Source organism: Brassica rapa, chromosome A05 (assembly GCF_000309985.2).
Source record: "Brassica rapa cultivar Chiifu-401-42 chromosome A05, CAAS_Brap_v3.01, whole genome shotgun sequence".
Lineage (NCBI taxonomy): Eukaryota > Viridiplantae > Streptophyta > Magnoliopsida > Brassicales > Brassicaceae > Brassica > Brassica rapa.
Window position 1 is genome coordinate 3,204,952 of NC_024799.2, and position 220,376 is coordinate 3,425,327.

At 33.9% G+C, this 220,376-nt stretch overlaps 34 protein-coding genes, 4 long non-coding RNA genes, 3 other non-coding genes and 2 pseudogenes across 51 annotated transcripts; 28 read left to right on the forward strand and 15 right to left on the reverse strand.

Moving 5' to 3' along the window:
• Nucleotides 1-830: 830 nt before the first annotated feature.
• Nucleotides 831-2,384, forward strand: LOC103867018 (aspartic proteinase PCS1). Its single transcript, XM_009145045.3, has one exon. The coding sequence runs from the start codon at nucleotides 886-888 to the stop codon at nucleotides 2,212-2,214; it is 1,329 nt and encodes a 442-aa protein (XP_009143293.1). The 5' UTR covers nucleotides 831-885; the 3' UTR covers nucleotides 2,215-2,384.
• An 8,319-nt stretch (nucleotides 2,385-10,703) lies between these two features.
• On the reverse strand, nucleotides 10,704-11,841 carry LOC103867019. The gene has a single exon (XM_009145046.3). The coding sequence runs from the start codon at nucleotides 11,433-11,435 to the stop codon at nucleotides 11,145-11,147; it is 291 nt and encodes a 96-aa protein (XP_009143294.1). The 5' UTR covers nucleotides 11,436-11,841; the 3' UTR covers nucleotides 10,704-11,144.
• A 7,128-nt stretch (nucleotides 11,842-18,969) lies between these two features.
• LOC103867020 (26S proteasome regulatory subunit 7-like) lies at nucleotides 18,970-20,222 on the reverse strand. Its single transcript, XM_009145047.2, has 4 exons — nucleotides 19,929-20,222; nucleotides 19,653-19,834; nucleotides 19,376-19,551; nucleotides 18,970-19,276 (listed from the first exon to the last, which is right to left on the reverse strand). The coding sequence occupies exons 1-4, from the start codon at nucleotides 20,130-20,132 to the stop codon at nucleotides 19,119-19,121; spliced, it is 720 nt and encodes a 239-aa protein (XP_009143295.2). The 5' UTR covers nucleotides 20,133-20,222; the 3' UTR covers nucleotides 18,970-19,118.
• A 244-nt stretch (nucleotides 20,223-20,466) lies between these two features.
• On the forward strand, nucleotides 20,467-21,635 carry LOC117133966. Its single transcript, XR_004458044.1, has 2 exons — nucleotides 20,467-21,011; nucleotides 21,252-21,635. It is a non-coding gene; the product is annotated as an uncharacterized LOC117133966 (long non-coding RNA).
• Nucleotides 21,636-21,645: 10 nt separating this feature from the next.
• Nucleotides 21,646-22,226, forward strand: LOC103867021. The gene is made up of 2 exons (XR_001958711.2): nucleotides 21,646-21,870; nucleotides 21,952-22,226. It is a non-coding gene; the product is annotated as an uncharacterized LOC103867021 (long non-coding RNA).
• An 11,462-nt stretch (nucleotides 22,227-33,688) lies between these two features.
• Nucleotides 33,689-35,501, forward strand: LOC103867023 (expansin-A4). The gene is made up of 3 exons (XM_009145048.3): nucleotides 33,689-33,998; nucleotides 34,082-34,400; nucleotides 34,865-35,501. Exons 1-3 carry the CDS (start codon nucleotides 33,857-33,859, stop codon nucleotides 35,172-35,174), a joined length of 771 nt encoding a protein of 256 aa, XP_009143296.1. The 5' UTR covers nucleotides 33,689-33,856; the 3' UTR covers nucleotides 35,175-35,501.
• Nucleotides 35,502-36,475: 974 nt separating this feature from the next.
• LOC103867024 (probable dual-specificity RNA methyltransferase RlmN) lies at nucleotides 36,476-39,049 on the reverse strand. The gene is made up of 10 exons (XM_009145049.3): nucleotides 38,729-39,049; nucleotides 38,577-38,652; nucleotides 38,413-38,510; nucleotides 38,227-38,328; nucleotides 38,058-38,144; nucleotides 37,655-37,771; nucleotides 37,461-37,564; nucleotides 37,254-37,393; nucleotides 37,019-37,155; nucleotides 36,476-36,927 (listed from the first exon to the last, which is right to left on the reverse strand). The coding sequence occupies exons 1-10, from the start codon at nucleotides 38,975-38,977 to the stop codon at nucleotides 36,745-36,747; spliced, it is 1,293 nt and encodes a 430-aa protein (XP_009143297.1). The 5' UTR covers nucleotides 38,978-39,049; the 3' UTR covers nucleotides 36,476-36,744.
• Nucleotides 39,050-39,698: 649 nt separating this feature from the next.
• On the reverse strand, nucleotides 39,699-43,071 carry LOC103867025 (serine/threonine-protein kinase BIK1). Its single transcript, XM_009145050.3, has 6 exons — nucleotides 41,598-43,071; nucleotides 41,220-41,521; nucleotides 41,004-41,139; nucleotides 40,751-40,893; nucleotides 40,551-40,674; nucleotides 39,699-40,474 (listed from the first exon to the last, which is right to left on the reverse strand). The coding sequence occupies exons 1-6, from the start codon at nucleotides 41,647-41,649 to the stop codon at nucleotides 40,083-40,085; spliced, it is 1,149 nt and encodes a 382-aa protein (XP_009143298.1). The 5' UTR covers nucleotides 41,650-43,071; the 3' UTR covers nucleotides 39,699-40,082.
• Nucleotides 43,072-53,294: 10,223 nt separating this feature from the next.
• On the forward strand, nucleotides 53,295-58,778 carry LOC103867026 (glucan endo-1,3-beta-glucosidase). The gene is made up of 2 exons (XM_009145052.3): nucleotides 53,295-57,135; nucleotides 57,762-58,778. The coding sequence occupies exons 1-2, from the start codon at nucleotides 56,671-56,673 to the stop codon at nucleotides 58,641-58,643; spliced, it is 1,347 nt and encodes a 448-aa protein (XP_009143300.1). The 5' UTR covers nucleotides 53,295-56,670; the 3' UTR covers nucleotides 58,644-58,778.
• Nucleotides 58,779-60,333: 1,555 nt separating this feature from the next.
• On the forward strand, nucleotides 60,334-62,943 carry LOC103867029 (dolichyl-phosphate beta-glucosyltransferase). The gene is made up of 10 exons (XM_009145054.3): nucleotides 60,334-60,653; nucleotides 60,733-60,784; nucleotides 61,185-61,291; nucleotides 61,375-61,420; nucleotides 61,599-61,733; nucleotides 61,845-61,934; nucleotides 62,015-62,146; nucleotides 62,232-62,315; nucleotides 62,394-62,458; nucleotides 62,526-62,943. The coding sequence occupies exons 1-10, from the start codon at nucleotides 60,553-60,555 to the stop codon at nucleotides 62,713-62,715; spliced, it is 1,002 nt and encodes a 333-aa protein (XP_009143302.1). The 5' UTR covers nucleotides 60,334-60,552; the 3' UTR covers nucleotides 62,716-62,943.
• A 236-nt stretch (nucleotides 62,944-63,179) lies between these two features.
• LOC103867027 lies at nucleotides 63,180-66,424 on the forward strand. Its single transcript, XM_009145053.3, has one exon. The coding sequence runs from the start codon at nucleotides 65,418-65,420 to the stop codon at nucleotides 66,126-66,128; it is 711 nt and encodes a 236-aa protein (XP_009143301.1). The 5' UTR covers nucleotides 63,180-65,417; the 3' UTR covers nucleotides 66,129-66,424.
• Nucleotides 63,204-63,275, forward strand: TRNAC-GCA. The gene has a single exon. It is a non-coding gene; the product is annotated as a tRNA-Cys (tRNA).
• Nucleotides 66,425-67,278: 854 nt separating the features above from the next.
• On the reverse strand, nucleotides 67,279-69,800 carry LOC103867030 (geranylgeranyl transferase type-1 subunit beta). The gene is made up of 11 exons (XM_009145056.3): nucleotides 69,380-69,800; nucleotides 69,189-69,264; nucleotides 69,057-69,115; nucleotides 68,820-68,959; nucleotides 68,676-68,731; nucleotides 68,494-68,570; nucleotides 68,369-68,414; nucleotides 68,049-68,173; nucleotides 67,881-67,948; nucleotides 67,709-67,796; nucleotides 67,279-67,622 (listed from the first exon to the last, which is right to left on the reverse strand). The coding sequence occupies exons 1-11, from the start codon at nucleotides 69,644-69,646 to the stop codon at nucleotides 67,479-67,481; spliced, it is 1,146 nt and encodes a 381-aa protein (XP_009143304.1). The 5' UTR covers nucleotides 69,647-69,800; the 3' UTR covers nucleotides 67,279-67,478.
• Nucleotides 69,801-70,035: 235 nt separating this feature from the next.
• Nucleotides 70,036-73,001, forward strand: LOC103867031 (CASP-like protein 4D2). Its single transcript, XM_009145057.3, has 3 exons — nucleotides 70,036-71,884; nucleotides 72,314-72,440; nucleotides 72,559-73,001. The coding sequence occupies exons 1-3, from the start codon at nucleotides 71,700-71,702 to the stop codon at nucleotides 72,772-72,774; spliced, it is 528 nt and encodes a 175-aa protein (XP_009143305.1). The 5' UTR covers nucleotides 70,036-71,699; the 3' UTR covers nucleotides 72,775-73,001.
• LOC117133989 lies at nucleotides 72,859-77,042 on the reverse strand. The gene is made up of 2 exons (XR_004458073.1): nucleotides 74,577-77,042; nucleotides 72,859-74,067 (listed from the first exon to the last, which is right to left on the reverse strand). It is a non-coding gene; the product is annotated as an uncharacterized LOC117133989 (long non-coding RNA).
• Nucleotides 77,043-77,295: 253 nt separating this feature from the next.
• On the forward strand, nucleotides 77,296-79,348 carry LOC103867032 (WAT1-related protein At2g39510). Its single transcript, XM_009145058.3, has 7 exons — nucleotides 77,296-77,555; nucleotides 77,742-77,804; nucleotides 77,914-78,030; nucleotides 78,127-78,367; nucleotides 78,447-78,608; nucleotides 78,698-78,849; nucleotides 78,937-79,348. The coding sequence occupies exons 1-7, from the start codon at nucleotides 77,377-77,379 to the stop codon at nucleotides 79,148-79,150; spliced, it is 1,128 nt and encodes a 375-aa protein (XP_009143306.1). The 5' UTR covers nucleotides 77,296-77,376; the 3' UTR covers nucleotides 79,151-79,348.
• A 1,187-nt stretch (nucleotides 79,349-80,535) lies between these two features.
• Nucleotides 80,536-81,047, reverse strand: LOC103867034. Its single transcript, XM_009145059.2, has 2 exons — nucleotides 80,942-81,047; nucleotides 80,536-80,828 (listed from the first exon to the last, which is right to left on the reverse strand). The coding sequence occupies exons 1-2, from the start codon at nucleotides 81,026-81,028 to the stop codon at nucleotides 80,751-80,753; spliced, it is 165 nt and encodes a 54-aa protein (XP_009143307.1). The 5' UTR covers nucleotides 81,029-81,047; the 3' UTR covers nucleotides 80,536-80,750.
• Nucleotides 81,048-82,340: 1,293 nt separating this feature from the next.
• LOC103867035 (F-box protein At2g39490) lies at nucleotides 82,341-84,183 on the forward strand. The gene is made up of 3 exons (XM_009145060.2): nucleotides 82,341-83,190; nucleotides 83,338-83,496; nucleotides 83,576-84,183. The coding sequence occupies exons 1-3, from the start codon at nucleotides 82,393-82,395 to the stop codon at nucleotides 83,777-83,779; spliced, it is 1,161 nt and encodes a 386-aa protein (XP_009143308.1). The 5' UTR covers nucleotides 82,341-82,392; the 3' UTR covers nucleotides 83,780-84,183.
• Nucleotides 84,184-92,535: 8,352 nt separating this feature from the next.
• On the forward strand, nucleotides 92,536-99,301 carry LOC103867037 (ABC transporter B family member 6). Its single transcript, XM_009145063.3, has 11 exons — nucleotides 92,536-92,940; nucleotides 93,802-93,856; nucleotides 93,975-94,150; nucleotides 94,266-94,466; nucleotides 94,842-95,101; nucleotides 95,199-95,509; nucleotides 95,614-95,834; nucleotides 95,932-96,272; nucleotides 96,353-97,137; nucleotides 97,233-97,474; nucleotides 97,646-99,301. The coding sequence occupies exons 1-11, from the start codon at nucleotides 92,536-92,538 to the stop codon at nucleotides 98,873-98,875; spliced, it is 4,227 nt and encodes a 1,408-aa protein (XP_009143311.2). The 3' UTR covers nucleotides 98,876-99,301.
• Nucleotides 99,295-100,875, reverse strand: LOC103867036 (photosynthetic NDH subunit of lumenal location 1, chloroplastic). The gene is made up of 8 exons (XM_009145061.3): nucleotides 100,642-100,875; nucleotides 100,494-100,575; nucleotides 100,313-100,417; nucleotides 100,156-100,229; nucleotides 99,963-100,085; nucleotides 99,804-99,875; nucleotides 99,624-99,720; nucleotides 99,295-99,525 (listed from the first exon to the last, which is right to left on the reverse strand). The coding sequence occupies exons 1-8, from the start codon at nucleotides 100,696-100,698 to the stop codon at nucleotides 99,422-99,424; spliced, it is 714 nt and encodes a 237-aa protein (XP_009143309.1). The 5' UTR covers nucleotides 100,699-100,875; the 3' UTR covers nucleotides 99,295-99,421.
• A 29-nt stretch (nucleotides 100,876-100,904) lies between these two features.
• Nucleotides 100,905-102,152, reverse strand: LOC103867038 (60S ribosomal protein L23a-1). Its single transcript, XM_009145064.3, has 4 exons — nucleotides 102,023-102,152; nucleotides 101,882-101,929; nucleotides 101,299-101,662; nucleotides 100,905-101,163 (listed from the first exon to the last, which is right to left on the reverse strand). The coding sequence occupies exons 2-4, from the start codon at nucleotides 101,895-101,897 to the stop codon at nucleotides 101,079-101,081; spliced, it is 465 nt and encodes a 154-aa protein (XP_009143312.1). The 5' UTR covers nucleotides 101,898-101,929; nucleotides 102,023-102,152; the 3' UTR covers nucleotides 100,905-101,078.
• A 270-nt stretch (nucleotides 102,153-102,422) lies between these two features.
• LOC103867039 (metal tolerance protein 11) lies at nucleotides 102,423-104,860 on the forward strand. Of its 2 annotated transcripts, XM_033290930.1 has the most exons (7): nucleotides 102,423-102,441; nucleotides 102,518-102,745; nucleotides 103,331-103,440; nucleotides 103,550-103,795; nucleotides 103,872-103,952; nucleotides 104,025-104,258; nucleotides 104,360-104,707. In XM_033290930.1, exons 2-7 carry the CDS (start codon nucleotides 102,589-102,591, stop codon nucleotides 104,705-104,707), a joined length of 1,176 nt encoding a protein of 391 aa, XP_033146821.1. In that variant the 5' UTR covers nucleotides 102,423-102,441; nucleotides 102,518-102,588. The 2 variants fall into 2 exon arrangements, with proteins under 2 accessions (XP_033146821.1, XP_009143313.1); XM_009145065.3 differs by lacking the exon at nucleotides 102,423-102,441 and having other exon boundaries at nucleotides 102,465-102,745; nucleotides 104,360-104,860.
• Nucleotides 104,861-105,050: 190 nt separating this feature from the next.
• Nucleotides 105,051-107,047, forward strand: LOC103867040 (phosphatidylinositol N-acetylglucosaminyltransferase subunit P). Of its 3 annotated transcripts, XM_033290931.1 has the most exons (4): nucleotides 105,051-105,171; nucleotides 105,428-105,522; nucleotides 106,257-106,662; nucleotides 106,775-107,044. In XM_033290931.1, exons 3-4 carry the CDS (start codon nucleotides 106,278-106,280, stop codon nucleotides 106,906-106,908), a joined length of 519 nt encoding a protein of 172 aa, XP_033146822.1. In that variant the 5' UTR covers nucleotides 105,051-105,171; nucleotides 105,428-105,522; nucleotides 106,257-106,277; the 3' UTR covers nucleotides 106,909-107,044. The 3 variants fall into 3 exon arrangements, with proteins under 3 accessions (XP_033146822.1, XP_009143315.1, XP_009143316.1); XM_009145067.3 differs by having other exon boundaries at nucleotides 105,107-105,508; XM_009145068.3 differs by lacking the exons at nucleotides 105,051-105,171; nucleotides 105,428-105,522 and adding an exon at nucleotides 105,550-105,874 and having other exon boundaries at nucleotides 106,775-107,047.
• On the forward strand, nucleotides 105,155-105,320 carry LOC117134469. Its single transcript, XR_004458654.1, has one exon. It is a non-coding gene; the product is annotated as a U12 minor spliceosomal RNA (small nuclear RNA).
• A 231-nt stretch (nucleotides 107,048-107,278) lies between the features above and the next one.
• On the forward strand, nucleotides 107,279-112,598 carry LOC103867041. Its single transcript, XM_009145069.3, has 3 exons — nucleotides 107,279-110,956; nucleotides 111,111-111,216; nucleotides 111,875-112,598. Exons 1-3 carry the CDS (start codon nucleotides 110,921-110,923, stop codon nucleotides 112,009-112,011), a joined length of 279 nt encoding a protein of 92 aa, XP_009143317.1. The 5' UTR covers nucleotides 107,279-110,920; the 3' UTR covers nucleotides 112,012-112,598.
• Nucleotides 112,599-112,824: 226 nt separating this feature from the next.
• LOC103867044 (ribonuclease H2 subunit C) lies at nucleotides 112,825-114,138 on the forward strand. The gene is made up of 5 exons (XM_009145071.3): nucleotides 112,825-112,970; nucleotides 113,197-113,343; nucleotides 113,428-113,520; nucleotides 113,648-113,838; nucleotides 113,944-114,138. The coding sequence occupies exons 2-5, from the start codon at nucleotides 113,199-113,201 to the stop codon at nucleotides 114,001-114,003; spliced, it is 489 nt and encodes a 162-aa protein (XP_009143319.1). The 5' UTR covers nucleotides 112,825-112,970; nucleotides 113,197-113,198; the 3' UTR covers nucleotides 114,004-114,138.
• LOC103867042 (dirigent protein 9) lies at nucleotides 114,090-117,199 on the reverse strand. Its single transcript, XM_009145070.3, has 2 exons — nucleotides 116,551-117,199; nucleotides 114,090-116,515 (listed from the first exon to the last, which is right to left on the reverse strand). The coding sequence occupies exon 2, from the start codon at nucleotides 115,148-115,150 to the stop codon at nucleotides 114,218-114,220; it is 933 nt and encodes a 310-aa protein (XP_009143318.1). The 5' UTR covers nucleotides 115,151-116,515; nucleotides 116,551-117,199; the 3' UTR covers nucleotides 114,090-114,217.
• Nucleotides 117,200-121,566: 4,367 nt separating this feature from the next.
• On the reverse strand, nucleotides 121,567-123,426 carry LOC103867045. Its single transcript, XR_632601.3, has 2 exons — nucleotides 122,211-123,426; nucleotides 121,567-122,116 (listed from the first exon to the last, which is right to left on the reverse strand). It is a non-coding gene; the product is annotated as an uncharacterized LOC103867045 (long non-coding RNA).
• A 4,219-nt stretch (nucleotides 123,427-127,645) lies between these two features.
• LOC103867046 lies at nucleotides 127,646-131,393 on the forward strand (annotated as a pseudogene).
• LOC103867047 (exocyst complex component EXO70H1-like) lies at nucleotides 127,695-139,029 on the forward strand. Its single transcript, XM_033292293.1, has one exon. It carries the CDS (start codon nucleotides 134,814-134,816, stop codon nucleotides 136,758-136,760), a length of 1,947 nt encoding a protein of 648 aa, XP_033148184.1. The 5' UTR covers nucleotides 127,695-134,813; the 3' UTR covers nucleotides 136,761-139,029.
• A 1,153-nt stretch (nucleotides 139,030-140,182) lies between these two features.
• Nucleotides 140,183-148,367, forward strand: LOC103867048 (exocyst complex component EXO70H1-like). The gene has a single exon (XM_033292118.1). The coding sequence runs from the start codon at nucleotides 146,303-146,305 to the stop codon at nucleotides 148,319-148,321; it is 2,019 nt and encodes a 672-aa protein (XP_033148009.1). The 5' UTR covers nucleotides 140,183-146,302; the 3' UTR covers nucleotides 148,322-148,367.
• A 1,731-nt stretch (nucleotides 148,368-150,098) lies between these two features.
• Nucleotides 150,099-154,299, forward strand: LOC103867049 (probable membrane-associated kinase regulator 4). Its single transcript, XM_033292119.1, has one exon. The coding sequence runs from the start codon at nucleotides 150,153-150,155 to the stop codon at nucleotides 151,086-151,088; it is 936 nt and encodes a 311-aa protein (XP_033148010.1). The 5' UTR covers nucleotides 150,099-150,152; the 3' UTR covers nucleotides 151,089-154,299.
• A 1,753-nt stretch (nucleotides 154,300-156,052) lies between these two features.
• LOC103867761 (ABC transporter G family member 1) lies at nucleotides 156,053-164,781 on the forward strand. Its single transcript, XM_033292869.1, has one exon. It carries the CDS (start codon nucleotides 162,439-162,441, stop codon nucleotides 164,671-164,673), a length of 2,235 nt encoding a protein of 744 aa, XP_033148760.1. The 5' UTR covers nucleotides 156,053-162,438; the 3' UTR covers nucleotides 164,674-164,781.
• Nucleotides 164,757-170,415, reverse strand: LOC103867052 (SAC3 family protein A). Of its 2 annotated transcripts, XM_009145078.3 has the most exons (14): nucleotides 170,173-170,415; nucleotides 169,998-170,079; nucleotides 168,847-169,698; nucleotides 168,225-168,644; nucleotides 168,022-168,123; nucleotides 167,679-167,776; nucleotides 167,387-167,552; nucleotides 166,752-167,240; nucleotides 166,525-166,665; nucleotides 166,371-166,430; nucleotides 165,999-166,129; nucleotides 165,588-165,721; nucleotides 165,245-165,474; nucleotides 164,757-165,129 (listed from the first exon to the last, which is right to left on the reverse strand). In XM_009145078.3, the coding sequence occupies exons 2-14, from the start codon at nucleotides 170,055-170,057 to the stop codon at nucleotides 165,031-165,033; spliced, it is 2,982 nt and encodes a 993-aa protein (XP_009143326.1). In that variant the 5' UTR covers nucleotides 170,058-170,079; nucleotides 170,173-170,415; the 3' UTR covers nucleotides 164,757-165,030. The 2 variants fall into 2 exon arrangements, with proteins under 2 accessions (XP_009143326.1, XP_033148754.1); XM_033292863.1 differs by lacking the exons at nucleotides 169,998-170,079; nucleotides 170,173-170,415 and having other exon boundaries at nucleotides 168,847-169,260; nucleotides 169,362-169,692.
• Nucleotides 170,416-170,659: 244 nt separating this feature from the next.
• LOC117134105 lies at nucleotides 170,660-174,346 on the forward strand (annotated as a pseudogene).
• Nucleotides 174,347-175,362: 1,016 nt separating this feature from the next.
• LOC103867053 (jacalin-related lectin 22) lies at nucleotides 175,363-178,472 on the forward strand. Of its 2 annotated transcripts, XM_009145079.3 has the most exons (5): nucleotides 175,363-175,447; nucleotides 176,241-176,446; nucleotides 176,628-177,098; nucleotides 177,520-177,978; nucleotides 178,072-178,472. In XM_009145079.3, exons 2-5 carry the CDS (start codon nucleotides 176,246-176,248, stop codon nucleotides 178,321-178,323), a joined length of 1,383 nt encoding a protein of 460 aa, XP_009143327.1. In that variant the 5' UTR covers nucleotides 175,363-175,447; nucleotides 176,241-176,245; the 3' UTR covers nucleotides 178,324-178,472. The 2 variants fall into 2 exon arrangements, with proteins under 2 accessions (XP_009143327.1, XP_033148761.1); XM_033292870.1 differs by lacking the exon at nucleotides 175,363-175,447 and having other exon boundaries at nucleotides 175,819-176,446.
• A 1,735-nt stretch (nucleotides 178,473-180,207) lies between these two features.
• On the forward strand, nucleotides 180,208-185,938 carry LOC103867055 (interaptin). 6 transcript variants are annotated; one of them, XM_033292865.1, is made up of 5 exons: nucleotides 180,208-182,129; nucleotides 182,592-182,838; nucleotides 183,077-184,736; nucleotides 185,132-185,338; nucleotides 185,413-185,938. In XM_033292865.1, the coding sequence occupies exons 2-5, from the start codon at nucleotides 182,615-182,617 to the stop codon at nucleotides 185,737-185,739; spliced, it is 2,418 nt and encodes an 805-aa protein (XP_033148756.1). In that variant the 5' UTR covers nucleotides 180,208-182,129; nucleotides 182,592-182,614; the 3' UTR covers nucleotides 185,740-185,938. The 6 variants fall into 6 exon arrangements, with proteins under 6 accessions (XP_033148756.1, XP_033148755.1, XP_033148759.1 ...); XM_033292864.1 differs by having other exon boundaries at nucleotides 180,209-181,987; XM_033292868.1 differs by having other exon boundaries at nucleotides 180,215-182,129; nucleotides 183,083-184,736.
• Nucleotides 185,939-187,574: 1,636 nt separating this feature from the next.
• Nucleotides 187,575-190,600, forward strand: LOC103867056 (myosin-13). The gene is made up of 3 exons (XM_009145085.3): nucleotides 187,575-188,522; nucleotides 188,996-189,682; nucleotides 189,768-190,600. Exons 1-3 carry the CDS (start codon nucleotides 187,626-187,628, stop codon nucleotides 190,344-190,346), a joined length of 2,163 nt encoding a protein of 720 aa, XP_009143333.1. The 5' UTR covers nucleotides 187,575-187,625; the 3' UTR covers nucleotides 190,347-190,600.
• Nucleotides 190,601-190,628: 28 nt separating this feature from the next.
• On the reverse strand, nucleotides 190,629-192,061 carry LOC103867057 (probable adenylate kinase 6, chloroplastic). The gene is made up of 4 exons (XM_009145086.3): nucleotides 191,646-192,061; nucleotides 191,398-191,538; nucleotides 191,054-191,326; nucleotides 190,629-190,978 (listed from the first exon to the last, which is right to left on the reverse strand). The coding sequence occupies exons 1-4, from the start codon at nucleotides 191,994-191,996 to the stop codon at nucleotides 190,841-190,843; spliced, it is 903 nt and encodes a 300-aa protein (XP_009143334.1). The 5' UTR covers nucleotides 191,997-192,061; the 3' UTR covers nucleotides 190,629-190,840.
• Nucleotides 192,062-193,272: 1,211 nt separating this feature from the next.
• LOC103867058 (patatin-like protein 6) lies at nucleotides 193,273-198,414 on the forward strand. The gene is made up of 2 exons (XM_009145087.3): nucleotides 193,273-197,663; nucleotides 197,877-198,414. Exons 1-2 carry the CDS (start codon nucleotides 196,509-196,511, stop codon nucleotides 198,183-198,185), a joined length of 1,464 nt encoding a protein of 487 aa, XP_009143335.2. The 5' UTR covers nucleotides 193,273-196,508; the 3' UTR covers nucleotides 198,186-198,414.
• A 293-nt stretch (nucleotides 198,415-198,707) lies between these two features.
• LOC103867059 (protein NUCLEAR FUSION DEFECTIVE 4) lies at nucleotides 198,708-203,095 on the forward strand. The gene is made up of 2 exons (XM_009145088.3): nucleotides 198,708-200,188; nucleotides 200,528-203,095. The coding sequence occupies exons 1-2, from the start codon at nucleotides 199,657-199,659 to the stop codon at nucleotides 201,760-201,762; spliced, it is 1,767 nt and encodes a 588-aa protein (XP_009143336.1). The 5' UTR covers nucleotides 198,708-199,656; the 3' UTR covers nucleotides 201,763-203,095.
• A 4,690-nt stretch (nucleotides 203,096-207,785) lies between these two features.
• Nucleotides 207,786-207,912, reverse strand: MIR160A (microRNA MIR160a). Its single transcript, NR_120803.1, has one exon. It is a non-coding gene; the product is annotated as a microRNA MIR160a (primary transcript).
• A 6,966-nt stretch (nucleotides 207,913-214,878) lies between these two features.
• Nucleotides 214,879-218,033, reverse strand: LOC103867060 (putative ribosomal large subunit pseudouridine synthase SVR1, chloroplastic). Its single transcript, XM_009145089.3, has 10 exons — nucleotides 217,491-218,033; nucleotides 216,906-216,985; nucleotides 216,724-216,824; nucleotides 216,567-216,639; nucleotides 216,399-216,492; nucleotides 216,231-216,279; nucleotides 215,722-215,872; nucleotides 215,507-215,563; nucleotides 215,335-215,390; nucleotides 214,879-215,161 (listed from the first exon to the last, which is right to left on the reverse strand). Exons 1-10 carry the CDS (start codon nucleotides 217,963-217,965, stop codon nucleotides 215,101-215,103), a joined length of 1,197 nt encoding a protein of 398 aa, XP_009143337.1. The 5' UTR covers nucleotides 217,966-218,033; the 3' UTR covers nucleotides 214,879-215,100.
• Nucleotides 218,034-220,376: the final 2,343 nt, after the last annotated feature.

The following is a 220,376-nucleotide window of genomic DNA, read 5'->3' on the forward strand; positions in this document are numbered from 1 at the left end:
AAATTCATGTGATGGGAACAGACCAAATCAAACACACAATTACACAGTTCTTGTGTCATCCTATCTTTTTAACGTCAATCTTTCTGAGGTCGAATTGAATGGTAGCACTTTAGACGCGGCATCTTTTCACGTATGGTAACAAAATACTACTAATCAAAAAGTCATAATATAAGGCAGGAGACATTTGCTTTTTGTCATTAACACCTTTGCTAGACTATAGTGGTCTTAAAAGATGAACAAAAGGAACAATCCGACCATTTTTTAGTTTTTGATATGTTTGTTTTCCGTGAAGTCGGTTATTGAATTTAAAAATAGAACTTTACACGATATCTCCTTTTTTATTTAATTATAGTAAAAATGATACAAGAAAATAATAAAATTCAGCCAAAAACAGAAAGAAAAAATTAAATAAAAACAAAGGTCCCGTAGAAAGTGGGAACACGAAGAAAGCAGGAACAAAGTTGATGTGAGCTACAGAGACTAAACAGAAACCAAAAGACACAGCCAAAAAGAACTACTCGTCCACTAACTTGTCTTTTGTGTTTGAGACTTGGCTCTCTCCAATAAACCCTAATAACATTCAACTGAAATGGACAACACAACCCTAATGATCTTTGTGGAAGGATTTTTGTTAGGACGAGACAAGATTATGTTTTCTGAAAAGTATTTTTGTAGTTATCCAAGTAGTCTGGTTTTGATTTGACTAGCTACTAAAACTATTGTTTAGACGTTAAAGTTTTTCACCTAAAATTCAAAGTTTTTTTCTTTTTGGCTCGGAATGATTAGACTAAACCGAAACGAACCGGGAAAGCGTAGTCAAGAGAGAATAAAACACACAATATTGTATTTAAAGATGGCAAAGCACGTAACAAACTTAGTAAAGACATGATGGCTTCATCATCATCATCATCATCTCTTTCAAATTTATCGCTTCAAATTTCAATTTTGCTTCTTATTTTTCCTCTCACGTTCTGCAAGATATCTTCTCCAAATCAAGAACCACTAGTCTTCTCTCTCAAAACCAAGAATGTTCCACAGTCTTCTTCAGACAAGCTTTCTTTCAGACATAACGTCACTCTCACCGTTTCTCTCTCCGTGGGCTCTCCACCGCAAAACATCTCGATGGTTCTTGACACAGGAAGCGAGCTTTCATGGCTTCACTGCAAGAAAGCTCCCAACTTAGGATCCGTGTTTAACCCGGTTTCGTCCTCTTCTTACTCGCCTATACCTTGCTCCTCGCCTATTTGCAGGACCCGGACCCGGGACTTGCCCATACCCGCTTCATGTGACTCGAAGACCCATCTTTGCCACGTGGCAGTCTCCTACGCCGACGCTACCTCACTAGAAGGCAGCTTAGCTCACGAGATATTCGTAATCGGATCCTCAGCCCGACCCGGAACTATATTCGGGTGCATGGACTCTGGTTTAAGCTCTGATTCGGAGGAGGACGCTAAAACAACCGGTTTAATGGGAATGAACCGGGGCTCTTTATCGTTTGTTAACCAGCTGGGTTTCTCTAAATTCTCTTATTGCATATCCGGTTCAGACTCCTCCGGTATTCTGCTTCTTGGTGACGCGAGTTCCTCGTGGCCCGGTCCTATCCAGTACACGCCTTTGGTTAGTGAAACGACGCCGTTACCGTATTTCGACCGGGTCGCTTACACGGTCCAGTTAGAAGGAATCCGGGTCGGGTCAAAGTTGCTGTCTCTACCTAAATCTATGTTCGTACCGGACCATACCGGGGCAGGTCAGACGATGGTGGATTCCGGTACACAATTCACGTTCCTGATGGGTCCGGTTTACTCCGCCTTGAAAACCGAGTTTATGGCGCAAACCAAGGCGGTTCTCAAAGTTGTAGAAGATCCAAATTTTGTGTTCCAAGGGACAATGGACCTCTGTTACCGGGTTGGGCCGTTGACCCGGCCCAATTTCTCGAGGTTGCCCGTTGTTAGTTTAATGTTTCGTGGGGCGGAGATGAGCGTGTCGGGTCAGAAGCTGTTGTACCGAGTAAACGGAGCTGGGTTGAGAGGAAAAGATCAGGTGTATTGCTTCACATTTGGGAACTCCGATCTTTTGGGAGTAGAAGCGTTTGTGATTGGTCATCATCATCAACAGAACGTGTGGATGGAGTTTGATCTTGCTAAATCAAGGGTTGGATTTGGTGCTGACGTTAGATGTGATCAAGCTAGTCAACGGCTCAGATCGCGAAATTGATAACCTGTGTGATATAGGATTCCACTAGACCATATACATCTATTTATAGTATAGTATACATATTCTTTTTGCTGTGCTTTATATATGAATTGTTTCGTAGAGCTTTTTGTGGGGATAGTTGGATACTAGTTAAAATACATTTTATATCGAAATTATAATTTATTTAAATACTTTTGGCGCGTGATAGAACCCATGCTCAGGGCCCTCTTCGGCCCAAATCGTTTTTGTTTTAGTAGGCCTTGTGACCCAATAATCGTTGGGGCTATACAAGATGGATCAAGCAATGTATTAGTTCCCCAATTTCATCATATTATATTCTCTCAATCCAATATAACACTACTTCCTAACGAATGAAATGTAGTAGTGTACCTATAATTTACATGCACATGAATTTAACTGGAAATAACTTTAAATATTTGTAGCTTTTATTAATCTCGGTGATGTTAAGTTGTTGACAATAAAAAGTGTAACTACTTAAAATAAGATTGAGTTAATATCAGCCAACAAATGTTGTTATGGACTGTTCAAATGGTAACACTGTCTTATATTAGAGAAATAAAAAGTGAAACATTTATATTCAAAAAAAAAAGGAAAATGAAACATGGTCTTTTCGCTGGTTGATGTCTAGAGATGTTACAGTCTTAGGTACTTTTTCTGGAAAGCCAATAAATTTTGGGCCTGAAGCTAGCCTATAATAGGGGCAGAGCAGTTCATGTGCAGCTTGATGCATGCAACGGATGTCTGAACATTGAACAATGTAAAAGATGATCTCCAATCTATTCTCCAATCACTGATGAGACTATCAAGTGCCACATGGTGAAGAGTGGTGCGTTACCCATTAGAGCAATTCATTTTTAAAAGAGTTTGTTACTGTTTTTCAATACGCCACCACCCTAGAATGGTACTAATGTTTTAAATTTTGATTTTTAATATTGGTGAACATTGTATTTATATATCTACAATCACAATTTGCTCCATAATTTCGGTTTTATTTAGAATTTGCAAGGAACAAGAAGGTGGTTTTTCTTGGGAAAAAATCAATATTCCAAAATTCAATTTATATTTTGTATCAGTTTATCGTAATCTTATCCTTCCATAAAATGAAACGAAGAGAAATTCCATTGGTATTCTGAATATTGATGTGTAGGCATACCCATCATGATGTTGTGATTGAAAACGATTGATCCAATTAATAGGAATATGAAATAAGTTAGGATTATGTCGAATATTATAGGATTGGTCTTTGCCTATGTCGTTGAAGACTCTACTTGGAGGTCCCCCCAATCCTTTCAATAATTGTCTTTTCCAAATAAATAAAACTTAAAACATATTTAGTATTATCTTCGAATTTCAGTTTATTTGAAGTCTTAATTTCAGTTTATAATTGTTGAGAGGTCTCCTTTATTTTATCTTTGTTTTTGAACTTTATACTATTATAATTGTGTAGACATGCTACAAGGGGTACATCAAAAGACAAAGCATATCAAAGGAGACGTAAGTCATGCCATATGCTGGTGGGTTTCCATATTTGTTCATGTGATGCTACCAAAGACCCATAAAATCCCTCCCCCCTCCCAAAAGCTATCCATTATTTTGTTTTATAAACTTTTTTTTTTGATAAAATTGTTTTATAAACTTGTTTAGATTCTTTGAAGCTTGGAGTTTCTTCGATCATATCGGTACCTACTTTTATTTTTTTGTCTCACATTAAAAGAGATAAAAAAATATGTGGACTCATATATGTCCATGCATACACATGTCACATCTATTTGCATGTTTGCCATTAGACCTGTTTTGTCGATGATCTTAGCAATAATGATTTCATTGTTCGGAAAATTAGCAATAACAAATCGCAACAGAATTGATGATGATAACATACTATACTACTAGAAAAGAACCTATAGCAATCAATAATAGAAGTCTATGTCTCTTCTTGTACCCGTCTAACTTATCAGTGATCACATTCTTTTTAGTAATATGTCTCTTCTTGAACTAGTTTCTGGCGATGTGTCTCTTTCTTGAACTCGATTATTTTATAAAGACTCAAAAACTGTGTGGTATACTTCTGCTTTTGTCTAAATACTCGTGACTTTGGCAATACGTACCGCTCTTTAGTATAGTTAGATAATGTATTCATTGTGGTCATACATAAGTATGTATTCTCATCATTTGGATCATTTGTCTCTACTATTATTGTTCACGTTTGCGTGTCACGGATGTGATTGTTGACCAAACATGGACCCTAATGCCTATTTTCGTTACGTTTTTGTATTTGTTTCAAATAGTTATTTTGGATAGAGGTTACCCTCCTTCTAGAGCTTCATATTGGCCTTCGGCCTTCTTTTATGTATAAGATAACGAAAAAAAACTCATATAACCAATTTAGACCCCGTCAACTCGGTTAAAATAGTTTGTATTTATTAATATGGTTAATTACACATAAGTGACCAAATACTACATTTACTGGTAGCTTTATTACTACGATCGAATAGATAGAATAAAATATGCTGAATCCGATGGTCAATATATGGTAGTTATTTTTGGAGGCAACACGTGACATTTATCATAATTTCTTCTCATGTAACTATGTAAATGGGTTATATTCTTGATAATTATATAAAAGACTTTGCAGAATTTATATATAAAGCCTACCTCACAAAGTCGCAATTGTTCGTCTCTTCACGTGACTGCTGCATGGGGAAAAATGGCTAGCTAATGGCTCTAAAGAAGTTAGTCACAACTTATGGATGATTATACACAAAAAAAAAGAAGAAACAATTATAACCAGGGAAAAATAACTACAGTTTGTGTCCTATATTCCATATCATGTAAGTTAATTATAATACCATTTGATATAACTCGAGTTTATATGGCATGGAGTAACATACTAACATTTCCTACTTCGTAGTCGGTACAAAGAAAACAACATATACAATTGTTGTCGTTCGAAGAAAACCGCGCACTAGTGACACTTTTCATTAGTTTTGGATATGAGAAGAGATAATAGAATAGTAAATTAACAATCCTCAATAATTGTTGATTAAATAAAACTATACAGAACGGCCACGAAAGAATAAAGTAAAGGTAAGTCAATGAAATTGTCCGGAACTCCGGATATGTCTATAATAATAATCCAAATTAAGCATGCTAATGAACAATCAAACATTTTACAATCATTAAACAAAGATCCTTTGGATTTGTGGGGATGACTACTAATATATGCTTTTATTTGCCAATTTTATATTTTTTATATTTCCTCTTGATCTCCACCTAATGGAATTTCTTTTGAAAAAACAGTTGTTTACATGTATATGTGATATATCTAGCAAAATATTGCATAGAACAACACTTGAGATATGTTTGCAAGTTGATCCAAAAACAATATGTTTGCATAGAATAACACTTGAAAACTGTTAAAAGAGAAATTGACCACTTTGTAAAATAGCCTCCCAAAAAAAAACCCAAAATCCCGTTAAATCAACCATCACTAGCCCGCCTTTTCTCTAAGTTAATTCTCTTCCCAGTTCTCGTTGGATAATGTTCTCAGAACATCAATGTTATAGGAAAACAAACAACATACACACTGCCCCCATAGATGGAGAGTGTGATAATGCAATGATATATGAAATTTTTAGACTTTTATTCAGGAGGTCTCCAGAAATGGTAGTAGTGGCGACGACATGGTGAAAAGTGTTGACATGCTATAAATTTGATCTACATAATCATTGCCAAATAAACCGAAGAAGTAGATCTAAATAAAAACAATCATGGTCACTGATGATGAGATCCAATTTTCAAAATAAACTTAAAAACAATAACTATGTTTTACTGTTCAAAGTACAGTTGGTATGAAAAGAGATCAATAATTAAGACAATGTGTAATTTGTATTTTTAATCTTATGTTTTTATATTTGAGTGAGTGGGGTGATTAATACACAGAATTTCAGGAGATTTACAAGATGTTGAGATTGTGTTCTAGTATTCTTGCCTTCTTGGCCAATTCAGCAGCTTTGAGAATATTCCTTCGATTGATATCTTGTTTTTCTACTAGTTTCATGAGTAAATCTTGAATGTATATCTAAAAGTTGCTATACTGTATTTGTTTGGGTATATTTTCTGTATTAAACTCATCAAATATCTACTATGAATCTATCACGAACATAAAATCATTGTAGTTTTTTGTTTTGATCAAAAAAAAATCATTGTAGTTTAATTCCAAGAGATAGATGCTTAGCACCAAATAAGAGCTTCAGTTGCGCTGTGGCTGGCAATTGCTAATAAAATACAATTTCGATTCCATACTATAATTATATTTTGACTTTACATAAAGGATCCATGATGTTTATTTCTATATGTTGGTCTTTGGCGTTCAACCAAGAAGCATCAAGAATTTTTTTTGTTATATATATAATCAAATAAAAACAAAAGGTTATTAACTTTATTCTCGGTTAAAACTTTTTTTTGTTTGGATTTGCAACAGATATGATATATAATATAATCACTCTAGTGTTTAGTTTTAACTTCTGAACTAGATTCTGATCCGCCCTTCAAAGGGCGGAAATACCTTTTTTTTTAATTTTTCTTTAAAAACTTTAATTTTCATATTTGTGTGTTTTTGTAACTATATTTGTGTTTTTTATGTAATCAATAAAAATATATGTTATGAAATAATAGTAATTTAAAGGTTGATCCACCGGCATACATTCGTTTCTTTGTAATTATATACACATATATCCGTTTTTTTGTAATTGTATTTGTCTATTTTAGATCTTAATCCGTGCTTCAAGTGTGGGTATAATGTTGGTTTCTATTTTTTTGTTTTTTATGAAAATATGTTACATTTTCTGCATTTTTTCTTATATGTTATAAAATTTTAATTTATATTTTTGTGTATAATATTTTTTAAAAAAAGTATTAGTAAAAGATTTTGAGGTATTGAATTTTTGATGTTGCATAACTATACAATTATGTCATAGTCATTTCATTCATTAATTTTGAACTTTATTCCTAAATAGTGGTTAATTATTATTTAAAAAAAAAAAAAAGTATAGTTACAATTTTGTTTAGCAATTAAATAGATAAAATTATATATTTTCATCAAATTTTCATGATTTGATTTCATATATAATGTTATTATTAGATGTCCATTTAAAATTATTCAATACTCAAAATTTATTCCACTTAAATTCATGGAGTGATGATTAAAAAAAGCTTAGGATCAAACCACGTTTGATATAAACCCAAAAAGAAGAATGTTTGTTGATATATATATATATATATATATATAACACTGTAGGTAATATATTTTTTTCGAAAACAAAAACTGTCCGTAATATATGTGTTTGTACCGAGAATTTAGGATGGAAGTTACAAAATAAAAAAACTGACGTTACTATAGATTAGATTTTATATGGTCCATATTATTAGGTAACAAATCAAAAAACTGACGTTATATATTATTACCTATTCGTATTTTTATTTAAAAAAGTGGTGGTTACATTTTGTGGTGGTGGCCGCCAATTATTTAGCAAATAAAGTGGTAGTTACATTTTATTTTCTTTGTAGTTATATTAAAAAGGAATGTATTATTTAAATTATAAATTGGACTCAACTATTATTAATTGGGCATGTTCCTAATTTAATAGTATTGATTTCGTCATTAAATAATTTTTTTTAAAAAATTGTATTTCTGGAGTAGCTCGTGTATTCGTAAGACTAACAGTTATAGTTTTGACTTTTGAGCAAATAATTGCCGAAATAATCTGTAGTACTACGTTTCTATAGATACCTTAACAGTCATATCAATATTGTTCAATCGATATTTTACCATGAATCTTTTGATAAATTCCAATAGCCTAAAGTGGCAAGTTCCGTTGTAAATGGACAGACTTACATCGACTACTGATTTGGTCATATGTAGTTAGAGACTTACAGTCTCAAACAATTACCAGTAAATTTAGTAATTTACTAATGAAATAAACAGGTCCGAGACTCCCGAGTAAAAAAAAATTCTACAAATTGAGTAACTGGTTCAGGTTGGAATATAAAACTAGTATGGCGACACAAATTATATATACACTATTTTATCACCATATAGCCATATAGGTTAAAGCATGCATACAAAAATAGTATAAAGTAGTATTAAAGGAGTCAGATGCATATGAAATCTCTGGCAATTCAGAGATGCCCATGGTAAGAAACTACGAGAAAACCCCAGCTGTTAGTTTTGCATGTGAAGTATTAATTATTTAGTTAATTCAGATTTTTTTTCTCTGATTACTAAATCACGTTTCACGAGAAAACTAACTACCCAAAATAAATGAAATTAACATCTTTTTTAAATGCCGTTATTTATTTGAACTAGTTTTTTTTTTTTTTTGTGCGCACAAAGTTTTCATTGATAAATTTTAACGGTTACAAGAGCAAAAGCAACATCGTACAAACCACGACACGCAAATTCAAAAGCTAAATCCCAGACATATAGTTCAATAGGATACAAGGATAGAGACACAAACTTATACAAGTTTGATAAAATGTTATATAAGAAATCGAAGCTGCCACAAACGATCCAATCTATAAAAGACTCAAACCGCACTTCAAAATCCACAAATAACACATGATTAGTCACAATAGCATGTGACGTCGCAACACTTGCCAAGACCTCGACTCTCATCAGGATGAGCATTGTTGCATCTACCGGCCCCAAACGAGCCTTCACACAAGATAGCAAACGGTTTGGAAATTCATAAATTTTCCCGGTTTTGAATATCGGGAGAGTGTCACCTCTTACAAAGAGGGATTTTGGTGAAATAAATCTCTCCTTTGAAAAGGAGGAAATGGAAAACGATCTCTCTCGGCCCTGACAAGAGGAGGTTTGTGTAAACTTAACCATAGAGATTAAGGTTACTGGGCTGGTTAAAACAAGCTTGTTTCTTTCTTGACTAGGATCCATTGGAGAGTTGAAGCTTGTGATTGAAATAGCAATCGATGTTTGATTACTAAGATATTTGACCTTCTGGCTGTAAGTTGATTTCAAAACGAAACACATAGATATTTGAACTAGTTTTTTTTTTTTTTTTCCGTCAAAGTTTTTTGATATTATATAACTGGGCCAAGCCCAGACAAGAGCCGAAGCCCGAATACATAAAGACTGACTAGAAGCCCAAAAAAACAACAACGGGCTCGAAAAAATCTAAACGGGCCTTCAGCCCAATCTCAACATCACTCGCCCCACATGGAAAGCGCGTCAAGGAGGCTGGCTCGACACGTGGGGAGATCTGCTCCCTTAGCGCTTAACGCGTCGTCACCGTCTCGACTTAACCGCCTCCATCTTGACGCCACCGGAACAAACACCGACAAAGAACCTCGTTCGTCGGAGCTCAAGACCCGACAAGCCTCCAACGAACGCAAACCATTCTTTTCCGCACTGTCATCACACCGGAGAGATCCATCGAAACTCGAGATCTCCTCCAACTTTAGAGCGCTTCAAACCCTAAACACGCGGATCATGACCCATCTCTTTTCTTTTCTTGACCACCGTCACCTCGCCGGAGGGCATCATCTTCCACAGAGATCTCATCCGCCGTGACCCAAACCCACCATGACGACAACCACACCAACCATGAACCAAAACTAACCTCGTAAACCTTTTTCCCAAAGAACATCGGGATCCCAAATGGAAGCGCGGATCTTTGGTAGCCTCCGCTCTCCATAGCTGAAAGCCGGCGAAGACGAATCTGAAGAAGACTCTCTTCCCGGAAGCTCGAACCGGCGGCGGTGGATCTGCAGAAGCCTCCACCTCCCGGAAAATACCACCACTGTACATGCGGCCACTTTCTCCACCGTGGACCTCCCGACGAGCGCGTCGTAACTCCATAACCAAACCACCGTAAGGGATGAGGGCAGTGACAGAGGTCGGACAAGGCGCTTGTTGACAGGACGGCGAAGAAAAAACGGAGGGGAACCACTACGACGAACAAGAAAAGACTCCGGCGCCGGCACGGACGCTCACGCGCCGGCCGAGCACCGGACTCCAAAGTAGATCTCGCTTCTCTCTCTTCACTTAGATATTTGAACTAGTTTATTCAATCAAAAATAAATCTACAAACTAAATTTTGTGAAAATGTGAAACTAAAGATAGAATAAATGTAGTTTTTTTGAGAAATGAATAAATGTAGTTTTTACATAAAAATAAATAATACTATCATCATTCTGTTAAATTAGATATATCACCAACTTTATTAAAATATTTTGAAAAGGAAGTCGTAATCATATTTAACACATTCGAATTTCTTGAACAAGTCTAATTTGGGCTTCGTCTCACTAGAATATGAACATGGTTAACAAAACAATTCAACAGAAGATTATATCATTAGGCAAAAACAAGAGAGGTTGTCTGCAACTTTAACTATTTCAATTTACTAGTTATGATCATAACTGACAAAAAATATTATAAACTGATTAATAATTACATTAATAAAAGGAAAAAAGAGAAAAAACTAATCACTTTGTCAGACTAAGTACACAAGATCCACACATAGCTTAATTGTAACAGTTCCAATGGAATCTTTTTTTCTCTCTCTGTTTACCACTAGACTCTAGAGAGAGAGAGATAAACGCCACATTCATCGTCAACATCATCACAGTACACATCATTAATGAACATGAAGAAGATTCAAAGAAAGACCAAACTAATCGTCACAAGAAGAATCTAATTCAATAATTTATATTGAAAACTTATTCACACTGATTAAAACTGATCTTGAGCGCACACTCCTCTTTCAAGAACTCGCATAAAAGTTACAAATCTAGATTTGATCTAAAGAAGCAGAAACCAAAATAGCATATGTACACCTGCGTATATGATCTATCTACTTCTGTTTCACAACAGAGAGATGAAGAAACACAGAGAGAGATTGGTGTTTGGTTTTTCAAGAATCTGAGTAATTATCTCTCCAGCAGACAAGCATGATCACGCATCGACGCATGATGTAGAAACGAGCTCTCTGTTCTTTGACCAAACTCGCGCACTTCCTTGTAAAAGCGCATCTCCCCTGTTTGTGTGTCTTCTTGCCGCCGTTCATGGGGATAGAAGACGTGGAGGAGGAGCGTGTGATCCTCGCCGCGCCGCCGCTTAAACTGTCTTTCTTGGCAAGCTTCCACTTCTCGTCTAGATGGAACTGCGGCGCACTTCCCGATCGAGTCAGGCCTGTTGATGCCATTGATGATGCAAAGATTGATTTGCTTTGTGTGATCTCACACCAAGCAAAGTGATGCTGATATTATTTTTCTTGTTTGTTTCTTGGAAATTGAAGAACTGTGAGGAATTTGAACGATTAAGAAAAACTAACTTGGAAATTTGGAGATTTTCTAGGAGTTCGGAGATTTGAGTCAGCAAGGGAAAAAGAAGTGTTGGGATTCCGTATTTATAATGGATATTTAGAAGCATATGTCCATCTACAAAAATAAAAATAAAGAAATGATAATTATTTGTTTGTTTTTGTCTTCTTTTCTGATATAAAAATATAAAATTAGAAGAAGATGCAGAGAGTTGTGGCAGTCGGGGTATTGCCCGGGGCCTTGTGGTGCCTCGATCGACCAACCGCTACCGTTTTTGTTTAATCGCTAGGGAAATTGTCTGTCTAAAAATAAACGCATCTATCTATTAATCATACACTATAAAGTAAACAAAATTCATACAGGTTATGAAATTTTAAAGGAATGCCTTGTTAGTTTAAGTCGAGCAAGGAGAGGGCAAGATTATTTCGCTATTTGCCACGATTGTTAAAGTCACAGAAAATCTAAGTGATTTTGAATAAGTTAGGTTGGTATTATTTGCTATTGTGGTTATGATATACTATTAACATAAATTATAATATTTTCATATAGCATGAAACCATATAACTTAAAACTACTAGTATTCAGATGAAAAAAAAAACTGATCATATTAGAGATAATTACTATTAAATTTACGATAGGTTATAGTTTTAGATAAGTGTTATCGTTAGGTTTTCCTATTTTCCTTTGGCTTTGGGTTTTACAATTCTATTCATCGTTTTATCAATAAAACATAAGAACTTTTGATCACAAACTATAATTTGTCATTGTATCAGAGTCATGTTAAAACAAAAAAGCAAAATCGATTTCTTTTTCATCTTTCAAAGGCCATGTCGTTGATCTTCTACAACCGAAGACAAATTTCTCTCAGCTCTCTGTTTTTCAAATCAATAGCAGAGGCTATTCATAAAAATCTTCATCAGATAAAACAAGTAGTATTCAAATAAAACAATAATTCTTGATAATTATCAGTTTTGAGTGTAAATCATCTTTCTCGAGTAGTACGAACTAGAACTTCAAAGTTTAACCTCATGGACCCTTAACACCTTTACAACATCGGCGTTAGCAAGGCAACTGAAGTTTTCATAGATGGAAAGTGGGGTTATTAACAAAACAAAACTGAATCTTTCAAAACATATCGCATAAGTATTTGGCGTTATTACCATTTGATATAAAAACACAAAATCAAAATAATAGAGGTTTTAAAAAGGAAGGAAAGTCGGAACGTAAAAGAGTAGAGAAAGATGGATTTAAATGTTTAGTCAAAAAAGATGGATTTAAATGCATCAAAGCAAATCTCAGTCGCTGACCTTTCTTTCCCTCTGCACCTATAACTGTAAATAACTTGCTTGGATCAATAAATAACTGCACCAATAATAATGAAACCCTATTAAATCAATTATAGTAATGTGTTGATACGTACTTAACGTATTAGTTTACCTCTGCATTGGCCTAAGGAGATTCTTAATTACTACTTCAAAACTTATATACATATTTCGATGGCCATCTTTATAGCTTCATGATTCTTTATCTGTTTTTTACTGCGGTGAATCTTTATTTCGGAAAGCATCATTAGAGAATAGGAAAGGATAACAGGGATTGGTAAAAGATTTTTTTTTAAAATGTTAATCACATGGAGACGTTTAATAATACATGCCAGAAGTAGACATATACATATGTATTGGACAAACTCAGTACATCCAAAGTTTGTGATCCATCAATCAAAAGGATGCGACGTATGCTCATTTTTACTGTTATAACTTGTTTCTTGTTGTTTGTCACTTTATTTGCACGGGTGAATTTCATGGATATTAATCATGAAAAATTGTTGATAGTTTTCAAAACTACTATATACTTTTAAAACTTTTGTAATCTACTCACTCTGTCAGAATAACTTTGTTTGTATAGCTGTTGAATAATTGTATTTCGCTGATAATATATGGCAATGCGAAGAATGTGCGCTGGGGATGAAACTCAACTGATAATTTGGCATTTTGGAGTATTTGTTAACAAATTTAGTTTCACTTTCGATGTGGTAAAAGCGCACACCAACCTTCCAAATAAGATGGTCAAATACTAGTGCGGTTCACATTGTAAACTTTTGAATCCGTTAAAACTCAAAAATAATAATTAGATTAGGTAAAATAGAAAAGTTAACATCAACCAATAACAATGCTAAAAAAATAAAAATAATTCATTATATTAGTTATATAGTCACGATTCATTTACCTAGACCTTGTTTGTTATATTTTGCTTGTAACACTTACCTTGCTTGTGTCGCACTAACCATATTTTATCACGCATAGTCCGGTCCATGCCACTATACGTTGATAGAACGTAAGTGTGTAGGAAACAAAAGTGATTTTAGTTATAACAGCCAAAAATTTATAATAAGACAAAATAATTGTAATAGTGGAAGAGTGACAACTCTATTTCTTTATCACTTTCTCTCAAAGAGTACCGCCAAAGCGTTAGAAAAGCAAAAGTTACGATACTGAAACTAGATTATCGTGACCTGCAACTGAAATTAGATGGTTTTATAAAAAGTTCTAAAATACGGTCTAAGCACTTTCTAGACGGCGTTTAGGCGCTATACGGTAGCCAATCGTACTGTTTTTATGTTATACAACGTTTTACACAGATTTATATAATTCGGACAAATAATAGCATTTAGACGGATATTATGCGATCTATACGGATGCCTATGCAGATTTTAAGCATTAATATTCAGAAAAATAAACTATTAATATTATTATTTTATTTTATTAATGTTATTATTTATATTACTTTTACTTAGATTGTAGATATTAGTATAATTGTTGTAAAATCATTTTAAATTTTTCATCTTTATATATTTAAAATGACTTTAATTTTTATAATTTAAAACAATTTTATATGTTAAACTATATATGTAACATTCCGAGTTGTGATATATAAAAAAGATTTAAGAAAATTGATTTGGTTATCTATGCCACCAAAGTTAACTTACCTTTTCCGTTATACATCTGTTCAGAACTCTAGAATTAAACGTATTTGAACTGATATAATGAAAGGATAGGTGACATATCGGGAAGTGATTTGCGATACCGTGTAAGTGAGACCAAAGCACGAAAAAATGTCAGGTGGTGATTATAGGGCCAGTAAACAAAACTTTCAGATCTTGGAAAATTAATGCACCGTCCGTCAAACGGATGAGACCCATGGACCGAGAGAACAGGTGTGGATGGCTCATTAACCGTAGACGTTCGAGACGTTACAATATATTTATACATAAAAATGGATTTAAAATATATTTATAATTATGTTCAGTTTTTTCAAAAATAATGTATATATATTAATCTTATACTTAAGCGTCCGTCTAAGTGCTATACAGTCATCTAAAGCATAACGAACGTCTAGCGCGTTTTAGAACACTCCTTTTGTTCTCCTGCTGATTTTTTTTTGTACATGCTCAAATATACTTAAGAAGATGCATGAGTTTATAGATGTTTAGGAAAACTATAATCGCTGACAAAAAAAAAACTACAATCTGTAATATTGTGCGAGGTTAGAACCTGGTAGCTATTTCTAAACAACTTTTTGAGTCTCTAGACCTAAACTTAGACTATCACCAACCCGAAAGTGAATTCTTTTCCTACAGAGGGTTTTCACATTTTAACCCGAACTTCCATGCATCCATCCATCCTAGCACTAAACTGATCATATGGAGTAAACATGTGTCTAATTCTCCGTAAATACTTTCCAAATTTATCTTCGAATAAACTAAATTATACCGTAGCATATGGCGGACAGCCCATAAATAAAATATTGTTTGCAAATAATGTAATCAAACTCAAATACTCAAAAATTCAATAAGATCAAGAAAAAAATTTGCATGGTGATCTCTGACTATGGTTTCCCATCAACTTCACTGGCGTTTGTTCGAGTCCATAACATTTTTGGTTAAGAATTTTCCTTCTCTGAGTCCATATCCACTCGAGTTTATAACTGTGGGAGCGTCGTATTTACGTGAAAGGAAACAAAGCAAAGGTCAAAGTGAATGAATGTTTACCAGAAATTGTGTGGCTCTTCTCGTGTCGACGTTGAGGCACGTGCGGCTAACAGGTCGGCCTCACCGCTGACACGTGTTTGTAGAGATGTGTGAAAGCGATGTCTCGAGTATCGCAGGGTACTGACTTAGCCCTCTTTCTTTGTCAACGGTCAAAGTTCTCACTTCTCTTTTAAACTTTGCACGAAGAGAATCTGCAAACTCAAAGCACGTGTTAACTGTATCTTCTTCAATAACATATCTATCTACCTTTGGTCGGGTTCACTCTCGTTTCATTTTTTTAACGCTCTCTCCCCCTCCCTATGCATAACTACGGCTGATTTTACTCTGATGCATGTAGTGGTAACAAATATAATCGGTCGTGGAGTTTTTTTTTTTGGTTTAACAGTCGTGGAGTTATTGCACTATTTTATGTTCTATATTTTATTATTTATCTGAGTTTAAGATCTAGTGTATTAGTACGGTCGTATATATATGCTGGTGGGTGGGGTGAGGGGGCGGGGGAGTAAAACGGGTAGAATTTTATATTGTAATCTTACGAGAGACTATATAATTGTTTAAATCTGAGATAATTAACTATGTGAAACATGTATGTGAATATTATTGATTCGCGTAAGAAAAAAATCATGTATTCATATGGGAACGAGTGGGAAAATTGCTACTCGTCACATGCGACTTCTGACACGATGCTACGTATGGATAAAAAAGTGCCACGAGAAATTCGATTTTCTTTCTTAAGTTTTGTATGTATTTTTAATAATAGCTATTCAGTTTTTTCATCGTTGATATATATAAACCCACGTAATACAATCAAAAGTTTTGTATGTATTTTTAATAATAGCTATTCAGTTTTTTCATCGTTGATATATAAACCTACGTAATACAATTAAAATGCCACAGACGCTAGATCTATATAAACAAACTTTCATCGTTATTTAACGATTCGTTAAATACCCTTGAATCGCATTTAGATCTCACTATGCGTAGAAAAGTGTTCTGATTCTTTATATCCTTGAATATTTCAACAATTTATTTCGCTTCTACTTCCTCATTGTCGCCATTGATAATACAATATATTAAACTAGTAGTGTACTAGAAACTGTTTCTCTTTTGAATCCAGTTGGCTTGTGTGTTCATGCATGTGGATTGTGATGGGAAATAACTATGTAATATGGAAGATTAACCTCGATGCACGAGCTCTAATTTGACCGTTACGAGGTTAGTATACTAAATCCAAGGACATTAACATTATATTTGGTTAACTAAAGACATCGCTTCCATATTTAGAAACGAGAGCCTCTCAGTAATCGTTTATTGTCTCCGACATTAATTATCCTCATGTCAAGCTCTCTTGAGTTTGTCTTTTTTAGATTCTGCAATCGCAATGTTTTAGCTTTCGAAGACGGTTTAGCCAAGACCATACTTGGTTCCTTTGTACCAGACTAATTTATTTTGGTTTATGAATCAATTGCTTGACAAAAAAAAAAGAAGAAGATGAACGGTTACATTGGCTTACGTTTCAACACGTAAATGGCCTGAGTGACTTCAATGTTTTTTCTAAGATCTCATCTCAATTATAGCATCTTCTTTGAATTCATAATTAGATGCGTAACAGCGATGAATTCAACTTTAATCCTACTAAAATTTTATAGAGAAAATAGTTTACTCGAGTTATCACTTTGATTTCTCTTTAATAAAACTTGTTTAGGTATTTTTCTTTCTTTCTTAAATGCTGTTTTTGTGAAAATAAATTAAAAAGGATATCAGAGCCCTAGCACCACCGTAAAAGAAAAAAAAGAACGATTCTTGATCTTACCTTTTTTCCGGTGCCGGCGGTGCCGTGAGAAGGTCCTTAGCTTTCGAGAGCCATAGAAGTTTTGGATATGGAAATCGATTTCGATTTCATCATGTAGTTTGCTCGGGTTCCTTCAATAGATCCGTAGCTTTTTTTAGTGTGCGGTGCATGTTATACCGGCTCTGATGTGCGGTGGTACTTATTCCATCGGATCGGGTAAAGTAGAATTCACGTATTTCAATGGTGGTCTCTCATACTTCCCTTGTCCTTTTGACTTCATTTTGCTGCTTCGAATGTTCTCAGTCTCGGTTAATTGTTAGTTGTATTTGTCTTAGCCTGGTTCTGGGTCCAAAGCCTTTCGATATAAGTTCAGCTCTGCATGAAGGTCATCGTTTAAGGGCGTTCTTATGGATTTTCTTAATGAAGTTTCTTCGTGGAACCAACTTGAGAGAGTGTAGCAGATTCAGAGTCAGGAGTTCGGCTTTTGTATTTCTTGGAAAAAGATTCAGTTGTTGATGGACTTGTGGAATTTGTTTGGCTTTGGTGGGAGATATCATTTTCTATGTTTTCAGTTAGAGGTTCTCTGCATTGGAAGTTGGTCGTGCTCTTTCTTCGACAAGGCGTCTGGTTCTTGATTGTTGTCATCTTTGGTAAGGCCTCACTGTTAGTCCTCTGATCGTTGTATTGTTCTCTTATGCTGGTGAAGTTTCAGGACAGATAAGTTGTGCAGGTCCTTGGTTTGAAACCAATGGGTTTTTTCGAACCAACGGCTTTTTTTCCGGATTACTTGGTAAGGGGCTGTGGAGTCTTAACTCAATTGTATGCAGCTTTTGAGTAGTTAATTGCTAACCGTCGTCTTCTTTGGCTGTTCGGGTTGAAGATTGTTTCTCTTGTGGCTTCTTTTGCTGAAGCAGTTTTATGTATGGTTAACGTGTTTTTCTGGTGGAACAGTTTTAGGAGGTCCTCTTCAACTCAAATAATTAGGCTTGCATCGTTTTCTTACTCATCTCTGCTTCCGGCTCCGTTCAGCTTCTCCATTCTTGAAGTGCATCATGTATCTCCCTATGGTCCTAATCAACTTTGTCTTCTTCTTTTTGTCTAGTTTATGGTTCAGTGTATGTTCTAATCTTAGTCTCCAAATGGTGCATATCACCTTGCCGGTGGCTTTAGAAATGTTGTAAATTTTTGCTGACTTTGTATGATACTTTTTTCGAAGTTAATATTAATCTACTAGATGACTAAAATAAATTAATAAGGATATCTTAGCGAATTTTTCTTTAATTAATCTAGATCTAATTTTTTTTTCTTTAAAAATAATTTATAAATAAACCTAAACGGATATGCCTATTAACAAAACGGGCCTAAAGGTAATAAGCCCGTTTATTTTCGTAATAGTAAACCGGTCATGGGTCAACAATTTTACACTAGACCCGTTTAAGCCCGTAGGCTTCAGGCCCACATGCCCATTTTAACATCTCCAGTTGTAGACCAATGGTTACATGTAAACAAACTTACGTAAGAATACTTTGCTCTAAGTGTCATGTCCACAACTTGTTATAAAGTTCAAGATCACACAGACTAGAAGTGTCAGAAATTGAAAAGGAAAACATTAGTCACGGGAATAAACAAAAACAAGTGCTCCAGAGGAATAGAAACAACGGCTAGAGCTTTTCAGGGTCTACGGAGACTTGTAGAAAAAGTGAAACGACCTTTATGTCTCTAGTACTAGTTGTAGACCATGTATTTGGGGGTTGCACTGAACTTCTGATAACCTTTGATGACTTTGTTCACTGCATCCAGAAAGTCTTTCTCAGTCACAGTCTTTCTCCTAGCTCTGATTGCATACATTCCAGCTTCAGTGCACACACTTCTGATATCAGCTCCTGCAAGAAGAAAATTTAACAGAACAAGTCAGGTTACAAATCTCAAGAGACAAAAGAAAGAAGAGTATGTGAGAGTTGTTTACTGGTTGGGATCATTACCGGTTGAGTTTGGGCAGAGGCGAGCAAGGAGTTCAAAACGGATGTCTCTCTCGCAGTTCATGGTTCTTGTGTGAATCTTGAAGATCTGTGTTCTGCTCTCCAGATCAGGCAAGCCAAACTCAACCTTACGGTCAAGACGTCCAGGACGTAAAAGAGCAGGGTCCAGCGTGTCAGGCCTGGAATAATAGAGTACATACAGAAATAGCCAATGAGTCAAACGGTATAATTGTTTTCTGTTGTGTAGTTTACTTAGATGGTAATGAGATTGTGGACCGACCTGTTCGTTGCCATAAGAACCTTGATATTACCACGTGCATCAAACCCATCAAGCTGATTCACAATCTCAAGCATAGTACGCTGGACTTCGTTATCACCTCCTACACCGTCATCAAATCTTGCACCACCAATGGCATCAACTTCATCAAAGAACACAATGCAAGCTTTTTTGGACCGTGCCATCTGCAAAGCGAGTATTGTAAACAACATGTCAGAGTATAGCAGTCTTGGCTAGACAACACACAGATAGCAAGAAGGAGTGTTGACAATTGCTTACCTGAAACAGTTCACGAACCATCCTAGCTCCTTCACCGACATACTTCTGAACAAGCTCACTGCCAATAACCCTGATAAAGCAAGCATCGGTTCTGTTGGCAACAGCTCTAGCCAAAAGGGTTTTACCGGTACCAGGAGGACCATAGCAGAGAACTCCCTTTGGAGGATCTATTCCAAGCTTCACAAACTTCTCTGGATGAAGCATTGGCAGTTCAACGACCTACAATCAACAAAGAGAATAACAACACGCTTAACAATTCACTTCCTTGAAATCCTTTTTTTTTTGTAACAAACATATTTCATTCATAATTCAGCCAGCTACAAAGATAAAAGCAACATCAAAGACTCGATGTGCGATCCTAATGAAAATGTTCAATACAAGGCAGTAAAGAGATAGAGACACAAGCTTAGATAAACTTGCAACTAAAATAGAAATAGAAGAAGTACAAGTATCTTATGAAAAATTCTATAGGCATTTTGATCGATTCTACAATATTTGAAATCCTGTATCACATCAATAAGCTTATAATTATTATTGTCTATAAAATATTTTATTTATAAAACTATTGTATTATACAATATCTAAAATCTACTCTATTAAAATAGAGTCCTAAATTTATCTACTATTGAAGTTGTCATTTAAGTTTTGGACTGTTTCAAGTTTGTTAGTGTGTTACATAATTTATGGACCATATCCTATTAGTTACAATTAATTATACAATAAAATTAAAACTAGATAACTTAAATTAAACCAACAATCTATATATATAAAAAATTGTTTGGTTCACTCCTGCAGTGTCCACGTGGAAACTCAATTGATATAGGGTCGACACGTGTCCCTACCTCTGCCCAAACCGTGCGTGTTTTATATTTTCTCTATATTGTTTTGGGCTTCGTTTAACAGGCCCGTAAATGCGGTGAAAAGAAATCTAGGTTGCGTTCTCATCGTCGCCTCCGTCATGTCTTTACGTTTCTGGTAACGGTTCAGCAGAGACTTTACTCCCGTTGATTGTTACCTCCACGACGTCTCTTCAATGCGGTCCTTGCGTCACAGAGGCGATGAGTTTTTTGTGTATAAATAGATGTCAGATCTCTCATCCTCAACTCATCAAATCTTTGTTGCTTATTACTTATATAGATTCTGCTTTAGTTTTGTCATGTCTACTTATATAGAGTTTTCTTTTCACGATCTCTCTCTCTCTCTTGCCTCTGACTATAAGAAAGTGTTATTCTTTATCGATTCATGAACCGTATGTATAACAGTATGAGCTATAGTTTAGTGCAAGATATTCTCTTGAGATCTTGATTTGGTGTTTGTGACCAGGTTTCAGGAGAGACTGTTGGATCCAAGAGAAGCAAGCAAGATTAAGCTGAACTTAATATAGAAGTGTAAGTGGGATATTACATTGTTGAAGATGATTCTTAAATGTATCAGTGTGGTTGTCTCAACCGATCTTAAGCCAGTTGATTGGTAGCCTTGAGGTGTCAATCGATACAAAGCTTCAAACATCCGCTATGAATATCGACAATATTTATTTTAGCCACTATGTCTCTCTTACAATCATGGTTAAGTTGTTTGTCAATAATATTTGTTTATGCTGTGTTGGTTGTTGTAAAAGATCTGTTTCTCTAAACCTATCATTAATATTGCTGATTTTGGACTGGCAGGTGTGGTTAATCATGGTTCACATTTATAGAGTATGTTGTTGTTGTTTTTTTTTTTTATAGAGTATGTTGTTATACACCGGTAAAGATTTGATTCCCTTTTTGTGTTGCAATGTCTCTTTTAGAATATCAATACATGTGTATATATGTACTTAAGTTACCCATATGTCGATTAGTTGACACACCATTGCTGCCTTACTGACTCTAAAAGCTTTGTTATGAAGGTAATCGGTACCTGAAGGTACTTCTGCAGTCCTATGTATACACATTAAAAGTTGGTTAGTATCAGTTTATGTGGTACTCCATCAGGTTCATTTATTCTCGGACACTAATCTTTTGCCTTTTACATGATCTTTCAGTGGCTCTGCTCTGGGATCCATGCAACAGACCGACTGCTGCAGAGGCTTGGTACGTTCCGTCCTTTCAGAGTTTCAGGTACACCAGATAGTATGTGCTTCAGACGCTATGGCTGTTACCGTTCCTGTCTTCATCAGTTGATTTAACTTTTGTACATGATGTTAAGTGTTTGCTGTGCAATCTTTGTAGCTGCAGAGGCTCTGTACGTTCCGTCCATTTTTTTGTACTGGAAAGATTTTCTTTTTTTGAAGATAATATTAACAGTTTATATTGCCAAGCAGAAACTATTTAAATTTTAGTCAACATTTAGAAATGTATATTTTGCCCTCAATTGAATACAGCACTAATTTCCACTATTTTTATTTTATTATTTTTAATAGATTATATGGTTAATTATATTTTTATATATATATATATTTTTTACTTTTGAAAATTTTAATTTTCATTCTAATTTAGTTATAATAAAAAGAGCCAGCTAGAAACTTATATACACATAGTCTAAACCAATACAAAGAGGAAGATAGAATGTGATAGGTACCATGCATTTTGAAAAAAAAACATACAATAGCCTTACACTAATCACTATTTTTTTTTGATCAAATCACTAATCGCTATGTTATTTCTATAGAAAAAAAGAGAAATTGTTTAAAATACCGCAAGTTGAGTACTAATTTTGAAAAACACTATCAATCAAAAATATACTAACATTTGGGTTTAGTATTTGGTGATTATTGTTTAGAGTTTAATATTTAAGGGTTTGGTTTTATAAATGTTTAATAACTATTTAGAAAAATTAACTTACAAATTTAGGTTATTTATGAAAATTGTAATTCATTAGTGGTAAATTTGAAAATTGATATCAAACTTGTGGTAGAATTAAAATTTCTCCATAGAAAAAGGTCTAACTAATTAACTATGTTTTTGACCAAAAGATAAATAATTAGATATGTAGGTACACATATATACACACAGTTAAAAACCAGAGAAATGCTTTGGTTTAAATGTTAACTAATTTATTAAATAAACCAATTGGTTAAGCAAACCAGCTCATTACAGTTTCATAAAAAACAGAGAATGCTTCTGTTCAAAATTTAACTAATACATTAACTAAATCAATTAGTTAAGCAAATCGGATTAAGTAAATTTTGTTGGTATTATATAAACATAATTTTTTTGAAAAATTTAAACATTTTTTAAAACATATTATATTATTATTTTATTGATCCGTCCGCCCGTAGGGCGGGTTTGCCCTAGTCTATTATATTATAACAACCAAACGAATTATGTTCTATCTACTCTATTAAACTATACCGATTGTATATTTACAATTATATTAGCAATTCAATAACTCTCCTATAGATTAAACTTTGCTCTAAGTTGATTTATAATTTTCTCTTATCAACATCATATAATTTTCTCTATACCGAACATGTATATGTTTGGTTCCTCTTTAACTTACATGCCATTATGAACACATGACTTAGAGATACATGTCATTATATAAAAGTCAATAATATAATTTCAAAAGTGCCAAAATATGATATCTATTTATAAAAATCTATTTTTAAAAAAAATAGAGTATAAGTTAGGAATTACATGTATTATTTATTTAAAAAATATTTGTAACTACTAATTTCGAAAATATAATCCTTATCTACAAGAAAATTACAAAGATATTATTCAGCAAATATTTCAAAAATATAATCCTTATCTACAAGATTCTTAACAAGATATTATTCATACTAACTTGACTTGCACACCAAATAATCGATAACAACATAATACAATTTATTTATCACGAGATTTTCTCATATTTGAAAGTTTATATTTTTTTAAATAAACTAAACAATCACATTAACCATATAATAAAAAAATTAGATTTTTTTCTTATATGTTATATTTTAATTTTTTTAAACGTCTATAAATTAGAATGAAAAATGGAATGTTTCGAAGAGAGGGAAACAGTGGGTTAGTGTAGAGAAACAAAACTAGAATGAAAAATCTAATTTTTCGAAGAGAGGGAAACAGTTGAAAACAGAATTTTGGTTTACAGAATCAAAACTAGAATGAAAAATGGATTAGTGGGTTAGTGTAGAGAAACAAAACTAGAATGAAAAATGGAATGTTTCGAAGAGAGGGAAACAGTTGAAAACAGAATTTTGGATTCAATCCATTGTGGACTCATTCTGAAACGGAGTAATGCAAGTCAACATCTTTGATTTACAGAATCCGAGTGGAAATGAAGAAAGCTGTTAAAGAAAAAACGTTCTAAATTGAGCTAAGATACATTACACAGAGCTTGTTTTGTCCTTGAATCTTCTCCATTACAAAGGCTAAGCAACCTCTCTCTCTCCCCACGACTGGAGGGAGGCTTTGATTTGATTTGTCTAGCAACTGCTCTGTAGCATCCCCATGAGAGCGTGATGGTGGTTTTGAAGAGTCCACCGTGGTTGTGATGGTCATGACCATGACCATGCCCTAGCAGAACAGCCGTTATGATATTCACCAATAGCCCAAAGTCAAACCATTAACCTCACTGGTCTCGGTAAGAAGTCTGATAATAACTTAATACACAAGAATACCAGTGAGCAACCAAGTGAGCTGGATAGAGAGACAAGAGGAGCTCCAAGAATCTCAATCCTCAAAAACCCATAAGTCTGCCTGGGAGTGGCCTCCTAACCAACGCAGCAACATCATCGGTTAGTATAGCTTTAGTTCCACCCAAACACTTCAGCGGTCATGAACAAAGAAAGGACACAACACCACAGCGATACAGAACTTTCGCACCAGAAGCATTGTTAAGATCACACGGTGAACTTTAACTGCCCCCAGTGTTTTTCTTTCTTCATCCGATTCTACATTAACTTAGAGAACGTTCCAAATTTTGTTAGCCTGGCTAATAAACATGCCATATATATATATATATAGTAGCATTTATGACTAGGGATGTTACACAATCATGCATCGAATTCATTCTAAAGAACGACCACATCGTTATTGCGGCACCGACAACATACCATTCTCTTAGATTCATCAAGTTTGTCTTTGTTCCGACAGAAAATGTTCATAGTTGATTCTCTTGCTAAAATGTCTCTCAAACTTTTTGATTCGGCCAAGGCCCAAAGTGATACATTAACAGAAATATTCAGTTGATTGACAAGAAAAAAAAAATTCCAAAATGTAGTTTTTAGAATCTTAATTTAAAGAAAATCATATATGGAGACATGAACCTAACTAAATGTACTTTATCAAGATAAAGCCAGTGAATATATGTACTCTATAACTTGGCTTTCTTCGTAAGCAACACCCTCGTACGTGCTCATAATTTGTAGTAAAAGTAACAAGATTATACTTAAATATATGTGCTTTTAAGGGTCAATCATTCCTAGAATATACAAATGGTCAAATCTTGAATGAAACAAATGTATTTAGTACAAATAGATATTTTGATTGAAATAAATGTATTTAGTACAAATAGAAATCCTATGTAGGAATCCAATGAAATAAAGAAGAAAAAGGTGCAGCATAATAAATATAGGATTCTGAATGATGCTTTGCGTGACAAAACTTGGGATCTAAATCTAATCTTTGGCAAAAAGAGGGTGTTGCGTAAAGCCTAATAACTATGAGTGCGAGACATCGATGCATGCAAAGGGAAGACATAAACTTAGCAATGGTCCTTTATGGTCCAATCCCTTGAGCTTAAATTAAGGGTTTTCATTTAAAATGAGTGATTGCCTTGTTGAACGTTTTCTCGTTATTTTCTTGTTAGACCATCTCCAATGGCTTACTCTATTTTTTACTTTAAAATAGATTAACTCTATAATAGAGTTTGAATTTGCTCCAATGGTACTCTAATTTAGAGTAGAAAATAGAGTGATAAACAAAAAAAAAAACAAATTACTCTATATTTGGAGTAAACCTATTTTTCACTCTATTATAGAGTGAGAAATAGAGTACCATTAGAGCATTTTTTACTCTAAACTCTATTTTAGAATGAAAAATAGAGTGTGGTTAGAGATGCTCTTAGAACATCAAAATAGATAGCTTGCGCGAAGGACTAACAAGAGTTATTATAATATGGCATAGTTAAAGAACTAGTGAAGACCATGAAATTCTAAAACTTTTAACTCTAAATAAATTGAAAAACTTAAATTATACTAATGATTAATAAAACATGAAAATTAAATTAACGTAACATATATATGGATATATGATGCAAGTACTTGACGTAAAAGGTTCCATTTGAGTATTTGGACTAATATAAGCATAAGGTTCCATTTGAGTAAAAGGTTCCATTTGAGTATGTACACTTGGAAAAATCCAGGTTATTTAATTGTATAATTTTTTTTAAATAAATCTAAAATATAGTTTTAAGTAAATTTGTATTTCATTTTGTGATTTGAAAAAGTAAATCACTTATTTTTCATATTTAAATACATTAGTAAATCTCTGATTATTTTTCTCCTGTTAGGCAAAGAGTGTCATTTTAGAATTCAGTTCAATTTATTATTATTTTCAGTTTAATATTAGTTACAAAGTACATTGATTTTATAAATAAAATTATTTATCTCAAATACTATCAGTTAAATAGATGCAATGAAAAAACATAAATGTATTTTATTCATTTTTAATATGTGAAAGTGCCTAAATGACTTTTTTTTATGAAATAGAAGGAGTATAATACAAACCGACAACATAATGACTTGATATTTGTTTGTGAGTTCATAACAACTGCTTTAGAAAAGTTAGACTAGTGATGATTTATTTACTAAATATTTTACGAACTCCATTATGTCGTTGTATATTTTTTTAATAATATTAATTTTGAAAATAGTAAAAAATATAAAAAATATAATTAAATTTTAATTATTTAGTTAAATTATAATCAATTTTAAAATTAATATATAGGAATTAATTTAAAGAAATAATAATATAAATTAAAGTCTTAAATTTTATTAAACAAAATCATTGTAGAAATAAAATTTGTATATGTATTAAATTAATCGATTGAAGAAAAAAAAGATGATGTTTACAAAAAAAAAAATGATGATAGTGATTGTGAAAAAGTATAAATTAGGATGTTGAATTCATACAACCATAGTAACAAAGAAAAGAAAAGAAAAACTCATACGACCATTATATGCGGTCTTAGAACGTAGGATACCTTCTTACATTTAGATCTTAACTCACTTTACAAGTGGTAGAAGCGCATATATATGTGTATATATATAAAATTCTGCAACAAAATAAATGTAAAGACGTGAATTCGTTGGGAGACGAGTGGTAGCTACATAATTCACATGCAAGTGCATTTGTATTCTCATGATGCGAAAGGGAAGGCCTCTTAAGCAGTTAAGCTTCTATGTGACTATGTGTGCATGTGCATACTTTGGTTAATTTGACAACTACCAAGTATGCAATTGCAAGTTCATGTATGTTTGGACACGGAGTACAAACGTAAATTTACTTGAAAAAATATTGCATTTGTGATCAATTTGGAGCAACTACTATATTTTCACCAATTCAATAGAAAATACATTTTCGTATCTCTAGTTGAATCACCATCCAAAATCTATCCTCGTAAACAATTTTGTTAATATGAAAATTTTGCAATAAATTGAGCTTATAAAACACAAGTTTTATGCATCTCCCATTTGTTTTATTCTATGTTTAGATTGAAACTCTAGATGGATTTACTAGGGCAACATTATCGCAACGTCCCAGCTAGTCTTTAAGAGCAGGGGACCCACAAAAACACCAAGACCGAGGGAGAAAGTCGTTATATAAGCAACGTTCCAGCTCGTCCTTCGTCCTTTGATATCTCTTGCGTCCTTTGCTTTTTTTATTTTAAGGACTTAAAATTGTCCTAGCGATAATGATGACCTTAAGGCTTTCAATGAAATATAGTACAAATGCAGATTAAATGCAGTATATTTATGATGCAGATTGTTCTGCATTTTATTTCTCATTCAATGTTTTCAGTGCAGAACAAAATTAAATTATAAAATATTTAATGATCTGGATGCAGATTAATGTTAGTATTAATTTTTTTGATCTGCAGAGAAAAAATATAGAGAAACCATGCTGAGGACCAATCACATGCATGCAGATTTTTTTCTCTCTCTATTAATGTTTTATATTACTTTATTGTTAACTTATTTAAAAATACAATAACTTACTAATGTGTAGGTAAATTACTTTATAATAATCACATATTCTCTTTAAATATATTTTAATATTTTATTATAGTTTTCTGTTTTACAATAATTTACCTACTATTACTAATAAAAATAATATATAAATATTTGTGTTTTACATATATATTATTTTTGTATCATCTAAAATATATAATTGTAGTTATTTTATTTATATTATTGATGACAATTAACATAAATGAAATAACTAATATTGTTTACAAAAAGGTAGCTGTTATATTATGATATGTTATATATATAGTTTAATGAATTCATGCAAGCTATTTAACAATTTATATTTTAATTTAATATATTTATAAATCAAAAGGTTATTTTAAAATCGCTTTATATTTTTATAGAATAAAATATATTGTATTATGTATATATATATATATATATATATTGTTCTTTAATATAGATTATAACTCTTTTTGTTAACATATAACACATTAACGGATTTTATATTTTTTTGAATAATGTTTTTATAAATGTTTATTTTTAATTAAAATAATAATAATAATTGTTTATATAATAATTTGTATAATAATTTGGACATTCGGTTCGTTTTTTCAGATATTTTCTATATTTTTGATCCGTTTGGGTTCAGTTATTAACACTTTTCGTTCAGATATGTTTTATAATTCGTTACAAAACCCATTCAGGTATATTTTTACATTTTGGACTTGGTACAAGTCAGTTTTTCGTTTCAGATTCGGTTCGAAATTCAGATTAAAATTTTTATGTCCAGTTCTAATTAACGTATTTGGATCTTAATTAGATTTTAATTTGGACTATAAAAATAATTAAAGGAAAATGGAATACTCTTTGTCATTTTAATGAATTTATTATATTTATTAGAATGATAGTTTTTTTTGTTTTACGGTTTTTTTGTTTTGCTGTTTTTTTGTTGTGATTGTGTTTACCTTTTATATAATGTTTAAACTTTTTATATTTATTAAATTAATAAAAAAATAATTGATAAGAATTTGTATATTTGTTTTGAATATTTAATTTAGATACCGACGATTTAATTCTTCTCTGATACGTGGCCAAATGGCTACAAGTGCAGAACAAAAAGGTGAGAGCTGGCACAGATTGGGCCGACGTGGTAAAAATAAGATTTGGAGTGACGTGGTTGATATAAGAAGATCTGGTTGGTGCATAGATATGCCTTGTCATCGCCATATATTACAATCCTCAATGCTCCTCGACAACCTGTCACCGCCCCTAAGTATTTTCCTGTTTCCCAATTATCACTTAGAAAAAAACCCTCTGATGATTATTGATATTAATTGCTGTTTAGTATGGCAATTAACCATACTACCTTGAAATGTTGAAACTGATACATAGTATATATTATAATTTTATACTACTGTTAGGTTGCTGTTTTTGATGATGGTGGCGCGCCGATGCCTAAAGGTTAAAGACTTAAAGTGCGTTAGTGTGCATGTTTTTTAATTCAACAAGAAAAAGTGAAAGTTTGTGTAGCAAAATTACGGAAGCTAATTTAAAATTCACTGAAATGCAGTATCGAAATTTAAAACTAAAACTAAAGAAGTATATGTATAATTTAACAAATGACCGTTAGCTCTAAGAGAATATTTATATATACTACAAGCAAACATAACCATAATTAAATTGTACGTGTTTCTGCATAAAATATTTTTAAAAGGCATAGTCAGATAAACGTAGCTACTACATAAACATAAGCTATACATTAATCATACTAATATGAACTTACATCCTTGATTCTCTACTCACTCGATATGAAGCTTTGACTTTTCTCACGTGAGGAACTAAGAAATGGAAAGCCTTCCTCTTTAATGTATTTTTTGACAATTTTCATGACACAAAACATTGACTGACCAAATAGGACTGTATCACTTTACGTACCGCTAATGCACGGCGCAATAGGTGGGCCGATGAATGCGGGCGATGTGGGTCCTCCATTTATTTATTTGTTTTAACTTTTTTTTCTCTGTTTGAAACTCGATTTGATAAAAAGAAAAAAGCACCTTCTTCTATGTAAAGTGGGAGTTTGCGTCTCTGTCTATACTGCGAAGTGAAATATCTTGAATGTGGGTGTAAATAATTGGCGGCAATCGGTAGAAAGCTACTGAGAGATAGATATTCAAATGGAAAGACAATTGGAATGACTCAACTGGCGGCAACTGCTTATCATGTATAAATTCAAACTTGTTGCAGTGGCTTAGCATGAAAATAGAAAAGAGGTTTATGACCAAAAGAGGTTAAGAAACAATGATGGTGTTTACTGTTAAGCTTAGCAAAATATGCTCGTGATTGATGCTGCAGCTTGTTTTTTAAGCATACCAAATCCTTTTTTTTTTCTTGTCCCAATTCGTAATGAAAACCTCGCTTTTTGTATAACCAATAAATGAATAAAACTAACATTCACTGTGTGATGTTTTTATAACCATGGATAAATGAATAAAACTAACATCCATCGACCAAGGGAAGACTAAAAGAATTAACTCGATGGTTTAAGCATAACAAAATATTTCTATCGAGTTAATTCTTTTAGTCTTTGCATTATTCTTTTTTGTCAACTATAGTCTTGCATTTAGATTGATAAAAATGATAAACAGCCAAAGACTAACGTCAGTTTCTTTGAACTAGATTTATCCATGCAGGTAAAATAAAGGGCTTATTTGTGTAATAGCCATATTAAAAAAATAAATTAGGTGTATGGCAATGATTTTGACATATTTTAGTGTCAGACATTTATACCTCAAATCATCTGGTTATGTCCTTTTGTTTAACAGGTACCCAGTTGCAAGTGAAAAAATAGGCGACGTCGCTTTTCCTGTGGCGTATTTACAATCACATTCACGTAACACATTTATTAACCACATACATATACACCAAATATTCTATTCCATATCGCCAAAATAGTATAGGATAATAATTCCACTCACAGACCTAAATTCTAAACATTATCATAACCTCTATAGTAAAACCCTAAATCTCAATCACTATACAACTCCTAAATACTAAAGATTATCCCAACACCTAAATACTAAACTTTAAATCCCAATCATTAAACCTAAATCCAAATATAAATTATAACTACATTCACAACCTCTGAATACTAAACATTACCCCAATCCTAAAATACTAAACCCCTAAACCTTAATCACTAAACCCTAAACTCAAATATAAACTATAAACCCAAAATCTAAATAGAATGGAACAAAATAAATAACATAGTACATATTGATGAAATTATGAAATATCTATGATTGCATTGAAGAAGTTAATGATGACCCCAACCAAACCTCTCACCTTCTAAATACTAAACCCTAACCTCTAATCACTAAACTCTTAATCAAATATAAACCCTAAACCAAAATATATACTCTAAACCCAAATATAATGAAACAAAATAAATAACATAGTGCAGATTGTTTAAATTATTAAATGTATATGATTGCATGGAAGAATCTAATGTTAACCCCAACCATATCCTCTCCCCTTCTAAATACTAAACCCTAAACTCTAATCACTAAACCCTAACCCAAATATAAACCCTAAACCCAAATATCAAAATCTAAAAAGTACATAATACTATGTAATATTAAATTATATTATTTAATATTGAACTATACAATATAGATCATAGTATGATTTTTACATGTTAATAAACATGTACCGATAGTGTGAACTTAATAAAATTACAAACAATATTTATAAACAAAGTAGAGCACTTTTTATTAACCGTCAAGTGAAATAGAACATGATAAGATAATATAGTAACAGAATACATCGCATAACAAATTATGAAAAATATATATTGTTTTACATTTCTATTATATATGCATAGATGACATTGGTTTCAATTGTGTAGATGGAAATGATCACCACTACACAAGTCTTATCGCTCACCACATGAATCTTTGAAACTCTATTATACCACAATCCTTCACCATCAATAGAGACAATTTTATCAACAATCCCACAAATTTGAGAAGAAACAGATTCATCGGCCTACTGTAGTTACTCCTCATCATCAGAGCTACAAAACAACATATATTATATTATGATTATCAGTTATCTGGCAATCATAACTCACATTAGCTTTAAAGTGGAAATCATTTCAAACTTGAACAACGTCTACCGACTTCACATGAAAGGTCTAAATCTTCCATGCCAAACCTGAACAATGAAGATAAGAAAGTAACAATGAGTTATATATTCTACAAATTAAAATGGATGATAATGAATGGTATGGCATACGTTGCAAGCATTCAAACACATCTAAATAGAATAGTCTGTCGCAAGTAAAATAGTTTAAACTAACAATTTATTATATTCCACTGTAAATAAAATAGAGATAGAAGATATCATGCTCCGTTCATACGGAAACAAATTGTAATACAAATGATATTCCATACATCAAACTATTCCATATATAGTATCTCCGCTAAAAATCACAATTCAATTTTAACAAAGCCGAAGAACAACCAGATAAACCCCAACTCTAAATCAATTGCCTAGCTGTCGGCTAAAAACAGATCCGACATGCACCTGGAACGATGTTATAGAGTTATCAATTATATAACCCTAATTCCGAGAAGAGACCAAATGGAAAAGAAAATAACAAAAAACGACGAGAAGATGAAGAGATTCGAAGGCAAACCCCAAGAACTTACCGTAGTTCCAGATATTTGACAAGAATAGAGGAGGTGAATTGGAATAGAAACGGTTTGTTACTATCTGCTGCTGCAACTTTAACGCCGGCCGGTGGCGGATGATTTCACAAGAGGAAAAGAGAACGCGATTGTAAAGAGTGAAGAAGACGTCAACGAAGCTTTGGAAATCCGGTAGAGGCGACGATATGGAGCAAATCAGCACTGGAGACCATTAGAATGCGAGGAAGCTAGCAAGTGAAGTAAAAAGAAAAAATGTGAAGTAGGATAAGCCACGATTTACTTTTTGAAATTAATAATTAAAAAAATTAATTATTTGTTTTCATCAGGTTGCACCGGTTGAAGGGAGGGCTAATACAGTATTATTATATAAATGTAACGGTGTGTATATGAATGTTAGGTAAATTGGTTACCCATTGAATTAGGCTTTTTTTCTATGTCATACACCCCAATTACCCTAAAATAAACAAGTGAAAAACGATAAGAGTCAAAAGACAAAAAAGGCTTTATGTCTTTTGTATTTGGTCAGAGAAACAAACACTAAAATACATTTGTATAAATACAAAGACTCTCATCATAAGTATGAAACGCCTCGCACAAGTAAACTCGATATTTTAAAGCTGTGGAACTCTTTTTAGATCCAAGGAAAACAATCAGATAAAATATTTTGAGTATCAATGTTATCGTAAGTGAAAAAAATAGATTTTAATATATTTAAAACATGACAAAACCGTTACAAACCTACCTCCATCTTACGTAGAAATAGCAATAAATTTTTTTTTTTCAAACTCAATTTTGACAAAAGAAATCAAAATAAAGAAAACAATATTTCTCAATGTCTCTAACTCTTAACTTTAGAGTTTCCTTCCCTCCATAAATACCGAACCTCACTCCTTCTTCCTCACCATCATCTCTCCAACTAACACAACCTAACTCTTCTTCTTTAGCAAGAGCGCAAGCTCAAAAGCGCTATTGTTACTTTCTTCATCTTCTTCTTTACCTTCGTAGTAATTTAGAGCACTTCTTCTAACAACTTACACAAAATGGCTAACCTAGCAATTCTCTTTACAACATTTCTCCTTTTAAGCCTCGCCGACGCCAAGATCCCCGGCGTCTACTCTGGAGGCGCGTGGGAAACTGCACACGCCACTTTCTACGGTGGCAGCGACGCCTCCGGCACTATGGGTCAGTCCACATAATAAACAGAACATAAAAACAGAGTAAATGCACCATTTTATGTTTTTTAACAAAATAGTTTTTGTTTACAGGAGGAGCTTGTGGTTACGGGAACCTATACAGCCAGGGCTATGGAACTAACACGGCTGCTTTGAGCACGGCGCTGTTTAACAACGGTATGAGCTGTGGAGCCTGCTTTGAGCTAAAATGCGCCAACGACCCGCAATGGTGCCACTCAGGTAGCCCGTCGATTCTCATTACCGCAACCAACTTCTGTCCACCAAACTTTGCTCAGGCAAGCGATAACGGAGGATGGTGCAATCCTCCACGTGCCCACTTCGATCTTGCCATGCCTGTCTTCCTCAAGATTGCTCAATATCGCGCCGGCATTGTCCCCGTCTCATACCGCAGGTACAAAATCTTTCATTACATGTTTGTGACCTTTGAAATATTAACAAGAACATAAAATGTTCAAAGAGAATTAGTTAGTAAGATGGTGGCGTAGTAGTAGTGCAAAGGATTGGTTCCATTGTGCCTCGGACAAACCACACTTAAAATGGATTTATTTTTAAATCAGAATATATAAAAACTGATTATTTAAAGGAACTGCGATTACCAAAAAAAAAACTAGAAACTAATTTTTGTGTTATTTTATTACTAGTATGATATTTTTTTTTTGAGAAAGACTACTAGTATGATATTTACAACAAAATAGTATGTTTATCTATGATAAAAAAATGCAACTATGGATTTAAATTATTAGGTGTTCTCTAATGCACTAATCCATAAATTAAATTCTCTTAAATTTTGCTTGTCTTGTAAAATATGAGTGATTAGACGAGTGTTAAACAAATGTTGGTCCTTGGATTTTGTAGGGTGCCTTGTAGAAAGAGAGGAGGGATAAGGTTCACAATAAACGGTCATCGTTACTTCAACTTGGTTCTGATCACTAACGTGGCGGGAGCAGGAGACATAGTGAGGACGAGCGTGAAAGGTACACGGACTGGTTGGATGAGTTTGAGCAGAAACTGGGGTCAGAACTGGCAATCTAACGCTGTTTTGGTTGGTCAGTCACTTTCTTTCCGTGTCACAGGCAGTGACCGTAGAACCTCTACTTCATGGAACATTGTTCCTTCTAACTGGCAGTTTGGTCAAACATTTGTCGGGAAGAATTTCAGGGTCTAAAAGCGAGTTTCGAGACAAAACTCTCCGCCAATTTCGCTTTTTTTTTGGGTTCAAATATATGGAAAGGAGAGAAAGGTATGGGGAAGAACAGTATCTTTGACTTTTGTGTGTGTTTGTTTCCTTTTTAGTTTTTATTTTATTTTGGGGTTTGGTGTTTTAGTTGTGAAGGGGGAGAGAGAGTGAGAAAGAGGAGTTGAAGTGGCTGTGAGAAAATTTTGTAACAGCCCGCAACTACTTTAAGTATTTTACAATGGTTGGGTTTTTGTAAGCTACAACTTGTAACGTTTAATTTCATGTAATCTAAATCATGGTTGTGTTAGACTGTTAGTACTAATCCTCTGGTTTGTTTTTAACTAGCCAATTACAAAAGAGTTACTCTAGGAGTAAGTGTGAAGTTAATGCACGTTAGTAATAGATCCACGGGGATCCCACTTAGGATTTGGTAAAGAGAAACAAGAATAATTCAATGGCTATAGGTGTAAATGCCTTTAATGAGTGGGAACTGTTTTTTGACCGATGAATTAAAAAAGTAAATAATAAAAGTAGTTCCCGACAGCATTTGATGCAAACGTAACATAAGTCTACACTTGCTATTCATTTTTCGGGACTTTTTCTTTTGGTGATATGAACGGAGCATGTCTTCTCCACTTACAAATTTAGATAAAGTTAATTATTCACTTTTTTTATACATATTTTAATTGTTTTGTACTATTACTCAATTTACCATGAAAGTATTTGTGTAAACACTATTCTATTCTACATTACAATGGCAATAGATGACGAAAATCGTGGCCATATGTTTAACTCTCTACCATTTTTGCTATATACACTTTTGATATTTCTCTTGAAACGTCCCATAACCATGGTCCCTGACCGTGATAACTTGCTGTAGATCCATTCCTTCAGAGATTCATTGTCATCTGTGACATCTTTCATGTGCCATTGCAGAAGCTGTAGAACCACAATCTTTTTCTTGCTCAAAACACCACGTAAGCTTCTAATTACACTACTACTACTACTACTACAAATAAGAACCTCCGTCACAGTAGAGACTACTTTCAGGTGTTTATTTGATTTTCAGTTAGATTCTTACTGACATAATAGTGAATAATCACAATAGCCATTACTGAACAATACAACTGCCTCATAATGCTCTCTCTATAGTCTATACAGAGAAAAGAACTTGATGGAAAATAACCAAAGCTGCTTTGTATAGTTTACAACTCTATATCGACCATTGAGTATATTCAAATAAAAATGCATCCTAAGGAAGATGTATGATAAGTCAGGTAAGCCTTTTGAAGTGCATTTTCAAATTTTATGGATTTAAATCTTTTAATATCATTCACTGAATAACAATTCTTTAAATTTGCTCACTCGTCGCTGGAGTATACACATCATAGACATAAGCCTAATCTATAAAGCCAAGTCCTCACTTCTCTAACGTACTTTTTCAGTCCCTTCATCCTCAGAGCACTGACCAACCCAAAAGGCAAAGTTTCACTTGAACCAAGTCTCCTCTTCAAAGCCATTCAATTGGCAAAACAGGAGATGTGTCCAATCCAGGACATCAACAAGAAACAGCTTCTTCTGCCTCTGGCTTAGACTCTTGACCATCCGTCTCAGCTAGTAAAGGGCTTTTCTGGAACTTATTCCTCAGCTGACCACAAGCAGCATTCGCTTCAAGCCCTCTTGTTTGCCTCACGCTTGCTGTTATCTTACGCGACTCCAATGCAGCCGCAAAGGCCAACACCTGCATGATCCATTAACTTAGAGACTTACTGCAGCCAAAGTACAGACCAAACCAAAGACATAAGGCTCAGGCCTACTTGTTATCAACATACCGCTTTCTTGTAAGGTCGCTTGTACTCTGATCCTTCAATAGGGTTGTAAGGTATCAAGTTTACGTGATACGTTTTGCCCCATTCACGTAGTAGCTCTGCGAGTTCTAAAGCGTTCTCAACTGAATCATTGACTCCAGCTGCATCATCATTTACCAGCTTGTGTTAAAGTTAAAATGATATAAACGAAGGAGAAAAAAACATTAAAGTTAGCTTATCTCAAGTCTCAGTCACACACCTAGAAGAGCATATTCGAAGGAGACTCGTCTATTTGTTTCTTGAAAGTAATCACGACAATCACTCATAATTGCTTCCAGGGGATAAGCCTTGGCACTTGGTACAATCTTCTCCCGGAGACTCTGGTTTGGAGCATGTAAGCTGATTGGACAGAAGAAAAGTGAGTGAACAATATAAAAGATCTGGCAGTTAAAGAAAGAAGAAACACCTGACAGCTAAGGTAGACTGAAGCTTATGAGCGGCAAGCTTCTTGATTGTGTTCGGTACACCAACTGTTGATATTGTAATCATTCGTTGCCCGATTTCAATGTCCTGAGTAAAGGAAAAGCATACCAAGAGACAAGAGTGACACTTCATATCATTAGCAAGAAACATGTAGAAAGGGAAGATGGCAAATGCTACCTTGTTTAAACAACGATGAGCATCTAGCACTGACTTTAGGTTCAACATGGGCTCACCCATTCCCATGAAAACCACATTTGTCACTCTGTGCTTGAACACATCCTCGATAGCCAACACCTAGAACATTTTTAAATCACACTTGAAAACTCAAAGCCACGTTTACAAAATTACACGGGATCAAATCATCAAACAACTAATCTTCTTCCAAGTATTGCATAGAGTATTCTACCTAAGATCTTATGTAAAAGTATTTTATCTTGGAACCACACTCCAATTCATAACTCTGTACCAAGCTCTCTTTTACATTATTACTCCAAAAGAATCTTGCTTTCAATATATTTTATCTCACCTTAATCCATATAAGCTGCAAAAAACAAGAGATGCTAATAGAAAAAGAAAAAACCTGCTCAATGATCTCATGTCTCTGAAGGTTTCTGGAAAACCCTCCTTTCCCCGTAGCACAAAACGAGCAGCGCAGTGGACATCCAACCTAAAGCAGAGAGCTTCAAAACATCAATTATGCAAAAAAAAAAAAAACTAAAATTTCTAACAACAACAAAAGTCAAGTTCACCTGGGAAGAGACACAAGCAGTGAGGCGCGTTATGCCCTTCTCTTCCTGGACCGGTATACCAACTGTTTCAATCAACAGGTTATCTTCAAGCTTCAACAGCAGCTGTAAAGACAAAGCAATGAAAACCATAAACACCAATCAAACAAGAACATTGTAAAGTTTAACTTAGTTATATGTTGAAAGTACCTTAATGGTACCATCAGTGGCAGTAACAGTTTGGTAAATGGGTGATCTTCCCACCTTGTACCCACTTTCCACAAGCTCTTTTCTAAACGTTTGCGGCACTATCAAAATTCAAAGATTGGTTAAAATCATCTGCTTACACAAGAAACCCAAAATCATTTGCTTACAGTTGCTAAAGTCTTCAACTTGTTTAGCCTTCCTCTTGTAGATAAGATGATGAAGCTGCTTCCCTCTGTATCCTTCCTGCAACATTACACCGTAAAGTCAGATACTTTTCTCAAACTTTCTTGTTTCTAAATCATAAAGTTGGACGCTTTACTTGACCGAGTTTGATAGCGAGCTGTTGAAGCTCCGGCTCCGACATCCCGAGGAGGACCTGAGAGTCCACGTGCGGAGCACGCGCCGGTTTGGAAGAGGCCGGTTTCAGAGATGGTACGGCGGTCGTGGCGGTGGAGATTGCGGCGGCGGTTGTGGTGATGGAGTAGCGGCGCACGACCATGCGGGAGATGGGAACGGTGAAGACGAGGTTGTGAAGCATAGCAATGGTATTGGTTGTTGTCGTCATCATAGCTTTGAGGATCAGACAGAACACGGAGTAAACCCTTTCTTCTGCGGCTAAAACCTCTCTGCGACAAGAAGTGAAGCTTGTTTTGTTCACTAAGCGGATAAGCCGAAAAGACGGCACGCGGTTCGGATGCAGAAGCAATAACCGACACGCGTTGTAGGATATGTTGACTTCTCCGAACTAAACAGTGTAATCAACCAATCCAAAACCGATTAAATTAAAATTGATTCAAACACCAAACCGAGAAATTGGTAAAAATCAAATTTTAAATTTTGTTTATTAGAAAATATTGTATGATTTTTCCGTATATATAGCATAATAGATTTTTATAGATTTAATTTTATGGTTAATGGACGTATATAAACAAGACCATTATGCAGCAAGATTAATATGAATAAGCTCTCTCTCTCTTTGTTTCGATTTAATTGTCACCGCAAGAAAAAAAATTGTTTCAAAATAAATGTTGTTTTAAAGTTTTAATGCAAAATTTATTAATAAGATTTTTTCACTTTATTTTTTTATTGGTTAAAATATGGTTATATATATATGTAATTGTGTTTATTTTGGAAATATATAAAATTATATGTTTTCTTATTCCGTGTGAATAAACATAGAAAGACAATTCGAAAGGAATACTTATGCTTGCGTCTTTGATTTCTCAGTGTTGCATCACTGATTAACTTCTTGTCTCACTGATTAACTTCTAGTATTCTCACTTGTATCATTTGAAAACAATCGATTCCAAAACTGGAGAGAAAGGAAAATCTCTACACCAAATGTATTGAGGAACCAAAAAAATAATACAAAGAGTGGTTTCAACACATGAAGAAGAAAATAACTTCGTTCATATATACTTTCACTAGATACCACAACACACGAGGAAAGCCTAAAGGCTAAACACATGTTCTCTAAGTTTGTGTATGGTGGTACTTCTCCATTATTAGTATAGTCTCCGACCTGCATGGTTTGTCCATAACCATACTCTATCTGCTTATAAACGGATTTTCGCAGTACTAATCATTCATTAGAAAAAGGGATGTCCATTACCATTGACCAGCTCCAAGTCTCAAAAGGCATGTCAAATAAAGCTTAGGCGCCCAAAAGGTTTTTATTTGGACCGTTTCTCTGGTAACTTAGCTCCGGTTTTAAAACGTTGTGTCTTGTTAACCGGATCGGTCTGAGTTAGTTTTCCCAAGTTATCCTGAAGTTGCTGCAACGCACGGACCACTTGGTCCATGGTCGGACGCGCCTTGGGTTCCAACGAGAGACACTGAACCGCAATGCTAGCCAATCTCACCGCCTCTTCGGGTAGGTACTGTGTCTCTAGCCGAGCGTCCACGATTTGGAGAACCTTGCGTTTGCTTGCGAAGTGCGGTCGAGCCCATTCCACAAGGCTTTCTTCGTTAGCCGGCCTGTTATCGTCCAACGCTTGTTTACCCGTCAAAATCTCTAAAAGCACAACTCCAAAACTGTACACATCGCTTCTTGCATTTAAATGACCTGAAAACAAGAATTCAAACTCTTATAAAACTTAAATCATATGTAATTAATCAGGAGGACTGGTAGATGTTTTTACCTGATGACATATACTCAGGAGCAGCGTACCCATATGTACCCATAATCCTTGTACTAACATAGCTTAGATCACCCGTTGGACCGTCCCTAGCTAGCCCAAAGTCAGAGAGTTTCCCATTATAGTCCTGTTATTGGATACAAAAGTTATTAGTGAAAAAGTGTTACCATCTAATTCAATGAACGTGTGTTTATCTGCGTTACCGCGTCAAGCAAAATGTTGGAGGCTTTAATGTCGCGGTATATGACTTTGACAGGGTCACTGTGTAGAAAAGCAATCCCTTTTGCTGCATCAAGCGCAACCTTGATCCTTAGGAACCATGGGAGGGGTTTAAAATATGTACTTCCTGCTTCAAAAACCACTTCCATCAGACACAAAAACATAACAAGAAAACTATCTCTGTAACGTTTCATCGATCAAGAAACAAAGATTTGAAATATCAAGAATGGGACTCACTTCTGAATAAATGATTCTCAAGGCTTCCTTTTGGCATAAACTCGTATACCAAAAGATGGTGTTCATCCTCCAAGCAGTAACCAATAAGTTTGACTAGATTCGGGTGACTCAACTGTCCCAAATAATTAATCTCTGTCTGCATCAGGACAGAACACAACAACATCAGACACAATCACACACAACATAACTCAAGTTTTGAGGAAATGAATACAGTACCAGCCATTCACGGTGACCTTGAAGACCTTCTCGGTTAAGCTTTTTAACCGCGATGACTAAACCGGTTCCTGGTTTAGTCGGAGTGAGACTGGTTTCATCCAACCACCCTTTAAAGACACAACCGAACCCACCTTCGCCGATCACACTGTCCGGTCTGAAATTTCTAGTTGCAAGTTTGAGCTCGTTGAAGGTGAAGTTCTTGACCGGCGTTGACTCAAGTATCTCCCCTTCCGTCTTCTGAGCCGCAGCCACCGTCGACTTCCGGCTCGACATGCTTAGACCGTAAAGAACGCTGCTCTTACCTGCACGGAAACAAACACACGTGTTAACCAATCTTAGCAACCCTATAGAAACAAAGATGTAAAGAAGAGATGGTACCATCGTTGAAAGGGTTTTCAGCCTTGACTCGAGAACTGAAGCAAGAACCCATCAGACTCCAGAACAGATCAGGGTCTCGTTCTTCTCCCAGTTTTGATTCTTGATCGTTCTTCTTTAGCTTTCTTGAACAGGTTTTTGTAGGCTAGAAGATAAAGAGGAATTATAGAAACTTTTCGATCCACGAGGAAGAGAGAAAGAGATGTGAACAGAGATCGGAGAAGGTGAAGAATTGAGGAGAAAAGGTTGGTGTTAATGAGAAGCACGAGGGATGAATCGAAGAGAAGAAGAATAGTCGCGTTTTGTCTTTGTTCTACGTGTGTGTGAAAGAAAGTCAAACAAGTGGACACAATAAAGTCTAGTTTGGCCAAAAGGTTTTTAAAAAGTCGTTGGATTCTATTTTGACTAAACTGATATTTATTTTAGAAAGTACCATCTCCAATGTAAAAAATTTAACTTTTTACTCAAAATAAAATAATTATATATTGGATTTGGGTTTATTTTCAACCATACTCCATTTTTGAGTAAAAATAGAGTAATAAATAAAAAAATAAAAAAGTTATTTTATTTATGGAATAAATTTATGTTTACTATATTATGAAATAAAGTAAAAATATTTCTTATTTCAAATTCAATTTTAAAGTAAATCATGGAGTGGAATTAGAAATGTTGATATGAAATTTGATTTCTTAGGCCATGATTATCGCGGTATGCAACGAAAGTTTTTAAGAGAAAATGTAGTGTGGGGTCCAGCAAAAAGGGAGAGACGGTTGTCTCCTGTCGCGAAATAAGGGACGTATATTGCACTGTTTCGCGGGCCCTATTAATATGTGGCAGTCCGCAATTAGTTCCTTTTTAATTTTTTTTAAAAAAAAAAAAATCAGCCAAAAAAAAAAAAAAACAAAATAAGAAACCCAAGTTGGGTATTTGCGTTGAGGGTGCTCTTAGTTTTGTTTCTAGGAAATTGCGAAGGGAAATTATCAGTCATATTACTGGGTATGGGTGATGTTTTGTTTTGGTTTTGTTTACCGTCACTGTCTAAAAGATTACCATTAATTAATGTGAAGACAAACAAACAGAGAAACAGGAAGACTTTTTATTTGCTGTCGTAATGAAAATTTCATCTGGTATCATGGTGTGTCATCAGACTCATCACTGTCATGCCTGACGTAAACATTTGTTTTTGATAATTAACGTAAACATATTATACGTAAAACTCTACTGAATAACAGCTAAAACTATTTGCTTTTTTTTTTACAATGATTTTTTAAAATCTCATATGCTTACATCATTTTGCAATTACTGATAGAGCCTTAAATTTAGGACAATTGTCAATAATAACACATTTTCAGTTTTTATCTCAAAAATAACACTAGAAAGAGAAAATCACAAAAATGACATTCATTAAAGAGTAAAATATCCATAATACCCTTGGCTTAAAATTAAATAAACAAACAAAAATAAATAAAAACAAATAAAACAAAAATAAAAAAATGAATTTTTTTTTATAGTTTCAGATTATATGTTTTCAGATTCGAAATTTTTTATAATTTTTTTTTATTTTTTTCTCAAATTTTCTTTTTATAATTCAAAAATACTTTTTGAAACTTTTTTTTTAATTTCTATTTTTAAAATTTTAGTATTTATTTTTTATTTTATAAAATTTTAAACCCTAATTCCAAAACTCCACCCATTAACTCTAAATCCTAAGATTTGAATTAATTAACTCAAGGGGTATAAGTATTTACCTCTTTAATGAAACATATTTTTGTAACTTTGAGTCTTGAATGCTAGTTTAAAAACAAAAACTTGGTTTGATGTTATCTTAGACATTTTTTTAAAATTTATTCGACAAATTATCGTTTCGTTGAAACTTGTAATTGATCTCAAGAGTTTTGGTAAGATTCCACTATTTGGAATCTAGTTAAACAATCATTGTTTATGATGTAGTTTGTGTCGTAGGGTCAGATGCTTCACAAATTTAAATTTTGTCATCTCCCACCTTAAATATCCAATTTCTAATTTGCAAGCCAAACCATTATTTTTGTAATGATTTAATTATTTTTCACCATTTGATTATCTCCTAATGATGTTTTGAGAACAATGTTAGTAACTTTGTTTTCATATTTTGTAAGTATGTAACATGAATTTTCACATTAGCTAGAATAGATTTGCTTTCTCAAAAAAAAAATACTAAAATAGATTTGTATTGAGTGTTAAAAAATCGAGATGTCATGTACGGGAAACATTTTTTTTATTATCGATCGTACGAAAGTAATGAAAAGTCGTTGTTCTAGATGCAAGAAGTTTTACATACTACAAATTTCTTACTACAAAGTAATCGACCCAAGCTTTCAAACTTCTTCCTTCTCTCTCTCTCTATATACATAAATGATACTCCTATTAAAAAGTCATAATCACGCATCCATTAAAATGAATATAAGGTTTGACTTTGGAGGTAGGTTGGTGATTATGAGTCGCGTATTTTTTGGACGTCGTTGTCTGTTTGGTTGTTACTTAAAGACTTTTTTAAGTAAGACTATTTCCTCTAAATATTTCTCGATACGGGTTGGACACTCTTTTACGTACGGACGTACTCTTTTGACTTGCCGTGTCTTGTCTTCCTCCACTCAATAATAGCTCACGAGAACTTATTTTTCCCTAAAAGTTACCATCTGCTCCGAATATATAATATTTGAGAAATTATTCGTTTTTTGTTTGTTTTCTCTTACATTATAAATATATTACTCTCTCCTTTTTAAAAAGATTCATATTTAGAAAAAAAATTTGTTTCAAAAAGATAAATATTTTATACTTCCAATGTAATTTTTGTCAACTATTAATGAAAAAATATGAAGTTTAAGAACATTAATTGTATTTTTAAATTCTTATTGGTTTTAAAATATAGAAAATATAAATTACAAAAACTATGCATTTATAACTAAGTTTAAATATCCCCTATATATTAATTGAGGAACATTTGAAAAGATGTAACCTCAATTTTGTATTAATTAAAAGAGGCCCCAATGCATAGGTGGCACTCAATTAGGTAGTCAATTACATTCAATTGAAAAATAAGTAGGTCCACATTCGATTTTTATATGTTGTTAGATACATAAGTTGGTCAAACTATATGATATAATGATATGATATTTTCTTTCCTTAAATAAAACCTACGGAATTACCATAAATGACTAATATATATATCACAATTAATAATTTTAATAATAAAGATTTGATAACAATTTATATCCCCTCCATCATTTTTTGTTTAATTTTATATTATTAAAATAAATTAAACAATCAAATTAGCTATAAAAATAAAATTTAGATTTTTTCCTATATGTTATATTTTGAATTTTTAAAAACGACAATAAATGACTAAAACTATTAAAATTATTATGTTAAAGATTAATGATCAATGGTTTAACATTTTTATTATAAGAAGATACATATGATTTTAAAACCATATGAGTAAAAAATATCATTTAATAATAAAATAAATATATATATATAGATTTTTTTTTGTCAACTATATATATAGATTAAACACTATATACCATAAGATTACATAAATATTTTAATATCAAAACTTTCAATGAATTTTCAAGAACATTTATAAATTATAAACTTATTAAAGATTTCAGATTGAAAATTTTGTAGTCGATGATTTAAATATTTTGTTATAAAAAGATATGAATGATCATAGAACCGTATGATTATAAATTCTTATTTAATAAATAAATATACAAAATATACTATTCTTAAAAAAAATAGGTTGCTCCATCTTAACTTATATTACACTTTTTATTAAACTAACTATCGAATTGATAAATAATGTACCAAAAAATGTTTTGCACTTTCCTTAAATAAAAGCTACGAAATTACCTAATATGATTAACGTATATGTGAAAATTAATTATTATGAATAATAAATATTTGATAACAATTTTTGTATCTTAGTTTTTTTTTTTTAATTTTATATTATTAAAATATATTTAAAAATCACATTAAATATATAATAAAAACATTTATATTTTTTTCTTATATATTATATTTTGAATTTTTCAAAACGTCTATAAATTATTAGAAATTTGAAGATTCTCACTCTGAAAATTTTGTGATCAATAGATTATTTTTTTGTCATAATAAGTTACAAATGATCATAAAATTGTGTTAATATGAACTTTTATTTAATATTATAATAAGATACACATGATTTTAAAACCATATGAGTAAAAAATATAATTTAATAATAAAACATATATATATATATATATTATACTATATACCATAAGATTGCATAAATATTTTAATATTAAAACTTTCAATAAATTTTCAAAAACATTTATAAATTATAAACTTATTAAAGATTTCACATTGAAAATTTTGTTATCGATGATTTAAATATTCAGTTATAAAATGATATGAATGATCATAGAACTGTATAATTATAAATTCTCATTTAATAAATGACTATATAAAATATACTATTCTTAGAAAAATAGGTTGGTCCATCTTAACTTACATTATATTTTTTATTAAACTAACTATCGAATTGATAAATAATCTACCAAATATTTTTTTGCACTTTCCTTAATTAGGAGCTACGAAATTACCTAATATGATTAACGTATATATGAAAATTAATTATTATGAATAATAAATATTTGATAACAATTTTTGTATCTTAGTTGTTTTTTTAATTTTATATTATTGAAAGATATTAAAAAATCACATTAAATATATAATAAAAACATTTATATTTTTTCTTATATGTTATATTTTGAATTTTTCAAAACGTCTATATATTATTAGAAATTTGAATATTTCCACTCTGAAAATTTTGTGATCAATAGATTATTTTTTTTGTTATAATAAGTTACAAATGATCATAAAATATAACGCATATGAATTTTTATTTAATAAATATTCAAACTAAATAATATATATATATATATATATATATATATATATATATATATAAATACTAATGATTTAAAGCAACAAGATTGGCTGATCAATTTAGTCGTCCAGTTGAAATCTTTCAAAAGTATGTGAAAGAGTAAAGTCAAAGTAAATATGGATTTAGAATAGTAGTTATATTTTACTAACCGAAATACCGAAAAAAACCGAACCGAACCGAAACCAACCCGATATCCGGATTGAACACCCCTAATCCAAATGAAGCCAAACTATTGTTTCATTCTCCAAAATATAATACAAATGATAACTTAATTCCGCGCAAGGCGCGGGTCTTATCCTAGTGTTTTATTAAAAGTGTGAAAATTCTAAAACATGAATCTTTTAGAAACGGAGGGAGTATTTATATATTTGAGCTGTCGTGTGAATTAATTGAGCTGTCGTGTGAATTAATTGAGCTGTCGTATTTATGGACTGTGTATGATCTAATATATACTCCCTCTGTTTTTTAAAGATGGATGTTCTAGGAAAATATTTTGTTTCCAAAAGATATATTTTTCATGTTTTCAAAGCATATTTTGTCAACTAATAATGAAAAATTGTGTTTCAAAAATATTAATTACATTTCTTTTAATCCTATTGGTTTAAAAATATAAGAAATATAAAGTTACAAAAAACTATGCATTAATAACTAAGATTTAATATGGTTTCTTAATAAGTGTGAAAATCCTAGAACATTCATCTTTAAAAAACAGAGGGAGCATGATCTGTCGTATTTATAGAAAATTATATGTGTATTATTTTGTTTGTTAAATTTTACATTTCCATTGTTGTGGCAATTGATTTAAAACTAATTTTTGATATCCATGCATGACTCTCGAATTCTTGTGTATGTATTTGTATTCAGTGCCGGTCCGGATATCCGTAGTGCCTAAACACACTCCCAATATGTTGCCTTTAACTATTTTTTCATAATATGAATAGATAATCAGGTTATGTAAAATATTATTAAGTTTAGTTTGTTCTCATAGAATTAAAAAAAAAAGTAATACGAAACATAACTTTTTGGGTTTTTTTCCTGCAAAATTATTCATCAGCTTTGAATAATCAAGTTTTTCTGCTAGTTCTTAAACATACTTAAGCATATCATTAGCTTGAAATTTCATCACTTCATCTTGTCTGGCATTTTTCTTCCTATTTTTATCTCCACTTGATTGATTTTTTATTCTATTTCCTGGAAGCATTCTCTATGTACTACAATTCAAAAACAATAATATGAAAAACATGATTTAGATAACAGACACCAATAGATTATATATGTTAGAACATAAAACAAGTAAATCACAATCAAAAGTTAACGAAAACAAAAGAGGAGGAAAAAACTTACATAGATTTAGAGAAAGCTGAGTATGATTAATAGGCAGAGAAAAATAAATAAGAGGGTTGAGAAAAAGAGATGATAGAACGTCAACGGTTAAGGTAAACAAAATAGGTAATTATTGTAATTTTTGTATTTTATCATTTAATATATTATATATATAAGGAAATAATTTTTTTTAGAAAAGGTAAATGGCCGGAGACGAATTTGAACCTTTACCTAGAGGAAAAATAAGATGTACATAGCCACTACACCAAAGAAACTTCACTAACAACATCCCCTAAAATATTTATAAATAACGACGCTCCAAACCTTTGCTTTATAGGCTTTGCCGAGGGCCGCCATGTCTGTATCCATATATGATCTTCAATTATCCAAACATTCAAAACATAGTAAAGCTTGAATGCAGTTTAAGACGATATTAGCGATAACTTTTCCATCCTTTAGATTATCAAGAGTGGAAAAGGTGAAGGTATTTACGAACATAGGTCAAATATGTTGGTCGTGTGGCCCACTGTTGGGTTTGTGTAGTGTGACTGTGTGAGATGGGGAGGGATTTGCTTTGATGGTGGCAAGGAATATAGCTAAGGGCCCACAAGGGGCATAAGTAATGAAAGTAAAGCCCATTGATTTGTTAAAGATTTTTGTATTAGCTATAAAACATCCGTCCGTAACAGCTTCACATTCCAATGAAGAGCACTTACATTTGTGGGGTGTATGTTGTGCTTTCATACTACGTCTTCTGCTGCTTATTATCTATAAAGTATTTCAGAGACTCATGGATTTGTTAGAATGATAGCTTTTCTGTATAGAGTTGCTATGTTCCGTTATATCACATTTTGAGACCAAGTATTTTCAGCTTCTATGGAAGGTTGTGACCATTTCGTTGAATTAGATAAATATGTTTGTGCATGCAGTTTTTCAACTACTCTATGCCTCAGCACGAAAGGGATGTTCTCTTGCCGGTTCGTACCCTAATGCTTACTATTAAGGAACAAGATCTTCACTCTGTGAGATCCGATACATGCAATGCAAGCTGCATCAGGTTTTATCTCGCAAAGCTCTTAAGACTCTCGGTTTATAATGCTAATCACAAGTACTAATACTTTTAAAAATGGATATCCAATCCGATCTATTATATACATATTTATACATGTATATAAAATTATATAATTTTTATATCTCCATATAATTTTTATAATATTTTTATATCTCTTAAGAATTACGTAGTTTTTTGTTAAACTCCTTCTCTTCTCCTAGCCTCGATCTTTCCACTCTCATCAATGACAGCTGCCATAGGCAGGGCCAGGCCTGACTTTTTTAAAGTTATAAGCAATGAAAAAAATGTGGTCCCGAAAATGGTTAAAAGGTGATTCAAACTCACAACCTTGACCAATGAAACAAACTACTAAACCACTGAACCATTAAGGATTCTTGCGAAGTTGGCCCCAAATTTATTCATAAACATATTTCCCCCAGGCCTATACTTGAACAGCTTGTGGTGAAGCCCGACCCTGGCCATAGGTGTCAACTATGGAACATTAGGGACCCTTCTACCCGCCGCAGCAAGTGGTGGACTTCATCAAAACAAAAATCATCATCAACAATGTCAAGTTCTATGATGTGATCCTGACATCTTCCGATCCCTAGCAACGACTGGAATAGACAGCCACCATTATGGTCCCTAAGGTAACATTCCAGAGATGGCCAACATTAAAAATGCTCATCAGTGGGTCACTGCCAATGCCTGCCATTTCACCAACATACTAAGATTAAATGCATCTGTGTGGGGACGAGATTCTTCTTACTAAAGACAATAGCTTGATCTCAAATCTTATTCCGGTGACGCAAAGTTTTCACGAAGCTTTGAAAGTTTCCTGACTACCAAATATCAACGTTAGTTTGAAATTTTTGGGAGATTGAGAGAATCAATCATATCAAGAATTCATGGGCGGATGTACGTTGTACAAGGAGGGGCAGTTGCCACCCGTAAAATATGACAAATAGTTATTAGTGTTACCAAATTTCAGAAGAAACGCTTGTCACAATGGATTTTCCCCCCATCCCATCTAAGCCTTTGTCTCCGGTTCGAAACTTTTGTTTCTTCATAGGCATATTCTTTAAATTTATTGAGTACTAGTGGTTTGTCCGCGCTTCGCGGAGATTGTTCGGTTTAAAATTTATGATTTTGTTGGATAATTTTCATTGTCAATAGATACAGAGGTTTTAATACGGTTGTATTTTATGTGTTTGGCATGCTAGTGTAAAGTTTTATGTAATGTGTGTATCGTAAATATAATGGGTGTAACATAGTAAATGTTTTGGCTTAGGGTTGTCTTTAAGGTCATAAAGAGGGGATTGATGAAAGAAAGGGGAATGTTACTATGAAATTGTGGAAAATACTAAGCAAAAACTCTGATATTTTCCAATAGTGAAACACTATTTGGCTATGATATTTCCCAATAGTGAAACTCCACTTTAGATGCTTTCTGATAATTGGTTTCCATGCTTCCCTTTCTACTGGTTGAGGAATGTTTTAAGTGAGCTTCTTCTGGGAGATTTGAATGTTGTTATGTTATTGTTTTGGAATTATATATTCGTTTGAGGAAAATTTGGTGGGGCATTCAGGATTTTGTTTTGTTATATGAGGTGATCTAACCGCGATGATGATGTTGTAGGTTAGATTTCAAGTGGATTTGTGGATTTGTTGAAGTTTTTGTTGACTTTGTAATAATTTACAGGCTGATGTGGGGAAACTTTGGTTGGTTTCAGCAAAAAAAAACTTTGGTTGGTTCTGTTCATGTTCGGCCTCTTTATTAAAAATTTGTTAACATATCAATTTATGAATATACGGCGACGGTGGGGTGTGTCTGATTTTCCCAGTGGTTGTGTCATCGGTTTTTATTAGATCATTGTCAGTGAATGTGAAGTTGTCGAGCTATGTGTAAACCGTAACACCGTATGGCCAAACGCAAAAGTTTAAATTTAATTTGCTATGAGGACAATGTCTTTATTTATGATAACGTAACTAATTGTTTGTTTATTTTTGTAGTCAAAGATTCGTAAAAACATTTGAAAAATGTTAAGAAATTTGTAAGTTCTTTTGTAGTTACAGGTTAGCATTTATATGAAATTTCTATATATCTCTCCATTCAAATAGTAACATTTTTTTTTTTTTCATCATAGGTAAAGCTTTGTAAACAATAAATATACTTCTTGTATTTAATAAAAGTATCACTGGAAATTTTTTTACATATCACTTAAAACTCTATTTTATTCTTTGTTCACACTCTAAAATTTTTGCTTTTTAATTAATTCACTAACAAAATGAAGTTTAAAATGAAAATTTATTTAAAATTCCGCATTGAAAATACTAAACGGCACGGAAATAAAATTCTAAATGACATTTTTTAAGAAACAAAGGAAATATGTTTTCTAAGTGAAGATTATAAACAAAATTAATTAGTTTTCTATCGGACTGGTATACATTTAACTAAACAAAAAAACTATTCAATTTACATTATTAAATACATAATTTATTAACATTAATGGTTTTAAAAATAGTATTAACGTTAAAGTGACAAAAATTATCAGTTACGTGTTCTCTAAGGCACATCTTCAATATCCACCAACATACCCATCTACACTATTTTATAAATTACTAGGATCGGTCCACCCTACGGGCGGGATATGATGTCTTGGTTTTTATCGATGATATAATTTTTCTTTAATGTTCACTTGGTTGTGAGTGTGATTATGTTAAGCAATCAGTGTTATTTACATCAAATTCCAATTATATGACTAAAAATGACGTATGAGCATACTTAGTATTGTCGTTGATTCAGTTACAAAATTTTATAGTGTTATAATACTCATAACATTTTTCTAAATTTAAACTTCGAGCATTATAAGTTAAATCAAACAAAATCGATCAAAAGAGAGCACAATAGAGAAACATTGTTAAACCACAAATAGTAAGGATATCTTTAGATCTTATGGAGTGAAAAGTTGAGATTTAGTTTCTTATTTTTCCTATGTAGCCAAAGAAGGAGCATAGGCCTTTTATATTCTGTTTTTGATCAAATGAGAGTTTCAACAATTAGAGTATGAGAAATCAAATACAATTATAATTGGGTTAGATTTTAATAGATATATATTACATTAGAATTGACTACTAAAATATAATTAATATGCCAATTCAGAATTATTTATTTATTTATTCAATGTGTTGCTCAACAAATTTGAAATGATTAAAACTCACTATTTGTTATATTTTCAGTATTGGAATTAACAGAAGGTAAATTTAATTTAATTAGACTTTGTTTCTGCTTTACATACTTTTATCTTATTATTAGTTTTTCATATAAACAATTGTTTAAATTTTATTAACTTCTTCGCTTTCTTTTTGACTCCTGCTATTTTTTTTTTCAATTTTTTCAGAACTTTTCTTAACTTCTTTAGATCCTTCTTTTTTAAAAAAAAATCAGATTTTTCTTTATGATTTGACGTTTTTAATTTCTTTTAATATATTGTTTCTTTTCTTTCATTGATCATACATCCTTTGCTTTTAAATCTAACTAGATTTTGACCCGCACGCCCGTGCGGATATATTTTTTTTAAAAAAAATATGATGCTATTTCATTTTTATGTCACTATTTAGGGTTGGGCAAAAAACTCGAATTCGAAGAATTGAACCGATTCCAATCCGAATAAGTAGTACTAAATCCGAATCGAAATTGATTAAATATACGAACTATTCAAAATTTTGGTATCTGAAAAACTCAAATCTAATCCGATCCGAACCGAAGTATTTTGGGTATCCAAAATAGATTTATATACTTATATATATTAATTTATTTTAGATTTAATATATATAAAAACATCCAGAATACATATGATACTTTTAAGTTCGCTTAAATGCTTGAAAATATATACAAATAATCAATCGTAAATATCTTAAATAGTTAAAATATACTCAAAACTCAAAAAATACTTAAATAATTATTAATTCTCTATCCAAATATTTAAACTAAACCTATTTAAATTGGTTATCCAAATCTGAACCAAATCCTCAAAGATCTGAACTGAACACAAAATCCCAAAAAGACCCGAAAACGAACCCGAACGCCCACCTCTAATCACTATTATATATATATATATCCTATATGTGTCAACATAGGTTACAAAATAAGTGTTATCATATAATTGATTGTATTTTATATGTACCATCAAATAAGTTTTCTTATAATTAATAATATTTTATATGTACAATCATATAAAGAATCATATATATTATATTTTAAATTTAATGTGAAATATAAAAACCATAATTTAAGTTGGTGTTTGAAATTGGGCATTGTATTGTATTTTTCTTATATATATTGAAAACATTTGTATAATAGTTATTAGAAAATATGTTAGTAAAAATCAAATTTTGAATATATATATTTATATATATTATTTTTTTTGAATGAATTTTTGATATAAATCAATTTTAAATTATTATTTTAATTTGAATATATATATCAAGTAACATAGACTCATTACTTTTTAATATAATGTAATGGACTTCTAATTTCTTTAGTAGCATAAGATCATTATTTTTTTTCCTAACTTACTACTATCCATGTTTCCAAACAGTACTATTTTTTTAACTACTATTCATATTGCCAAACAATCTCAATGTGTACTTCAACTTTAATAATATAGATAGATAGTTGCATTAACTTCTGGGATCTTTGACTTCTTTTCTTCCCAACACTCATTTTCTTGGCTTCGCCTTTTTTCTATCCTTGACTTATTTTTTCCTTTTTATTTGCATGTTTCAGATCTGACTTCTTGGAGAAGAACGTGGAGAACCATTTACACATCACCACCGACGCTGTTTACATTTACCATATTTGCAACTGAGCACTGTCATTTGTTTCGGCCATCACCGTTGTCATTTCTTCCACCATCGCCATTGTTGTCATATCTTCTTCTACCGACATAAGTATTTTATATTTAGATTTATTATAATTTCTGTTTATTTTCGTCTGTAATATTTTAATGATTTAAAATCGTTTTCTATTTTCTAATTTATTATTTTGTTAAGATTAGAATTTGGCTCAATTTAACAAAGTAGCCCAAAATGTGTAAGTTTGAAATATATACATTTGGAGTTAATTCTTAGTGGACTGGACTTTATAAACTAAAATAATGACAACAGAAGAAACGAAAACCCAGACGGAACACAAACAAAAATAAATGAAACGCATCGTTTTTGGAAATGGGACAGATGTCGCTTCTGGGATACACGACTTAGTGACGTGGAGGCACAGGAGAGAGACAAACAATATTTTATATATATAGATACTTTAAGACGTTGGATTTCTTCAGCCAAAGCCAAATGGATTGTATCATGACAATAATAAGCAACCTGCAAGAATCCTATTTCCACCAAATTAATTAATAAAAAAAAAATAACAATTCTCATATACCATGAAAGAGAGTTTAAAATACATTAATACGAATTTAGAATATGGTTAGAAATTTTAAAACAACACTAAAAAGTTTAGGCTTCAGTATATAGAGCGTTTAACGTAAAATTCAATATTTTATGTTAACACATAGATTTTGAGAAAAATTCAAAAAATATAGCAATATTGCTTTAATGCATAGTTGCCTGATGTACTAATATATGATGATGGTCAAAGAGGTTTGGAAATTATGTTGTCTCCATTTCTCTAGAGAATAGCGATTTTATGTTACATAACCTTCGATTAGAAAGAATTTCAGTATTTCAATTTGTAACAAACAGGTGGAACTGGATTTAATGTAGCGTAGAAGCTCGTTAAGAAGGGAATAAGCGGGTAAGGCAATGATGACGACTTGACTGCCTTTGTTATACTTGGCTTCTTTGATGTTGTTTGAGTATATAATACCTTTCATTACCATAATCTATGTGCTGCCTACATTCCACAAAATGGGCATCCCGCTGCAAAAACCATTAAAAGATTTCAGACAATAGTAACAAATAAACAGTCAAGATAAACAGTATTAAAGAGACTCTCGAGAACATCAAGTGGTTTCAGGTCAATCATTGGGCCCTTGTTTGATCCTTTGCTTGATGGACTTGTCTTGAAAGACCACCAGAAAACGCCGAAGTACCTCCTTCCGCTTTGTTCCAAAAATTTGGCCTTTAAACTCCCTATTGCTCATATCAATTAAACGATTTATAAACTGCAGCATACATGAACGCCTTTTTGACCATCATATATCTAATATACCGGCGAAGTGACCAAACTTTGAGGGAAGAGACTTTGGAGTCCACTGGCGAGGAAGATAGAATATGTATATAATGGCGGATGATGCGGCTATTTGGCAGAGCACTAGAGCTGCAAATCCTTTTTTTTATCCAAGGAACCGGTGTTGGACTTAACTGGAACTTTGGTGGTGGACTTGCTGGGACTTTTCTGGTCGAGTTTTCGGGAATAGTATCCATGGAAGCGGTTTTGAATTTCGCCGAGGTTGTGGAGATTGAGTTCGCCGGAGCGGTAAAGCTTGGAAGCTATATTTTGTACCATGTAAACAATGTATGTAGTGGGTTATTAGTGAGATGATTGGGATTCAGGAAATAGAGGAGGCTTATGATTATGAGAGTATATATGCTGAGCTTGGTTGGAGGTGAAGCGTTTAGGTGTCACATGGGAGATGAAGTTATAAGTAGCTTTGATTGGTGAAAAAGTTACACAGACAATTGAATTCGACATTAAATTATATACCTTACACATTCACGGTTTAGGTGGTTGTTTTTATTTCTCAGGTTCGTAATTAAAAAGGGACGAAGAAGGAACACGAAGAGGCAGTATCTTATTGGGCTGAAAATTATGTCACACATTCAATTAAAAGAAACATGCCTCCATAAGAAGCCATGATCGAACGTAATTTGTCAAACTTCAATGGACGGTAGAATAGAGAATAGAAGACACGTGTCTAAAGTAGGAACCATCTTCGCTAAGGTGGCTTCATGAAAAGTGAAACTTGTCAACTTTATTGTAATATAGATTCTTTAAGATGAAAAATCACATCTTCTATTTCAGTATAATCCAAATCTGTGTGATTTAATTACCTTTTATTCCCAACAGAGATGTTCTTTTTTTTTTGCTTAATTATTTTTACTTTTACTTTTATTTATTTTCAGCATGGAAACACCAGTTCCTTTCTCTAAAATAATTACATGGTCTACAGATTCGCCATTTATGTATTGCTTTAAGCATATTTGTGGTCTTTTGTTACCATATTTTTAATTTTCACAATTTTATTTACTAGCTTTAGCTTTGCATTGAGTTTTTGTTTTTTAAATGCAATATTTTTTAATTTTTATGACTTAATAAGTTTTAAAATAATATATTAGTATTAAATTAATTCTAAATATATATTTATATGTATTTTAAATAAATAAATATATATATATATATATATATAATAGTTTTCCCCCAGTAAAAAAATTCTTAGATCCGCCACTAATCAAAATTATGAAAAACATGAAGTTAAGGAAAGATTTAAGAGATAGAGATGAATCTAGTGAAATCTAGAAAAAGGTATAAAGTCAATATTCATCTAATATATGATATATTATTCCATATTAGTTTAGAAAATTAAATTGATTTAGTATCTGTATAAACTGTTCAAAAATACAAAAACTGTCCATAAAATGGAGATTGAACATTAATATAAATACCTACATATCCTTAGCCTATTGTTATCATCCAAGTTCATCCCTCTGAACAAGCTATGGCCACAACACCACATTTTTTAACTCTCCCTTCCCTCCTCCTAGCCTCGGTCGTGATCTTCCTACTCTCATCAAAGACATCTGCCATAGGTATTAACTATGGTACACAGGGGAACCTTCCACCACCGCAGCAAGTGGTGGAATTCATCAAAACAAAAACCATTATCGACAGTGTCAAGATCTATGATGCAAATCCTGACATCCTCCGAGCCCTATCAGGAACTGGAATAGATGTCACCATTATGGTCCCTAATGGTAACATCCCAGCGTTGGCCAATGTTGAAAATGCTCGTCAATGGGTCGGTGCCAATGTCTTGCCATTTCACCAACAAACTAAGATCAAATACATCTGTGTTGGGAATGAGATTCTTCTTACAAAAGACAATAACTTGATCTCAAATCTTATTCCGGCGATGCAAAGTCTTCTTGAAGCTTTGAAAGTTTCCGGTCTACCAGATATGAAGGTTAGTTTGAAATTATTGGGAGATCGATAATATTGATCATATAAAAATTATGTAAAACACGAAAATAAGGTAAAATCTAAAAGGCCGAAACAAAATATATATAAATTTGGAAAGATCAAGAAGAAGATTTTTTTTTATATATCTAATTTCGTAAACTAATATGGAATAATATATTTGAAAATCTATGTTCTTGTAAATTATTTTTAAAATTTAGGGTCATAGATAAATACTTACTTGTCTATCCAGAATATAGGTTTTGTCGAGGACGGATCCTCCTCCTATTACCATTTTAATTATGTAGACCGCCCTAAATGATTTAAACGTTCCATAATCTACGAGTGTTGGTATGGATTTTTGTTCGGAAAACCGGTTATATATTAGAAAACATGATTTTTTTAACTCAAAAAGTTTTGGACCGAACCCCATAATTGTTTTGGGATATGGACAAGAGCATGTTGTTAAATCCCTTTTCCGCAGCTGCTTCTACTTGAGCATGGTACCTCAACCCTTAGGGCAAAAAGTTTTACCTGTTGAGAGATAAGAGCTCCGAGTAAAATATGAATACTTTGAATTTGGAGACATACACTGTTAATGTGCTAAATTCATCGTTGTATAACTTGTTTTAGGTGACCACTCCACATGCGTTTACGGTAGTCTATAACCAAGATGCACCAAGCGAGAGCAGATTTAATGACGAGCAAAAATACATTTTTGCTAAGATCTTGGAGTTCAATCGTCAGGCCAAGTCCCCATTCATGATCAGCGCCTACCCTTATTTTATGGTGGACCCGAACAATGTCAATTACGCTATATTTGGTCCGTCAAATGCTATAACGGATACTAAAACGGGAAAAACCTATAACAACATGTTCGATGCAGTCATGGATGCAACTTATTCAGCTATGAATGCTCTCGGCTATGGCGATGTAGATATTGCAGTAGGAGAAACCGGTTGGCCTAGCGCTTGCGACGCTGCATGGTGCACGCCTCAAAACGCAGCAAACTACAACATTAACATCATCAAGCGTTCACAAAATATAGGGACACCTCTTATGCCTAATCGCCACATCGATATCTACTTATTCGCATTGTTCAATGAGGATGGTAAACCCGGTCCAACCTATGAGAAAAATTGGGGGCTATTCAAACCAGATTTTTCTCCGGTGTATGATGTTGGGGTCCTACGAGGTAGTGATACAGGTCCACCGCCAAGTAGTAGTGAAAAATGGTGCGTGGTGAAACAAGAAGCGACAAACGAACAACTACAAGCGAATATAGACTGGGTGTGTAGCCAAGGTATTGATTGTAAGAACATCTCACCTGGTGGCATATGTTTTGACAACATGAAGGCACGATCGTCATTCGTCATGAACGTTTATTACCAAAGCAAAGGTGGCTCGGAAGAGGCTTGTAATTTCAGCGGTAGTGGTGTCGTCACTACTACCAATCCAAGCACTAGCTCATGCGTCATGAAAAACGTGGAAGGCGGATCCGTACATGGAACTTAATCAGTACCGTGATTAGAACCTTTGCAGCTGTACTCAATAAAAAAAATGTAATGAATTGTATTGTATCACAAACTAAATGATATTGTTTTGAATCATTTACTTATAAATGAATGAAAAATAAATAACTTAGCATTACTTATAATAACTGATGTTAATATCAACTAATTTTTTGTTACAAAAAAATATGAACTAATTTAGAATCAGTTCAATTTATTCTAATTTGTATCACTTTAACACAATTGACTACTATATAAAGTTATATCAATTAAAAAATGATGTAATTATTGTTTGATTAAAATCATTTTAAAATGATACAAAATTTACATTAATGAAAAATGATGCTAATAAAAAATGTTAATATAACAAAAAATAATTAGGTGAATCAACCTCAGTTATAAAAACGAAGGTAACTGTTTTTTATCTCTACAACTTTTACTGATTTTCCTTACTATTAGAAATGTTGTTTTTTTAAAAAAAATGTCATTAACGTTAACGTTAGAACATCTCCTGGGAGGTTCTACCTATTAGAGTTCTAAACATTTATATGTGTATATATATGTATATATTATATAAGTGTATTTAAGTGTGGGAACCTTTTTTTTTGGGAAGAGCTTCATCCAAAGATTCTAAAAAATTCAATATTTCTGCATAATTTATTAATAAAGTGATATTAATTATTTGCATCACAATTAATTTTTAGAGTCACTTATTTAAGTGATACAAAAACCTATTACATCATTTATAAATTATAACTAAAATATATAACAAATGATGTAATATAACTTGTTTTTTGCAGTGAGGCCAAATTAAACCACATATATAGTCGACAAAAAACCCACATATCTTTTACAAAAAAACCACCACATATATACACTTTTTTAGTTATATATCATATGATCATGTATACAAATTAAGTAATCGAAAAGTTTATAATATAATACAAAAATAAGTTTCAGGATCATTTTAGTACATTTTATTTTTGACGTACGAATATAAAATTGTAGAGACTGAAAAATATACTAACATTTGTATTAATCAAATATAAAATCCTCTTTCGTATAATTTGTTTGTTGACCTAATCTGCTTCTGCTTTGCACATTTAACATGATTAAGGGAATACACTTACAGATTTTTTTGCATACTACTATTAAATAGACCACAAAACGCTTTTAGCTGGTAGCAAAATCAAAACTTTTTAAAGATTTTGATCTTGATTTCCATCTAAGAGCACCCGCAATGGTGTTATCCATAAAGGAGTACTTAAAAAAAGTGTATTTTGATTTTTTAGTTATTCTTTTTTTTTTTCAAAAAAAAATATATATTTATATATCAACCAATCGCGGGTCACCCTATGTCGTGGGGATCCGAAATAGTGTAAGGATTCACTAAGAAAGAGTCTTTATTTAAAGATTGAATCCTTAAGTTTTGGTGAAGTCTACTAATTATTTAATTATTATTTTTAAGGACTTCTCCTTAAGGACTCTCATTGAGGATGCTCTAATGACGATCCCAAACCGTTCTAGTTCAATATCGGTTTAGTATCCGGTTTGTGAAAAATCAATGCGTGAAGAAGAACCGAGCGAAACCGGACCTAAACGGTTCAATCACAAAAGTCAAACCGAAATGGCTTTTGACCTCAATGGAAGAGGAAGCTCTGCAATCAATCAAATTAAAAAACAAACCGTTCTAGTTCAATATCGGTTTAGTATCCGGTTTGTGAAAAATCAATGCTTGAAGAAGAACCGAGCAAAACCGGACATAAATGGTTCAATCACAAAAGTCAAACCGGGAATGGCTTGACCTCAGTGGAAGAAGCTCTGCAATCAAATCAAATCAAATCAAATCCTTTACCCTTGGATTAAAGCACTAAACTTTAGCAAAGGAGATCTAGAATCTGGGGAGCAAGCAAATGGAACTTCTGTTAACAGTTGCAAAACTCGGCCTCACGCTGGTGCTGATCGTCTTCTCCGTCGTCGTTTTAGAAGCTTGGAGAAGGAGACACAGTAACGTGTACGTACGTTCTTACTCGACTTTTCAGATTTGCTTCTATCCCTGTGTCTTGATCTTTCTTACATTGGATTTTCCCCAGTTCTGTCGAGACCGTGACAACTACACTCGAGGATCCGACATCCTTAAAACAGGTACTGTCTTAATTCAATATATTTTTTTTCTGGGATTTTGCTGTTAGTGTGTTTACAGTTAATGGAACTGAGAAAAGGTCTTGCCTTTGAATCCTATTAGCCTATAGAACGCTTAAAGACGAGAGCTTTGACATTGTTGTTATTATTATTATGTAGGAGAGTCTGTCTAACGATGTGTGTTGAAACGTTCAATGTTATAATGCTGGTTTGGTTGTGCGAACATTGATAAGTAGTTGATGAATTGTCTCGTCAAGACATTTGACACTCTTTAGGTTAGTGGGCAGTGAGGAAGATTAGAGTTTCACTTATGCTTTGTCTTTGTCAATAATAATTAGTTTGACACGCTCTATATCATCTGAGGAGGAATCCGTTTTAACTCTTTTTCTGACATTATCATCAGGTTCCATGCCCTCACATCTCAGACCCTGCGGAGAAGTATTTGTCTTTAATTGTCCCGGCGTTTAATGAAGAGCACAGACTTCCTGAAGCTCTACAGGAAACTATGGAGTAAGCTTTCACTTCTTTAGAAACTCCCTTTTTTTCAGAATTGTCTATTTGCTTCCATTCCTGAGAAGTTTGCTTTTTGCTAGTTACCTTCAAGGTCGTGCATCACGGGATAAGAGTTTTTCTTATGAGGTAAATGGTTCTCTATTCTTCTATTTTTCTATTTTTCTCTTTTAAAATTGATTAAGGTTGATGCATAACCTCTTTGATATATAGCCTTTGATATGGTGAATATGATCACAGCTTGCTAGTCTATTAATATCATAGTGAGTCACTCTATTAATCTGCATCATTTATCTATTTCTTCTAGGTGGTGATTGTTGACGATGGAAGTGTGGATGGAACAAAAAGAGTAGCTTTTGATTTCGTTAGAAAGTACACACTTGACAACATAAGGCTCATACCACTCGGGAAGAACCAAGGAAAAGGAGAAGCTATTAGAAAAGTGAGTCCAAACTCTTAGTACCGTGCATCTCTGTTTATTTATTCATTCTCTGTGACTAAATAAGAGTATGCTAATTGAAGCTTTCTACTTTTTCTTGAAAGCATTGAATAGGGAATGATGCATTCTCGTGGCGAGTTACTTCTCATGTTGGATGCTGATGGAGCAACTCAAGTAACTGACCTCGAAAAACTCGAAAACCAGGTTTTTTGCCTATAGAAAAATTTCAGACAGTCTAGAAAACTTTGTTTGCAGTTCTCCTCATCTCATGTGAACCTCCTCAGATCCTTGCAGTAGCTAGAGAAGAAAACTCAATCAGAGATCCAACATCAAAGCATGTGGATTTTAGGATAGGTGATGTGCAAGTTTCTGCATTTGGTTCTCGTGCTCATCTCGAGGAGAAAGCTATTGCTACAGTTAAGATTTTGCAAAGATACACATGTTTTTACTTGTACATATGTAGTAAGTGTCTTGAATTGGATGTATCTGCTCAATTTTCAGAGGAAATGGTATCGCAACTTCTTGATGAAAGGTTTCCATCTTGTGGTTCTGTTGGCTGCTGGTTCTGGAATAAGGGATACACAGGTAACGTTTTGTCTAAATCTTTTATTTGTGTATGTAATTGCTTTTGTTTCACTGAGACGTGTGTTTTTTTTTTTGCAGTGTGGTTTCAAGATGTTTACTAGAGCTGCTGCTAGAAGACTTTTCACAAACATCCATCTGAAAAGGTATTGTATAATGTTAAGATGATGATAGAAGCAAGTGTGCCATTTTGAAAACTGACTCTGTGTGCAGGTGGTGCTTTGATGTGGAGTTGGTGTTCCTGTGCAAGCGTTTTAATATTCCAATGCTGGAGATCTCAGTGAAGTGGTCTGAGATTCCAGGGTCTAAAGTGAGTATGTTGAGCATTCCCAACATGCTTTGGGAGCTTGCTTTGATGTCTGTGGGATACAGAACTGGCATGTGGAAGATCCATCAAGCATGAGACGGACATATACATTTAAAAAAAATCACTGTCCATTTGGGTTTACTGCAGAGAGGATAGAGTTTTGATGTCTCAAGGTAAGAGGCTATAGAAAGTTTGTTGGGTCTTTACTTTTAATAGATGTAATAATAAGCTGGTTAAAGAGATTATATAGAAACAATGTAATGAAAACTACTAACAGTTGTAGTTGATTTTTAGAAATAACTTTCAAACATCCCCTTCATGCCATGCATCAAATCTTCTCTAGAAATGTAAGAACATCCGATGTCTTCATCAAGTTGACGGCAACTTTGATCGTCTAAGGCATGATTAAACGCCATTTCCAGCTCGTAAAACGCTTACTCTTTCTTCCAATGACCAAACTTTTCCTCGCATCATCTTTGATACAAAGCAGAAACATATGATTACACAATTGGCAAAACGAAAATCGCTACGTATGATATTACTGAAGCAGATAACATAATTTAATACACAGTATAAGGCATCAAGGGTCCATAGCTCAGTGGTAGAGCAATTGACTGCAGATCAATAGGTCACCGGTTCGAACCCGGTTGGGCCCTTCTTTTTTAATTTAATTAGTATTTTGTTTATAAAAAAGATTTTAAAATCCCTAACGCTATTTATCTAGTTCAACTTATATTCATCGGTCCATATTGATTACGAAGCCCATTAGTAAACAAAATCTTTATAACGCGATTCAGCTAAGTTCCAATTCTCCAAACAAAGCAATCAAACTACCTTTTGTCCCAAAAAAAAAAAAAAGCAATCAAACTACCTTTGAAAACTCCAAATCACAACTTCTTACTTGACCCTTCACTGACGTCAAAACCGCAAGCAAAGACTCACAGTTGAGATAACGTTGAAGTCTCGTACACTTTAACCAACCCATAAGTGTCCTCGTGACTCTATCCACTAGGCACTAGCCAACGGAAACTCACGACTCTCATCCAAAAGAAACCTATAAACTTCCCAATGTCGATCTAAAGTTGAATGTCTCCCAATCTCATCAGCCTACAAGAAAACACCATTCTAATCTTTAACAACCACAAAATATAAACCTTAGAAATAATAACATAGTATATATACTTACGGATAAAGTGCAGATTCCTAGTGACTTCAACGTGAGTGTGACATCATAGAAAACTCGGAGACTATTATCGGAGTTTAAAGTTTAACAAGCTGTACTTGTGTAGCTTGTAAGACGGTCCGCAGATCTTAAGGTAGATAGATGATTTAGATATTTCTTTCTTTGTGTCGGCTCGCTAATACAATAACAAACACATATTGTGTGATTCATAATATTAAATACCCATGCTGATACGTTTTGTTTTTTTATTTTATTAATAAAGCTTGTGGTGGTGGGAACTAACTTGTTGTATTTTTAATTCATTCACTTGTGTTTTAAACCTTTCCCAGTTCAGTCTATTGTTTGTCACCTTAGCATGCAAGACAACATGGAAACAAAAAATTATCCCCAAAACAGATGAAGTTCTCCTTGTGAGAGGAGATTGAAGATATAACTGCTATATATGAGCTTAAGTGTAGAAACAAGTGGTTAAAAGAATATGAGCGAATGTTTTTTGGAAACAGGTGAAAGGATATGAGTTTACCCGGAGTTGATAATTGACCCCAAATTTGTTTAGACATCTCATATCATCCAAATACCTACTCAAATGCACTGAAAATCATACTTGCACTTATGAGACTAGCCGACAAGGCTTGCAAAATGTTGGATGGTCTGTTCTGACATGGGAGGAAGCAAATCAAAGTATATAATACAACGCTTTTCCATGCATTATAGAATGGAAATAAGAAATTTTCCAAAGTTCAAGAACTCAAGAGAATAAAGAGATTCAAAGAAACCAAGTGGTAAATGACAAAAAGAATCAAACTAAAAATGGGACATCAATATCAATGCTACGTAAAATGTGTGATTGGTCGATGAAATAGGCTGCATAACTGTTGATGCACATCATGAAAATAATTGAAGTGGAATCACTGACACTCAGATTTGGTGAGTCTCTGACTTTAGCCAATCTAGTATCAATCAGCGAATGAAGAAGCGCAAAACAAGCAAATCTCACTCTCTACTTCCACATCTTTGATTTTTGTACATCCCCTTATTGCTCACATATCATAGCTAAACTGCATATCAGCATGTGCGCCACATGGGCTAAGGGCCTTTATGTGCTATCCATATTTGATGTTTTCGCAAGGGGAAACTATGTGAAGGTAAATACAAACTTTCTTTTTATAAACAAATAATTAAACTGTATATTATTTTATTTTTTGAAACACAATTAAACTATATATTATAAATCCGAAAATTTCTATAGAAAAGGAATGGTCAGCCGTGGCTTTCGTAAAAGGGTAAAATTTCGTAATCATTTTAGGTTTTTTATTGCTTGTAAAAAGATGTTATATATAGCGAAGTTTCCTTTAACCAATAAAAAGCTATATAGAGAAGTTTCACTTTCACACTTCACTATGTAACACTCATTTTTGGAATTTCTTTATTTTTAACTTAAATCTGGTTTTTCTCTACAAAAACCTTTATTTCTCAGAATCATAAACAACCTTCATAGATTCCTTCTGCATTTCACATTTATTTTCTTTTTTAAGGATTTGATTTATCATAAAGTCAATTTTCATTGTGATTAAACGATGAACAAGAGATGTGAATCTTATCTGGAGCAAGAAACATGAGATCTTTGAGCAGTGTGGGACTTGCTCTAAGCATAGTCTTTGGTTGTTTGCTACTAGCTCTTCTCGCTGAGCTCTACTACTTGCTCTGGTGCAAGAAGAGGAGGTCGACAACGACTAGACCTGATCTCCAAAATGACTATTCTACCCCTGCAACAAGAGAGCTTCTCTTCATCCTCTGTTGCAGCACCAACCCTTCTTCTTCGTCGTCTCCTCCTTCGTTCTCTAGCCCTAAACCCATTGGAACTCAACAGCAATGCCTTCTTCCTCCCGAAGGTGATGAAGGTGGGTTTGGGAACGTGGTGGGTCCAGGGCTAGTGCCGAGGTTCCTGTTCACTATCATGGAAGAAACAGTGGAGGAAATGGAATCCGAAGATGGTGGGGTTTCCACAAAAGGAAAGAGTTTGAATGATTTGTTTCTAAATATGGAAAGTGGTTCCACTCCTCCGTTTCTCACTCCTCGTGCTTCTCCTTCTTTGTTCACGCCTCCTTTCACCCCGTTAACGGAGTCTTGTAACGGCAGAAGAGAAGAGGTCTTCTTCGAGTCGTCGACTGATGCTGAGTTTAACAGGCTAGTGAGGTCATCACCACATTCACCAGCATCATCTTCATCGCCATTGCCGAGATTCAAGTTCTTGAGAGACGCAGAGGAGAAGCTTTACAAGAGGAAAGTGACCGAGATTTCAGAAGAAGCTGAGGAAGTCAGCTAGGGTTAAATTGGTAATAACAGAGTTTTTAAGAGTCGGATTGTTGAAGATGAGGTTTTTCATCAAGAACATGACAAAAGGTGGTCCAAGAACTTAAAAGAGTTTCAAATCTTTATACAATTGAAATAATTGGAATTTTTGCTATTTTTTTTTCTTTGGATTTTAATTGTCTTGGTAAATTTTTTATTTTAGCGTTTTGGCTGCTATGCTTACCTTGTCATCAGCATTTTTTGGTCTGGATTATTTTGAATTAAGCCAGTTTTGTAAATTTTCAGTGGATTAATAATTTGTTTAGCCAATAGTTTGTGTGATGGTTTAATCATGATTTTAGATAAAAAGTATAAATAACAGGCCTTGGATTCGTTTTTGTTACTTTTCTTTTCCTGCTTCAACACTGTTGTGGTTGACATTTAAAGATGCACGTACTCAGCAGTTTAACTTAAACTTAACTTTTTAAAAGGCATTAGCTCATTATTCAGGCTCGGATTAAGCCGGTTTTGTAAATTTTCAGTGGATAAATAATTTGTTTAGCCAATAGTTTGTGGGATTATTCAATGGTTTTAGATAAAGAATAAAAAACAGGCTTTGGATTCGTTTTTTACTTTTTTATTTTCTTCAAGACTGTTGTGGTTGACATTTAAAGATGCACGTACTCAGCAGTTTAACTTTAACTTAACTTTTTAAAAGGCATTAGCTCTGAACGAATGTTAATATATTATGCGGATATTGAGTTAGAGAACACGTGAACGTGAAAGAGAAGAAAGACAAGAATTGTTCTAATTGATTATCATTCGCTTAGAAACGCTACATTGATAATATATTGTTTTTTACGGTCTTGAAACTTTGAACATGGACCGATAAATTGGAATAATACGATAAATGAATAAAGACAAGACTCATTAGAGGCCAAGTGGGGAATCTCTTTCCCCTTTTGTCTCAATCTCTTCAGTTTATGTCTGATACTTCCAAGTGGCCTCAACAACACTTGAATTGTCAAATTACCTCTTCTAATGATTCTGCATTCCAGATTATGAAAACATAAAACATTTCATATACAACAATTTCCTTTTTGTTGTCTTTTGGCAATGTTAACATATTAATCCTCTTAGCAAACAATCAACTGCTTGAAAAGAGTGATTAGGCGCTTACGAAATTTTAAACAATGATTTATAAATTTCATAGAATGATAAAACACGATTTTAACATGAATAAAATCATAAAATACATGACACTGGAATTTTTAGATTTCGTTTCGATTTCTAAATTCATTAAAATACACAAACCAATAATTCTTACTAAATAAAAGTCACAGTTGGTTGATAAAAGAATGTAAACTCTGAGGGGGAATCAGATTCACAAGGATGTAAGAAGTGGTAACCCTAGCTCAGGGCATAGAGGACTCAATCCCGGTTCCTCCAAGAAGCTAAAAGCAGTGTAACCATAGTATGAATGATAAAGATCCGGTAAAGCTCCAGGAAATTTACTGAACCCACCATACTGTCACACATTATCTCAACGGGTCATACACTCTATTTGTTGGTAGCAACTAGTACTATAAGATAAGATATTAAAGGGAGAGGTACCTTGGACTGGCAGCTCAGTAAAAATTGGCGGAGAGCAACTTTGTCGATGAACGCATCGCCTCCTATAAGTTTAAGGACAGCTCCAATCCTACACACATGTGAAAAAGACACCGTATCAGCGTATGTGAACAAACAGAGCCTAGTGAGACCGCGAAAAGATGAGGGGAGTTACCAAAATGCGTAGCATGTGTCGCTCCTTTTGTTAGTCCTTCCTTGAAACCCACCATCACTGGCTTGTCTCTATAAGCAAGGAAAGCAAAAAAACATAAGATCACTCAGGCGCATTACTAAACAACAAGGGTAACATAAACCTCTGAACAATATCAATGAAGCTATATACCTGAAGGCTCCAGTTGAGAAGCAATGAAGGGTCTAGTATTGAACTGGATGTATCATTTGACAGCAGATCAGCTCCAATAAACCCCATCAATCTAAGGGATGCTATAGCACAGTAGGTACCACCACCTGAATAGCTAAGTTGCAGCAACGTAGGTAAGCCAGTGACTATTTAAATGAAAATAGCTTTATTATCTATAGTGTCCTTAGTGACCAATTCAGTAACAATTTTATCATCCAGTCAACATAGTATACGTGTACTTATTTTAGTGCACATGTATAAAAACCAAGTTAAAGATTAAGGAAGAATTGTTTTCAACTGACCATGAGATTCAGAACCAGGGATCAACCCAAAGCCACCATCATATGACTGCACAGAGAATGTTGCACAATAAAGTTTTTTTTTAAACAAGTAAAAGAAACTTAAAAGGAAGAAAAATGAGACAAACCTGACAGTTTAATATGTAATTCTTAGCCTTCTCCTTGTCCATTCCACTCCAATCACCCAACATGTCAGAGATTGCAGCTGATCAAACAAACAAACAAACAAACAAACAAAAAACTAGAATAAGACTCTACTAAAACCATAAAGACATGGTCTGTAACTCCCATTAGGCAGTCTATTCCTTACCAGCACAATATAAAAACCGAAGATCCGTCTCGCCACCAGTATGGATAGGCATGAAGCTGCATCCAAACAAACAAAAGTAATCAGACACCGATTACATATTAATTTATAAAACTTACGGCATACAAAATGCATTCAAACTAATACCTTCCATCATCTTGTTGAAGGTTCTTCAGGGACAACAAGAGTGATTCAGAGTCTATGGTCGAGAGATCATGCCCAATCACCTTAAGAATAGCCAACGCGCAGTATGTGCTTGCCAAGTGGCTGTTGTTGTGAGTCAGATCCTGCACCACAAGCTGAAAGTAAAGCCCACAGAGAGACATGCAGAACCAAAGATACTAAAACAGAAAGCATAGAGGATGATGATAGACTTATCCTTACCCCATTCTCATCTATAGGAAACTGAGAGCTCCTTGAACCATAGAAACCATAGAATTCACCTGAAAAATCAACACCTCACAGTTCAAAAAGAAGTTCTTGTGATTCTCAGACATAATAATACAATAAAGGTACCTTTTTTAAGCAAAGCTCTGTTACTAGGGAAGGCCTGGAAAGACAGAACCCACTTCGCAACAGCATCTTTATCAACCTTGAGCAACGAAATCAAGTTCAAAATCAGAAACCACAGACGAAAGTTTAACACTTTAACAATTTATTACAGAACATAACTGAAACTGAAAACAGAGAGAAACAGAGAGACAAACACGGTCTGTTGCGCCGAGAAAGTGAAGTCCCGAGATTATAAAGTGAGCAAGTGTGAGTCGATTGATCTCCTGGGATTGGTAATGATAGGGAAGCAACTCGTACATCATCTGTAGATACACCAAGTGTCGATCTTTATCGAAATTCGACGAAGACGGTGGCTGCGACGGCGACGTGTACTCTTCTTCTTCTTCTTCTTCTGAGTCATCGGAATCTTCGTCTTCTGACTCCCAGTCGATTGCTTCTCCGTGCACGGCGGTCTCTGACATTGGCTTCTCTTCTGTTGGATCAGTCAACGAATCTCGAAGCTGGATTTGGACTCGAGAGACTTTTGCTTTTCCGTCGAGGAAAGTCGCGTTTTTGGATCTGTGGTTTGCTTAAAAGGTAAAACAACACGATGTTAGAATGAGGAAACCTAGAACGGCGCGTTGTTTTCTGAGGAGACCTTTTTGCAATATATATATACCAGTTAGAAAAAGAGATGTATATTTTTGTTTTGACTAAATGCTTTCAATTAAAAACATAAACGATTACAAGGTAAGGTTACAAAACCTTAGAGTTTGGTAAAGTTTGCATGAAACACATTTCATGATAAGATAAGTTTCAAACCAAATGCTATTAGACCGAAACTAGAAAGAACCAAAGAAATGAAAGAGAGTAGCTAATGAGAAGATCCACGACCACGTCGGCCACGTTTACCTTTTCCTTGCATTGTCTTCTATTCCAAGTCTTGAAATTTGATAGGAGGTTTTGTGTCTCTCCCACTCCTTGTCAAGCTGAGAGAGCTCATATGCTTTGACTCAACTTCATCCACTTCTTCTAGCACAGTGAAACGAGAAGGACTCTCAAATTCACTAACTTGAAGTGATGTGGTTAAAGGATCAACAATGGATGGTGTTTGGACTTCCTTGTTGATAATGTTTGATGGAACTGAATCCATAATGGCTGCTGTAATGGGAGTAGATTGAGAATCTACTAATGAAGATAAAGTGTTGTTTGATGTACCTTGGAAATCCACAGAAACATCAGAAGAAACCGTAAAGAGAGGAGGAGCTACCTCCAAATCAGATTGCAAGGATTGGCTTATTTCAGCCGCTGAAACCACAGAAGAGACATTGAGCTCTTTCATTTGATGAAGTAGAGGAATATCATGTGCTGAAACAGCAGGCAGGGAAGCACCATGTATATTTTTCTTTCTTTCTTTCTATTTAAACATGGTTTCAGCAAACAAACATTATTTCAACTATTCCAAAAGAAGGTTGTACTTAATTAACAATATTGTGATAACATCATAAAAGGGGCTGAACTAAATAGTTTTCATTTCTAATTTCATATTGTATGATATTTTTACACACACTAAAAAATTATTTTTAAAAAAAGTTATCGCCAAAATAATAATTTAAAGTTAATTAATTTTACTGTAAATTAAAAATAAAAATGTTATCACAGTTTTTAATAAATTATTAATTATCTAAATATGTGAATAAATTATCAAAAAAAACTATAAAGATATTATACCATTTACATTAAAATGGAAGGAGTATTATTGTTTTTTTTAAACTAAGTATTATTGTTGTAAATATCTTCTCTAAACTTTGAATTTTCTTTGCACATAGCAAAAAGATGCACGTGTTAAAGAATTTAGCTGGTAGATGTCAAACACATATTTCATACTAGAAATTTTAAGCAGGATTGGCTCTGGACTAAAATTCTCAAATTTCAAAATTTATATGAGTTGTAGTCAAAAATTATATGAGTTTACACACTTCAACAAAATTTAGTGATTTGTGGATAAAAATTCTTTTATAATTCGGTGGATTGTTTTTTTAGTCGGTGGATTGTTAATACGTCGAACTTCCATGATATTAAGATATCTTAGATACCGTCAATTTACAGCCTAGCCGTTGCACCATTATTGGTTCAAATATATATTAATACATTTCATCAAATAACTATATTTGTACCCGCTGAAGTTACTTTGTTTAAGGTCTCGTGATTTTTAAGTCTATATAGTATAATATTATATATATCACTATCATTTGGTAAGCCAGACGTGGTGATCGAGTTTCAGCACGGATTCAATATAATACAGTACGATCCTTACATCAATATTCGTCATCTGTTATTTTTGTTTGACATTGACACCCATATGGTCTTATCCCGTCGAATAAAAGTCAACTCCCATCTCTCTCCAGTTATAAAAATTGGCATTTCATGCCTTATATTCAAACATCTCAGGCTTTTTATGTTCTTCTCTTGCTCTTTGATTACCAGTTTATAAATAGTATCATTAGATGCCCTTAATAGGAACTTATTATTTACATGGCACCACCACCACCACCACCATCACCACCACCGGTTTCTTTAAGGGTAGTGGTCCTTTTCCTTCGGGTTTTAACGGTGGTTTTTCTCGTTATAACGGTGATCATCCTCAGCACCAACAGCGTCACTATTGACTCTCAAGGAACCGCTTTGAAATACTATTTCAAAGATGTTTATGCCTATAGGTAAAACACAACGAACCTCTTGATTTTTCTTTTCTTCGTATTCCTCTTGAAGTTTTGGTTAGTTTGGTTGAGGAAAAACATGTCATAAACCAAATTAATTAATTTGATGTAAGATTCATTTGCATCGAATTATATCAGAGCCGCCGGTTCTAAGCATAAGCATACTGAGATAAAACATTTGCATATATCCCCAAAATATTAGCAGTTAATATATTATGTTATCAAATTCATTAAACCAGATATGTGTTGATCATTTAATAATTGTTATATATATATATATATATATTATGTTATCAAATTCATTAAACCAGATATGTATTTGATCATTTAGTAATTGTTTCAAATCCTATAAAGGGTCGGTGATATGTCAGGACTCAGTACGTTGTAATAGTTTATTAACTGTTTGGTTTACTTTTTGAATGGTTGAAGATACATGTTCTCAGCCGCCATCATCGGACTAGTTTACGCTGTCGTACAACTGTTCTTCACAATCTCTGAACTGGCCACCAGAATCAAGAACCCTATTAATTACCAACTCGATTTTTACGGTGACAAGGTATATAATGTATTTTAACCAAATTATAAATATATAATTTTACTTTTAAGCACATAGATTTTTGTAATCAACAAAGCTTGACTTAAGATGTATTTTACAATTAATGTCATTTGGACAGATAATATCATATTTATTGGCAACTGGTTCGGCGGCTGGATTTGGAGTGAGCAAAGACTTGAAAGATGCACTTCTAGCATTAGTTGCATTAGATTCAACTGATCCTGTGGATAAGTTCTTCAGCAGAGGATACGCATCGGCTAGTATGCTTCTCTTTGCTTTCGTCTGTCTAGCCGTTTTATCCGTCTTTTCATCCTACGCCATTTCCAAACACTAGTTTAGTTAAGTCTCATCATTGTTGAACGTATACTCTTTTCCAATGTGCTTTGATCAGATAGCTTTGTCGCACTGTTATGTGTTGGTGCAATTCTGTAAATTTGAGATTGTATTTGTTATGAAATTCATATCTTAATGTTAGATAGACAGAAAGTATAGATTAGTTTGTTTATAGTCAATGAAAGTTTGGATTTGTGGTTATATATATACGTTCGAGTTCAAGTACGACTGAAGATTTTCGTCTGTAATGTTGCTATTGTATTCATTATGGGAGCTCATGACCCACCTCTTCTTGGCACCATTGACATATTTCAGCAACTTCCCAAACCAGTTAACATAAAACCAACAATATTTGCCTTGATGATTGAGTTTTAGAATCCAAGCGTTTTCTCAAACCAGTCAACACAAAACTAACAATTTCTTCATTGATGAGAGAGTTTAAGAACCCAATCGCACGCTCATCCATATCAAACACCATGTCATCTGCAACTAAGGTATTACATGTAAACATCATAATCATACACAATCTACTCTGAAGGCCAACTCGAAGAAGTTCATTCAAATATGGCATTAAATTAAGATGGGCACAATGAGTAGCTAGAAAGAACCATTTTATCAATTGGCCTAAGAGTGCCGTATTATACATAATACAACTAGCCGCATGTACCCAAAGAAAGAAGGTCAACTGTCCTAAGAGTATCAAATAATCTGGAAATACCATTAGCCAAAGAAACAATATAAGATAAATTCCAAAAGCCTAAGTTCAGATACCATGATCAATAAATGTCCTTTTTATACCTTTCCAGTAGCTAATCACTCCAGCTCCATCATAAACCTCTTGAATATGTATCACATAAATTGTCTTAATCTTGTCTTGAGAAGTTTATAGACAGAGCCACCAGCCCTTTGGACAAAGCCAAAAGAAGCATGGGAATAATATTTCTTTAGTATAGTGGTATAAGCTTGAGTTATTGCATGTCAATCTGGGTTGGAAACTACAGTAATGCATATTTTCTTTTATTTTATTTTAAAACCAGTGGCGCTTATTTTGTTTCGCCTCTAGTCTTATAAAACCTAGGACCTGCTCTGTTTATAGAGTTTGAAGTCAGATTCAGTTTCATATTACAATCAGGTGAAACCAACTTCTTCTGTTTGTAAATACGTGAAGCTGCGTCATGCCGTATTAAAGGTTCCATGTGGACGCGGCTCAACTGGGACAAGAGTTTCTACATCAGCAAGAGTGACTCCGAGACCGCCTTTTGACCTTTCGGTATATTTCTGCTTTGGTGTAGTTCTTTAATAAAACAATTTAAAACTATACATGTTAATGAAAGCTCAAGTGTACGTCGCTATCAGAGAAATATAGATTAATTTAGTTTCTTTGAAAAATACATGATTACAACTAGGAATGTTCGATTCGCATAAAACATATACCAATCTGAAAAACTGATTATCATATGTATAATGTTAATAAACTTTTTCACTATCCGAAAATCTATTCTGAATTGAACGAAAGAAGTAAAAAACAAACTGAAATTGTTTCTTTTTTTAAGATATTGATTAAAACTAAAATCCAAACTTAGTAGTACCATACCGTTATACTATATCGATTTAATGTTTTCAGTGACCACTTCTAGAGGTTTTTATTTATATGTAACTAATTAAACATATCCAAATTTGTGAATATGCAAAAGTTTAAAGATATTGGACGATGATAAAATCGAACAGAATATTACAAAAAAAAATAGGCATATCACATGTAAGTGGAACAAAGAATAGTATATTAATGGTAACGAAACCAACCCCAAAGAGCACACCAACACAGCACAATATAGCACATACATCTGAGAGATGTCGTGGCACTATCTTATCAACCCTTTCCGTTTTATATTATATTAAATTAAATCTTTTTTTCACTCTGGCTGCTTAATCTTTTCTTAGACAATGTAAGCCATACTTTCATTTTGCTTCTTTATATAGCCTCACATGGCTGTTAATTCAAGAAAATATTCTAGACGATACTTTTAAGATTAATTCTAAAAATTGAAATCAAAATTAATATTTTCTGCACTACTGGTGGCAGTGAATAAATTTCATCCCGCACTCCACCACTTGTTTTGGCGGATATGCTTATATTGAAAGATCAGTATTCTTTACACATTTTGTAACTTTCCTTTTTCTTTCTCTTTTGATCGAAATTCGTGATGTCTTCGACTTACAAAATTTTAACTAAAAATACAAACAAAAACTAAAATGTATTCTTCGAGTTTTTGACGTGAGTCTAAACATATATACTTACATTGTTGTTGGATAAATCATACTCTCTACTCTACCGGTTGAGTGGTGGACTTTATTTTCTTTTATTTTTTAATCGAGTCAGAGAAGGCTTTCACGCATGGTTTTATGCAGCTGGATGTTACTAGGATTAATACCACTCGTTGAAAAGCGTTTCCGTATTACAGAGAAAAAAATATATGAATCATCGGTTTTTGATAAATAGTACAAGTTTTGTTTTCTTTTTAGTCTAAAGTTTTGTTTTCTTATCATTTTGTTTTCGCTTTTATTCGATTATGTCTTAGGTTATGACTCTTAATTTATAGTCTTTTCCTTCTTATAGCTGGAGAATTTCGAATTGACACAAACTATAATTAAATACCATAGAATGACTCAAACCATAAAATCTCTCAATATCAAATGAAAATGGTCTTTCAACTAGTAGACTATCATAAACTGGTTATTTATGTTTAGATATAGTTCTAATTTTTGGTTTTGTGATGTAGATATAGTTGTACGGGTCTGACTGATAAATTTGAGATATTTTTTGTTGGTTGATGTTTTCTTATCAACAGATCTTCATCGAATAAAATTTCGTATAAATACAAAAGATAGAATATGTTGATGTTTTCTTATAAATAGTTATCTATAACGAATCAAGTATCAAATCAATGATGATGCTTCCGCTACTTCAAAAATTCAGCTAAGCTGATTCGATGACAACTCAGCTTGCCAAATTTGTCCAACATGGTGGGAGAGAACAACATATTCACTCCACCTTCTTACGTTTTATGTGTAAGTTCATTGATTCAATATCTTAAAAAGGTTCATGATATGTATTCACGCATGATATTTGATATATCCCAATTATAGAAAGTTTTAACTTGCACATAAGGTATTAGGAACGTATTTAGATTTGAAAGTCATTAACAACCATCATGTTCATGACAAATCGCATATCTGGAACAGGTTAAGGTACAAAATAAAACAAAAAGTCACTGAAGATGGGGAATATATTTCGTCACGGACGGTTCACCGCATAACATGTTATGCATACGATATACACGATTAGTTAGGCTGTCGGGAATTAAACTTTGTGGAATTCGTCAGCTATAAGCAGTATATATTCCCTTATTATTACTATTTTTTTTGTAACTGGCATTATTACTATCATTGTTCTATGTAGAGATAGAGGTTCCAGGTGGGGAGAATCACAAAAACTGCCAAATATCATCAACCACGATGTTGGCCAAAAGTTGTTTTGTTATCATTCTTCCACATATAATCCGATTCGGACGCATTATGCTTTTTCCATTTGTTATATGTGTTATGTGGACATGTATTCACATTTTTAATTATATTTCCAGCTTGATTGAAGTTATATTTAATTTGGTGGGTTCAATAATTCGTTGTAATCTACATGGATCCACTTGTGTTTTGCAATAGAATCTCATTATCCCCATTTGTTGGCTATATATAATATTCGCTTGGCCTCCTTTTTTGATGACTCCTTATAAATGTAACATCTCAATTTCAGTTTTTGATGTATAATGAAAGGTTAATAAAATATATTCTGCTACTTATGTCATTAAAATTTACATATCTTAATTTTTGAATACACATCTAAAAAAAACTACAAATTTAAATGCGTTTAAAATGGAAAAGTAAAAAGCAAGATAACATATCAGAAAGTAATTTTCAATACCGTATGGTTAAGATTAAAGCACAAAACATTATATGGTAATTATAGAGTTAGTAAGCAAAATTTGCAAGTCTACAGTACTCAACATATACGAAACCATCAAAATATATATTGACGACATGGTAATTTTGGATACTAAAGCATGTGGACAACTTGATATTGTTTTTTTAGTGTACGTAACCGGATAAGGATTAAGCATGCTATTTTTTTTGTAGGAAACATATCTCAAGTCTATGGAATATCCAATGGTATTTTGAATCCCGTGAGAAGTACTCAGTTTCCTTGGTAAAACAAACCAACCCGTTATATTTTAATTTTATAACAATTTGAGTTGATGTTTTCATCATCATCACGACCACCAAAATGATTATGTATGTGGATAACATCTAAAGAATGTTTTTTATTCTATTATCCTCACTATTAGACTTGCATTACTAAGTGGAATCCCTAGAATTCATCCTAACCCAAAAGTCAGATTTTAACTTTTAAATTCACATGGAAAATAATACGAAACCCTAAAAACTGACCTATAAAACCAACTCATACTCTCCCACATTTCTCCATCAGCTCTTTAATTTCTTACATCATATTTCCTATTTCTCACTTTATACCAAAGTGCGTAGAGATATGGCTCTAAACACATGGAAGCCATTCCTAACTGTTGTTTCTCTACAATTCGGATACGCTGGACTATCGATCATAGCGAAGTTCGCTCTGGACCGAGGCATGAGCCCTCACGTTCTAGCTGCATATCGCCATATCGTCGCAACTGTTTTCATTGCTCCATTTGCCTTTTTCTTGGATAGGTATATAGTATTTTCATTTACCATACTTAAAAATTGTATTATGGTCATGCATGTGCATGTATACGTTTACGTATAGTATACGTAAGTACGTATTTGTATCATGTCTACGTATTCTTTACAAAAAAATATAGCTACAAAAATACGCTTTCTGATTATCTTAGTTTAATGTGATTTTGAAATGAACAGAAAAATACGGCCAAAGATGACGCTGCCCATCTTCTTCAAGATATTGTTGCTCGGATTATTGGAGTAAGAATAATTGAATTATATTTCGTTCATCTTTTTTTTTAACTTTTAAACATTTATATATTGATTTCTTATGTTTTAAGTCAATTGAATTTGCTTTATGTGTTTATAGACCAACAATTGATCAGAACTTATACTACACCGGTATGAAGTACACTTCCGCGACTTTCACAGCTGCAATGACCAACGTTCTTCCAGCCTTTGCCTTTCTTATGGCATGGATCTTCAGGTCAGTAAACACAGTTTTGTTTCGTTTGATGTGGTTTGTGTTTCTCTCCAGTTTAAAGTTTGTTGGTCTAAAGGATCAATATATTTTAACGTGTAGACTTGAGAAGGTTAACATCAGGAAAATACACAGCCAAGCCAAGATTCTAGGGACAGTTGTGACAGTTGGTGGAGCAATGCTTATGACTGTTGTGAAAGGACCTTTGATTCCTTTGCCTTGGGCTCATCCTAGCGACAACCATCAAGACTCATCAAATCTTGGTGTCAAACAAGATCTTACCAAAGGCGCACTTCTCATTGCTACCGGTTGCATCTGTTGGGCCGGTTTTGTCAATCTCCAGGTAACTTTAAAGACCAAGATTCTACATATTAGAAACCGGTTATATTGAACCACTAAATTAATGATTTGGTTATGTGCAGGCGATCACGCTTAAATCGTACCCGGTGGAGCTATCCTTGACAGCTTTAATATGCTTAATGGGGTCTATTGAAAGCACTATTGTGGCACTTTTCATTGAAAGGGGAAATCCTTCTGCTTGGGCCATTCAATTAGATTCCAAATTACTAGCTGCTGTTTATGGGGTAAGCATATGATATACTAATATATAATCTAGGGTATATTTTTGTTATATACAAATTAAACAAAATGATCTTACTGTGATATGATGCAGGGGGTAATATGTTCAGGTGTTGGTTACTACGTTCAAGGAGTAATAATGAAAACTCGAGGACCAGTGTTTGTGACTGCCTTTAATCCACTAAGCATGGTCATTGTTGCGATTATGGGTTCTATAATTCTTTCTGAGGTTATGTACCTTGGAAGGTACGTATGCTTTTGAAAATCTTGAAAATAATTAATGTTTTTTCAAAATATGAATCATCTAACCATATATCTAAATAATACGTGTAGGATTCTTGGAGCAATAGTGATAGTTCTTGGGCTCTATTCCGTTTTGTGGGGCAAAAGCAAAGACGAACCAGCTAATTCGTTTTCAGACACGGACAAGGAGCTCCCAGTTAGTAATATACAAGTTGTGTCATTCTCGTCGAAAGCTAACGCAGATAAGGATACAATGGATGCAAATGTTGTGATCTTGAGGCCTACCACCAATGATTCAGTCTAAAGTAAACAAAGCACTAACGGTGATTATGAAATATAATAATTGTAAACAATGAGTCCGATTTCCAGTTTCCGGATCGGTACTGATTGGTAGATTCAAGAGTGCTGTTATTTTGATGCTAATTTTGGCTTTGTTAAATTTTGTATCCGGCTATAATAATATGAAATGTTTTGCACTGATAAAAGTACCTTTAACGAATAATTAATATATGGTGCGTTTGAGTTTTTGAATTATGTAACACATCTTCAAACTCTTGTGGGTTTCCTACGTATTATTTCCAACACCTGGCCAAGAAATCTGCAACAAGTATACTTATGTAATATAAACAATTGCTTTATGTTGTTTTCTTTTCATACGTAATCTTAATCTCCATAAAAGTTATTGAAAGGTAATGCTTTAGAGCACGAGCGTGAGCGTAATGTAATGCGCTGGTGGGTAATCGAGCAGCATCAAATCAGCATTATATGGGACGTGTTTAAGAGGCTTTTGTTTGTTTTTTTTTTTTTGAAACTATGGTTCTTGTTTGTTGCGGTTTCTAATCGCCACATAAGAAAAGCATCTGTGCAAGAAAAAAAATTGTGTACTTTGAACGTGACAGCTTTTGTAATGAAAAGGCAAAAAGCTTCAGAGCATTCAATGTATGGTGTTGCTTTATTGGAATATTCTGAGTTTGTCATTTCAAGATCCTTTCTCCATCGTACTTGACATTGACATATGTAAAGTACGAGAAACAATTTAAGAAACTTAGTCAGAACAGCAGAAAATTAAAAAAACTTAGTCAGAACAGCGGAAAGTTGAATAAAGTAAAGGAAAACTGAATACAAAAAGTAAAAGAAATTACATAAAGGGGATGATTAAGCATCTCCAACCAGTAGAAGCTATGTGAGATCCTAGAAAATAAAAAGCTTAATATTGAATAACTAAATTTTTTATTTTTTATAATTCTAAAATGCTAGAAGATAAGTGGAAGTTAAAAGTTTAAAAGTGTTTCTAAAAACCTTTAAAAAAAAAAATTTCTTCACTTTTTCTTCTATTTTATTTTTTTATTTTAATTAGTGAGACTCTGATTAAAGAACTTCCATTGAAAATTGTCTAAAGTTATAGCGGATGGAGCGAATTAATCCAATTAATATTTCTTATTCATATTTGCTTTGCTTAAAAAAAGAGAAGTTCATATTTGCTCATCTCGAGGATTTTACTTCGTTCTGTGTGATAACGCTAATCCATAGTTTAATGGGTCGAGTCCATAGGACAAACCCATTAAAAGCCAACATAAATCCAACCCAGTAGAATATTTTAACCTCGACATTCTAGCTGTTTAAAGATTTTTTTTTCGATCGGTTGTGTTGCTTTCTGTGTTCTAGCTGAGTAATGTAATGCCCGTGTTCTTAAACAAGCGAGTTCTTGAAACTTGGTCTTAAAATTACATAGAGACCACATTCAATTAGGAGTCTTGCCCAAAGCACAAACTAATTGCCAGTATGAAGAAGACAACTTATGTTTACTTAACCATATGACATTTGATGAAATATTAAAAAAAAAAAAAAAATCTCAAATCATCCTCACAATACTCACAAAAAAAAAAAACAGCTAAATGGCTGAATCATTTCTGGTCTTCTTCGTCGATCGTTCCGAACTTTTGCTTAAATGAATCTTGCCTCTGCAGCCACATCATGTGCCCCTGAGATTCAATTACATTAACGTTTCAATTCAAGATTTGAGCTTCCAGAATCAAACAATTCGTGTGATCTAGCTGTAACTTGGAAGAAGAAAAAAACAGTGGGAATGAATGACCTGGAGACCAGCAGCCCAGGCGATGAGGAAGGAAGCTGCCCAGAATCTCTTGTCCTTGACTATCGTCTTCAGGTCGAAGCTCGCCATTAAAACCCTTTCTAGTTTCTTCGTTAACCTTCGGCTTTATTTTTTTAACCGATATAAAGTCTTGATACATTAAACCCACTGCAGAGGCCCAAGCCCAGTAAAGCGGCCTAAGCCCAGTTCTCTTTGGAAAAGCGGTAAATGAGACCGGTAATTGAGGAAAGCAAGAAACTGATTGGTTTATGGAATTATTGAAAAATGAATTTGTGAGACAACCATATGAAAAAACTAAGCCAAGACTTGTTTTCTGATATAAATGCGTGGTTGATTAACGAAAAGTGAATGATTAATTGAAATTAGACTATAGTATTAGAATATAATTGTAATATTCCGAGTCGTGATACGTGGAAATGCTTAAGAGAATTGATTTATCTACCGATGTCACCAAATTAACTTTTTTTTTTCCATCACACATCTGTTTAGAACTCCAAAATTAATCGTGTTTGAGCTGAAGTAGTGGAAGGATAGGTGACCTATCGGGAAGTGATTTGCGATACCGTGTAATTGAGGCCAAAAGCACGGAGAAATGTCATGTGGTGTGATTGCAAGATCAGTAAACATGACTTTCGAATTTTAGAAAATTAACGCACCGACTGTGGAACGGGTTGGAGCCTACATACCGAAAAAACGGGCGTGGATGACCCGCTAGTTATGGACCAGGTTACAATAATATTACCAAATTGTATTTTTTTTTTGCCATCAACCAAATTGTTTACTATATCAGAGGGAATAGTCTGCATTGGCATGAATCAAAACTACTAAATCAAAAGAGCATGAAAAAACATGTAGTGTATACACTGTGTATATGTTTATCTAAAAAATATTGAAATGTTTTGTGATTAATTAATTGAGTATAATAAGCAAACAAATGTCTAGATTTTTAATATTATCTTTGTCTTCTTCAAGGATCATGATGAAATAAACTCGTCCAAATTGTTAAATCAGTGGTAGGACAAGGCTCAGAAGTGTTGGAACATACATTTTACTATTTGCAATTAGTTAGGCTGAGTTACGTCAACGGTTAGCCCACCTTCAATATTCCGGTTAAACATTTAGATTGCTCCGAGATAGAATACTGAAGTACGTATGACATCTTAGATGTACATTATTTATTGGTAAAAAAACAAGAAGTATGTTGAAATACGTACAATGAGGACATGTAGTACGTACGTATACGAATGAGCCTTTCTATAATAATAAAATAACATAAACGATATATAAAACTAATGAAGTGTGTCCAACAACAAAAGGAGCATGATCTACGCCGAGATAATCCAGATTTTTATACAAACCAAAACCCGTACGGACCATAAAAGTACTTCAAAACCCATTCAGAAAATTCAAATAATTCAAAAAATACAATCACCATGTCCGAACAAAAACCAGACATCATCTCTAGCTTACCACTAGAGCTTCTCCTCTACATCATCAGCTTCCTCCCTTTCGACTCCGCAAGACTAACCCCTTTCGTCTCCACACGGTTTAGGTCCGTTTGGAACCAAGCCTTACTCGTTGCACACACCCATAACGGCTCCATCGAGTCAATCTCTCGCTTCATCCACAACTTCGACGAACATGTTCCGTCTAAAAACACTCGGAAGCTGGAGTTACACTTCGACAAGTCAACGCTCGTGTCAACCATCCTCGCACCCAATAACGTCATGCATATGAGTTTCTTCTTCTCTGATGGTTTCAAGGAAGAAGATAGCTTCTGCTGGCGTATTGAGACTAACGACCAGGTCCCAAAACGTGTCGAGTCAAGTGGTTTCTTGGTGAAGACGCTTTGTTTAGACTCGGTGTATTCTTTAACCCACGAGGTCGTTTCCTCCATGGTGTTGAATTTTTCTTGGCTTGAGAACCTCAAGATTTGTGGTTGCAAGGGGTTGACTTCTCTCACTATTGATTCACCAACTAAGCTGCTTCACTTGTCGATCTCGGGTTGCCCGAAGCTGAGATTTCTCGATATAAGATCATCTAAGCTTAAAACTCTTCATTACCAAGGGTTTCTACCTACGACCAAGATCCATGAACATTTTAACTTGACCAATGCGGTTTTCGACGTAAGACAAGGCCCAAGATATTGCAACAATGATTTAGACATCGGTCCTCTCTTGCTAATCATCAAGAACTCTCAATCTCTTACACTTTGCAGATGGATGTTTGAGGTAACAAAGATAATCTATATTTTTTTTTTTTTGTTTTACAGTAAAATACATTATTGAGTTTTGGAAAATAGGTTTTTACCACATTTATTTCATTTTCCGAGATTAGGACATGCTTTGAAAGTTATATATTACTGTTTTTGTTTATAGGAACTAATCAAACCATCTATATCCTCTTCTTGGACATCATTCAAATTCTACAAGTTACATGAGTTGCGGTGGATTGATAACTCGATGAAACAAGAAAACACCAATTCACTAATCTCTTTTCTTAAACTTTGTCCTTCTGTCGAGCGCATCTTCATTACCGTAAGTGTCAACCACCTAAAGTTTTTGCTAGTTCATGCCTCTTGTTAATCCTATTCTAACAACTTCGATTATTTTGAAGATTGATTCAAATACTTATAGTTCAAATGAAGAAACGAGTGTTGATGCTGACTATGGGAGCAAGCATGCAAGAGTACTAAGAAACTTAAAGCTGGTCAAGTTGGAAGGATCCAAGAGTGAAGAGGACAAGAATCAATTAATATTGGCTCTACAGGAGGTGGTCGATATCAATCAGCCTCTGCTTATACTGTCTTCATTTTCTTGAAATCAAATCAGATTAGAAATGGGAACGACAAAATCTTTATGTATAAAGTTACACGCATGAGCATGCTTTAATTAAGTTGCTGCCACTCGTGGGTTTATATTTCTTGCTGTACAAGAAAACCTCGTCAAAGTAAAACTCAAACTCGGCGGTTTTGTCATGATTCAACGATTAATGAGTTTCACCATACTTAATATTATAAGGGACATTTGCTAAAACCAACCCAAATATTCAAGTCAAATGTAAAAGTGTACCCCACTTTCAGTCAAATGCAAAACCAACCTAAAGGAGTAGTGAAAGTACTATTTCACCCTTATGACCAAACAAAAAACATAAATGTATTTTACGTTTCTATCCTTTGGAAGTCTACACGTAATAAAAGAAGTCTACATATATATAGACTTCCTACGAAGTCTACTTTATAGACTTGTTTTGTAGTCTACACTCTAATTTGGTCTACTAATTTAATTTTGAAAATGTATAAAAATAATTATTGTGATATTTTTAATTAATCATCAATATAATGGATAATATGAAGTAAATAAATTAAAATTTCATATAATCGAACAATTTTGAAGAATATATACTAATTTGGTTATCATGTGCTAGACTATGTTCATAGTTTAGAAACAAAAGGTTCTAACATGTTATGTCTTTTAGTAGTTGATTTCATAGGGTTAGATTTTAGATTTTGTTTTTTTTTTGTTTTATTAACTTAAATCTGCATATTAATGTTTAGTAGTTTATATTTTGTATAAATGAGACTTTTTGATTATCAAGCAAAACATTTAGGGTTTGATATTTGTGGTTTAGGGTTTCGTAGACCTACAATAAAGTCTATTTATCTGAAGACGTCTTTTTCAGTCTATATTTTTCAATTTGTTTTACAAAAAATCATTATATTTAAACTAAGTTAAGTTCCTTAAGAATAAAAAAGTGAAATCATATACTATAACTATTAAAAAATAAAGAAATAAATTTAATAAATCATATATTAAAATTATTAAAATAATAAAGAATAAACAACAATAATTAAATTATTATAGTAGACTTCCAAAAAGGTCTACTATGTTATAGTAAGATCTACTCCAAAATTTTAATTTTAGTAGACTTCAAACGAAGTCTACAGTATCGTAAATTTTAACCTAGTTACATTTTTGTCTCCCTATATAAACAAAATTTATTCAATCTCTCTCTAAAGTGGCTGCACAAGTTCTTAAAACTCTCTCCCTTCTCTCTAAAACTTTCTCTCTTCTCTCTAAAATTCTCTCAATTGTTTCTAAATCTCTCTCATTATCTTCTTTCTCTCTAAAATTTTCTCAAGTCTTTCTCACAATATTATCTTGTCATTTTAGATATTATGATTCATGGTTTTCATCTTCTCCTTTAAAAAATGTAAGTTTTAGATCTATAGATTTTAAATGTGTATTTTATGTTTATTTCTCACAATATTATCTTTTTTTTGTAGGTATTATCACTCATGGATTTCATCATCTCCTCTAAAAATGTAAGTTTTAGATTAATAGATTTTAAATATGTATTTACATGTTTATATTCAAATAAATTTATAGATCAAGCTCCCTACATTAATTTGCTACTAGTTTACCTTATAAATTATATTATGTAAAGTATTTTCAGATTTAAAATTATTTTCACATTTCAAAATATATAGATTTTTTCAGATCTGAAAATTATCAGACAGTGTAGACTTCTAAAGAAGTTTACTAAAGCTTGCAGACTTCATATGAAGTTTACTAAACCATAAAGTTTAAGCAGACTTCATTGGAAGTCTACAAAAATATGACTTTAATTTTTTTTCTATGTTTTTTAATAATTTTATCTTATTTTGCAGGTATTTTCTTCCATAGTTGTTCTCTTCTCCTCCTAGAAATGTAAGGTTTACATCTATAGATTTAAAATATGTGTTCTAGTATTTATATTCAAATAAAGTTACATATTAAAATTCATATTAATATGTCTTTAATTTATAACTATTTTGTCTATTAAATCATATTTTTAAAAGTTTTTTAGATTTAAACTTATTTCATATTTTTAATGTATTATTTTTCAGATCTATTTTTTTTTATAGAGTAGACTTCATTTGAAATCTACTTAAAACTTACGGCTGGTAGACTTCAAATGAAGTCTACTAGCCTTGAATTTTAAGCAAATTTCATTAGAAGTTTACTCAAATATGATTTTAATTTTTATCTTATTTTTTAAAATTTTATTTTATTTTGCAGGTATTCTCTTCCAATATTTTCAAATCATCTTCCCAAAAATGTAAGCTTTCCATATATTCATTATAAGATATTTTGTGTTTATAATGAACTAAATTTATAGATTCATACATTATCTTTTTGCTTTGTTACAAGGATGACAAAAAACCATTTTTGAAATATTTTCCAGAACAAAGTATTTTCAAATTTTCTAAATGCACACTTTTAAATATGAAAATTTTCCATTAGTGTAGACTTCAACTAAAGTCTACTAAACAATAACTTTACGTAGACTTAATAAAAAGTCTACTAAAATATGATTTTATTTTTTATCTTATGTTTTTCTCATAACTCTATCTTATTTGGCAGGTACTTTTTCCAAGACTTTATTTGAAGCATCAAGATTATGAAAAATCAAACATACTCAAGAATACTTTTTAATATATTGCTCTGTAATAACTTTCATAATAAAATATTAATTTTTAAATAATTTTTTAATGCATAATCTATAAACATTGTATTCATTTTTAGTTGTTTTCACTTGTATGATATTATTAATTTTTTGTTAGATATCAATTTTTTCACAAGATCTAACCAACCAAACAAGTAAAACCACCATAAGCTAAAATAATAACTAACACACATGTGAGAAGAAGAAAATCTATACAAAATTTTCCCAAAAATTTTCAAGAATAATACTAATCAAAACAATTTGCAATAAGTATCAAGTGTATAATTATAACACATTAAATTGTGAAATTCATCCAAGACCATTAAAATTTTACTAACATACACTGTAAAATAATTAAATCATGAAAAAATATGATGAATAATACACAAATACACTTTTAATAGAATTTACGACGTAGACTTCAACTGCAGTCTACATTTGTAGATTTACAAAAACGTCTACACTTATTATTTAACATATAGTCAATCCAAATTTTTTTAGTGTATTGGCGCAGGCTTGATACACAAAGGCGTACAAAGTGTGTCTTAGATAACTCGATCAAGTTCCGTACTTGTCGATTATTCGTGACAGGCATAAGAGGAGTATATTCCTATTCGGAGTCATTTGTTTTAAATGATGTTTGGTAAGGAATAGGTTAGCACCATCTTCTCAATTTTGTTGTCCAGATCATAATCTTCTTGTGTCATTTCAAGAAGTTTACCATGTGTACAGCCATCATGCACAAGGAACATTCTTCAACCTTTCCGATTCTTCATCTTTTTCGAATATTTTGTCACCCAAAATGTCTTTGGCCCATACTTCACACTCGCTCTAAGTTTCCAACCACATCCTTGAACACGACACTTAGCCACATACAGAGTTTTTGTTGTCTTATATGCTGAAAATGTAAAATTATATTCCACAGTCACCGACTTCAGCTTTGAAACAAGCTCAGCCTTACTAGCAAAACTATAAACGAAGACTTAGAAATACGTCTACAATTATTAGCTAACAACATTGTCAAATCAAATGAATTATACCTTCATAATTATAAAAAAAAATTATTTTCAAAATCACTCAAACCCATTAAGATTAACTAACACACACTATCAAACAAAAAAACTAGAAAAAAATTAATGAATAATACACAAATTCACATTTTTATAGATTTTTCTATGAAGACTTAATATTTAGTCTCTGAAGATGTTGACGTTCTTTTCAGTTTACAGACGTAGACTGTCAAATAGGTCTACTCTTTGGGTTGGTTTTTGCAATTGACCATTTTACGGGTTGCTTTCTATAGTTGAATAAAAGTTATAATTTTGTACATGTAGACTTTCATTTCAGTCTACAATTTAAAAATGTTACTTTTTGCAATTGACCAGAATTCATCCAAGATTTGACTTTCAGAACTAGACTTCATATGCAGTCTACATGTTTGAATTTTTTTGAAAGAGGTTAGTTTTGCAATTGACCAAGTTTGACTTCAAATCAGTAGATTAAAATGAACGTCTACGGGTGTGTAGACTTCTTGTGAAGTTTACTCTCAAATCCGACGGGTTGGTTTTGCATTTGACCAAAATAAAAAAGTAGACTTTATACGCAGTCTACATTTTTTTTTTAAGATAAGAAGACTGCATATGAAGTCTACAATTTAATAAATTTTTGATTGCTTTTTAAACTTTTTGGTCAAACACAAAACTAACCTATTCCACGAAGTCAAAGTTTTGGTCAAATGCAAAACTGACCTTTTATAGACTTTGTTGGCAGTCTACATTTTGTAGACTTCCGTTGAAGTCTATTTTGAAAAGTCAAAAGTTCGGTCAAATGAAAAACTAACCTCTTTTAGGTAGACGTCTTAGTAAGTCTACCGAAAGTTTTATTTTTGTTGTCAAAGGTAAAGACGGAGACTACTGGGGAAGTCTGCGTTAGAAAAAAAATTTGTCTGCTCAATTGCAAAACTAACCCGTGCGTTGACAAATAGACTGCATCGTAAGTCTCCACGGAGGCGTAGACATACAAAACAGTCTACCGTCGCGACACAGATCTGAAAAAGAACGAAAACCATGTAAATAGTTACATTTTTCATGTGTAAAGCTTGTTTCCAACCTTTTCAACCGTCCAAACTCCAAATATGAGCAAAAAGAAGCATCTTTAACGATTCACTAATGAAGAAACTCGAAAATATGAAGTTTGTGATTATGAAAATGATAGTTATGAGAGTTTTTTAGATGGAAATGTAGAGGAGATGAGAGAAAATGAAGTTTTTTGGGTTATAATGAGAAAAAAAGTGGTTGAAAATTGAATTCTAGAGCTTTAAGCTCAAAAATGGTGGTTCATGGTGGTTGGAAAAATTGATGATGATGGCATTTTTGTAAATAAGAAGAAATGGTTAGGGTGTATTTGATTTTTTGTTAATTTCGAAATTAATAAAAAAATAAATAAAAATGGCAATTTTGTGAATAATTCAAAAACATAAGGATAGTATGAAAATTTTATTGATGAATAGTATGGACAAAAAAAAAAGGGTTGGTTTTGGATTTGAGTTGAAAATATGGGTTGGTTTTGAAAAACACCCATATTATAATCTGACATAAAAACATAGATGTTGGCAGCAAAAACACCAGCATTGTTTTCACATGTGTATGTAAATGTATGACTATGTATATGATAGTAGATTAGTAGTGTTTATTGATAATTTCTTTCTCATAAACTTGCAACTTAAGCCTATAATGGCCAAATATCTAGTTTAGGTGAAATATCGTTTTCAATCCATGTGCGTGGCATTTGTTCTTGACCTGTTCAAAAAAGGCATGTAATGAAAATTCATCTATGTCAACCAAAGAAAAGCGTGCATCCCACAAGTCATTCTTAATAGATTACCCCTAAACCAAACCATTTTGATTACATCATAATAGTTGATCATTTGAAAAAAAAAACAATCAGTCTAATAATCTTTTCGACTTTAACTCTAGATTTTGATCGGGTTGACTAAAGGCCAAACATTGTTTGGACAGTACCAACCCCAAATGGCTCACACATGACACATGGATGGTGCTATTATAATACACTCAAAATGACAGTCGAACAAAGACAACCAAGTGTCAATACTATATACATCCGCAGAAAAATAGAGATACACATAGCTTTTCGTTTCAATTATACTAGCTTTTAAGAATGTGTTTCCAACTATAATCAACCATACTATATTATAGATCTCCTCAACTACATGTATTCTATTAGAATTTAGCTATATACTTTTTGTATATCTATTCGTTAGTTTCTGTAAAAGTATTCATTAGGTTGTATGTTTTAGTATACTTTATAACAGTGAAATAAAAATACCCGTATTATCTTATAATTTTGGGCTAGAGACAGCTTTTTTTGAATGGCTTCTGTTTGCTAACATAGCAGTCAACATTATGATATAAATGAAGTGTAGATTACCAAATATCCAAAATCTTGACGAAATATGGTATAATCTAATACTCATTTAGTGAGTGTTTACAACCTATAATACAACATTTGGAGTATACAAAGCAATAGCTCGAGTATTGTAAAATTAAATTAACACAAATATCCACTATATATTCATTGAGAATTATTTAAAAAGTTTTAATCTTAAATTTGTACTAATTAAAAAGAGACTGTGTTTAGGTGTCACTTAATTAGAATGTCAATTTAGTTTACATAGCATCTTAAGAATCAATTGAAAAATTGTTGGTCCAAATTCAATTACTAGAAACATTATATTAACTCAAAATATAAGAAGCGTGTATTCTTTCTTTAAATAAAAGCTATAAAATTACCTAATATGATATGTGACAATTAATGACTATGAATAATAAAGATTTGATAAGAATTTTTGTATCTTTTTTTCATTTTTATTAATTTTATATTATTAATAAAATTAAACAATCACATTAACAATATAATAAAAAATTAGATTTTTTCTTATATGTTATATTTTGAATTTTTTTAAATGACTTTAAATTAAAAAATGAGGAAACCTTATATGTTATGTTTTTCTTATATGTTAGATTTTTTTTCTTATATGTTATATTTAAAAAAATTTAAAACGACTTTAAATTATAAAATGTAAGTTTTTCTTAAACATACGACTAAAAACATTAAAATTACATGTATCAATTCGATGGTTGATCTGAAACCTTTCAAAATCATATGAAAGATAAATGTCAAAATAATTTAAGCGTGGAAACAATACTATTTATTTTTTCAAGAATATGTTCGGTGAAAAAAAATAAAGATGTTGTGTCATAATTTGTTTAATATTCAATCCAATCAACCCATGATATATTAATTATAGTTTAGTTCCACAATTTTTAATAAAAATTGATCCGATCCATCGAAAAAATATAATATCAACAAAAAAATATTGTATATATATAAATAAAATAATCAAATATATTAAAAAAATTATCGATAATATATAAAAATAAACTCAATATGCGTTTGCGCATATCTTATCCTAATATTTCACTACAAGTAGAAAAGAACGGTATATAAACAAACTGATTTCAAATAATCTTCTAGACAAAATACAATCTCATTAGTTATTGGTTTAATCAAACATGTGTGGAGTTTTTCCTTTTGCTAAAGATCAAGAAAAAGGTGGATATTTTAACAAAAGAGGGAACAGATCAGATGCACTGGCAGAAAAAGAGAGTCTTCATCCATACTGCCTCAATGATACATACCTGCCCCCACTGGGTAAGGCTACTTTCACAAGTCGTAGCACCCATCTCTTTCGTCACCCTCACCTTACTTTGCTCTTCTAGTAATCTTCGACAGCGAAAATGGTAAGAAACGATGACAGCTATTGTTGCATGCATTCTTCACGGCACACCAACCAAAACGCACATTTTTCCAAGCTTTTACAATCTTTTTTTTTTTTGTATATTGTTACATTCTATTATCAAGAAGAGTTTTCACGTTACTAATAAATAACCTTTGATAATCAGAATGGGTGTGTAGTATTAGTTTAAATTATGATCCTCCTTCAGGCTATTAAAAATAGGTTTAGTATTGCTTTTAGCGTTTCTTTATTTAATTTTTTTGACTTATACAGAAAAAAATACTTCGAAATGAAAGTCTTGTGATATGTATGGTTTTTGGTTGGAGCACGAGTATACAATGTAATTTTGAAGACGAAAACATTTGAAACGATTCAATATTAACTTCAATTAAGCCGGCAAGACAAACCACCATATAGTAATGAACAAACAGTTTACTTGGCTATTATGTCCATATATTATATGTCTCACGTCGACATATTACCATACCACCAGTGAATATGATAAAGAAGTTTGGTAACCGTTAGGAATATGGCGGTGACCTAACCACCACCTCCTTCTCGCAGTATTCTAGAAAAAAAAAGTTGAGAGATGAGTTAAAAGTCAAATCAAAATCAAACCGGTTCAATTTGTAATCTTTAAAATCATTATATAATAAAAATAGAAGTTATTTAACAAATTCAACATTTAACTCTTACGATTTTTCTTTATTTATTTTTTTTTGACTGACGATATTTCTTTATTGAATAAAAATAGAAGTTACTTAAAGCTTTAAAAATTAAACATTAAACTCCTGCGATTTTTCCTATGAATTATTAAAAGGAAAAACAACAAATTTATCATAGAAAAAACGAAATACACCTGAAAAAAAGTATAAAAAGAATAAAAACTCGTCGCCGTAGTTGACCATTAGCATCCTCCCCGGAGAATTAATTAATACAAAACACACTCTTATTTAAAAACACGAAATAATGAAATACCAATACATTACATTTCCATAATAATAATGTAAAAATAAAATAAAAACTAGCGTTACATCAGGTGACACACATACACACACAACAAAGACTTGTCTATCTGTCACTTTATTTCATTTCAAAAAAAAACTTTCTTCTAAAAAAAATAAAAAATCAATATTAACCGGAAAAATCGATATCTTCGCCGATTCTCGAACCTTTTCCTTCCTCCTCTCCCAACAGATCCGGCGAGAGATTTTCAAAAAAATCGAAACCCTAAGAACGAGACGGAGGGTTTAATTTCTCCATCTCCGTCGCTATGATGGTTTCCCGCGGCTTATTCGGATGGTCTCCGCCGCACATCCAGCCCTTAACCCCCGTCTCGGAGGTCTCCGAGCCTCCCGAGTCTCCCTCCCCTTACCTCGACCCCGGCGCCGAGAACGGCGGCGGCGCGGGGATGGCGACGCAGGCGGAGGAGGACGAGGAGATCGAGGAGCAGGAGGAGATGGAGCCTCCTCCCGCGGCGGTTCCCTTCTCGCAGCTCTTCGCTTGCGCTGATCGGTTCGATTGGGTGCTGATGGTGTTTGGATCTGTGGCTGCCGCTGCTCACGGGACGGCGCTTATTGTGTACTTGCACTATTTTGCGAAGATTGTTGAGGTGCTTGCGTATACGGCTGAGTCTGGGCGTCGGATACCTGATGATCAGTTTAATCGGCTTGTCGAGGTATGTTAGCTTGTGGGTTTTGGGGATTTATAATTTTTGTGGTTTATTTGGGGTTAAAGTTTAAAGCTTTAGGCTTGTCGTGTTGAAGCTATTGAAAGTTTAGTGTATAGTTTTTCGAAACGAAATCTTTAGGCTTTTGAAGATTTGCAATTTTCCGGGGTTTATTGAGGTTAAAGGTTTAGGCTTTTCTTGTTTGAGGTATTGAAAGTTTAGTATTTACTATTTAGTTTTGCGATATGTACTCAAAACTAAATCTTTAGGCTTTGGAAGATTCACAATACTCCAGGGTTTATTAAGCTTAAATCTTTAGGCTTTTCTTGTTGGAGGTCAGGCTGTTTTTATCTCCATAGTGTTTGTGGCACTCTTGGTCGTAAATGTATTAGGTCAAGAAAATGAACATGGGGGTGTAGTGAAATAACTAAGCAAGCTTTGAGCTGTTGTTTTTACCTGTAATATCTTTAGCGTTAGTATGAAATTTCCTGTATGACATGTGGAAACTTTGTGGATAGATGCATGTTGGCTTGTAAGTGGATTTTCTGTTTCATGATTTCTGGGATGCTATTATATGGATGACTAGTAGGGTACTGGCTTTCTTGTGTGTTTCTGCATCTGAATTGTATATTAGCCTGGAAGCTAGCTTTTAAACCTCTGTTTTACTTAAATGCATGCTCAAACGAAGGTTTACCATTGTTTTAAGTATACTTTCGTTTTTCTTATCTCTAGGGATTTCTAAGTATTATTTTCTGGATGTCTATTTCATTACTCGAAGTTTATCAGTTTACAAACCACTTTATCTGATTTCATAAAACCCTGGCAATACCCTGAAATGTGCGCTCTAAGTTATCTATGACGTTTGTGCAGCTTTCGCTGACCATTGTATACATCGCTGGAGGTGTTTTCGTATCTGGTTGGATTGGTAAGCTCACCTTTGCTTTAAATGATGCAAATGTTATAGCCTTGCTGTGTCCTTCTTTCGTCAACTATAATGATGATATTAGCTGCCACCACAATCAATTAATTTTTCTTTGTTATAGAGGTGTCTTGCTGGATACTGACTGGAGAGAGGCAGACTGCTGTGATCAGGTCAAAGTATGTCCAAGTACTACTGAATCAGGATATGAGTTTCTTTGATACGTATGGGAATAACGGGGATATAGTAAGCCAAGTGCTGAGTGATGTCCTTCTCATTCAGTCGGCTCTAAGCGAAAAAGTATGTTTAACATTTTTAATCTGGTTTCAAGTTTGCTTCCAAATTTCTTTAATTTTGCAAGGATTGGTACATCTTCTGGCATTTGTTTAATCTTTTTGATCTTGGACATTCGCAGGTTGGAAATTACATTCATAACATGGCAACATTTATCAGTGGCCTTGTCATCGGTTTTGTCAACTGCTGGGAAATTGCACTCATTACGTTAGCCACTGGTCCCTTCATTGTTGCTGCAGGAGGCATATCAAATATATTTCTCCACAGACTTGCTGAGAATATTCAAGATGCTTATGCTGAAGCAGCCAGCATTGCTGAACAGGTATTATATTGATAAGCTTATGGGGAACATTGTGGAGATAGTGTTTATCTTTTTATGATAGGTTTGGAATTTTGAGTTACTTATCTTGGTTTAATGCGGCTGTCTTGCTATCTCAAAAATCATCCCAACATATTACCCCAGCCATGGCTTCGTTTTTGTTATGCTAGATGCATGTATATCATTTTTAGCATTCATAACTTAATAAATTGCATCAACTTAGATCTTAGGATTCATAACTTTGTTATGTTAGGATGCATGACAATTACATCCCTACGGGTCGTTTTCTGTGTGCTCCATTCTGGTTAATTTACTTTGTCAGTATGGCGCGTCATGTATCAATTTTCTAACGCTAAAGGGTTTATTCTAAATATGCAGGCGGTCTCGTACGTTAGGACGTTGTATGCCTTTACAAATGAAACTCTTGCAAAATACTCTTACGCAACTTCTCTCCAAGCAACTCTGAGATATGGTATATTGATAAGTCTTGTGCAAGGACTTGGACTTGGATTTACTTATGGGCTTGCTATATGTTCATGTGCTCTGCAACTTTGGATTGGTCGGTTCTTTGTCATTCATGGAAGGGCGACTGGTGGAGAAATTATTACAGCCCTTTTTGCTGTTATTTTAAGCGGGCTGTAAGCTTCAGATTCTACTTTTATTGCTTGAATCTTTATCCTCCAGTTTCGGCATACACATTGATTTGCTAAGTATATTCATATTGTGCGGTTGTAGGGGTTTAAATCAAGCTGCCACAAACTTTTACTCATTTGATCAAGGAAGGATTGCAGCATATAGGCTTTTTGAGATGATAACTCGTTCATCATCTGGGACTAACCAAGAGGGTACTACTTTGTCTGCTGTTGAAGGAAATATTGAGTTTCGGAACGTATACTTCAGCTATTTGTCACGACCTGAAATTCCAGTCTTGAGTGGATTTTACCTCACTGTGCCTGCTAAGAAAGCTGTCGCACTTGTTGGTAGAAATGGTTCTGGAAAAAGTAGCATTATTCCTCTAATGGAACGGTTTTATGATCCTACACTAGGTATTATGATGTGATATTAATGTGTATCAATACTTTTATTCTAACTCCCCTTGAACACTCACCTGCGAATAAGCTGAATATATCTGTGATTTTCTCTTAAACAGGAGAAGTTCTACTTGATGGGGAAAATATTAAAAATCTAAAACTAGAGTGGCTGAGAAGCCAAATAGGCCTGGTGACACAGGAGCCTGCTTTGCTTAGCTTGAGCATACGAGAGAATATTGCATATGGCCGGGATGCTACCCCGGATCAGATAGAGGAGGCAGCTAAAAAAGCTCGTGCACACACATTTATTAGCTCACTTGAAAAGGGATATGAAACTCAGGTAACCATTCACTGGAAAGTTTATACTAAGAATTGCAATTTTTGTATTTGTTTTTTTTTTTCAGTTAGAAGTTTGAAATGACTTCTTTGTCTTGTAGGTTGGGAAGGCTGGTTTAACGTTGACGGAGGAGCAGAAGATAAAACTTTCGATTGCCAGAGCTGTACTCTTAGATCCAAAAATACTGCTGCTTGATGAGGTCACTGGAGGACTAGACTTTGAAGCTGAAAGAGTTGTCCAAGAAGCTCTTGATCTTCTAATGTTAGGACGGTCAACCATAATAATAGCTCGACGGCTAAGTCTAATAAGAAATGCTGACTATATTGCTGTAATGGAAGAGGGTCAGCTTCTTGAAATGGGTACACATGATGAATTAATCAACCTTGGTAATTTGTATGCTGAGCTTCTGAAATGTGAAGAAGCGACAAAGCTACCCAGACGGTATGATTCTCCAGCCAAAACTTATGTATCTTTGTAAAAGTTGACTCTGACGACTGTATGGAATTTGTATCTTCTTACAGAATGCCAGTAAGGAACTACAACGACGCTGCTGGGTTCCAGCCTGAGAGGGATTCTTCAGCTGGTCGTGGCTTCCAAGAACCGTCATCACCCAAAATGGCCAAGTCTCCATCTCTTCAGAGAGGTCATAACGTTTTCCGCCCCCAGGAAATGTACTTCAACAGTGAAGAGTCACCCAATGATCATAGCCCTGCTCCAGAGAAGATGGGAGAAAACGGCTCGTCTTTGGATGTCGCTGATAAGGAACCAACCATTAAAAGACAAGATAGCTTCGAGATGCGGCTACCAGAACTACCAAAAATTGACATTCAGTGTCCAGAACGTCAAAAGTCAAATGGTTCAGATCCGGAATCCCCTATATCACCCCTTCTGATATCAGATCCCCAAAATGAGCGCTCCCATTCACAGACGTTTAGCCGCCCTCATGGTCATTCTGATGACATTTCAGCAAATGTGATGGTGGCCAAGGACTCTCAACACAAGGAGTCACCTTCAATTTGGAAGCTGGCACAGCTTAGTTTTCCAGAGTGGCTATATGCTGTATTAGGGAGTATTGGTGCTGCCATCTTTGGTTCTTTCAACCCTCTTTTAGCTTACGTCATTGCATTGGTAGTGACGGCATACTATACTAGCAAGGGAAGCCACCTGCGTGAGGAGGTTGACAAGTGGTGCTTGATCATTGCTGGCATGGGACTAGTCACAGTTGTTGCAAATTTCTTGCAGCACTTCTACTTTGGTATTATGGGGGAGAAAATGACGGAGAGAGTGCGAAGAATGATGTTCTCAGGTACTGCATTACTTTCTTGTTTATTAAATTTAAGTACACTACATGTTACTACTTTCACTTGCCTCATTTCATTATTTGTTCTCTGATTGTACCAGCGATGCTGCGTAATGAAGTTGGATGGTTTGACGAAGAAGAGAATAGTCCAGATACGTTATCCATGCGCCTAGCAAACGATGCCACTTTTGTCCGAGCCGCCTTCAGCAACAGACTTTCCATACTTATTCAGGATAGTTTTGCTGTTATTGTTGCCATTCTTATTGGTTTGCTGCTCGGTTGGCGTTTGGCCCTTGTTGCTTTGGCAACTTTGCCTGTACTAACTCTCTCTGCCATTGCTCAGGTTTGTTTCGTTTCTTACTCTTCCTCCAAAAACCCATATTTTACGCACAAAAAGGCTTAGAATCTTTTTCTTATGTTTATTTTGGTTTAACCAATTGTTTACCCTTTGTCAAAGTGTGAATCTCTCTATCTGTGTCATGCACTTAGCTTAATAACCCTCAAAATTTTCCAGAAACTTTGGCTTGCTGGATTTTCAAAGGGCATCCAGGAGATGCATAGAAAGGCGTCGTTAGTACTCGAAGATGCTGTCAGAAACATATATACCGTTGTTGCTTTCTGTGCCGGTAACAAGGTGATGGAACTCTACAGACTACAACTCCAACGAATACTCAAGCAGAGCTTTCTCCACGGGATGGCTATTGGCTTTGCCTTCGGCTTCTCACAGTTCCTCCTCTTCGCCTGCAACGCGCTCCTCCTCTGGTACACCGCGTTTTCAGTACACCGCGGATACATGAAACTGTCAACAGCTCTAACCGAGTACATGGTTTTCTCCTTTGCTACATTTGCCCTTGTGGAGCCATTCGGGTTAGCACCTTACATTCTCAAGCGCCGCAAGTCTCTCGCTTCAGTATTTGAAATCATAGATCGAGTGCCTACGATAGAACCTGATGACACCTCAGCCCTTAGCCCGCCTAACGTCTATGGAAGCATTGAACTGAAAAACATCGACTTCTGCTACCCAACTCGCCCGGAGGTGTTGGTGCTAAGCAACTTCAGCCTCAAAATCAGCGGAGGACAAACATTAGCTGTAGTTGGCGTCTCCGGTTCTGGAAAAAGCACAATCATATCATTGATCGAGAGATACTACGATCCTGTCGCTGGTCAGGTCTTCTTAGACGGGAGAGACTTGAAGTCATATAACGTGAGATGGTTAAGAAGCCATATGGGTCTGATTCAACAAGAACCCATAATCTTCTCCACGACGATCAGAGAAAACATTATTTACGCAAGGCATAACGCGAGCGAAGCTGAGATGAAGGAAGCAGCAAGAATCGCAAACGCACACCATTTCATCAGCAGCTTAGCTCATGGTTACGACACACATATAGGGATGAGAGGTGTTGAACTTACGCAAGGGCAGAAACAGAGAATCGCTATAGCTCGAGTAGTGCTGAAGAACGCTCCGATATTGCTGATTGATGAAGCGAGTTCGTCTATTGAATCAGAGTCGAGCCGCGTTGTGCAGGAGGCTCTTGATACGTTGATAATGGGGAACAAAACGACGATTCTGATAGCGCATAGAGCGGCGATGATGAGACATGTGGACAACATTGTGGTTTTAAATGGAGGCAAAATAGTTGAAGAAGGTACGCATGATGCTTTAGCGGGTAAGAACGGATTGTATGTGCGTTTAATGCAACCACACTTTGGCAAAGGTCTACGCCAACATCGACTGATCTAAAGAGAGATTAAACTCTGACACGTAAGGATCATGTAATGCCACGGGATACTATTATTGGATGCGATCACTGGACATAACTTGCAGTCTCTGTTGAAGGCTTATGAGTAGAAGTTGTACAACCACGGTTAGTTTCTGTAAGCAAAGTAGGAGCGTGTAGACAGACGTAGATTCCCATATTCTTTTCAGGAGAGAAGCAATGAAGAAGTAGGACTGTGTTTATTCATTGCTTAGTCTCTTAAGGTATATCATTTTGTTTATTGAAACTCTGAAGATTAGAGGAAGTTGGTTTGTTTTTGTTGTTGGTGTGAGTGATTTAGGTGGAGAATGTGTAATGGGTAGGAAGAAAGATGAACAAAAGACGTCTGTTTTGTAAATACATTTGTATCCCACTTTTATTTGGCAGTGCTTTTTAATGCAAGTTTGATTGAAATTTAATCTCTATATTGAACCAAAACATCATTGTTGAGAATTGAAATCTACATAAAGAGTTTTGTAACCACAGAGAGAGTATAGATAAAGAGTAACAATAGATTGTTCATTGTGTTGTCAAATCTGAAGAATCTTCAAAGAGTCTGCAACAACTTCTAGCTGCTTCTTCACTTTTCTCCATCTTCTCTCGTTTGCTCCAACAATGAGTGTGTAGTATCTGTCTGCAACATCAAAACCAATAAAAAACTTTGTTATTCCTCGCTTTCTTCTCTCATTTATCAGTGAAGCTATATCATGTCTTTGTATAATCTATGCTTACTGTTTCCAACTGCAACTGTTGCAAAGCAAGTGGTTGCATAGATGGGAGTTCTTAGTCCATACTCAAACGTGTAATAGCTCCTTCCATCCTCCACCCTCTGCATTTTCAGCTTAAAGATCCAGTCACTCGATACTTGATGATTCTTTAAGATGTGGTAACAAAGATAGATGTGAATATGACCTCTTTCATATCGTAGATGGTAGCTACTTGGTTTGGTGCTGCAAACTTATGCTTCACTAGATCATAAACCACCTGATTAAGACACAAGAATGCTGAACCAGTGTGGTGAAATCTCAAATGATATAGAGAAAGAGGGGAAGTAAGATGTGCAGTACATACCTCATCCATTGGACCCACTTCGCGGATGTCTGTTTTCTCTGTTGGTATGAACCTGACGCGAACACTCTGTAGCTGCAAATATCTATCCTTGAAGGCTGAATCATGTGCCCTGAAGTCAAATTCCTATATACAAAATCTTCTCAGAGCTTATTCATCCTTACAAAAACAAAACACAAAGCCATGGCTTACCCACCCTCCAGTCTGATGGGTAATAATAAGAATATCCGTCTTCTTTATCCACAAAAGCTGAGTAGCTTTTTGGTACCTCTGCAGAAACATGACAAGACCAAACAAAGTTATGCTTTTGGTTCGAGAAGAATGAAGAAGAGAGACAGTTTTTGGCAGATTGCCTTCAGCAAGAAGTAAAGTTGCTGGTACTGAAGTTGCTAGTAAAGTCCCTACTCCCACAAGCGCCTGCCTTCTCTTCCAACTGCTTCCACTTCCTTTTTGGTTAGCTATATTCAAGTGTCATTCACCATCAGAATCAGTTCAAAGGCCAAGAACACTGTCAACAAGAGTTTGGTTTCTTACTATTCTCGGAGGAGTCAAGATTGTAGCCGGATGAAAGTGAACATGAAGCTCTGAGTGATGGATTTGGGCAGTGAATACCTGTCTGATAAGAAAATGTGTATAATCAGAAACACGAGATAAAGATGATTAGGAGCAGTGTTACTCTAACCTTCTGGGAGATTGTTGGGGAAAGACAATAGCGGATTGAGAGTGAAGAGACTGCCATAATAATGGCTACAACTTGCAAGACTTCAGATGAGATATGATCATTGCCTTATGTTTTGCCTGTTGGGATAAGAGACCTCTATTTTTGTCATTTCTCAATTTTCTCCATTCATATTAACATGTGGATAATGAACAATCAAAAACAAACATGTGGTGCCAACTAAAGATGAGGAGATTGGTTTTGTATGTTTGCATTTCAAAAGTTTATAACGAGTTAAAAAGATTGATGAGAAGCCCAAAAACAGAGGAAACTGAATTCAACATTAAACTGCAACAAGAATGTTTTGTAGAAAAAAGATGACGGTAGATAATATCTCAAAGCAAAACTGAGTCTACAAGCGACAAAACCACTGTTTCACAATAGCAGGAGGTAGATAAGACTTAGATGATGCCAATCTTGTTAGCAACATCCAACGCATCATAGTCCGGTGTGAGCCTAACGTAAGCCTTCTTCGTTCCATCAGGCCTGCACCAAAACCAAACACAACAACACAATGTCAAATACGTATGAACTTCAATCGAACCAAACACAACATTATCTCATACTATGAAGACACAATCAAACTCATATGCCACTAAAGAAAACTATCTTCTGACATACCTGATGAGGGTGTTAACCTTCTTGGTCTGGATGTCGTACATTTTCTTAACAGCATCCTTGATCTTCTTCTTGTCGGCACGAATGTCAACAATGAAGACAAGAGTGTTGTTATCCTCAATCTTCTTCATCGCAGACTCGGTGGTGAGTGGGTACTTAAGGATACCGTAGTGATCCAACTTGTTCCTGGGAGTAGCACTGATCCTTGGGTACTTGGGGTCTCTGGCCTTGGTCAAAGTCTTTGGCCTGTGGAAGGTAACCTTAGTTCTGATCTTTTTGTCCTTCTTCTTGAAGGCTTGCCCAGACTTCACAGCCTTTGCTGCCTTCAAAGCCTTGGCCTTTGGGTCGACCTTCTTCGTGGTATCAACTGCAATAATAACACAGAGAGCTTTAGTACCTTACAATGCTTCAATATACTTCAAACATAAAGCTCATTTGAACACTATCTCAAGTGAAGCTAAGTGATTATTAAGCATTAATCTAAGACAAGTTATTGCTTCTAACAAAAGTCTTGTAAGAGATTCCAATTCCATCAAGAACAGCAAGACGAACATTTGGAATTTGATTCTCAACGTAAAGATCGTACCTTTAGCCGGAGACATTGTCCTGAACGAGATCCTTTCCGACACAAGATCTGTCAGACAAAACCAAACTCAGTTAGAAACTATACAATGAAATGTACGACAGTTACAGGACAAAGCAGTTGGAGAAGGCAAGACGGACGAACCTGGAGAGGTGAAGCAGCTGAAACCCTAATTCATTTCGCAGCGGCGGGGACTTATATTGTGGAAGCCACGGAACCCTAGATTACTTGGGCCTTTAATATTCTCATGGGCCTTTATCGTAAAAGCCCAAATTAAAATTTACCCGCCATAATATCACGGAGCTCATTAAAAAAATCTTAGAACGATGTCGTTTAGCGATGGCCATGTCACGAGGTTGTACAGTTGGAGTTTAATGTACACGTGTCAAGAAAGCGGTCGCCAATCACGTGCGAGATACTAAAACCAGTTAGAGGTCGCCACGTAAGACATTTGATAAAGACGCTTCATCTCGTGTCTGGTCCCAAAGTATCTATGTGGTTACTGATACGTCGACCACACCAGTCGTAGTAGCTAGTGTTAGCCTCCCCGGGGATCTGATGACGTAATTACCGAAATACCCTCGCCGTATCTTCAAAATTTTCATTCCTTACCTTTACTGTGAATGCTATTGCTAGCAGGCAGACAAGACCAAGCTTCATCTCTTCAAAGCTGTCGCGCCGCCGCCGCCTAATCTCTATCTAATTGAGTGATGGTTAGGCCAGATGGAGAAGAGGGGATATTGCTGCTCGAGTTTCACGGTAACGGTGACCGTTCCTGGCAGCTAAACTTCGATGATTTTCAGGTTTCACCGGAGCACAAGGAGAAGAAATCGCCGAGCAAGCTCCATAACTGTCTTGGTTGCTTGGGTGAATCTCCCTCCTCTCGTACATTTACATTTGTTTGTTTGTTTTGACTGGTTAGGACAAGGCTGGTCTGTACTCTGTAGGAGAACATATGATTTGCTGTTTTGGGATTGGTTTGACTTTTTTGAGACTTTGCTTGCTATTTTTAGTTTTGTTGAATCTTGAAAACATATTATCAACCATAAAAGTTTAATCTTTTCTTTGGGAGTTTGTGGAGGCTTTGCTAGTGACTAAGTCTTAATAAAACAGAAGCTTTGATGATTTCACCTCAAATTATATGGATTTTTTTCATGAGTTTATAGCAATCATGATCTTGAATTTTGGGAGTATTCTTTCTTTTGAAAATGAGTAAACTAAACTTAATCATATTCTATGAATCCAATGAAGAAAATTTGTCGTGATTGAAGCTATGCTAGTAGTATCCAATAAAGTAAGCACAAAGCTCAAAGGGGGTTTTGTTGTTTTGGTTCTGTTGACAAGTGTGATCTAAAGTAGTGAGAAGCTATTGTAGCTTAGCTGGTTTGGACCTTTTCTTGCTTCGTTCTTGCTATACAGATTTGTTAAAGCTTTGTGTCTTGGTGGGTGCAGGTCCGGAAGACAATGTGGCAGATTATTACCAGCAACAGGTAGAGATGCTTGAAGGCTTTACTGAAATGGATGAACTCGCAGAACGTGGCTTTGTCCCTGGAATGTCAAAGGTTTAAGCTTAGATGATGATGATGATGATGATGACAACTTGTCTCTTATTCCACTTTTTTCTTATCTTTGTTAATTGAGATACTTATCTCTGTGTTGTGTTCCACATAGGAAGAGCAAGACAATCTGGCTAAAAGCGAGACATTAGCCATCAGAATATCGAACATTGCAAACATGGTTCTCTTTGCTGCTAAAGTCTATGCCTCCGTCACAAGCGGCTCTTTAGCAATCGTTGCTTCCACGTTGGACTCTCTTCTTGATCTTCTCTCTGGCTTCATCCTCTGGTTCACCGCCTTCTCGATGCAGACACCAAACCCGTATCAGTATCCCATTGGCAAGAAAAGGATGCAACCACTGGTTTGTATCATCCTTTTAAAAGATTATTCATACATATATATATTATGTATGTGATTCTTGGATCAAATCTTGTCAGGGAATCCTAGTATTTGCATCAGTGATGGCCACACTTGGATTGCAAATCATCTTGGAATCTCTTCGGACAATGTTATCCAGTGTAAGCCCTGACCTTGTCTGAAAACCTTCGGTTCAAATAACTCACACAATTGCTTCACATGTTTTATTTCAGCACAAGGAGTTCAGCTTAACAAAAGAGCAAGAGAGTTGGGTGGTTGGGATCATGCTCTCCGTTACACTGGTCAAACTGCTTCTCGTTCTTTACTGCAGATCCTTCAGTAACGAGATTGTGAAAGCTTATGCTCAAGACCACTTCTTCGACGTCATCACAAACATCATTGGACTCATTGCAGTGATCCTCGCCAATTACTTCGATAACTGGATGGATCCAGTCGGAGCTATCATTGTAAGTTTCCATTTAAATAAAGATAAAAGACCATTGTGTCAAGAGGTTGACGAAACTAATATTACATGATGTGGTTTTTGGGTCTTTTTTTATTCATGTAGCTTGCATTGTACACAATACGGACGTGGTCAATGACGGTTTTGGAGAACGTGAACTCACTAGTTGGGAAAACAGCAACGCCAGAGTATCTGCAGAAACTGACTTACTTGTGTTGGAACCACCATAAAGCCATAAGGCATATTGACACAGTGAGGGCTTACACGTTTGGATCTCATTACTTTGTGGAGGTTGATATTGTTCTCCCTGCTGATATGCCTCTGCAAGTGGCTCACGACATTGGGGAATCGCTGCAAGAGAAGCTGGAGCTGCTGCAGGAGATAGAAAGGGCCTTTGTGCATCTTGATTATGAGTATACGCACAAACCTGAGCATGCTAGATCCCACTGTTAGCTGGATTATTCTTCTATCTCTACGTCTAAAAATTCTTAGAGCTTAAGAATCTTCACCATATTGTTTAGTAGACAAAAAAATACCTTTGTAATCTAGTTTTGTTAAAACTATAATCTTAAGTCTAAATAAAATAAATATCATTTCAGTGGGATTGATTTTGTTTCGGTTTAGCTTTGAGGCTATTTTTTTTTTTGGACAACCAATTTTTAGTTAGTGTCTAAAACTACAGATAAATTCTAATTGGAAAATCATGTCTGGTTTGGTTCAGTTCAATTAACCGGTTTGGTTTAGATTAGTTCAATTATAACCGGACCCAAACCGAACCGAATATCGGTTTGGAATTAAAACCCACTTGAGTCATGTTTTCGCGTCCCACATCGGAAACTCGAGGCGGATGAGTCTTGCGGAGGATGCTATAAAAGGTCAAGGATCAACGACTATAAAAAATTGCCTTAAACTAATGAGTAAGGAAAACAAAGCGAGCGGTGAGAGCCGGTCGCAGCGCTAACGAAAAACATAGAAAGTGGCGCAAGAATTTATGGAAGGGAAATAGGCTGGCCGAGTCGTTGACGCTGCTTACTTTTGCAGAACTCGACTCGCGCGGGCCTCCCCCATCCCCCAATTCATTTATCCCTAAAATTATTTAAATATATATATATATTTTAACATTAAACTACAAATGCAAAAAAAAATAAAAATTAATTGATCTGTTTTAACTAGCGTAATCCTGTTTGGTCTGTTCTCCCGATCGATGTTGTAAGAAGGAAGAAAGCTTCACATCGAGGACAAAGATCCTGTTTGGTCAGTACGGTCGTGTAAGCTGTTCTGTCTCTTTTTTTTTTTTTTTGATTTTTACGTGACTACGAATTCGTTAGCTGGGTTTTTGGGTATTTTGTTGAATATGATCAAGCTCATCCTTAACTTAAGAGTTAAGCTTAGGCCAAATTCGATCGTTTCTAATTGAGATTGTGCTTCGGTGTGTTTAGAGATTTGGTTTCTGGAGTCATAATCTGCGATATTTGGCTTTGGTTGTTACACTTTGTCGTCTATGTTCTCTTTCGTTTCATTTCACTGGATCTAGTTTCAGTTGTCATATATGAATTGATGATTCTTTGTAAGATTTGGAGAAAGACAACTTTAGAGTGAATCTAGTGAGAAGACAAATATGTAAGTAACAATTGATAATTGGTTTTAACTACTAGAACTTATATTGAGAGACTGATTTCAAGATAGATATTTCACATTCTAGTCTGGGAATTTAAAAAGGTTTATTATACTTTGGTTGTCTCCTTTTTTGTTAGCCTGGTGATATTAGCATTACTTGCTCTCATGTGTAAGCTTGTTGTTTTAGCAAATGCTAGATTTTGTAAAAAAGATTTGATCTTTGTGTTGTACCAACCATTGTTCCTAGAGTTTTGATGAAGCTTAGATTTTGTTCCACAGATCTGTCTCAATTCTGATAATTATATTCCTTCATGTGCGTGGTTTACTTGTAGTCTTTCCAATTGGCCCTTTCCTGAGCTTTCGTTTTTTTTTTTCAAATTATCAGTCGCCTCCTTTGTCCAAAACAATGGAAGAAGCTCATTCAGTGAACAGTCCAAGACGGGTTCTAAGCTTCTCCAAGAGACAGAAGCAAAAGCCCTTCGGTCTCCAGGATTCAGACAGCACAAGGTCATCTCCGTTCAGAGCATCGCAAGTTCAGGGACCTAAACCCTCTGAGGTGTATGGCTTTGTAGGCTCCATCTCCACGGTTGTTGCCACATTGATCTTCTTGATATGGGCTTATGTACCTGATAAACTGTTGGAGTCTATTGGGATCCACTACTACCCAAGCAGGTACTGGGTGTTGGCGATGCCAACGTACCTGATGGTGACTTTGCTGCTGGGTTTGGCGTTTTACATTGGTCTCAACTTCATCGCCACTCCACACCCTACCTCTCTCAATACCTTGTTTGGTGAGTGTCTATCTCTCTCTTCCGGCATTGTTCTATGTGTGCATGGTGTTTTTTTTCCAAGTTTGGCTTGCAATGATGATCTGATTGTTTGTTTGATTTATAATAATGGCAGATGAGTATAGTCGAGAGCCTGGGGAAATTGATTCTCAGATGGAGGAAGGGGACGAGAGGCCTATAGATCCAATCTCTGACATTGATATTACAAGAATCAATGATATTATGTTCAATTCAAGTGGTGTCCAGTGATATTTTCTTTTGTTTTGATTCTTTAGAAGCTAAAACCATCTAGCTTTTGATTAAGTTAGTGACTGATGTAAACTGGAACTGTTACCATGTTTTTTTCTTCCTAATCTTCATCAGTAAGAGCGACTCTTTGTGAGTCAAATAGAGGAAACATCAACAAATAGGTTATCTCACCCAAAATAAAGGGAAAAAAAAACAACAGGAAACAGAACATGACCAAAGCTTCAGAAAGAGTATTTTGTCCAAATATCGCATGTTCTGCTTTAATGTCAGAGCACAGCCTCCGTGAATACACAAAATCATTCTTACTTGGTGCTCGACGGATAGGAAGTGCCAGGAAGTGCATGTAGAGCTTTTGTTTCCGCATATCGATTGGCACTGATGAATTCCGTAAGACAATATCAATATATCTCATCAAGGCATATTTGGGGCTATGGCTGAGAAACATGGGTTGAAGAAGGGCATAGAGACTGTAACTACGTGATTGAATTTGGTGAATGTTGCAAACATATGAGTACACACGCTCTTGATTATTAATTTACTATTATTATTGTATGATTTTCTAAAAAAAAATATTATTCATTATTTTATTAATTTGTATCATATATTGAATCAGTCTAATTTGGAATAAATAAAATTGAATATAATGAATATTAATTTATAGAAATTCTATCGTGGTTTGTGCTGTTATGGAATTGACAAAAGAGATAAAATGGAGCTTTATGCTTCAGTCACAAGCGGGTCTTTAGCAATCATTGCATCCACATTGGAGACTCTTGGGAAAAAAAGATGCCACCACTGGTTTTATATCATCCTTAATAGTATTATACACACATATGTGGTTTTCCTTTATTGAAAATAATCTTGAGATGATGTTATCCAATGAAAATCTGGCCTTATCTGAAACTTGATCATCTAACTTTGATCTTCACCTTCGAAATTATACATTATTCACCCAATTCAGTTTAATCCATTTACGATTATGCAATGTTCTCATCCATTGTGATATTTTTGCGTTATATACTATATACAGTATGTCTTCAAGTTATAATATTTTTTTTTGGGTTTAAAAACAGAAACACTTCTCAGTTTGAAACTTAATTAACACCGACATCTACTCGACACGTAAGAACCACATATCAATCTATTTACATTCATCCGTCTAGTCTTTTATGTATGAATCATGATGGTCATCACATGCATTTTTTGAACTTTTGGTATGATTTAAACATTTACAAACATCTCAGTTTTGTTATAAGTTTTCTTCCCTCTTAGTTTGTTTTAGCTATCATAAGATTCTCTTAACTTTTTTTCAAATCAACAAGGGTATGATAATGTATAAAAGATCTTATAAAATATTTCTACTTTTGTAGGATGCTTTATTCATTAATATTTTCAATATTAAAATATTTAATAACGTCATTATTTAAATTTATCTTGTCCTCAGATGAAATTTTTGGTTGCATCTGACTATGCTACCTAAGATTCTGACGATATTAGACAACAGCCAAATCAATCGTCATCAGAGATATGAATTGCTTAACAGTTATGGTTCGTGAAAAAGGATTTGGAAAACACATTTTGGGATTTTCTAGGAAGGACCCATGAAGAGACTAAGTGGTAAAAGAGTGTCGGCTTCCCGATTCCCCACAAAGCTGTAAGAGGATCATATTGTGTTATTTCAGTTTCCTCCACACATTGCTAGAAGCTTTCTCAGCAAAATTTCGTTAAGTTATTTGGTTCTTCTGCGTTTTATTTTTGTTGTTAAACTTTACACTTGTGTTATTAGAAGGGATATACAGTAGAGGTCTTAAGCGGTATTAAGTTCAATCATTATAAGTCACTTAATAAAATGAAGAAATAACACCTTTGATGAATATATAATTATTGTTAAATATTATTAAGTGAACTAAATTAAACCTTTTTCATTTCATAAAGATTTGTATTTCAAACTTACTTAGGTAAAATATACACAATGTCAGAAAAAAACTTGTATAGTTTTCTTAGAAACGAGTTGAGTCTTATAGTTCTTAATTTTGAAATATATATACTCAAGGTAACTGGATTTATGTGTGACAAATAGGAGCCGATGTGGGCAATACGATGTGCACACAAAAAAGTGTGGGTAATATGGTATACGATGAATTAATGTACAGTATTTTGGTGCATGTGGTTTGTTTTTCGTGAGAATATTCATGCACTGACATAGTCAGGAGCTGTCCTACGTGTAGAGGAGTAGGACACCTACTTAATGGCTGATATTGCCTCATAAAAGGATGAAACGAGTTATCGATAGAGTAAAGTCGACGAAAACTATATATATGTGATCGTATACATTTACATTGCTATAATTAATTACCGTTTAAGACCTCTACTGTATATCCCTTCTAATTACAACGATTCCTTATCTCTTAAAATTACTGTATATCCATATTGGCTACCTTGACAAACAAACAAAAATTGCACTTGTTAGCTTGGAGTTTAGAATTAATTTTAGAGCATACCTGTAAAAAAAATTGCAACCACCACGTCAGCATCATGTAACTTAAACTTTCATACATGATTTTATAGTAGGTTGAGTTCAATCATTCAAACCTCTGTTAAAATATGAGAATATGTCTTCAACTTAATTGTCATTTTTTTTTGGAATAAACTTATGAAAATGACATATTAAAAATCACAGTTTATCTTAAATTAAATGATCCATCAATTCCAAAAAAGTAAAAATAAGAATTCAAAAACATTTTTTACAACTTTTGTATAAAATAAATAAAATGAAATTATTGTTTTTCTACTTTTATTCCATCAGTCACATTCATGTTTATTTAATACTTATTCAGATTTGGGGGATAATCAACTTGGATATAGTATGGATCAACACCTTAAATTTAATTAGACATGCCATGCTATTAGGTACGTAACTGAGCTAGTTTAGTACATCGAAAATGAATACATGACACTATATACAATAATTGAAATTGTTGAATACAAGATTATTATACAAGGATTGAATAGATGATATTATATACAAGGACTGATGAATCAAATAGTTAACGTAAAGAATATATTTTTTTTTTTTTTGAACATAGCTTTCGTATTTAAATTGCAAAAAGAAAACAAAAGATTACATGCATAAGCCAGTGTTTTTAGAGACTAAGAAGCCCAATAATTATCAGCCCAGTTAAAAGCAACACACATTAGAGATAAAAGAGCCTAAAAGGCCATTAACCGTAACAAAGAGAAGGTGGAGAGGCGGTGATCACGAAGACGGTGGAGACGATCACGAAACCGATAGAGTTGATTACGGGAGAGTGGAAATTAGATGTTAAGTCAACCAGCGCTGCATAAGGCTTGATGACCTTGCAGGATTAATGTCTCTGAAGGAAAGGATCCTGTCTTTAATTTGCCTATCAACAAGGCGAATGATGGCGTCTGAGGAGCGATAGATTTGACGGTGCAATCTGGCGTTTCTCTCGGTCCAAGTCCAGTAGAATATTAGGTTGATTGCATTGTAGATATATAATAAACACTACTGGGGTTTGATTATATCTTGAAAAATTATTTGTAGATCCATCCTAAATGTTGGCCTGCTCGGATAAGTGCCAAGAAAATTAATTAAAGAGCATCAATTTGGAGCATTTTTAGTGATTCATAGCTATAAATGCAACCGTGAAAAAAAAATCCAGGTTCACCTTTTGGAATCAGTCCTCTGGAGAACCTGGAATATAAAACATGATTAATGGCAAACGGATCAGAAGTTGATCGAAAATGTTTGGCTTTTTAAAGAAGAGATGCTAATTGCTACATAAAAAATGCGACTTTACAAATCTCTTATAATTCTTTCTCAGCCATTTATAACCAATCTTCTACGTGGGGCTTCAGATGGCCACATGCTTATAACCCCTACTACTTGTGCTCACGAATCTCTTGTATAAATGAGCATCAATCAACAGTGGAAGCTCTTAATTTGAGTGTAGGGCGTTAATTTAGGGTTTCATCAAATATACAGAAAGAGATGGGTGATAGTTCTCCCGCTGCATACATTCACATGGTAATATACATATCATAGGCTTAAATTTTTTAAACAAATGTTTTCTTCTCATAACGGAATGTTTCTTTTATGTGTCGGCATATATGCTTGATTTTGGACATGCTTCGGGTATATATACATCAGCGTGACCGTGTGATATGTGTATGGTGTATAGGTGCAATACATGATAGAAAAATGTTTGATTTTCAACATGAGCAAAGAGGAATGCATGAAAGTTCTTTCTGAGAATGCAAACATCAATCCCGTCATCACCTCCACTGGTTTGCACTTCTTTTCCTAATCCTATATATATACAGTTGATGCATGTGTGAATGTTTGCATTTTTAGCCTTTATATAAACTTTTAGTTCCGAGTGTTCATGATCATATACCCTCTTAATCATGCTCCTATGTTATATATTAATTATCTATATCAATTATAATCATTACATCTAATTCGACACAAAAATGCATATCAAGGTTTTAAAAATTGGCCTAGACATTCGTCAAAGCGGTTACTTAAAATCTGATTTAATTAAGTGGTTTAATTGGTTTAATATGTCTTAAATCGATTTAAATCAATTAAATCAAGCGAAAAGGTTAGTGAAAGTCCACAAGTTTGTTCTTTTAAAAAAAATTTTAATCAATCAAAATAATTTTATAATTAAACTCCAAACAAAAATATTGGATTAAAATACAATATATCTATAATAAATAAACTAATAGTTTTTTTAACGCCTAAATCCTGTCTATATCCAAAATAATCTGCATAGTCGTTAAGGACCTAGTAATCGTTTAGCGGTTTCTTACATGGAGAATGATGGTATAACTCTTTTGGTAGTGTTTTCTTTTACAGTATGTCTAGGAAGAACTCGTATGAAATGATGATAAATTATGTTATTTATTGTGTATGTTAACACGATCAATGGATTGAGACTAGTGTGGAAGGAGCTGGTGAAAACGAACAAGGAATTCTTCGAGACTTACGAGCGGAAGCATACAAAAAATGAGTCAATGTCGGAGGAAGAGACAGACGAGATGATCCAGAAGATCATCTCTGATTCATCATACGACTAAATGTGATACTTCTTCAAAACCACCTCTCCATGATGATATGTATTTCCATTTATATATGTTCGTCTTTTTGTTTCTTTCTCTACGTCAGTACAACAATAATGACATCAAAACTGAGAGTGATGGTGATCCTTTTACATGTGTGTATTTACGTATAGCATCTCGACCATCTGTTTTTTTTTTTGTCAGAGCAGCATCTCGACCATCTAATTCAATATATACATCGAGCTATATCGTTAAACAAAATTATGCGTTGCGAGAAGTGACATATAGAGCTTTTTGTCAGATTCTGAATGTTAAAGTAAAAAAAGAATATGATGAAAGTGACAGATTTAACCACACAGTACTATGAAGAATATGAAAAACTGGAGACAGGAATGAATAGGCAACAGAAAAGAAATTACACAATTTATTTCAGAGAAGAAACTACACAAAAGGTATGAAGAGCCATTCCAAGTTTTTTTATGAAACTTTTATGATAATAACATGCATCCATTACATACCGATTCTGGAATTTTAGTTTAGAAACTATAAATAATTCTTAGCAAAAAAAAACTATAAACAATTCTTAGCAAAAAAAAAACTATAAACAATTTAGTAAGGTTAATTATAATAAAACAAAATTCTAACAAATTTGAAATCTTTTGTCTATGTAAATTATTTTTTAACTTTTAGGAGTAGAGTAATATAGACGAAAGTTTCACTTGATTATATACCCAAAACCGCAGTTTGGGATAAAAACATGTTGGCCCACAAAAATATGTTGGGCTTTCAATGATTTTCTGGCCCAAACTTCGTATGCTCTAATATGAAATTGTCTGGGAAACGTTCCCCATTGCCGTGATTTCCCTTTTTTTTCAGTGTTCTTTCATTCTCTACGGTTGTTGAAACTGTAGGGTCTAAATCTCGCGACCTTATCAGTAAGTAGCACTCCATCTCCCTCTTTCTCCGGTGAGACAAAGGTACAATACATTTCTCATTAAGTTTCTTATAGTTTTATCTCTCTTCTTTTGGTTATTGATCTTTGAATGTTATAAAAATTGATACTTTAATGGTTTAATTTACACTAACAAAAAAGACAGAATCAAATGCTGTTCAGTTACATGTTTTTAAGACACTCACTGGATCAAAGTTTACATTTTTATTTAAAAACTCTTATCAAAGCTGAAGTCAAAATTGTGGTTACAGAGATGGGAACCATAGACTTTGGTGGTGCTGCTTCTTCAGGTGAAGCTTCGATTGCTGATCTCAGCGGTCAGGTTCACCAGGTCCCTTGCTGCATTAGATTCGACGGTCCTGCTCAAGTTTCCAACTATTTCAAGCCTAAGTCCAGTGGTAATAGAAACATATTTTTGTGTAATTCTGTATTCAGTTGTTACTTTGTGTGGCGAGATTAAGAGTGATGTGCATTGATTGTAGAGGTTGAAGTTGATGGAGTGAGAACGGAAGAAGCTTATTTCAGAGGGAGGAAGTTGCAAGGAGCAACTATCTCAATGCCTAGTGGCTACTCTGGTAACCTTTCTTTCTCTTCTTTCTTAGTTCTATAAGATTGTTCTTGATGTTGCAGAAGTTGCGTGTTTATTTTACTCACTATTCATTAGCAATTGGTATGTTTATGTTGTTTTTATCATCCCCTCAGGCTTTGTGCTTGGTCAAGCGAGTAATAAGAACGCCAATGGAAAGAGAAAGGCTTGTAGTGACGAAGAGGAGAATCCGTGTTGGGAAGTGAAGGCCAAGTTCGATAAGATGACGTACTGGAATCATGATACTCTTCCTTCAAAAGACGATACTATCTTGCGGTCTTTCCATTGGTTCAACATTGCAGAAGCGGTGAGTATATACATTTCCTATCTTGACAGGTTCATAAGCGTTTCATGCGGTCTTGTTTTTTTTTTTGTTTCTAACTTGCTTGAGAAAATTGGGTTTTTACTGCAGCTGCATAAGCCAGTGACAGTTGAAGACTTGGTTGCAGTAACAGATGGTGGAGGAATGTGATAAAAACATCAAATGTCATTAACAGATTTGGTTCTTGAACATAAGATGTTGTGTAACAAAAAAGCTATTGTTTGAAGGAAACATGATTTAGATTGAAACAGTTTCATTAAAATAAAAATTTCTTTGGAAACCAAAGGAAAAGCAAAGCCACAAGTGGAAGCTAGAGAGCAATAACATATACAAAAGCAAATCATATATTTGTTTTGACACCTCTTCAAGCTTTGTAGTAGGTGAGGTATACACTGAAGTGTAGAATAGTGTCTTGACCATCAGTGATATGCTGGTTGTTCTGATTATGCAGAGTTTCCACTATAGCATACCCTTTAGCATGCTCAAACTTCCCCGTCCCGCCGATAACAGCAATCTGAGAGGCATGAGAGGCTGTCCTGTGAACACCAAAGAAGCTAATGGCATCGTCCAAAGTGTCATGATGGTCATGCTCTCTGTCTAGCAATACGGTCAGAGAAAGTGTCTGACTCGTCCCATCCAAGGAGCTAGCCAGGTAAAACCCCTGAGCCTTCCCTATAACCGCTGAGCCTAGCTCGTGGCTTTCGGTTAGCTCATCGTCCACAACGGTTATGGTTCCAAACATGAGATGCTGGAGAGCAGCACCTGGAGGGAGGTTTCCCGCGGTTACAAAGGGGAGACTGTTGGTGCTGAGGGCGTCGTTGGAGTTCCCGTTGGTGTTTTGGATCACTGTGCTGGTCTGTGCGCCGCCTAGGCCTGTGAGAAGCGGGGCTGTGTTTGGGTTAATGACGCTGTTGATGTTGTTTGAGTTGACAAGTGGGACTCCGTTGTCTACAGGGAAGATGCTGTTGCTGGCCTTTGAGAATGGTATACCGTTCACTTCGGTTTGTGCTACTATTCCAGTGACCACACGAGCTGATGGGTGTGACCCGCCTAGGACGTCGTGCATAAAGAACTCTAGTAATGGCTCGTGTCCAGCCCCTGCTGGACCAGATGGGAGTGTAGTTGCTGGTGCTGGTTCTTCCTCAGCTTCGGTTGGAGCAACGGTGGGGATTTGGCCAGCAGGGACTAACTGAGACTGAGGTTGGATCTCATCAAGAAGTCTAGCTGAGTTGATGAATGCGAGGAAGTTGGCGGATATGAGGAAGAGAAGGATGGTTATGTGATGAGCTTTGGTCATTTTGGTCTCTTGTTTTGGATACTCAAGTTGTGTTGATTTATGTTTTGTTTGATGTTTAATGATGGATGGGTTAATGGGTTTATATAAAGAAGCATTGATGAATTTGGTTGGTGTTATTGTGAATGGAGTTATTGAAGTGGAGTTGTTGTTGCTGATGTGCTTTAGTTAAGATTGAGAGTCAACTAAACCTCTATTTTAGTACTTCAATTAGCTAATGATTTCATTGATTTGTGACTTCATGATTCCTCTACTTTATATGTTTTTTTTTTTTTTTTTTTGACTAATCTCTACTTTATATGTTACAACCTAATAAGAAACAAAGCCCGTAAATTATTAATGCTTTTTCAGAAAACATTCATTTCTTATATTATATAAAAAAAATTATGGGATCAGTAATTTTACAATTCTACATATTCATATTCTATTTCCACTATACTTAACTGTTTTAGACTTTTAGTACTTGAATTAGCTAATTATTTGTGACTTCATGATTTCTCTACTTTATATGTTACAACCTAATAAGAAACAAAGTCCATAAATCATTAATGTCTTTTTTAGAAAAACATTCATTTATATTATAAAAAAACATTATGGGATCAGTAATTTTACAATTCTACATATTCATAATCTGTTTCCACCATACTTAACTGTTTTACGTATATCGTTACACTTCTTAATATTGGGATGATTAAAATCAACTAATAAATCAGTATTTTTCCTCCCCCTTAGAGCCTCAGCCCATATGATATCATAATCGACCCAATAATAAAGCCTATAAGCAAAGCCTAGATAAACATAAACCTAAAGCTCGACCCAAAGTCTTAGCCGTCGTCATATTCATATTCATATTTTTTCTAGGGTTTCTGATCTCTTATAACAAAAAAAAACACCCGAAGAAGGTAAGGGAAGCTAAAACCCTAAAAACCTTTGTCAAAAAGACTAATCTCTGGTTCTCTATCAACAAAACCAAGGCGTTTCTCTTTGAAACTCTGTGTATACCTTCCCAAAATGAACTTCAATAAAAAAAATGAACTTCAATAAAATGGAAGTCTAGATCCTTAGTTTTTTTATTTCTTGACTTCAAAAGATAAAGATCGCACGTCAAAGATTTAGTGAATTGTTAATCAGATGGCGACGTCATTCTCTAGTATACAATGTGTTATACCAGTCGAAAACAGCTGTGGCTAATTGTTAATAAGATGGCGACGTCATTCTCTCGAATACAATGTGCTATACCAGTAGCTAGAAAACAACTATATGGCTACCACGTATAGAACTCGTAGACAAAAGAAACAGTTGAGTACAGGGTGTAAGAAAACGGGTATATACATGCGATTGATGTAAACCATATGAAAGAAAACATACCTTAGAATCAGTTCAAAATAAGAAAAAAAACATACCATAATATGTGATTATGTGTAAGATTGAGTTGATAAACAGTCGGTGACTCGCAACTGATTATCCGAAAATAGTAGGAATGGTTAAATATTATTTAGTTAGTTATATAGAGAATTTGCAGTATATATTATATATACAAAATTTTTAGTTGACAAAAAGAAAGATAGATGCACTTCCTTTCTAGTCACAAATATCCTAAACGCAGCATACCAGAGAGATATCGTGAGTTTTGGTTAAGGGCATCATCATCATAATCATCATCAACTGGGAGAGATTCCATTAATTTTTCAAATTATAATTATAATATTTTTAAATAAATGACAGGTTACATCAATACTATTAAAAAATATTAGAAATCATTTTAGAATTTCAATATTTAGAGGCAAAACGTTAAACAACGTAACTATTTGTTGGTTTATGAAATTGATGAAATAAACAAGTCGATTCCACCGTCTACATGTATAGAAAACATGATTATATAAAATTTACATCAAACAAAAACCCGCGCTTTGAAAGCGCGGATCAAAATCTAGTCTTATATATTAAAACAGAAGTCACAACCTTGATTCATGTGTGATTTTTTAAAAAATAGACCTAATGGACCTATTCATAAAAATTCATACTATATTTTAATTCAGACTAATAATAAATATAATTTTTAAAATATTTTAAACATAGTATCTTTTGATATCTTTTCATTTTAAATATAAATATATTTATTTTAAAATTCTAACAAATCTGTTTAAAAAGATTTTTACAAGATCTTCATTTTCGAAATTATATTTAAATATTTTCACTAATTTCGAAATTAGTTTAAAATATTATTATACATTAATATATTCAGTTATATAAAATGAAAAATAAAAAAATCTATAATATTTTAGTTATTATATAATCATAATCAATCATATAAAAATAAAATTACTATATTGAGCTAAATATAATAAAATTGTATTAAATTTATATATTTATATATTTTATTTTTGTAATTATAAAATATTTATGTTCAAAAATAAAATCTAATATGTTGGTAATATGGGTTAACATTATCAAACTATATAATACATGTATAAAAATTAACATGTATTTCTTTAAAGTTAATAATATAAAATCTTTGTAACTACTTTAATCATAATATATTTTCATAATCTGACATTTCTATTGAGGTATAGCTTCCAAGTAGTGCTATATGCAGTTTGGCATGAGAGAAATGTGAGAAGGGTTGGTGAAACATCTCAGCCAGCAGCTTGTTTGATTGCAAGATTAGACAAGTTGGTTAGGAATAGAATCACATCATTGAGAAGGAAAAATAGCAGAAAGTATGAGAAGACCATGGAAGTGTGGTTTGGAAGAAGATAGAGTTTGAGTTTATGAAATTTTATAAAGTTTAATCTATAAGTCTGGTGTATAGAAAAGGAAGCAGTTTTTTTCTATAAACAGGTTTTTTTTATTTGAATAAATTTAAAATTCTTTCAAAAAAAAAAAAATATTTTCATTTTAAATATAATATGTATTTATATATTATATTTTAAAAATTCTAATAAATCTATTTAATATTTAAACAATAACTTAATGTATTTTAAGTTATCGTTTAGAACAGAAAATAAATAAATTATATCATATTTTATCTACTTTTATAGTCATTATCATGTTAAAATATAATTAATATACTAAAATAAATATGAAAAAATTATATTCAATTGATAAATTTATAAATTTTATTTTCATAAATATAAACTATTTATTTAAAATATAATATGATGATAGAACGGCTTAAAATTAACAAACTATATAATACATGTCTAAAATTAACATATCTTACACTTTTATATATACAATAATAATTATCTAAAATGAATAAGCATAAAAATATTGGTAAAAAGAAATCCAGTTTTGAAATACGGGTCAGAATTTAGCATAAATTAAATACAAAATATTTTTTAAATATATTTTCTCATGAATATATTAATTTACTTAATAACTAAATGCAAATACAATAATATAAATATATAATAAGAAGTGGCAAATACATAAGGTTTAAACAATTAATTAATTATAACATGTAAATTATAAAATTATTGTATTTGAAATAGTTATATAAATATTTAAGTATATGATTAACATTAAAATATATACCACTTATGTTCTAAAACAATAATTTATGTATAGAAAAGTAAAAACAAACACCCGTGCGGTTGCACGGGTCAAAATCTAGTGAATTTTTAAAAGTCATGTTGCAATCTTTTACCTCTCTCCTTATTTTTCTTATTTTATTTTATTTTATTTTTGATATTATTTTATAATTAAAGACTTGGACGAGAAACTCCCGTTGTTAAATATTCTTTTTTTTTGGCTAATAAAACTAAATACTATGTATCAATTCGGATTTAATAAATTACTAGATTTTGACCCGCGTTTGAAAGCGCGGATTTGGTTTTGTTTTGCTTTTCGTAATTATGAAATTTAGTGTTTGAATCATATAATCTTGAAGATTATTTCATTAATATATAGGTCATTTGCATAAGCACAATTAATTTGTATGAAATTTGATCACGCGTTTCCGTTTTTGAAGTTTGTTCGAAATGTGTTTGAAGATTCATTTGTGTGTAAAAATAGTATAGCAAATTGAAACTGGAATAAATATAGTGTTATTAGTAACGATTTATGTAACATTTAATTGTATGTATATTAACCAATCAAACTTCTAATTATTAAATCAAGTATTAGAATATTTTTAATTTTTTTTATAAAAGTATCTATAATATAAATATAAACTACAATTTTCTATTTAATAAAAGTATCAGAGACATATGTTCCATTATTAAAAGTTAGATTTTAAAAAGAATATTTTATTCATATATATTTTTGTAAGTTATGTTCTTAAGTATTTGGGCTTTTTCCTATTTTAAATTTAATGTGGGTGTCAATTTAATTATGATGTAGGTGTAAACTATATGTAGCACTCTCGTACTGACCTTGGATTCAGAGCTAGATTTTGGTTTTGGTTCATGTAATATATTTTGTTTGGGTAAGATGGTTTAGCAATCGGTTTTAGTGGTTATGTATAAATAATAATGTATACAGTTCACATGGTTAGAGTAAAATTCGGGGGTCTATAGGGTGAAACGTTTGTCAATTATTGTTATAATATACAGGATAAGTCCAAAAAAAATTAAAAATGATAGGTCCAAACAACTTTCATAAGTAGATTTTTTCAAAATCCTTCCCTTTTAATAGTATTGACTAGATTTTGACCCGCGCTTTCAAAGCGCGAGATCATTTTCGAAACATTCCAAGTTTATTTGATATAAATTTGTATTTTAATTGTATCTACACTTAGATATTACAAATGGAACATTATATTCAATGTTTTGAAATCCGGCCCGACACGCAGTAAAATTGGCAAATTCGGTGGCTCATATGTAATTCATTTTAGTTTTTTTAAAAAAACTGTTATTTAAAAATTCTATAAAACCCGTAACAACCGCTAAAACCCGAGATCTGGTTATCGGTTGAGCTGGTAGATGACCCAATGTGTAATTCGGTTTGATTTATTATTATATTTAGAGTATTGTAATATAGATTCATCAATGTTCAGATGAATAGTGAATATATTATGAAAGTGATATTCCAATTTAAATACAATTTTAGTTCAACTAAAATTCCATCTTGTTAATGGATCAATATTTGAGAGGATACATACTAAAAATGAAATAGATTTGAGCATCAATAATGTGTATACGTCTTTTACAAATTAATGATTTACGTTTGCAAAAAAAAATTGTTTATTTATTTAGTTAGTTTACTTTTGTTATTCACATGTTATCAGATACTTTTTGATGTTTTGTCTATGGCTTATTTTAAATTTAAAAGTTAATTTCATTATTTGCATTAGAAATGTAAATATTTTTTATAATATTTATTATTTTATTTTGATATATAATTTTAGTATATTTAGTTCTTAATTTTTATAATTTATATATATATATATATAATTATATTTTTAAATAATTAAAATATTAACCCTTACTCTCTGGCATCGATTCATGTTAATGTAATGTTTTATGATATATTTTTGTTAATATATTTGTTCAATTAGTTTATATTTGATATATATGTTACATGTCTCTTTGAGTAACCCGTAAAAAATATATTCATAAAGCTATCAACAGTAATATGTTTCATCGTATAATTACTATTAATATTTATTTTATCATATATATATATATATATATATATATTTTAATACTCTAACTATAAAAATTATATTTTTATGTATTTGGTGAGGGTTTTGAACAATTTGTTTTTTTTTTTTGCATTTGGATTAATATATAGTTGTATATATACAAATGAATAGATATATATATATATATATATATATATATAAGTATTTATTACATTAATAACTAAAATATAATTGATTAGTTATTTAAATTTCGAATTATTATAAATTAAATTCATTAGTTTAAAAATAACAGATTAGTTAGTTAGTTCCTTAATTTTAGGTATGATGTATATTTAATAATTAAATTAGATATGAATAGAAATAATAGGAAATATAATTAAATATAATGGTCAAACCTAGACTATTTGTAAGTAGATAAAAATTGTTTCTGTTTTAATAGTATTGATTTGGGGAAAAGGACAGATTTTGAGAAATTCTGAATAATTATTTGTTTTATAGGCAGATTTGACTTTCTAATTTTTTTTTTGAACTTTTTCTCATTCCGTTTTTCACTGAATTGTTTCAACCATAAAACATAAAATAAAGTGCTGTCGTCATTAGTAAAATAAAGTAATGACAACAGTCAAAATCGAGAGCTCAACGTGATTCATGTTCCAAGCTCGTTGAAACAATCTCTTTCCAAGATATAATGTGTTGGGAGTTAACATTTTAGAGTATGGTTTTGTAATCTTATTACTTTTTCGTAACGGGTTACTCTTGTACTCTGACAAAACCAAACTAGTTCAGAAATAACGCAACCGATATTCAATCTCTCTATCAAAAGACCTCTAAATCGCTAACCGGTTTTAAGTAAGTACGTAGAATAGCTTATTGCTGGTCTTTACAAAAATGCTTGTTGCTGGTCTCTGATTTGCTTGTCAGCGTTGATAAAGAAATCGTGGCTACATATATACGCCATTGACTTTGTTTAGTCATATACCTTATTTTCTGTAATTAAGCTCGTGTTCAAGATGTATGTGTATGTTGTATTTTTTATATATGTGTTTTTCAAACATTATCTATCTATATATATAAAAAAATGTTTATCTCCCTCCTGGTGATGCCACGTAGGATTCCACATCAGAAAGTCGAGTTATGTGCTTGCAACACGTGTCCCACCATTTTAAAACGCCACGTTTCATTAAGTCTAGGTGGGCTTCGGTTTATATGGGTTTTATTCTTGGACGGCCCAGTCTCCAGCATCTCTAACGCGCTTTGCTCCATTTTTAGGGTTCTTCCCACGTGGCCATCGTTGCATCCACCATCCAGCCCCGGTTATCTCAAATCCCACCACCGTCGAGCTTTACTTCTTCCTCCACACCTTTTAATCTTGAATTCTGAAACTGAAAAAAACAAACAAATATGAGTATAAACAAACGAACAAAAATCTCCGAAACTGAAAAAAAAATGATTTGGAAATACAGAGAAGAAGATTACGGAGAGGTGATGAACTAGAGTGATGACAATGAGTACGGCACACAGCAAGCTTCAGCAGAGACAATGAAGAAGATGAGATAGAAAGAAGACGAGATTCATTAAATAAAACAGAGAAAAAAATAAACAAATCAGTAGACAGAGAAGAAATGTAGAGAAGAGAAAGAAGAAAAGAGAAACGTGTGATGAGAAGATAGAGATCTAAATCTGAAAAAAGTGTGAAGAAAACAAGTTTTTGGATCGTTTCTCGGTGCACAGAAAGGACAAAAGAGAGAGGTTGAGATTGATTCTCCACCGTTAGATTAAAATTTAATCAATGACTGTTATTAAATCTGACACAATCCTTGCCATTTGTTATCAACCATTTGAATATAAAGTCTAAGGTTAAAATTTAATAATTTATACATTTAAATTATAAAAGTATTTCATGGAGAATAAAGTTTATGGTTAAGTTTGTAGTTTAAAGATTTAAGAATTTGTTTAAAATTAAGGGTATAAAGTTTTAAATTTGCGTTAAGAATTGTGTATAATAAATATAATTTAGGATACTTAATAGAAAGGTTCAGAGTTTTGTACATTTTATTATGAAAATGTAATACATGCATCAATATGTATGTGAAGATTCTAATTTTCCAAGGCATAAAGTTGTAAGCAAAAAAAAACCCACTGAATATACACACTTTCTACAATTTTAATTTAAGAAGATAGGCTAAAACAATTCATATGAACCCCACTCAACAAGTTCTTATATTTAATCGTCTCTCTATTAGCCAGTCCGTTTACGTTTTCAAATAGTATTTAAATTATTCGTCAACACAAAAAATATACATTGCATTTCTCAATAAATAATATTTCCTCACATACATTATAGAATTCCTAATGGTAACTAAATATGTGACTCTCAAAAGTGTTGCGACTGTTCTAATAATAACTTCTTCATTTTAAACAAATCCCAACATCATCAAACGACTAAATACAAAATCACCACACCATTGGAAAACTACTACAAATAGAATTATCTTATATCATAACCCTAAGAACTATTTTTGAGTCAAAATATTAAGTGTTAACTTAAAATTAGTTTTTAAACAAAAAGATAAACACTATTAAACCTAATAAAATAGTTTTTATTATAATTACCCGTCCGTAGGGCGGGCCGGTCCTAGTATCTTATATATTAAAACAGAAGTCACAACCTTGATTCATGTGTGATTTTTTTAAAAATGGACCTAATGGACCTATTCATAGAAATTCATACTATATTTTAATTCAGACTAATAATAAATATAATTTTTAAAATATTTTAATCATAGTATCTTTTGATATCTTTTCATTTTAAATATAAATATATTTACTTTAAAATTCTAACAAATCTGTTAAAAAAGATTTTACAAGATCTTCATTTCAAAATTATTTAAATATTTTCACTAATTTCAAATTAGTTTAAAATATTATTATACATTAATATATTCAGTTATATAAAATGAAAATAAAAAAATCTATAATATTTTAGTTATTATATAATCATAATCAATCATATTAAATTAAAATTATTATATTGAGCTAAATATAATAAAATTGTATTAAATTTATATATTTATATATTTTATTTCGTAATTATAAAATATTTATGTTCAAAAATAAAATCTAATATGTTGGTAAGATGGGTTAACATTATCAAACTATATAATACATGTATAAAAATTAACATGTATTTCTTTAAAGTTAATAATATAAAATCTTTGTAACTACTTTAATCATAATATATTTTCATTTTAAATATAATATATATAATATATTATATTTTAAAATTCTAATAAATCTGTGTAATATTTAAACAATAACTTAATGTATTTTAGTTATCGTTTAAAATGAAAATAAATAAATTATATCATATTTTGTCTACTTTTATATTCATGATCATGTTAAAATATAATTATTATATAAAATAGATATGATAAAATTATATTCAATTGATAAATTTATAAATTTTATTTTCATAAATATAAACTATTTATTTAAAATATAATATGATGATAGAACGGCTTAAAATTAACAAACTATATAATACATGTCTAAAAATTAACATATCTTACACTTTTATATTACAATAATAAATTATCTAAAATGAATAAGCATAAAAATATTGGTAAAAAGAAATTCCAGATTTTGAAATACGGGTCAGAATTTAGCATAAATTAAATACAAAATATTTTTTAAATATATTTTCTTATGAATATATTATTTGCTTAATAACTAAATGCAAATACAATAAATAAATATATAATAAGAAGTGGCAAATACATAAGGTTAAATAATTAATTAATTATAACATGTAAATTATAAAATTATTGTATTTGAAATAGTTATATAAATATTTAAGTATATGATTAACATTAAAAATATATACCACTTATGTTCTAAAACAATAATTTATGTATAGAAAAGTGAAAACAAACACCCGTGCGGTTGCACGAGTCAAAATCTAGTATGTCATTAACTCATTATATATCAATATGTACTCGCAAATATGTAAAATCCGAGATGGCGCGTATCTTTATACGCTTGGTCAAACAAGTAGGTTAAAATTGGCTTTTGTATTTAAAAAGAAGGAAATATCAGAGTTTACAGAGGGAGAAGCCAAGAAAGATGCAAACATATTGAAAGAAAATTACATTATATTTTTCAAAAATAAAATAAAATTGAATTATAAGAATAACAAAACGAAGGTGTGAAAAATGATCTGAAGAGATAAATATACATTATCTTTGGTTTCACTATTTACAAATTGAATTATGCAAGTTGTAGTTTCATATATTAATACTAGGTATCACTTGTCCTAGAATTAATACAAAAAATAATTTAAGTATTTAGTTCCATAGATTTACATAATGAAATTATTTTAAGATTCAGAAATATTTGAAACTATCATTATTCTAACCCCATAACTAAAGTTGACGTTGTCACAAACTCCTATATTTTAGTAAGACAATCAATAAAAAGCTTATATATTCGGTCAATTTATTTGTATAGTTTTTATAGTATCTCCAAAACAACTTTATTTTTAAAATTGAATGCATCAAATTTAAAATTTCAGAGTATTTTCTACAAAAGAAGAACTTGTAATTTAACTTTGAAAATCTTATATTTTACAGTGTAATCTTTACTACAGATAAAAGTTTATTATAACCATATTTTTTATATAACTATAAAAAAACATACAATAAAGATAGTCTATTAACAATGAAATATTACATTAATGTCGTAAAAAATTAAAGATAAAAATAAATTATTTCTAAAATTTTAAATTAAATCGAGAATTATTTATTACCATTATTTTCATATTACTCCAAAATGTAATCAATCAATGCATTTTGTAATGATAAATTAGTTTCTTTTTCTTTTTATTTGTTGATTTCAAAGTAAGTTTTTTTGTCAGTTTAATATTGTTTTGTATTAATTTTATTTTAATTTTATTAATATTTCTTTTATAAGCATAACATTGTGAAGATTAAAAATATTACTTATTGATTAATCAAATTAAACACAGGTTAAAAGTTTAATTGAATTTTAAAAAGTAAATAAAAAGGAAAAATAACTATTTAAAAACATAAAAATTTAAAATTAAACTTTTTATAAAAATTAAACTTTGTAAAACTTTTTTATAAAGTTTATTTAACCTTTTTATTAAAAACTTTTATAAAGTTTTATTTTTATTTTGATAAAGTATACAAATTTTTTTATTAAAGTCTTATTAAAAATGTATTATAAAGTTTTATTTTTATTAAAATCGTTTTAAAATGTTTTATTTTTATTTTGATAAAGTATACAAAGTTTTTTATTAAAGTCTTATTAAAAATGATTTACAAAGTTTTATTTTTATTAAAAACGTTTTACAATGTTTTATTTTTATTTTTTACAAACATTTTAAAAACGGTAAAATTAAAAAGTTTAATTTCTTTTATTAAAATTTTTAATAAAAAGGGAAAAAGTTTTTTAAAAAAATAATAAAAAGTTTAATAAAAAGGAAAAATGCATACACAATTAAGGGAAGTTAGAATATTACAAAAAATAATTTTTACAAGGTAAATCGACTATATACGTTTTAGGAAAATTATAATATTACAAATATTTTTAGAATGCTTTCTTAACTTAAACTTTCATAATATTCACCAAAATTAGGTTTTCTTATCAATAAAAGACACTTTGTTCGAAAAAATTCCATAAACAGATTGTACCTCATGTAGCCATTTGAATAGTGTCTAGATTTCGCATTATTAAAATTTTAGAATAACTCATAAAAGTACAAACTGCATTTGTATAAAAAATAGCTAAGTTTATAATTAGTAAAATTCGCATTCTCCATATTTTGATGTTTAACTAAAAATAGTTTTTTCTTTAAAAAAATAGATGATCTTGTTTAATTTGGAATTCATATTTCTACTCACCCTTTTTTTTTTGTAGAAGACAAAATCTACTTTTATTTGAACGTAAGTTAAAGTTTTAGTTTATCAAGTTTTTCAACAAAAAAAAAACACCAATTTGTGTATATGAGTGTTTGATCAATTGTTTCTTTTTTTTATATTTCTTTTGATTCATAAAACTATATATTTTATTAAGTTTTAGAAATGGAAAGAGTAAAAAGAGAAAAAAAAATAGATAAAAAAAGATTATATATTCATAAAACCATGTTGTTGTTTTTGTTCTGTTTTGGCATATTTTTCAATGATATATAATTTAAAAGACTGAAAATTTTGAAACTTAATAATAGTAAATCTTATTTTTCACTATTCAAAACTTCTATGTTTAACATGTTAAAGTTGCTTTTAGAGTTTATAAAACTTTATATTTAAAGTCCTGAGATGCTTTTACGTAAAGAATTATACCTTTATACTTTTAACTGTTCGTCCAAATATTTTATATATCTTTTTGTAACTTAGCTTTAAACATTTTATATATCTGTGAAAAAACTACATGATCGTCATTCGTAGAAATATTACAACGCTTGTTACATGTATATGGAGAAGGCGCTAATCAAATGTTTGTTTTGGTCATGCATCATTGGTTTTTATTTTATTTTTGAACTTAACTTTTAAGATAAGTTAAAGGAAGTCATGCATCATTTGTTTCGCTCAAATACCATATCTCTATATCATCATTACAAAGAATTATACCTTTACACTTTTGATTATTCGTTCAACTTATATTTTATATATCTATAAAGAAACTATATATGAATGTCACCCGTGCGGAATATTTCAAAGCTTACTCGTCTAGAGAAGCTAATCGAATGTTTGTTTTGGTCATAGGTTTCACTCAAACATAGATTTTTTTCTTTTTTTTGGTAAAATAATCACTCAAGCATAGTGTGTTCAAAAAAAAAAAAAAAAATCACTCAAGCATAGATGAACCATCTCTTATATAATGTTCAATGATCTTACAAAGACAACTAATAGATTAAAAAGCTAGGAGGCTCCATTACCTCAACCATGGAGAAAATGTCTAAAACTGTTTCTTTCTCTTCCGTTTCTTCTATATCAAACCTTTCATCTCTTCCTTCTTTCAATTCTCTTCCAGCTTCTCAACTCAAACAAACATTTTCTCAGTCCATGATGGAGGAAGCCTTAGAGTCCGCAGAAACAATTATCAAGAAATGGGATCCAAACTCACAGTCCTACACAAAGATCATCTCTATGTTCAGAAACAGCAGAAAAGAAGCCAAAGAGTTCATCAGATGCATCCGTGACTTACGCAGAGCCATGCACTTTCTTGTCTCTCAAGACTCCAAATCTGACAAGCTTGTGCTTGCACAAAACCTGATGCAGATTGGTATGTCCACGCTGGAGAAAGAGTTCTTTCAGATACTGTCTTCTAACCGAGACCATCTTGATCCTGATTCAGCCTCTGGTCAGTCCACAATATCTAGCAACTCAGAGTTCGAAGTTGTTATGGAAAATGATGATGATGATGATGTCGAAGATGCTGCGCTGAAGAAGGCTGGTGAATCTATCTCTCAGGTAGAGAAAGCCTAGGCTCTGGTGATGTCAGACTTAAAGGTCATAGCAGAGACCATGATCAGATGTGGTTATGGTAAAGAGTGCATAAAAAGCTATAAGTTGATAAGAAAGTCAATCGTTGATGAAGGGCTACACTTGCTTGGGATTGAGAAGGTCAAGACCTCTCAGTTTCAAAAAATGGACTGGGGCGTGCTGGAGCATATGATCAAGAACTGGATCAAAGCTGCAAAGATTGGAGTCACAACACTCTTCAGAGGAGAGAAGCTTCTCTGTGATCATGTCTTCTCTGCATCCATCACAATAGGACAGTCTTCCTTTAACCAGATAGCCAAGGAAGCAGGACTCAATCTCTTCATGTTCCCGGAGCTTGTCGCCAGTAAGGAGAAGAAACCACACCATGAGAGGATCTTCAAGCTCATGGATCTCTATGCAGCTATCTCTGACCTTTGGCCAGACATAGAAATGATATTCAGCTTTGATTCATTAGCTTCTGTGAAAACTATTGTCCTATCAACGCTCAAGAAACTCAAGGACTCCATCCACACGTGTCTAAGGGAGTTTGAGGTGACAATACATAAGGATTCTTCTAAAGAACTTACTCCTCAAGGAGGAGTTCACAAGCTGACTCGGACAACAATGAGTTTCATATCGTCGTTGTCTGAATACAGCCGTGTCTTGTCTGAGATCCTTGCAGAGAATCCTCTGAAGAGAAACACTCGTTTGCTAGAATATTACTTCACGGCTCCAATCTTGGAAGATGAACATGTAAACAACCACGCGTTCTCAGTCTATCTAGCTTCGCTCATACTTGTTTTCCTATGCAAGCTAGACACCAAAGCAGAGAGTTACAAGGATGTGTCTCTCTCTTACATCTTCCTTGTGAACAACCTTCAGTTTGTGGTTGTTACCGTTCGTTCAACTCGCCTCAAGAGCCTCCTCGGAGACGATTGGCTCACCAAACACGAAGCAAAACTCAGAAGCTATGCTGCAAAATACGAGATAGCAGCTTGGACTAATGTTTTCGCATCTTTACCTGCGAAAACCAGTACCAAGCTATCACCAGAGGAGGCCGCAACATGTTTCAAGAGATTCCATGCATCATTCGCAGGAGCATACATGAAACAATCATCTTGTGACATTGAGGATGCAAAGCTTAGGGACGAGCTTAAGGTTTCAATAGCAAGGAAACTTGTACCGGAGTACAGAAAGTTCTACGAGAAGTACTTGCTAATGCTGAGACAGGACAGAAACATAGAGATGTTGGTGAGTTTTAAGCCTGATAACTTGGAGAACTACCTCTCAGATCTTTTCCATGGAACAGCAATTATCAGTGGCTCTTCTCATTCTGCTTCTTCATCTTGTTGCTCAATTGGATGTGTAAAAAACTAAAGCTCACAGTTAGAAGATTGTCTCAGAGAGAATATTGATGCATACAAGTTTCATGATTGATGCACTTCCTTTCTTGGCACTATCTTCTGTTAAACTAACGTAAACGCAGCGTATGAGAGAGCTTATTGTGAGTTTTGGTTAAGTTATTGTGCTGATATATTTTTCTGTCAATAAAACTAAAAATTAATTTGGGGTTATTAATAAATTCTTCGGAAGAAAATTTGTGAAAATTGCTTTCTAATCAACTATACTTGTTTTATAGGAAAGAGCTGACTTTCTAAGGTTTTAATTTCTTCTGGTTCTGTTTTCGTTTTTAGCTGAATTGATTGAACCATAAACATAAAATAAACACACTAAAAATAAAGCGTGATAGTCATTAATAATATTGAAATTCTTTAGGATGACCATAAAAAAGTTTTTTTTTTATCATAATTCAATAGTTAAAATGACCAAAATATTTAGTTAAATTGGTAAATACCCTAAAATTGATTAATATACAATTAGGTCTAGATATGAGCAGTGGGGGGTTTTGGGAGGGTAGATTTAGGATTTTTTAAAACAAACAAATAAATACTTAAAAATAAAATTTTGAAAAATAGTTTCAAATTTTTTTTTTCAAATTTCAAAAAACATTTTGAAATAAAATTATAAAAAGTTCGAATTCAAAAATGTATAATTCAAAAACGTTACAAAAACCAACCGTAGTTAACATATTTGGTTGTAGAAGAAAAGATGTTGTGAAACAAAAAGGCTATGGTATGAAGGAAACATGATTCAGATTGAAACAGTTTCATTTAAATAAATTTCTTTGGAAACCAGATTTTACAAAACAAAGGAAATCAGCACAAGTGGAAGCTAGAGAACATATACAAAAGCGAATCATTTCTTGGTTTAAACCCAACATCATTTTCTCTTCAAGCTTTGAAGGTGAGGTAAACACTGAAATGATTATGTTTAGAGCTTTGGCCATTTTTGGGTCTCTTGTTTGGATTCCAAGTTGTTTTGTGTGTTTTGTGTGTTGTGTCTGATGTTTAATGATGGATGGGATTAATGTGTTTACATAATGCAGCATTGTAGAATTAAGTAAGTGTGATTGAGAATGGAGTAGAGTTGGTGTTGCTGTTAATGTGCTTTAATTAAGTTTGAGACTCAACTAAACCTTTTATTTGAGTTAGCTAATATGATTTGCCAATTCATGATTCTTCTCTTTATATATGTTTCAGCTTATTTAGAAACAAGTCCACTTCTGTAAATAATGCATGTTCTTAAAAAAATATTTTTTTATTTAGTCCAAATTAATAAATAATTGGATCGACGATTTTGTAATTAATAATTCTATTTTCTTGCTAATATTTGATTAATAAATAATTCAGCATCTTCCCTTTAGAGCTCGGCCCATGTGGATATCAGCCCAATAATAGGCTTGCAATCAAAGCCTAAACAAACATTAACCTAAAACCATCTAAAAGTCTTAGCATCTTCTTCGTATTCTTTTCTAGGGTTTCTAATCCGAGACCAAGAACTCTCGATCTTCGTCTGATGAAGACTAGAGCCATCAGGAGGAGACTCACCAAACATCAGGCATCGCCGCATCGCTGAAGACAGAAAGGGAGAATAAGGAAGAAATGGACTTTCCAATAAGTAAGTACGCTATAAATTAATTAGGTGTAACCCTTATCGTATTAATTACATCACATCTCTGTCATTTTGAATTTGTAGCTCTTTTCGATTTGTTTTGTTTTAAATTTTTAATGAAAACACATTATTCACAAAAGCATTATTTACCAAGTCCAAGAAAGAATATTATCATTTCAGAATGTATTAATTATTATTTTTCAAGTATCTTCAAATAACATTTATGGAACTATTTTTAACTAAAAATAAATGTCAAGTTTGATTGCAAGTGAGTTTCAATAATTTCACATAAATCCCATATTGAATAACATTTGATTTGAAAAGCTTTTTTTAAATCAGTGATTGAATAACATGATCAGATTTTAACAAATTCACAAAATCTCCTAAAACCCTTAATTCAGTACACCCCATCATCTCTATAAAATACTTGATTTCCTCGCAATTTATATGTCCACTGGATCGTTTTCTGTTGATTTGGGAGAATTCTCTGCTGCTGTTTATATTTGTATACATACGGAAAGTGTTTATCCTTATTTTTTTATTGGCTTCAAAGTTTTTTCTTTTTTTTTTTTGCTAAAATTTGGTACGGCTTCATGATAGATCCCAGTTGCAGGGTTATTAATATTGATAAGAAAAACACTTGCAAAGGAATACTTAGAAGTTAGAACACACGTAAATTCAGGCAAATTTCTCTGTTTATTCTTTTTGGCTTTTTCATTTATATAAATAGCAAATTGGAACTAGTAGTTCCTACAAACAAGGAACCAAAGTTTAAACATGGAATTGCTTGATTATTTGCTGAAACAAAGAAAAATAACTCAATCAAATCATGCACTCTTGGTACTTTGAGATCATGTACTCTTGGTACTTTGAGTTTGGTTTGTTCACTCGGTTTGATCGCTGGTATAGCACTGAACCATCAGTTCAAAAGTCGTTAAAGATTACACGTTAAGAGATTTAGTGAATTGTTAATCAGATGGCGACGTCATTCTCTCGAATATAATGGATCTACCAGTAGAAAACAAGTAAACAATGTGGCTACCACGTATAAAACTCTCGTAGACAATAAACAGTGGCGCGTTGACGTGTACACGGTGTAAGAAAACGGGTACATACATGCGACTGATGTAAATTATATGGGAAAAACATGCAATAATATGCGTTAATGTTGCACCAAATTTTAGCAAAAGAATATGCGTTAATGTGTAAGATTGAGTTGTTAAACACTTAATTTTTAAAACAGTCGAATGCAGGCATTATCGTGAGTGATTATCGTAATCGCAGCGTATCAGAGAGATTATCGTGACTTTTTGATTAAGAAACTGTGCTTCAAGCAATTAAAGAAAATCAATGACAGACAGTACTGCCCTCTATCTATAATAAATATAGTGACAAAAAGTTATGTGCCCCCGGTTAAATCTAGTTCTAGATCCGCCCCTTGCTTGTATATTTCTTTTCTGTCATTAAAACTAAATATTAATCTGGGCTTAATATATTATTTGGGAGAAAAAGACAAAATCTGAGAAGATTCGACTTGGTCATTAGTACAGCTTGTTTTATATGCCATAGTCGACTTTCTTCAAGTTCTTAACTTCTTCTGGTTCCGGTTTTCACTGAATTAATTAAACCATAAACATAAAATAAACACATTAAAATAAATTATTATCGTCATCCGTAGTAAATAATAACAACAATCAAAATGGAGAGCTCAACGTGACAACAATCAAAATGGACAGCTCAACGTGACTCATGCATGTTCCAAGCTCGTTGAAACAATCTCTTTCGTAAATATAAACAAGTGTTAGTATCGCTTGCAATCTTATTATTCTTTCGTAACGGGTTACTCTTTGTACTCGGTACAGATAAAACCAAACTAGTTTAGAAATAACCTAACCGATGTTCAATCTCTCTATCGGACAACCTCTGAATCGCTAACCGGTATGAAATAAATACGTCGAATATATAGCTTATTGCTGATCTCTGATTTGCTTGTCAGCGTTGATAAAGAATTCTCGATCGTGGCTGCATCTATACGCCATTGACTTTGATAAGTCATACATCTTATTTTCTGTAATTAAGCTCGTGTTCAAGATGTATGCGTATATTTCGTATTTGTATATATATCTTTTCAAACCTTCTGTATGTCATTAACTCATTATAAATGAATATGTACAAGTAAATACGTATAATATCAGAGATCTGCCTATCTTTTGCACGGTTGGCCAAACAGATAGGTTAATATTCTTATATATAGTATAATGTGGCATGAAAAATGATCTGAAAGGGATAAATATACATATTATTATCTTTGGTTTCACTATTTACAAATTGAATAATGCAAGTTGTAGTTTCATATATTAATATTTAATGCTAGGTATCAGCTCGCTGCAATCTTTACTATTGATAAAAGTTTGTTAAAACCATACAATTTATATATAACTATAAAACATACAATAAGGATAGTATATTAACAATAAAATATTACATTAGTCTAGTGGAAAATTACATATAAAATAAATTATATCACAAAAATTAAATAAAATGCAGAATTATTTATTATAATTATTTTCATATTATATATAATCAATTAATGCATTTTGTAGTGATAAATGAGTCTTTTTTATTTTTTTTTGTAGATTTCAAAGTAAGTTTGTTCGGTTTTTAGTTAAAAAAAAAGATTGTTTGGCTTAATATTGTTTGTATACTATTTTTTAATGTTATTAATATATCTTGTAAAAGCATAATATAGTGAAGCTTAAAATGATCAACAGAAAGTTAGTAAAAAGATACATAATTCAAAAAGACTGAAAATTTTGAAACTTAAAAATAGTAAAACTTAATTATCACTATTCAAAACTTCTGAGTTTAAAATGTTAAAGTTGCTTTTAGGGTGTATTAAACTGTATATTTAAAATCATGAGAAGTTTAAAAGCATCTCATTGAACATTATATAGAGTGAAATATAGTTTCTTATGTTTAAGCGAAATCAATGATGAATGACCAAACTAAACATTTGATTAGCTTCTCCATGTGTACACAAAGATACATAATTCTTTACGTAAAGAATTATACCTTTATACTTTTAACTATTCGTTCAAATATTTTATACATCTATAAAGAAACTACATGAACGTCATTCGTAGAAATATTACAACGCATGTACACATGGAGAAGCTAATCAAATGTTTAGTTTGGTCATTCATCATTGATTTCGCTTAAACATAAGAAACTATATTTCACTCTGTATAATGTTCAATGACATAACAAAGAATTATAAAACTTTATATTTAAACTCATGAGATGCTTTTACCTAAAGAATTATACCTTTATACTTTTGATTATTCGTTCAAATATTTTATATATCTAATAAAGAAACTATATGAACGTCACCCGTACGGAATATTTCAAAGCTTACACGTCTAGATAAGCTAATCAAATGTCTGTTGTGGTCATAGGTTTCACTCAAACATAGAGGGAACCATATCTCTATATAATGTTTCAATGATCTTACAAAGACAACCAAGAGATTTATAAAAAGCCAAGTGACTCCCATTAAACCTTAACAATGGCGAAAATGGCTAAAACTGTTACATTCTCTTCCTTTTCTTCTTTATCAAACCTTTCATCTCATCCTTCTTTCAATTCTCTTCCTTCTTTCAATTCTCTTCCAGCTTCTCAACTCAACCAAACCTTTTCTAAGTCCATGATGGAGGAAGCCTTAGAGTCCGCAGAGTCAATCATCAGGAAATGGGATCCTAACTCACAGTCCTACACAAAGATCATCTCTCTGTTCAGACACAGCAGAAAAGAAGCCAAAGAATTCATCAGATGCGTCCGTGACTTACGCAAGGCCATGCACTTTCTTGTCTCTCAAGACTCCAAATCCGACAAGCTTGTCCTTGCGCAGAGCCTGATGCAGATCGGCATGTCCACGCTGGAGAAAGAGTTCTTCCAGATACTGTCTTCTAACCGAGACCATCTTGATCCTGATTCAGCCTCTGGTCAGTCCACAATATCTAGCAACTCAGAGTTCGAAGTTTACATGGAAAATGATGATGATGAAGATGATGAGCTGAAGAAGGCTAGTGAATCCATCTCACAGGTGGAGAAAGCCTCAGCTCTGGTGATGTCTGACCTAAAAGTCATAGCAGAGACTATGATTAGTTGTGGTTATGGTAAAGAGTGCATAAAAAGCTATAAGTTGATCAGAAAGTCTATTGTTGATGAAGGGCTACACTTACTAGGGATCGAGAAAGTCAAGACGTCTCAGTTTCACAAAATGGACTGGGGAGTCCTCGAGGTTATGATCAAGAACTGGATCAAAGCTGCAAAGATTGGAGTCACAACACTCTTCAAAGGAGAGAAGCTTCTCTGCGACCATGTCTTCTCTGCATCCCTCACGATAGGACAGTCTTGCTTTAACCAGATAGCAAAGGAAGCAGGTCTCAATCTCTTCACGTTGCCGGAGTTGGTAGCCCACAAGGAGAAGAAACAACACCACCATGAGAGGATCTTTAAGCTGATGGATCTTTATGCAGCTATCTCTGACCTTTGGCCAGACATAGAAATGATATTCAGCTTTGATTCATTAGCTTCTGTGAAGACTCTTGTCCTCTCAACACTCAAGAAACTCAAGGACTCTATCCACACGTGTCTCAAGGAGTTCGAGACGACGATACATAAAGATTCTTCTAAAGAACTTTCCCCTGAAGGAGGGGTTCACAATCTGACTCGGACAACGATGAGTTTCATATCATCGTTGTCCGAATACAGCCGTGTGTTGTCTGAGATTCTTGCAGAGCATCCTCTTAAGAGAAACTCTCGCTTGCTAGAATCTTATTTCACGGCTCCCATTTTGGAAGATGAACACGTCAACAACCAAGCCTGCTCGGTCCATATTGCTTGGCTCATACTTGTTTTCCTATGCAAGCTAGACACCAAAGCAGAGAGTTACAATGATGTGTCTCTCTCTTACATCTTCCTTGTGAACAACATGCAGTTTGTGGTTGATACAGTTCGTTCAAGTCAACTCAAGAACCTCATAGGAGACGATTGGCTCACTAAGCACGAGGCAAAACTCAAAAGCTATGCTGAAAAGTACGAGAAAGCAGCTTGGACTAATGTTTTTGTATCATTACCTGCAAAAAAAAGTGCCAAGCTATTACCAGAGGAGGCCACTACATGTTTGAAGAGGTTTCACGCAGCATTCGCAGGAGCATACTTGAAACAATCATCATGTGTTATAGTGGATGCTAAGCTTAGGGACGAGCTTAAGGTTTCTATAGCGAGGAAACTTGTACCGGAGTACAGAGAGTTTTACGAGAAGTACTTGCCAATGCTGAGGCAGGACAGAAACATAGAGATGTTGGTGAGTTTTAAGCCTGATAACTTGGAGAATTATCTCTCGGATCTTTTCCATGGAACACCAATGCTCGGTGGCTCTTCTCGTTCTGCTGCTTCTGCTTCTTTGTCTTCTCCATCTTGTTTCTCAATAAGATGTGTAAAACACTAAAAGCTTGCAGTTAGAAGATCGTCTCAGAAAGAATATTGATGCATACAAGTTTCATGAATATTGATGCTCTTCCTTTCTTGTCACTATTTCTGTTAAACTAAATATCAGTAAACGCAGCATATGAGAGATATTATTGTGGGTTTTGGTTAAGTTACTGTGCTGGTATATTTTTCTGTCAATAAAACTAAAAAAAATAATTTGGGCTTAATAAATTATTTGGATGAAAAGGACAAATTTTGAGAAATTAATAGCATCGTCCAAAAGTATCATGATGGTCATGCTTTCTGTCTAGCAACACGGTCAGAGAAAGAGTCTGGCTTGTGCCATCCAAGGAGCTGGCCAGGTAAAACCCCTGAGATTTCCCTACAACTGCTGAGCCTAGCTCGTGGCTTTAGGTAAGCTCATCACATCTTATGTTTTGCGTCATCATGATTGTTTTCTTTATATGTTACAACTCAATAATGAACACATCATTAATGCTTCTTCGAAAACATTCATTTACTCTTTTATTTTAATTGAAAGATCTTGTAAATCAATGATTTTACAACTTATAATTCTACTGGTGTTTTATGATTTTACTTTCATTATTTTAATGAATGGTTCCACATGGACAATTTTTACGACATAATTTTCTTTTCTCTATTTTCTCAGTCAAACATATTTGAAAAACCAAAAATACAATGAAGGATAAACTTGCATGTGGGTATTTAGAGTTTCGTTTCTGTTATATTATATGTTGATTTGGTTCCACTGATTTGGTTTTCCATTCAATTTCGTCTGTAGAATAATTTAGGTACCATTGTTGTTAAAAAAAGAGCGGTTCCACGATTTTTTATAGGCACAAACATCTCAGATAATTTAGTCTTATGATTTACGGCCAAACTTGGCATTCATATATCCTATTTAGTGACTCTGAAAGAAATTTGTTTAAAGTTATAATTATTAGCAGTAAGCGCGATTTGAGTTACTAAGCAATCCAGATTTAGAGGCACCCCATTACATTCCATCATTTGGTCATGTAGATATGCGCTCATTATTTAAAGTGCAGAGACGAAACTAATATTATATGTTGTGGTTTCGGATAGGGAAATTCGAGTTTCTACCCGAATTTCTTGGTAATTCATAAAAAAAATATCCGTAGAAAAGGTTTTTTGGAAATTATTATGATCTTCCCATAGATTCCAGATATCCAGGTTAATAAAAGCACTATCTACATGGTAAATGTCGAGTTATTGATCTCTGAACTCAAGAATCACACATTTAGTTTTTTTTTTGTTTTTTTTTTTGAAAAAAGGGCTTTTAATAATGACAAGAAAGGAAGAGTTATTGATCTCTGAACTCAAGAATCACACATTTAGTTTACAACTATTTGACTAAAATTAAAACTACCAAATAATTCATCATCTTTCTTTAGAGCCTCGGCCCATATAATATTAAAATCGATCCAATAATAATGCTCACAATCAAACTCCAAGTTAATAAACCTAAAATCCGATCTCCTCATCATCTTCATATTTTTTATAGGGTTTTCTAGTATATGTTTATTCTATAAAAAAAAACACCACAAGAGTAAGGGAATTCGAAGACGCAATGGGTAAAGATTGGGAATACTCATTTTAATGAGAATATTTATTCACAAACGCATTATTGTTATCTTATATCATCGAAATAAAAATACTTGATTTGCTTGCAGTCGTTTTTAAACTGGAACCCCCCAAATGATCCAATATAGGATCGTTTTCTGTCGTTTGGGTTTGAGAGAATTCACTGGTTCTCTATCAACAAAACCAAAGTTTTTTTGCTTTGAAACTATGTGTACCAGTGCGAAAGTCTATATCCTTTGTTTCCTTTATTGGCTTCAAAAGTTCAAGATCACACGTCAAAGATTTGTGAATTGTTAATCAGATGGCGGCGTCATTCTCCCGAATACCATACTAGGGATGGACAATCGGGTGACCATTCCGGTTAGGTTTGGATCTAATCGAGTTTAGAAATTTCAGCTCCATTCAAGTTTTATAAAAACTAGAGTTTTTAATATTATATATATTTCTCAATTCTAAAAAAATAATGTATAATATTGTATTACATTATTTAAAGAATATAAAATAAGACTACATAACATAAATATTTTTTTTTTAATTTTCTTTGTGAAAATTATTATGTTGTTTGATTGTTATACTTGATTCGCATATTCGCATAGATATATGTGATAGATGAATAACTATATTTTTATTATCAGTAAATAATATATATTTATTATATAATATAAGAAAAATAAAATTATTTACTTTTTAAACAACCTTGTCTCATGTTGGGACTCGGTTATAGACATATCATATTCGAAGAAAACATTTTACAGTTATCAATCTTCTTAAAAGTCAAGAAACAAATCTGTATATCAAAACAATATCTCATAATATCTCTTTGTGGAATAACTACTCTAAAGTAATTGAATTTAGACATCAAAAAGAACTGAAAATGGATGTGCATATGTGTTATCTAAGTCAGCTTTACAAAGTATCTATGTCCATCCTATTTTTTTTTGTCCATCCTTTCTTAAACATATTGAAATAATTGATGCTAATTAATAATAAAATTTTGGCTGGTAAAAAAAATCAAATTTGTCTAATTATCACTAAAATATTTTATTAATATTGTCTAAGAAGCTTTCAAGTGATATCATAGTTTAATTTTTGTTATTTTTTTTTGTCAATTTTTAGAGTTTTTTGTATTTAAGATTTTTTCCATATTAAGCTTCTATTTTCTTCCAAATTAATATATATATGTCATACAAATTACCATCAAATCATTTTTACTTATTTATTATTTTGTTTTTAATGAAAATACACCTTTAAATAATTTAATTTAAAATAAAATTATATATTAATTTGTTGTATTCTAACAATTTGATTGATTTAATTAATTTGCTTTGGTGGATAACTTAAAAAGTTTTCATATGAATCGGAGAAAGCAATCTTATGTTGTTATATTATATTTATTTGTGTATATAGAATCTATATATAATGCTAGTGTAATAAAGAAAGAACATTATTTTTTGTAACTTCAAAAAGATACATTATTACAATTTGAAATTAATCAAAATTGAACAAAATGGTAATTAAATATTTGTAAATCTAATTGTTTTTTTATCTTGTTCAGTTGGATTCTCATGAAAAGAAATCGATAGGTTAAATAAATGTTTCAAAATTTGAAATGTTTCAAAATTTGTTGTGTTATTGTTTTGTCTATAAATTACAAAATTTATTGAATTGATATATTTAATTATTGCACCCTTAAATAATATTTTATTAAGACATTAGAGAACTATGTTTTGAGTTGTTTTGTCAAAATTGTACAAAAATCTATGCTTTTCATATTTGTCACGGAAATTTATATGTTAAACTTACTTTTACAAAATTCTTAACTTTGTCACGAAAACAAAAATCTATGATTTTTCATATTTTTCAATGTTCTCACACTTTCAAAGAATATATTAGCTTATTCACTTACTTATTTTTTTTTACAAAACAAAGTATCGGAGTCTTGAATGTTGAATTCATATTATTGTAATTGTACATAAAATTTTGTGATTACATACTTAGTGATTCTTGTATATGTGTTCAAGAAAGTTTCAATGGCTTAGTGGTGACTGTCCTATATTAATGTCATAATAACCCGGGTTCGATCCTTTCCTTCGCATTGTTTTTCATTTTTTACGAAAAAATAAATGAAATGACGTGGCAATTTTGGGCTCTCTGATTGGTTGATTTTTCTATCCTACGTGGACACCCTTTTCATGGCTTATATTTACCTTTTAGTATAGTATAGATTCGGCTCGGTCTCGCTTAGGTTTGGGTTTAGTAATACATCTTAAACCCGGTTGAACCCATTTACTTATCGGGTTCGGATCTAATCAGGTTTTGGCTATCCACTTACCTATATTTTACCCAAAAGTACCTGTTTTAGAAATTTCTTCCTGCATTTTTTTCATGAAAAACATGTCATACAAAGCAAAACACAAGACGTACCATACGAGCGAAACATATGCAATGGTTCTAAACATTACAAGTATAGTAGGTCAATGAAAGAAGAGACCATATACACGTTAATTACAAACAAAGTAGGTGTATATGTTTCCTTCCTTTTCCTATTTTTTTTTTTGAATTATACAGAGGTATCCTGGCCCCACATAAGTGATCCAGACTAGTCACGTGTTGCCACGTGTCGGTCATCTGTCCCTGACGATGCCAAAATGTTAATTCCCCAGTGGCCGGGATTCGAACCCAGGTGGCAGTACTCACAGCTGTAAGCCCATTACCACTAGAGCTAGAAGCCCCGGTTAAAATGTGAGTGTATCTTAACAAATACAATACTATGATAATTTTAACTCCTTTTCCTATTTTAGTATACTGCATCTTCAGACTGAACTTCATGTTCTTTGCCAGCTCCATTGTTCTGTGAGGATGATGAATCCATCTGCAAAAAGTAAACCATAATATTCAGAGCCAAACAAAACACAATTACATAACATGATAACATAATGAATAAAATAATACAATTTGAAAGAAACTTAGCACACGTAGCATCAAACAACTACCAATAATATTCTTTGAAAAGAAACTTAGCACACGTAGCATCAAACAACGATGCATAATGAATACAATTATATAGTAATATACTCTTTGAAAGTAACTTAAATCATTGTTCATCGCACGCATCTAACTAGCATCAAAGACGGATTTAAAAACGAAACAGAGACAAAACACTAACAAACCAGAAAACAACTACTCAGCACAGTATCCAAATAGGCAAATAGCATCAAACAACGAAGCATATATGGTGAAGAAAATAGTTTAAAACGTTCTGTAGAAGCATATTAAAAAAGTTTCAGCCCAAAAACTTTTTTTTTAACGCTGATTTATTATGATATTACAATTATAAAAAAGATTACATAGACGATCTGACAACCGACAATACTACCTGTCTTATAAAGATCTACCCATTATACCAAAAGAAAAGATCCAATCAGTTATTGACAAAGATCCGAACCCGACCCAAACAGGTTTCGCGTGTTTTCGGGTTCGGATTATTTGCCCCGGGCCTACGGCTATACCACTAGAAAACAACGATGTGACTACCACGTATAAAACTTGTAGACAAAAAAAAACAGTTGTGCGTTGTCGTGTACAAGGTGTAAGAAAACAGGTATATACATGCGAGTGCGACTGATGTAAAAGTTGATAAACAGTCGTTAGCAACAGATCATCCAAATAATTTTTTTTTTTGTTAACCGAGTATCCTGGCCCCACTGTGGTGGTTCAGACTAGAAACCAAAGTGAGCATGGACCCGAAGGTCACCAGGTGGCTCACCGTTTTACAGTTTTCGGTCTCGAATGCTGCAGCACATATGTAAATTCCGCAGTGGCCAAGGCTCGAACCCAGGGACGGACACTCCAGCTGGAGTTCCTATACCACTAGACCAAAGCAACTTGGTTAAATCCAAATAATCTAGGAACGATCAAAATATGATTTGGTTTATATGGGTTTTAGATGACACTGACAGAAGAAAGATTAAACCTGAAAACTGTTTAGAGTTATCAATACAAGCTTTCAAAGATTGATGCACTTTCTTTCTTGTCACAACGATTGGTAGACTAATTATATATCATAAACGCAGCATATCATCGAGATTATCGTGAGTTTTGGTTAAGTAATATGCTTCTGTATTTTTATGTCAGTAAAACTACATATTAATCTGGGCTTAATAAATTATTTGGGAGAAAAGGACAAAATTTAAGATAATTTGACTTGGTCATTACTTGTTTTATACTTCTATTCAATAGTTGACTTTCTTCAAGTTCTTAACTTCTTCTGGTTCCGGTTTTCACTGAACTGATTCAACCATAAACATAAAGTAAGCACATGAAAACTAAGTATTATCGTCATCAGTAATAAATAATAGCAACAATTAAGACCGAGAGCTCAACGTGTCTCATGCATGTTCCAAGCTCGTTGAAACAACCTCTTTCCTAAATATAAACATGTGTTGGGAGTTATGGTTGTTTCTTTTTTTTTTTTTTTTTTTTTTTTTAACTAACTTATATATTAATTAACGAAACCAACTCCGGAGGGCGAACCGGAACAAGACCTCCGGTTAGTCGATGAAGAAACAGTGAACGTTGAAAATAGATTGGGCTTATCGCTAAGTACATGGGAAAGTAAATGAAATAAACAGCGGAAGGGAAAGAATTCCGGCTCGAAGGACCAGAATGGTCACTCGTCATCACCTGAAAAACGCGGCCAACGACACCGACTTAGCCAAGGCCAAGCCGAACACTGTATCTTCATATCCTTTTCAAAAGAGGCGCCGACACACAGATTCAACCATCACCAGACAATACTTTCACCCGTCGGACCGAAACCGTGGAAGTTGAAACAGACCACACCATCGGAGTTACCGCCTTCCCCAAATGGTCCATTTTTATGTCCAAAGCTCTAACCCAAGAAGGTGCTACCCTCCTAAACCGCTGCCCCGCACCACGGAGATTCAAGAAGGTCCACTCCATCAAACCAATAAGAGGCTCATTCACAAAAAAAACGGATCCAAGATAGCAGCAGCGCCCAATACCAATAGGCTCCTTAAGACCTGAAAAGCTACTAGAAAGCAACACTACTGATGTAGGGAGCGAGACATCAGAACTGGGATGTGATGCAGCCAACAAGCAGAGTCATCGAGGAAGGGACATGAAGCTGGAGACTACCCAAGCTAAGCCACCACCTCACTGCTTGCCGTTTCCGAGAACCAGAACGCAGCTAGCTTCATATCGTCAAACTGTCGCAGCGATGACAAAGCTACGACCCCACAAGGAAGCACATGAGCAAACGCCAAAGAAAACTTACCGGTAGCTTCTGAGACGGACTGAAAAAGGACACCGAGTAGAGACATTGCAGATGAGAAAGAGGTCTCCGGAACCGCAACGACGTGGCCATAGACGACCAAATCGGGACGCAGCCCATTGAACCTCCACACGCCAACACTAGAAGCTCTAGCACGCACCAGAAACCCCCTAGGAAAAGACGCACCTCCGAGAAGAGAGCACTCCAGAGCTCTCATGATGCCGGGTCAAAAGATAAGGCTAGCCAAGACGCCGAGGAAAGCCACCAACCTGGAAACCCAGCACCGCACCTCGAAACCAGACCACAACGGGCAGATCTAACGATTGAAGCCCAGATCTGGAGGAGGAACCGCCACATCTCCCACACGCACCACTGTCTTGTACGAGTGAGTTCAAACGGAGATGGAAAAAGAACCCACTCTAAACCCTGAAAAGCCGACCCCTTCGACTTGTCACCGCATCTCCAGCCTCATAGTCACACCGGAGAGCCAAACTCCACCAAGTCCAGGTCGCGAATCCGTCGTTAATGAAGCTCTTCTTCTAGGGTGACACACATATCGGGTGGAAAACGACAGTGAGGACAAAGGAGCAAAGAAAAATAAGTAAAGGGGGGAGAGAAGCCCTCCGGCGGCGGCGAAACGGAGGCCACGCGCCGGAGGCAGACACAGATCTGACGAGAGAAAACTTAGAGTGAGGAAGGGTTAGAGAGAGACCGAGTTATGGTTGTTTCGTAACGGGTTACTCTTGGTACTCCGTACTCGTTTGACAAAACCAGACTACTTTTTTTGTGTGATCAACAAACCAAGCTAGTTTAGAAATAACATAACCGATGTTCAATCTCTCTATCGAAAGACCTCTAAATCGCTAACCGGTTTGACATAAATACGTGCAATAGCTTATTATTGCCTATTGCCATATTGCTGGTCTCTGATATGCTTGCCAGCGTTGATACAGAACTCGGGGCTACCTCTATACGTCATTGACTTTGATAAGTCATATACCTTATTTTCTGTAATTAAGCTCGTGTTCAAGATGTATGTGTATTTTGTATCTATATATATATATATATATATATATATATATATATATATATATGCATTTTCAAACCTTCTGTATGATATTAACTCATTATTTATCAATATGTACACGTAAATACGTAACATCAGAAATCGTGCGTATCTTTGTACGGTTGGTCAAACGAATATGTTAATATTCTTGGATATATAGTAATGTGGCATGAAAAATGATCTGAAAGAGATAAATATACATAATATTATCTTTGGTTTCATTATTAACAAATTGAATTATGCAAGTTGTAGTTTCAATGTATTCACACAAGGGATCAACTTGTCCTTAACATTTGGATTCATACAAAAAGAAACAATATAAATATTTAGTTCCATAGATTGACATATTGAAATTAATAAAGATATCATTATAAAAAAAAACTTTTTTAGAGATATGTCGACCTCATAACTAAAGCTGACGTTGTCACCAACTCCTATACTTTGTTAAGACAATTAATCAAACACATATATTCGATCAATTTACATTTAGTCATTTATAGTTTTTATAGTATTTTCAAAACAACTTTATCTTGAAAAGTGGCAAAACCTCAAATTTAAAATCTGGGAGAGTGATTTTCTACAAAAGAAGAAATTTGACTTTGAAAATCGTATGTTTTACATTGTAATCTTTACTATTATAATTTTTTATATAACTATAAAAAATACAATAGAAAATATTATAAACAATATTAATCATGAAATAGTATATTCTAGTACAAAATTAAATATAAAATTAATTATACCACAAATTTTAAATGAATTACATAATCATTTACTATAATTCTTTTCATTTTACTGATCATATATAATCAAATAGTGCATTTTGAAGTGATAAAATGAGTTTCTATTATTTTTATTTGTAGATTTCAAAGTAAGTTTGTTTAGTTCAATATTGTTTTGTATAATGTTTCGTTTTTATGTTATTATATATCTTGTATTTTGCATAAGACATAATATCGTAAGGATTGAAATGATGACCAAAAAAATAAAGTTATTTGGAAAATATATAATTTAAAAGACTAACAAACCTTGAAACTTTAGAATAATAAAACTTAACTTTCAGTATGCAAACTTCTAAATTTAGTCTTAAAGTTGCTTTTAGAGTATATAAAACTTTATATTTACAGTCATGAGATGCTTTTACGTAAAGAATTATGAGAATTATACCTTTATACTTTTAATTGTTCGTCCTAATTTCTTATATACATATCTATAAAGAAACTACATGAAAGTTACTCGTACGGAATATTACGTACCTTATACGTATAGAAGACGTAATCAAATATTTGTTTGGTCATCCAAACATTGAGAAGCCATCTCTATATAATGCTCAAAGACATTACATTGAATTATAAAACTTTATATTTTAACTCAAAAGATACTTTTACCAAAAGAATTATACCTTATATACTTTTGATTATTGGTTCAAATAATTTATATATATCGATAAAAAACTACATGATTGTTACTCGTACGGAACATTTCAAAGCTTGCACGTATAGAGAAGCTAGTCAACTGTCTGTTTTGGACCTTTGGTCATTGGTTTCACTCATACATTGAGGAGCCATCTCTCTATATAATGTTCAATGACCTTTACAAAGACAGCCAAGATATTAAGAGTTACGTGACTCCATTAAACCTCAGCCAGTCAGCCATGGTGAAAATGGCTAAATCTGTTACTTTCTCAACCTCTACTTCTGCGTCAAACCTTTCATCTCATCCTTCTTTCACTTCTCTTGCTTCTTTCAATTCTCTTCCTGCTTCTCCACTCAACCAGCACTTTTCTCAGTCCATGATGGAGGAAGCCTTAGAGTCTGCAGACTCAATCATCAAGAAGTGGGATCCTAACTCACAGTCCTACAGGAAGATCATCTCTCTGTTCAGACACAGCAGAAAACAAGCCAAAGAATTCATCGGATGCGTCCGTGACTTACGCAGAGCCATGCACTTTCTTGTCTCTCAAGACTCCAAATCTGACAAGCTTGTGCTTGCCCAGAACCTGATGCAGATTGGCATGTCCACGCTGGAGAAAGAGTTCTTTCAGATACTGTCTTCTAACCGAGACCATCTTGATCCTGATTCTGCCTCTGGTCAGTCCACAATATCTAGCAATTCAGAGTTCGAAGTTTATATGGATTATGATGAGGATGATGATGATGAGCTGAAGAAGGCTGGTGAATCCATCTCTCAGGTGGAGAAAGCCTCAGCTCTGGTGATGTCAGACTTAAAGGTCATAGCAGAGACTATGATCAGCTGTGGTTATGGTAAAGAGTGCATAAAAAGCTATAAGTTGATTAGAAAGTCTATTGTTGATGAAGGGCTACACTTGCTTGGGATCGAGAAGGTCAAGACCTCTCATTTTCAAAAAATGGACTGGGGCGTGCTGGAGCATATGATCAAGAACTGGATCAAAGCTGCAAAGATTGGAGTCACAACACTCTTCAGAGGAGAGAAGCTTCTCTGTGATCATGTCTTCTCTGCATCCGTTACAATAGGACAATCTTGCTTTAACCAGATAGCCAAGGAAGCAGGACTCAATCTCTTCATGTTGCCTGAGCTCGTAGCCAACAAGGAGAAAAAACAACACCACCATGAGAGGATCTTCAAGATGATGGATCTCTATGCAGCTATCTCCGACCTTTGGCCAGACATAGAAATGGTATTCAGCTTTGATTCGTTAGCTTCTGTGAAGACTCTTGTCCTCTCTACGCTCAAGAAACTCAAGGACTCTATCCACATGTGTCTTAAGGAGTTCGACACGATGATACACAAGGATTCTTCTAAAGAACTTTCCCCTGAAGGAGGGGTTCACAAGCTGACTCGGACAACGATGAATTTCATATCATCGTTGTCTGAATACAACCGTGTGTTGTCTGAGATCCTTACAGAGCATCCTCTTAAGACAAACACTCGCTTGCTAGAATCTTACTTCACGGCTCCTATCTTGGAAGATGAACATGTCAACAACCATGCATGCTCGGTCCATCTGGCTTGGCTCATACTGGTTTTTCTTTGCAAGCTAGACACCAAAGCAGAGAGTTACAATGATGTCTCTCTCTCTTACATCTTTCTTGTGAACAACATGCAGTTTGTGGCTGACACTGTTCGTTCTAGTCACCTCAAGAACCTCCTCGGTGACGATTGGCTCACAAAGCACGAGGCAAAACTCAAAAGCTATGCTGAAAAATACGAGAAAACAGCTTGGGCCAATGTTTTGGTATCTTTACCTGCGAAGACAAGTGCCAAGCTATCACCAGAGGAGGCCACAACATGCTTCAAGAGATTTCACGCAGCGTTCGCAGGAGCATACTTGAAACAATCATCATGTGTTATAGTGGATACGAAGCTTAGGGACGAGCTTAAGGTTTCTATAGTGAAGAAACTTGTACCGGAGTACAGAGAGTTTTACGAGAAGTATTTGCCAATGTTGAGACAAGACAGAAACATAGAGATGTTGGTGAGTTTTAAGCCTGATAATTTGGAGAATTATCTCTCAGATCTTTTCCATGGAACACCAATGCTCACTGGATCTTCTCATTCTGCTACTGCTTCTTTGTTTTCTCCATCTTGTTTCTCAATTAGATGTGTAAAACACTAAAACTCACACTTAGACATTACCATTCTCACTTTATGAATCTACAATCATGTTTGTTTGTGTTTATGTATGTGCCTTCGATTGTTTTAATAAAATATCTTCTTCTAAATGAAACCACCAGTCATATCTTGTTGGAAAAAAGGATCCCATTTCAAAAGTTTCAATGAAACATGATTAATATATAAAAAATTTCAACCACTTCAGGCACCATCAATTGGTTTTACAGTAAAAATCTATATAACTTAACATTGTATCAGAGCGGGCCTACACCTTGTCTCATTAATTCAGCATGGATGCCTAATAAATGCTCAATTCCGTCTAAATAATTAGAAAATAACATTATCTCAAAATGTTTTGATAAGTTTTATCGAGATTAATGGTTATATGGACCGTTATCTTGAAGAAAGATACTAAAAAAAAATATCTCACATTAAAAATTCCGATGGAACATTATAATATATAAGAAATTTATGTTAGTTTTTTTTTTTGCCAATTAGTTTTTAACTGGAAACCCATAAAACTTAACATATGTTTTGACAGCTAAACATATGTTATATTATAAATGCAAACGCATAAATTTAGTTTATGTGAGGACGATGAGTTAAAAAAGGCTGGTGATTAGATAATCCATTTCTAAAAAGTTAAGAGTTAAATGTAATTCTATGTACAGCTGTGGATATGGTAAAGAGTGCATAAAGAGTTATAACTTGATGGAAATAGATGAAGGGTTCCATTAGAGTGTTAGTCTTTTAAGAGATGAAGCGAGAAAACAATGTTTATTCAGTAATTACATATGATATGAGATTGGCTAAACCAGTACATTAAAACTGCAAAATGTAATTTATTGACAAAACAAAAAAAAAATACTATAAGAACTATTTTGTAATGAATGATTAGTGACAACTATTTCAACAATTAAGAAAGCAAAATTCTTATTTATATTTTGTGCCGATGGCACTTAAAAGGTGGTGCACCGTGCAATTAAACCCAGGAATCAAGTAAAATTTCTTAATATCTTAAAGCACAATGGGATGTGACATTGCCAGTAACAAAAAGAAAACAGTTCCACACTATACATTACATAAATGTATCGGAAAAGGGATAAAAGCACTACGATGAAGCAAACATAAATGTACCGTGTCTATAGATTTGAATATCTTTGATTTGCGACTGTGTTATCAATGTATAATACGGGTCAGGACATAATCATATTGTTGATCATATTTGGTTTAGTGTTGATGTATTTATTTATTGCTTGAGTAACCAATAAGACAGAAAGATATCAAACACGTGGGCTTCTACCAAGATTAATAACTGTCATCCTTGTCCAAATTAAAAGAAATCCAAATACACATTTAGAAACACAACAAGAAAAATAATTATCAGATATAGTATGTTATTAAACCAATACTTTTGTTTATTCTCGCTCTTTTGCATAGTTTAAGCTAGCTCTAATCACCATTAATGACGATGAACCCATTAACTTTCTAAAGCCAATCAAATAATTCTTCAAAAACCTGACCCACCTTATATTGAGTTCAAGTTTAAGTGGTGGTCCATGGAAGAAACTATTATTTTCGAATATATCTGAATTTATATATGTTATTCAAACTGAATATACATTGTTTATATTTAGTTCCTAATTTTTTTTATCATGTGTTTAAAGTAAAATAAAAAACAAACTTGGCCCACACTCCACAGTTGTGCCCTCTTTACCAAAACAGAAACCCTAACACTAACTCTCTCTTGCATATATAAAAACAAACCTCTTCCACTCTCTCTACTCATATCTCTAATCACTGAAACATTATACACACAAAATAAGCATTAACAAATGGCAGCTAATTTAGCCTTATGTGACAGTGATGTAGAAGAAGATTACATAGACATGGAAGTAACTTCTTTTACAAGCCTCGTCCACAAAACCCTCAGCAACAACAACAACAACCCTCGAGAGTTCGAGTTCCAAATGTCTCACCTTGGTCCTCTCCAGATAGACAAAACCACTTCTCCTGCTGACGAACTCTTCTACAAAGGCAAGCTTCTCCCACTCCACTTACCTCCACGTCTCCAAATGGTCCAGAATCTTCTAGAAGATTACACCTTTGACGACGATTTCTACAGCACACCTTTAACCACTCCGGTGACAAGCAACACACCGTTTGAGTCTTGCACCGTCTCTCCAGCAGAGTCTTGCCAAGTGAGTAAAGAGCTTAACCCTGAAGAGTACTTCCTCAACTATTCAGATTCATTAGAGGAGAAGAAATCTTGGGGCAAGAAACTGAAGTTGATCAAGCAGTTAAGTTTTGGAACGAAGATTAAAGCTTCGAAAGCTTATCTAAGATCCTTCTTTGGGAAATCAAGTTGTTCTGATGAGTCAAGAGTTGCTGACGAAGGATCTGTTTTGAGGTATTCACGAGTGCAGCCTCCTTTTGGACAAATCAAAACAGAGAAACCTAAAAAACAGAGTAATGGTTCTGTTTCTGGGAGCCATAGGAGTTCTTTTTCGGTTTCTATGAGGAGACAGCCTGCGAAGAGTTCGAACAACAAATCATCTACTAGTTCAGGGTTTCGCCCGTTGCAGTTTCTGAAGAGAAGTACGAGTTCGAGCTCAGAGATGGAGAATTCTGTTCAAGGAGCTATCTTGCATTGCAAGCAATCTCAGCAACAGAAGCAGTGTAGTGTTAATGAGGTTGGATTCTGTTCGTTGTCAGCTTCAAGAATCGTAGCGACGGATGATCAAGAACGGGTTCAGCTCTTCAGGGGTTAACTAAGGAATTAAATTGTACGTCAAGATGATGAGACGATAATAAGAGTCGAGTGATAGTGAAAACACTAGAGATTAGATTCCTTGTTATCTTCTGACTTTTTATCTGATTTTGCTTCTTTTATGTTATTTAATGAGATTTCATAAATTCATATTGCCATTTTCGTGTCTAAAAATAGATATGATTAGAAATCAGATATTTAGATTCAACTCAAATTACTAGTGTTTGAGGTTTTAGATTCAAATTAGATATGGTCGGAATGTAAACTAATGCAAATGTCTACTCTAACCGAGAGTTTCTTTTTATTGAGCTTTTAAACCGAGAGTATTATTTAAGACTATTTTATATTTTAAATGTAACTGTATATATACATATACAAAACCTTCAATTAGTTAAATCTTTGTTAAACTTAATTTCTTTCATATGGTTTTCCAGATCATCAACAATTTAATATACTGACTAAAATATCAATAAATCAGAAGTTGATTAAGTTTACACCGCATGCACACTCACAAATTAATAATTATTTTTATTCTTATATAATTTGCAGCTCAAAATTTTTAATTTTGTTTAAAAGTTTACCATACAAATGATTTAGTTTTAAGATTAATAAATGCGTCTAGCTTGAATTTGTTTAGCTAAGTATTACAGTCACAATGTTAAAATCACCAAAGTAGTAATATACATAAGAGAAAATACATAATTTACAAGAGACAATAGACAATTTATCAGAGATTGATTGAGAGACTAAAATGATGATTCCATAAACACGAATTTTCAGAGTCAAACCGTCGTTATCACCGTAGAAGGATTCACTTCTTAAAGTTGAAAAGGAGGATATATCGGAAAACATGGATCCATGCTTTCGGAAAGCTGATCGCTACTTCGCTCCATAATTTGTTTAAATAAGTAAGTCTCTAGTTTGTGTAAAGAAACCATTATGACAAGTATTATATATGTGTAAAAAACTAAAAATATAAAATCATCATTACGAGACAATGACAACAGCAATATAGAGGTTAGGTCGAGTTCCGAAGTCTAGTTAACCCTTTTTTAAACTATCTATCAGTGTTAAGTTTCCTTTATAGGGTCCTCTTATTACAAGTTCCATCTTCTACACATACCCAATAATCTGTTTAAGTAAATCCATCTTTTAAACTATCCATTAAGAGCATCTCCAAAAATGAACTCTATTTTGAAATTTCTAAAACTCTATATTTGAAATTTAAAGGCTTCTCTAAAACCAAAACTTCAAACTCAACTTCAAAACTATTTATATTTTATAATATGGTCATTATATTTGTCATAACTAATTTGAATTCATATTACTTTTATAAATAACTAGCACATATATAAACATATTACAACAATATTAATTAATAAATATTCTATTAAAATATAAAAATTAAATAAAAATAATTTAATTAATATTAAACTTCAAACAAAATACCATATTATTCCACAAAATGATTTTCGTAATGCATATATGATTTATTATTGCATTTCGAAGTAAAAATGGGTTTCCTCATTTTTACTTTGTAGATTACGAGTTAAAAGGTGTTGAAATCAAATGATATTGATACTTGTAAATACATTAAATTAGAACAAGACAGTAAAAAAGAAACATAAAATATTATTAAAAAACTAATTTATTTTCGATGATATTAATACTCGTGAATATATTCGATATGAACAAGAAAGAATTGTAAGAAAAAGACATCAAAAACAACAACAACAACCATCTTCACTCACACAAAACAATTTGGATAATATTTGAAAATTTTGAAGTTCCCGGATCAAACTTGTCTGATTATTAGTGTTGTTGTAATATTTAAATTTGTGTAATTGTTATGTCTTCATATAATTTTTTAAAATCTTTTTGTTAAATTTCTTTTGTGTATTATTGTTGTCTAAATCTAGTTTAAAATATTTTAAATCTTATTTTAAAATTTTATTTAATTTTATGTGTAAAATTTAAAATCTGCAAACAAAATTTAAAATATTTATGAGATATAATTTTTTTAAGAATTAAAATAACAAACGAGAAAATATTTATGAATCATAAAAGTGATGTGTGATTGCATGCAAATAAAAATATGAAACTTCAAACTGATGTTTTGAGCGGTGAAACTTCAAATATAGAATTATAAACTTCAAATATGAAGTTTTGAAATTTTTTTTTGGAGGGCAAAAAATTTCATATTTAAAGTTATAAACATATTATTGAGTATGCCTCTTACAACAATTAAGGTAACCTACGGAAACTATGGTAACATAATTAAAGATTCAAATCTAAAAGGCAATTTAGAAAGGGGGACGGGAGGGACAATAGAACCCAAAGCTGTGGGCTGCTTTAGCTTATCTTTTGTGTGTTTGATTAGTGCGTGTGCATCCGTGTAACTTTCAAAGCCCTTAAAATAAGATTAAGTTGTCCAAACCTTTCTTTCTCCATTTTTATGTTTTTATTTTGTTTTGTTTGATAACGATGTCATAAAGATGTTTTACCTGCTAAATGATTAATTATATACTAGGTAATAACCCGCGCCTTGCGCGGAATGTGATTATTAGTTTTGTTATTTTTAATAAAAAAGACATTAACTCTGTTTAATCTGAATATTAGTTAGGTTTTACGTTTTTTTTTGTTTTTAATCTTCTAAAATATAACTATTATTTTAAATTAATATTTATTTTAGTTTATTTGGTTAAAATGTTTGATTTTTTGGTTTTTTCCGGTAAAACCAAAAATTAATATTATTTATTTATTTTCAAATTATGAATTTTAGATATTCGTCATGTTGAATCAATAGTTTCATATTATAGTTTTTAAACAGATAATAGTTTAAGAAAAAAAAAGAAAATTATTAAGACAAATCATTTCACTACAATTTGGTCGGTAGTGAAAGAAGTATTAAGAAAAAATATTTCAACTTTAAAAAAAAATTAGATACTTCAGTTGTGGTGAATACTTAGTTATAAGGTGCTCACATCAAGGTGGACACGTATGTTTAATACTTAGTTAGAAGATGCTCATATCAAAGGTGCACATGTATGTTTATGTAAAAAATATATAAAAATAGTTGAAAAATATATAAAGATATTGTTAATTAATATTAAATGATATTTTGGTTCAAAATAATACATGAAAAATAAAATTAAAATTAATTTAAAATAAAAAAGACCTTGACATTAGTCATTTTTATCATATAAAGAAAATAAAATTATATCCGTAAATAGGGGTGTGCACATATCAAATATTTGGGTATTTGGAAGTATTCTTGTCGATTCGATCTTTAGCCACCTAGATATTCGGTGACCCGGATATCCGAAATGTTTTAGAATTTTACAGAATATCCGATTTGATTCGTAAGTAAAATAAAATTTTAAAAATAATTTAATAATAATATTTAATTACAAAAATAAAACATTATATAACCTTTTAAATTCTAGTACCTAATATAGTAAATTTAATTCATAAAAATATTGTAAAATTGATATAAAGTATAATATATATGACATATATATATATAAGTCTTTACATATATGTATATATATGCATATAACATATCAAATTAGATATATGTTCCTAAAAATATTAGTATTTGTGATTTGCTTATTTTTGGATATTGTATTTTAGTATTTGATTTGTTTCGTAGAGCTTCAAATATTCAAATTTTTTGGTTCAAATCAAAACGGATAACGAATCGAATCAAAATTTATGAATATTTTGCTCAACTTTATCCGTAAACAATAAAAATAATATATATATATATAGTTTAGCTTTTGATTCGTTATCTATTTTTATTCGAACCGAAAAATCTAGAGTTTTATTGAAACCTTATATGTGAGTTTTATGTTAAAAAAACATAAAATATATAGTGTGAACACATTTATGATTATAGTGTGAACGCGTTAACATATTTATTATCAAATCATTGTAAGGCTGCCACGTGTCTATTATAATGTGAATGCATTTATTACAATGCTTCTCTTTTAATATATAAGGGATATATAAGGGATTGATGGGAGAAAATTTGAGAAACATATATAAAGTCATGTAAAATTTTATTTTTATGACTTTAGTGGTCGAAGTTTATTTTTTATAGTTATGAAGGGTTTCGAATGTGAAGTAAATATACTATAGTGGTTGAATCATTTATTTTATTATATAATCCCTCTAAATTGTCAAAATATTATTTTATTAATAAAAATTCTAAGGTTTAATAGTTATTTTTGGAGAAAAACATAACAAAAAATTATTAATTGAATAAAGGTTAAAAATAAAACTAATTTAGTTAAATAAATATGTATATAGCCCATGTTTGGTTCATAGCCAATTCATACAGCCCATGTTAGTGATATCCTCACTCTGATTGCCCAAGTTTCCTACGTCCATACATATAAAGCCGTATGCTTTGGAAGAAGCTTGTACAGTTTTTTATCAACTAGATTAAGCCTTTTAAATTCTTCATTCAGTTGATAGGGAAACTTTTTTTTATGTTTAACCAGAAAGTTCTTTTGTATCGGAGGATTTAAAATGTAAAAAAATGTTTTACAAGTCCTAACTATAGTTTAGGATGTGACTTAGCCAGATACAAACTTACAAATAACAAGCGAGTCCATTAGAGAAAATTATGTGCATTATGATAAGTTTCCGGGGCTTCCAACTTAAAACCAATTGGCAATTAGTGGATTAGCCCAAGTTCCTTATATATTACTCAAGTCCCTTTCATATATTCGATGTGGGATCTTCTCTCCAATACCCTCCCTCGAGATAATGAAATGGACTTGAGTAATATATAAGGAACTTGGGCCAATCCACTAATTGCCAATTGGTTTTAAGTTGGAAGCCCAGGAAACTTATCATGGTATCAGAGCTCGACCGAGTATAACTGTCTTAAAAAGTTTCCGAGATTTCTGGCCGATAAGAGCCATCATCTCGAGAAGGGGTATTAAGGGATATGTATCCCACATTGGAAAATCAATGGGACATTAAGTAATATATAAAGGGTTAGGGCCAATCCACTAATTGCCAATTGGTTTTGAGTTGGAAGCCCATAATAAACCCGAATCTAACACATTAGAAAGCAGAAGTTATTTGAAATATTTTCACCGTCGACCAGATCAAGGAAGCAAAGATAATCAGACATATACTCTTGTAGTGCTAGATATAGCGTAAGTTGAACAAAATATCAAATAATTTATAAAAAATTTAACTCGAGTATGGCATATTTATTTCACATGCATAACATAAGAATTACATTTCGTAACGCGATCTGCGGATAAATTGCACTTCGTGACTACAAAATCAGAAAGAATGACACACTTAAAAACATATGTATTCTCTGTTTTAATTTAAGAGTTAAACTTTTGTAAACAGTCGTTGTAAGTTGTAACACAAGTTTTGCTCAAAAAAAAGTTGTAACACAAGTAAGAGAGAAATAGATGTTACTGTAGTAATATTTTTGTAAATATAAACATATTAAGAAGATAGTGATTAAAAAAAAGATAGTGGTCCAAATCAGTTTAAACTTCGGAACTGGCTAAGAACATCTTCAACCATACTGCATATTTTATTTTAAAATAGAACTAGATTCTGATCCACCCTTAAAAAAACGGGTATATTATTTGTTTTACATTATTTTAGAAATTTAATTTTTATATTTTTATATTTTAATCATATTTTTTGTACAATATTTTTATAAATGATTAATAAGAAGTTTTAATAATTGTATTAAATAGTTGGACCACACACATATATCAATATGTCATGTTCTTGTTTTAATAAAATAAACTATATTTTGACCCTGAAAGTGCGGTTTTTTTTAATTATAAACCAAATTTGAAATGAATTAGTATTTAAGAATTGTTTTCCACTATTATGTTACAAAATTGTAATATATTAAAAAGTAAATTTAAATTATATAATTTATGAGTTACTTTATTTTTTTATTTTTATGTATACTCTTATGTAACTCTTTTCAGGTCTGACATATCATCCAACCCGAAAAATCAAACCAAAATCGACATGATAATATAAGTCTGGTTTGAATCCAGGTCCACGGCAAAGTACATATTAGATATTTTTTGGACCTGTGGATCTCGATTTAAGTTTTAATCCTACCCGAGATCTAATCTGGTACCTAAAATATCTAAAATGTTTTGTGTATATTAGGGTATTTCAAATATGTTTTCGGTATTACCAATATTTTTTTTAAGTTTTGTGTTTGGTTTTCAATATAATTTCAGATTTTGAGTAAAAATTTCAAAATATATATTTTGGATATTTGGATAAAATTTTGGGTATTTTTTGGTTCCTCAGTCAGATTTCAAGTAAAATTTTGGTGTTTTTTGGTATTTGAATATTTTCGAGTACTTGTTTGGATTTTCAAATATTTTTTTAATTTTCATGTACTTTGAATTTTTTGGATCTTAAATACCCGAAATAATATTAAAATTATTTAAGAAGGTTAGACCGTTATATAAATTATTTCTGATGGTTACAATGGTTTGGTATACAAACTTAGAATGGTATACTTTGCTGTGATAGTTTTGTAATTGGTTACATTTAAGATGTGCATATTGTGTATGAGAGATTTTTAGATAGAAAAACATATATATTTCTCAAAAATATGTAATTTGGTTTTGCTGGCTAGCATCAGGTTAGTTGAAACTTAGAATAGAGTATGTGTTCAGTTTGATAATTTTGCAATGTGTGGATTAATAGATGCGTCAATTGGCACAAGTAAGATTGTGTGGTATGAACTAAGGGAATCTATATGTATGACGGCGATGGAGCATATGAGATGGAGTGGAAATTATATGTAAATGATATTGCATACTGGTGATTAACTAAATAACATAGAAAATTATAACTAATCCAACTTATTACGACATTAATTTGTTGGATACAGAAATATTGTAGGAGTAATATTAGGAAAGATCATATTTTAATAATATTGATATATTTTGACTGATTAAGGTAAATACCAAATATTAAGTTTATAGTAAATATGTCCAACAACTTTTCATAGATAGATTTTTTAAAACTTCTTCTCTTTTAATAATATAGATAGATATAGAAAAAAAAATGCCCCAAACTATTATATTAATCATTTCATTGTAAAATAAAAATGAGTTTACTCCATAAATGAAATAGTCTATTTTTTGTTTGTTCATTACACTATTATGGAGTTGTAAATAGAATAATGTTATAGCATTTTTACTTCATATTATTTTTTACTTTATTTTGGAAAGAAAAAAAAAAGTCTTACATCGGAGATTACTCTAACTCTTTAGTTTTGTTGAAAATAAAACAGTAATGAAATAATCTTCACGTCCTTTGATCGTGCCGGCATGAATGGAAATACAGTTAGAAGTTAGTAATCAAAAGTCAACAAAAAGTTAATTAACAGATAATATGAGATTGGAAATGTAAAAAGCATTCCCTATCATAATTAATGCTTTCACATGTTATCTCACTAACACCGCCCACGGCTAAGAATTCTAGAAGGTGGGAATACTATAGTGAGGTGGAATCAAGATATGTGAATTGGTAACGTTTGATAGGAGAATTCATCAAGAAAAATTTATATTTCTTAGAGTAATCGCATTAACTTTGCAACTTGTATAACTTAGAAATTTAAGATATATATATATATATATTATATCAAACTAGAAATCAAATCTGTGGATTGTAGTGGTTAGTGAAAAGTGATCAATCGATTTTCTATAGTTTATTTGCATTATAATTGACCCACTGCGTAATTTATATGTATGATGTGGAGTTTGTGATTAGTATTTGTACTTTTGACCTATAGATCAATTGCCCAAAAGTATTAATATTGGTAGCAGGTTTTGAAAGCTTGTCTATTATTTCTAACAAACTTTGTTGTATGACTTTGATTTGACTTGAGAGTTTCCAATACAATTAAAAAAAAAGAATACTAAATATGCGCTTCAATTTTACTTTTGTCTTAAACATATATAGACCAGAGGCAAATGTACATAAAGTTTACACCATACCCATGACTTTGGATCTTTTCTTTTGGACAAAGTGTGAAATTATATTACCAAAAAAGGAACGTTTGTTTACAAGTGTAGGTAGGTTTAGCTAAAGAGTTTGTAGGCTAGGTTTCAACTTAAAATTACTGGATGGAAACCACGAAGACTTCAAACAAGAGATTACATTGGGGGAAGCAGTTTTAAGAGATTTTTGGTAACCTCTCCGCTTTCTCCTTGCAGGATGTGTCATATCACATGACTCATATGGTTCAGTCTATACGATGCAAGAGAGCTTGAAATGACGTTGACATGCTACTGTGAAGTCGGTTCTGTAAAAAGCTTTTCTATAAGTTGTTGCGCTCTATCCAAAAGAGAAAAACATGGGCTTCAACGGTCATACGTTTGTCAGAGTTTACATGAACCATGTTCCAAATCTGGCCGCTAGTTTCCCAGTGGCAGAGGAAGTGATCTTATGCTTTCAGAAGTAATACAGCATGCATTTAGAGGTGTTGATACCCCGTTTTGAACATTACGATTTGAAACTTCTTTTTAAAAATACAGTATAGAAATACTTTAAAATATTTATCAAATCGATACCACCAATCCCCATAGAATAAAGGACGATCGTATTGGTATGGGTGAAAAGACAAAGAGATGACACTGATGCCGAAAAGTCATGCTCACGCATTCAAATCCGAGTTCATAGGATATTCTCAGTATTGCGTCGTGCATGCATGAACATTTGAGCATTAACTTCATAAGACATTTCCTTGTAATATCTTTAACGTACATATATACATTACCTAACTGGTGACATGTTTGACTTTCATCACATGCATCACAATAAATATGAAGTCATCCGAACGAACCATTTCAATATACTTTATTACGCTACATGTTTTCTTCTTATAAATATAATCGAATAATTTTTTGGTTGAAAAAATTCGGAATAATCTAGGTATAAAAATGGATATTATGTCATTTAAGATGCATATATCTAATATAAAGCACATTCATAGGATCAATGAAGTTCGATTAGTGACTTCGACCTGCAATTATATATATATATATACATACCCTTTTTTTTTTGACCTGCAATATTTTACATCATATCTAGCTGAGTTTAAACGATTTTACATTTAAAAATTCAACGTCTGGATGATTTTAGGGACTGCCGTATAGAAATTTCAGTGATGCATGGTAGTATGGTACGTATTATGGTACACATTTATACTAAAAATTTACAACCATGGTACAATTACTTATCATATACTAATCTATCCATTTTGCTTTCACAGATGTAGTTTTCTTACATTTGACATACATTTATTTATTTTTATAAAGTTCGAGTTCTCATATTATTATAATTTTCTATTGACTACGAAAATGAACCTCATATGTATATATCAAAATTACATACCAATAGAAAACTTCCTATGCTCTCTTAATTTGGTTACACGGTATAGTAAAATATCAGTAGAAAACACAGAAACATGGTCTTGAACATAACATTTGGTATTAACATTATATTAAGTGCCAAAAGATCCACCTATTAAACCGCTAGGTATAGTCGTATGCAGAAAACCAAAACTAGAACATGGCACACCACACACTATTTAAAGCTGAGATAGTTTTCCGTTCGATTAGGCCATATTCAACTACAACTAGTTCGCCAGGAGATTGCAATAAATGATTGGTACCTTAATTTTTATGCTTGCAATTGCCTATCACCTCATGTGTCCACCCACAAACGTTATGCTAACATGCGTGTCCACATTAGTATAAAATAATTATATGAAATACTATAAGTTTATGTATGCCTTATTAGGCTACGAACATAATTAACAACTATTTTTTTGAATTAAGCATTGTCTTTGTACTGTAACTACTGTTTTAGATGGCCTATCAAAATAACGAGCTTTTAAAGTCACGAGTACGAGTGCCGAACAGAAGACCACTTTAACATGCATGATAAGATATCTGATGTAAAGAAAAAAAAATTAGCGTTGAGGAGAGACATCTCTATTCTCTAACATCCATAAAAAGACTTGTCCCGAACCTTTTTATTTTACCCTGATCACTTGACTCGATCAAACTTTGCTGCATGTGCTGCTGAACATTTTTCCGGCATTTAGTTAGGCTTTTCATTAAGTTCGGCAAGTGAAGTAGCCTAGGTAGCTAGTCTTGTAGCCATTTTATTGTGTATTAAGTTTTTGATTTTGATTGGACCGACTTTTAGATAGACCAATATAAAACATCAGTCTACATGCCTAGATCCTCTTGTACATATACTAATACTATTTCATACACAATCCGTTCACAAGTGGGCATCAACTTTGCATGACTTGTTGTGTGGATAAGTTTTCGTTTTTTAACTACTTCATCAATCATCTATTTCAAGCTGTGACTAAGATAGTAGAAAGTTTGCAATTTTCAATTTTTTTAAAAATCGCTTTATTTACCTAATGCGATTTTCTTGTCACCTACCTAAAACGCAATTAATAAAACGGCATCCTTAAGATTCTTCTAATTAATTAGGTATGGACCATATATATGGTCTTTTTTTTTGAACATTGCATATATATACATATGGTCTTTATAACTTTACATCAACGATGTACTCCTTTTGCAAGGCCCTTTATAAGTTGCTTCCAATTTTTTATGGAAAACGGTTAATCCAGTCTTCCAATTTATTTTTATCAGAGTAGTAACTTGTACAGTATATACAGAAATTGAACATTGACCCAAAATATGAAAAATAAGTAGAATAATAAGAGCATTAACTGAGCTAAGTATGGGAAACACACACACGAAAGTCCTTGTCCCATGCCTATGTTAGATCAACAAACACCCTTTACCTAAACGGCTATAGTTCCCAAAGTCAATAAAATCGATTTTGTCACGTGGCATGTGCCCACCGTTCCATCTTTGTATTTGGTATTACCACTTTTGGGAACTTTAGATTTCATAGGTCGGCTCTTCACCTTCTTATAATTAAAAAACAATAAATCGAAAACGCATTTACGTCCGAACAGTCAAAATATAAACCTAACACACTTTTCCCATGCAAACTCACAGAGACTTCTTTAAAATTTTTCACACATGCCTTGGTGTCTTCACACATATATACACGTCTCTTCATGCATCTCTCGCTTCTATATAAGATACACAGATTGAGACATATACTACAGAACACCCAGTTTAACTAAAGAACAAACACTTGCGTACCACTTCTCTTCCTTTTTATACAATCCAAAGTTCTTCAAGCATTTCTTGCAGCTCAAGTAAAGATTCAATGGGTCTGTTTTAAAGTCGTTTAATCTGAATTAAGTTTTAATCATTTTAGCAAGTATGGCTCGTATCGTAGCAGCTGATGATGATGATGGTACGCCGCAGTTTTACTCCATGGAGCTCAACTCAATCTCCTCTGTTTCCGACTCCACATTAGGACAACTTCTGAAGAACGTCAGTGATGTCCGTAAACTAGCCATTGGAGACGAGACTCCAGTTCACGAATCTTTCAACCAAGACAACGACGATGATAATCTCATGCAAACTGTCCCCTTCGTACTCTCTTTCGACAACCTCACTTACAACGTCTCTATCCGTCAGAAACTCACCTTCCGCGACCTCATCCCGCGGCGTAAAACAGAGGACCCCGAGTTAGCTCAAACCGTAACTCCTCCCAACACCAAAACCCTCCTCAACAACATCTCCGGCGAGACACGAGACGGAGAGATCATGGCCGTGCTCGGAGCTAGCGGCTCGGGAAAATCAACGCTAATCGACGCTTTAGCGAACCGTATAGCTAAAGGAAGCTTAAAAGGAACGGTGAAGCTAAACGGAGAGACTCTCCAGTCACGCACCCTCAAAGTGATCTCAGCGTACGTGATGCAAGACGACCTCCTCTTCCCTATGCTCACCGTTGAAGAAACACTAATGTTCGCTGCTGAGTTTCGTCTCCCTAGAAGCTTACCTAAGTCTAAGAAAAAGCTACGTGTTCAAGCTTTGATCGAACAGTTAGGAATCAAGAACGCTGCTAAGACTATCATCGGAGACGAAGGCCACCGTGGAATCTCCGGTGGAGAAAGACGACGTGTCTCGATCGGGATCGATATAATCCACGACCCGATTCTTCTCTTCCTCGATGAGCCTACGTCAGGTTTGGACTCTACTAGTGCCTACATGGTGGTGAAAGTGTTGAAGAGGATTGCTCAGAGTGGCAGTATCGTAATTATGTCGATTCATCAACCGAGTCATCGAGTTCTCGGTTTGCTTAACCGGTTAATTTTTTTGTCACGTGGCAACACCGTGTTCAGCGGTTCTCCGGGGAGTCTCCCGCGCTTCTTCGCGGAGTTCGGGAGTCCGATACCTGAGAACGAGAATCGAACCGAGTTCGCGTTGGATCTCATCCGCGAGCTTGAAGGATCCGCCGGAGGAACGAGAGGATTAATCGAGTTTAATAAAAAATGGCAAGAGATGAAGAAAGAGAATAACCGTCAGCCGCCGCTGACTCCTCCGGCGTCGCCGTACCCGAATCTAACCTTAAAAGAAGCGATCGCCGCGAGTATCAGCAGAGGGAAGCTAGTCTCCGGCGGAGAATCCGCAACCGCCACCGCCGCAACTACCTTAACCGTACCTGCGTTCGCGAACTCGATCTGGATCGAGATCGTAACTCTATCGAAACGATCGATGCTAAACTCGCGCAGACAACCGGAGCTCTTCGGGATCAGACTCGCCTCCGTCGTTATCACCGGATTCATCCTCGCCACCGTGTTTTGGAGAATCGATAACTCTCCGAAAGGCGTTCAAGAGCGGCTTGGTTTCTTCGCATTCGCGATGTCGACGATGTTCTACACATGCGCCGAAGCTCTCCCCGTGTTCCTCCAGGAGCGTTACATCTTCATGAGAGAAACGGCTTACAACGCTTACCGGAGATCCTCCTACGTTCTCTCTCACGCCATCGTCGCATTCCCGTCGCTCATCTTCCTCTCAGTAGCTTTCGCCGCGACGACGTTTTGGGCCGTGGGGTTAGACGGAGGCCCAATGGGCTTTCTGTTTTATTGTTTGATCATTTTAGCTTCCTTTTGGTCAGGTAGCTCCTTCGTCACGTTTCTATCAGGGATCGTTCCGCATGTGATGTTAGGTTACACAATCGTCGTGGCTATTTTAGCTTACTTCTTGCTCTTCAGTGGGTTCTTCATCAACAGAAACCGTATACCAGATTACTGGATTTGGTTTCATTACATGTCTCTTGTGAAGTACCCGTACGAGGCGGTTTTGCAGAACGAGTTCTCTGATGCGACCAAGTGTTTTGTAAGAGGAGTTCAGATTTTCGACAACACTCCTTTAGGGGTGTTGCCGGAGGGGATGAAGCTGAGGCTGCTTGATTCGGTGAGCCGGTCGCTCGGGACGACGATATCTAGCTCGACGTGTTTGACTACCGGTGCGGATATTCTTACGCAGCAAGGTGTGACTCAGTTGAGTAAATGGAATTGCTTGCTTATCACGGTAGGGTTTGGGTTCTTCTTTAGGGCTTTGTTTTACTTCTGTTTGTTGCTTGGAAGCAAGAACAAGAGGAGGTGATGAAGAGTAAAGAAGAACGCTAAGAGACACGAATCAAAACATACTTGTATTTTCTATTTGTAATTCCTTGAATCGTTTAAATATATATAAAAGATTATGTTTCATTTATTCCTTTTCGAAGTCTTTATAAAGAATTAAGGATTTTTTTACATTCACAAAAACGAATTACAAACACATTTGATTCTCTTCTTTCGAACGTTTACTACATCTATGAAGTATTATAAACCTAAACTGTCATACCTGAGAGTCTGAGACTATGTGTGGTATAAGCCGATGATGATGCGAGAGAGAGTCTTGATTATCTTCTTTGTCCTCCTTAAAGATCAAACATTGTGATGAACAAAACATTAATACTTTTCATGATGTGCGAGTAAAAAAATCATTGACGTCTAGATTTTTATCTCCATGAGCAACAGCATCTTCAGGTTCTGGCATGAAGAGGTTTGTTGTTGACACCTGCATGAAGCAAAACAAAAGTTCTGTCATCCATATCTTGAGAACTCAACATTTATATGGAGTGAAACCCATGTCTCAACCAAAAACGTTTTGGCAAATTCAAAAGAAGACTTACCTTGGTATCAAGAAGCATATCTCCGTTACTGTCGGCTATGAGGCTAGCACCATGGGCTTTTAGCCACTCAGAACACGCCTCCATACTGTCGGTCTCCTTTTCACCACTACCTTCGCTTGAAGTATTAGTAAACCCCAGCACTTGGGCTAAGTATGAAACCGGGATTGTAGGACGACAACTCCGAGACATGACAGTCACTGCCTTATAACGCATCTTCTCCACATAGAGATCTGCAGAATCAAACATGAAAAATGTCATTCTATCTTTTTATTATTTCTTTAAATATCTATTCAAAACTGTTCAAACATATCAAAAGAGTTATCATAGGTGATATGTCTCTCACCCATGAGGAAGCTGTTCATGTTTGGAGCAGTCTTGTAGAGTCTGAAGAACATAACATAATTCCCTGATGTAACAGCTGCACGAACTGAGAGAGCATGTCGAACTGCTTCATCCTTCTTAGCTTCTTTGGATAATCTACGAACAAATTAAGAGATCACAAATATACTCAATCGCATGCATACAAACCCAATTAAAAGGGGTAACCTCTTCACATTGGTCAAAGTAGATGTAAAAGAAACTATCAGACAGGTGGCGTGAACATTCGTTAACTCCAATACTATTCTCAATTGGTCACTCGCATAATTGGTTAACAAACATTATTCTGAGCTTCCCACGGAACTTCAATTTATCAAAGTTTCTCGTAAAGTGTTATGCTGAAATATAGCACAGAAGGAAATTTAAAAATACTAACCTGGACATAGATGAAAGCAGTTCTCGGTTGTTGTTAGAGTGTAAGGTAATATAGAGCAGACTATACGCAGCAAATTCCAGAGAGCATCCTTCTATACCATCAGCATAAAGGGTTTTCAACTGTGATAGGCACTGTAACAACAACAAAAACCAATTTCAGCAAGACATACAAATGCCCTGAGACTTAGGTTAATTCTCTCCTCAGGAATATACAGTAGATGTATTCTACAAGACTTGATTCTAGCAGTGGTTAGTACTCATTCGATTAAGAGAAAATTTACAAACTGTTTTCAATGCGAATCAGATCTAGACATTGACAAAATCTGAATGATTACTATTCTGCAATATGGACAATTTATGCAAGCGTACCAACCTGATTGTACTCAGGTAAATCCCCAGCTTCCAAAGCCAATCTAGCATGTGTTTCATAGACCTGAAATAGAAAATGAACATGAAACCATCATAAACATGCTCACTGGATCCTACGTGCAAGAACCCTCAAAATCAAATGGACCTCAGTAATATACCTTCACTGTTAAATGATTGTGTATCCGCTGTACTGTGAGGTCTTGGCGAATAGATTTTAGCTGATCACACTTATAAAGATAGTTTTTTTGAGAATCCTGAACCATTAACAGAGCTTTTTCCAGCACATCCTCTGGTCTTACCTGCAAAGCAGTGTGGTTACCAATATGTCAATCAAAAACATCAGTCAGGGTGTCGAAAAGATTAGGTATAAGATAGTGATACTTACTGCGGAAGGATCCGGTGCAGAAGTAAGACGGAAATAACGTTTCTCAATTTCCTGGCAAGTTCCTTTAACAGTTAGTGCATTCCAATCAATGTCTTCCACAGATCTGCAGCCACTTTCATCAAAATCTTCCCCAAATCTCAATGCAGTGCCTCTTCTAGAATGTAAATTTCCAACATTCGCATTCATAGGTTTAGGAATATCATTCCTTCGGCTGTGCCCTTGAACTTTCTCAAAACGCTTGGAACGACTATCACGCCGCTTGGTTTCCTCAGCAGAAGTAGCAAATGACATGGCGCTGGGTGTCGAATCCTTGTCACTATCACTAGATGCCTCATCATCTGCACCACCAGAAAAACGCTGTCGCTTCACAGGCCGTTGGAAACTCTTTTTTGCAGAATTTTGCCAAGAGTAAGCGGGCTTGGAGTTTTGCCAAGAGTAAGTGGGCTTGGAGTCAGTGACAGCATCCGCCTTTTGAAAACTCTCAAAGCTCTGCAAAAAGTTCAAATCAGAACCCATCAGAGAATTTCTAAAAGCTAAATACACATTCAACCTTTGACTAGACATAAATAAAAGTACAATTAACAGTGTGTCCAGCAGCAGCAGCCCTTCACAATTAACAAGGCAAGAATGTTAACCTTTTTGTTATTTTGGTTTTGCTGATTCCAACCTCCAAACTTAACACCACTGCTGAAAGTTGAAGCTGATTTGACAAACGGTTTTTCCACTAACGGCTCCCATCTACTTTTGGGTCGTTTTGTTGGGCTCTTATTTTGTAACGAAGATATAAGAGTGGAGCTCGACCTGCAGCGCAGCGTAAAACTTAGAAGCAAATCATATGAAATAAATGTTCCAAACATATAATAAAGATAACAAATGTTATGGATCATGCATGCATGCTGGAGGTAAGGAAGGAAAACAGGGCCTTACTCAGTGTTAGTCACATCTGTGTTAAGGACAGTTGAGAGAGGCTCAGTATCCCAATCCCGAGTATGGAGAGTGCCATCATCCCTAGCTTCGGTGATGACCTAGAAATACAAATATAAGCATCAGCATGCAAAGCAACCCAAATATACAAGGTATTATCATAACCATACTACACAATGAGTGACTAGAAGAAGAAGTTAGATTCAAATATGGCATTGACATTAAGATGAGTACAATGAGTGACTAGAAATTATGCTAAAATAGTGTAATATCTGTGAGTCCACAGTTCCTACTATGGGAAGGAGAGTGAGTAGAATAGATAAGAAGAAAGAGGAATAACGTTTACCTTCTTCAGGGCAGCCTGGCAAGATGCCTTTTCTTTGTCATCTTTGCAGCGTGCAAAAGCCCTCTCGACAAACCCACAAAGCGATTTCGGTAAGGTTCCAGGCTAACAGCAACAAGATTGCAATGACAATTAAAAACAGAACTCAGTACCTATTTAATGTCTACTTCACTGCTAGGTCTCAAGAATTGAAAATAGGGCCTTACCTCAGGCACAGGAGTGGCATGGACTTTTGGCTTTGGCATTGAAACACTAACATATGCAGGTGTCTGGGTTGCACCGGCTGCTGAACTACCTTTATCCATTTTGGTATAACCTGATGGCAAATTTGAAGCGATTCTAGGATTAGTTGGAATCTGTATTTTGCTTACCCTTTGAGTATCCACTGACGGTGTAGTCTGAGTAGGCTGGCGATAGCCTAACGGTGCCTGATGAACGGAAGACTGTGAGTTCATTCCTTGAGGATATGTAGCTCTCTGATGACCCTGAAAGGGGGTCTCATATAAGGGTTTCGTCACCAGAGGACCCTGGTAATGATTTTGTGGAGGAACAGGATAATGAGCTTGCTGGTTTTGTGTTTGATGCTTCCAGTAAGCATCATTAGAGGCACTCACCGCTGCAGCAGGCTGAAAGAATAAAAAAAACATGACTACTTAGTTTCTGATAAAAAAAAAGACTACGTGAAAGAAAGCAATCAGTGACCATGTAAACACACAGAAAATTTTCAAATATTTTATCAGCATTGATAAGCTTAAGAACACAAATAAGCCACAGTCAAAGCATCAGAACCTCATAAAAAAAAAAAGATTAAGAACATAAAATATCAACCTGTTGAGAAGATGGCTGGGATAAGTTGGTTTCCTGCCTCCAAGGTTGGGAATAAGACGGAGCAGGCTGCACATTTGAAGCAGGCGTTTCATTAGTAACACCAGGAACTGGAAAGCTCTGACTAACTGCACTAGTGGCAGACAACTTTTCCGTGCCCGGGGCACAAGGGACGACTTCTGTTTGACTGTAATAAGCTGGCCACTGTTGGTAGCTCTGTTGATAATGTACAGGTGTCGTGGTTGCACTTGCAACAGTGGAGCTATGAGTGTTAGTAGTGTCAGGAGTATAGTTCTGATAAGGGTTTGCTGAATAGTTTCCCTGGTTTGGTGTCGGAGCCTGATTGCTGTAGGTTGTACTTTGATAACCTCCAGCTGATTGGTTGTTATAATTTGTAGTTTGGTAACCTCCATTAGTCTGATAATCAGCAGGATTGTAGTAAGTTCCAGAATAACTTGCAGTCGCAGCAGGATAAGATCCTGGATTCTGAAATGAGGAAATAGGCTGATAAGGAGCACCTGTGTTTTGATTCTGCTGCTGCTGCTGCTGTTGGTAGCCACTGTAGTAATTGGAATATCCGGCGTTTGAGTAGTTTTGTGGTGTGTCAGAAGAGGTCTGGTACGGCGTGTATCCACTATAATCCTGAGCCACATTTGCAGTTCCAGAGGTCGATGAGATAGTATTTGGTGTTTCTTGCACATTCCCTGTGAGAGGAGGCTGTGGTGGATGATGGTAATAGTTTGAATTTGAATAGTTCCCATTCTGCACAACCTGATTGTCCACCACCGTATGTGACCCAATTGAGTATTGATATGGAGATATCTGCACTTGGCTTCCATCAACACCATATCGTTTCTGTGAGAAGAAAAAAGCGTTAGCAGTGGCAAAACTGAATACTTATCCACCACAAAAACAACAACAAAAATTCTAAGAGTGAGAAGAAGAATCATATAGACAAACAAACAAAAAAGTTAACCCAAATCAAGACTATATCTACAACTTGACAAGGCTAAAAGAAACCTCAAAACATAATATTTCATACAGTAAGTGACCAACACAAGCTAAAAAAGTAACCCAATGCACAAAAGTATCACTTTTTTTTTTGTATAAATTGCACATAAAAGGAGTGATTCTGTGAATTGATTAGCTTTAACCTCAATGGAGTTAGGGTCAAGTGGAGCCACGGTCTGAGTGTTTCCTCCTCCTTGATTCATTCTACCATACACACACACCCTCCTGCATCATATCCCCATTCAATCAAACGGCAAATTAAAAACCATAGAAAAGCCCTAAATAGATTTTTAAAAAAAAGGCAGGAACAATTTGTACCGATGATTCTCCTCTTCTTATTCTTCTAGGTTCGGGTGGGGGAGAATCGAATTGGAATAGTAAACGTAGAGCAGGATTTGAGATCAATACAAAAACAGAAACGAATAGAACCAACACACACAAAAGAAATAAAAATAAAAATATAAGAGCAAGCAATAAAGGGAGATTCAAAATCTATCGGGAGTAGAGAAGACGACGGAGAGAATCTGGCCGAAAAGAAACAATTATGTTTGGGTGCTGGGCGGAGACGAAGAAGATTATCAATCAATTTTTACGGTGTATATTTTTGATCTCGGGTCGGGTCGGGTCGGGTTATACTGGTTCGCGTTTTCTCGGTCGGATTGTTTTTTTTTTTTTTGTCAATCCCAGTCGGGTTATAAAGCCTTTAGCCTTTTTCTCGGCGGAAAAAATCAGCAAAAAAAGGAAAAACAATGATTTGTAATTTTTTCAAAATAAAAATCATAGTAATGGATATAAAATATTTTAAAGGTATATTTTATTGAGAAATTTCCTAGAATAGTTTTTTTTTTAAGTTTTTGTCACAAAAATAACTCTCAACGAATAAAATATTTTATTAACTAATGTAGACTTATAATTTAGAGTTAAGGGGTGGAGTTCTAGGGATAAAGTTTCAAATTTAAAAAAATAAAATTAAAATTTTCAAAATAAAAAAAAAGTTATTTAGATCATTTTTTTCTTGAAAATTATTTTGTGATAAAAACTTAAAAATAGCTATTTGAGAGAATTGCTTTATTTTATTTTATATAGGTTTATAACTTAAGTTTGGCTAAATATATCACTGATGAAGTTTGAACGAATCACTTAAGGTTATGACTTATGAGAGCTTTTACTTTGATAAATCTTGTAACATCACATGTGTATTATCATTCAGATTATTTAAATCAGTTAATGTCAATTTGTAGATAAAAATATTGCCTTGTTGATCACTGAATTGTACAAACTTTTGAGTTAATATTTTCGTCGTCCCAATTCGTATGTTTTGTCAACGGAGTTATGAGTAACAATGTTGGGTCATAGTGATTGGGCTCGCTAAAACCTTTTTCACTTTCTACTTCTATCTTGTGGACTTATTCTTTGCATTCGAATTATTACCCTAGTAAGCTCATCATCATCCTTTTCAACGCGCATCAGTAACTTTAAGAATGAAACTGAATCACGATTTTCTTCTCCTCCACACAATTTCTGTCCATATCGCACATATAATTCAAGAACACGTGTTTGAGGTGTTGCAAGTTCAACTCCACAACCCCGCTCCCATTAATGATGCTCTAAAGAGGTAACCATTACACTTCACTACAAACTCCAGTCGTTTAGCCTTTTCTATTTCGTGTATTTTAATTTTTATGGATTAAATAAATGACATTTTTTCACACACAGTTTGTAGTTCAATATCCGGATGAACACATCACATCGGTGGAGGGAAGCTACAACAAAGTGGGTCTATATGCCACGGAGGTGATCACATCCCTCGTCTTCAAGACTTCAAAGGGTAGAACGTCTCCAACGTTTGGGCCAAACTTGTTCGGAGTTGTGAACGGTGCGAAGTTTTTTTTGAGGACGATGGAAAGAAGATCGTTGGTTTTCATGGACGCTCGGGTGATGCTCTCGACGCTCTTGGAGTATACTTTGAAGTGGACTCTCTGACCACGTCGACCCCTCTTTACAAGCTGGAAGCCCAAGGTGGTGCGGAGGGGCAAGTTTGGGACGATGGTTCTTACGACGGCGTTAGGACGCTGCGTATTTGTCAAGATGATTGTCGTATCATTTATTTAGAGTTCGAGTACGTGAAACGTGGGAGGTCAGAGACACGTCACCATGGGGTGAAAGGAGAAACACTATCTGGAGGTATTTTTCTACTAGGTCTCATACATACACTACTGGCTCAAAAAAATCTCAAATTATAGGTCAGGTTAGATATAAACTCGATTTATAAGTGAACTAGTATAACAACAAGAACTTAGGTATACCAATCGTTGGTGATCTTTTCTTTCTGAAAAGCCATATGGTTTTTAGTTTTAGAAAGGGTGATTGTTATAACGACCCAATTTTCTTAGGTTTTTCATGAACCAACAAAAAAAGTTAGGCCATCTTTTCATATTTTCAATTGAGGATTATTTGTAGTAGTATGTATCAAGTTAGTTGTGATTACAACTTTCAAATAATATATAAGATCGGATTTTGATACTATATTGAATTAGATAGAATTTCAATCTAAAATAAATTGGCTATAAGCGTATTAGTATATCTCTTTTATATCTATATTATTAAAGTTGAAGTACACATTGGAATTGTTTGGCAATATGAATAGTAGTTAAAAAATAGTACTGTTTGGAAACATGGATAGCAGTAAATTAGAAAAAACAATAATGGGCTTATGCTACTAAAAAAAATTGAAAGTCCATTACATTATATTAAAAAGTAATGGATCTATGTTACTTGATATATATATATTCAAATCAAAATAATAATTTAAAATTAATTTATATCAAAAATTCATTAAAAAATATACATATATTCAAAATTTGATTTTTACTAACATATTTTCCAATAACTATTATAATTTTTTTAAATATATATAATAAAAATACAATACAAAATCCAATTTCAAACACCAACTTAAATTATGGTTTTATATTTCACATTAAGTTTTAAAATATAATATGTGATTATTTATATGATTGTACGTATAAAATATTATTAATTACAAGAAAACTTATTTGATGGTACGTATAAAATACGATTAGTTATATGATAACACATATTTTGTAACCTATGATAACACATATAGGATATATATAATAGTGATTAGGGGTGGACGTTCGGATTCGTTTTCGGGTCTTTTTGGGATTTCGTGTTCAGTTCAGATCTTTGAAGATTTGGTTCTGATTTGGATAACCATTTAAATAGGTTTGGTTTAAATATTTGGATAGAGAATTAATAATTATTTAAGTATTTTTAGAGTTTTGAGTATTTTTTTAACTATTTAAGATATTTACGTTTAATTATTTGTATATATTTTCAAGCATTTATGCGAACTTAAAAGTATCATATATATAAGTATATAAATCTATTTTGGATACCCAAAATAATTCGGTTCGGATCGGATTAGGTTTCAATTATTCAAATACCAAAATTTTAAATAATTCAGATATTTAATCAATTCTGGTTCGGATTTAGTACTACTTATTCGGATTAAGATCGGTTTGAATCTTCGAATTCAAGTTTTTTACTCAACCCTAAATAGTGACATAAGAAGCAAATATCATCATATTTTTTTAAAAAAAAATAGACCCGCACGGGCGTGCGGGTCAAAATCTAGTATTACTTAAACCCTTTCCAATTTCGGATGTGAGATGTCTCTAATATTATGAAATATATCCTTCAAACCTTTCAAACCGGTTCTCTATTCCTGAAGCTAGATCCATGTATTTGGTATTTTTTTGCAACACAATCTTCTTGCTTGTTGCAGTTTGTGATTGATTTCCCGAATGAATACATCCAATCGGTGGAAGCAACCTATGATAAACCGAAGCTATTTCGTAATACCGTCATTACCTCGATTAAGTTGGAAACATCAAAGGGTAGAACATCAATCTTTGGCTAGCTATGAGGTGGGCAAGAAGTTTATGCTAGTGAAAAATGGCTATAGTCTTGTCGGATTACATGGAAAGGAAGGTGAAGCTATTGATGCTCTTGGAGCTTATTTTGAAAACGTTCCTACTCCTACTCCTACTGCATCGATTCCGGGGATAGTAGATACATGGGATTATGGTGACTACGACGGTGTAAAGAAGATACAAATATGATTATATGACGAAGGTGTATCGTTTCTCAAGTTCGAATACATTAAAGGCAATGAACTGGTATCTGGTGATGGCCATGGGAAGATGACATCACTGGGAGCTGAATAGGTCAATTTTATAAAACAATAACAAGAGTTTTTGTTTCAGATACTTCCCTATATTATTTACACTTACTATCTTTGTTTATTTTTGAGCCTTTCCAGTTTGTGCTTGAGGATGGTGAATACCTCACGGCCGTGGAAGCCTCCTACATAGCTATGGCGGGCACACCATATCCAAAGGTGGCTTATCTTCGGTTCAAGACGAACAAACGAGAGTCAGCTCTGTTTGGAATTAATGGATGCCGGTGAGAAGGTCTTGCTAGGGGCGAAAGACAACAAGATCACCGGGTTCAAGGGACGATCTGCCAATTTTATTTACTTTCTTAAAATTTCTTCCATGCGTATCAGCATCGGCTAGTAAAATTACCAGCCAGTCGTGACGACTAAATTATCAAAAGTTTCATTTAAGAGATTGGTGTGTGTTCTTTTATGAATAAAAAAACTTTCATTAAGAGATTGGTGTGTGTTCTTTTATGTATTAAAAACTTTATATAAGAGACGGGTGTGTGTAATATCTTTATTTTCTGATATTATTGTTCCTTTGCGACCTTTAAAATGTAATTTGTCTTTCCAACTAATTCCTTTAATTTGAGTGTGTTCTTCTATTCATGAAAAGTTTATTATGGATGTTCATAATTGAAGTATGTTCTTCCTTTGCGACTTTTGCTTTCTCAATGTCGTCATTAAGTCATTCGAAACATAAAATGGAAGAATATCATTCTTTGGTTGTAAAGTTGGTAAGTTTTCTTTTGGAGTAAAATCTCATTTTTGGCATACTAAAATGCATTTGGAGAATATTAAGAGAATTGATTTAGTTATCTATGTAACTAATTTTAAAATTTTAGTTGTTCAGAAAGAAATATAAAATATAATAATCTGTTTTCATAACGACACAAGCAAAATAAATATTACGTTTTTTCTGTTTTTTTCTTTTGAATAACAAAAGAAATATTATCTTTCTAAATCTGAACAGTAAATCGAAGATTGTAGTGTTAAGGGAGTTGCATTATTGTTGTTGTTGTTACTATTTTGATGATTTTTTTAGCATTTTTATTGTGCTAAAAGTCTAAGACCATTTATATCTGCATTTGAGAAGCGATATGCTATTATATTTGACTCGTTATGGACTTATCTAAATCAATTATTGAATTTTGCGGTAGCCGTCTCTCGTGTTTCACGAGTTTAACAAATTATACTAATTAGAGATGATTGATGGAAACAAGACGACAAAATACAAAATAAATAAAATGGAACAAAACTTGTCTGCCAATGTCAATAAATACACACATTTTCATCACCTTCACTCAGATTCATCACTTTCATTCGCAATCAGAGCTCAAGAATTTACTGGTTACTATCTCTCTTCCCCTCTTTGGTTTTGAAGTAGATTATATAATATGTTTAACATTCTTTTGTAACTCAGACATATTTGATTATCCCTTTTACATTTTTTGTGAAGCCAGCAATTTTTTAGAAGTCATTCCAAAACAATTGTGAGAAGCTTTGTTTTGTTTCTGCAAATTAGAACTTTTTTTTTTTTTGAACAACAGTTGAATTATATAAGATAAAAGGTTCAGTACAAGATAGAACAATCACATAACAGAGCATTCTTCGCCAACGAATCAGCTCGAGAGTTACATAATCTTGAGACATGCGAAAAGAAGATGAAATCAAAAGGTGCAGATAGGAACTCGATATCCTTGCAAATTAGAACTATACATACAATATTTTAGGTTTGTAAACTTATGCTTTTAATCTCATTAGTTTTTTTTGTATATAATAGTACTTTTGTATTCATTTGCAAACATGAAACAAAGCCTCTCATTTTTATATGAAAGCTCTATTTCTGTTCTTGCTTGAGAGAGTGGGTATTTTAGTGTACGTGATGGGGTATCCGATCCAAACAGTAAGAAAGTAATATGTTTTCAGGTCGCTGCGTGGAGCTCTTGTGTTTGCATGATATTATAAAATATACATATATATCGCCATTGATTTTAATAAACCGATAATATATATATATCAAAAAGCATTTGATGAGTACCAATATATAGTGACATACATACTATTTTACTATCATTAAGTGTAAATTAATATGATGGATACGTAAAAGGAAAAAAAAATAGTACATTTTGTAATTTTATAGGATCTATGGCGTGGATGTACCGGAAGTTAGCAACATGCGGTGGTGAAGGAGGAAGTGAATGGGACGATGATGTATACGAAGGTGTACGAAAAGTATATGTTGGGCAAGATCTCTCACGTATTACCTACATCAAATTCGACTACGTGAAGGTCGACGGTGAAGTAGTAACACGTGAATATGGGACAGAAAGTCAACACCCTAAAGAGGTTCTCCATTGCCATTTAAAAAAAAAAAATCACATTCTTAATTTTTTTTTTTTTTTTGAAGATATCACATTCTTAATTTTACGTCAATAGTTTCATTTAGAGGTCAACTATACATTTTATTTCGTGTCTTTTTATATGTTGATCATCGAATAATTAAGTGATATCGTTTTCACGCATATAGTTTGAAGTTCAATATCCGGACGAACACATCATATCGGTGGAGGGAAGCTACAAGAAAGTGGGTCTATATGCCACGGACGTGATCACGTCTCTCGTCTTCAAGACCTCAAAGGGTAGAAAGTCTCCAATGTTTGGTCCAAACTTGCTCGGACTTGTGACCGGTACAAAGTTTGGTTTTGAGGATCAAGGAAAGAAGATCGTAGGGTTTCATGGACGGTCGGGTGATGCTCTCGACGCTCTTGGAGTTTACTTTGTGCATGACTCTCTCAGCACGTCGTTGTCTCCTCTTTATAAGCTGGATGCTCAAGGTGGTACAGAGGGACTTGTTTGGGATGATGGCTCTTACGATGCCGTTAAAACGCTGCGAATATGTCAAGATGATTGTCGTATTACTTATTTAGAGTTCGAGTACGAGAAAGCTGGGAAGTCGGAGATATTTCAACATGGGGTGAAAGGAGGAACACCATCCGAGGTAATTTCTATTAGTTCTTATACACGATTGGTTTCATTTAAAACCAGAAAAGTTTAAGTGCCAAGCACTTGGTGATTTAGTGATTCTGAGAGACTCATAGTCGCTAGTTCGAACTTATGGGAGATAAAATGTATACATTTGATAAGTTTGAAGTAAACTTTATATTATAATAGTTTTTCTCAATTTTATTCATTACCCGTAAAATTTATTTATAAAAGAATAATTTGTCTAACAAAATACTTATATTTATAGAATAGTAAAAAATTATACACAAATACTAAAATAATTACTACATGGAAATATATTCAAGACAATTTCATAATCTTTCCTAACATCCTTAAACATTTACTTTATTGAATTTTGATTCTAATTGCAGTTTATGCTTTGAATTTTTATTCTCCCAAACCCTTCTTGTTTGCAGTTTGTGCTTGATTACCCGGATGAATACATCAAAACGGTGGAAGCAACCTATGATAAGCCAAAACTTTTTCAAAATACCGTCATCACGTCACTTACCTTCCAAACATCAAAGGGTAGAACATCATTCTTTGGGTATAAAGTAGATAAGAAGTTTGTCCTTGAGCAAAAGGATCGTCGACTTGTTGGATTCCATGGGAAAGAAGGTGACGCTATTGATGCTCTAGGAGCATATTTTGCACCTATTCCTGCTCCAACACCTTTGATTCCAGCCAAGAAACTACCATCCGTAGGCGGCAACGGAGGAGTTACATGGGATGATGGTGTTTACGACGATGTAAAGAAAATATACGTAGGACAAGGTAACGATGGTGTATCCTTTGTCAAGTTTGAGTACATTAAAGGCACAAGTTTGGTTACTGGAGATGATCATGGGAAGATGACATTACTTGGAGCTGAAGAGGTCATTTTCATAGCCAAGCAAGATTTTTTTGTTTGGTTTCAGCTACTTCACTAGATTATTACACTTAAGTTTGTTGTTTTTGAGGATTTTCAGTTTGTTCTTGAGGATGGTGAATATCTCACGGCCTTGGTAGGCTACTACGATAAGATATTCGGAGTGGAGGAGCCAGTAATTATCTCACTTCAGTTCAAGACGAACAAAAGGGAGTCAAGTCAGTTTGGAATGGATTCCGGTGAGAAGTTCACTTTTGGGGAGAATGGCCACAAGATCGTCGGGTTCCATGGACAAGCTAGTGATGTTATCCACAGTGTTGGAGTCACTGTTGTACCCATCACTACCGAATGAAAAAAAGCTGGATATTATTAATAATAAAACCAGCCAGTCATGTGGGTTGAATAAAACTTTTAATAAGCTACTGTGTGTTCTCTTTATTTTGCCACGGTCGAAGTTATTTATTATATTCAGAAAAAATTGCAAGACGTTTTGTTTTGTTTCTTGAAACTAAATCTATATATATAATTTTACTTTCTAACCAGTTACATCAAGTTTTTTAAAAAATTTAATCTTCTAATAATTAATTACAAATCATCTTAGTGGGTGTTAGTGGGACTTAGATTTCTATAGAGTTTGTTGATTTTAAAAGTTGAGAGATCTGTTAAATTTGGAAAGAGATGTAGAGAATTTTGTATATTGTGAAAATCTATGAAAATAAAGTAATGTAATGATTCTAAGAATTCAAGGTAAACATGTAGTATTCTCAAAATCTTAATTTGTGAGTTAAAATGATAAGAATTCAACTCCCAATAACACTTACTTTAATAGATTTGTAGAATCATTAAAATCTAAACTTTTTGAATAACAAATGATTTTGTATAGAATTATAGAATCATCAAACCAATAACAATAGATTTTAATGAGAATATGCGAATCTATAAACCAATAACACTAGATTTAGACTCATTATAAATCTCATCCCCACTAACACCCCCTTACTTATGTAAACATTTACAAGGCCTGAACATGAACATCACTGAATATGTCAAGAAGAGAAGAGAATAATGTTTTGGAGAGACTGAAACTCTGAGCAGTTAGTGCATGAAATCTATGTGACAAGTTTGTTAATGCATTTTTAGTTCGCTATTAAACTTTAGTTAGTTTCATCGTTACTAGACCTATAAAACACTATATAAATACTAACCATCAGTTGATTACTCAATCAATATATGATTCCTGGACCATGTTGATGTTCTTAATCAAGTATCTCCAGCAAACTCCAAAATTGGTTCTATTCTTGTCTATCTATGTATTTAGAGTTCCTGCGACATAATATTTTTTTTGTTTATTGTTGCCGTTTTTGCTTGATTTCTCAGACGAATACAATCGGTGCACACAACCTATGATAAGTAAAATTAAGTCTTTTCATAATAATGTCATTACCTCCCATAAGTTGGAAACATATAAAACATCAATTTTTGATTATGACGTGAGTAAAAAGTATATGTTAGATAAAATGGTTCTAAGCTTGTCATTTGTCTAAAGTACATTAAAGACATAAATTTGATATTTTGGACCATGGGAATATGATATTACTCGAGTTTCATGGACAAGCCAGTGATGTTGTTAATGTATGGAGATTTGGTGTCAATGTCGTGTGCATGAATCACACCACAACCACTGAGTAAAAGACTTGTATCACATTAATAAAATCAATCAATCATGTGGACAAAATGAATCTTGGCCTTTATTAATAATCTTGTTTACGGAGAAACTTTGAGCAACTAAGTTTTAGTGCTCAATTTACAGTTTGAAAAATGTATTCATAACTAATGATAAACTCATTAGTAATATCATATTTTACACTAGAATGAAGTGTAAAATAGAGTAGAGTTTGACCCTTTTTTTAATTTCAAATTGCATTTTGAAAAAATAAAATAGAAATGGAAATGCTCTAATAGCGAACAATAAATGTTCAGATTCCACAAAACATTATTCTCTTCTTTAAATATTGCATGATGTTCATGTCTTGTAAATGTTTAGACAAGTAAGGTTATATATAGTTAATTATTAGATGATAAGATTAATGGAACTTGATGTAATAGTTAGAAAAGTAAAATTGTATATATATATATATATATATATATATATATATATATATATATATATATAGATATAGTTTCAAGAAACACAACAAGACATCTTATAATTCTGTTCGGAATATAATAAATTACAACCGGTTTACAGAAGGAAATAACAAAGCTAATAAAACTGATCTTTATCACCTCATAAATAATCTAGGAATCTACCATTGAAATAATTGAAGAGATAATCCAGCTTATTTCCAATAATAGTTTGACATATCAAAATCTAACAATTGAAAAAGTGTTAGTGCTCAAATTTTTTTACATGACATATCATGTAATACATCACTTTTATATGTTGTTCAAAAAAAAAAAAGTAGAGATGAGATTCAGTTTGAAGAAAAATAAACAACAAATTTTTTTGTGTATGCTTATAAGAACTTATATATACTAATTATTAATTTATAATTTTAGTGAGATCATATATTTACCTAAATTCTTAAATATATTATTACCTTATCAAATTCAGTCATATTTTATATCAGCTCAACTTGGAACATGAAAAATTTATTAATTTATCGTATTTATTCGTCAAGTATTAATTTATAGAGTCTTTATATATCTTCCGCAAACCTCCACAACCGGTTCTATTCTTGTATCTAGATCCATGTATTTAAATTTCTTGCATCATAATATTTTTGCTTCGTGTTACCGTTTGTGCTTGATTTCTCGGATGCATACACATCAACTGATGGACATAACCTATGATAATCGAAGCTTTTTCATAGTATGTCATTACCTCGCATAACTTGGAAACATCTAGAATATCAATCTTTGGTTATGACGTGGGTAAGATGTTTGTGCTAGAGTAAAATGGTTGTGGGCTTGTCGTTTGTCAAGTTCAAGTACATTAAAGACACAAAGTTGATATCATGGACCATGGGAAGAAGACATTACTCGAGTTCCATGGACAAGCTAGTGATGTTGTTCACATTTGGAGATTTGGGGTCAATGTCGTGTGCATGATTATCACCACAATCATCGAATGAAAGCATTCTATCACATTAATAAAACCAACCAATCATGTGGACAGAATGAAACTTTCATTAAGATTGGTGTACTCTTCTACTTTCAACGAGTTTCTTTGGAATAGTTAATGCTTTGGTGGTCCATTTATTCTAAACTAATTATTCCCTCTTACTTTGCAGCCATACATTTCTTATTTCTCCTATCAATTTTAAATTAATATGATTCTATGAAAAGTAAAATCCACGTGCCTATTAATTTCATTTAATTCTATGATCAGTTTTAGTTGTTTGGTTAGTTGAATAAGAAAGAAATACTACCATTTATCAACAAAATCCACCAAGACTTATTACCACTTTTGCTACATTTTTACTATAACATTTTTCATTGCATTTTATTTGTTATCTTTAGAAAAACATCGTACTATTGAAAAACTAAAAGACTAAAACAGCTGTGCAAGCCCACAGAATAATTTTATATATTTTAATGTTATAATTACACTTTTTCTCTATTTAATTATCAATTTTAATGTAGAAAAAAATGCAGAAACCCAAATAATATTGAGTGCTTGATAACCAAACAACTAACACAATTGGGCCCACGATAAGAAAAGCCAAGCGGGCCGCTCCTCTGGAAAGGCTTTATCAAAGCAAATTCCACAAGTACCCTTTAAGGATAACCCTAATTCCGGAGAAAGCCATTTGTTTTGTCGTCACCCTGTCTTAATCGAATCTCTGTTACAAGAGTGTGTTATACGTACTAGTTAACGATACGTAAACTAACGCCGTCAGGAAAAAACCTCGATTACCCTTTCGGAATTTTCATCGTTTCTTTTATTCAGTTTCCCTCCATCTTCTGAGAAGATTCTTCTCGATACTCGTTCCGGAAGGATCACTCTGCTTATGGTATAACTTCATAACTTCATAACTTCATGGATTGTCTCCTTTCGATAGTTTTTGTTTATTTTTTTGTTTTCAATCTTCTTCAGTTTCTCCGCCGTTTGGTCTCTCAAAGTTCGATAAATTCTTGAAAAGATGTTCGGTTTTGGTACGTCTCTCTAGGGTTTTATTTTAGTAGGTGAATTGTTGTAAGGGTGTTTTGGTCTTTTTAGCTTTGAGTTGTAACAGCAACTCGATGTTTACGGATCTGTCAGAAACTCTCTGACAATTTCGTTATTTAAAAAAAGTCTGTGTTCGATCTTGATCTTGATCCTGGTTCTATTTTTAACCTATTATCTCATCAGTCAAAAGCTAAAAATGATGGTTGAATCATTCTCTTCGAGAAGCAAGCAAAGCAAGCAAGTAGTTTAAGTAGGTTTCACTTTGCAACACTCTTCTCTGCTCTGTTCTGTTTCATGAATACTATCTCTTTTACTCCTTTCCATGTAGCAATCAAATTAGTATCACTTTCAATGACCTGTTTGTGCCATTTGCCTTTTAATTTTTTTTCTTACTCTTTTGTTTGTATTAATCCTCTTCTTTTTCATTAACATATAGTTTTTGATTCCAGCTTGCCTTGTTTAATACTGGGAGATGAAGAAGCTTTTCTTTTTCAAATCGTCATCTGGTAATTGCAACGATAAACAAACTCGCCGGGGAAAAGAATCAGAAGCTACTCCAAAGGGTGTTGCCATAAAGTCTCAGAGTGGTCAGGCTCTTAGAAGAAGTCATTCGTTTTCTTCCGCAGCTTTTCTCCTTGATGGAACTTCCTCAAATGATCCAACCGCTACAAGACAAAGAAACCACCAATCATCTCGGTATGTTTTTTTTTTTTTTTGCTTCTTGTCTTACTCTTCTTTTGTGAAATTATTTGTCAAGTCCGATATTCAAGAAATCGATAGGCGGTAATTAGGCCCTTTATATGAGATTATTGATTAGGCAGGAGTCTAGACCGATTTTTTTTCAGTACCTAATCTGATTAGGCGCACCTAAACTGATTTTTAGAACACTAATTAAATGTATTGGTGACTTTTTTATTTATTAACTTGATTCTAGTTTCAGATGTTTTACACCAGAGAGCCAATGCAAAAAACCAGACCAAACTCACAAGTACAAAGTACATGACTCATCTGGAACTTTATCAACATGTTCTAGTAACGTCTCAAGCCAAGTCTTGGACCGTTTCATAGATGGAGAAGAGCATCATCACATTAAGCAAAAGAGCGGTTCTTCACTAAGCAACCACTCATGTAGCACCATCAGAGCAAAGAAGCATCCTCCTCGAGCTCAAATCCATTCACCAACAATATCAGACATTGTCAAAGAGAGACGACACTCTGATAACAACCGTATAAACGACGCGTCAGCACGGTCCCTTGCAAGAAGCGTCATGGAAAGACTCTCCCACACTCACGGCAAGTCAAAGGCCCTGAGCTACGGGTCACAAGACTTGGACGTTTTCGCCAATCTCCTCCCACTTGCTGAACACATAAAGAACGGTTATTACAAGGATGACCACGTGGAGGAGGAGGAGGTGTTCTCGCACGGTAAGAACTCCGAGCTAGAGAAGAAGTACAAAGAAGCTGAGAAGAGAGTGAAGATGCTTTCTCAAGAACTAAACGAGGAGAAGTGTGACTTTGAGGAGAGAGTAGGGTTAGCTTTCGAAGTCTTGAGTCTCTTGAGATCACAGATAGACGAGAGAGCTTTAGCTAAAGAAGAGATCAAACGTGTTAAGACTGATGCAGAGTTGCATATAAAGAGACTAGAGAAGGAGAAGAGCGAGTTAGAGTTTGGTTTGGAGAAAGAGATTGATAGAAGATCGATAGAGTGGAGTTCAAAGCTAGAGAGCTTTCAGATAGAGGAGAAGAGGCTGAGAGAGCGCGTGAGAGAGCTCGCCGAGCATAACGTCTCCCTCCAGAGAGAAGTATCGACGTTTCACGAGAAGGAAACCGAGCGGATGGATATGATTAGAGAGATGGACGAGAAGGTTAACGAGCTGAGTGAAAGAGAAGAGGAGACGAGACAAGAGAATGTGTATTTAATGCAAAACCTCTCTAAGTTACAAGAGAGTTACGGTGAAGCGAGGGAAGATCTTGATTGTGTGAGAAGAATGTTTGAAGAGAAAGACAAGGAGTGCAAAGAGTTGAACAAGTCTGTAACGAGGCTTGTGAGAACGTGCAGAGAACAGGAGAAGACTATTCAAGGACTTAGAGATGGTTTCTCCGAGAAGCAACCGTTGGAGAAGTTTCAGACAGAACAGATAAGATTGTCAGGGGTTGAGTTCTCGCTTAGGAAAGAGTTGGAGTCGATGAAGCTTGAAGCCGAGACTCTTCGTATAGAGAATACTTGTTTGCGGAGTCGAGTAAAAGGCCAAGAAGGTGACGCTATGGCGACCTTGAAGCTGGATAACGAGATGAAGATGCGTGTGTGTCTCTTGCAAGACCAAGGAGTCTCGATGTTGAGTGAGAGCATGCAGGTGTGTTACAAGCTATTGAAGTTCATCAAAGAGAAGGTATCTCAGGACATGCGTGATGGAATGAGTGAGCAGTTTTTGATTGAATCTGAGATGAATGTTCATGGAATAAGGCGGGGGACTGAAGATTTGAAGAGAAGTTTGCAGACAGTCACCAGCTTACTGCTTGAGAAAGGCAATGAGATTGCATCAAACTCAGAATCACCTGATAGGCCTAGTGAGCCAAACAACCAATCTGTGGAGGTGAGTTTGTCCAAAATCTCTTTTTAATATTCATTTTAATTAAAAAAAAAAGGGTCTGGCCCCGAAACAATTTTCTTAAAATCTTATTTATACGATTCAAATCGGTTTAAATTATTCTAAATCGGTTTAAATATATTATATTTAGTAATAATTTTAGTATAAATCCACAAATTTGTCTATTTTTTTTTTGTATATCTAATATAACTAAATCCAAAACTAAAATATCTTATACATATGTAAAATATATATAAAATAAATTAATATTTCGTTAAAGGACTCGTTTGTCCTCTACAAATTGCTTAGTTACCGCCTAACGATTTCTTAAACATTGATTTTAACACAAGTTTATTACATGTTTTATATGTGCTAAGTGTTTCACCTTTGTCTGATTTTAGAAACTTTTGAGAGCTGAACTCAAAGCAGAGAGTCTAATCACGTGTTTGTTAAGAGAGAAACTGTATTCCAAGGAACAAGAGATCGAGCAGCTTCATGCAGAAGTCGCCGTAGGAGTAAGGGGTAACGAAGTTCTAAGAGGTGAAATCCAAAACGTCTTAGATAACCTTTCAGTAAACACCCACCAATTAAAAGACCTCAAGCTTCAGGTATGTCAGATTTTTACTTTGTTTTGTTGCTCATGAGGGATCACATGACTCATGTATGATGATTTTGACATTAGATTGTGAAGAAGGATGAGACCGTGAACAGGCTTGAAACCAATCTACAAGAAGCTGCAAAACAGTTTGCTAGTATGAAAGTTAACTTACCGAGAGTGATGGAGGAAAGAGAGCAGATGTGTAAGGAAGTGAACGAGTGCAGAAAAAGAAACATGGAGTTGGAGTCAGACAAGGAGATGCTGAAGAAGGAGGTGGAGAGATTGGAAGAGGAGACACTTTACAAGGAAGGTCAGATCACGATACTTAAAGACACGCTTGGAAGCAAGCATTTTGATCTTCTGTCTGGTACTGACTTCTCATATAACGATTTCTTAGTCCAACAAGACTAGAATAAAAATGTACAGGCGTATGCTTCTCCTCATGCTCTTGTTTCTGTCTTTAGGGGATTGTAGGTTTGATAGATGTTGTTCTGTCTTTTAGTCTTTTTTAGATTTGTATTTTTTCACAAAGTTTCTGATTTGTACTTGGATGGCTAAATAAAATTCACCATTTATGAACGAACAGAGTGGTTTGGTAAGGTTTTTAAAGCAAGACTATTGCACCATGATGATTAAGTTTTTGAACTGTACTTGGATGGTAAGATGAACTACCATTTCAGTAGTATTTTCCATATCTTCCTTATATAAACAACTAGAGACCAAACCGATAGTAGTCAACACCGGAAGCTACGAGCCATCAAAAGAAGAACAGCGTTTTAAAAAAAAGTACATAGCCGAATAACCGAGATATGAAAAGTGCATAAGTGGGCTGCCCATAGGAAGGGTGCTCGGATCACCAACCTAGAGAACAAAACGGAACTCTGAAAACTAAGTTTGCTGAGAATAAAACAAATAACTGAAACAACATAGAACTTAAGGAAAAGAGAGGCTAGTTGTGTTAATCTTCATCAGCTCGGCTGAAGTCATGAGTCAGGTAATCAACTCCCTGGAAGAAAGTTGGCTGTCCTACCTGACCAAGCAATGCATTCTTATGAATATTGACCCATTCCTCCAGCTTTCCTGAATCCACATGATTAGTCTCAGTAATCCCTTTGAGCTTGGCAGCAATGGCAGCCAACTTTGGAAAATTTGCTCTCATCACCACCTGGGTCTCATGAGGTGGGTGCAGAATCGTGAAAAACTGTGGCATATTGCTATTCAGGACTGCTCTCACCGCTTTCTCAACGTTCAGAATCTCCGCTCCCAGTTCTGGTACAATAAGAAGAGGTGACCTTGTGACCAGCAGTGTTTCGATGACGATGTAGAGAGTGGTCATCTCATGCCAGCTTAGGATGCCGCACACATGTGAGCAAACACCACCCAACGGTGAGGTCAGGACCCTCTTCTCCTCGATGACACATTCAGTTATCCGCTTCCTCAGCCCAAAATTCTGACCAAAGATGATCTTTTATGTTTTTGCATGAGAGATGTCATTAAACACCTTTTTGTCTTCACCTTCACCAACCTCATAATCAGCAGCCGCAAACAAAGCTTTCAGCTTGTTGTCTGTGAAGCGCTGGTAGCTGTTTTCGTTGATCTGTTTGAACAGCATCAGGACCAAGTAGCCGAAAACAGCGTAAGCTTTGCTGGGGTGAACGCCGTTAGTTGGGGCAATATGGGTAACGTTATCCAGGCCAGAGGGAACCCTAACTATCGTGAAACGATAGCCTCCCTCGCCTGCCAACATGAGAAACTCATCTCTTCTGCTTGGGAACACGTTTGTTATGCATCCAATAAAGTGTGCAGCACGTGCCTGTTTGGATGTAGCCAGCACAGCTTGCCCAGCTTCGAGGTTCATTTGGAATGCCAAACGATGGCTATCTCCGCTAGCATCTTGATCTCCCGAGTAGATGGTACAGTTGGTATGGCCGTATGTTGGTGCATGGACGGTTGGGTCTGAAATGTTTGGATTAACTTACTTCACAGTGTACCCCTCAATGATTTGTTCAAATCACCCATATTTTCAACTAATATCGATGAACTGAGTGAGGATTACAAATATTAAAGAACTGAAGCGTTTTCAGTCAAGAAAACAACATGAAAAATCACGTATAGTCGAAGCCCATTAAAATCGGCCCATTTAAAAGTCGGCCCATTTGTTCATTACCCATTTAAAAGTCGGCCCATTTGTTCATTACTATTCAATTAGTTTAATAGTAAAGTGAAATACAACAGAGCAACAAAATACAGATCCACTCTCACCTCTCTGAGTTTACCGGTGGTGATCGGATCTAGCGATGGATGGTGGCGACGACATGGATTCCCTTTTCGAGGGGATGGAGCTATTCACGCCCTCTTCGTCTCAGCTCAGCGACAACTCACCCGCAATTTTGCCGCCTTCGAAGGAGGCGGAGACGACAGTGATCACGGCTCCGGCGGCAGAGGCGACGGAGGCGATGTCTGAGCCTCTGGACGAAGATATGTTCTCCGACTTAACGATAGTGACTCCGGTCCAACACGTACCTGAGGCAGTTACTCATCAATCTCCCTTACCGTCTTCTTCTTCCTCCTCCTCCTCCATGAGGCGGCAGGTGTCGCGGAGGAAGAAGAGATCCGGCGGGTTAAGAATCGGATACGGTAGGCACGAAGTTAACGACGACGAAGACGACGATTCCGTTAGTCAACAATCGGCTGATTCCGTCAGTCAGTTATCAGATTCCGTCAATCAAGTAACGGATTCCGTCAGTCAGTTATCAGATTCCGTTAATCAAATAACGGATTCCGTCAATCAAGAACCGGATGTTCCCGTCGTTGATCAGCCTTTGGACTCAGTCAAGGCTCAGATCGAAGGGAAGCTAAAACTTGCACGTGCCTTAGCAGCTTCTGTTACTTCTTCTCGCAAGAACGCTATCAGGAAGAGAAGGCAAGCGTCTGAGAATCTCAGATTAGCTTCCAAAGCCCACGACGAGCTAGAGAAGCAGCTCGAGGAAGCTATAGAGGCTGAGGATTTCGATGCGGCCGAAAAGATCAGCGAAAGCCTCGCTGATGCTGAAAGAGATAAGCTTTCTCTCATGGCATTGCTCCGTCAAGCTGAGTCTGATTGTGATGCTATTGAATCAAAGATGGAGGAAGTCTTGCTTTCTCAGATTGCAGCTGAAGAAGAATCTGCCTCTCTGCTTCGCGGATTTTGCACGGTATGTTCATCATTGTTGCATCTCGGGGCATTCCCTTCTCGGTTCGGGTTCAGTTCTAGAGGTTTAGGATCGGTTTGGATATTTAGAAAATTCAAATTGGTTATTTTGGTTTTTGGTTCGGTTTGATTAACAAAGATGGAAACTGCTAATATCCGAAGTAATTTCTGATCCCATTTGGTTAGGTTTGGTTCTGATTCTCGGTTAATTCGGGTAAAAAGTCCAAAAATTCAGGTTTTTCGGATTAAATATCATTTTTTTTTTGGGTTTTAAGATAAAAATTAAAAATTTGGATAATTTTAAATATTTCAGATAAAAAAGTATTCTAGTAATTCAGTTTTTAGGTATTTTGATCCAAACCCGAACCTTCGGTTCCTTGGTTCCGGATAAATGTGTCCATGTCTAGTTGCATCTATGTACTTCTGCTAGTAGTAGAGATTCATAAGGTTTTTTTACTGTGATTGTTATCTCTATAGGATGCTGAGAGTGAAGCTGAGTCGATTTTGGAAAAGGCAGATGCTTTTTGTGTAGAGGAAACGGGGAAATGGAATTCATGTTGTGAAGATGTAGAGTTCAGAAAAGTCGAACTGGATATAGAGTCTGTCATAGTTGATAACGTTCGATTGTCATTAAATGATACTCTTGAGGGGTCTGTTGAGCAAGAGATGAAAGAAAAGGAGATGCTGGGTAAGAAGAAAGAGCATTTGTCTAATGAGCTTGAGGAGCTGCTTGCTCTGGTGAAGGCAAAGGAGAAGGAGATTGACGAGAACGATTCCCAAATAAAGGCAGTTGAGGAGAGAATTAATAGTGTGGTCTCTGGCTACAAGGAGTTGCAAGCAAGCATGGATAAGATGTTTAGCGATTTGCAAGCGGGTCTCTCCCAGGTTGATACGGAGACTGAGGATTTGTCAAGGAAAAAGAAAGACGTGGACGAGTTCGTGGCGTCTGAGAAGGAGAGAGGAGCTAAACTCCGTGAACTTGTCAGTGTTTCGGCAGATGAAGCAAATGAATATGAGGAAGTTATTAAACTGAGAAAAACTCTGATGTCATATGTGTCAAAGACTAGAGAAGAGAGAGCCAAGCTTGTAAGTATCGAAGAGAAGCTCTCTGAGGAAGTCCAGAGGCTACAGGAGGAGGTTTCTAGTACCCGAGAGTCCCTAAAGGTTTGTCAGTGTACAGTTTTAGTTTAAAGTATCTGCCATCAGTATTTTGTATGTGTCCTTATCGATATTGTATCTTGGTTTACAGGAGCAATCTTCTAGAAAGTCAATCATCCAACAGAACATTACATCTTTCATGGATAAAATTATGTTTATAGAGAAGAGGATGCCGGAGCTTGAAGCAGAAAAGAAAGTGGCTGCCTCAACGAGAAATTTCAAAGAAGCAGGAAGAATAGCAGCAGAATTAAAGTCTTTAAATCTTGAGAAGGATAAAATACAGACCGAAACAGGACAAGCTAACACTGAACTCGAGAAAGCAGAGGAGGAGATTGAAGAAACAATCAAGAGGCTACAGGAGTTAGAGAGGTTGATTTTGTCTAAAGAAAAGGAATTGTCTGTGAGTAGATTCCAGAGGTTGCGGATTGACAGTGGCACTGCAAAAGCAGAGAGATCAGCTGCTCTGGAGCTGAGTGATCTCGAGGAAGCTAATCTTCTACTTGAGGAAGCACAGGAAGCTGAGTCTGAAGCAGAAAAGCTTAAACTCACATGCGGTATCAAAGAAGAAGAAGAAGAGGCTAAACCTTGTGAATGTTTTGTCTCGATGGAACTTATAGCCACCTTCGGTCTGAAGAAATTACAAGAACTGGCAGAATCTGTTCCGTCGTAACTCCCAAGCTGCTTCAGGTTCAACCCTTGGGACTAAAGGCGCTCAGAGATGATCAAGCAAAATATTTAAAAGGCGTTGTTGATGAATCCACAACGTTTGATCTCATGTACGTTAGTCCACATCAACATGTATGGTTTTGTTTTTCGGATCCGTGTTTGATTGATTTCTTGATGAAAGAAGAGAGTGCAAGCTTGTTCAAGCAAAATACACTTGTAAGTTTCATCCAAACACTTTTGAATACCTTTTTTGTACAAGAACCGAACTCATGCTTCTCAATGAACATTGCAAAAGATAAGCATTGATTCAGACTAAACGAAAATCATTGTCAACAATCTATGGTGGACTAGAATCCACACTAAGAAAAAACTCCACTATATAATGTATGCATTAGTTTGTGATGTCACAATAATAGGGACATGTATGTCTTTTATTCACTATCTTAAAGCATATGCACGAGTAGGCTTGCTCGAGCAAAGAATCTAGGAACAGAGAGACTAGGCTATTGCAGACTGTTTATCATCCTCAAGGTGTAACGCTCTAAGTAGTTTCGGCCATGACTGTGGGATTCCACCTGGTAATTCAAACTCCAACAGCTTCCCACGCTTCCTGTAGAACTCCTCCACTGGTTGAGTCTGTGTGACACGAGCACAAACATGTTAAAAAAAACTGCTAAATTCTATACGAAAGTTTGAAAGAAGAACATATACCATTTTGTTGTAAACCCGGAGTCTTTCCTTGACAACTTCTTCAGTGTCATCAGCTCGGGTAATAAGCTTAGATTCACACTTAGGTGGAGGAAGAAGCGGAGGCATATACATTCTATCATCACCATCACCACCTTTGATATCAATGCATGCAACGTTATAGTTTTCACCACACTCGCTGCATATCCTTCTCCCTAAACATTTCGCTAGTAACGCCTCTTCCTTTAGCTTCAGGTTGATCACCAGATCAACATTAATTACTCCCTCCAGTATTTCCTACAAGACACACAGAGAGGATGTCATGACAAAAGGCTTCTCTGCAAGATAGTCTAAATTAAACTGCTCACTGCTTGTGTCACGGTTCTTGGAAACCCATCAAGAATGTAACCAGATTCGCCCTTCTCCTTGCCAGCTTCGAGACGCTTTGATAACAAGCTTATAATGAATTCATCAGGAACCAATTTGCCATGGTTAACAAGCTCCTTTAGCTAACACCAATTCAGACACAACAAACAAGATTATGTTTCTAAGATTATTCAGACACATATTGCATAAACAAATAAGAAAGATCTTAAATTTGAAATTATTGGCTGACCTGAGAGGAGAGGAGACCAGAGGAGGAAAGCTCTTCGCGTACGAGATCACCGGTGGCGATATGAGGAACGCCGAGGAGGGTGGAGAGACGAGAGGCGTAGGTGCCTTTACCAACACCGGGACATCCAAGAAACACCCAGTGAAAGTTTCTTCCTTTGGTCCAAGAAGGAGAAGAAGAAGGAGAGGAGGACTTTTCCAGCTCCGCCGCAGCTTCTTTGAGATCGATCTCAGGGTCCAGCGATGGCCCATGGGGAGAAGAAGAAGACAGAGACCTGATCAAGAAAGAAGAAAGATTATTCTTTGCCGGCGTAAACGGCGAGAACAGCCTGAAGAGACGGTGAACAACCGCCATGAGGAAGAGAATAAGAAGAAGAATGAATTGTTTGTTTGTGTGTGTGTGTGTGGGTGCATCGTCCAAGGTCAAGAAGGGAAGAGAGAGGCTTTGATGATCAGAGGAAAAAAATGTAAAGTTTTCATTTTTATTTAATTTATTATTGGCTCGTTAGTAATAAAGTTTTCGTTTTTATTTAATTTATTATTGACTCGTGACTTACAAACATGTCATGTCTTTACGTCACTGTCTTTCTTGATCATCTAAAAGACGAGTTCTTCTACGACCATCTAATAAAACGTGTTATGTCTTTATGTCGGTAGTCTTGGCAGCTAACGGTTTTGGATGAATCTAGTTTGGAACTTGTAGTTTGAGAGAGAGAGCCTCCATGTTGCATTGCAATGTATCTTAGGACTCTGGATTCTAGTATCAAGCGCAATACAACAGTTGTCAAGAAATTAAACTGATCAATGAGGAGAAGTGTGAAGGGCTCATGGATGATCTGGGAGGTGTTAACCTTAGCAAATTTGTTAGTTAAGCAGTTGCCAAGCTCAAAAGCTCAGATATACAAGCAGCTGTTCAGGTTTGCCCTCTCTGTTTGTTTCCTGTCTTGCTCTTTTGTATATGTTTTTTCCTATTCAGTATTTGACACCTTTTCTTTTTACCTTATGCTCTCTGTTTTTCAAGGCCTTCTACTTTAGCTGATATCAATGATTTTTGACAAACATACTTCACTACTTCATCAGATGTATAAAGAGTTCTCTTAGTCTAAGTTAGACTGTCTAACATAAGGGCTCTTGAAAGTTTTCATTCCTGAAAAATCCGTGGACGAATTAAATGCAGACAGAAACTTAAAGGCATGAAACACATTACCATAACACTTCTTCTGGAGCTCTACTATGTTGGAGTAATAGAAGATAGTAACATCCTCATCAATATTGTTATAGATGCCAGAAGACAGAGAGAAGATGCCACCCAAACAAATTTGACACTTCTTGCTGGTTTTGCTAGGCAAGGAAGATTTTTTCTTGGTCTTTCCTATTTATGGAGAAAAAATAGTGTAAAATTGGTGAATGTGTTGGAAGCCCAAAAAATTGACAATAAGTGGATTGACCCAAGTGTTTTATATATTAATTAAGTCTATATAACCATTAATCTTATAAAATCCATCATAGTTTCTCTGAAAAATGCTTTATTTTCTAGCAATTTCGGTGGAACTGAAACTTCTATGGACCATCAGCTAATGGGATGATTGAACCACTTTCCGGACCAGATTAATAGGTAGCCCGCTCTGATATCATGTCAAGTTTCTTAAGTTTCCAACTTAAAACCAATTGACATAAGTGAAATTGACCCAAATCCCTTATACATTACTTAAATTCCTTTCATATTTTCGATGTGAGGTTTTCTCACCAACCGAATGCTAAAGGGGAAGTTAGCAAAGACAGTGCATCTTCGTATGAAAAGCTGAGGAAACCATATGACTATCTCTATCTAAATATCTCAATAGTACATTTTGTATAACTCAATTGGGTTTCCCTGTTCTCCTTGGGTCTATATTTAGTGCCTGGGTTGATTGCAGAAAAGCTTAGAACATGTAACGTAACTGCAATCACACAATTGATGAGTGTATGGGTAGATTCGTAGCTTTCTTCTCACACACTGACTCACTGGAGCCCTATAACATGGAAGCCCAAAAAGAAAGTTAAAAGGTTTCTATCAAGAGAATGAAAACATAGTTGTATTACTTTTATGGATAAAACAAGGTTTACTAGTACTATACCTTTTGGTCCTTTTATGTTCGTCAGATTAATTTTATCACTCCAGTGTCCATTATGTTACTTCTTCGTCCTTTTGGTTTCAAACCTGTCGATTCTTGTCGGAATCATAGTACCCCAACTTGACTCTTTGAGTCTTGTTAGAAGAAGTCAAGAAGGACAATAAGATGAAGTAAGAGATGGCATTCTCAGTCTTTAGTATTTGTCATGTAATTGCTACGTATCAAACATGAAACGGATCAAGTATCACGGGATAGCTAAGTACACACTTCTTAAATTATGGTAAAAAGGACAAAAAGAAGAGAGTAAAATTTGTTGCAAAGAAGTCAAAAGTGTAGTCACGAGAGCAGCGACAAATGCGGAACAAACAATCAAAAGACTCAAAAAGCTTTCTTAACATCAACAGTTCGGATTTGTGTAAGAACAAAAGAAAGAGCGGAGATTACGGGGACCAACAGTGACGTCGACCTCTACCCCCGTCGGTGCCCAACCTCACCAACTTTGTTTCAATGCTCACTTTTTCTAACCCTATTTACAATTATTCGTAAATAAAAATTTGGGTTTATAAGAGAATGTCACATGTCTCTACCATATAACTAGCTATAGGGATACACTACCATTGCTGTTTAGTTTCTCTATAATACTATCCACTTGATTATGAATTGTTTATATAGTTCACTAACGTAAGAACATACATTGGTAGATAACTGATAATGAAATGTACATTAATTATTATAGAATATATATTATTCTTACGTTAGTGAACATTGATCAATTCATGTGAATGAATTCTTCACTAGATTCTTGTTGCGACAAGAGTCCTATTACACCACTAAACATATTTTTAATCATTTTGCTTCATATTCTTTTCGCGTGATCGATGGCAGAAAATTGTGTTTTTTTTTTCCTTTCTTTTGGGCTAGATATGGAACAAAGTTCTGGATATTAATTAAGTTATTTATATGTGTTATAACATTGGATCAAATTTTAGAGAAAGAAGACCATTTTATTTCTCTTTTGGCATTCTTAAATGTTAGTTAATTAGGACCATTGACGTTGGCAAGGACTTTGTTGATATCTTGAAGCTTATTCATGTAATCATGTTATTGGGAGTCAGAACATAAGTTGATTCCCTTTGAGTAGGTTTGAATATTAAGATCATATCTATGTACTGAAAATTGAAATAATATGGACAAGAAGTAGTAGAATTCTAAGAGTCAAAGAAATCAAGCCAAATGTTATCATGGTATCAGATTCCTATGGATTAAGCTTTTGTTGTTTTTAGACTGCCAATAAAAAACAAAAAAATGAAGGTTTGTGTTCATCTAGCCAAAAAAATGCATGCCTGGATGCACAAGCCTGCTTACCTAAAAACTATGAGATTACAGTTAGATACTAAAAGAAATATAGAGTAAATACAATTACAAAATTAAAAGGATTGATATCCATAATGTACATGGTTTTCCTTGATTGTCAAGTGACTGAGATCACAGTTACTAGAGCTCGTGATTGACCTTAATTTATTGTCACTGTCAAGATAGCTTAAAAACAGAGTGGCCAATTTAATTTGAGATATGACCAAATCATACCACATGATCCACTAATAAGAAGAATTCTAGGCAACTTATCAAGTACTATACATTGGCATTTACTCTTTGGCTATTATTGTCTTTAGCTTTGGAAACTTTGTTGTTGTCTGTATCTTTGGTATACCCTACCTAGTACGTACTGCACATTTAATGAATGTTTTACGCATTTGAAGGTAAAATCCATACTATTTAATGTTTTTTTTGGATTTTATAGTTTTTACATTAGTTATTTTGAGTCTCCTCCATCCATTTGAGTTGCTACTGATTCGGACTGTGAGCACATATGTAACCTTTGACATCATTGGCTGTGATCAGTGTAGCAATCATATTAGTCAGACGCATATAACGTTTACCGTACATTATTGGTCAAGTCTTACTGAAATTTTTCCTCTGCTGTTCGTGTAAGTATGAGAGAGTTGATTACATGCACATTATTGGTCTTTTAATTATATTTAAGTACATAAATATAGAAATACATCGTCTTCATCAATCATATAGATGATAATATGATATACATGGTATGAAGAAAATATTTGTATTATCGGTCGTTGTATTCATATGTAACAACCACCGCCACCTTATCGTCCTTATCCCCACCATATTACATGATTATAGAATGACTTTTCAGCAAAAATACACACATCAAATTCTCAATTCTTTGGAATATTTGGCAGGTACATAAAACATAATAATACATTTAAATAATTGTCACAGAAACTTAAAAAACATTATACGTACGTACGTATGCAACTGCAGCTCTCGTTCTTTATTATTTATGGCTCATTCCTTTGTTAATAAAGGCCACGCGTAGTGAGAGAGATATACACTTTAAAAATATAGATCCTTTGCAGGTTCTGTGTTCTTGCTAGCTTCTTCCTCCGTGATTTATTGACTCTTTTTGTCTTCTCAAGGCGTATGTAGATAGAGTCATTCTCCCATAAAGAGAGAGAGAGAGACAGAGACAAGAAGAAAAACAAAAGCATTGCTCTTTTACTTTACTTTGTCATCTCCCTTCTGTAAGAACTGTTACGACGGAGACTGTCCATACTCTCTGTTTCTCGTGTTCTTATGACAGATTAGATTTGTCTTTACGGTTCTGTCTTATCGATAATGCCTAGAGAGAGTGTGTAATAGATTATTATTAAATATACTCTGTTTTGATCACGATGCAAAGAGTACACAACAAACCAGTTGACTCCATCGGAAAATCACCGTCGGCCACCGTTAAGCATCATTTAATAAAACAGAGCAGCGGCGGAGTGACGGCGGTGACGGCGGCGGATATGCAGGAGCCGAGCATTGACACGGATAAGCTCAGCTACGAGATTTTCTCCATTCTCGAAAGTAAGTTTCTTTTCGGGTACGAAGATCCGAGCCCCGAGCAAGAAACGTCACCGACAACGGTTGCTGAACCTCTAAACGGCGTCGTTCAGGGGTCAGTCAAGAACCAGAGAGGCAAAGTCTGTGTTCTGAGCATCGACGGCGGCGGGATGAGAGGGATCATACCAGGGAAGGCTTTGGCTTATCTGGAGCAAGCGTTGAAATCGAAGTCGGGCGACCCGAACGCCCGGATCGCCGACTACTTCGACGTCGCTTCCGGTTCAGGCATCGGTGGAGTTTTCACGGCGATGCTTTTCGCTTCGAGCGACGGTGACCGTCCGATCTTTAACGCGGATGACACGTGGAGGTTTTTAGCGAATAACGGTAAAAGATTTTATAAACCAGCGTCCGGGACCGGGAGGATACTAAACCGGGTTATGAAAACCGGTTCGGGTTCGAAGAAGCTGGAGAAGTCGATGAAGGAGTCATTCGCTGAGATGACGCTCAAGGACACGCTTAAACCGGTTCTGATTCCTTGTTACGACCTCACTAGCTCCGCACCGTTCCTTTTCTCGCGCGCCGACGCGTTGGAAACGGACGGCTACGATTTCAAGCTGTGGGAGGTTTGTAGAGCCACGTGGGCCGAGCCGGGAGTGTTTGAGCCTGTGGAGATGAGATCGGTGGATGGTAAAACGCGTTGCGTTGCGGTTGATGGTGGGTTAGCGATGAGTAATCCGACTGCTGCTGCGATCACTCATGTGTTGCATAACAAGGAGGAGTTTCCTTTCGTTAGAGGCGTTGAGGATTTGCTTGTGCTGTCTCTTGGTACGGGACAGTTGGTGGATGTCAAGTATGAATGTGATCAGGTTATGAAGTGGAAGGCTAAGCAATGGGCTCGACCCGCGGTTCGGATATCTGCTGATGGTGCGGCCGATACTGTGGACCAGGCTGTTTCCATGGCGTTTGGTCAGTGTAGGAGGAGTAACTACGTTCGTATTCAGGTAAAAGCTTATGTGGTAATTGTAATTCATGTCATTGAAAAGTGGTTATTGTAACCAGAGCCGTTCATGAGTATAGTCAAGTTAAACATTAGTTTATAGTCCATAAATTTAAAAAGATAATTTACATAAATATAAGCATTCAAGTTTGTTTAAAAATTAACTAAAATCCTTTGTAAATTAATACTAGATTCATTATTCGTGTGATTTTAATAGGCGGATGGGTCAAGCTTTGGTCCGTGTAGACCAGACATAGACACGGACGCTAGTACAAGCAATGTGAATATGCTTGTGGGAGTAGCTGAAGAGATGTTGAAACAGAAGAACGTGGAATCGGTTATGTTTAGTGGTAAAAAAATCAGTGAAGAAAGCAATTTCGAGAAGCTGGATTGGTTAGCTGGTGAGCTCGTACTTGAACACCAGAGGAGGAGTTGCAGAATTGCTCCCACTGTAGCGTTCAAGCAATCAAGCGACAGAAGAACTGTTCAGAAGACAATCTTCAAGGATATTGATTGTATGTTTTGAAGATATTGTTCATCTTCTTTTCTTAATTTGTATAGATTAATGTTTTGACTTTTGAGTTCCGAGCAGAAAGCGAAACATCTTCTTCGAAAAGGTTTCATTCTCGTCCATTCCAGTAGTATTATCCTAAGAGGTGTGTGATTTTTGCTTAATTTGATTGGAGATGAGATATCTTTTTGTAATGATTTGATGTAACGTAAGCTCAGAGATGTGAACTTGGGAGCGTGGTGAATATAACGTTTCAAGAAGCTGTTATGAAATCATACTCATTGGGGGCTCACTAAAGAAGTCATTTTCTTGGTTTTTTTATAATTACTTTGTTGGTCCAAATTGGAACGGTTCCAAGGGCAATAAGAAAACAAGTGCTGTCATTCTTGTGCGTGTGCATAGACCGAAGTCATGGTGCTGGGAACGTTATAGATTTATAAAGCAGCACGTCTTCTTGTCGGTCTTAGGACTCAAGTGACCGACACAATATTACTCAATTCAGTTTACTATGTTTACTGGAAAAATACTCTAGTTTGCAATATGAACGTTTGTCAAATATATGGAGTTCAAATAGTTATACTGCACACATACCAGGGATCCCTTCCAATGTAGTCCACGGTCCACCCACCTAATATGGATAAATCTTTATGAATATATTATGTTTATGACACCACAAATTTAATTCTTATCCCTCTTTTCTTCTCCATGCTACCATAGTCAAAATCTTTTCAAATTTGTCTACGTCCTGTTTTCAAAAACATCTTTAGTGAAATTTTCAACCTTAAAACAACTTCATTGAAAGAATCTCAAGTATGGATGTCTCATAAAAATATAAAAAGTAGTTATATGGTATCTCAAATGTTGAAAATTAATTTATTATATTTGAGATATTTTCGGTGAAGTTTTGAACATTTGAGATAGTTAGTTACTTCTATATAGATTTTCTGTACCTTTTATGAGATTTTTATATGTCAAGAACCTTTAAATAGAGTTTTTAAGAAAACCTTTTTCATGTAAGTATGCATAAATATTTATATTTGTCTGAGGATATCTCAAAATTACTAGAAAGTTATTTTAGATATTTTGAAATAATTGTAGCAATTTAAAATACCCACACTAATATTTTATTAATATATAGTTTATTTTATTCATCTTTTGTAACGGTCCTCATTTATGGTATTCATTACCAGGAAAATCATCCACTCAATGCATTGGATTTATTACCATTTTCTGTAATATAAAATCTACATATTTGTAAAAGGATAAAGCATATATAGCTTCTAACTCCAACCTTCCCTTCGCTTACTCTAAATCACTATCCAAGCCAAAGTCAACAACAAAGGTCTTCGATCTCTCTCTCTATCTCTTCTCTCTCACTAGCTCCTTTTCACACACACTTCGTGGCCAATATATTCCAACCAGAACACCACCTTAAAAACATCCCTCTCTCACACATACCTCTCTCTTAGTACCAAATCAACATAAAATGAAGAGCTTAGCCATCCAAATCCTAACAGGAAGATGGTTTATGTTCTTCGCGAGTCTCTTAATCATGTCGGCGGCTGGAGCCACTTATATGTTCGGTCTCTACTCAGGTGATATCAAGACAGCCTTAGGCTACGACCAAACCACTCTTAACCTCCTCAGTTTCTTCAAAGATCTTGGAGCCAACGTCGGTATCATCGCGGGTCTACTCAACGAGGTGTCTCCTCCTTGGTTCACTCTCATAATCGGAGCTATACTTAACTTCTTCGGCTATTTCATGATCTGGCTTGCCGTTACAAAACGGATCTCGAAGCCTAAAGTTTGGCACATGTGTCTCTATATATGCGTTGGAGCTAACTCTCAGTCTTTCGCTAATACCGGATCCATCGTCACATGTGTCAAGAACTTCCCAGAGTCACGTGGTTTTGTCTTGGGGATTCTCAAGGGATATGTTGGTCTTAGTGGTGCTATTTTTACACAGCTCTACCATGCCTTTTATGGCGACGACACCAAATCTCTAATACTGATGATTGGTAAGTATAAAAATTAAATAAAAAACTATATGGTTAATGACAAGAAACAGAGAAAAACAGAGGTCAATGCTATTATTATATGAATCTTGATTATTCCATTTGATATAGTATGATCTCGATTTAAAAAAAAAAAACAAATCTTTTAGAAAAATCTTTTTGTAACTGAATTGCCTAAGTGGGTTGTTAGGACTAAACCGATTTTTAGAACAGTGATAAAAACATTATTATTGACTATCTTACTAGTGAATGAAATCTTGGATGGAAAACATTATTATTGACTTACAAAAATTGTTTTTGAAAAATCTTTTTGTAACTAATTGTGTATAATTGTGTATGAAGGTTGGTTACCTGCAGCAATCTCGTTTGCTTTCTTGTGGACGGTAAGGAACATGAAAGTGGTGAGACAGACGAATGAGCTAAAGGTGTTTTATAACTTCCTCTACATATCGTTCGGGCTAGCGACGTTTCTCATGGTGGTCATCATCACTGACAAACTCTCCGGCTTTACAAGAAGTGAGTTTGGAGGCAGTGCCGCCGTGGTGATCGTCTTGCTACTTCTACCGATCATAGTAGTCGTCTTGGAAGAAAGGAAGCTCTGGAAAGATAAACAAGTCGCCTTAAATGATCCAGCACCAATCAATATCGTCACGGAGAAAGCAAGTTTAGTTTCATTAGAGGTCAAAGATGATAACGAAAGGTCAACGAAAGTGGAGCGTGTTAAAACGGCGTCGTGTTGGACGACTATATTTAGTCCACCGGAGAGAGGAGATGACTATACGATCTTGCAAGCGTTGTTTAGCTTCGACATGTTGATATTATTCTTAGCGACCATATGTGGTGCGGGAGGGACGCTGACGGCTATAGACAACTTGGGTCAAATAGGTGGTTCATTGGGTTATCCAAAGAGAAGCGTGAGCACGTTTGTGTCACTAGTAAGCATATGGAACTACTTCGGTCGTGTGACTTCAGGTGTACTCTCAGAGATTTTCTTGATCAAATACAAGTTCCCTAGGCCTATAATGCTCACAATGATCCTCCTCTTCTCATGCACCGGTCACCTCCTAATCGCTTTTAACGTCCCTGGCGGACTCTACGTGGCATCGGTCATCATAGGGTTTTGTTTTGGTGCGCAATGGCCGCTTCTATTTGCTATAATCTCCGAGGTGTTTGGGCTTAAATACTACTCTACGTTGATTAACTTTGGGTCGGTCGCAAGCCCGATCGGGGCTTATTTGCTAAACGTTCGGGTCGCGGGGTATTTATACGACAAGGAGGCGGAGAAGCAACATAAAGCATTAGGGATAGTGAGAAAGGAGGGGCAAGATCTTAGCTGCATGGGCACGGCGTGTTTTAAGTTGTCATTTATTATAATTACCTTGGTAACTTTGTTTGGTGTGTTTGTCTCGATGATTTTGGTGGTCCGGACCAAGAAGTTTTACAAGAGCGATATCTACAAAAGGTTTAGAGAAAAAGCGTTGGCGACTGAGATGGAGATGGCCCCGCCTGTTCCGGCAAGATCGACGGCGGTAGAGAATGGTAATGATAGTGGCAAAGTTGTTGGCAAAGGGGGGTAGAGTTGCTTAGTAGATGGTGCGAAATATACTAAACAAGAATATAGCGTGAAGTATTTTGTAAACAAATTATATGTTCCGTGTCCTTGGTCCATCACACGTTCACACCCTTCTTTTAGAGCTACTATACTTTATTTGATGTTTTAATCGTTGTGTTTTTGGAGTCTTGGAAAGTAGTGAAAGGTTAAAGTTTGGAGATAGGTAAGGGTCATCATGAGTCAACTAATGAGTTGGACTTGTGATTTTATGAGGCCACAAGGGAGTGCTTTGAATAAATCATTAAAAGATAAAGAACTAAACTATTGCAAGTGAGAAAAGTTGGCTCACATGTGTTGGTGACTTGGACTTTCATGTCGGTCTACATCTTCCGTAATGTGAATATAGAATGAGTGCGTCACAATGATACGTGGAAAGTTGAAATGTTAAACGCGTTTAAGAACAAGCAAATTGTTTTGAAAACGTGCAACATTTAGGAATATACATATACAGTATTAGAAAATTAAAGTCTCAAACTTGAAGTTAGTGGGTAGTACTAGATTTAAAAAGATACACTCGTCAATTGTTTCACGCTCCTGTAGTGGATATGCAATTATGTAGTGGATGAAGAATCAAAAAAAGACAAAGCAACAAACTGTTAAAAAGTCGTCTCGAAATATTAGTTTAGGATGACCAAAACTATTTATAGGGAAATAAAACATCAAAAGTACAAAGAATTAACCGAGTGGATGAAACTCTTAGATTATCTAGTAAATGTTTATCGAGTCATAGTTCAACTTTCGTTCGAAGATATTCTATCTAAAAGAAAATAACTGAGCTTAGAAACCTATGTCTTAAAAGAGTGTAAACATATATCAAAGAACTTTTCATTATAAACAGTATAAATTATGAACTTCCACATAATATCTCTCGATGGGTTAGTTTATAAAAATAGCATGTTTGAGGTGTAAACATCACCTGTTTCTTCCATAGATTATTTCAAGTTCAGATAATTTATGTTTTTTCCTTTCTAGTCTCCGGGAGGTAATGTAAACCTCGCCGGCTTATGGTTCTTGACGGAGTATATTCATTGCCGACTTACATGTGTAAACTTTGCATCCAATCCGTTTAATATAATTTTCAGATGACAAAAAACCATCATATCACCACCCACTTAATCAAAGTACCATATTTTATACGTTGTTTTCCTAAATTACCACCCAACATTAGTTGAAGGTGGAAGGAAGAAAGACATGATATCAGAGATAAAGTCTTGGTGTCTTTATTAGTGAAAGATTGTGCGATTCTGTAGAATTTGTTTTGCCTTTCTCCTATATAGTGGAGAGATAGTAGTAAAAAATCTCCTATTAAAAATATGGTGACTTGTTGCAGAGCGGGTCCTAAGTTATAGTATTATATAAGGCTGCAAGCTAAAAAGAGTATTATTTCAAAATTAAAACTTCTTTTGGTCGGCTTCAAAATTGGAACTTGACATCTCTTAGATTCAAAAATATTTAAATTACCTCTAAGCTAACAAAATATTTTAGAAATTCGGAGCTGAAATTCATCTTACAAAATAAAAGGCCGTAAGCATGGGTTTCACCCGTTTGTACTCAAGGCCCAGTCAGCTGGTTGTTAGTGTGGTTGGCTATAGGATTTGTTATAAATCATAGAGTGACAAGCTACCGATTACAATAGGCATGTTCGTTTTATAAACGCCAAAACTAGCGGCAGCGGCAGAAAATAAAGCTAGGGCAGGAGGATATTCTTTTGATCTTCTGATTAAAAACAGACGCAACGGACAATCCGAGATATAAAAACGGAATCACCGCTGCCGCTGAAATTTCGAGCGTCGTATTTTCTGGGTTGAACTTGACGCAGCAACTGGAAAATACGGAGGAAGCGGTTGTTCTTACAAAACCCAGCGTCATCAATTAGATGATGATGATAGTTATTTGCTTTATATTGTTGAAACGCGGACGCTGCCGCTGCGTCTCCAAAAAGAACAGGACTAATGTGTTTTCCTGGCGGTAGCTGCTGGTTGATCTACAAAGCTTTGTCCGATTGGATACAAGTCGCGGTCAAAAGAGTCAATTCTGCAACCATATATCATATATTGTTTTGTTTCCTACGTCAAAATAATTGGTTAATCAAAATAATAAAACGACAGATCTGTCAATTGTATCATAAAGTATCCTTTAGTAGTATAATCAGTTTCATGCTATGTTCAAAGTCTCCTTCTTCATTATAATCAACAAGTAAACATAGTCGAGCTGTGGATCGGTTTGGATCTTGTGTGGATATTTAGAGGATGTCCGTTAACCAAACAAAAACTAATTACGTTACTCCCAAGGATGAACGATTACCAATCGGAGTTCAACGAACGAACCACATTATAGTTGTTAGTTCATCTAATCGCAGTTTCGTATGGTCTCTATTACGAAATGACAATTCTGTTGCATTATATAAGTAATGCAATATGTAGTTTAGACATCCTTAATTAGCTTTCTACTTACACTCACAATGAAAACTCAATCTTGTTGAACCAAATTTGTCTTTAACCATAGAATATATAACTCAACATTAACCGGTTGAAAACCAAGAGAATATAACTCTCATTTTGTTTTTGAAATTTGGATCGTTTGATTGAACTCTCTGAAAGAATCAATCGCATCTCGCAATGCACATGATTGCAGTTTCACTGTGAAATCAAAGTGCCATAAAATGCATCACATCAACATTTATTTTTGGAAAGTAAAGTAAAATTCTAGAATTATTTATAATATCCTTTGAAAACCCTAGCAAACGTCCATTGGACTGATTGCTAACTCAGCATGAATCGAACACAAGTATCTCTAGAGGTGAGCTGGCATAACTACAACTGCGACTAAGTGGAATAACATAAATGTTCTAAAAGCTTAAAAAGTGATAATATATATGTTGAATTTTAAGTAATGTGATTAGATAATGAGCTTAAAAATCCTTTATGTATAACTATTATAATAACAACCAAAGAAGAATTCCCTAACTTTTAAACGGATTACATACAAAGTTTTCTAATTTTTCTTTAAATATGGACTGAAAATTTATCGGACCGAACCACACACTAGACCCCTTTTCGGAAACTCGCTAGGCGCTGTGCGTACGTTCGGGTTGGACCTAGCGAGTTGTAGAAAAATTGAAGATTAATCTTCAATCGGAGATTAATCGGGGATTAGTTTTGTGTGTTATTGTTATATATATAGTTATATGTATACATTTATCAATTATTAGTGTCATAACTCGGGTTCGAGTGAGGATGAGAGCTTTTTTGCTGTTTTTGTTTACCTTTTTCTTTAGTGAACACAAATTACTAAAACGTTCTTGTCTTCTTCCTCTCGCCTGTCGAACCAGAAACCCTAAGTTCCCCGTTCTACCCTTGTTATTCATTTATTTTCAACCGTTTTCAATGATTTTTGACCCGATTATGCCAGATTTTTACCGAATCACAAGATTATGAGCATAAAATTTCTAAAAAAGATTTTTTTTTTGCTAAGGAACCGAGTTTTTAAGCGAATCGGACCAAATCGCCATGGCTCCTTACCGAATAGCGTTTAAACGGTGATTAAACAGGCAAGTCGGCCGCGTTTTATAACAAGGTACTAGACCAATTGACATCACTTTATAGTACATACTAATATGATTTAAATATACGGTAGAAAAATGGACACATGATCAAGAGGTAACATCAGTCTTGTTTGTAAAATACAACATATAGCTCAACAACTATCTAATTATATAATTAGTATTCGAATTATTGAAAAGTGGAAATGTGATTAACTTTTGTTAGAAAAGCTGAGGCGTGGCTCTCGGTTGTTGAAACTCTTTGTTGACCTACTTTGACTGATATAGTATTTGAAAATACATTCATCATTCCCTAATGTCCAATCACAAGACGTATAGGGACTAGCGTGGTCCAACCCTTATCATATTATTATAAACACATTTTCTTTAGTGATTACTAGAAATATTGTTGATTATAGAAAAAAGAAGAAGAAAAAGCTGATTCCCAAAGCAAAAACACAAAAAAGAATTATTCTTTCTATTTTTCTCTCATCATTACCTTGTCACCCATGATTTGTAGTCCCAATATCAGACTCCCTACGTGTAAAATTTTGTAAAATGAAATAGATGTTTTTTTTTTGAGGAAGGGCATTCAAATGTTTTTTTCTTTTGAGGAAGGCATTAAAACGAATGAATAAATACTCAGTGAAGCGATATGCTACACGTCTATCTGACGAATATTTGAGTGACTAACTGGCGGAATCAAATAAATAAATAATTGAGACTAGAGAGAGTATTATAGTTGGTACATATAAAATTTTAAGTGATTCTTTTTCTTGAGTTTTATTTACATTCTATGAACGAACATATGTGTATATATATATATATATATACATTGCTATATTAGAATTGATAGATTTACCTAAAATGAGACAGAAAGAAAGAGAAAACTTAGTTTACAAAAAAAAAAAAAAAACTTAACATTTGCACCCCTCAGAAAAAAGGTTAGTCTACAAACATGGTCATGTTTGATTGTGTCAAACTCACGCGTGGTTGGAAGGTTGCTTGGAATAATTACAGGCATCTCTGGCTCACCTTTTCCTAGGGTTTCTCCTAGAATTTAATAACATTTGATCTTTGGTACTTATTATTTCAGATGTTATCATGTACAGTTAGTTAGATAGAGAATTAAATGTCGGCTGTAGATCAAAACAAACGACTATTAGTGAAGTCTCCTTATAAATGCTTGTATCATTCACCGAAGCTCTCTTACAATTTTTTAACTGTAATAAGATATCCAAAAGATGAATGATTCTTGAAAAGTTTAATTTTGGCAATATATTAATCGTTGAAAAAATTAAAGACTAAAAAGAGTATATGAATTTGTTCAAATAGCTTCAGTGGATCCCGGATTATAAATATTGTTGTGATTAACAATATTTTGGGAAGAATGGAGCATCTTTAGCCCATTATATTTTTCATTATAAAATAAAGTTTAGAGCAAAAATGTTTGAATATTATTCTATTTTTTATTTATTAATAAAGTAAAAATAGATTTGTTTTATAAATAGAGTAATTTTTTATTTTTTGTTCATCATTCTATTTTTCATTATAAAATATATATATATATATATATATATATCATTAGATTAGAATTTAATTATATTATAGAATTATTCTATTTCAAGAAAAAAATAGAGCAACATATTTTTAATAAATAGAGTAATTAAATATACATTAAATTAGGTACTCCATCGGTACTCAAATCTCAAATTCTTGAGCTTCGGTTATGTAACCTCTCATACCTAATTTGTGTATATCTTTATTACAGAACTACATGCCTTCTTTTTAAAAAAAAATACTAAATAACACTACTGTACTACAGTATGTGGTAACTTTCAATGTGAGATCAAGACACCAGATGCAATCATTGCTGCAATAAATCAGAAATGTGTGATGTAATTACCGCATGTGTAGACAGTTGTGCGATTGATAACACAATTTTTAATAAAATACAGAAAACGTTATAAGGATTTACAAGAACAATAAAAAAGAAGAACAAATTATAAGGGGAGCTCACAAGTTATATACATATAATAACAAATTTATAAGATCGATATGATTGAAACGACACAAAAGAATCTGAACCGCACGGGAATGTAATAATCAGCTATCGAAATAATTAACCATTTCCTTGAGAAAAAAACAAGGAGCTACGTCGATGTGAACGCAGAAGGAGTCCTCGTAAGAAGTGCTGTGACGACATGACATAAAATTGTACTAGGAAAATACGAAACTAAAGACAAGAACGGAATCAGAGCTCAACAAAATATCTATCAGTGGAATCTATTGGAGACCACAGGAAGAAGTATGTATATGGTTTAGTGAAGTACCTTCTAATCTTCCACACATGATGGATAACAAGCTCAACACAACTTAACGGGTACCATAACATAATTAGAATCGTGTGTGAAAATTTAACTGGTACCATAAAATAGCTAGAAAACGTATGTAAATGTATATGAAAATATGCATGGCTCCTCATACGCCATTCACGGAGGTCATCAATGGTCGATGAGCTTAGAGGATGGCATACAGGGAGCCAGGCATACACATCTTATACAACTACACATATGCATCTATGTATGTGTCCTGATGCATATAAATGCTATTATGTATTGAAACTAATTTCCCAAACCTGGATCTATTTACGGTAAGTTATCTAGATCTACACCTGGACATGCATAAACAATAAGTAATAAATATGAAGGAATAGAAGCAATCTAAAGCATAGATCGAGATTTGAATGTACTAAAATGGAATTGAAGAAATTCTTTGTTCTCTCTCTCTATGAGGTTACTGTTCTTGAAGACCTAAATGAGTATTTGCCGAAAAGACAAAAAAGAAGATGAGAATCAACAAACCAAATGGGGAGTGAGATTGGTGATCCAGAGAAACAGAGAGATACTGAAGGTGATTGAGAGAGGAGGAGAAATGGTTTATATAAAACAATTAAGGATGGGATGAGAGAGGTACACATGCATGTTATGCAGATGTACACATACATATGTGTAGACAAGAGGCAAACAAATTAAAGGAGCGGTGTTTGGGTCAAAAAAATAAAAATAACACATGAAAAAAGATTAAAAAGGAACAAAGGGAAAAAGAAAGACCCACAAGAAACCCTAAGGAAATGGCAAGAAAGAAGGGGTAAAGGCAAAAAGCTAAACTTAGGGCAAAAATATTTCTTTTTGGTTAATTTGTTTAGTCTTTTGAGAGTGAAACAAGGATTACTTGTGGGGTTGCTTTTGCGTCTCATCCTCTCACCACCTCACTAAATATAGACATCCATACACATCACCATCCAGATCACACATGCATGAGCATGAGAGATATCATCATGGTGGTGGGTATGATTAAGTGAGAAGGACATAATTAAAGGGAGAGGAGAGAGAGAAAATTATTAAGAACCCTAAAAGAGGAGAGAGTGGGTTTGAAATCTCCTTTTCTGAGTCTGGTGGTCTTAAAAAAGCTAATGTTGCTTTTCTCTTCTCTGAAGCTCATTTTGTCTGCAAGTGCTTGGATACACATGGATTCCTCCATCTCCTCCATATTTCTCCACACTCCAATTTTTATTATTATCATTTCAATTCTGAATATAAATTCATTTTGTTATTTGATATCTCTTCTATATACATGTCTTTCACATATTGGTCCTATGCATATTGTTTTTTCACATTTAAAGGGCTATAGAATATCTCCAATGTATGTCTTTATATATTTTTTTTCTAAAATAGAGATTTCTATTATAGAAGTGAATTTGCTCAAATATATGATTTTATAATAAATTTTAGAAGTGAATTTGCTCAAATATATGATTTTATAATAAATTTTATCTATTTTAGAAAAAAATATAGAAGAATGTTATTTTTGCCTTTATATTTAGAAGTGAAAATAACATATCTCTATATTTTCTTCTTTAAATAGAGAAAATCTATTATAAATACATATATTTGAGCAAATTCACTTCTATAATAGAGATTTTTTATTTTAGAAAAAAATATAGAGATGAAAATAGAGGTGAATTGAAGATGGTTTTATTAACCGGGAAATATATGGTGCGCTTTATATCAGTTGTCCACTATAATAATGTAACAACAAACCATGACCCATAATCTTGCAACTAATTAATACGAGTAGTTTTTATACTACTAAAAATATATACACTGACATATTGCCTTCAAGAAAGTATGGAGGGAAGGAAAATAATTGTTTAAACTTTAACCTAAGATTCTCTCTTTGACTCTTCTGTTTAGGCTAAGGAACAATCCATAGTGTTTACTACCTAATCTTTGCTGTACTTTTGTCTACCCACCAATTATCACATGTCTTTATAAATATATATATGCATGCGCAAATACCCTTAATTATATATTTTCATATTTCTTGTATGCTTCTTTGTGGGTTGTACGTAGATATATTCGCTCACACGATCTATGGAATAAATAATTGTAAGTTTGTGGACCATCTGCATCGGTTGAATTCTGTGAATCTATTTTCTCAAATATTTGGTTCTAGTAAATAAGTTGCATTCAAACAAAAGGGAATGGAAAAAAGTTACATTCATATTAGAAGTCAATTGTACTAGTGTGTACATCATTCTAAAGACTTAGATATTAAATTAGATTTTCATGCGAATTAACCACAAAATATTCTAGTTCCCAAGATATTTGTTGATGTCATATGATGTGAATGATGATGATATATAGTAAAAGCATCAATCGAATTTAGAGAACAATTCACCAAAAGGGTATATAACCACAGTGGAATACTTATAAAATGTGTTTACAATCAAACGCATATAGCCATAGACAAATGGGATAACCACGTTTCACTGTGTGTGTTCTTGATATAAGAGTCTTATATAGGTAGCATAATGAACCCAAGTTATTGGAGATAATAGTAGGTAATATTAAGGACCTAACAGTCGAAGTAAAAATAGCAATGTTTCAAAGAGCAACAATGAATGTAATTACATGGTAAGCATTAGTTATCCCTGACGATTTTCTTAACCAAAATTAATATTAACGGTTTCATATTCTATTCGAGGAAGCATTACACGAAAATGAAGGGTAAACATTACAAAAGACTCAGGGTCTGACTGGTTTAACCGCAGCGGTTGCGGTTGCGGTTGCGGGAGTTTGCGGATGCGGGTGGTTGCGGTTTCTAGCGGTTTTAAGAGATTTGTACGACTGGTTCTGCGGTTATAAATTTGTGCGTTTGCGGGATACTTATGACTGGTTAACTACCAAATGCAGCAGCAGTTAAATAATAAATTAACAATATTTACATTTTATACAATTATAAAAATATCAAAAATAATAATATTATAATAAATATAAAATTTATATTTAGAAAGTTATAGTTTAATTTTTTTAAAAATATAGAAAATATTTTTATTTTAAAGTTTTATAATATTAATTAAAATTTAATTGATATATTTTAGCATTTTTATAATTACAATTTAATTTTTTTATTGAATTTTTTTATTTTTGTATTTATATTGTTTTGGAAAAAAATAATTTTTTTTTATCCTCCCGCAAACGCCCGCAACCGCAAACGCTAGTTGGAACCAGCTTTTGAATTTATGAAGTTCAGAGCGATTTGGAGCGATTTGGAGCAGTTTAGAGAGGTTTGAGTGATTGTTGCAAAACGCCAGCAACCGCTACCAACCGCAAAAGCTGCGTTTGCGGGTGGTAGAGGGAAAACCAGTCATACCCTCAATCTCACAAACGCCACATAAGAAACATACTAATGTAACAAACTAACAAGCAACAAAGTTATTTATACTTGTTCTACAGTTCGCTAAAGTTACCACCATGTGCTTCCCTAGAGTCTCTATAGATTATTAGAGAATTCAGCTCATACTGACCGCTTAGGGCATCATATTTTAAGCGAAAAATTTAGTTGTATATAGGGCATAATTTTTTTTTTACATGAATAACAAAGACATAAAATTTTAAATGAGCTTAGGGCATCAAGAAAAAAATGAAAATATTGGACCGGCACTGAGTCATACATGCCAAAGTTTAAGTTTAATGAAACATAATTTTGAAGCTCCCTCGAATGGGCTTCATAATTGATCAAACTAATATATATTTAAAGTCAGTGATATTCATCAGATTATCGATCTTAATTGAGTTCTCAGGCTTGTATGAAAGTGGAGCCACAGATAAGATTGGTGGTATAATTAAATCTCTCCATAAAAACAAAAACTGGTGGGAGCAGTTTGGTGGTCCACGCATTAGTTAATCTCTAAAAACATACGCGATGTAATTAACTGTTCAAGACAGGATAATCATCATAATTAGCAAACTAGTTACCAACTAATAATCCACACCCTATACATTTAATACTCCATCCGTTCTCTTTTATTTGACGCTCTACAAAAAAAGAATTTGTGTCAAAGTATTTGACATTTGTCAATGCAGAAAATAACACTTTGTGACTTTTTCTACCCTTATAATTATCAAACAAATTCAGTCAAAATAATTAATTTAACATTAATGAAAAGGGTTAAAATAGGTATTGTGTTAACTTCCTTAATTCATGTGCAAAGTAGTAGAACGTAATATAAATGAAAACAAATGGAGTATATAATTTGTAGTCCCAAAATACATTGTTTTAAGATCAAATTGAAAATTGAATTGTCCTTAAACCAAGTTAATTTCTACCATAATCGTGACATCCCTAACCTTTACTTGGATGACTTTTTACCCAAACTCGGAAACGTCATTTAGGGCCTGACTGGTTCAAACGCAACGGTTGCGGTTGCGGTTGCGGGAGTTTGTTGATGCGGGCGGTTGCGGTTTCTACCGGTTTTAAGAGATTTGTACGACTGGTATTGCGGTTAAAAATTGGTGCGTTTGCGGGTGACTTATGACTGGTTAACTACCTAATGCGGTAACAGTCAAATAATAAATTAACAATATTTACATTTAATATAATTATAAAAATATCAAAAATTAAAAAATTATAATAAATATAAAATTTATATTTAGAAAGTTATAATTTTAATTTTTGAAAATTTATTGAAATTGTTTTACTATAAATTTTATAATATTAATTAAAATATAATAGATATATTTTAATATTTTCATAATTTCAATTTTAAAATTTTTATTAAATATTTTTACTTTTGTATATATATTGTTTTAAAAAAAAAAAAAATTTTACCCTCCCGCAACCGTCCGCAACCGCAAACGCTAGCTGGAGCCAGCTTTTGAATTTATGAGATTCGGAGCGGTTTGAAGCGGTTTGAAGCGGTTTAGATCGATTTGAGTGATTGTTGCAAACCGCCGACAACCGCTACCAACCGCAAAAGCTGCGTTTGCGGGTGGTAGCGGGAAAACCAGTCGCCCCCTTAATATGTTGAGTTTAATTGTGAGATCTTTCTTCTTTCATTTTTAATCATATGGACGTTTCATTTTTTAATAGTAATGAAATAGAGAGAATATAAATATATATATATATATATTAAAACTAATACTATAAAATATATTTATGCATAGAGGTTTTTATTAAAGATATAGCATAGATTCAAATATTTTATGTCAATTATTTTTGAATTATTTAAAATAACTAATATAATAATTTATTTTAAACTTCGTTTATGTGTATTTTCACAGTTTTGATAATTATTGTTAAAATTCAGAAAGTGACATTGTTGAATTCTAATAATTATTTTTTATTACAAAATATTCAGTTCAAACATTTTTAATAGTTGATTTACATTTTACAGTCAAGCAATAGCTACTGCCTACTATGTCACCATGGGTTTCTTTTTTAATAAGCGGAATAACTGGTTGGTAGAAAAATTAGCGCATGGGGGGCAGCCGGTAATTGGGATCAAGATTAGAATAACATAATCACATATATATTTTATTATTTTAATTAATTTTTATTGTATAGTATAATTAAAACACACAAATTTTTACTAAAATATATACATATGAGTTGCTTTGATAAATGATTGGAAATATTCACTTAAATATTAAATATGTGTTTATTATGTTGATACCAACATATAACCTGTATTGAATAGTGTAAGCCAATAGATATAAGCGTGGGAGATGGTGCGTCTAATTGTCAGATCACTTCGATAGAATATGAATTATTCATTTCCAGATTAAAAACAAGAGTATGTGCAATGGATGGTTGAAAGTAGGCTTGGAATTCGTTTTAATGACCCTACTAGCTCAGGCTTTAACTTAATTTTGACTCCTTTTGACCTTTTATTGGCCCATAAGGCAATGGCCAACTTTTTGGGTCGACACGACTATTTAAATATTCGTTTGTGTTTAACTTAATGGTTCTTTCCTTTTTGTAGTTTAGTGAAGGATAAGTTTGTCTAGAATGGTATCAGATGGCTCCTCTGCTCAAATAATACAACATAGTTGTGATTAGTTCATTCTGTTAGGGCCTGACTGGTTCAAACGCAGCGGTTGCGGTTGCGGTTGCGGAAGTTTGTGGATGCGGGCGGTTGCGGTTTCTAGCGGTTTTAAGAGATTTGTACGACTGGTACTGCGGTTAAAAATTGGTGCGTTTGCGGGTGATTTATGACTGGTTAACTACCAAATGCGGTAACAGTCAAATAATAAATTAACAATATTTACATTTAATATAATTATAAAAATATCAAAAATCATAAAATTATAATAAATATAAAATTTATATTTAGAAAGTTATAATTTTAATTTTTGAAAATTTATTGAAATTTTTTTATTATAAAATTTTATAATATTAATTAAAATATAATAGATATATTTTAATATTTTCATAATTTCAATTTTAATTTTTTATTAAATATTTTTACTTTTGTATATATATTGTTTTAAAAAAAGAAAAAAAAATTTACCCTCCCGCAACCGCCCGCAACCGCAAACGCTAGCTGGAGCCAGCTTTTGAATTTATGAGATTCGGAGCGGTTTGAAGCGGTTTACAGCGATTTGAGTGATTGTTGCAAACCGCCGACAACCGCTACCAACCGCAAAAGCTGCGTTTGCGGGTGGTAGCGGGAAAACCAGTCGCCCCCTTAATCTATGGCCATTTTAATGCTCTGTTTTGTCATCTCTTGTGGATGTTAGTTTGCATCAGGTTCCTTTTTAAGTGTCCCAATAAAAATTCTCTCTGAGAGATTCGGATTGGTTCTCGTAACACATACTTGCTTGATACATCATCTCAGGGCACAAATTAATAATAACGTGAGCGTAGGTGAAAATGAAAAAAAATCAACGCTAACGTTTTGGACAATTCAACGAAGCCTTGGAGGATTCTATAGCCATGGTGAGATCAGTGAAAGAGTGTGGAGGAGCAGATGGTGGAGTCTAGCGTCATTGTGGAAAGCACCGAGTTGGAAGAACTCTTTAAGTAAAGGTTAACATATGGTGGAGACGAGAAAGCGAGTTTCAAGGCATGCCTTGGAGATATGGTTGGTGGACGTGTTGCTGAGTGGATTTAAGGTTTTGTTTAATGGGATTGGTGTTGTGGTACCTTAAGACATAATATAAGGATATATTATTTGGAGAGCACATCGGAGACTGAAGAACAAAAAAAAACTGAAAGCACTTCTGCAGTCGTTTTCTTCGGTTTAACTTTGTAGATGAACAGTATACTTCTCCTAAACATATATGTAACCCACAAAATCTTCAATCTCTATTTTCTTTCTCAATTTGAAAACTAACAATTAATAATTCTCCTAATCATATGAGAAAACAAAGAGAGATAAATCCAAAAGGTAAGCAGAAATGTACATCTGTAACTTCAACTCTTCCAACCCAATGCCTTTAGCTCGCTCTGCTTCAATTCCACATGCTTCCCTAGCCTGTAAAAATAACTAACATATGATCACATATCCTATACTGGATCGTTGTAGCTACCTAATGACAAATAGCTGATGCATAAGACAATCTTTCTCTACCCATTCCTATCAAATATTTTAACAAATTTCACTAATAAGGAAAACATAAGCAGATATATGCTAGCAGAAAAAATTACCCAAGATCTGAAGGAAGCCTGAATCCACCTATACGAACACGCTTTAATGAGTAAACCTGGAGCAAGTAAAGGCAAAAGAAATTTAGCATGGGTTTAGATATATCACCTGAAACAGATAAAAGTACCTTCGTTGAAACTTGAAAGTCAATATTAGAGTGAAAGCAAAACTGACCTCAAGCCCAGCATTTTTCACTAATTCTCTGACTTCATGGTTCCTCCCTTCATGAACCTGCATACATAGGTCCATACAAAACAAGTTAATTCAGCTGAAGAAAAAATCCATGCAAGCAACATCAAGAGGTTAGATAATGTCATCATGTATTTGATTTATAAAGTCAAAAGATGTCAGATCAAATGTTAAAATCTGAGAAAGGTTTGGAGAAATACCACAATACGTAGCCGTGCTCTTGGTATATCATGCTGCTTTGGCATCAACTCAACTGAGTCTGGGACACAGTGGACTCCTTCCACAACTGTCCCTTCGCTGATGGCCATTAAGTGCCGTTTGTGTACATCACCAGCAACCGTAGTAATATATCTGCCATTTCACAAAAACAGAAAATTAGAGAAGGGGACACAAAACCTTTGAACTACTGATATGAAACATATATTCCAAGGAAATAATCAAAGCTTGACCGAATAAAATTTAAGTGGATCAAAAGCGTTAAACCACAACATCTGGAATCGGTGACCACTATCACTGCTAAAGCTCACAAAATAACTCCGCAACCAAAGTGTCTATAGCCCTTCTCTTTAGTCTTAGTGCACCAAAGGTTCACAAAATAACTATAGCCTTTCTCTTTAACTTATCCAACCAAAGGTTCAGCAAACTAATGATGACCACCTAACTATGAGTAGAAATAGTAGGTAAAAAGGAATGTGAGAGTCGAGCTCACTCTTTTGGTAAACTAGATGAAGGATGTGAAAGTTTCTGTGCAAAATCTCCTGCAAAAAGAAGAAGATGAATTTCCTATTAGAAGAGAAACGTAGTCCACTGAATCAAAATGTATGAGAAACCAAGATATACAACACATGATGCTAACTCCTAAGTGAATACAACTTACCATCATTTGTAACTATTATCAACCCTGTTGTGGCGACATCAAGACGGCCAACAGTAAAAAGACGAGGTTTAGGAGTCCCTGGATTCCTTTTATCCTAAAATTACAAAGACTAAACGTTCAGGAAAAAAACCATATAACTGTAGAGAAGATAGCAGTTTTGTTTATTACCCAACTGGCCATGAACTCGTCAAACAAACTAACAACAGACTTGGTCTCTTTCTCTCCAGAAGAACAGATGTATCTGCCATGGTATGATTAAAACAAGAAACATAAGTTACAAGTAGAGTCAAGAAGCTACAAGTGAGAAGAGGTTATGAAGACGAACCCTTTAGGCTTGTTGAGAGCAAAATAAACCTTTGGAGGAAGCTTCTTGGGCACACGATTCCCATTAACATAGATAATGTCTCTCGTTGGATCAACACGAGTCTACAACATAAACAAAAAGTACTAACCTTTTTTAATCACATCATCATCTTCCCCCATTACAAAAAAAGGATTGATTTTTACCTGTGGAGTAGTACACAGAGAGCCATTAACAGTAACCTTCCCGTCAAAGATAAGCTCTTCAGAGGTTCTTCTCGACGCCACTAAAATCAAGAATCAATTTTTATAACCAAACTTAGTTATATACAGAGTATGTAAAATAACCGGTTGTAACTAACATTTAAATCATTGATAACCAAACTCTTAACCGGTAAATGTCAGTATCTACAGAGCATTTACATCGGATTAATTAAATAACCAGTTGTAACTAACATTTACACTACTGATAACCAAACTCTTAACCGGTAAATGTTAGTAATATACAGATCATTTACATAGGTTTAAATAACCGGTTGTAACTAACATTTTAACCATTGATAACAAACTCTTAACCGGTAAATGTTAGTATATACATAGCATTTACGTAGGATTAATTAACTAACCGGTTGTAACTAACATTCAAACCATTGATAACCAAACTCTTAACCGGTAAACGTTAGTATATACATAGGATTAATTAAAGAACCGGTTGTAACAAACATTTAAACCATTGATAACCAAACTCTTAACCGGTATGATTCAATCTAATAGTTTTGGTTTGGTTTATACCTCCAGCAGCAGCGAGAACCTTGCTCAAACGCTGAGGAGGCTCTTTGATATTCTCATTGTAATACCTTCTCGCCGCCTTTGAGAGCTTCGGCTCCGAGGATGTGGTGACGGCGGAGGAGGAGGAGGAGGAGGAAGCTTGTGGCTTCTTCTTCTTGACCTTCTTCTTAGGGTTCTGTGTGGTGGCGTCTGCGAGGGCGTGGATTAGCTGCGCGGGAGGTTGGGATTGGACTTTGAGTTTGCCGTCTTCGCCGCGGACGATCCAAGGGATGAAGAGCTGCTGGAAGGCGGCGTTGCCGCGAGGGGAGGAAGGTGTGGGTTTGGGAGGAGCGAATGAGATGTCGAATTCGATTGGCTCGGAGGAGGAGGAGGAGGAGAGGGCGCAGCGGAGGGTGCGGATGGGGAGGAAGCGAGGGACGGGTTTGGTTCTGAGGAAAGAAGCGGCGAAAGATATCGGCGATGATGCCACCGACGCCATTTTCGCCGATGAGGGGAGAGAGATAAGAGGAAACACTGTGTGGGCTTTTTATCCTTTACTAACAAAAAAAAAATTAAAACTTTTTTTTTGACGACTTTTTTAATTAATGTTCGAATGGGCTTTAGAGTTTACTACAGTGCAAAGAAAAAGGTAGCCCAATTTCTAGACTACAACGAATTAACAATTTAGAAAAAAAACTTGAAGTTGGTGTAAAAAAGTTAATCATCTATATAAATCTAAATATTTTAGTTTACTTATGCTGTAAAATTGCAATTTATAAACAAGACTAAACTATTTATAAGAAGATATCTCATGAGGTTTTAAAAGTTGTGTTTCTATTTTACAAATTTTATCTTCTTTTTATTTTTATTTTTCTTTTGTTTAGTTATAAGATATTTATAAAAAATACGAGATTTCACTAATGAAAATGTGTTTATGAAGAAAACTTGGAATACTCTGTTTCTATAAATGATTTTTTTTTAAAACAGTTAAGTGTCAAGTATAATTCCTTGAAAATTTGGTTAAACTGGCTAATGGTGTTTGTGTATCGCAGTAAAGTTTGGAACAGTGGCAGATGATGGTGACATCCTTGAATTTCTATAAAAAAATTACTGCACACAAAGAGTTTGAAAGATCACCAGCTGAGTTGGTAATAGTTTGCATTCTGTTCGATTTTTGTTGTTGACACCTCCTGACAAAATCATTCTTGGGTTTGGATTAGAACCACTAGAATTGGCTGCACAACGGATTGAAAAGCTAAGGTGATTCAGTTGATAGTTTTTGTTTTCGAATAAAGGACTAGATTAAGCATTAGACCAAACATGAAAGTAAAACATTAAGCATCAAAGAGGAGGGTGAGTGGTAATTATTAACTACTAACCATTGGGTTTAATTGTAAGGGATTGAGGATAAAGAAACACGTTGAATTAAATGCAAGTAATTAAGTATCGTCCTAAAACATAGAGCACAAGTTCAATGGATTAATCAGCGTGGGCTTCTGGAGGCATTTGGAATTTTGACATGATGTTGTTATGTACCATGATCAATTGGTCGGTATCTTCTGGTGGTTTTAAGTTTGACTCGAGCCAAATGTAGGTTGGGTCGATGGGTCTTGATACAAACATCTCATTGGTGTAGTTTGACACTAACCAAGCTCCGAAAAATCTTGTAAATCTGGATGTAATCTTAAAGAGTCAAGGCACTTGACGGATGGGTCAACAACGCACAATACAAATCTAGACTCAACTATAAAACGAAAAATAAATAAATATCAAAACAACTAAAACCACAACACATGGATGAATCATATATACACCGGTGGCATATTCTTCAAAGATGATGGTTGATTCGTCCAACGTTATTCATACTTCATTTCACTTTCATTAGATTAACCCACTTGAGTAAGCTAACCGTCTCTCCAAATCTTATCTACCCACTTCGTACCATAGACAGACACATCCAACCATTGTTGTGGCTATTGGCAATTCATATCACTAACAAAAATCATCATTAGAAGACAACATCTATGACACACATCATGTTGATAGCGAGTTGTAAACAGATAAATTATTCAAAAAGAGACAACAAGTTGTACATTGAATCATGATTAACGTATCCCTGTATGCAAAATGTTTGTCAGCATGATCTTTCGCTCTTTTGTATTGATATACTTAAGAGAGAAAAACAACAACGAACCATGTGGGGATGGAGATGTGTGTCGATGGAAGCGGAGAATCAACAAAGAGAGATCAAATGCGCACATGCTCTTGAGTTATTGTTTCTGAAGATAAGTCCAATGAACAGACAGTAGATCTGCATCATTATCATGTGATCCTGTTCTTTGTGATAAAGAAATTTTATCTTCGAATATCACGCACGTTATAACTCAACGTCAAATCAACTATACCAAATAATTTCTCATCATGCTAAGTGAGCGGAAATATAGTCTTAGGAAAAGAACATTTCATTCGCATTCCTATGTTTTTTATGAATATTTTTTTATTCATGACGCTTAGGTCCATAATTTTCTTGGGATCATATACTTAAGTAAAAGCTAATTAGTAAGTTTAGTAAGTAAAACAAGAGATTGGTCCACGTTCGCAAAATCTCATCTTCAAAAACACTCTTATTTTCTACTTGTGGCAGGGAAACTCATTTTTTGGGTTAGTTTTCTTTTCCGGAAATAGATAAACAGATTCGAAAAGGCTCAAGCTAACTTATGATTTTAAAATATGAGAACTTGGGTTTCACACTATTCCAGAGCTGAGGTGATGCACTAATAAATTAAGTTTATCTCGGTAAACAAGATATGGTTGCCTACCAAAAAATCAGAATCAGTAAACGACCATTCGATTATACTAATGAGTCATCCCTTTTTTATTTGCGTATAGTAATGACATTTTCTTGCCTAA

Bases quoted from the DNA above. Each gene is read 5' to 3' on its own strand.
- LOC103867018 (XM_009145045.3), top strand. From the start codon at position 886: ATGATGGCTTCATCATCATCATCATCATCTCTTTCAAATTTATCGCTT.
- LOC103867019 (XM_009145046.3), bottom strand. From the start codon at position 11,435: ATGGCATCAACAGGCCTGACTCGATCGGGAAGTGCGCCGCAGTTCCAT.
- LOC103867020 (XM_009145047.2), bottom strand. From the start codon at position 20,132: ATGCTTCATCCAGAGAAGTTTGTGAAGCTTGGAATAGATCCTCCAAAG. The intron at 19,552-19,652 runs GTCGGTCCACAA...CTATTATTCCAG, and splicing joins GTTCTTATGGCAACGAACAG to GCCTGACACGCTGGACCCTG. The intron at 19,277-19,375 runs GTAATGATCCCA...TTCTTCTTGCAG, and splicing joins CCTCTGCCCAAACTCAACCG to GAGCTGATATCAGAAGTGTG.
- LOC103867023 (XM_009145048.3), top strand. From the start codon at position 33,857: ATGGCTAACCTAGCAATTCTCTTTACAACATTTCTCCTTTTAAGCCTC. The intron at 33,999-34,081 runs GTCAGTCCACAT...TTTTGTTTACAG, and splicing joins CGACGCCTCCGGCACTATGG to GAGGAGCTTGTGGTTACGGG. The intron at 34,401-34,864 runs GTACAAAATCTT...TGGATTTTGTAG, and splicing joins GTCCCCGTCTCATACCGCAG to GGTGCCTTGTAGAAAGAGAG.
- LOC103867024 (XM_009145049.3), bottom strand. From the start codon at position 38,977: ATGATGACGACAACAACCAATACCATTGCTATGCTTCACAACCTCGTC. The intron at 37,772-38,057 runs GTTTTTTCTTTT...AAAATGTTCTAG, and splicing joins GACATGAGATCATTGAGCAG to GTGTTGGCTATCGAGGATGT. The intron at 37,156-37,253 runs GTGTGTGACTGA...ATGATGATGCAG, and splicing joins CTTCGAATATGCTCTTCTAG to CTGGAGTCAATGATTCAGTT.
- LOC103867025 (XM_009145050.3), bottom strand. From the start codon at position 41,649: ATGGGTTCTTGCTTCAGTTCTCGAGTCAAGGCTGAAAACCCTTTCAAC. The intron at 40,894-41,003 runs GTGAGTCCCATT...TTTTTGAAGCAG, and splicing joins TGAGAATCATTTATTCAGAA to GAAGTACATATTTTAAACCC. The intron at 40,475-40,550 runs GTAAAAACATCT...TCTTGTTTTCAG, and splicing joins TCCTGAGTATATGTCATCAG to GTCATTTAAATGCAAGAAGC.
- LOC103867026 (XM_009145052.3), top strand. From the start codon at position 56,671: ATGGCCACAACACCACATTTTTTAACTCTCCCTTCCCTCCTCCTAGCC. The intron at 57,136-57,761 runs GTTAGTTTGAAA...AACTTGTTTTAG, and splicing joins CCGGTCTACCAGATATGAAG to GTGACCACTCCACATGCGTT.
- LOC103867029 (XM_009145054.3), top strand. From the start codon at position 60,553: ATGGAACTTCTGTTAACAGTTGCAAAACTCGGCCTCACGCTGGTGCTG. The intron at 60,785-61,184 runs GTACTGTCTTAA...CATTATCATCAG, and splicing joins ATCCGACATCCTTAAAACAG to GTTCCATGCCCTCACATCTC. The intron at 62,316-62,393 runs GTAACGTTTTGT...TTTTTTTTGCAG, and splicing joins CTGGAATAAGGGATACACAG to TGTGGTTTCAAGATGTTTAC.
- LOC103867027 (XM_009145053.3), top strand. From the start codon at position 65,418: ATGAGATCTTTGAGCAGTGTGGGACTTGCTCTAAGCATAGTCTTTGGT.
- LOC103867030 (XM_009145056.3), bottom strand. From the start codon at position 69,646: ATGTCAGAGACCGCCGTGCACGGAGAAGCAATCGACTGGGAGTCAGAA. The intron at 69,265-69,379 runs GTTTGTCTCTCT...TCGTTGCTCAAG, and splicing joins TTCTCGGCGCAACAGACCGT to GTTGATAAAGATGCTGTTGC. The intron at 67,949-68,048 runs GTATATAGCTTC...CCTTGCTTATAG, and splicing joins TTCTCAACTGGAGCCTTCAG to AGACAAGCCAGTGATGGTGG.
- LOC103867031 (XM_009145057.3), top strand. From the start codon at position 71,700: ATGGCACCACCACCACCACCACCATCACCACCACCGGTTTCTTTAAGG. The intron at 71,885-72,313 runs GTAAAACACAAC...GAATGGTTGAAG, and splicing joins AAAGATGTTTATGCCTATAG to ATACATGTTCTCAGCCGCCA. The intron at 72,441-72,558 runs GTATATAATGTA...TCATTTGGACAG, and splicing joins TCGATTTTTACGGTGACAAG to ATAATATCATATTTATTGGC.
- LOC103867032 (XM_009145058.3), top strand. From the start codon at position 77,377: ATGGCTCTAAACACATGGAAGCCATTCCTAACTGTTGTTTCTCTACAA. The intron at 77,805-77,913 runs GTAAGAATAATT...ATGTGTTTATAG, and splicing joins TTGTTGCTCGGATTATTGGA to ACCAACAATTGATCAGAACT. The intron at 78,850-78,936 runs GTACGTATGCTT...TAATACGTGTAG, and splicing joins GAGGTTATGTACCTTGGAAG to GATTCTTGGAGCAATAGTGA.
- LOC103867034 (XM_009145059.2), bottom strand. From the start codon at position 81,028: ATGGCGAGCTTCGACCTGAAGACGATAGTCAAGGACAAGAGATTCTGG. The intron at 80,829-80,941 runs GTCATTCATTCC...ATTGAATCTCAG, and splicing joins CCTGGGCTGCTGGTCTCCAG to GGGCACATGATGTGGCTGCA.
- LOC103867035 (XM_009145060.2), top strand. From the start codon at position 82,393: ATGTCCGAACAAAAACCAGACATCATCTCTAGCTTACCACTAGAGCTT. The intron at 83,191-83,337 runs GTAACAAAGATA...TTTTGTTTATAG, and splicing joins TTTGCAGATGGATGTTTGAG to GAACTAATCAAACCATCTAT. The intron at 83,497-83,575 runs GTAAGTGTCAAC...ATTATTTTGAAG, and splicing joins TCGAGCGCATCTTCATTACC to ATTGATTCAAATACTTATAG.
- LOC103867037 (XM_009145063.3), top strand. From the start codon at position 92,536: ATGATGGTTTCCCGCGGCTTATTCGGATGGTCTCCGCCGCACATCCAG. The intron at 95,835-95,931 runs GTAACCATTCAC...TTTGTCTTGTAG, and splicing joins AAAAGGGATATGAAACTCAG to GTTGGGAAGGCTGGTTTAAC. The intron at 97,475-97,645 runs GTTTGTTTCGTT...AAAATTTTCCAG, and splicing joins CTCTCTCTGCCATTGCTCAG to AAACTTTGGCTTGCTGGATT.
- LOC103867036 (XM_009145061.3), bottom strand. From the start codon at position 100,698: ATGGCAGTCTCTTCACTCTCAATCCGCTATTGTCTTTCCCCAACAATC. The intron at 99,876-99,962 runs GTATGTACTGCA...TGTCTTAATCAG, and splicing joins AAGTGGGTCCAATGGATGAG to GTGGTTTATGATCTAGTGAA. The intron at 99,721-99,803 runs GTCATATTCACA...CTGAAAATGCAG, and splicing joins CCATCTACGATATGAAAGAG to AGGGTGGAGGATGGAAGGAG.
- LOC103867038 (XM_009145064.3), bottom strand. The intron at 101,164-101,298 runs GTATGTCAGAAG...GTTTTGGTGCAG, and splicing joins AAGGTTAACACCCTCATCAG to GCCTGATGGAACGAAGAAGG.
- LOC103867039 (XM_033290930.1), top strand. From the start codon at position 102,589: ATGGTTAGGCCAGATGGAGAAGAGGGGATATTGCTGCTCGAGTTTCAC. The intron at 103,796-103,871 runs GTTTGTATCATC...AAATCTTGTCAG, and splicing joins AGAAAAGGATGCAACCACTG to GGAATCCTAGTATTTGCATC. The intron at 104,259-104,359 runs GTAAGTTTCCAT...TTATTCATGTAG, and splicing joins ATCCAGTCGGAGCTATCATT to CTTGCATTGTACACAATACG.
- LOC103867040 (XM_033290931.1), top strand. From the start codon at position 106,278: ATGGAAGAAGCTCATTCAGTGAACAGTCCAAGACGGGTTCTAAGCTTC. The intron at 106,663-106,774 runs GTGAGTGTCTAT...TAATAATGGCAG, and splicing joins CTCTCTCAATACCTTGTTTG to ATGAGTATAGTCGAGAGCCT.
- LOC103867041 (XM_009145069.3), top strand. From the start codon at position 110,921: ATGGGTGATAGTTCTCCCGCTGCATACATTCACATG. The intron at 110,957-111,110 runs GTAATATACATA...TATGGTGTATAG, and splicing joins CCGCTGCATACATTCACATG to GTGCAATACATGATAGAAAA. The intron at 111,217-111,874 runs GTTTGCACTTCT...GATTGAGACTAG, and splicing joins TCCCGTCATCACCTCCACTG to TGTGGAAGGAGCTGGTGAAA.
- LOC103867044 (XM_009145071.3), top strand. From the start codon at position 113,199: ATGGGAACCATAGACTTTGGTGGTGCTGCTTCTTCAGGTGAAGCTTCG. The intron at 113,344-113,427 runs GTAATAGAAACA...CATTGATTGTAG, and splicing joins TTTCAAGCCTAAGTCCAGTG to AGGTTGAAGTTGATGGAGTG. The intron at 113,521-113,647 runs GTAACCTTTCTT...TCATCCCCTCAG, and splicing joins AATGCCTAGTGGCTACTCTG to GCTTTGTGCTTGGTCAAGCG.
- LOC103867042 (XM_009145070.3), bottom strand. From the start codon at position 115,150: ATGACCAAAGCTCATCACATAACCATCCTTCTCTTCCTCATATCCGCC.
- LOC103867047 (XM_033292293.1), top strand. From the start codon at position 134,814: ATGGCGAAAATGGCTAAAACTGTTACATTCTCTTCCTTTTCTTCTTTA.
- LOC103867048 (XM_033292118.1), top strand. From the start codon at position 146,303: ATGTTCAATGACCTTTACAAAGACAGCCAAGATATTAAGAGTTACGTG.
- LOC103867049 (XM_033292119.1), top strand. From the start codon at position 150,153: ATGGCAGCTAATTTAGCCTTATGTGACAGTGATGTAGAAGAAGATTAC.
- LOC103867761 (XM_033292869.1), top strand. From the start codon at position 162,439: ATGGCTCGTATCGTAGCAGCTGATGATGATGATGGTACGCCGCAGTTT.
- LOC103867052 (XM_009145078.3), bottom strand. From the start codon at position 170,057: ATGAATCAAGGAGGAGGAAACACTCAGACCGTGGCTCCACTTGACCCT. The intron at 167,777-168,021 runs GTAAACGTTATT...TTGTATTTCTAG, and splicing joins GCCAGGCTGCCCTGAAGAAG to GTCATCACCGAAGCTAGGGA. The intron at 167,553-167,678 runs GTAAGGCCCTGT...GCTGCGCTGCAG, and splicing joins ACAGATGTGACTAACACTGA to GTCGAGCTCCACTCTTATAT.
- LOC103867053 (XM_009145079.3), top strand. From the start codon at position 176,246: ATGGCGTGGATGTACCGGAAGTTAGCAACATGCGGTGGTGAAGGAGGA. The intron at 176,447-176,627 runs GTTCTCCATTGC...TCACGCATATAG, and splicing joins AAAGTCAACACCCTAAAGAG to TTTGAAGTTCAATATCCGGA. The intron at 177,979-178,071 runs GTCATTTTCATA...GAGGATTTTCAG, and splicing joins CATTACTTGGAGCTGAAGAG to TTTGTTCTTGAGGATGGTGA.
- LOC103867055 (XM_033292865.1), top strand. From the start codon at position 182,615: ATGAAGAAGCTTTTCTTTTTCAAATCGTCATCTGGTAATTGCAACGAT. The intron at 182,839-183,076 runs GTATGTTTTTTT...ACTTGATTCTAG, and splicing joins AGAAACCACCAATCATCTCG to TTTCAGATGTTTTACACCAG. The intron at 184,737-185,131 runs GTGAGTTTGTCC...GTCTGATTTTAG, and splicing joins CAAACAACCAATCTGTGGAG to AAACTTTTGAGAGCTGAACT.
- LOC103867056 (XM_009145085.3), top strand. From the start codon at position 187,626: ATGGATGGTGGCGACGACATGGATTCCCTTTTCGAGGGGATGGAGCTA. The intron at 188,523-188,995 runs GTATGTTCATCA...TTATCTCTATAG, and splicing joins TGCTTCGCGGATTTTGCACG to GATGCTGAGAGTGAAGCTGA. The intron at 189,683-189,767 runs GTTTGTCAGTGT...CTTGGTTTACAG, and splicing joins GTACCCGAGAGTCCCTAAAG to GAGCAATCTTCTAGAAAGTC.
- LOC103867057 (XM_009145086.3), bottom strand. From the start codon at position 191,996: ATGGCGGTTGTTCACCGTCTCTTCAGGCTGTTCTCGCCGTTTACGCCG. The intron at 191,327-191,397 runs GTGAGCAGTTTA...TGTGTCTTGTAG, and splicing joins CAAGAACCGTGACACAAGCA to GAAATACTGGAGGGAGTAAT. The intron at 190,979-191,053 runs GTATATGTTCTT...CGTGTCACACAG, and splicing joins TCCGGGTTTACAACAAAATG to ACTCAACCAGTGGAGGAGTT.
- LOC103867058 (XM_009145087.3), top strand. From the start codon at position 196,509: ATGCAAAGAGTACACAACAAACCAGTTGACTCCATCGGAAAATCACCG. The intron at 197,664-197,876 runs GTAAAAGCTTAT...TGATTTTAATAG, and splicing joins GTAACTACGTTCGTATTCAG to GCGGATGGGTCAAGCTTTGG.
- LOC103867059 (XM_009145088.3), top strand. From the start codon at position 199,657: ATGAAGAGCTTAGCCATCCAAATCCTAACAGGAAGATGGTTTATGTTC. The intron at 200,189-200,527 runs GTAAGTATAAAA...TTGTGTATGAAG, and splicing joins ATCTCTAATACTGATGATTG to GTTGGTTACCTGCAGCAATC.
- LOC103867060 (XM_009145089.3), bottom strand. From the start codon at position 217,965: ATGGCGTCGGTGGCATCATCGCCGATATCTTTCGCCGCTTCTTTCCTC. The intron at 216,280-216,398 runs GTAAGTTGTATT...TTCTTTTTGCAG, and splicing joins GATAATAGTTACAAATGATG to GAGATTTTGCACAGAAACTT. The intron at 215,564-215,721 runs GTATTTCTCCAA...CTATGTATGCAG, and splicing joins GAGCACGGCTACGTATTGTG to GTTCATGAAGGGAGGAACCA.